This window comes from Calypte anna, chromosome 4A, assembly GCF_003957555.1.
Source record: "Calypte anna isolate BGI_N300 chromosome 4A, bCalAnn1_v1.p, whole genome shotgun sequence".
Classification (NCBI taxonomy): Eukaryota; Metazoa; Chordata; class Aves; order Apodiformes; family Trochilidae; genus Calypte; species Calypte anna.
In genome coordinates this window covers 40747990-41027100 of record NC_044248.1, presented here as the reverse complement: position 1 = coordinate 41027100, position 279111 = coordinate 40747990, and the positions used below count along the sequence as shown (strand labels likewise).

Genomic DNA, 279111 nt, shown 5'->3' with positions numbered 1-279111 from the left:
ATTGTTACATTTAATTCAAATTTATTTCATTGTCTGTAACAAGGTGGTCTTTTCAGACTTTAACCACCTGCTATTAGGGATCAAAGCTATCAGAGGTGATCAATGGGATTAGTCAGAATCAATCCAACTCTTTTTTCTTAGCCTTGCATGGAAATGAAGTTGGATTACTTTTTTTCTTGTTATAATTGCAGGAGTCTAGTAAATCTTTCACCTGCAGCTTGGACTTTGCTTTCTTAATGAGGGATGATTTTGACAAGGTCTACAATACCTTTGAAAGTATGATTGATTGCTTTGCAAATGCCTTACCACAGCAAATCTCACATCTGGATAATTTAGGCTGTGTTAATCAGTAAATATCATTAAGAATAAGAATGAAGTACAGGTACTGTGTTCATTATGCTGCTTCTTAAAAGGTTTTAATGCTTCTCTCTTTTGCAAATAATTGTTTTCTGAGAAGGAAGTAGTTGGAACTTACTGCACTCTGCTGTGGTCACTGTGGTCAGTGTATTAATTTTAGTGTGACAACAGGAGTTCTTAGGCAGCAGGAAGCAATACTGCCTCATGCCTTCAGCTTATAATGGGGGAATGCTGTGGTATAATTTTAAAATGCTAAATGGAAAAGTAAATTCTATGTTATGCACAGACCTAACCTTCACTGTTTTGATGCTACTAACCCTGTGTCTTCTGTAACTCTGTTAGGGCTTGTGTTTGCCCTGGATCAGCCTCTAGTTTTCATTGTTTCCTTGAGTAGAGGTAAAATAAGAAATTGTTCTTCCCTTGATCAGCTCATGGAGTTTTTATCTTCATCTTCATCTTCACCAAACTACAGTTTGTTTAAAGAAATATGGGAGAAAGAACCCTCAGATATTTCACAGACCAAGTGGTGGCATCCCTGTGCTATTTCTGAATCACATGAGTTTACATCCAATTTAAACTTCCCCCCTGTACAACTTGGCTGCATTTTCTTCTGCATGGGTGTTACTGGCTGGTCTGTCTCTTTGTCAAGTTTCCCTTTTTTGTGTATTTTTACAGGAGTGATAAGCCTTTTCAGTAATTTTGTTGTGTTAGGCATCTTTGTTAAGTACAAAGAGCTTCGGACAGCAACCAACGCGATTATTATCAACTTGGCTTTTACTGACATTGGTGTCAGTGGCATTGGTTACCCCATGTCTGCTGCCTCAGACCTCCATGGAAGCTGGAAATTTGGATATACTGGATGCCAGGTATTGTAATTCAGTCAGAGAGAAATTTTTTGAGCACTTAAAAGCAAAGTAAATAATAAGTAGTAGCTCTACCTGACAGTACTTTTAAGAGACAAGATGGAGATGTAAAATTTGAATATAGACCTGGAGCTGATGTTCTGCAATATCAACCACTCCTGGACGTAGGGTTTTATATGAATTTAATTTCAAACCTATCATCTGAAAACATTATAGTGTAGCCTTCAGTTATTGACTAGAGATATTTTAAAACAACTTTAAGAAGGATTTAATAAATAAAGGTGGTTATAGTGCACATTTGCTGACATTTTACAGTTAAAAGACTGGGTGTGGTTACTGTTTTGGTGATGAGATTCACTGGACCTAATGAGTGCTGCTTGGCAAATACATCTTCTTATGGATGGGTCTGTTAGGATATGCAGAATGAAGGCCTGCAAGGCTACTGCTTTCCATTAAAAATTTAGCCTGATTTTAATAGCTGTCTGTTTTTAACAACAGACTGACTAGAAAGTTGCACTTCCATAGCAGAGAGATGATGCCCTTTGTTTGCTGTCTACTGTGATTTAAATCTACTTTTTAAAAAGATTCTTAGGCTTAAGAGCCTAGGAAAATGAGTAGTGATGTGAAGACACATGCTGAAAATGTACTCAAGGGAAATGCAAGCTACTCTGATGTATTTTGAACCTTTGTATAATGGATATTTATAACAATCATCTGAAAGCACCTGCCTAAGTACACGGTTATTTCAAGCTCAAATTTCAGTCACTGTTTGACAGGAAGCCTCACTTTTAACATCTTTGGATCTTGTAATGGGTTGAAGTTGATGTGAAATCTCACTAGCAGTGCTATGGGAGTCAAGATCACTTCAAGCATATCTTACATCAACCCAAACCAAATGACTCCTGTGAACTGAGATGGCTGAGGTGCCAGTGGAACAGACCCCACCCCATTAACCCTTCCTGGTCAGATGATGATGACTGGATATCCAGCCATGGAAAGGCTGGACAGATACATTTGGAGAATCTTGGGATTGCAGTGTAGGACACATACAAAAATGTGGCCCAAAACTGGGGAAAATCAGTATGCTGGCTCTGTGAAATAAATGTAATTATACAGCAGAGGAAAGAGTGACAATTCAGGGCCTCACTTTTGCTAAAGTCCTAACTTCTGTGATGAATCAAATGCTCTTCAGGTTTCTTTAAAATATGTTGAAAACATGAATCGAACCCCCCCAGCCTCCAAACTATCTCAAAATTTACTAACTGAAGCATGGTGTTTGCTTTTCAGTTTGTGTTCAGTTTGCTTTACTACCTCTAGGGCTTCCAATGTACATACAAGCAGGTTGCTTTTTAAATTTTTTATTTTAAAGTGACCAAGTCCAAATTCCCTGCATTGAATTAGTTCCTTCTGTACCTGGCTTATGGAAAAGAACACTTACTGAATGCAATGTATCCTAATGCCTTTGAAGGTGAATTTGTGCTTTCACCTTTGAAAGATTTCTCAGAAAGGGTTTCTTTTGTTTGTTTGTTTTAATTCCAGATTTATGCTGCCTTAAATATCTTTTTTGGAATGGCAAGTATTGGTTTGCTCACAGTTGTTGCAGTAGATCGCTACCTGACAATCTGCAGGCCTGATATAGGTACTGTAGTTGGAGTTAAAAATGTTTGGTTTTTTTGTTTTGTTGGGCTTCTATGAAATATGAGTCTTATGTGTATTGTTTTCTCATGAATCCATAAGTACAGTCCTGGCCATAATTTGAATATAGGACCTAATATTATAATACTTTGTTAAGTTACCTGGTTGGCATGAATGGTACTGCTTGTGACAGTGAAAATATCACAATTAGGCTGTTGTTCTGTTTCTAAGTTGTATTTTCATGGCTATTTCCAGCACCTTACCCATATACAGAAGCACATGAAAAGCCTCTAGCTGTGGGAGGCTGACACCTCTGTCAAGTGCTGTGTTAATGCTGTCCTGGATGTTTTTCTCTCCTCAGGAACAGCTGTACTGTAGCAGTCACTTCCTCCCCTGCCATCATGCAAATCTGTACTTGAATGCACTGTTGCACCAGAAGCTTTTTTGGCATAGGGTTAGGATCAGGCATTGCCTATATTTTGGAATGGGTGTTTAATGGATATTTAAATAGCATTTAAGTGTGGAACGCTGGAGATACCATCCAGCAGCATGCAGCAGGCATGCTACCATGTTTATGGCCTTTGAAAGGACCATTATTAACCTGGACCTGCTTGCTGGAAGCCACTTGATATTTAAGTTGAACACCATGAAGAGGCAAGAGATGAGAATGATTTGTGCCTGTGTGTGCTTGGCTCCAGGAAGAAGAATGACTGCCCGTAACTATGCCACTCTGATCCTTGCTGCTTGGATAAATGCAGTCTTCTGGGCTTCCATGCCTACTGTAGGCTGGGCTAGCTATGCTCCGGATCCCACTGGAGCCACCTGCACAGTAAATTGGAGGAAGAATGATGTGTAAGGTTCCCTTTCACCCTTTCTTATAAATTTGCTGTCTTTGTGAAGGCTAAGGTTATTTAATTCACCACTATATAAACATAACTATTTCTTACTGAAGTATGAAGACAGTTCATAAGAATAATTTTAATTCAGTGGAAATGATGTAAAGCAAGTCTAGAAAAAATAGGAATTGAGCCGTGCTTGAAACAGCAGGATTTATAAATGCTAATAAAAAAACTAAAGCTAAAGGAAATTTTCCTAATTCTTTAACAGCTGCTTTTAAAATCACAGAACCAAATCAAAATACCAAGTTCTTCAGTAACTTTTTCTGGGTGGCTATTTGTAAGTCTCTGTGTTTTGTTTTTCTGTTTTATCAGGTCCTTTGTTTCCTACACAATGAGTGTAATTGCTGTTAATTTTGTTGTACCCTTAGCAGTCATGTTTTACTGTTATTACAATGTTTCCCGGACAATGAAACAATATGCCAGCAGTAACTGCCTGGAGAGCATCAACATAGATTGGTCTGACCAAGTAGATGTGACAAAGGTAGGGTTAATGGGGGCATATTTTGTTTTAACCATGTTCTGTGTTAAAATCTTGGGGGCAAGGGAACAGTGTAGTCTTCTAAGCATTTCTGTTTCCCACATTCCCCTTTTCCTTTCTTTCTAGATGTTTAAGTTTAGTCTTGGTAGCAATGCTTGGCTTGACTGATATAACACCAGAGTCTTTAGTTTTGACTCAATACTCTTTCCAGATGAAAAGCTTAACATTAACAATTAACATTAACAACATTAATTTTCCTCACTTCTTCCCTTTATCATTCCATAGAAATGTATCTTAAAGCTGTGCTGGGAGGCCTTTCACTCACTGTGTCTGCAGAACTTTTAGATTTTCTGCTAGGTTCCCAAGTGCATCTGAAGTGAATTCATCAACTCTGTTTTGTATTTATGGCCTAAAAATTAAAGTGCAGTTCCAAGCTCCTGAGATGTGAGATTCCAATCCCTTTTCAGTTTCTTGAGCTTATCTCTTTCTTATGTAAGCAGTAGGAAATGTGAGTTGTGGCATAAAATGATTTACCCTGCCTGGAAGGTTGACATTCTTTGAATGTATAAAAGTCCTTGAGGAAGTTTGAAGTTTGTTAGCTCCTTTGATTTTGTGTAAAGATACAATTTATGGTTGGGCATAATAAAAAAGTATGAGAGAAGTGGGTAGAAGGGTGCCATGTACCTGTGGGTTTGAATTACTTACAATGCAAACTTCACATTCCTTGGAAAACTTTCACATTGCTAAATACTGAAAAATGGTATTTTAACCTCAGAACAGTGATTTCAGCATTTTGCTCTTCTGAAAAACTTTCAGAATGCTTGAAATTTACAAATTTACAAAACAGTTATAAATTTAGGCTCCTATTTGCAAAGGAAATGCATTTTTCCTGTTTTGCAGTTGAAGACACTGAATTATATTTTTAAGAAAAAGGAGGGAAAATAAAAGAAAAGATTGAAGCTTTAGAGTTAAGCCAAAGCTTTAGGTCCTTATTTAGAATTGGAGTGCTTGCCTTTTCACAAATTATCATCTTCCAAGCTTTTTATGCACCAAACAAACTTCTAAATAAAAGAGTTCTTTCTTTACAGGATTATCAATAGGTACTGCACTTGTATTTAAATAGAAATCTATAGAGAGAGTCACTGCTTATTTATTGGTTATGCTCTAGAACAGCTCATACAAAGCAGCCATGTACTTCTTGGTTCTCATTGTAAAATGAGTTCTTCCTCATGAAAGACTGAATAAGTGCTTGGGTGAACAACACCAGGGAATCCTCTTTGTGCAAAGAGCCCTGCAGTTTTCTTTGCTTTTCTACCGATTTGTCCTCTTGACTAATTTGAGATTTCCACTCCACTTTCCATTACTAATTCATTTACCTGACAAAACCCAGAAAACTCTGTCCCAGTTTATACCTCTCCTACCCTCCAACTACCCCCAGTGAGTTCCTGTTCAGTTCTAGCTGTGGCACGACGTTTTCTGGGGGGTGAGACCCAACCTGCCCAGAATGTTCTCTCTGACAGGCAGGCAGAGAAGACATGGCAGCTCATGTATCTCCTCAGTATGGTGCTTCAACACAGCTATCATGGTTCATAAAACCCAGCAGACACTTCTGTGTTCCTGAAGTATGTGGATTGAGTCTTTGTGTCCTAGAACATTTACTTTCTTTTATTTAACTGTACCATCTCTAAGCCTGATGCAATTTTTTTATTAACAACGTTTGGCTTGGATTTTTATCTTTGTTCATATTTACTGTTTCTAATAGCATCCTAGAGTGACCTGTTACAATGGTCATAATTCATGTATGAAGGCCTTTCTAGCCACTTAAATTTCTGATGGACAGATTTAACATAATCAGTAGTGCTGTCTGTGAAGGAAGACTGTACCTGATGAAGTAACAGCAGGGCAAAATTTGGCTAGTAAATCCACCAAGTGAGATTTCATTACAACCTATCAAATTATGTTAGCTGGGGCTTGTTTACATGTGGTTATGTGATTCAGGATAGCTCTGTTTTCACACAGGTTGTGCTTTTGAGGCTAGACTGTGAGGTCTTCATCTTCAGGTAATACCAGTTATGTGTCTGTCCCTTTTGTTTTACAGATGTCTGTTGTGATGATTGTAATGTTCTTGGTGGCATGGTCTCCATATTCTATTGTGTGTTTATGGTCTTCCTTTGGAGACCCAAAGAAGATTTCTCCTGCAATGGCCATCATAGCTCCTCTGTTTGCCAAATCTTCCACGTTCTATAATCCCTGCATTTATGTTGTTGCAAACAAAAAGTAAGTGTTCCCAATTTAGTACCAGTCAAGTTAATGATTTTAGCACATCATCTACCTATAAAAGGATCATCTGTAGAACATGCCAAACTTTTTAACAAAGAGATCAAAGGGTAAGCCACTGCTGATATACCAAAGATGACCCTTTGGACAGGAAAGTCTAAAAGAAATTGCTTTGATCATCATTGAATTGCTGAACGATTTTTGAGAGCACATTAACAAAGCTTTTTTAAGACTATTGAAAGTCCTTTTGTGGTTTCTCAAAGGGACTCATTAGGGAATTTGGGTTGCATCAGCAGTAGATTGGTGTTAATGACTGTGGCCAAGCATTTCCTTGCCTGGTTTGGGATGTATCATATTCTGACTGGTTAGGATGGATTGGCATTTTTTGGTGAAGCAAATAAATATTCTGTTTCGAGCAAGCCTCTGACTTGAGAACTGGGTTTTGCAAGGAGACATCCTTTCTTTCTCTGCCACAAACCTAGAAGAGGAGCTTGTTATCTCTCTCTAGGTGGATTTACCTGATCCTGCTGAGTCAATGAAAAACCATCTCATTTTTCCCCTCTTCTGTGAGTTCATCTTTGTCATGGCTATACCCTCTGCTGGCATAAGCAAAATCTCTTGTGTATCCTGTTGTAGGAGAAATAGTGAACTTACCTGAGTTATGAAAGTGAATTTGACTCAGGTCCTTTTGAATTCCAAATACACCATTTTGAATGTGTTGTCATACTTCAGCTGAGCTTACCCAGTTTTTCTCTTTATTTGTTTTTCCAGCTAATGATCTTTCTGCCTTCCCCTTCTTGTCCTTTGCAGGTTTCGGAGGGCAATCCTGGCAATGGTGCGATGTCAGACAAGACAAGAGATAACTATAAACAGTGCCTTGCCCATGAGTGTATCTCAGAGTGCACTGACATCATAGAACTCATGTCATTTGCCTGCATAAGCCACATGGAAAGGAGTGAAATCTGGGTTAAAGCTAATTCATCTTTTGGAATAATAACCTCTCCCTGCCAGCCAGCTGTTTTCTCTTAATCGCAGTAATCTTTTTAGATAAGGTTAAGAAGACAAAAAACACTCAGACTTTAGTTTTTGAGAGTGAGTTTTATTGGCCTAATACATCTGCCCCAAACAAAAGAGGGTAGTGAAGTCATCACTGTGACTTTTACAGGGTGACACAGAGGGAGGAGAAAACTGAAGCTGGAAGTGCTCAGTAACAGATTGGTGAAATACTTTCCCTCAGCTTCCCTTGAAATTTCTCCAGACTTGAAATAGTATGGATTCTCTCCGTGTGAATATATTTCTATACCAAATGTCCATGTTGATATGCTTTGCAAAGTTCTGCTTCTGTCAGTGTGTTAAAATATCTAGATGAATCCTATAAAACCTATTATCAGCTTTTAGGATTTTAAAGGAATTTAGAAGCATTTAATGTATTTTTAAGCTTTGGCTCATGTGACCAAATGAATTTGTAGGAAACACAGCTTTTGGTTTAGTAGTAGTACATTTCTAGTGCTTGTTACTGCACAGCCAATCCTCTAAATGAGACAAAATGCACCCCCAGGTTTGGCACTCGAGAGGCACAGAGAATGGAGTGAATATTTGTGGTCACTTCTCATCCTTCTAAGGCCATCTCATGGTTATATAGTTCTGTTGTGTAATTTAAAAAAAGAATAATTTTAGCAATGTGAGCACTGGATTTATTCAGGACGGGAAAGATGGCTGTATATAGATTTATTTGTGAATAGTAGTATACACACTCTTGATGATTCTCAGGTTTTGAGAATAAATATCTTCTATTACTATGTATGCACACATCTGGAGTTTGGCTGGAGTTTGTAACTTCTTTAAAATATACAGGTTTTGGTGGATTTTTTTGGTAAAACTTTTTTGTTGTTGTTGTTCATGATATTTTAAAAGCTCTGGAATCTAGGCTTCCTATGAATTTATAACCTTTAATACTAAAGAAAACCCCATGCAATGTCCTCATGCTGTACTAGATTTCCTTCAGGAACCCTGGAACGCTTTATGGCCAGTAATTAATGCATTGCCTCTTAGCAGGAGCAGAGAGATATTTCATTCCTTACTAACCCTACAAGCTACATACTAAAACAGCCTTGAAACATGCTGGGTATGATTTGAAGCAGAGTGTGTTCTTCTGACAGAAGAAAGAATGAGCTGGTTTGACTGATCCTTTCAGGATACATTTGAAGGTTAAGCAGCTACAGATCTCGGCTAATCTGCTGTAATCTGCTGTTACTAAATGAATGTCTACATTCACATTTCTAGCACACTGCACATGAGTGCCTAGGAGTAAAGTTTTCACATTTTGTCATATCAGTTCTGCTGGGAGGAAGCCATGTATCTGTGTGTGTATTTCTACCTCCTAATGAGCTTTTTTGAAGCAGTGTGTGGTTTCTGTCCTTCACAATGCACTTGCGTTTACCATGGCAGAAGTGATGGCACTGGAACAAGGTATATATTTTATTATTTATTATATGAGGCAGTTTATATGAAAAAGGGCTGAAGAAATTGGAAATAACATTCTTGTCCATAGCAAATTACTTCTAGCACAGCTGAAAACTAAAGGCATGTTTTATACTAGTGTTGTATTCAGTGTTCCTGAACAGGAGCAGATGGTGATTATGGCTTTGTAGTTGCCACATAACTGAATCTTCATTTTTTGCAGAAGGTAATTTCTTCCTGCTCCATGATTTTCCTACTGTTGTAATAGCCTTTCTGTTCTACAAACTTGTCTGCTGGTGATTCTGATTTAAAAAAAAACACAGTAGTTTATTTTTTTAAATCTGTGGGGGAATCATGGAACTTTTAATACTAAACATTTTAATTTGAAATGTGGTGACCTGGGAATTGTCCTGTCAGATTTGGAACATGCTGTTTGTCATTACTACTTACTGTCTCAATGTATCCAGTATAAAGCTGCATAAGGAAAAAGTGAAATAGAGGAAGAATATAGAGAAAAGGGAGAAAAGTCAAGATAGATTTATTGAGGGGTGGGGAATCTCCAAGCTAATATGTCCAAACAGTGTACCCCAAAGGAATGGAAACATACTGTTTCTTAAAAATGGTGAGAAATCCCATTTCTCTGTGAAATCAACTGGAGCAGAAGGTTCTTAGCCCTCTGAAAAGCAAATATTTTCTATCTAGACACCAGAAAGAGGGAAGAGGGCTGCTAAGCTCTCCTTCAGAGAAATATGCTAACATTTTCTATTTTCAGTCTATTAAAAAAGGTAATTGTAGACAAATACTTTGAATCTTTGTCATGCAGAAAATTAGACATTGGTAATGCAATATTCTAAATTTTAGTAAAACAGATGGTGAGCAGTTTCCATTCTAGATACATGCTTGTGTTAATGCTTATGCAATGGCTTCTGGTTTTCAGTTGTCTGTAGGATGCTGAACAGAAGGTGGTGCTTACATGCTTTAGAATAAGGCAAACCTAGGTTTTATGTGAAAGTGTCGTTGTTTTGTGTTCTTTTTCACTTTAAAAACTCCACATTTGTCTTTTCAGCTTTAAGTGCAGCGGATTGCTCTTTATTCTGCTAGGACTTGCAGAAAATAATTTGCATTCATATCTGAATCATTCAGATCTCTGATAAAGAAACACTGACGTCTCTCTGCATTTTAAATTTTATTTTTAATTTTTTTTTTCCACATGATGCTAGGTCTGTGCTCTGTAATGATCCTGACATGTACGAGATCCCTGTGAATGTTCCTGTGGATACAGGAAAGCTTCGTATAGAGAAAACCGTCATACGGAGGATTCCCACTGAAGCCTTTTACTACCTGGTAGATCTCAAATACCTGTGGCTGGCTTACAACTGCATAGCCAACATTGACATCAGCAGTTTCTATAACTTGAAACTACTGCATGAGCTACGCCTGGATGGTAACCTGCTCTCCACTTTCCCTTGGGAATCCCTGGCTGAGATGCCCAACCTCAGGACTCTTGACTTACACAACAATAAAGTCACCAGCATTCCTGCTGATGCTGGAAGGTACATGAGGAACCTCACCTACCTGGACATATCCAGCAACAAGCTCACCACCTTGCCGTCAGACCTGATGGATATTTGGCCCCCCTTCTCAGAAGCTGTTCTGTCCAAGAACACAGACATTGTGGCTAGCCAGAGAGTCATTTTGGGTATGTTAAACAGTCACATTCCTTAGTAAAATGTACACATTCCTTAGTAAAATGTATCCAAATGTAAGTTTTAAGTGAGAGGAGGTAGAGGACTGGCCTGGGCTTGAGGTTTTATCCAGGTCAGTGTTCTGGTTTGCTCTGTGATTATTTGTTTATTTATTCATTTTCTGGTGGTGAGAGAAAACTGTAAGATGAAGATAATGACCTCCACAGATATTGCTATCTCCAGGTTGTCAAACTGAAGTAAAATCTATGAGAGTCCAATCTACAGGAAGACAGCCCATATGGAGTATTCAGTATGAATACAAATGCAGGACTTCCAAAAACCAGTATTTCTGGTGACGTTTGCCTCATCATGTATCTGGTTGCAACTGCATGTCCATATGCAACTGGTTCTGATTTTTTTGGTTTGTTTGGTTTTTTCCCACTGGCTCACAAACCAAGCAAGTAGCTAGAGGTGATGCTCATATAAACCCTGTCCTGAGACAGTGCTGCAGAAGGGCTACAGGAGGCAGTGCAGTAGGAGCTGATTTTGCTAAATTTAATCCTCCTGATGATCTCATGTGAGAGTCCCAGAGGTTATTTGTTTTCATTGTTTTGCATAGTCCTCACCACTTAAAAAGCCAAAATAAAACAACCAAACAAACAACCCAGAACAAAACAGCATAAGAAAACCCCAAGCCACAACCCTTCCATTCTCCTCCCCTTTCTTCTGACAATCATCTGCAGGCTTTGTTGATGCAGGTATTTTGGCATCCTCCTTTAGTCCTGGCAAACCTTTTGGTGGCGTGCCAGTATTGAGTTCTCTAGAGACTTGAGATGTGACCTTTGGATCATTTTTATTTATCAACTACAGTTGGGTTTCAACATTCATCTCCAGAGGGAAATATACACTGGGCTCAAACACTGCCTTTTTTTTTGTTTTGTTTTGGGTTTTTTGTTTGTTTTTTTGGAGGTTTTTTTTTTTTTAATGATACATGCTAAGGGAGGATACTGACTCTGTGCAGTCATTACAGATTTGGATCTGAGCATGCAAAATGCCAGGCAGCACTTCCACTGTGTTGTGTTGATTAAATCTACCTTAGGTAAGCTGTGAATGATGAGCTTGAATTTTCCTTCACTGACATCATAGCCTTCTGATGAGTGCATCCCAACACAGACAGTGCTTGTTATATAGGAAGCTCTAAAATGAGTAAGGAAACATCCCCTTTCTCTGGAGATCTGAAAATGCAGCTCTCTTTATGTCAGGGGTTATTTTGACAACTTATTTAGTCCCCACCAAGTGTTAGTTTCATTATCTGTGTTACTGGAGCTTGCACATTTCAAGTTGTGCCGCTCACGCTGACTGCCAGAGGTTTGTCCTTGGGTTGCTGCTCATGGATTGTTACAAAGCAGTTGATTTTCAGGAATGAATGGCTGATAGAAACTGTCAGGCTAGCAAGATGACCAAGGAGTTGAGATGTCTCTGTAATGCTCCAACCATAAGAAATGTCCTCTTGGAATGACAGAGGCAGATGTGCTCTCTGGCATTGCCTCCTCTCTGGCATCCCTCCTGTCTTTACCTGAAAGGTTGGAGCCTTAGGCAGGAGAAGGGCATCCCATAGATACTCTGCTCCTCCTCTGACTTAGAAATAAGGATCCCAGAAATCAGGAAGTGTTCTGAAAAGGCCTCTAGGCTGCTGGGATGCAGTTCCAGGTGAACCAAACCATTCTGGTTAAATCAGTGTTGTTCTCTATTAACCTCTTCCAGTGCTTGTCTGTCAGGTTAGTGAGAAAGTTACTCTTAATATCTAACCTCAATCTCCCTTACTGCAAACTAAGCTGATTACCTCGTGTCCTACATGAGATGGCCATACAGAAAAACTAATTACCATCTCTTAAAGTAACCTTTCACACATTTTCCTTCCCTGTTTGCAGCCTTAACTAATCACACCATTTCTTTCACTGGTTTCTTACAAACTGAGTGGTGGTTTTTCTCTTTTCATTTTCTACCATAGTTAACTGGTTTCCTTTGGACTCTCGTGGGTTTTATAAAAAAGGTTTCTTTTTACATATGGTGCCCACAATTGCACACTTTGATGCTCAAGAGTGTCTGTGCTCCAGCTGTATGTATTTTTAATACTAATCTTATCTTCAATGTATTGACTGAGTATCAAGAAGGTTACATGTAAGACAACCCTGAAGTTCCCCATGTTTACTTCAGGACTCTTGCAGAATCCATGGACTTCTTTTGCTGGGTTAGGGTTGTTTTGTTGTTTTTTTTTTTTTTATTACCTCCTGCTCTATGATTTTCCTCTGTGTGGACACTATGCTAAACAAAAGAGGGTCAGAGAATGATTCCTGGCCTTATGGTCAAGTGCTCGCTCTGGCTCTCTCCACACAGTTTAGGGCTCTCTTTCAAGCTATCTGTTCCACACTTTGTAAGATTTATCCCTTGATTTCTGTGGGCTCTATGGGGTGCTGCAGTGAAAATGTAAATATGTGGGTGGAGGTGATTTTTCTTCAGATCAAACTACCTGAGAAATGTGAGAATTGCATTGCAACCCATAGAATCATGCTTTTGTAATATAAAATACAAATAATATAAAAAACAAGAGTATGTTGTATGCCTGATGGGCTGGTAGGCATCTGGGATAGTCTGCAGGTGCAAAGCCTGCTGCACTTCCACAGGGGCAAGAACAGGACACAGAGAGCCATCCTTAGTGTGGTCTCATTTTTAAGCCTTTCAGGAAGCAGTCCCTGGGGTGTAGATTGTGCCTTGGAGCTATGTCTGGCTTTGTTTTGGAGTGCACCCTTTGGAACAGTTCAAAACAAAGCTGTGGAGCAAGTTGACAATGAAGCAGTGGAAATGATCAAGGGACCAGTGTGTGAGTTCATCTGGCCCTGTCTTGCTTACCTAGGGAGCTGTAGCCCAATACTTTGATCCACATCACAGCAAAGTTTCAGCACTGGCTGCTGAACAGAGATTGAAATTTCTGGTGTGAGTGATGGTGGTAGCAGTGAGTCCCTGAGAGCAATCCAGGATCTAATAGAGTGGCAGCTAGCTGAGATCTTGCCTCTGTTGCACGGGGAGTTGCCAAAAATGTAAAATGCTGCAGGTCCATCAGGCTCCCAGCTGTTGTGCTGGGCCACTGGATAGATAAAGCTTTTCCTGCTTTTCCCCCAGTGATTGCTGTCTGTAGGAAACACTGGGACACTGTGCAAGAAGTGGGTTTTCCTGTTTTGAATCATGGATCAAAAATTGTGTAGCTTCAGGTGGAAGAGAGCTTTGGGTAGGTTGGCCCAAGCTGTGGTGAATATTTCCATCAGCCCCAAAACTTTAATATTTGACAAGCTGCCACTTTACAGACACTCAAAAGGAGTACTTTACACAAGTCATGGGCTGAGACTGGTTACTGATTTACGAAATAAATTTCACTTGCAGCTATTTCAAATGTTAAAGTCTGTATTGACACAGCCCAGGGAAACCCTGCTTGCTGAGAAGGCTGCAAAAATGTGCATGCATAGACACACAGACACATATATTTGCTGTTGTACATGCAAGCATGCATAGAAGTGTGAGAATAAATATAAAATGTGCTAAATTTAGAATAAAAAAAGTTTTTAAGAGCAATTTATAACCCATATTTAATGTTAAAATACTGTGCAGAAGTATATTGTAATGCATAAGTATTTGTCAGTGTTTGTTTTGCCTTCATTAGTGTTTTTTTCTCAGCACACTGAGATGCCTCAATATTTCTACAAAAACATCCAGGGTTTATAAAGGCTTGTTGCTCCTTCAGATACACATGCCAATGGAGCCTTGTCATTATTTTTATTTTCTCTTCTCAGGAAATTATTTTTCCTGGGGAGATTCTATCTCATTCTTTTATTAAAGCTCCCCTATTTTTCCATTTTCTTAATTTTTTCCTTTTCTAAACCTTCTCTTTATTCTTTCATATGTTTATTCTCACTTTTACCATCTTGTAAACACAAGCTGTTAAATTTCAGAATGCCCTTTGTAGTTTGGAAACCAGGTTTACATTCCCATTTGTGTTCTCTTCAATAGCTAACTAAAGTATAATCAAATTCAGTGTTTCATCCTTGCTTCCAACTCAGCAGTGCTTTCATCTTTTCATTCTGGAGATTCACAGGATTTGATGACTTACAATGGCAGTGCAAGCCTCCTAAAAATAATGTGGATGCTGTCAGATATTGGCAAGACACAGATAAATAAAAGGAATGAGCTGTAGAGGCAAGGAAGGAATTCCTGTGGCTGTGTATGTTACATGTGTTATACAAGTCCTTCTTCTTTAGCCAGTTTCAATGGGAAAAGTGGTGGATGGGGGAGATGAGGTCACTAACTGGAATAAATCTCCCTTTGCACTAAAACCCAGGAGTACACAGTGTCCTGGGATTATGGTTGTCTTCTGAAGCTGAAATGTGGCTTTCAGAATGATCTGAGATGGTCAAATCTGTGTCCCAGGCTGGACTGAACAACCATCTCATCTAAGAACCATCCAACTTTGCTTCAGCATTCCTTTTGTTTTGGCAATTTCTGATACTTATTGTTACAGCTTTGGTCTTCTTAGAGACACTGGAAGGATAGGAAAGACAGTTATGTATAAATATTAGGAAAAATTTCTTGCCTGAAAGGGTTATTAAGCACTTGAACAGGCTGCCCAGGGAAGTGGTTGTGTCACCATCCCTGGAGGTATTTAAAAGATATGTAAATGTAGTGCTTAGGGACATGGTTTAGTGGTGGACTTGGCAGTGCTGGGTTAGTGGTTGGATGCAATGATCTGAAGGGTCTCAAATTCTAACTACAAACTAAAACTTGACTAATTTAAAAGGTGAACACAATTATATGCACATGCACATTAGGCAGAATTTTAATTTCTTTTAATTGAGCCTAGAAACGTGGAAAACATTTGGATGGTGTCTCTTGGGAATGTATGTGTGAAGTTCCCAGGAAAAAAATGTATTTTGGAGATTTTTATTTGAAAAGCAGTTGCTGATACAGTTCCTTGATTTCTCCTTCTGTGTTCCAGCTGGTAATAAGTACAGAAGAGATGTAAAATATCTAATGTCTGGAAGGGGCAAAATTGGATTGTGATGTCAAAGTGAAGGAATCTCTTCAGGTCAAGTCTTGTTTGAAAGAGTGGGGATTAGTTAGGGTTTACCACAGTTTTAACCAATCAGTACTATTGTGTTAAAAATAACCTAATCTTGGCCAGGTAATAAAAGGAAGCAGTAGTTATTCATGTATTCTTTCACCTACAGGTTTCTTCCAGAACAAAAAAGCAGAATTCTTTCATTAGCTGTTTTGATAATTCCTAAAAATACCTACTGAGCAATATTAGCAGGTGTTTCAGGTTTTTTCATCTTTTAATTGTGGTTAAATTAATGACTTTTTTGTTGCAGTAATCAGTAAATTCAGTAGCGAGGGGCTCTTGCATATCACCCTTCATTTCAGAGTGTATATTCTGTTTATTATACTTAAAAATAAAAAAAAAAAAAAAGGAAAAGGATATGCCCAAAATTGTAAGTCAAATAATAAAATATTTGATCTCCAGGGTGTTATGCTGTGTGTTCAACCTGCATGAAGCTTCTGTTGCTTTGTGGAGGTCAATACAGCAGAGTCATCAATACCAGCTGAGGGTTTAGACTTTCTAATCTCTTTCACCACAATAAGTTCAATGAGCAGAAGCCTCCCATTTAAAAACCTTGGAATCAAGAAGTAAATGTTCTGCCTCTAGCAGAAGTGGAGAGATAGCATTCTGTGAGCCATCATAAAAATACTGGAGTCCTCAGCTTTTTTCAGGGGCCTGCCTATTTTTCTACTCTTCTGCTACTCTTTTTGAATGTATTTGAGGTCCTGAATTGAAGCCAGTTTCTCAGAATATTGGTATATTTCAGAGTGAGATAAGAATTACACTGACCTAAAACTTCGTCTCCCTACCCCTTTTCCTTTTTTCAAGGGGAACAGATGTTGCTCTAAACCCATAAATCATCATGTGCACTGCAGACATTGAAAAGGATCTAAGATAATGAAATAAAAAGGAATAAGCACAGAGGGGAGCAACAGGATGCAGTAGCCCTATGTAGCTATCTTTCCAGAAGGGTACAGACAGGTGAAAAAGACATCTTTTCAAAGTGTCTTTTTTCCAAAAAAATGGCAAAGCTAAGCAAAGGCAGTGTCAGTATGGTACTATGTTCCTGTAAACTTCTGTGAATAAAAAGTTCAGCTTAATAAATATTCATCCTCTTCTTTCTCACCTCTACAAAATCTCCCCTGCCAATCAGCTGAAAAAAAAGACAAATTGAAAGAGAGAAGATTAATTAAGAATAGATCCAGTGCTCTCCTAGATTGTACTTGGTGGCAGTCATGTGTCCTACTGTAGTGACAATATCCAGATATTATCTGACAACATTTTTTCCCCCCTGCTTCAGGTCTGCAGGACAACCCGTGGTTTTGTGACTGCCGCATTTCCAAGCTAATTGAATTTTCCAAAATCGTGGACAACTCGCTCATACTTCTTGACCCTCTGGTTTCGTGTAGTGGACCTGAGAGCCTGGCAGGAATCTTGTTCCAGAGGGCTGAGCTAGAGCAGTGTCTGAAACCATCCGTGATGACATCGGCGACAAAAATCACCTCCCCGCTCGGAAGCAACGTCCTGCTGCGCTGTGATGCCACGGGGTACCCAACACCACAGCTTACTTGGACTAGGTCAGACAATATACCAGTGAACTATACAGGTATAATTGCTCTTTTCTAGGAAATGGGAGAGCCCCTTAGGTTGCTTGTGCTTTGAGATCATTATAATGAGTAAGAACAGACCAGATATTGCACCAGTGGGATCTGTGCAACAGCTGTTGTGATTTTTTTTGCTTTGTTTGGTAACTGCTGTGAGATATTTATGCATTAACTTAAATATAAAAAAAATGTTTCTTGGCAATGCCAAGTAGTTAGCAGTTATCTTACATCATAGGTCTGAAGAAGGTAATATCCCAAAGCAGTGAAATCTCTTAAGACAAATGTCTGGTGTGTTCAGAGTCACTTGAAGTCAGTGCAACTTGTATGTCACTTAGCAGCTTTAAGAGACTTGATTTCTCTTTATTTGTCTTAATTTTGCTCAACGATGCTGCAAGTTATATTGGAATTCTTCCAGATACTCAGTTCCATTTTGACCAAAGCGGAGCATTTTTCTGCAAAAATATAACGTGGCAGGGAGTTCTGTAGTTTATGTGGGGAGTTTGCTTTGGGATTTTTTTGTTGGTTGGGTTTTGGTTTTTTAATGGTTTTAATTTTGTCAGGGTTTTTTGTTTGCTTGTTTGTCAGAAATAACGTAAGGAAAGGGAAGAAGTAGTATAACAGTATTTACTTTCTCTTTATCTCACTTTTATAACGTTTCACTCTTTGCATTTTCCTGTAGTAATTCAAGAAACACCTGGAGAGGGTGTCAGATGGTCCATAATAAGCTTGACAGGGATTTCATACAAAGATGCAGGAGAATACAGATGTAAAGCCAAGAACTTAGCAGGAATGTCAGAAGCTGCTGTCACTGTCACAGTGGTTGGTGTAGTTACTACAACTCTGTCACCACAGAAGTATGGGAGGAAACAAGAGGCAGAGAGGCAGAATACCACTCAGGAGGAACCCAAGGAGGAGCCTGAGAGGACAACCACACCTCTTCCTACTACATCAACCACCACAGTACTGGTCAGCACTGAAAGATCCACGAGCACTCGGGTTCCTGAGAAGAAGCAGCCCAGACCCGTGCTCAATGGAAAGAAGAATTCAAAGGCAGTGACAAATGGAAACAAAAAGCAGACTGGGGAATTAAACCAGAAGGGTGTGGAGGCAAAGCAGACTGGGGAGATGAGCAAGAAAGGTGGGGAAACTTCGTTGAATACCACAGATGTGGCTGAGCAAGATGTTACTGTGAAGGACCTAAGAGTGATCAGTGAAACTGATGAAAGAGTGACCTTAACTTGGAAAGTTGTCAATGCCACAAGCAGCTCTGAAGTGACCGTGTTATACTCAAAGTATGGTGACAAAGATATGTTGCCTCTCAGCACTGATTCTAGCAAAACCAGAATCACCATTGATGGTTTGAATCCTGGTACTCAATATATGGCATGTGTCTCACCAAAAGGAGTGCCACCTACCAAAGAGCAGTGTGTTATTTTCTCCACTGACAGCCTCAATGATGAAAGCAGCTCTGAGTTCTCTCTTCTGATATTGGTCAGCAGTGCAGCCTGCGTGGTTTTTTTACCTTTGATAATTTTCTTACTCTACAAAGTTTTAAAACTTCACGTGAAGCCCAGGACTGCAAAGGAAGCTGAGCTTGCAAGAGAGACCTATGTGAAATTTGAAACTCTCTCTCTGAAGCCTCGGGCAATGAATGCAGGAGAGCAGCTTTGGGCCAGGAGGTATACGGATGAGTCAGAAAGACTTCTTCTTTGTTCTAGGGCAAGCATGGATTCACAAATGACCTTCAAAAGTGAGGGCTCTAGGTCTGAATATCTGTGTTGAACATGGGGGAGGGAGGAGGAGATGGAATATGCAGTTGGCAGGAGTAATCCAAAATGATGATAGTGCCCCTAAAAGCAGGTTGGTGGTCAGAATATATTGTTTTATGTAATGCAGGCTGCTGGATGGGTAGGGTGGTGGGTAGGAGGGAGAGTAGAAGAAAAATGTTGCCTGTTTATTTTCTTTTTGTGTGACTTTGGATGTGAAGGAACGATGTTAAACACAGCATGAAATGATTGCCTAATTAGGTATCTTCTGTTTTGGGGTTTCATTAAAATATAATTCTATTTTTTCTTCCCTTGTTTTCCTAAAAGATGTGCTAGTTGCATGCATTACTCACAACCTTCATGAAAATGATGTACTCAAACCAACAGGCAAACAGTTCAAATTGCTGTTGAGGTCAAAACCTTATTTGAAAATACATGTTTTCTTCTGCCATCAGCTTGTGCTTTGAGGTGTGATGAAGCACTGTTTATATATTATCTTGGACTGGAAGTGATCCCAGGCCAATCAAGACTGAAGCTAGGTAGCCACAGTTTATGGACTCTGGAGAGGTATAATATACATCATATTGTCATTTTGCAAGTGCTATGGCAAAGGAGCTTCTTCAGTATTCTGAAGCTCAGGTAAGATATCATTATGAGTAATTCTGTGAGAGATACTATTGATAATATTAATTTACAACAAATGATCTTACTGCAAAACCTCAGCCTTATTAGATGCCTATGTCCATATACCTCAGTTTCAGAAATCTCTAGAGAGGAAATTTTGTGGTACTGTGTATTATGACACACACTCTTCTATACCTATGTATTGCATGGATATTGCACAATTTAATGTTCTACACTGTACTAATCCAACACATTTTAAAATACAATAAGAGGAGATTTTGTCCTCAGGCCATGTTGCATGTGGACTGAAGTTCAATGAGCATAGTGAAAGTTAATTGTGAGCATGCTTCCCAGTGTTTATAAAAATCAAATATTATCACTAATAGAAAAAAATGAGGGGAGATTTGCCCATCAATGATAATAATGAATTGTCCATTCTGAGGCTATTTATTTATTGCCTGAAGTAAATAACACAAGTTTTATTGGTCTAGGTTCAGACATTATGGTTAGGAGTACATATGCACTGAGAGCTACAGTTTTTCTGAAAAATTACAACTGCATTGTATTCATGGACATTTCTATGCCTAGAAGAATTGTTTCTTTTGGTAGGAAATTGGGAGTCTTCTCTTTCAAGAGGCACAAGTGTACTCAAAGCTACAAACCAAAGCTTAGTTAGTTCACTTGAAAATAGTGGCATTTCTTGGTGTCACTAGTGCAGAATTCTGCTGGAATGCTAGAGAGCTCACCTTGTAAGGCAGGGCTTAACAAGAAGAAAACACTTTGCCATCATTTTATCTTGGAGGTTTTTTTGACAGAAAAGGAACAGAGTGAAAAATCTTCACAGCATTTATGTGATGATCTCAGTGGTCAGGAATAATGGAATGAACATGTGAGGCCATGGGAGCTCTTGCAGAGAATCAGGTGAGATGTTAAAAAATGCAAAATGAGCTTACCTGCCATATACTTGTAGAATTAACCTTGATGTTCCTTTCTGTGTTACTGGTATGTGTGATTAAAGAGTGATCCTTCTTTTTTTCCATGGATAATTTCAATTGCAGTGAAAATGTTTCTAGTTTTCTAAGTGGAATGCTTCTTTTTTGGCAGCTTTTTTTGAAATTCGGGTTCTTTTAAGGGAGAACATTATTTTTATCAAAGCCAAGGTTCATCTGACTAGAAGGATATGTTAGACTAAATTTTTAAGAGTCTGAAGTATTAAAATATTTGACTTCTACTTTCCACATAGGTAGTGTAGCAGGTGGTTATTGCTGAAGGCTTTTCCATGTTCAAACATGTAAAAAAAGTGATTGTCACTTGATTGACACCATGCTTGTCATTAATGAGAACAGTTATTTTCACATTTATTTTTTTTATTCCTGGAGAATATTTCGTTTCATGTTTGAAAGCTTTGCAAGAAACATGAATCCAATTGTGGAGTTGCAGATGATACCTGAATATATTGCACTGAGGTTGTGCAAAGCTCATTTAAGAGAGCTCACCTGCAGATGGAAAACCTTTTGGTTGGACTAATCCTTGTGGAATTAACATGTCCTGAAGTTAGAAATCTCTCTGACCATGTGTGCTATCAGAATCTCAGAGATAGAATATATTGTGAAGGGTCTGTTCTTTTGAGAAAACAGTTATTTTTCCCATAGTTGTTGGGATAACAGTTACAGAACCCAGATGTGCTGCCGTACCTCGTGTCAAAAGAGCAAATTTGCTAGGGAAGTTTGATAGGAACTTGATGCAAGGGCCAAATAAAAATGTGTGCCCTGCATCACCCAGGTTTGGTTTACTTAAAGAGCTGAAGAAATACTTCTGGCAACAGATGCAAAATAATTTGTACTGGAAATTGTTAATATTAATGGTGGAATCATTATGAGAGAGATTTGGTCACCTGAAATCAATTTGTGTAATATCTTCTGAAATGCAACACTATCAGCAGTGATGATGATTACCTGTGCTTGTCTGGTAGGAGATTTTGGAGAAGATTTATGCAGTGTTTATGCATTGCCTTTCATATATTTTGCACTTTCCTAGCTCAGTTCATTCTGCATTTCAGTAAAGTTAGACTTCTTCTTATGCACTACCTGCAAAAAGTGTGTCAAAATTGGGTGGTTAATGAAATAGCTGAGTAATGTGAGCTGAATTCTAAATAGACCTAATTTTTACTTAAAGCTTTAGTGGACCTTAACACTTGTCATAGTTAACCACATCCTGGCTTGAATGTGCACTTACTAAGCCGAACTTTGGGCACCCATTCACCTATTTTAGTCCTTGTTACACAGTGAACTTTGAATTTCTTACACTATCATCAGATTCTCATACTTTTCTCGGGCAGGGAATTAAGAGAGAAAATTCTTCCATGTACCATGTGTGTCTGTACCATGTCTGTAATGGCACAAAACCACATCTGTAATAGCAAAACCATTCAGACTTGGGCTATAGCAAAGAACCTCAAGAAAAGACACCTTAAACTCAGTACCTTTTCAAAGAAGTAATTAAAATAGAAGTTGTTCTGATGTGAAAATAAAATATTGGTTTTATACATAACCACGTGTTTGCCTGACCCTTTCATCTTTGTGCCTTTAGACAAAGTGTGATGAGTGCAGCTGGAAATGTTGCATCAATAATAATTCTGGCTAGGGTGTGAATCCTGCACATAATATACCCTAATAACCCATCATGAACTATGATTTTTTCAAATTTTTTTTTTTTAAATAACAGTCAATTTGTTAGATTTGTGGCTAGGAGGTAAACTAACTTGAATTGCCTTCATGAGCAGAGATGAGATTTCAAAATGAACCTTTTTTTTAATTATCTGATGGTGTAGACAGGAAACATGCTGACCTGGCTGCCTTCTCTCACAGAATTAATTGCGTTGTTGTGTTAGTCAACTGCAGAAGTTCCAGGCTGGAGCTCTCACTTTCCTTAGGTAAATATGAGAAATTTTTAGTTGACTATGGGCTTTATCTGTTCTTAAGTCACTAAAAAAATTTTCTTTTAAATATCAGAACATCGAAATTCATATCAGAGTGGAAGCATGATTGATTAATGTGTCCTTTTTATAACATTTTATATACATCTGAAAGGCTGCCTTGTGAAATAAAGCTGAAATATCAGTCTGAAACAGCCTTTAGAAAAGAGATTTTTCTTTTTCCTCAGCTGTGTACATTATTCATCAGTGCTCAGGATGGGAATCTTTTCAATCATTAAGAGAGAAATCAACTATGAACAAAGGGTTATTGTGTTTTCCAGTACCTTTCTGTATGTGTGGATTGAGGGCTGGAGCAGAGTATCCCAATGTTGTCTCAGACAAAGTTCAAGTAGTTTCTTCTGAGGTCTGGTATTTGCTGCTTGTACTTGAGATGTGGTGTTGGGATAGATGGAAAATAAGACCACTACAAAATGGCAATTATTAGTAGATTCAGTGCAACTATAATTTAAATTCACTGGGTTGTTTGTTCAGTCAGCTATACAAGAGCTTTGTTGGTATATTTTTAGTGCTTTCATTTGCTCAGACATGCAGTTGTAGGAAGCCTTTAAACTCCTCAAACAGCTGTTTTTCTAATCTGTAAATTCATAAACAAATCTGTCAAAACTCTTTCTCACTTGTTCTCTTGGAAAACACAAACAAAACAATAGGTATAGTCTGCTTTGTAATACTTTCTGGTCTCTAAAACAATGATATCTTTGTCAAAGAAAAAGGAAATCAAATCCAATACCCGTAAGTACCTTTTTTTTTTTTTTTTTTGTGTGTGTGTGTGTGTGTGTGTGTGTGAGACCCTGATTTATTTAATGATGTTGATGCCTAATGCCATGGCCTGATTGGACCTACTTCTGAGTCATGTGTCTTGAATTTTATGCTGCTAAGATTTGGCCAAATGTTTGATCCTCTAAAAATAAATTGTACCAATTATGTTTTTTTGTTTCATAGCCCAGCCCCTTGTGCTTAAGGTCACGTGGAAGATAAATCACAGAGGGAGACTAAGGACAATATAAAAGTATAGTAAGCAGCCAGCTATAGAACATGGCAAATTAAAATTACTTTCTCTTTTAATATTACTTTTCTCTTTTCTTTAAAATTTAAATTTTATCCTTGCTTGACTTTGGATAGATCCTTCTTAAATGTTAGACTAATTCTGCAGTGTACTTGCTAGCTTTAGATTACACATGAATGATATTATCCATGGGTATTTTTCCAGAGCATGCTCTCAGATCTTGAGCAACCTGTTCTGGTTTCTCACTAATTGGCTTAAAAAAAGAAAAAATACTTGGAATTTCTTGTTGTCTGGCATAGAAATGGCACGGTGGAGTCATTTCAGTCCTGCTGAAGCAGGAGTGTGGAAAAAGGAATCTTATTACTCCTGCTTCTTCTGGAACTCAAGCTGAGGCTCACTTACACCTTGCAGCTGTGGGGTTTGCTCTTATGTTTTGTATTCTGTCTATATCCACAAAAAACCCTCAGTCCCTGGAGCTCTGTGCCAGTCATTCTGAGTTCAGCCTAAAATCTAAGTGGGACGTTTTTTAATGCCAGATTACCCCCAAGTATTTCTCAATGTCGGGAAAGAATCTCTCCAGAACAGCAGAGGCACTTCTTTGTGCAGAAAAGTGCTGCTTATTTATTCCTTTATTTGCTTGAGCATTCTATATCCTTTGACAGAGGGGCAGGCATTCCCTTTGGATAGGGTAATCAGCAGCAGGAACAATGCAAGCCACGTTTTTGTCACAAATCAGCAAAATAACACCCTTTGTTCTGGTCAGGCACAATGATTGAATAGATGTTGTGTCCAATATCTCTATGAGCTATTTCTTTGAAAATGTAATGGGGGACTTCATGAGGAGAGGTAACTAAAGTTCCTTGTTTATTCATAGAAAAAAAAAAAAAAGTGACATTTTCTTGTGTCTTTTAACTCTTAGCTCTAGAGATCGCCTGAATGTGAGTTGGTATAGAGAAAAGTTCAGCCTGTCACAAGATGAATTACTTTTCAGTTTCTTGCTGCTGAAGATTCACATAGAAATTAAGTCTGGATCAGATGCTGTGTGAGTAAAATGGTGGCTCTTAAAGCTCATTGATCTTTAGAAAGAAATAAGAGTTATGGAAATTCTTTAAAGGGTTGATCACCCAAAAATACGGTCAAAGAAAGGAATAATGGTTAAACAATTCCTCTCCTTGAAAAATATAAGTCTGGAGAGACCCAGAATCAGTAGATGGACATTTGGAAAGCCACTCAGGACAAGCAGAATGCATAGATGATAGTTTGGTGGCTGGGACATGAAACAAAAATTGATGTAATTATTTATGTGCAAATCTGCCTTGGAATAGAGCATTAAATTGGCAACCTTATCAAACATGGACTCTTAACAAGCAAATAGGCTGCAGTGAAGGGGAATGCATGAGCAGCAAAGAAGAAATTCCTACAGGAAATGCAGACAGAGGGTTTAGTAAAGGATAAAACCACACTGCTAAAGAGTATTTAGTTTGCTAGTGGAAAGACCTCATTTACCAGTCTTGCAGCTTCTAAAATCATGGACCAAAACTGCAAGAATAGTCAGAATTTGTCAGCTCTCATAAATGGATCCAGGAAAGATTTCAGTAGACTTAACAGACATCTGCTCTTGGAGACAAAAGACTGTATTCTTGAATATGATTTATCCATTATATTTAATATTAATTCAGAAGTTGAGGTAACTGCTTTCCAACAAGATTTGTGGAAGGGGAAAATATAGGCCTAGGCTGAAGAAAAAAAAAAATATATTGACTTTCTTAGTCTGATGAGGCTACAAAGGCAATAAGCTGTGTAACTGACACCTTTGCCATCAGAGGAGTCTAATTGGGCTGTAAAATGAGATGGGCCACGTGCTAATTGGGAAAATCTAGGACAGTGCTGGATGGCAGCTGCCAGCTTGAAGGATACTTGGAGAGAACTTGGACAGCACTGCCTGGGTGATTTGCAGTCTCAGAGAATACTGAAACAGGGGAGAGAAATAAACTATGAGGATGATGTGCTTTCACAGGATCTATCTGTTGTGTTCCAAACATATCCTTGCATATCTTTCTGATCCTTATCACAATTATAGGAAGCTCTATGCAGAATGAATTGACAAAACTTTGACTATAGGAAGGCCGTTACAGTACAAATAACTTGTGATTCATCAAAAGGGCAGGGGGACAGGCCTGGAGGAAGTTGAATTCAAATGTCACCACCTAAAAATATATCTGAAATGATTAGGTTTCTTCCTCTGATGAATATTTGGAGTGAATTCCACAAAAGACCACGCTCTTTATGAACTGTGTGATGCCAGCCTTGCGTGGGCTGGGGATAAAACAGAGAAATGGGTTCTGAAAAGATGCTCTAAATAACTTATTGACCACATCCTGGGAACTGGCATTTGAGGAGGTTTCTAAGCCCACAGCCATTTCAGCAGATGCCAGTAGCTCAAGACTCAGTGGAGTGGTGCTCCAGTTACAGTGAGATGAATCCCATCATACACACTGTCAGGCAGCTTTCAGATGCCAAGAATAAGTGTGCACAAATAGACAGAGTGCCAGGCAAGTGGTTGGGTCATGGGAGAGATCCAGAAGCACCTTCCACATCTTGAAAATTTCAGCATTTGTGACAGGTAGATTTTAAGCCACTTGCAGTATTGATAAAATAACAAGGGTCAAACAAAATGCCCCTTACTAATGTGTTTCAACCCTACCCCAAAAAGGGATATACCAGGGAAGGCTCCAGGGAAGAGTGCCTGTTAAGGAGGCCTTAGATAACTGAGATTTTCAGCATGATGAAGCTGCAAGTGAATGGCACAGTACACACTTGGTGTGTGGCAGTAACCACTGATGGCCACAAATGAAAAATAAAAAATATCCTTTTTTTTTTTTTTTTTTTTTTTTTGAGTTGGACTCAGTAGCATCAGGGACTTATGTTCTGCCTGGCACATTTTTGTAAAAGGGGGGAGCTTTTTGCTTCTATACAGCATAGCTGTTCCACTCTCCTCAAAGGTCACCTTTTAAAGAAACAGCCCTGGCAGCTGCCATAAACGTGCCCCTCACATGCCTTAACATACCCACTATGTCATGAGTCTGCTGAAAGGTGAAATGACTTTTATATACAATGTAGTATTTGCTTCTTTGGTGTTGGCTGACTGCTCCTTCTGGTTTTGTGCAAATCCTGCTTCTCAGTAGCTCTGAAGCTCAGCTGGTCACGAAAAAGAGATTACTTTGGGTTCAGCACTCCAGCCTCAAGATTATTACTTCAAGTCCTAACCACTTGGCTTCAGTACTGATTGCCAAGGGCTTTTCTTCTTTTCTTCTAAGCTACTGCCTAGTAGCCACAAAGATGATCAGAGGGCTGGAGCCCCTTTTCTATGAAGAGAGGCTGAGAGCATTGGGGTTGCTCAGTCTGGAGAAGAGAAGGCTCTGGGAATAGCATATAGCAGCCTTCCAGTACCTGGAGGGGCTACAGGAAAGGTGGGAAGGGACTTTTTACAAGGATGTGTATTGATAGGATGAGGGGGAACCTCTTCAAACTGAAAGAAAGAGTTAGATTAGATATTAGGAAGAAATTCTTCACTATGAGGGTGGACAGCTAACAGGTTGCCCAGGGAAGCTGTGGCTGCCCTCTCCTTGGAAGTGTCCAAGGTTGGATGGGGCTTGGAGCAACCTGGGCTGGTGGGAGGTGTCCCTGCCCATGCAGGGGGTTGGGACTGGGTGAGCTTTAAGGTCCCTTCCAACCCAAAGCATTCTGTGATTCTATGAGAAGTGCCCACAGAACTGGTAGGAATAGTCCAGTTGATTAGTTTGGGAGAAATCTTGACAATTTTGGAGGTAAATTTTTGTGGTAAATTGATCCATATTAAACACATGAAGCTAAGCTATGGCAATCTTTTCCTGTCTGTGCATTTGTCTGAATTAAATAATAGGCTTAAGCTGATAGGTCTTGGTAAAAGCAGAGTGATGTGAAATATGAAATGTTGTGATTTATCCATCATGAGAGCAGCTGTAGCAAGAGTTCTCACCAGCTGTGCAGGAAAACCATTCCACCTTCTACCCTTTTAATGCTTTTCTCCTTTGAATCATTCTGCACGTAACAGGTTCTTCTTCATCTTATGACAAAAGCATTAATAGGAGCTGAATACTTGACCCACAAAGTACTACATCTGGAACACTTTCTAATAACTGATGTTTTCTAAAAGTATAATTGCTTTATTGTGTATTAGTGGTGGCTGCTACGGGCAGGAGGCAAAAAGGGCTGCTAATTTCTGGTTAACACTAAAGACTGAGACATCTCCATTTCACATGCTCATGCAAGAGCAGCTTGTCTTTGGGACAGGTGTAGAAGTGCATAGCATGAAAAGCATATCCTGAAGTATTATGAAGATTGCTCTCTTATTTTGCCTTTACTTTTACTAATGTTTTCAGTAATATTAGAATTATCTTTCGATATTTCTTTAATTTCCAAGTGGCAATAGAGCCCAGAGAACATATAATGGAGATGCTTGCTTACCTAATTTGATTTCTGTGGGAGAAAAAAAGAAAATTACTTTTTTTTAGAGCTGTGTTGAGAGTTAAGACAAGAACCTGTCCCTTCCATAAACTGTTTTTAATGCAGTCAATGGGAGTTTGATACTGACTTCAGTGAACCCAGTTTCTCCTTCATGTCTGGAAGCAAAGAGCTGTCACTGTATGTAATCCTGGAACGTGTTGTCTGGGATCCAGCAAATTTGAGGAGAGTCCCTGCCCTTGGTCTGAATGTTTTGCAGCACTGAGGAGCTGTGAGCACTGGGAATGCGTGCAGGAATGAGTGTCTTTGACTTCTGTGCCAACAGACATCATAAGGTAGGTCTTTCTGTGAGTCTCTCTGAAGATTTATAGATGATATTAGAATTTTACAAGTTGGACCAGGTATTTTGGGTATTTAGGTTCCTTCTCGTTACACATTCTGCCTTGCCTGCCAGCCCAGGTCTAAGTAAGGCAAACACAAACGTGCAAATGGAGAAGTTTCTTCAGCATTGGGAAACACATGCAAACTCTCAGAATAGATCTCCCATGCCCCTCTCTCCTTACTGGAGTCTTGTTTCATTTTGGAAAATTGGGTACCTGTGCCTAATTTTCAAAGTCCTGCCTGAGAGATACCCTAAGCCCTCTCCCATGGGAGTCCCATGGTACTCCCTTTATGACTTTGTCCTGATGCTCAGTTAATCTTAACTGCAATAGGATTGCAGTATTACACAGAATGGCCTTTTATTTTTTTAAATATAAAAGTTCTATAATGGGTTGGGCTAGATCATATAGATGCTGATTTTGGATTAGCTGCTGTGTTCATTCTCATTGTGGTTTAATTTGACACGTGAAACTTGTGAGGTGACCTGAGAGGGGGGGGGTAGGCATCTGTTGGTACATTGAACAAGACAGTGAGTCCCCAAAATGCTCTTTGATTTAAGCTACCTGGTGTATAGTTATTTCTAGTGAAGTCACAAAAAGCTTCTGTGTATTTTATCCTGTAGCACTAGTAGGAATTTTATTATATCATACTTAGTTTGCATATAGAAGAAAGAGAGGTTTCTACAATATAGTGTACTGGGTTTTAGTGAAAATGAACATTTTTACAGATGAAGTATAAATATCTCCTTTGAAGGATGTATATCTTTACTGTGCTTTTCTGTACAGAAGTAAACTTATTGTTTTCTGAGAGTAACAAATGATACACAAAGTTTTCAGTGTCATGCAACACCACTTGAGAAGGAGATTATTTTTTATTTCTGCTGCAACTAATATACAAACCCAAATTAATTTTCTCTTTTTCCTTTTATTTTCTGACCAAATTTTGTTCTTCCTGTGTGATCTTAGGAATAAATTAACACTTAGGGATTTTGAATACTACTTTGCATAGAAGGATCTCAGGACACTTTGTAACAGTTATTAAATTGATTGAAAGAGAAGCAATGGTCCTTTCTTATCATAAATGAAATGAAGGAATCTTAATATGCAGATGCAGAGTTTGTCTGTACATCCATAGACATATTCATGGACCAGGTTGAACCATCCCTGATTTCCCTGTTGCTTTTCCTGCTTTGTCAGCTGACAGCCTAAGAATTTAAGGCAAAGACTCCTCCAACCAATACAAGCTGGCAACTCTAAAGGAGGTAGCTGTATTTTTCAGGGATCTGTTCATTCACTCTGCAGTTGTTGCTGTGCATCCAAGCAGAAAGTCTGTAAGAATGTGTGTGACTGAAAATGACCTCTCTGCTTCCTGGCTGTTGGCTTTCTCATCACTTGTGTGCTGCTGTTACAAAATGGTTTTCCCTCCTCCTTAATCCTTAACCAGTGCTTAGTACTTGCTTGATTTGTCCCTTAAACCAAACCTCTGTTAGGTTGCTTAATTTTCTTCAAAAGCCCAGTGGGAATAATGCAGTTTCTGACTCCTCCATGTAATCCTGGGGGATTCCTGTTGGCTGGGATTGTTTCACAGGGCTCCAGAGGCAGAGGCACTACTGTGGAGGGCTGTTTCTTCCCTTTCTGACATCATCATTGTCACTCGAGTCTCAACCCAAATGTTCACTCTCCCACCAGCAAAACAGGATTTATCTGGAGCTCTGCAATATACAGAACCATTATCTAAAAGTTAAACACAGTGTAGGCTGTTGCCTGTACTTGGTACTCCTGCCTTTTCCCCTTCTCTCCTTGTCCCTGTCTGGATGGAGAATTGACAGCTGTGGCCTCAAGCAGGGTGTGTTTGGTAGCTGCAGGATTTGGATGCCAAGTTCTGGGATATCATTCTCTCCGTGGCATTTGAGTTGGTGAGAGGGTCTGGCACTGCCCTGCCTGCAGCTGTGAGGCTCTCTCCGAGGTGCTCTCAGGTCAAGCTGCCTCCTCCACAGCAGAGCCCCTTGCTATCACTTGCCACTTTCTGTACCACCCAGTTCCTGATATGATATAAGAAACCTGCCTCTAATGGCTGCTGTGAGCAGGGTCAGACAACCATGTCTTGTTTGGCTTTAGGTCTGTAAAATTATCTCATACAGTAAATGCCATCACATCAAAAACTCTGCTTCCAGTGCAAATTGACTTTCAGCAGGCTCTAGGAAAAATTTTCAGGAGATTCTCAATGCTTAAATATTTCTTAATAATTTCTTAATAATTAATTTCTAAATAATCCTTAATAATTCTTAATGGAGATCCCTTAGATCTGTTTTACCAGTGGTAGGGAAATGAATGTTTCCCTCCCTTAGCAATGTATTTTATTGCACTTGCTCTTGGTTGCCCACCAACCAAGTGATGAATCCTGGAACCAGCTGCATGGCCACATCCTGAAAAATGTGAAATTTCCATGAAGAGGATGTGGCTTGCAGGGTGCTCAGAAAATCATTGCCTCCTTCAGAGTGTTTAGTCTGGCAGCAAGTGGGAGCATCCTGCAGCCTTCAGTACCAGTCACTGACATCTCTGGTGATTTTTGGGTTTTGAATTCACCTCAGATGCTTTTGCTGTGGAAAGCTGACTGTAACAATGCCTGGTTTTACTTCTAGTTATTGTTCATCTTGTTTGATCCTACCTTTGAGGTGTGATACACTGGTTTAAGCCTATGCAGGTGTGTGCTGGTGTAGATGTGCCAAACTGGTGTGATGGATGCACCAAGTGAAATGGGGTTAATCCAACAAAGTGAATTAGCTTGGTAAATGCAGGGATTCTTTTCTATATGGGTAGCAAGGCAGCTGTGAAACAAAACCATAAAATGTTCCTGGTGTTTATTTTCTAAAGAGCATCCTGGTCGTGAGAAGGATGAACCCTCTGAAATGTTCTGTAATGCAGAAACTGAAAAACTGATTTTTATTTTTCATCTTCCCACCCTCATGGGATAAGTGAAGAGTGAAAGTAGCAATACTTGTGGTATGTGGTCTTCAAATAAAAATCTACAGTCTGATAGTTAAAATCTCAATCTCTTACTGATATCAGTGGAGATGATGAGTGCTTAGCAACTCTGAAAAATCAGTGAAATCAGATTTCATCCAATGTCTTTGTTCCAAGAGATCTCTCAGAGTTTTCTCCTACCAGACACCATTTTGCTGTGGATGAAACTGAGCTATCCCTGGGATGGAAACAGCAAAAAAAAACATTGGAAGGATACATTTTTTCTCCCTGACTGTGGAGTAATACCATACCTGTTACCAAGATGCTTTCTTAAGTGTTCTCCTGTAGCAAGCTGTAGAGATATAATTCATGGTAACAAATGACTTGTTTTTCATTCAGTTTTATCTCCACTTTGGAGAGCCAAGTGACTATCTCAAAATGCTTTTTAACTACTCCTTTATGTCTGCTAACATAGAGGCCTAATGTAGTCTTCTAACATTGATAAATGTTTTAAGTCAGTAATGTGCTATGTGGCTTCCCCAGGATGTTCCACTCTTGTTCTGACTGGATAGGAGAGACACCATATTTTACTTTCTTTCTGAATCCTCCTGTGGGTTCCAGTATGGTCTGTCTGATGGAATCAATATTTACCATAGAACAACTGGTGAAGGATGCCTGTTAAACTGTTAACCACAAAAATGCTTTAAAAGGGTTGTAACAGTTTATATTTAGCTGTATGGTATTTTTTTTTTCCTTTTCTTCTCCTTAAGATGAGGTGGCAGTAGGAAAAATGGCACCCTTAGCTGAAAAGATGTGGGGCTCTGCTACCACCAAGAATTTCAGTGTTTGTAGTAATTGCTGCTGTGAAAAAAACTGAGACAACTGGAAAGAGATTACTTACAGTAGCACTCAGTTTTCAGGAAGTTTTCATTATTTAAAGCCCTTTATTTTATTTTACTATATAAATTAAATTGCCACATCATGAAAAAAAAAAACAAACCTAAAAAACCCAAACAAAACACCTCCAAATTACTGAAGAGAATTTTGAGGACAAAAGCAGAATGGCCATCATACCTCGGGAGGAGATTTCAGGGATTCCTGATTTCAGAGATGACTGGATGACTCCTTCTCTCATGCTCTGCCTCCCTCTGCCCTGTCTGACAGCAATTTCATATTGCATGTTGTCCCTTTTGTCAGAATTATACAAGGTGCAGGCTCAGCATCAATCAATCACTGCCATGTCAGGGAAAGTCTGGGGCTCAGTCAGCTATGCCCCCACTAACCCTGAGCTCAGGCTTCAGTAAGGAGTTGTAAGACACAGCTTATCAAAATGTAATGTTTTTTTTCCCCTGGTGATGACCAGAAATCCCCAGGATGATCATAAATGTTGCTTGTTTCCCTCAGCTGCTGCTCTGGTGGCAATACCTTTCCTGGCAGAAGGGCACAGACATGAATGTGTTGACCCAGGGGCTGACAGATTCTTTGGAGCCATCAGGAAGGATCTGGAAGGTGTTTTATGGGATCTGCCTCTTCCTCACTGCTCTGTGCTCTTTGTTCCAAAGGCAGCACATTGCCTGCACTACTTCAAGAAACTCTTGCATTTAATCACAAATCTATAGTGGTGGTAATTGGGATTGTAATGATTATTAAATACCACTTAAACCAGATTAGGATATGCCTCAAGCCAGAATCCAACTTTCAGAGGCTGTCAAAGTGCTGACAAGCTCATGTAATGTGTGGTATGCAAGCATAAAAATGAGTGTATGATGGGAACAATCTGCTTATTACTGCAATATAGATACTGAAAGCCCTGGGAAATTGAGGGAGGGCTCTGTTTCCTTCACAGTATAGAAAGAGTTTAAACATACTGTACTTGAACAGCAGCTCTTTGCCAAGAGGAGGAGACCCTCTCCATTTGAATCTCTAGCTGCTCTTTACCATCTTGGGCAGAGAAAACCTTCCAAAACTAGCTGAGATAGCAGAAGTCCAAAAAAACAGGAATAAAAATGTTTGGGTTTAGTTCATTGGCCTCTTGAGTCAGCAGATGAAATTCAGCTGAGTCAGTTTGCATTTTGTCTTTGCATTTGAAGTACTGCAACAGATAACTTAAAAATAATTTGAACTGAGTCTGTGATGAGCTCTACAAATGAGGCTACTGTGCTATTTTAGTGTCACTTACCATATGAGTGTTAGATTAAAGCAAATTGCTTCACTTAAACCTATAGGTGGGCACAATAGTTGGCTTTGTAGAGGCATGTTTGAGCAACTTCTTAAATACCAAATGACTTTAAGTGTGAAGGAATTATTGTGTGTGGTATGCTGAGCCCCTTGGTGAAAAATAGTATGGGATTACTCCTGGTCTGAGCTATATTTGGTTTTTGAGGGTAAAAAAAAGTGATCCCAATATTAAGATATTTTTCTTCCTGTTTCAAAACCATTCCTATGAGAAGCATAGTATATAGGATAATAAATTAATGACTTTATTGAGCACTCTACCTGACTGCAGTGAAGGGTTCTCTTCTTCCAGAAAAGATCATTGTTATATTGGTCTGTCAGGCAGTTCTGTCTTCACTTTTACTTTAGAGAAAAAAGAGAAATCCTGGGACAAGCCTTTGACTCTGATTTGAGTAAAGGCAAAAAGAGGAAATGGAGCAGAGTGGGGGAAGATTGAGGCAGATGTTCAGAAAAAGGCAGTGTGTGTGTGTAAATGGGAGACTAACAGAATGTGAGCAAGACAGAAATTGCTTCTGGGTTTTAATAGGAATCTTAGATAGAAATTAGGATTAATTTTGCTTCCTTCAGTGATTTTGGCCTCCCCTGGAAGAGGTCAGAGCTGTGCTGGGGCATTCACCCTCACAATTTAGCAAACACTCTGCTGGAGGTTGCTCACAGAGAAGTGACAGATTCCTTTTGAGCTGTTCAGGTTGCATGGTCCCAGCTTGAACACTGCAGAAAATTCTGTGGGGAGGAACCAACAGCTACAGAATTGGTAAAAGAGGTTCACGTGGGGCATACCACACAGTTCCTGGGCAGTATCCTGTAATCCTAAATGGGATGGCATTCTACTGTGCTTTCACATTGGTTGCCCTTTTGTGTTCCAGGGGACTATTTGGAGAAGCAAATGCTGTTTGGCATGAGGCTGGCCCTGCATAATTTACATTACTGTTATTGTATTTTATAACAGGCTGAGTAGAGACTCAGCTCTGAACAGAGTGTATGGAAATGGGGGCTGCCATTTGTCAGCCCAGATTTAATTTGTTGCATTAGCTATAGCAGTGGAGATTGCTTGAGCAGAATGTGCCTACTACACACAGACAAAAACATCAATATAGTTGCTTTTAATGGAGAGATGCTGAATTTATAATCAGGTTTCATGCCTTTTATGTTGTGACAGTGTGAGTCTGGACCCATTGATTCTGACAAATACAGGGGGAGGTTTGGATTTGCTGCTCTATCCAGCTGTTGTATCAGTATTTATTCTAACACTGCAGAAATGAAATATTAAAAGAAAAAACCAACATAAAAAGCCAAGCAATAGAACCAGAACACTTCACAGTAGTAAGCTCAACAAACTCTGGCACAGTCAGCTCTTTAAACACCTGCTTAAATCTCAGCACATTCAAAATTCAGTAGATCACTTGTGCTTCTGTTTTGGAACTTTGCTGGTCTGGGCCAAAGGGCTAGGAAAAGGGAGAAATATTTTTTTTTTTGGCATTGGAAGAGCTTGTTGCATCTGGAATTTCTTGAGTTTAGAAATAGCTCTGGAGAACAGGTGTAGAAGAGCACTGCATCTCAGCAGCAGCACTGATGTGCACATAGAAGTGCCTGCAGTGTGTGTGAGAGATGCATATTCAGAACATGCAGGCTCTGACAGCAAGTGCTTTCCTGGAAGCACAGAAGGGCCATATTGAGACCTGAGAGAGATTGCTGCCACTTCAGTGAAAGCAGAATTACAGTCACATACCCTAGATCTGACCTGGACTTGAAGCCAATTGGTATTTCCAGTTGGAGAAACCAGAGGGATTTTTTTTTTTTTTTTTATGTCTGCCCGTTTTGCATGGAATGCTGTGATGACAAAGTTTCTTTCTGGTGGTAAAACACATGAGAATATCCAAATGTATGGAACTAACAGTGAGTGACCAGGCATGGTGTGGATCTGGCTGTAGTCTCTGAGAAAGAAAACTTAGCTGGCATGCTGCAGGTACTTCTCAAGCAGGAGGGGCTGCTTTTCTAAATAGACTGTATTTATTATGGGTGTCTGGGTATCTGCATTCTGGCTCAGTTCCCTGTAGTAAGGAGCTGACTACATTACTATTTGCAAACACAGGGTTCACTCAAGTGGTACTAAAAAGAGAAGAGGTGGGGCAAGCAGAGCTTTAAAAAGCAAAGAGGAGCCCGTCCAAGTTTGTACGTAAAAAGCAGCTGCGTTTTAGAGGAGGACAGTACCTGGAGAGCTCTCTCCCTGCACCCAGCTGAGGGTTGTGGTGACCAGTTTTCCAAAATTTTTTGTTGCTTTGGAGATTTAAAGAGCAGCTTTGCTGGCTGGGAGGAAATCTGCAGTGATCCCTGTGAGTGCTGCTTTTAAGCTGCGTTAAATTCGTAGCAAGAGTGTCAGGCATTTCATACTTGGCTTCTAAAAAAGAAAAAGAAAAAAAAGAAAAGAAAAAAAAACCCAAGAAACAAGAGAGAGAGAGGGAGAGAGAGAGAAAGCAGACATATGTGTGGAAGAAATCTCCCAGGAATTTCTTCAAGTTGTAGTCAGACACAGTAAGGGCTAAAGTGACAAGAAAAGCAAGGAGAAGAAAACTTGGTGTTGTTGTAAGATGTTTGAGTGTAAAGTGGGAGATTGCAGAACCCTTTTGGGATTACATATGCTCATCCTTCCCTGGATATGACTGAATACAAGCTAGTTTTTCTCCAGTGACTGTTCAAAAAACCCTCAAGATTATGTTTCTCTTCCTTGTTGCCTTTTTGCCACTGGTTATTAAAATTGGGTTTGTCAGCCTCTCAGCTCTGCAGCACTGGAACTGTCCTAATGGATACAGACTAAAGACTGAAAACTCTGCTTGTATAGGTAAGTTTCTGACCATCCCCACATTAAGAAAACTGCATTTGTATTCTCTTAATTGAACTTGATAATTTTCAAAGAGTTTTTTTTAACAGCTTCTTTGTGTTGTACAGGCAGAACTGATAAATCAGCTTCTTGATATGTTTAACTTCTCACAATGAACATAATTCCTTTTATTAGCCTGTCTTTCAGAAATCAGTCACTTGCCTGTCTGTTTAACTATCAGAAAGCTGGATAAAATTTTATGTGATCATTGAGAGATCTGAATTGACCCCTGATTACCAAAATCCCTTTCCATAGCTTTAGCATCTCCATATTTTCAGTACAGGTGCACTCACATACCCACTTTTCTATAAATTTAAATTTTATGTATGGGTGTAGTTTTGTATTTCTATATGCATATAGGTAGAGTATTTTAATCATTCTGTAGTAGTATATACTTAGATGTGGGCTGGATAGCTTTAAAAAATACTTTTTCTCTGTTTATTGGTGCATGTAGATATGTTTGCTTATATTTAATAACACTTATCCTACAATGTGGGAGTTGAATTTCTTTGCTACTGTAATGCTAAAGTTTGAGTGACAGGTATGACACTAACTTAGTATAATTACCTTCAGTGATTTGGAGCTTCTAAAATGCAGGTTACTGATCTTTACAAAGTATAAGAGAGTGACAGAAAACATAAGAATGACAGAACCCTTCTCCCTGCCCTGCTGCCTTGAAATCCAATTTTTTTTAGAAATCCAGAGCCAATGAAATTGTGGGCCTTGAAGTAAGGAGATGAAGAAAAGCTCTGTAAGGATTCAAACAAACAGAGCTAATAATTGGAGTTAAGGTTTTTGCCTTAGATTGCTTGGGCTTTGGAGGCTCTGACTTGGTTCTTGACATGATTCCAGCAATTTAATGACAGGTGCCTCCTCTGTGCATTCTGCCAAGAAACACTATCTTCTAAGCAGAAAATAGAAGTATGCATGCTAAATGCTTTCATTGTAAGACAGGAGGAGCTTGGAATTTTTTGTGTACAATGGATAAACAGGACTGAAAGTTCATCTGAGAGCCAAACACACCTAAGGTTCTTCCCCACTGATGCCTGAATGCAAATGAGAAGCATAATTCTGAAACAAATGTCCACACTGCCCCCTCTTACTATGCTTTTCTTCACATTGAGGAGCACTCTCAAAGTGTACAGAGTGGGTTCCCTTGAGGCCAACCTGAAGCAGAAAGTTCCTCTAGGAGAGCATCCTTCATCTCTGCTGCTGATGGTCATGCAGCCCGTGGGACCAGACTCAATCTGGTTCTTCATAACCTCAACCTGAAATATTTGCAGTGTGTGTCATACCCTCATCCACTGTTGCACTTCACACAGCCCCTCCTGTAGATCTGAACTATTTGCTAATATGTAGGTAGCTAATCAGGATGGACATTACTGACTTCTAGTTTACTGTGTTGCCCAGTAAAGAGGTCCTGTGCAACAGGAGAATCCTACTGACATCATGGGAATTGCTTGGATATTTTTGAAAGAGTAAAAATGCACTCTCAATATTGACATTCAAAGGTGTATTTTTTGCTTCAGATGATGTATTTGGCATACTGATGGACATTGCTTTTCCCTCAATTGGAACACAACCTGCACTGCAGTGTCTTTTCTGCTGAAAATTGGGTACATTCAGCTGTGAATGGGGGGGTCACCAAAACAGAATGGCCAGTAGCTCAACAAAGAGCAAGAAATAGTAATGGAAGTCTTTTATTTAAGAGTTAACATTACTATGACATACCCTGAGCAATTCTACATAGCAGAGAATAAATAAATAATGATTTGTGCTAGGGTATCTATGATTAGAGACCACTGGACTGGTGAAATTTTGACATGATATATAAGCCTGAAGGATGCTTTGGTGGAATGGACTTCCCCTGTTCTGTCCTGCTTGATACACAAGTTTTTTTCTGACACAGGATGAGATGTAAGATACTCTGCTTCATTACCTGTGTGAGAGAGAGGGGGCAGTGGAAACAAGTGGAAGGAAGCTGGAGGCAGGCTTTGAAGGTAGTGGTGGGGCTAAAAGTGGTGAGTGGGAGAGATGCCTCATACCCCTGAACTGCTAATGTTGGCAGAAAGCTGAGCTGAGGCTTGGTGACCATTCTTGGTGAGCTGTAATAAGTACACTAATTGTAAAACCTCCTTTCTCATCTGTGACCATGGTGGTGGCATCCTGCCAGCCATAAGGATGGCCCTGAATTGGGAAGGTGTCTTAGTTGCAAGGGACACTTACTGGAAAGTGTGTGGGCTTTTCTGGTTTTGTTTTCCATCCTGCTCCTCCAGATGAAGGGCCAGGTCGTGCTCTTCTTAGGTGGCTAAATAGCTCACTTCTTAATTAGTTCCTTTTATTTCTAGGGTTATTCAAAGATCAAAGACCTTCTCATCCTGTGGAAGGATACTGAAATCTAACCCTAAATGTCTCACATAATTTTATACAGTTATTTTTAGAGAGATGAGTTGAACTCTTGGCTTGGTATGCCAAGAGGGGAGAAGCCTTTCAGGGGGCTGAGTGTCCCACAACAGCAAGATCATGAGGTCAGAACAAGGCTACTTTGGTGAATGAACATATCAGGTTATTGGCAAGTTATGGTAGAGCTGGAAGCATTTCTGTGATTTTTAACATTGTTGTCTTGATTTAATAATTTATTTTAAGCTAATGGCAGGACCAGGTTATCTTTAAATAACTCATCTTTCTCAGACTCCAGTGAAAACACATAATTTTTAAAGAAAAATGCTACACAACAATTGTTATTACTACAAAATTAAAACCTATGCATAGCTGGTCCTGGGAGAGCTTTGGTTTCTAACACATTTGACCACCTGAGCATCCATGGTACACCAGGAGGTTGGGCCTTATGCCTATTGAAATGAGTTGCTTGTGCCCACCTGAAGCACTGTTTTAACAACTCTGTATTTTTATTCTTTCACGGCATATAGATGATTTTCACTCCTTGAGACCAAAAAGTTTCCCCCATAGCACTGTTTATGTAAAGAATACCTTAAAGCAGCCCCTTGTGTTATCAGTTTGAGGCTAGATACTAGAGCCTGTTAGTCTTGGGCTACCCTGAGTAAATATTATGTCCTGGGGACTGGAAGGCTGGAGGTGTACTTTGGCATCAGGGCTGACTTGGAATTCTCACTTTGGGAGTTTTAAAAGTGAATGAAGGCAGCTATTAAAAAAACCCCCAAACCAACCCTGTGAGAAAGTTTTTGAAGAAGACCAAACACAACCTATGTGATTGAGGTTTTACCTAATTGTAGGTTCTTAAATTCTGCACATCTCTACTAACTGCTGGCACTACCTGATCAGCCCTTGTCACTTCTTCAGAGCTCACACGCTGCACATTCCTGCAGAGCTACAGCCTGCAATTGAAGGTGACAACTGCACCCTTCTACATCAGCTCTTTTGGTCAGATGCTCCTTCCTGTGTCTCAAGCTTTCCTCTTTTCCTTCCTCCTGTTCACCACCCACCTGCCATGGATCCCTGGTGATGCAGAATATTAAGCTATTTCTCTTTTCTCTTTAAATTCACCTTAATTAGCTAAATCCTGGCTTCCCTTTGCTCCATACAGAAGATTGACATCTTCTGTTGTCTTTTGAGAAATACAACATGCCAGAACCTTGCTGATTCACATCTGTCCTTCCATTGCAAGCATTGAACAAGGAGCAGCAAGTGCCAATGAAATGGGGAGCTCTTGTCGTGACATATGTTGTCATGACTATGTCATGACATAGGGATAAAGCTGTTGAGACCTCACTGTCTCCCTCTGTGTTTCAGAAGAGCTGCAGCTGCATCATGTGTTGGTTTGTCTGTTTTCAGTAGCTGCCTTCCTGCTAGCTCATAGAATATTGCCCTGGGGAAAGATCCTTGGAAATATTTTTATTTTTGTTAGGAATTTTTGGACATGGGGCAAAACCCACAGATGTTTCCCATTGGATTCCCTGGAATTTGGATCCAGCTGAATGTGGACAAATTCTATGTTTAGCTGTAAAAACTTAGATCAAAATAGGAAGCAGTTGAGGATGTTACAAGAAATTATAGAAATGGCATCACATATCACATGAAGCTTAATCCTGATGATGAGAGCTAAGGGGCAGACTCCAGTCATTATTCTTTTGCTCAGTGGAAAATAGCAGATATTAATTTCAGGTTCTGTTTTAGACAGAACTCACTACTTTCTATTAGTATCTAATTTTCACCTGATTTTAAAGGGACCTGGCTGACAGTATTTGCTGCTGTCTTTTAGGGATGACCACCTGATAGCTTTGTGAGCTTCATTGTTGAAAGGCAGTCCAGCAATGATATGTTGAAAGTTGAATGATCCAGTAAATAAAGGTCCCTTTTGTAGTTACTAATTTACACACAATTTATTTCAAAGACAAAACCAAAGTATGTATTTTTCCATTCTAGTGCCCAAACCCTTGAGATTTGGGACCTGGAGGACAGAAAACTAAAGATATTGTAGTGTTTTGAGATATTTTTTTTGCCATTTCTCCTCAAGATGTCTACAAGATTCTACTTTATACTTGATTAATCCTAAAATTGCTCTTGATGTCATATCTGTGATAGGATCACCTCTGTGACTTTGGACTAGAAAAGTCCAGGAGTTGATAACCACTTTATTGTATTCACATTGTATTTTTTACCATAATATTTGAGCACTTCACAGTCTCTACCCTCTCAAAAATTGTGAGTGAACAAGTTGTTCTTTAAATCTCATTTCAAATGATGGATAAAAGAGATTGAGCTGTGTCTCACTTGTTTTATTCTGACCTGCTGATAGAGGGACCATCTTTTTTCCATTTCTGGATATCTTCTGTGTTGGCTTTTTTTTTTTTTTCTTTTTTAAATCTGTATTTTAACAAAACAGATAGAAAGGACTGGCTTCTTTCTTTGTATCCCAGATGAAATCTGATGTTCAACCCTGCTGAAAGCAATATGGTGATGGCTAGGTCTATCAGATTGAATTAATCCCCAGTTCTCCACCAGAACCAAACTGGAGTGAGGTTGTGTGAGTGGCTGTATCTGCACATGGATATTTTCTGTTTATAATGTATGGATTTGGGGCCATAATGAAATGCAAGTTCTGGGTGCCTGTGGTTTCTCTGTATCCCTGCCAGGCATACTAATGGTTCACCTTCTGCAAGCAGAGCATTTCTCAGGCCCCTCAATAAAGTAGCATATTTGTATGCAAAGTCATTGAGAGCTGCCAACACCATGATGACATGATTCCTCTTTTTTGCTGATTCTCAAGGCATTTTTTTTTTTTTTTGGTATAAAGAAGCTTTTGAGAACTGAGCAAAACCTCATTCTTTCTTTCAGGGCTGGCTGTCAGGGCAGTGCAGACAGCTTTTGTGTTCCCTAAGCTGATTTCTTTCACGGGGTAAAGTTCCCACTGGGGGCTGTGGTTGCCAGGACACGTAAAACAGCCACAAGCAGGATGCAACTCTCTGCTTTGCTTTGACACTGAGTGCAGGTGAAGGCACTGCTGGTGACACCTGATGGATGGTTTTATGACCAAGTTCTCCCAAATCTTAAGAAACAAACTTTTTTATTTATTTAACTTGAAGCAAAAAAAAAAGGAGGGCTTGTTAATGACCTTCTTCCATTGTGAGTCCCATAAAAGCTGGATGTTCACAGCTTTTACAATAGCACTGTGTCTGCCAGTGCTCCCAGTTTGCCACTGGAAGGGGCATAATCTGGTGTGATTGCTCCTTTTTCAGCATGCGTGGGATTTGCTTTATTCTGTGAACTTTGCTGGGGATGCAAAGGGGCAGAATGATAACCCTGAAATCCTCTCTTTGAGCACAGTTACTGGGAAGGCAGTGTCAGTGTAAATTCTTGTTGCCTGATTAATCAGCGTGATCTTTCTTGGAGACCCAGTTTTGTACACTGATATAAAGCTGGAAAATTCATCCTTTCTTTGTCCACTTACCTTGGTACACAGCTCAGTAATTTGTGCTTGGTTAGATCATATCTCCCCAGTCTGAGCTTGACTTGATGTCCACTGATGTTTTTCGGATCTTCATAGTATTTCTTGGGAGCTATTTCCCTTAAAGCATCACACTCCCTGTTAGTTTGTGAATTTAATGTCTACATTTTATTTCCCTGGCTTCTGTTCTCAGCAATCAGTTCTTGTTAAAGCTTTCCTGCAAAAGATTAGCAGCCTTTAGAAAGGTGCTTTTTCTTTGTGAAGGTATTTATAGACTGTGATCAGTCCTTCTCCCCAGCTTCTTTCTGATAATCTAAGCAGACTGAGCTCTTTAAGTGTCTCTTTTCCTTACCCTGAAATCAGGCTTTTTCTCTGTGCTGTATACACTTTCTAATTTTTCAGGATTCTTTAACAATCTGTTTCTGAGGAACACAAGCATCATGTCAGTATGATCCAACCACTGCCATGGACAGAAATAAAATTATTTTCCCACTGTCATTGATTTTCCTGGTTTTTTAAAATGTGGAGTTTATTTAAATTTTCTTGCCCAGTAACATATTAAGAGGTCAGCTGTCTGTCCATGATGAATCCAAATCCTTTTTCAGAGCAAGCAGACTTCCAGATACAATCTGCAGGTCAGGCCTGTCTTTCTTATGCAATGTGCTCTTTATTGCAATTGAATAACAGATCTTTCATCACTCTTTCACACTGCATGGCCAAATGACCTCTGGTTTTAGCAGTCTTATGTCTACACAGTTCCATTTATTACCTACAGTTGAGATTTCCTCAGAGAAATAACATCAGGTGCATTTAAAAATCCACTATTTTCACAGAAGTATATTGACTACACATGAACTGCATTGCACAGTGGTTATCAACAGCCTTGCAGCTGCCTTTGTACTAGTGATTAAATCAACTTAAAAGTCCAGTTTAGTTGGCTTGTTGCTCCATTAGAGGACCAGCGCGTCAGGGAGGGATGCAGTGTTCATTCCTGCAGACTCCTTCTCATCTCTGCTAACACTGACAGCAGCTGTGACAAGGTCACCAAAGCCCTCCCTGAGGGGTTAACAAAGAGCCCTTGGGTTTTAATGACATTCACACCATGTTAACCAGGGGTAGCTAGTCCTAAACTGGCAGCCTGGGGTTCAGGGTTTACTGCAGACCCTTGTAAGCCTTTCCAGAGGGGATTTGGAGGAATTATTGAATGCTGTGGGGAATGGCACGTCCATTCCTGGTACATGTGGGGAAAAGATGCTCCCGAAAGCTGCTTGATTTATTGAAGAAGATTGTGGGTTAGAATTAGAGTGCTTTATGGAATTAACTTGCTGAGAGTGCTTCTGCTTTACCTTCCTAATCTGTTCAGGAGAAATCAGCTGCATGTGATCAGGCTGCTCTGATTATGGTTCATAGGGAGTCAAATTAGTTCAGGTGCTCTGAGGAGCATAACATTGTAGGAAAGCTGAAAACAAGACTGAAACATTCCCAGGTCTGTACAGACAGGTGTCTGTAAAGCACTGGCATTCTTTCTGAGCAGCTTAGATTCCTGACATAAAGGACAACCCTGGACATTTCTGTGGCTTTTGTAAAGCAGCTAAAGGAGAGGAATTACCCAGACCCATGGGATATCAGAGATCTGGTTCCTTAGGTCTCCCCAGGTTACTGAGAGACAAAGTTTTCTTTCAAAGCACTAATGTGAGTGGTTAAATTGCAATTCCTTGTAGTTACCATGAGGTGCCATTTCTGACCTTCTCTGAACTAGAGGAAACCCCACCACTTGCAAACCCCCCCTGAAGCACTGTGATAATTTGTACTTGATTCAAATAATCACCTAAGGTGAGTTATCCAGGGAGAAGAACTTTCATTGCTCTAAATTCTTGGTCAGGAATACAGAAAAAAAAATAATAATAAAAACCAAAAATTGTGAGCTATACTTGGGATAACTCAGTACATTTATTCTATGTACATACATCAATACATATATCAATATAACTCCCTTCAGAAAGGTGGCAGGACCATTAACCCAGCTGAAGTGCATTTATACCACTGCACACAGTTTTGGGGGCAAACATGATGATCTAGAGATCTGTGTGTGGTCACAGGGCCATAACCTCATTGCAGTTACTGAGACATGAGGGGATAGCATCTGGAATGCTGTCATGGATGGCTGCTTAGGAAAGATGGATCATCAAAGCAGGGTGGCAGAGTGCATGAAAAAACACTTGGAATGTGTTTCCCTTCCAATTCTGACAATTCTGTGATTCTATGATATGTATTTTTCACCATGAATCAATGTCTTTTAGTGGCTTAATCAAATGTGCCTCTGAAATAATTTGTGCTGATTATTTCTATCTTCTTTGTGCAAAATTAGATGATGTAACAAGACACAAAAGCCACTGACATCAAATAGATCTTAGGCAGGAAAAAAAAAAAGCTGCACCTTAGAGCAACCCTCACAGTGGCTGTACCAGAAATACCCCAGGTACTGCCAGATGCCCAACACCTTGGGAATTTGCTGTCAAATGTATTTGTTTCCAGTAGGAACTGATTTTTTTGTGGGTTTTTTGGACAATCATCTGTGGTACTGCCAGTTTCATTCCTCACTTGATGTCAAATGTGCTCCTCAGTGGTGACCTTTTTCTGAAAAATAGTCTGTAGTTTAGGACTTAATTACTAGTTACTGCCTCAAGCCCTGATATAACACCATAAATACAGCAAAAATCTTTTAATTCTTCAAGGCTCTAGCTTAATCTGCCAGATAAAAGCCAAGTTTCTAATTAGCTTGCTTGTTGCCTTGCTTTGCCCTTGTTGCTCTCACACTATAGTGGGGGTTTTTAGTATTTTGTATGTATTTTTAAGAGCTGACTCAAACCAAAATTAGCTCAATGTGGAGCTCAGTGCTGTGACAGTCTGTTTGCTGCTTTGCTGTTTGGCAAAGTTTTTTTAATTTGTTGGCAAAATTTTTGCTGTGGAAGCAGCTGGAGGCTGCATTTGCATAGCAAATGATCATGCAAATCACAGAAGTGCAGTATGAGGCAAATCTTTTCCTTGTGTTTGGGCAATCAGAGGCCAAAGAGTCCAGACACTAGGGAGAATGGTAATTACAATCTTCTAAAATAAAAATTAAAAAAAAATATCACTGTGTATGTGACAGCAGACAAAACAATAATTCTAATTGCAGTGCATGAAGCAAATGTTCCTTTTCTGATGATGGAATATTAATTTTTGTGACCAATTTTTTGTTGTATAATTATGGCAAATGTATTCTTCCTCTTTGCTAGCATTTTTTTGCTTTTGCTGGCTGAATTTCCCTGATCAGTTCATAAATCTGTTTCAGATATTGACGAGTGCCTTGAAGGTGGTTTGGGAACCTGTGGCCAAACCTGTATCAATATTCCAGGATCCTACATCTGCTCCTGTTTGCCAGGCTACACTTTGGATGTTGACAAAAGGTCTTGCTATGTGAATGGTAAGGTCATTTTATGTTTTGATGGCTAAAAAAGAGCTTTGCAGATTTAAATAATGTTATTTTCCAAGCTAAACCATGACTGACTGGTCTCTAATGGGCAGTCTGGTTTGCAGATGGATGAACTGCCTTTCCTGGTGTGTAGGGAAGTGACAAGGCCAAAAGTGGGTGCCACAGAAGAGGTGTTGGTGAAGAATGGAAAGATGAACAAACAAATAAAACTAAAAAATGCTCTCTGTGTGCTTGGAGCTATAAACTCTTTTATGCCATCCTTACTACTTCCAGAAAAACACATCAATACCCAAAATTTTGCTAACTTTGCCCCTTTTAGTGTGTTGGAGTTACTGTCTCTAGAGTGTGTTTAGGTTCTGGGGACATTGCTGTGAAACTGTAAGCAGGAAAGCTTTACTTTTGGTTTGGCCTTTTGGCAGCTTCTTCAGAAATATGGGTGGTGCTCTGAGTTCTTTCTGTCCTTGAACATACACTGATTTTTGAATGTGTAAGGTGCATTTAAATTTTAAAATCTTTTAGTCTTCTAAGAGGAAAATAACCACTCTTATGACCTTTGAATAACATTCATTTTGTTCTCAACAAATCCCTATCCAGGGAAAAAAAAATAGTTGGATTTTATGTATTGGTTTAACCCTATATTGCATCTAGAGTATGATGTGGAAGTGTTCTGAAGTTCACATCTTATCTCTCTACTTTGGTTTCCTGAATGTGTGGGTTTGGTTCTTGCTTGGGTTATGCACTCTTCTGTTCCAGGAGCTCAGGTTTTCTTTTTCCAACTGATGTTTACCTGTGAAACTTGCTAATGCAGAAATGGGATGTGGCAGGGCAGGTTTCTGAGCCAAAAAATAGGACATGTACTCGAATCCTGTGCATGGAGCCTTTGGGAACGTGAACATAACCAAAAGTATCCTGTGCAGCTCTCATATTGACACCAGCATGGTTAATTCAGTCAGCTCCTAGAATTGTTTTTGTCAATGACATCTTACTCACAAAGACCCAAGCTGGATTTTTTTGTAGTCCTGCCTAAACAACTTCAGCCCCTTAAATAGAATTTTAATTTTTTCCTTATCAAATGCTTTGTAAACTCTTTGCTTCTGAAGTGACAACAAATATGTTACCTCTCAGTGATATATGTGCACCTACCTTAATACTGGAGGACTTCCACTATTTTTTTGGTTACTACTATCATTTATAGAACCAGTAGGAAGTGAGTGATGGTTCAGGAGGTAGCTTGATGAATAACCGTTATGAACCCTTCCTTGATGCAGGTGTTGTTTACCTGTTCGTTGAACCCCTTCTAAAAGTAGGGGCAAAATCTGCCTGGTGCCTCAGCAATCAAAGTTAGTTTTATTTGGCCCTTTTTCCATGTAGAGCCCTCATTTATGGGTGCCTGGTAGTGAATTCAGAGAGTGCAAAGGACAAAAGAAAGTACATAAATGTTCTTTGTCAACTAATTCCCCAAAATCCGGGCAGTACAGTTGCCACATTCCTGAGATAAATCAACCTTGCTACACTTCACTGCTCATTACCATTTACATCAAGCAAATCTTCACAGTTTCAGTATTTTCACATGGGGTTGCTCGGTGCAAACTTGGAGCTGGATAATTCTTGCATCCTCTGTTGGCAGACATGCAATGGTTCTTGTGAACTCTGTCTAGGCTGTAGAATTTAGCATTAGTGGCAGCAACCACTGCAGTATGGGTTTCACCCAAGTTTTCACCAGACTTTCAGCATTAAATGTGAAAGAACCATTATGTATATGTTTTATTGATGCTCTGTGAAATGGATGGAAAGATATCATTAAAATATGAGAGATATGGTTAGATCCTGAAATTTCTTTTTGGCCAGTATAATACTGATGGGAATCTGGTGCAGATAAAGTGCAATCCTTACCTATGAATTGGTCTCAGTGGTCTCTCTTTTCTTTTTTTTCTTTTTTTTTTTTTCTCCACACCAGACCCTGCACCATTCCTCCTTTTTAGCCATGGAAATGCCATCTTCAGAATTGACACTGAAGGGACCAATCATGAAAGACTGGTGCCTGATACTGGTCAGTCCACACTTATGGATTTCCATTATACAGAAGATAAAGTATACTGGGTAGACTCTGAAAGGCGTCTGCTTCAAAGAATTCACCTGAATGGCACAAAACAAGAGGTAAAGTAATTAAGATCTCTGGAATTCTCCAAATTAAAGGGCATAAACCTTTCCATGGAAACTACCTGCTCTTTAGGTATAATTCTGCAATTTCTCTTCACTGATTAACACTTCAGAATTAGTAAATAGTTTTTGCTATCATAATAGTTATGGTCCTAAGTCTAGGCTGATTTACAGGCACCTGCAGTTCATTTACTGTATTCTGTGGATCAACTCAAATCCAGTTAAAAATGGAAAGGAAATTCAGGCAAACTAAAACTTCGAAAACAAAGATGTTTCTATCAGTCTTAAATTAATCTCTTGCATTATGGAAGTTTGCCTTTCAGATTACTCCAAGTTGAACTGGAGCAAATGGTATGAGAAGAATGTGCTTGAATTCCTGCACATTTTTGTCTCAAACCTTTTAGTGGTTGCTATGGTTGGATAAATGCTTCTTTCAGTACTGCATCTTTTGTTCAGAAAAAGCTGTGCAGTTCATTGGATCTGGCTGATTGGGAAGGATACTCAGGCTGTGGGAGCCTTCTTTTGTTTGGGAGAGATTTCCAGTCTTCCTCTACTCATTTGGAGTCTTCAGAGCTATATTTTACTTTGATTTTTAAGGATCAGGTTTCAGTAGCACTGTGTTAGGAAGCCTTCCATCTGTACCACTGCAGGCCTGGGTGCTTCATAGTTTGCCAAGTGCGAGAAGTTGTTGCTAAAAAATTATTCCAGTGTATTTCTCATGGAAAACAGTTTCCCCTTTTGCAGGGGGTCACTCAGATCATAATAGATATGGTTAAGTACAAAGGCCAAATGAAAGTAATTGAAGAATAAGAAAGGAAAATATTTTCAGGTGTGAGACAAAATGAAGCAGGCAAAGGATTGAAATGGGAAGCTTCAGTCTGGCATTTTATTCCCTATATTGAAAGTCAAGTTTATGGTATTCATAGTTCTTGTTGTCAACTTTTTTTTTTAATGATTATTTTTAATTTTTTTTTTTTTAAGAGATTATGTTACATAGACAAAGGCATTTCAGGATTTGCTGTTGACTGGATAAATGAAGACATTCTCTGGGCCAATAGACAGAAAGCAACCATAGAAGCAACTGACCTGAATGGGAAAAAACGCCGAGTTCTCCTCAGAGATGTTGGACTTCCCACAAGGATTACTATTGATGCTGAGCAAAGGTAATTTTAACTAGGTTAGTAATTTCATTGAAACACACTAAAAATATGCAAAGTACTATGGTTGTGGTTTATAGGCTGCTGGGCTACTCTGTGCACAGTCCAATACCTCCTTGAACTTTGACAAAAGAAGATAAAAGATTAATAAGCATAAAAGAGAGAAGAGAGAAATAGAGAAGAGAGTGGAGAAAAGCCCACTGAGGTCTCATGCAGAATCCATACTTTTTGGTCATCAAGAAAGATTTTATTCATGAGGAGAGCTGAGGGAAAAGAAGCATTGCTCTTCCTTTTTCAAAGACAGCAAAGTTTCAGAGGAACAGAAAGCAGGATTTGAGCAGCAAGGGGAATGATGCCTGCAAATACTGGGAGTCCCTTGTGCTCCAAACCTGGCATGCTCAGAATACAAATTGCTTTTCTTTCTGAAAAAAGGTCTGAACTTAGAGTTCTACTCCTGCTTCCCTTGTCTCTTTGTCAGTTGTTCTGAATCCTGCTTCTGCATCTACTGGTGCTACTTTGCTTCTTTCAGTTTCAAGCTGTTTGCCCTGAGAACCGTGATCATGACCCCCTCAAGAATTATCAGTATGAACTGCCACTGCGGTCTTTCCATACCAATTTCTCCTTACAAATAAACCTTTTCCACTAAAGTTGCAAAAATAAAGGCTTGAGGAGACTTTGAGGTACTTCAGTTTCATACAGCAGAAGTATATTTTTCTTGTCACTTTTGATTTACATTACAGTTACTCAGCAATGTGTCCAAGTATTTAAAAATCAGGACTCATGTGCCTTTTCCTAGTTTATATTCACAAATCCCCCACCCCACTGTCAAATGGCATTGAAATGTGTTACAAATGGCATTATAGGGATATATTTGCTGAATTTCTGCCAAGGTCTGGGAAACTGGAGTGCATATATTCACTTAGGTGTGATTCACCCTGCATAAATGTTGTACCCATGTGCTTAAAGGGAGGACAGTATCCCAGCAATAAACTGTAAAGAAGGTAGAGTCCAAGACATCATTTTTGTGTCCTATGGCAATTTATTTGTATGGAAACTCTGGGTGCACTATTTTGAATGTGAAGTGAATTAAAATCTTCAGTATATCTACATGAACAAGGATAAACATGAACTAAATACAATATTATCAATGTTTTCCTTCAAATGTGTGCAACTCTAAAGTAGTGAAGGTCAATGTCACGCCCTAACAACAGAGTTTTTCTCAAAAGATGTGTTTGGATATTAGCACTGAGAGGATTATTTTAGTAATGATAATATAGATATTACTGTAAGATTGATTTATTTTTGATGGTATTTATAAATTTGGAAAAAATAAGGACTAAGACTAAAATAAAAAAATTAGAGAGCAAATTCAGTAAATGTTGTAAATTACTGTATTCTTCTGCCTTCCCATATCTTGTCTGATGTACAAAAATTGAGCATAGAGTCTATAACCACCTTTGTTTCTAAGTTTCCTTATGTCTAAAAAGTGAATCCTAGCATTTGTCCAAACTTAGAGAGTAGTGATGTTTCTTAAATAAGAAATGCTATAGAAATTTGGGTTGTTCAGCCTGGGGAAGAGAGAATTCTCTGGGGAGACCTTATAGCAGCTTTCCAGTGCCTGAAGGGGCTACAGGAAAGCTGGGGAGGGACTTTTTAAAAGGATGTGTAGTGGTAGGATGAGGGGGAACAATTCCAAACTGAAGGAAGAGAGATTCAGGTTAGACAGCAGGAGGAAATTCTTCCCTCTGAGGGTGGTGAGACCCTGGCACAGGTTGCCCAGAGAAGTTGTGGCTGCCCCCTCCCTGGAAGTGTCCAAGGCCAGGCTGGATGTTCTGTTTTATTTTTTTAATTTTTTTGTTGTTGTTGTTATTGTTTGTTTGGGTTTTTTTTGGGGGGGGGTTTGGTTTTTTTTTTTGCATCCTGGGCTGGTGGGAGGTGTCCCTGCCCATGCAGGGGGGTTGGAACTGAATGAACTTTAAGGTCTCTTCCAACCAAATCATTCTCTGATTCTGTTTAATGAAAGTGGATATTAATAAAGTGTTTATACATGGCAGTATAAAATTGGGCTGTTCTGAAGGATGTTTTTACCTAGACATTAATAACAGATGATAACTGCAGAGTGTGTAACAGTGAGGCATATCAGTGATACAGGGGCTGATTTTTCCTAATGTAGTCCCTTTTCAGTGATATTTAATCTACTTTGGGGCATATAACAAATGATCAACATAAACATAGTAAAGCTGGCTTTATGCTACATTGTTTTGAACATATAAATACTTCAGTTTTGTGAAGACAAGGCAAAGGCATAATGCTTCTTGGAATTTTTTTCCCTAAGAAATGCCAGTAAAGAATTTAAACATTAAAATATCCAATCTATGTTCATGAAGGGTGACTTGCTATTTTGGAAAACCTTCTGTTAACATTAGTCACATTGGTGAATCTGAGTTCTGACCCATAAATAACTTGATGTATAAGCAGCTTGATGTATAAGCTAACTGTCTTGAGGAGTGGAGCTGTATTTTGACTGTGTCTTCATTTCATAAGAGCATAGTATGGCTGCTAGACCCAGCAGGAGGGTAAGGAGAAACGAGAACAATAATAGAAAGGGTATTTTTAAATTAAGCACACAAGTGATGTGTTCAGCTAGAGTTTCAGGAGATAGATTCCTCCCCAGAACCCTCAGGCAGTGCCTATCTATCTGCCCAAGACGTGCTTTTCCCAAGTTTCCAGGAGTCCCCCACGGATCTGAGAGGTTATTCCAGTTTCCTGCTCTGGTTTCATTGCTGTATAAAGCAGAGGGACACCCAGCACACATCAGGGGTTGAGCTGGACTGAACCCCTCTTGACCTACGTGGGAGAAATTTCTAGGATCTCATTGCTTCCTGAGGAGAGTCCTGCAGCATCTAAGAGAAACACATCTGTTAAAATGAGAAAAAAACTGTAACAAAACCCTAGTGGTAACGTTGCTTCCGTTAAACAGATGCTGCTTTGTTATCAAAAATTATTTCCATTCTTAACAGAGCTATGGTAAGGTTAGAAGGGGATGGGGCTTTCCTGAAAAGATGAGAATGTATTAAGGAAGTACCTTGCCTTATTAGTAGCTTTTGGCTCTGAAATGACTGTGGTAAGGCTGAAAAATTCTGTGTACAGGAACAACTAAGTAAAAAGCATGTAGCAGTGATCTGATCTTCCAAATGACAGCTTTTTTTAAAAAAAATTTCCATCTTGCCTGCAGGCTGGTGTTTTGGTCTTCAGAAGGCACAGTTTCCAGCATCTATAGGATGTTCCTCAGTGGGAGTGGTGTGAGAAATATTTTAAGAACGACGGAAAAAATAAAGGCCATCTCACTAGATCTGGTTGACACAAGGCTCTACTGGATCCAACACGACCATGGGAAGGAGGTTTCCCACATTGGATCCTGCAACTACGATGGAGGAGCTGTTCGTTTGCTCAGAAATTCTGTTAGGTGAGTTCTCCTCAACTTGTCAGAAAGAAAACACCCATTTCCCAGGGATTCAGCTCAGCTTTCTTCCTCATTCTCCCTTTTACTTTGTCATTTCATAACACAAGAAAGTGTAGTGCAACTGGCCTGTGACTGTAAACCTGAAACTCCTGGTAAGAAGAGGGGAAAAAACAAATCACCGCTGTAAGAGTGATACTGCCACTCAGTGTACTCTCCATCTTCCAAGCTTTTAGTGAATGATAACTGCTTAATCCTTAGAAATCCTCTCCTCAGTGTTTATTAGTGGATTTTTACTGCAGATAAAGAAGCCAAAAGCAAAGAGATTAAATGATTTGTTCAAGGTCACGATGGGTGAGCTCAGGTGTCTGAGATGTGCTCAAGAGACTGAGCTAGATCAGATCTTTCTTCTCCTTCTCTAAGCCTGTTCTCCTGCCTAGCCACTGGAGGGGAGGCTCAGATAACCCCCTGTGCTCAAGCTTTACAGCAAGCATCAGCAGACGTGATGAAAATTGTACTGTGCAGAAGGCTTGTTTCTCTCTGCTCCCTGGTGTGGGGGCTAAGCAGGGATGAGGGGGCTGTTGGATCCATGTGATTTTGGGTGTCTTTAATATCTGCCCTTTGTGCTTTGCAGTGTTACAGATGCTCCACGATGGGCATCTTTTCAGTGAGGTTCTTGGGAAAAGGGTACTGCAGTGTCTGTCAGTCTGGCTGGATCATATGCTGGGTAACAGGCATAATATACTGATCCAGAAGAAGAGGAGCTCTGCGGTGGCTTTATAGCAACCTCCCAGTACCAGAAGGGGGCTACAAGAAAGCTGGGGTAGGGCTTTTGACATGGGTGTGTAGCAAGAGGACAAGGGGAAATGGTTTCAAACTTGAAAGGGGGAGATTTTGGCTGAGCAGTAGGAAAAAAATCTTTCCTGTGAGGGTGGTGAGCCCCTGGCACAGGTTTCCCAGGAAAGCTGTGTCCAAGGTCAGGTTGGATGGGGCTTGGAGCAACCTGGGCTGGTGGGAGGTGTCCCTACCCACGCAGGGGGTTGGAACTGGATGAGCTTTAAGGTCCCTTCCAACCTAAATCATTCTATAATGCTATAATAATAATAACTGGCAACTGTGAAATGAGAAAGATACCTGGTTTCACTGGCCTGGTGATTTACATATGCAGCACATCAGTTGCATAGATGAACACAAGGCTGGTTTCTCCATACAGTTCCAGCTGTCACATTGGATTTTTCCTTAGCTTTCCCCTTTCTTCATCGTGTTGGCTGGTGTTCACCTGGGCATCAGCACTTTCCCTTTCATCCTTTCCACATCCTCTGGATGTCAGGGATTCTTCTTTTACCACCTGGCATATACACTGGAAAGGCAAAATATCCCTCTTTCTGTTGATATGTAAGATAATATATATATATATATACATACATAAGAATACAAAGGAAGATTTTTTACAGGGAACTTGCCTGAAATAGGTGCTCAGGAAGCATATGAGTGAGTAAATATGTAGGGATCAAAATGTGCCACTTTGTGTTATCTTCTCTTTGTTGTAGACATCAATTACTTGGTATGTCTCTCTTTGCTGAACACCTGTACTATTCAGAGCTGAAATCTGGTATGATATGGAGAGCCAACAAGTATACTGGAAAAGTTGTAGTCACAATTAGCCTGAAGCCATCATTTTTTCCACCAGCAGAGATTAAAGTGGTGCATCCCTTTAAACAGCCAGGTGTAAGGAAAGATTCTCAGGATTTTGGTAAGTAAAATGTAAAGATATAATTGTATATGTGAGAATAATCATGGCATATTCTCTGAATTTTGCAGGGATTTTTTTTTTTTTTGGCAAAATTCCATGCCTTGGTGAAGGCAAGGAAAATGTTTCCTTTAACTTCCAGTGATCCCTGGTGTGTTTAAGTCCACCTGGAATATGAGGCTGGAAGTGGGCTGAAGATGAACTGCTCATTTCATTAATCTGAATACACATGGAATTTTCTCCTTCTCTTCCCTTTGTTTACAAAAAGCTGTTTGTGTACTTTCCTGCTAAATGCACAAAGGGTTTTAACCCTTCATGTAGATTATCTTCATCATATGTCTGCTGCCTTCTGGGAATTTTATTCTAATGTGCATCTAAACACCTCTGATCATTATGACAATGCAGGATTTTAAGTGCACAGTAATTCTACCAAGAGATACTGTGGATGTTTCATCTTTGTTGTGAAATAGCTGAATTTAAAAAGCCATCCTGTTTTAGACAGACCTGAAGTTGCCACAATAATTATGAAATAAGACCCTTGGGTCCCTTTCATTGATGTCAGCTGCAGTAGGAGATGGTCACATCACTGCCTTTCACTGGGGGTCAGAAAATGAAGGCAGTTGACAATGTATAGTTCCCCATCCTTGGGGATTCCTGCTGAGGAAATGGGGGTTGCCCAGGGGAAATAATGTCTTGTTCTCTGACCTCTGGGGAGCAGAAATAGAGTATTCTTGCTTTAATGGAATAGCTTCTGCCACCCAGTTTTACAGCTGAGCATTTGTTGACCAATTGTTGCAGAACTCCCAAGGGAAGATGCCTTGAGTTCCCAGAGGTGCAAATGCCATCAAGACATGGAGGAGAAAGTGGTGTTTGTTTGTGTGAGCAAAATCAAAACTGCAAATATCTCTCTCAAACCATTTCTAAGTATGCAGTATGTGATAGGCTTCATCTTTCTTCTTGCCAGCTGACAGCTTTGTACAATAACATTGCCTCTCCTTCCTAAAACCTGGTTTGAGTGGGAAAAGCCCAGTCTTCAAGTCTTCAAGAGAACTTTCCTTTTCAAGTGATTTGTTTGCAGTGCAAAGAGCTGTTGAGATGCAGAAGAGAAAGTGTTCTTGGAAATCAAGCTTATCCTTGTCAACACAGGGAGCAAATTCAGAGGCAATCCCTGGTCAGTGCTTCCTTTGAGGAAATCAGTTCACACATCTCAGGGTTTTTACAATGAGATTTGGGAGGTCTCATGAGGCTTCCTGGGGTGACTGGCAGACACAGGAAGATGGAGAAGATGAAACAATGATCTTGTAAGCAGATTAATGGTATTCAGTACATTCTGGTTCATGACAATGCTCTCTTGAACCTCAGGAACTCTTGGAAATGTTACACATGTCCTCTCCATGGGAGTCTGCAGCATAATTTCATTGACAGGGCAGTTTTTATTCTTCTCCCAGACAAATAATTCTACTTCTTTGACATGAACATGCTGAACAAGGTGTTTCTCTTCCCATCTTCCAGGGAAGAGGATTTCCCCACCTCTATTAATAAATAAACTACTAATGGTTTTAAATGCCTTGCAGAACATACCCCCGTATTTCCAACATGTTCAGTAATTTTTTGTACCGCAGTAACTGTTATCAAAAGTCCTTTTTTCTTTTTTTTTTTCCTTTTGAGTCCAAATACCTTCTTGTAAAAAAGTCTGGGAAGTGATGGAATAGAAAGAAGCCTAACAGGCAGAATCCAGATGAACCTTTTGGACTTTGTATGTACATCCAGTACAAGAACTGGGATGAAAGGAGGACGAATGAGCCTGCAGTACAAATTAGATTTATGGCTGATCTTGCAGCAGGGAAACCTGGAGATAAAAGCATACCTAGACTAATTGGGTGCTCTGTACAACCTAAGAAATCTTATGTTGCAGTGTAATGTCAGCTGTGAAATATCAGGTCTTCTTTACAGCAGATAACAAGTGAGTTCCTTCAGATGAGAAGGGAACTGATGAGAAGAGCTCAACTGACATGATTTGATTTTTTTACTGGAATTCTGATTATTTATTTCACTACTTAAATTCCTCATGTTGCCTCTTCCCTTTCTCTTTCAAAAGGCTTCTGTGGATTGGTTAGGACCAGTAAGTACAGAGAAGAGCATTAATTCAACTATGACTTTGCCATCAACCCAGACAACAACCTTAGTACTGTAGTATTTTGCAGATGGCCTCTATTTACCTCAGCTCTCTTTGACAGCTAACTCTGGATTTTATGACATTGTGTGTATTTGTAAAGGCCTGCTGGGACATTATTCACACTTTTAATAATGGCTCAAAAAAATATCTTAATTACTTTTAAAATCTCATAGACTGCCCCTGGAATTCTTTGGAAGTATCTTGCTTGCAGATTAATGGTATTCAGTACATTCTGGATATTTTTGGGTTTTTTTTGAGAAATTACATTGTGGTTTTTTAGTGTATGATACCAGGCTATTATCTGAGGACACTCATTTTCAATATGAGAGAAGTGATGGAAGAGGAAAAAAAGCACCAAACAAACAAGTAGAAAGTATGTTTCATAGTGATCTTCCAAAAAGGATTGCCTTAAAAACTTTGTGATTAATAATTTAGTCAACACTCAGTTTAATTTTTGAAATGTGATTTTTTTTTTTACACATTCATTTCACAATACTGAGTTCTGATAATTATTCAGTTCTAAAAGAACACCTTGTTGAGACTGCCCAGATGGCAAAATTGTATAGTGACTTTTGGGCCTGATTTTACCAATAGAAACTAATAGAAGGTATTTTGTATTAGTAAGAAGTTCCTGGGGTTTGACAAGTAGCTGTTGAGGACACACATCACTGAGCATCTTTGCTCAAAATAGTTTCTTCTCAAAGGCTGATATGGTATGAACTCCATTTCATTTTACACTAAATTTGTTCTTCCAGAAAAATCAAGCTGTGATGTGCACAGAGAAAAGTGCAGGAGAAGAATCTGCAGACCAGACTCAAGGACTCATCGGTGTAAATGTTCCAGTGGTTTTATTTTAAGTCGAAATAAACAGTTTTGTGAAGGTAATATCTGACTCCCCAGCCCCAGTTTTATCCCATCAGATAAAAAAATTCTGCTGTTCTTTTACTTTACTCATATCTTAAGTATGAAAAAAAGACTCTGAGGTCTTAATTTGAGTTGTTTCATTTCAGTTTTGTGTCCTTCAAGGGTCTGAAATGGTCTTATAGGAGGATTTATGGAAATGTCACAAATGCTATTGCAAGAAATTTTAATCTGAGTCATTAAAGGAGCTTCAGATAAGCTCACATGATCCTCAGTGCTTATTTAATTTTTAAATGAAAATGAAAACAGCTGTAGCACCAAGGGTGAAACACTTAAAAGTAGTGCATGAATTAAATCCCACTGTCAAAAAAGGCACAAATTCTTAACATGCTCCTAAATGGTTTGATCTGTGTTGTTTTAATAAAAATCTAACATTACTATTAGGGATAGTTAACTTACCACTTTTAGAATCATCTGATTCATTACATGAGCAGATTTGAAAAGGTGTCCTCCAGGCACCTGTGCTGAACACATGCAACCTGAGTAGGTTTTGCCAGAAGGATTTTAATGCTTCTTTGAACAAGGTCTGCAAATCTCCTCTTTAATAATTTATTAGGACCATCATATTTTTGTACAATGAAGGGAAAAATAGCTTCTTCTTGAAGACTGCTCTTCTGTTTCTTTAGTCTAATTCCCTGGCAGTGGGTGATGATGTTATTCTGACACAGTCAGTGCTTTATTTGGCAGATATCAATGAATGTGGCTTCTGGAACCACGGGTGCACTTTGGGCTGTGTGAACATCCCTGGGTCCTACTACTGCACCTGCCCCAGAGGTTTTGCTCTGCTGCCTGACAGGAAAACTTGTCATGGTAAGTGCATAATACATAAATACTTCCAGTGTGATATTGGAGAGAGTCCTCATTTAGCACTGAAAGGGAATAAGGAGAAAGTTTGTCCTTATTCTCTTTCTGTTCTATACAAATTCTTTTAGTAATTTGCCATGGAAAATAAAGGAATGTTGCTGCCTGATGGCTTTGTCCCTACAGCTTCAAAAATTGCCTCTTTTGGAAGGTTCATCTCTTTTCATTGATCCTAGGTGATACCTTGGAGTAGTAGCTATACTAAAAGAATGTAATTTTGCATTTTAGCTTCATTGTAGATTTTCAAATATCCCTTTTTTTATGAAATGTAAATTTTTTTCTATTTTGATAACACATCTTTATATAATTTAGGAAAATTTTAAGCTTATCAGGATAATGGCTTCAGGATCCAGCAATGTGGGCTTTCCACTCTGCTATAATAGAGGATAAGAAAAAAATATTTTTAGAAAAAACCAAACCAAACCAAATTCCAGAAAAAGCATGGACATACTGTAATCTCAACATCATGCTTTCCTTTTTATTCTTCTTCTTCTTTATTTTTTTTCTTTTTTTCTTTCTTTTTCTATTGCTAATTAAGAAACATTAAGATCTCTTTTGGAGAGCTTAGTAAAAAAAATTATCATCATTTGTTTCCTCTTTAATTACTGTAGAGCTAATTTCCTGTACCAGTAACCACACTGAATGTAGCCATGGTTGCCTTCAAACATCTCAAGGGCCTGTTTGCTTTTGTCCTGAAGGATCTGTACTCAAAGTGGATGGCAAAACATGCACGGGTAAGTAACATTTTTTTCTCACTGTAGTGCCTGCCAAACTCTCTTTGTTCTCAGCACTGAGAGCCAGAAGTGATTCATGACATTTCACACTCATTTTGCACAGCTGTAAATGATTGCACAAGAGAGGAGGCAGTGGAATGTCAGGTGCTTTGAGTGCTTCATTTTTAGTAGAGGTTTCTTAGCAGCAACATCCAAAGTTGGCAGGCCAAATTATGTTGTCATCAAAACATCTCTGGGATGCTTCTTGCAGGAGACACCTAAAATTTATATTTGAAGGGAAATATAGGTCCAAAAAAATTAGGGCTTGGGTGCAATCTGAACATGATGCAACCCAGGTTCAGAGTACCTATAACTTAGGGCAACTTCATCCAATTACCCAGAGATGGAATTTCTGCAATTAGAATACTTGAGGCTGCTACACCCACTGATTGTCATTCCTCATTCCATCAAGCTTTCCAAATTCAGGGCAGTGCAGTTTTTCAGCTGTATATTTCCAGTCTTAGGAGTCAGGTAAGACAGCTCCATTAGTGCCAGCCTTACACCTTGAAAAATCCCCTTCCCCTTTTGCATCCCTGATGTAGTGTGGACTGTACTGTTTACACAGACTCATTCAGTGTTGCTGTTCTGCTAGGGGCACTCCACAAAGTAAGTGCACATTGTGGATAAAACCATTTTACACCCCCAAGAAGGAAGAGCAGTTTCTTTTTTACGAAATCTTGGTTTGTTGTATTAGAAAGTTGGTGTATTTCATCAATTCATCTTCCTAGCCTAATGAACACAATGGCTGTAATCTGCTGGGTTTTTTGCATGGAGAACAAGGGCTGATAAAATTTGTTCTGCTCTTGTAGATGGGATGAGATTTGCATGGGAGAAAGAGTTCACTGAAAGAATAAATGCATGGAAGCCCTTTCCACATCATATCCCCACTCCCCTGTCAACCCCACCTTGTGATGTGAATTTTCAGGAAAAACTCTGGAGGAAATTACTACAAATTTGTTTTCACTTCACAGGACTTCTGCTCTCAGTAAATCCTCCAGTCACTGGGATTTGTACTGCAGAAACCCTAAGCAGAGAGAAACATTCTCCTGCAATTTTGTTGCATTCCCTCACCAAAACCTCTGATTTTGTTGCAACTTTTTCACGGAATGGGAAAGTTAATTTTTTTCAAATGCTCTGTTTCAGGTTGTACATCTCCAGATAATGGTGGCTGCAGTCAGATATGTTCTTCTTTAAGCCCCTTTTCCTGGGAGTGTGCTTGTTTTCCTGGATACAAGCTTCAGCGAGACAGAAAGCACTGCACAGCTATAGGTCAGTACCTTGATGTGCCTGAATATTTTTGCCAAGAAAAGCAAAAGCATTTTAGAGTCCTTTAAAGTGGATTCCATGACAGGGATCCATTTCTGTGCTGTGGCTTTTTGGGTTTTTTTTGTTTGGCTGGGGTTTTTTGTTTATTTTTTGGTTTTGTTTTTTTTTCTTACTTTTGTTTTGAAGCTTGGGAAGTATCAGTTTGGGAAAAATATTTGGAAAAAACCTATTTTGGAAATATACTGGACCAAGGGCCACTATATTCTCCCTCACAGAAGATTCAGTCTATTATCCAACTGCATTTCCCTCTGGATTCTTGTAATGGGGAGGTCTATCTGAAGTATGCAAGTGCCTATTGGAATTAAAATATGTGCAAATTTTAATCAACAGGTCCTAAACCATTTTTGTTGTTTGCAAATGGCCAAGATATTCGCCAGATCAGTTTTGATGGAACAGATTATACAAGTTTGCTTGACTGGCAGATGGGAACAGTCTTAGCACTGGACTCTGACCCAGTGGAAAATAAGGTGAGGCATTAAAAACGAGAGGATTTTGGTGTGTTGCAAGGACAAATGGATTGGGCTTTCATGGGCCTTAACCTTTCTGCTGTCAGTGATCCAGATTACACATTGTGCTGCTCATTGTTCTGTAGCCTGCCCAGGAGCACACCTGGTACAGGATGCCAAATGCTTGTTGAAGAGTTTCATCCTGTACTTACTGATTGAATGTGCTTTGTAATTCACTGAGAATTTGGATTTCTAAATTCACTCCAGGCATGATGTAAATTTCAATGAACTTTTGTGTGGTTGATAGTTTCCCCTCTTAAGATTTCCATGCTGTTATCCTGATATACTGTGATTTTGGGGTTTTTGTATTTTTTTTTTTCTGTGCAGCTGCATCCCCCCCATCCCTACTAAACGTAGGAGTAATCTTACCAAGAATTATTTCAGATTTCCTGATAATATTGAATAAAAATGCTGAACCCTAGCTGAGTTTATTGCTCTCAGGAAAGAGTGTCCTACTATTATAAGATATTGCTGATGGAAACAGGTGTCTTCTCTGTGTAAAAAGCTGTTTGTCTGCTTTGTTGCATCCCAGTGCCCTACTCCTTGCCTGCAAAGATGGGAAAAATAGGAGTTAAGCTGTGCTTTGCTAAGCCTTCTGTGGCAGATAGTTATTATTTTCCCATGGTGAGACTTACCCTAAAAAAGTGTCACAAAAAGGTAGCAAATGGTACAGCAAAAGCTGATGAGGATCTTGCTGAAGTTGCTGGAAACATCTCAAGGCTTGGAGGGACCCAGAAAAAATCCAAATGTTACCAGATCTGGGTTGCAGGAGGACGTGGGTACATGGAGATTGAGGTCCCCCAGAAATGGAATGAGCTGTTTGGTGCTAAGGCTCCTGCTCTGCTTGGCCTCATGGTTAGCATTAAAACCAAGGTATTTGCTTTGCTGCTCCCATTAGCAAAGAAAACCTCAGCACTGCTTTGTACAAAGAATCACAGAATCACAGAATGGTTTGGGTTGGAAGGGACCTTAAAGCTCACCCAGTTCCAACCCCCTCCCACCAGCCCAGGTTGCTCCAACCTTGAACACTTTCAGGGATGAGGAAGCCACAACCTGGGCAACCTGTGCCCCAACCTCACAAAGAATTTTTTCCTAATGTCCAGCCTCACACAGTTCTGCTGTGCAGTGTTTGGCTCCCTCTGGCTATCAATAATGAGAATTTTTTTTTTTTTCCTCACAAACCTGGCTTCCTCACCAGCAGAGAAGTACTACTGTGAGCTAAAACTGAGAAGCCTTTTGTGGAAATGTTAGAGCCTGGTGAAACATTAAGGTCTTTACAGACTGAAAGAGTTAAAAGCAGAAGTAAATTTCTGTAACTCCCTTTGCCTTCCCAGCTACTTTACACACAAACACTGTCAATCTTTTCTCCTCACTTCCCCCCCACTCTTTTTAAGGTGCAATGATAACGTTGCATATTTTTATCTCCTCCTACTTCTGCTTCCTGGGTTGTGTTTCATATGAGGTACCTGCTTGTGGAAACAAACCCACAGGATATTCAGGGAACTATATATAGGGCAAGAAGGATTTACAGCTAAGCACAAGCTGCCTGTAGAAGTCATCTTGGTTGAAGGATAAGTGCCTTTTTTATTTGATCTGGGATCACAGGTTACCTGTGCAGCTTTTTGTGAATAAGCAGTTCAGAGAGATTTCAAAATGAAAAAATTCTTGCAGAAGTGGAACTACAGACAAGGGAAATAGAGCAGAAAATGAGATGGGAACTAATAACACCTCATCTGTTTTTTCTTCACAGATTTACTTTGCTCACACTGCCTTGAAATGGATAGAAAGAGCTGATCTGGATGGCTCAAATCGTGAAAAAATTATTCATGAAGCTGTGGAGACACCCGAAGGTCTTGCTGTGGACTGGATTAATCGTAAATTATATTGGACAGACAGAGGGTACATGCTCCACAGTGCATTTATGATGAAGCATGCCATAAAATATTTGGAATAAATGACTGGTGACACAGAAATAGCTGAGCTATCTCTCTAAATTCAGCAGCTCTTCACATTCTGATTGGGTAGATGTAGCCTCAAGTATATACAGTTGGAAGGCTCTTTAAAACTGAGATGCTGGAAGTTCATTTTGAGTCTCCTTTTGTATTTTTATCTTTGTCTTTCCAAGAAGCAAAAGTTTGGACTGAGCTGTAAGGAATCTAAAGCATGTACTGCCTATATATACATATGCATATGCGGACAGGCAAGTGGGAATATATACATATACACTCATATTTATATACATACACTGCATGTGTGTATATATAGGTATATATTTATGCATATATATATGTATATTTATACATATATAAATAATGGGAATTACTGCACTGAGTATATGTTAGGCAGAACTCAGCAGTTTTGACAACTAGAATCACGCCCCTTTAAGCTGATGGAGAGCCCTTCTCAATTATCTCAATTTATCTCAATTGGTAAAACAAGAATGACCACTAGCAGACAATGACTTCACATTTCAGCTGATATCTAACCTCAAATGCAGAGAGAACCAAAACTGAAAAAGCAGTGTCAGATCAGAACACACAGTGAAGACTCTTTGAGGGAGTGATCATGGTGTTTCAGTATGACCCAGAATTTACAAGTCAATAAAAAGTGGGTTTGAATGTCCAGATCATCCTCCTTCTCCCCTTTAAATACCCTGCCAGCCCACATCCTTGCTATTAATTGTGATCCTGTATAAATATTCCAGTGTTTCTTGTGAAATGAGAAAATGTGGTGTTTGTCTCCTAAGACAAATCAAGGGTAAAGCTGTGAATTTGCATCTTCTCATTCACTGCTCTTTCTCTTTGTATTCCACATATTTCTCCTTCCATCTTTCTGTAACCTTTCCTTGAAGGTTCAGAAAAGCATGGAAGGCTTTAGGCTTACTTTCAGGTAGAGGCTGATATTTGTTTGAAAAGGTGAAGTTTGTAGCAGTAAGTACAGTTTCATGGGAAAACGTCAGATTGGGAGACTAGAAATGTGGTATCTATACTTGAGTCTACCTTAGAATTTAATGAGCTGTCATAAGGACCTTAGCTCCACTGTTTCCTGTCAAATAGATATAGTATGTCAAATTCTTGTTGATTTTTGGGTGACAAAGGCTATGTAAAAGTATGATTTAAAAGAATTCTTTACACATTTGATAATGCTATTGCTTTAGGACCTTATTTTCCTCCTGCCTCCCTTTAAAGATAACTATTAGCATTCATACTTCAAACTCATTATTTGCCAAAAAAAAGGAGAGCTTCATGACTCCTGCAGAGCAGCAGGTATTTTATCACCATGCTCTGGGCCAGATAACAAAGCTGTAACATGAATTACTTGTTGATAAAACAACTAGAAATCCCACATCAGCAGGATTATTTCCTGTCCTTGTGAAGTAATTTATTAGAGTTTTTTGCTAAACTGAAGCAAAGCTAAAACTTTGTGTATTCTGCCTGAGAAGATAATTAAAATGATACCAGGGAGGACCTAACACTGCTGTCTGTGTTGCAGGAAAGGATGTATAGAAAGGAGCAGTCTGAATGGAATGCAAAGAAAAATGATCATCTGGGAGGATATCTCCCAGCCCCGAGGGATTGCCATTCACCCATTTGCTAAGTAAGGAGTGATAAATGTGGTTAATTGCCTAAGACTTGGGGAGGGTTTTTTAAAAATGAGGATGCCAGCCTTGCCCTTTTTGGCAGTCATCAAGTGCATTATTCCCATTTTAGGGCAGTCATTGCCTTACAGAACTGTGTGAACCACAAGGTTTTACTGATGGGTTTGTTTTGTGAATTGGCACATATTCATTTCTGATACAGATTAAAAAAACCCCAATCAAACAAAACCATAAATATTCCAGATATTTTTATGCAGCTTAAGGTAAAGAAAAACACAAGTGACTGAAGACACCCTGACAGCCGTAAGCATCACACTCCAAACTCTGCTATCTATCAGTGTGACAAGGTGATTACTTTTAACCAGTGGTGCTTGCAAATGATTTTTTAGGCCAGGTTCAAGTTTCTGAGGAAACTAAACCAAAGCTACAGCTGTGGGGATTCATTAATCTGAATGAAGGAATGAAGCTGAGTGAGGAGGGTTCTTAGTTTGATTCAGGGCATAAGAGACCTGAAATAATCTTTCAGTAAAGGTTGAAGACAATAGAGATAATTTGCAGCAAAACTTATAAGAATGGGTAGATTTAGGGAGGTTGTTTATTAGAATTATTGGTACAGGCTGTAAGATGAAAGAGAATATTAGTGGTGAAAGGAGGAACAAACTTTATAGACATGTCTATAATTGTAAATTCAGTATTAAAGAGGGATCTGAGACACCATTAAGCTATTGAAAATACTGATCCCTGCACTGGTTACAGCAAAACTGCTCAGGTAAATAAAGCTAAGTGAATCTCTGGGTTATTTCAATAAACCTGACAGAGACAGCTGATGCCTGGGAAGACTGGAACTCAGAATTCAGAAGTAATTTTTATGTTTGGCTATCCCCATGTTGAGCTGCCATCTAACACTATCCATTGAAAACCAGTAAGCACTCAGTGTGTAACTGGGACCTGATACTGGTTTATTCTTTAAAAACAAAATATCTTGAGAACTCCTGCTTGGTGAGTAATTTTAGTTCTGTTTGTGCATTGCTACACCCTTGTTTAGATGAGGGACTGGCTAATGTATGGTCCCTGTAGTGTGGGTTGGCTAAACTATTAGCATCTCTTGTGTGAAAACCACAAAGAGCAGATACAAAGACCTGTCAGATGGCACATGGGGGTTATTTTTAATGGTTTTGTGCCAATGAACAGGGTGAGGATTCTGCTTAAGTCCCAATGTAGTCACCTGGAATCTTAAAGCCCATGTGAAAAGAGCAGCCAATATATTTTGTTAAAGTGTGTGCTTTTCCTCACGTGCCACAGCCCTGCAATGCTCTGATCTGATCTTTCTGCTTTGAAAGGACTCCGTGGGGAGGTGGGCAAACATTTACTTACTGACTTCCTGTATGCATTTTGTTTTCCAAAGGAGATTATTTTGGACTGACATGGGGGTCAATCCCCGGGTTGGCAGCTCTTCATTGGAAGGCATCGATCGCCAGGTGGTAGCCAGCACTGGTCTGGTGTGGCCCAGTGGAATAGCTCTTGACTACTTAGCTGACAGAGTGTACTGGTGTGATGCTAAGCAGTCAGTGGTTGAGAGTGCAAACCTGGATGGTTCTGGTCGTCGAATTCTTGCACAGAATGTAGGTGAGGCTTTGGGGTTGATAATTACCTTCTGCTGCTTGTCTCTGTGTGTCTCTGTGCGTGTGCATGTGGGTTACCCACCAGGGACAGTGCTGTACATTCCATGAAACTCTGTGGTGAGGTTAATTGCATCACCCAGTTCTTCATTCTGCTACCCAGCTGACTTTTTTTTTTGTTTCAGCATAAGAACACCTTGCTGACACTCTCTGATTTTACTAATCGGTCACTTTGCATTGTACAGAGAACTCTGCCTTCACAGAAAAAGGAATAGAAGGAAAAAGTTAAAAATGTGGTTTGTGTGGCTGCTTAGTGTAATTTAGGTTTTGCTGTGTTACACTGGTGAGTTATATAGATGCACCCTAGAAGAGACTTAACCTTGGCCATTAAGTTCTTTGAACCTTCATCTGCAGTGCTGAACACTGGGTTAATTCTAAATACACAACAGACACTGAATGGGAATATGATTTATGCAATATGCTGGTAGCTGTTATGGCTGAGGTTGCTATAATTTGGCATGTAGCTGTGTTGTTCTGGAGCAAGAAAACAGAAGTGTTGGCACTTAGGCATTGATTTTGTGCCACATCTTAAGGAATCCATATGTTTGAGAATCTTGTACATGGCAAACTAGTTTTTTGGAGAGGACAATTTCCTCTTTGCATGCTGTCTCTCTGGGGACAATTTCATAGCTGTGCATACAAAACATGTGCAGAATGAGAACTCATGGCTCAGTGCCATTGGTAAAGACTCTGCTGAGCACCTGCTGTTCTAGTTTGTGCTTTGGAAGATTTGTGTTCATCTCCAAAGTCAGATGCCCTCCCACTTGTTTGAAGTTGAGCAGAGTGAGGTTTTGGAGGGAGTACCCTCTCTAATTCACAAGATACACAAATCCCTGAGCAGAGATTCCCCAGCATTCCTCTCTTCTCCCTTGCTGCACATAGTCTGCTGGATGTTCCACCTTGACACTGGACCTTGAAGTCTATTGAAAGTTCCACTTTGTTTCTCCACAAGGAATGGGACACTGTCTTCTAGGGAGAAAATAGAGAAGGAGTGCTAGGAGGTAGGCTTGGACCAGTGATATAGCTGTTTGGAGGTGGGAGAGAAGGACATCAACACCTGTATGGGAAAATAAAAAAAGAGTCATAGAATGTCAGGTTGGAAGGGACCTCAAGGATCATCTGGTCCAACCCTTCTAAATATTGTTGTTCATATGAGACGTCCCAGCACCCTGCCAAGCTGAGACTTAAAACTTTCCAAAGTGGGGGAATCCACCACTTCCCCTGGGACACCATTCCAATGTCTGACTGTCCTCAGAGTGACAACTTTTCCTCTTGTGTTCAATTGGAATCTCCCCAGGAGCAACTTGTGCCCATTACCCCTCGTCTTGTCCATGGGACTCCTTGCAAACAGGGAGTCTCCATCTCCTTTGTAGCCCCTCTTTAAGTACTGGAAGATTGTAATAAGGTCTCCCCTAAGCCTGCTCTTCTCAAGGCTGAACAAACCTGGTGTTCTCAGCCTCTCCTCATATGCCAGGTGCTCCAGTCCTCTCATCATCCTTGTGGCTTTTCGCTGGACCCTGTCCAGACTGTCTGCATCCTTTTTTTTTTTTTTTTTTTTTTTAAAGTGGGGGCTAAAACTGAATGCAAGGAATAAAGAGCAGACCTGTATGGGTAGGAATTTCGAAAGGCAGAGACTTGCAAACCTGCTGCTTATGCTGTTAGTGAAGCCAGAATTCAGCTTCTGTTGCTGGGCAGCTGCACCCAGGACAACAGGAAGGTGGCATCTGTTCAGAGATGCTGGAATATGCATTTTTATTACAGCAGCTCCCTCTAGTGCCCCTGTACTGAGGATTCGTTCACTACAAGCTGCATGTAAAATAGATAAAATTATGTCTGCTCTTCTGCTAAGCTGGTTTCAGCTCTAAGCAAACAAGCCTGCAAGCAGAGAGCAGCACAACAGCTCCTTTGGTCTGTTGGGGTTTGCACTGCTGGGGAAAGAGTGTATGTAACTATTAATTTTTCTGTTCCTGGAATCTCCACTGGTGACACTACACTTCTAGTTTTAATCCTTAATGTATTTATGAGCTAGGAGGTTAAGGAATTGGGCCCCATTGGTCCAAGCAGGGTGTTGTTGGAAGCTACAGATCCTAAAAGTGTGACAGGATCTGGATCCCGGGTTACTTGCTCAAATTTCATGGAAAGAAAACTTAAGACCCATGCTCAGCCATTTACTGTGGTTCATTGGAGGTAATGATGTGCTGACAGAGGTCTACATAAAAAAACCCAAACCTCCACAGATCTTAAAATCCCGTGCCTACAAACCCTACCTTTCAGAAAAGCTCAGAATACAATGCTACAAAGTGATGGGCATGTAAGGACCAAGACAAAGTATACCTGCTTCAGGCAAGAGTGAAACCAGGTGGACATCCATGGAAGAACAGTCTGTGTTCTCACTTTCCATTGGAAAAATTTTACCCAAAGCCTGTCTTGAAAGCAGAAGATTTCTAAATTTTATGAAAGAATGTATAGTCCCGTGCAGACTAATGGCAATTTTCTGTCATGACTGAGATTCTAAAACACACTGGCTTTGGAGTCTGTCGTGGGTCAGTGGCTGCAGTGTCTGGTCCCAGTGAAGGGCCTCTCAGTTCAGGGAGCTGCTTGAAAGAGTCTAGGGCACAGCCACAAAGATGATGAAGGGAGTGGAACATCTCCCTTATGAGGAAAGGCTGAAAGAGCTGGGTCTCTTCAGCTTGGAGAAGTGGAGAATGAGGGGTGACCTCATTAATGGTTATAAATATGTAAAGGGAGAGAGCCAGGAGGATGGAGCCAGTGGACATCTTCTCAGTGATGTCCAGGAATAGGACAAGGGGTAATGGGTGCAAGCTGCACCATAGGAGGTCCTGCATAAATATAAGAAAAAGCCTTCCCATTGTGAGGGTGACAGAACACTGGGACAGGCTGCCCAGTCAGGTTGTGGAGGCATTCAGAATCCACCTGGATGTGTTCCTGTGTCACCAACACTAAATGATCCTGCCCTGGCAGGGGATTGGACTCAATGATCTTTCAAAGTCTCTTCCAACCCCAAACATTCTGTGATTCTGTGTTTCAAGAAACGATGATGTCTGAGGTAGAAGCATCCCATGAACTTGGCATGGTTGGAGGTCTCCAGCAGTATAGAGACTGTACTGAGTCAGGCAAGTGTCAGAGCTTCCTCTGCAAAGGGCATAAGTAACATATGTCCATCATTCATGGACACTTTTCCTACCCCATGAGACATGGAGGTGGGGAATGGCTGTGCCACCGTGTTAGACCTGTACACTGCTTTTGTTTACATGTTTGTTTTCTTTCTTTTTTCTTTTTCTTTTTTTTTTTTTTTTTTGTGCGTGTTCTGCAGCTGTAGAAATGCAAAATCTAATTTCTTTGCAGGCCACCCTTTTCATGTAGCAGTGTTTGAGGATCATCTTTGGTTTTCTGACTGGGCTAGACCATCACTAATGAGGGTGGACAAGAAGAGCAGCCAAAACAGGGTACGTCTTCGAGGCAGCATGCTGAGACCCTCATCAATGGTTGTAGTTCATCCTTTGGCGAAACCAGGTATACTGCAAAAATTCAGCAGTCATTCCCTTCCAGCCTCCTCATGTTCACTGAAATCAGTAGAATAGATGGCCCTGGGGAGAGGATTATCTGCTCAAAAATAGGCTTTTTAAAAGGCTGTGCATGGTCATTCATTGAAAGCATCATCTGGGCACTGTCCCAGGAATTTTGGATATTTATGGATATGGCCAAGAAGTAATGCTGATCAGCTGCCACGAGGCTGCCACAGTCTTTCCAATTCCTATTTATGCAGTTTATTAGCACCCCTCACACACACAAATAGTAACAAATGACACGGAGAAAGATTTTGTAAGTTTTATTAATTTTAGATCAATATAACTTGATTTTCTGTTGGTAACAATCTCCCTGTAAGGAAAAAAAAAAAGCAATTCAAGAGACCATGATTGAGAGAAGGTAATCACAGGTTTCCTATGTCCTTGTAACGTTCTTTTAGGGAATGTTAGGGCTCTAAATATTAAAGGGGATATAATAAAGGAAATTAAACTAGAAAAATGGTATGTTTATTAGGCATGTGAATCTGCTTTCCTGCTAGAGGCTAGGTGATAATATCTATTCTTTATTCTGTGCATATGTTTTTAATAAAGAATAATAAAAAAGGTATCATTTTTGTCAGTCCTTATTCTTTTTCCAGCTACTTCAAGTCTGTAAAGCTAAAAGGAGGTGTTGACTGAAGAACTTGTTGTCTGTTTTTCTGCATTAGGGGTAAATCCATGTCTTTATGAGAATGGAGGCTGTGATCAGATCTGTGAAAACAACTTTGGAGTTGTCCATTGTACGTGTCATCCAGGATTTGGGAAAACTCAAGATCAGAAAACCTGTCATGCTCTGGATGCTTCCAACACAACAGCAGGTAGAGTCCTCCAGTTCAAAAAAGAAAAAACCCCTCCCAAACCCTTAAAGATGCTGACAGATAGCAATGGAAAATTCTCACCTTGTTCTACATAATGAATAATGGTTTCTCTGAAGAATGAAAACACTGGGGTGTTGTCCTGGAACAAAAACATGTTTTCTGATCATTGCACTTTTCTCTTGACATATTAACAGTAAGATTGGTGTGTGCAGTGCTGACAAGCAGTGTGAGCACTGAGCTGCATTCCCTGCCTTTTATATTTGAGCAAACAGACCAGCATGTAGTTTTAGGAATAATTTGAAGCCAGGAACAGGCTAGGTTGGGAGGACACTGATGTTTGTTTTAAAAGGAAACCACCATGATTATTGAAAAATTGATAAGTATTAGAAAAATCACAAATTTAGTTAAATATAGGTTTGAATTGTCTGTATTACTTTTTTCTCCTCTTTTTCAGGAAATGTCTCTGTGCACAAGGAGGCAGTGCCAATGCCAACACCAGAGACCTGGCTGGGGAGCACACAGAGCAGTGGGACATCCAAGGGTACAGAGAGAGGGGGAAAGCAGAAAAAGAGAATTTTGTTGATGGCTGAAATCATGGTATCAGGTAGAGTTTGATGATTGTCTTCCTTCACTTTACTCTGAGGCTCTGAGCAGCTTTATAGGACATTAAGAAATTATAAGCCTTAAAGAAAGTCTCAGTGTCCAGACTGCTGTCATTCATGCTCTTAACCCTCTTACAAGAGGTTGAAACTATGCAGTTATGGCAGGTAGGACTGTTGGTGTTTTTTGGTTGTTTTTTTTTTCTCCATTCACTATTTCAACAGGAATTGATAACAATGTCCAGGTTTAGAGAACAAACATTTCTAATTTGAAGCACTTGGGAAAGTCTCTCCCTTAGCTGCTTTCACAAGTATGTTAAGTTCCTCTCAACAGAAGTGCAATGAAAACATTGAAATCTACATTGTTACATGCCACTAAGCATCATTAAATCATGATTAAATTAGATCATTAAATTGTACAATAGGTTTTGTGTACAATATTCAGAAACCCTGATATTAAATGTCACTTAACACCATCCAGGCAGAGGCAGCAGGCCAAGGATTGTATTTTTTTCATTTCTTTTCATCAGTAACCTTAGAGAGCTATGTTTTTTCAAACTCTGACTGTATGTTCTGGTTTTCTTGTTAGTTTTCTGCTTGTTTGTTTGGTGGGTTTTTTTAATATATATACAGTGCCTCCTTAGATCTGTCCAAATGCATCTAATGTTTGGTTTTGTTTTTGTTTTTTTGCTATAGATCAAGATGACTGCACTGCACTGGAGTGTGGTGCCAATGCAGAGTGTGTTTTGCTGGAAGATGGGGCTATGTGCCAGTGTTTGAAAGGATTTACCAGGAAGGGGAAATTGTGCTATGGTAATTAAAGACATTAACACAACCTTCTGGGAAACTGGGGAGTGGGGGAGAGGAAGGAAATCTGTCTTTTCTCACATTGGCAGCTCTGCTGCTTCAGCCATCACAGAAAGGTCAATGGTATTGCTTGTTGTGAAAGGGATGATGAGAGCAGAGAGCATGGAAAATGAAACAGCTAATTAACACATGCCTTATTTTCCCCTGCCTCAGGAGTGTTAGTCCTATTAATATTAACAAGCAATAACAGAGATAGCAGGAATAAAAACATAATGTGTTTATTTGTAGAAATCACTTAGTTATAAAAGCTCAGCCCACAGACATGGCAGTTGATGTATAATTTAGAAGTATGTATTAGTAAAAATGAGTATACCTGATATTATCTTTATGTAAAAGTGCTGCTCTTCTTTCTTTCTAGCACTAGAAAGAGACTGTAACAATCAAACAACACATTTGCACAGAGTGATCTTTAAGTTTTTGGACTTACCTACAACATAAAAGAAAGCATTTTGTTTTCTCATAAAGGCCAAGACAGGAAGGCATTACAAACAGACCAATTTACCTTTTAGTGGCAGGAAGACTCACAGGAGTCTTTGTTGCTCTGAAAAGGAAAAAAATTGGAACACGAAATGGGTGCAATTTTTTTTCATTCAGATACCTTTTTTTTAAGCTTATGTGTGAAAACAAAGTTTCTTTCTGAGTAGGTTTTAAGAATATAAACCTAGGTTTTAATTAGGCTCATTGCCTCCCAATGGGATAGATTTTTTGGGGGGTAAGCAAGTGATATTTGTGGTATGCCTTGGTCTCCAGTTGAAAATAGCTGGTTGGCTGTCTTAGAAAATCTCCATCACATTTCTTACCAAGAAAAGACCACAAAAGTCCCTTTTTTCCCCTATTTTGCTCCGGATGCACGAATGAGAAGGGACAGCATAGTCTGAGGGTGAAATTCATGATGTAGATGTTTTTATGGATTTGGGGGGGGGGGATTTTTTTGTCATGTTTTTTTTTACCTGCTGGTTTCATGGCTCCTGTGTCCTCTCTTCTCCTTTGTCTCACAGATGTCGATGAGTGTGCTGTAAATATGGACCACTGCAACCGAAATGTGTCGGGCTGTATCAACACAGAAGGGGGCTATGTCTGTAAATGCCTGGAAGGCTACACTGGAGATGGAGTCCATTGCTATGGTATGGGCCACTAGGAGGGTTCTGCTGTGTCCTGGAAGGCTGGGGCAGAATAAATAAGCAGCAGAGATGTCTTATGATTTGGGCTCCCCGTGCATCAAGCTGTGAAGCTGTCATATAAACTGTTCTGTTTCTTTTTGAGAAATTTGCCAGGGGCATGGATCCTTAAAGTGGCTCCCCCAGACAGCTGACATTTCCAATTTCTTGCTTTTTTCATTCTTTCCTTCCTATTCCAAGTGTGGCAAGCTCAGTAACTGATCAATATGCAAAACCCATAGCTGTCAGTGGGTACTCTTCTCTGTTTGCTCTCTTTTTAGCAGCTACAGCAGGAGAGAGAGGGGGAGTGAAGGGGAGGAGGGAAGTAGAGGTGAAGCTGCAGAACTCTATTGGAAATCATTGCCATGAATATAAACGAAAGCAGGTATTGAGTGTGTCATAATACTCATCAAATAATTCCAGGTCTGTTTAATAGGCATGAGGTTCAAGGTGTTGACACTGACAACTTGAGTACATTTAGAGTCCTGTTAATAATCAGACCCGCTGATTTTCCCATCTAGCTCTAATGGAAAGTCTTTAGTTCATTCCCTCCATTTCTTAATTTTTTAATCTATTTTAGCAGTAATTATGAGGGAAGATTTTGCCCCCCAGTATTTGGCTATCACACAGTTTGTTCAGAGCTTTATGAGAGTCTTTCCTTCTCTTTTGTCCTTTCCTTTTTCTTTTCTCCTTTATAGCTTCATTCAAAGTCCATTAAAATTGTCCCAGTTCTTACAAAGTCTTTACTGGGCTTTGGTTCCTCAGCACAGCTAAAGATGACTGAAAAATTCAGAACAAAATCAGTGTTATGGCCAGGGTGTGGAAAATATAAGACACAGAAGTTTCAGGAAGGCATTCTGCCTACAGTGGTCAGAGATCCAGAGTTTATATATCTTTAAGGATGTTTTAAAGTGCAGCAGAGTGACAAGCTCCCCTTGACATCCCTGCACCACCTATGAAGCATTTCTCCAGGTACCCCTGGACTCTCACTGTTGGTGCTATTGTTGCTCAGCTAGAAAGATTGTGGTACCTACCACTAATACTGAAAACCAATCTATCATCTTCCTGAAGTCTTTAAAGCCAGAAGATGGCAAGATATGTTTACACAGTAGTTTATAAATTATGCAATGATGTTGTGATGTAAACAGAATTGAAACTGATTTTGGTTTGTGTTTACTTGAAATTTACTATAAAAAGCAGAAACTGGTACATAAGTGATTTTGTACTTCAGTTTTAGACACCTTCAGTGTCCAGAAATGTGGTACAAGAGGATGGAATGGTACAATACAAGATGAATTCATGTTGTGTTGCTGAAATCACATCTTTGGGAATGTGTTGCAACAGTCTTATTCCTGTAATTTTGCTTTAAAAAGTGTTCAAATTTTCTTGTACTCTATTGGGCCAGATTTGGTTAATTTTACTGTAGAAAAAAGTCCTGGTGCTTCAAGCAACAATTTCACACACAAATTGGGATGGTTAGCTCTGTGATTTTGTTTCTTCAGAGCAGATCTGGCACATGAGTTCTGCTGACAGTTCCTAAAATGAATCACAGGCTGCCAAACTCTGGGATGTGAAGGGATTTTCAAAGTTCCCATTTTCAAGGTGGGTCCTCAGGCCCTTAGCACCATGGAGGTGCTGGTAGGAGCTCCCAGCATGGGCTGTGCCAGAGGAGATGAGGAGGCAGAGGGTGAGGGTGTGCAGCAGGGTGAGCAATATGTTTATATATTAGGTGAGAAATATGTTTATATCAGCCAAGTGCAGGTTCTGAGCCTGGAAACTCTTGTTTTAACCAGGGGGCCTCTGAGTAATTGAGTAATTCAGTAAGAGAGGCTAACTTCATTTAAGTATTTACACAATCTCTAGGTTTCTAGACCTTGTCCTTCTGTCTAAACTTTTTGTCTAGACTGGACCAGGTAGGTGGTGGAGGTTGGGCAACTCCCCACTCCCAAACCCTTCTGCTGTCTTAATGCAAGAACATCAGCTGAGTGTACCCTGGCATCCCTCTGGGCTACAAGCTATGAGTACCAATGCCAAGAGAAGATAAATACTACAAATAAGTCTTCTCTTAACCTCTACTGCACTCCTCTTGTTCCATGGGGAAGCTTTTTAGTTCTTTCTCCCTGGGGAGAGCTTTTGCAGTAGCAAAAAAAAAATAAAATAAAAAAAAGCCTCTGAGAGGCTGGGGATTACTTGGCATAGAAAGTACACTGGTTGCTTTTCTGTGATGTTTTCCATGCAGACATATTTGCAGAAGGATATTTTCCTTCTTTGGTGTTTTTCCTCACTGCCAGGAGACCATAATGCTGCAGCTTCTGCCCTTTTAAGTGATGCTCTGAGGCATTTCCTTCTTCTAACTGCAGCCTGTTTGGGTGACAGATATTGATGAGTGCAAGATGGGGTCCCACACCTGTGGAGAGAACATAACCTGTACAAATACAGAAGGAAACTTCACTTGCTCCTGTGCTGATGGTGCTTCTGGAACTGATGTCGCTTGCAGTGAGTAAATGGAGGGAGCAATTAAAATAAATTGGCCCTTAACTAAGAAATGGGCTCTGGGATAAGTTGTTATCCCTGGAAATTAAGGAAACCCTGTATAGTGACACCCTGGGCTTGTGAATCCTTTTACTATTGCTTTAGGAGACTGTTTTGCAATGGGGTAAGGAGCTCAGCTCTGAGTTTAGTTTGGGAATTATCTATATTGAGGCTCAGTGCTCATTTTTACAGTCTAATGGTCTTTATAATCAACAGCAGAAGTAAATGATTCTTGGAGGTAATATTTTTGGAGATGATTTCAGTGTGTGTAATTTTTCAAACTCTCTGTGTCTTCTTTCCCTCTGCAGAAGGCTAGCATTAAAAAAAAAGGCACATAAATTATCTTCCCATTTAGTTCTTCAGAATAAACTCATCTTTCAGACCCAGTGGATAATTCTCCAAAAGGGCTCTGCGCTTGCACATCTAAACAGACAGAATGCAGCTGGTCCCCCGTGGGTCTTTCATTGCAAATCTAGAATCCAGCATATTTAGTATTTTGCTCTAAAGCTCTGTGTACCTGAATCTGACAAGCAAAATAACAGAATAGGTAAAACATGAGTAACTGTTCAAAATCATAACTTTTTACCTGCTTTCCTATCCCCAAGTTCTAGAACTCTTTGTAAGATGACATTGTCAATGTGGCCAAAAGTTTGAGACATCCCTGTGAAATCCTCTGTTTCAGAATCTACTGTGCCCCCCACTGTTGTCAGCACTGAGCACTCCACACACCCTGTGCAAGGTGATTCAGGAGGATGCCCTCCTTCCTACGAGTCCTACTGCCTCCACGGGGGAGTCTGCAATTATGTTGCTGACCTAGAGGACTATGCCTGCAAGTAAGTACTGAAATTTGGGTTGTCTGGGCTGATCAAGAGGTATCCTTAAGGATTAGTTGAGCTCCTGGAAGTGTTTATCCATAAATTATCTGTTGATCACTCATGACAGCAGTTACCATTAGACACTACTCTTTTTCTTCTAAGTAATCACTGCAAGTTTTTGTAAGTGGTCACTCCATTTAAACCTCCTGCAATTAAGAGGAGGATTGGATTTGGCTTCTGAGCACTCAATTCTTTTGAAGTGATTAACTTCTCCTGCCCCTATGAAAGGAGTGCTTGCTTTTTCTCTTGTACACATCATGCCTATTTGCACCTCCCTATGAGAATCCACGGAGGTGGAAGCTGTTTAAAAAATTAAGGAGAAACCATGCTTAGCCGTGTTCTTGGGGACCAGGTTGCCACCCTGACATTGCTGAATTCTCACTAGATGGCAGCATTCATTCATCTGGGCTGTAGCAAATTAAATGCCAAAACCAAGTAAAAGGAGCATGTTATCTATTAAAAATACCTAGCAAAAAAATCACATAAAACGTGATTTGTATTTTAATTGGTAAAAGATTATACACTAGAAAGAAGATCTCCTAGCTTGTTTGGGACTTACTGTGGTCTTAGATGAAAAATGAGCATTTTTCTGCCTTCAAACATATATGCATCCTAATTTGGGGCAGAATGTGGATGATTGTGCTTGATTTAATATTGAATGGTGCTGTGAAATTATCAGGACATTAGGCAGAAGCTGCTTCAAGTCAAATCCTGCTTCTTTTTCTCATTTGACTGCCTCTTGGACTTTAATAAAACCAGACCAATAAGAATTGTGAGAAGGATTTGAGCCTACATTGCTGAGAGGCTGTTGTGAATTGAGGAGACTTTTTTTTTAATTTAATATTTATTATTTCCTTTCTTATGTCTCTCACCTTGAACAGTAAACCCAGACTTTTTTTTTTACGTGTTTCTCACTGTCTAGACATTTTTCTTTAGAAATTTCATGCACTGATATTTCCATATTGGGTTTCACAGTGGTATAGAAAAACCCACCACAAATTAATAAAAACTGCCTACAGAAGAAGTTTGCATTATAAATAAATGAAGGCAGTAGAGGTGTTTTTTTAAACACTTTAATTTATCTTTTATTTTAAAGTAAGGATTCAGATTAAAATTTGATTCCCTTGACCAAATCACCCTAAAAATACTAATAAGTCCTGTATTGTGTATTTCAAAGAAAGGGAAGCTTGCTGCTGGAAACAGTTACGTGGAAAATCTTAGGGAAACAGTACTCACACAGCAGGACTTAAGAGAAAATTATTTTTTCTGTTCTTTACCCATTAGAATCTGGAAATGATAATCTCACTGCATAATTCTCTGGCTTTACAGTGAAAAAATCTGAATTCTGCAGGTTTTGACAGCTGTTCCTTTAAAGTCATTTTCTCTTCCCCACTGCTAAATTCAACCAGATCTTTCCATAGCAGTTGCCAATGCTAAATTAATATAGAAGGTGCATGAAGTGACAAAGTGTTGTTTTTTTTTTTCCCTCTGCTAAATCACTAATTACAAGGTGTGCTCCTTTCTTTTTGGCAGCTGTGTGATGGGCTACGTTGGGGAGAGGTGCCAGTTCAGTGACCTGGAGTGGTGGGAGCAGCAGCACGCCGAGAGGGTGAAGATGCAGAACGTGGTGATTGCAGTGTGCATAGCAGCACTGCTCCTCCTGCTACTTCTGGGCTTCCTGCTCACCTACTGTCACAGGTACTGCTTCCAAAGCCACACTGGGAATGTGGGAAAGCTGCTGGCTTTAAGAAATGGGTGATGGCAACAACAAATGGGTGATGGCAACAACAGATGGGTGATGGTAACGAACCTGAGGTGCTCCTCGTCTGGGGAAAGTTGCCAGATCTTCCCTGCAACTGGTTTGCTGTTCAGTAATTGGATCTGTGGGTAATTCAGAATGTTCTGGCATGTGCCTGGCCTGCAGTACTAACATTTAGTGAGTCTGGGAGGGAAGAACAGACCTTACCACATTTGAGGAAGAGCCACAGTTGCTTATGATGAGAAAGTTCAGGATCCTGCTATTTCCTTCTTCCTTGCTTTCCCTTAAGAGCTCCAGCTATCACAGCAAGGTTTAGCTCTTCTCTGCTAGCTATCCCATTAGTTTGGTTTTGCTTCCCTTTCAGTGTAGAGGGGAACCTGAAATTTTCTATGCCATTGAGAAAAGCAGCATACTAACCTTCCAATACCAAACTTCCTCAGTGATGCCTCCAGCAATGAATGTAAAAACAGTTTTCCTGCCAGAAGAAAGAGTAAAATCAGGAATGTGAGCCTAAGGCACAACGTTTCTAAAAGTACAGCCTGGCATTTGCCACAGCTGTAATGAATTGCACAGGCTTGGGGTTCTCATGACAAAAAGAATCCCTACAATCACTATTTAAGAACTCAGTATGATGCAAAATTAAGTGTCATCAGTGTCCCTTGGAATGGGAAGTGTTCAGCATTTAGTAAGTTACAGTCTTTTGGCCATGGCCTTGGCAGATAACTGTTCTCAGAGGCTCTTGTTTGAATGCATGTGTATATTTAAAAGTAAACAAGCAAGAAACCAGGCAGAAGCCAAATCAAGTCTCCTGCTGCATGTCACCTTGCCCTCTGTGTGCAGGAGGTCTGTTTGTGGTTTAGGTTATTTTTAATATTAGGCTCTCCTAGTTAGGAGAATTTAAGTATGGAAGCTAATATTTTCCATCCTTATCTAATGGCTCCTAACATATTTAGCCCATAAAAGTTGAGAAGCTGCCAAGTTTATTTTCTTCATTAAAAAAATATAGTATGGTAGACATCCACAGTTAAAGCCAAGTGCAGCTTGGTTCATTCTCATGACCTGGGATTCAGAAGTTAATCTTTGAATCAGAAGGAATGATGCAGACAGGATAGACAGATTGTGAGATTCTTAGATTTCTCATGTAAGTCATGTAAACTGGAACAGATTGTCCAGAGAAGTCGAGGATTGTGAGACCCTGGCACAGGTTGCACAAGGAAATTGTGGCTGCCCCTTCCCTGGCAGTGTCCAAGGCCAGGTTGGATGGGGCTTGGAGCAACCTGGGCTGGTGGGAGGGTTGGATTTAGGTGATCTTTAAGGTCCAGTCTATGTTTTAATGGAACTGCCCTGAAAAACCAGCCTGAACGTGGCTGGTTTTAAGGTGTTAAGTTATTAATTCTCTTCTTTTCCTCTCTCTTGGTCATTTCTCCCTGATTTACCTTTTTTTTTTTTTTTTTTTTTTTTCTTGCCAAAAGCTTTTGATCAATATAACTATTTACCTTGACAACAAGTTTTCTATGACATGGCTGAATTTGCACTGCAGGTATTACGAGCCCAACTAGATCATAATGAAACCACTAACCTAAAATCCCTGTGTATCTGGAGTGGGGAAACCAGTGTTTAGGTTTAAAATGCTACACTATTTTTTCATGTAATTTACTGTGTTTTGAAATGTACAGATTCATAGCAATAGTCCTGTAAAATTGAGAAAATTGAGACACTTGCCTCCTTCTAGTTGGAAGAAACAAAGTTGTGTGTCTACCCTGGCCAAATTGAAAAATGGAAGCCAAGAATACCAAAGTCCTGTGCTGGTTTGTTCCCCAACTGTAGGCTGCTGAAAAGCATTGTGTTATTCTTTGAATATTTTTGAATATCTTTGAATCCATATGAACACGTTCTAGAGACTCTGGGAAGGAAATTGGTGGTGGAGAGAGGTCTTAGTCCTTTCTAGCAAAAAGCAAATTTTATTAACATTGTATTTGCATGAAGGGAGAAAGATATGATAATTATGGCAGATGTACTTTCCCAGTTAGTATAGTTGTGTGATATAGAAATAAAAGGAAAATGCCTATTTTCTTTAATACATATCTATTAAATTTCATTTAAAAGAGGTAAAGTACAAAGGCATCATAACTTGAGACTTCTGAAATCTGAAGAGTGTAACATTAATTTCTGTGGAGGAGAAAAAATGTGTGTGCAAAGTCAGTAAAGATGTACTGACTTGGATCTCAAGGAGTGTAAATGAGCTTTTTTTCTTATGATCATGTGTTCTATGTTCAAGGCTTTTGATATGGTTTTATATGTGATTGCTGATTAACTGCAATTCTGAATTTCTGAATTATTTTGTTATTAAAACATTTAAAATATTAAAAATTGTATATTAAAATGTTTTTTTTTTAAACTAACCACTTAAAAACCCTAATTATCTGTATCCTTTTCCAACTCCAGGCTATACTCCTGGCTTTGTTTCCCCTTGAGCTAATTGTGTTCCCCATGCATTTTCCTGGAAATGTCTTGGTTCCAAGCTTTGATTTTGTTTATATCATAGTAATGAATGAAATAGTTACTTTCATAAATGGTGCAGATGAATGCAGAAGTGACTTCCCTAACTGTAATTATCAATTACAATAATTACAATTGTAATTACAATACAGCCAAATTCACACACATGGTATTGGCTGAAACCTAAATGTAAGAGATACCCATTATAAATAGAATAATATAAGAAAATGAAAAGGGAAAGTTAAAAACCTTTTTTTTTTTTTTTTTAATGGATGAACCTTTACAGATGGCAAATAAAAACTAACATTTGTTCACTTCTTACTGACTTTCTTTCTACCAAGCTGTTTGTTTTAAACAACCGTGTGGTGATTCAGAGCAAGAGACCCTTTCGAAGCAATGAAAGAAGAAACCCCCAACATCCCTTCTGTAAATTCATATAGAATAATGGGTGAAAGAAAGCAGCATCTGTTCCTCAATTTGTTTCATTTTTTTGTGTGTGTTGCAGAAGTCAAAACTTGTATAAGAAGAATCTCTATGCTGAAGTGGTAGGAGATGGCAGCAGCCGTGCTGACAGTGAGAACGTGACACCTACCAGCAACAAGTCTCGGGTAACTGCAGCAATGTGGAGTGGAAAGGGAAGAAGGAAGGATCAAAGAGTGTTAGGGATCCACTTGAGATTATCCATCAAATAATTCACATCTTAAATATATTAAATAACTGCTCGAGTCATCAAGTGCTTTGCTGTGAACCCTAGTTCATCTTACCTCATTGTTATCCCTGAAAGTTCACAGCTGCCTGGATGTCTTGCAACCATTAGCCAGTGTTATTGTTAGCTTTGAACACAACAGTTGAGGGACTGTGTTCTAAATTAAGGAAATGGCAATGTGATGACATGGCATATCACAGCCTTATTCTCACAGGAAAATATGCCCTCCCTTAGAAAAGGCTTCTTAGAAGCTAAGTGTTGTGTGTGCTACATGAGATATGCTTTATTTTGAGAGGCTGATGAAATGAAATGTCTTTGTGTTAGAGGCTGCTGCCTTGTCAAGGGAACAACCAGGACATTAACAGGCAGTTTTATACTGGTGTAGGTAGAATTGATGTGGCCATACTGGCCTGCTTCTGTTGTAATTTTTGAATCTGGCTCCATAAAAATCTGATCTAAGGACCTGGTTCTCACTGACATTAAAATCCCATGGCACTGCTGAGGGAGCAATCAAAACTTGGAACTGGCAAAAGTGAAACATTGGCATCTATGGCTACTTCAGTGCCCAGTCTGAGACTCCTTTCTCAGAATGGGATAACCTGGCCTGAGTTCTACCTTTTTACTGGGGTAACTGCACATGTTTTCTTAGTATAGGTACTACTGCAAGGTTTTAAAGCCTTCCATGTCCCACTGTGGTACAAAGTACAAGAATTGTGTGCATAATAATCATGGTCACAAAAGAATTTGACTTTAATTGGCCTGCAGTTTGACTGTGATCCAAATCTTTGAGTCCAGAAAGAGATGAGTTTGTTCTACCTGGGAGCCTGTCTGAAGAGTTGAACATCATCGAATTTTGTAGCACAAATCCAAGGATTTTTAATCAATGTGAAGAAGGCCTGAAAAATTATTGAGATTGAGTATCTGGAAGGATTTGTGAGTGGGTAGTCACTGAAGAACATTCTTAAACATATGGTCACTTGACCCTGTTCCTTAGCTGGTCAGCTCCATACTCTTGTGGACCTTTTATTCCCAGCAGTTTGCTTCTCCAGGTACTGGGCAGCAAATGTGCTGAACTGCAGTGATGCCACCACTTGTTCACAGCAGAGACAAAAAGCACAGCTTGCAAAATATATGAGGCTGGGAATATTTGTTGGAGTTGAGAACAGGCTCATTGGCTGGGAGCAATGCTCCAGGATGCCTGCAGCTCCTCAGGTCTGTCCCCACTTGGTGTTGTCCCCTCAGTTAATGCCAGGAAATGCTATTTTTGCAGAATAGAGGACCAATTTGTCAGCTAAGCAATTGGCTGAATCAAAAGAAACAACTAACTCATCTGTTACACACTCATGTTAAATTTCACAATGGATTCTTTGGCAGGGAGACATCAAGTACATTAATAAATTAATTTATAGCAAATGACTTGTTGCAGACTGCAAGAGGAAATCACTGAATAATAGCTAATTATTGCTGCTTACATAGTAATGGATTCCTGTGGTTTCATGCATGGTATTTTCTCTGTGCTGATGTAGCCACTGAGTGTGATATTCACTGGGGCTTCATGCATGCATGCACCACAGAGACTCTAGAGTTGCCAAAAAGGCAGCAGGAAGTTTCTGCTGTTGAGTACAAGTGGATTACTGGGGAGCTTTATGGAAAAAAAAGAGATTATACTACACTGGGGACAGAAAACTCTACGGTGCCTGAGCCCATGAACTACTGGAAAAGGTTTTTGGGTGCTACTGATATCCAAAGCAGTAATAATTCTAATGCAGAACTTTATTTAGGGACTGGATGGTGTGTATGGAGTAACTGCAGAGAGCTTATGAAACACACTTGCCTTGCAGCCCACAGTGCTACTGCTCACTTGTGAGGCTGTGGAGAAAGAAGCACAAAGTATTTCTTGCTCTTGCCCCTCTACTTTAATGTAGAAGATAATGAGCTTTTACTCCATCACCCCTATTAAACACCATTTATTGTGGTACTGAAACCATACCTATAAATTACCCAAGTGCCTTTCAGTTTTCCCATCTATTCTGCCAGGTGAGGCTACATTTAGCTGAGGATATGCCTGGTAATTTTTTTCACATTAATATTAGAGTTCAGTAATTTAGGTTGGGTTTGTCTAGGGATATATAAGGCTTGGTAAACTTCTGCGCGTGCCTGAATTTTGGGGCTATTCTGAGACTTTTCACCCATCAAGCATTCTGCTTTTTGCAAAGATATTTTGCAGAACTCTGTGCAGATGAGTCTCCTCCAGGGGTCTGTCATGTGTGGCCTAGCGGCTGTAAGCCTCCAGATTTCATGTAAATGAACTGATGCCTAAATAGTCACACCTGCTACATCTGTGATCTATCTGCCTGATATCCACCTGGCAAGAATCTGTCAGTCCTTCTGTTGGAACATCTAATTCAGAGACATCTTTCTCTTCTCCATTTGTAAATCTCCATTTTGCTGGATTTCCCTCTTTCTCTCTACACTATTTCAGCAGAGTGCTTCACACTGATTTCCTCTACTCCTGTTTTTTTTCTGTTTTCCCCCTTGTCTTTTCAGCATGCTCCCGCAGAGGGTCCCACCTTCTCTTTCCAAGGTGTCCCTTTGACTGTCACCATGGGATGATGGAACCACACACCCTAGGTGGTGCTGAGGGCTGGAAAGGAATGCTTGCTCCTTTCCCTGTGCCTGACAGGGTTTCCTGTTCTCTGACTGTGTGTTTAAAAGTGGCCCTCAGTACTTTGGAGAGGTTTGATGTTCATACACTTTTGCTCTTGCATCTTAAAGGTTGATTTGCAAGGCAAGAGGTTGGGTTGCTCTTTATTAGACTGGGACTGCACTCTTTCCAAAGAAAGACCAAGGCTGTCATCAACTCAAATGTTTAATTATCTGCAGGGGAAGGGCCATTCCAGGAGCCAGGATGACCTTTTTTCCCCCTGCTGTGGTTGGAGTGTGTGGCCCTTCTGGTTTGCCTCTTGGGTTTCAGAAATCCAGTTCATTTTTTATTAACATGGGCTCTGTCTCTTTTGTGCACACTGAATGTCTTTGCAGTTTGTGGCTGTTCAGGAGTGCAGCAGATCTCTGGAGACTCAAGGGGTTGATCTAATTGAGTGTGAGACAACAGATCCTCATCCTGCCTGTCCTTCAGAATATGGTGAGTAGGATTTCCTTCCTTATGAGATCTCTCCTCAGCCTTGTAACAGCAGGAGCTCGTAGAAGAGGAACCAATATTCTGTTTCTGACCTGTTTATAGCTACTGTGCCATGTTTGTATTGCTGTGAAGAGACCATTCCACCCTTCACTTCAAAGATTACTCACAAGAAATTACCCTGCCAGAGTTCTTTCACACTTATAAGGAACCAGATGCTTCTCATGATAGTAATTTTTGCATTTATATAGAACCTCACAGGTTTATTTCATATCAATAGATTTATGCCCATCATAATGGTGGGGAATATATATCTATGGAAGTACACATATCCACTTCAACATTCCTTATTTATTCAGGCAGGATAACTGATGTGGTATGAGGAGTGCAAGTCTCCCCAGAAACCTTTAGCAGCTACAGTTCTGCACTGAACAGCACTACAGTTCTGCAGGTTTTTTTCATTAAACAAGGTGTTTGACTGCTTGGGGAGATGCATGAGGGAGATATGCCCACCATCCCTGGTGCAAAGGCAGCAGAGGCCCACAAGGGACTTCCAGGGTCCCGAGATTACCACCTGGACCACTGAATTTTAGGAAATACTGTCTTACAGATGGCAAGTGAATCTCCTCATTGCTCAGATGGTGAGAAACTACAGTGAAAGACTGATATCCTTTACCATTTGTCTTATTAACCATATGCACCTCCTGACTACAGAAGTTACTGGAGAACCCTCTTTGCATCACTTTTAGAAAATGCAAACCCATATGTTTGGGCAGGAATGGGCAAGGAATATTGCAAGTTTTTAAAAATGGCCATTCTTGTCCTTACACATTTGTTGGGAAGTCACTTTCTTCATCAGTAGAAAGAATGCCTCACATTTTCTTGGTTGGACTAACATTGTGAACATGTGCAGAACTGCAGTGTCCATGAAGGAAGGCTCATGTTTCCCATTAGGAAGCTCTGTTTTTACTTACACTTTTATCAGATGCAGCCATTGGAACAGAAATTTCTCATGACAGGTGTCTAATTGTTTCCCAGTTGAAAATTTTAACAAAAGTGGTTAAGCCATTATACACAAGGCTGGGAAATAATGTGATGCTTTCTAACATGTTAAAGAAATATCTAATACCATGCCAGTGAACAATTCTAAGATCTTTTGACTCTGGAGCAAGAGTTTTAATTTTGCCAGGAAGGTGGTTTTCCTGTCCCAGACTTGCATTATCCCTGTTCTTGTATATTGAAACTGAAAGCCATGAAGTTTCCCCAGGACAAGTAACTTCTTAAAACCTGGACCAAGTTTTTGGCTTTGCCTCATTTTTTGTTACTTTGACGTGAATTGGTTTTGTAATTTCCTGAGCTCAGTCTTGTGCTTTCCTCTCTCAAAGCTGGCATTAACTTTCTTTTAAACAAATTACTGTGAAGGTTGTTAAATAGCTTTCAGTAATATATATCCATTTTTTCCAGTGGAAGAGCAGCCTGTAACATACAACAAAGCAGAAGAGGAGCAAGAGCAAGGCTGTCAACTAGAGGTTCCTGCTGGTGAGAGATTGTCCCAGACCACTGGAGTGGCAAAGGGTCCTCCTCAGGTTCCCTGGAGCATCCATCCCAAGCCCCTGCTGGAAAGGGAGCCCTGTGAGCTTGTCCCAGCCAACCTACTGATGCAGCCAGACTAGAAGCAGCCTGCGTTTGAGTAGGAAAAAGAGGAAGGATGAAGTCAGTAGAGAATGGGAACTCATGAAAAACTGAAGCCACCCTCATTTTTTTCATTAAAAAACTCCTCAAGAAAAAACAAAAACAAACCCAACACAAATCAAAACAGAACAGAGAAGTCCTTGCCACTTCTGTGTCATCTTGGCTTGGAAGGATTACTGTGAGTAATGTGTTAGCAATGAGTACTCTCTAAGTGTCACTTTTAAGGGTCACCCTTGCTAGCTTCATTCACTGCCTGCTAAAAGGACATTGAGGGGAAACCTGGTTAGTGGGGGATTTGTCAGAGAGAAGTATTTTCTAATGGTGTTCACTTCAAGTAGTGGTCCTCATGCACACACACACAGCAGAGACCAGAAAACTGCCCAGGAAATGGGCCACGAGCACAACTGTGGAGAAACTGGAATGGAAGATGATGCAGAAAAATGAGTTAAAACTGAATCTTTTTGTTAAAATGTTGTTCATGGACACTTTAAGCCTCTTCTCAGTGATGCTATTAGGGCAGTGTAACTTCTGGGACTTCACCAGAGATGTTCTTGTATTTGCTTCAGAAATGAGCACCAAGTGGGGTCCTGCTTTTCTCAGGTTTGGGGGGGCTGGAGGGTTGTTTATGAGCACATGGAAATAGTGATTGTTGTGGCTGTGAAGTGAGAGGTAATATTTGAGGAGAAAGGCAATTATTCCATTAAATTTTCTGGTCTTCAGAGCACTCCAGGATTGTTTCTGAACTAGGCAGTGGTCTTCTTTCAGCCCTATGAGGAAGCTGTACTGAAGTGTGGCTGACAGCAAAACCTGGTCCATTTTACAGGACTCAGTGTGGGGAAGGAGGTCCAGCCAGTTCCTGCTCCAAAAGTACAGGAGAATTGGGACAAACAAAAAAAACCCACCTCAGTGTGGACTGCCTTCCATGTGACTGAGTTGTGCTGCCTGATAAAATCCATGGGATCAATTGGAAAAAAATATTTCCTGTAACTGACTTTCTAATATCTATAGTTCCCTTCTAGTTATTTACTAAGAACTAACTCCTTACACAGCTGTGTTCTATACAGAGTTGTAGCTTAGTTGTTTATCACCTCAAGTGATTTTCACCACTGGTCTTGACTCCCTAAGGCTGTTTTCAGAAGGTTTTGGAATTGGTTTTATCCATAGAAATTCACCTGATGTTTTTTGCTGTTCCAGAATGACAACTTGATTACCTTGCAGAGATAATTATTGGGTTTTGGAATACCTGCAAGGAAAGAAAAGAGAAAATGAGATCTTGTTCTTAATACAGAGCAAAAGTGTTTGAAAAATTACCCAGAAACTTCCTTTCTTTTCTGACACCTCTTACAATAGAAACTTTGTGTGTAGGTCTTGGTCTGATAAAATACACACTGGTATGGAGTTCAGTGTGCTCCAGCTATACTTCTGCAAGTCAAAATTCACTGTGAGGGTGGTGAAACACTGCCACGGGCTGCCCAAGGAAGTTGTGGCTGCCCCATCCCTAGAAGTGTTCTCTGAAATCTATAAATCAGCTAAAACTAATAAAGTTTTAATTGTAGGGGATCTCTCAGTCCTCTTTGAAGCCTACTGCTCTAACTATTGGACACTTTCTTTAAATTCCACTACAATGCCTACCACTAATGTTCCTTGTAATTCATTAGCTGGCAAATATTAGTAATTTGAGTGCTTACATCCTGATTTTTGGATTTTTTTCTAGAATCCTGCCAGGAAGGTATGGCATGAAGTCATTTGGTTACCAGGTCTGTAGAGCAATGATGGCAAAGAGTACAGAAAGATTCTTACTTCTCTTCCAAAACAGTTATACACTAAAGTAATTTTGTGGAACCAGTTCTGATTTGATGTAGTCCAAGGTGTCTGAATGACAATAAACATGATGCTCTGTTTTGTAGAGAGTTGTCACTTATCTGTTTATCTGCTGGTTTTTGATATTGGCTTTGAATTGCTGGGTCTGTTTTCTAATCACATCAGTTCTAAATTCAGAATAAATTTGTAAAATAGGTGTTTCCAGAGATCTGTTGGAACCAGTAGCAATGAAGACATTCTCTTGTGTGAATGGCAGCAAGGGTGCTTCCAAGGAAAAAAAGTAGCTGAGGAGAGCTGGCATTCTAAACTGTGTCCAGGAGAGGGCAAGTACTGAGCTGAACCATCATGGTTTGGTAGACTCTATTTTAAGTTCATTATAGTTTAATTTCATTAACATTGTGAAAAGCATGTAGCTTGGATTCCCTGGTCTTTCACAGATGGTCACTGATCTTGTGTCTTTTGATGGGAAGAGGGTTCAGCTTTAAAGGCCCTGATCAGTAAAGCATCTTATTTCCATGAGAGCTGGACAGTAAAATTACTTCAGTCCCTACACTTTGATTATCTCTGGTGAAATATGTTTGTGTGCTGAAAATGGAAGTGTTGTGTTGAATGACAGCCAACATTTAATTGGAGCTTTCCCCATTCAAAGGAAATAAAGATTTGTAATTATGAATCTTGCCTGAACAACGATGTTTCAGACTCCTTACAAATTGGTTCCCTATTCTATCCTGTGCATTCTTTACTTTGCTTTCCTTCAATCTAAGGATCTCTTTTTAAATTTGATTGTGCTCTTTACAGAATAAGATAGAAAAAGCAAGATGATGTGTTTTTGTGATTAGGGTATTTTGAGTTTTAAGTGTTTCCTAGGCTCTACTCTAAACTCAAAATAATTTTTAGTGTAAAACCTTGAGACATTTCAATGCAAATATAATATATTTGATTCATTTGTATGTTTATAAAGCTATTGGTTTATAAAATAAAATAAAAAATTATCCCTGGCATCCATCTTATTTTAAAAGAAGAGAATGCATAATTCTGGTATCAGTTAACCCATGGAATATTTATTGATAGGTTTCATACAGCTGCAGGGTGCAATGTGTTGGTGCAGCATGTGCAGGTAGCATGGAGTTTTCTTTCATCACATGAAGAATCTATAATAATGAGAATTATCTTCTGCAGCTCACAGGTAGATCCCAGCTTGAGTCTGGTAAGTTTTCATTTATTGTTTTAATTACACATTCCCATAAACTAGGAGGAACAATATACTCCTTTTGGTGTTTGCTTCAATGACTCTTATGAATGTTGCTACTTGTTTTCCTAGAAATATTATCCATGATTTCACAATGTGTTTCCAAACTGGTCACCAAGATTTTCTTCTCAGGCTTTACATGCAGATCAGTTGAGGTCAACTCATTGAATCTCAGAGGATCTTCAGATTTTTGGGTAAGGTTTTTCAGGTACACAACCCCACCCCCAACTTTTCAATATATCAGAATTCCTGAGTATGTAGCTAGCTTAGTAGTCATCTCAAATCCTACTGGTATACTCTAATTATTTAAATGAAATTAACATGTGTTATGCTAAGCTGTAGAAGAAGTCAGAAACACAGTGGGGAAAATCTTGTGAGAAACCCATTGAGTAATTTTACAAGGGAGAAATGTTTTAATCTTACAAGGGAGAAAATGAGTTTGTTTAGCTTAGTAAATCCTGATTTTATTGAAACTGACATTTCAATTCTCTGAAGCTGTATTCTCATTGTAAACAAGTGAGGAATGATTCATGCTCATTCATAATGAACATAGGCAATGCAGTGGTTCCTGGTTATAGGAATGCACGACACATCTCATTTTAAGTCCTTTTTGCAGTCCCTTGCAGCTCTGCAGAAACAAAAATTTTCCATCCTGGTAATCACTTTCGGATGAAAATACTTCTAAACCAATGTCTAGGTAAATAATAAAAAAATTATTTGGAATGGGGCAAGAGTAAGCCTCTGCCTTGTTAACATATATTGTGGTTTGGTGTTATTTGGAGTCATTTTATCTCATGTTAGTTCACAATGATGCCTGCACTGTTCAATTAGTCTTCAGGACACACTTGGTGTTACTGCTTCCCTCCCTGATAATTTGCCATCTTTATCTCTGTGCATGTGAACAGGAGAGATGGTGGTGGTGTTAGAAGCCTCCCTCAGAGTCCCAGGAATGCACCCCAAAGACAATCTGCAAGGGTGAGAGCCTAACTTGGCTTAAGTTTCTCTGATCTTTTATTGAGACTGTTGTTTAATGCCAGTTTTGATGTGGACCAGTACCAGCCAGCTCTGTGAAGAGCATTTATCATGGGATTAACTTCCAGGCACTCCTCAGCATCAGATTCAGACCAGTGAAAAGCCTCAGTCCCTCCTAACCAACCTTAGGGGCCCTCAATCCCCTGCATTTTGTAGGGTTTGGAACTTGACTTTTGAGGCAACTGCTGCAGTAATCATTTATACAAAAATCATTACAAAATGCTTTCTCCCTGCCTACTTTCTTTTAGGAGGGGCTGGTTCTGATTCTTTTGTTCCATTAGATGCAAGCAGAAGCTAAGCTGAAGCCTAGGAGGAATTTCTACGCTTTGCAGATGAAGCCTGGCAGCTTTTTCAAGGTAAGAAGTTAGGAAATGCCTCCAAGGTTGATTTTTAAGACATCCTTAGTCCTAGACTCTTGCCTAAGACTCACTGCTTGTCTTAGACTCCCTGCTCCCTTTTTCCAAGCATTTGGCTTTGTGCCATGTGCCCACCAGGAGCTTCAGGTGAGAGCCTTGTCCATGCCACCCCTCACCTGTCCCCATCAGCCTGACCCTCACCAAATCCCTCTCACAGGTTATGGAATTCTGTCTGCCAGGCAGTTGCCAGCCCTGGTAGCAGTGCTGTATTCACATGGCCTTTATCCAGACCAGTTTGGAATGGTTTTGGAAGTTGGTAAAAGACATCATGTAAGGGAATTTCTCACTTTTATGTGTGAGCAGCTACTGGAAAAAGAGCAGCTGGAGACCTGGTCTATTAATCAGTCCCCTAGGTATTAATATGATGCAAACAATGAAAAGGACACTTAATAATTTATAAGATAATTAGCTCTTCAAGCCCATGAAAAATATGTATTTATTTTTAAAAAGCCAGTTCAATAGCTTCTTAGTTTCATGACCTACCAATTTTTGTGAAGCTCTGGGTATTTTATTGATTAAAACCAACAAGTTTACTGTGCTGTATTAAGCCTACAGAGCAGTGTGCACATTTACTGGACATGATTTTTGTTACTACTGATTGCACAGTGCAATCCATTTGAGTGTGCTGTAATAGATGGAGAGAAAGCACAACAGATATTTCATTATTCTATTATAATAGATAATAGTTGGTCATTATGTGAGAGTGGTGAAAGTCTGCTATGTATAAATTTATCCTTTGTTCACTCAAGAGAGAAAAAGGAATGTTTAGACTCTTGATTTTAATGGTCATTTTGCTATTTGTTTCTTGTTTGCAAAAAAGAAAGTTCTGTGCAACCTTTGTGCCTGTAAACAGAAAGAGCTGAGAAGAAACATGCATTTTAAATGGGTCTTGAAAGGTAACCATTTAAAAAAGAAATCAATAAACCAAATAGAGCCAGATGCTAAGCATCCCACTGGAGTCTAAAATCACTAATAATTCTGGGAGATGCAGGGATCCCTACAGTATTTGTATAAAATAATAATAGAGTTCAAACTTATTTCTGCTGACCTTAGTGTTGCTCAAATCTTTAGTGAGCAGAGACCTGGATACAGTTGCATTCAAACGAGGTGTTTGGAATTAAAATACAGATAAAAGGAAAAAGGTTAATCCAGGTCAAGGGAACAGACCAAAACTGGGGTTGCATAAGATTATAGTATCTTGCCTCATTTCTTCAATGATCAACAGCAGTTAGCTTTAAGTAATTCTCTTCTCTGTAAAATCTCCTAAATGAGAGCCTCAACATGGTATGAACTGTCAGTTTCTTGGCTTTGTCAGGATCCTTAATCACTATAGAATGATTTTTGATATATAAGAGAATTTTGTTCTCCCAAACCCAGAAATGTGCCATATACCACTTCCAGGCAACTGAGATAAATAGCAAGGGACCTCCTACTGCTTGTTTGGCATTGTAACCATACTAGTTGTTCTCTCCTTTCTCATACCTAATATTGTGTATCAGCTGTAGGAAGGGTGTACACCAAAACACCCACTGAGACCAATTTTATAACAGCAAGTGAACCATCACCCCAGAACTGAACAAACTGAAAACCTGAGGTGGTTGGGTCTGGATCTGATCTACCTGGGTGTACTGATGGCTGAACCCAACCTGAATAATAATAAATATAATAATATTAATAAATAATAATAAACCCAACCTGAGGTCTTCATCCAGCCAGTGGTTCCCTACTCTTCTTCTGTATCCCATGAAACATTCCCTCAAAATCCAACTTCAGAGCTTTGTGGCTGAGGATGCTGCTGAGAGGCAGAGAGCAACCAGGAGCACTTTGTTCTCTTTCTCACCCCACTCATGGGTTGGCATCAGGGGAATAACCCAGCTGGTCCTTGCAAGCTTCCTCCCCACTTGTAGGCAAAAAAAGAGGTGGAAAGAAAGAGAGAAGGGCACAAGAATTCTTACCTGTGTTGTGCTAACTCTGTGTGGTCTGTTTTCTCATCCTTGAAATTCCCACAGAAGGGCTGTTCTTATAAACAAATCTATTCTTATAAACAAATCTCATGTTCAGATCACTGTTCTTGGAATCAAGAGGTTGAGGTTCTTGCTGCTTTACAGAGAGATTAAGACCTCTCTGCTGTGGATGCAATTTTAGCACAGTTGACTCATTTTACACCATAGCTGAGCCTAACCCTATCCTCATGCTATGTGCTCAGTGAGGACATAGCATTTTTATTTTGGTGTGATATCAATTTTTCTTGTTAAAACTCAGTAATTTACCTAGAGCCTGGTCACCATAGAGTCCAACCTAAATCCTTAAACAGTTAAACTGTGCCAGCCTTTTGTGCAGAGCTGAATACACCCTCTGTTTATATGTTTATAGAACAAGACCTAAAATATCAGAAGTACTTAAGAGAACAGGAGTACTGAAGCATTGCATCAGGAGGCTTCAATAAGCAAAACACAGGTATGTTTGCCTATATTTTAGGATGAAGGGAGCCTTATAAGTGTTTGAATGTATTGATGTGAGGTCTTCTGATCTCCAATAACACAAAGTATGCAGTGGGAAGTCTGGTTCAGGAATCTCTTCAATTAAATATTTCAGCCAAGCCCATAGTGTGTGAGCTGGGGTATGTGGATACCACCCAGCTTGCTCTGAGCAGAGGGAAGAGTGGCTGTTTTTTGAGCAGTTAGATCTAACAAATGACACATTTTGAAGTCTTATGAAAGAATGTGTGCTACAGTGCATTAATACTTGCAAACAACAGAAGAGAAATGGATACGGCCAAAAGTTGGCAGATCTTCTCTTGGAATGTAAAAGGAAGGGGTGGGGGGAAGAAACCAAGAATAAAAAGGTTAGGTGTTATTCTTTCCACATGTGTTTATAGAAAAAAGGATAGATTTCACGTTTCACCTTTTTCCATTTTAATGTATATTTTTTTTTCTTCTGCTTTGGTTTTTGCTACTTTTTTTTTTTTTTTTTTTTTTTTTTTTTACCATCCATTGTTCTGCTACAGGTCATTCAGCCTTCTGTTCAGATGGCTCTGCAGCCCAGGTAGTATCCCCCTCTTTCCCATCTGCAAAATCAAAGGGTTGTGTTTAGAACACTACTAAGCACTGACATTTATCTTGTATGCTGTTCATAGATAACAAGCAGCCACAGTCTGCTTCTTCCAAAACATGAAAGCAAAGCAAATGCCCAGAATGACAGGAAACATCTTCAGTGGCAATGGCTGGCAGGTTTCAAATCTTCTCATCATAAAAATGAGAATGAAATAGGGAGTTTAAGCATTCTGCAGATGGTCTAGAAGAGTGAGAGGGAATGGAGAAACAGTGGTCAAAGGCAATGGTTCATCAGAACAGACCTTCCCAAAAAGAAATCTAAATCTCCTCCCATATGACATAAGCTCAAGTAAGTTCTTCTTTTTAGACCTCTCCTTCAATTATTTCTGTTTATGAAGCCACCATTCCTGGTGCAATGTTTTGTGGTTCTTTTGTAAGCATGTTTTTATGTTTCTGCCTTGACACCAGCACACAGTGAGTTGGTCTCAGGATTCATTAGCACAGATCAGGTCATTGTGCTAATGGACAATGGGTCTCCAGGCGAGCTAGCACGAAGCTATAAATATATCCAGAAAAAGCTCTGCTCTTTCCAAGGGTACAGAGTCCCTTTATTGCCCCCACCAGTTGATGGGTGCAGGCTGTGCTACCCCTGGGGGTTCAGCAGCTCTGGGCAGGGTGTGATGGGACTGCTCTGCAACCTTTCTTACACATTAGACACATTCCTGCTGTCATACTCAACTAATAAATAGTGTAGATCCAGCATCCATACACTTTTCTAGGTTACCTGTCTGAACCTACCATATATTCACCTGTACTTACCATATACTATCTACCACAGAATCATTCTTGTTGCAAAAAACCTTTAAGATTATCAAATCTGACCCCTAACCTCCCTCTTATCTTGGTAAGTGACCACCTATCCCTATCAAAACCCAGATTTTTGTAGGAAGGCTCTTTGTCTTCTTCACCACTGTGGCTAAGGAGCAATATGAAATGACAGCCTGTCCAATAGGAACTGCAGATATTTCCAGAAACATGTCACATAATTTAAGTTTTTCCATGCTACCATATGAAAAGGACACAACAGTGAATTGCTTCTTTATTTCAGATGTTAGATGAAAGTGGCATCTGCCTACTGGTACCCTTGCTGAACAAGTACAGTCAGTGCTGAGAAAACTGAGAAACTGAGAGACCAGGTAAATGTATGCAAGATTTCCATTCACAGCTCCTCATATGCAGAGTATGAGAGTTTCAGCTTTTTTTTTTTTTTTTTTTCAGGACTTTCTGCAAAGTTTTTTCTCACAGAACTTTGCATATTGCCAGGGTTTGGCTAAGATTCAGGGAATAATCCTGTGAATGTATAGGATCATAGCTCAAAGGAACCTGTCAAGGTTCCCTTTAAGTATATGGTGAATATCACTTGAACCCTTTGTCTTGTAGAACTTTCAGATCTTTTTTATTTTTTAAGAGTGTTTGCATTCATTAGAATTTCTTTCCATAGCTTGAAAATCCATTTATTTTCTTGAAGAGGGTTCTGGGATCTGATTTTTAAGCAAAATTCTAGTGGACAGTATGTGTTGGCTGTAGAATGAAAGCCTCAAAAATACTTAAATTAATGAGCAAATGCTAGATAGATGGTAGAACACTCACAAACCACTCCCAAATGAAAATCTGCTGTTTACTGTTCAGTTGAAGATTATTAAATGTTGTGTTCAAAACTGTCCAACATCAGCTCAATCACTTTATGTGTGTTACATTGTTTTGTTATTTATTTTTATATATTTTATTTTTATTTTTATATATCTTTATTTTTATATATTTGTGTGTGTTACATTGATTTATTTTCTCTGCTCCCGTGGAATTCACTTAGGAACAAAACGTCTTAGCACAGATTTTACACTAAAACATTATTTTTGTGCTCAATCCTGATTGTATTTTACCATCAAAATCCCTGTATTGGTTTTAGAGAAGGGGAGTGTTAAAGTAATTTAAATTAGTTAATTAATTCAGAAAGTTTGAACTATTTTAATAGAGCTTGGACTTGAAAGTTGACTTCAGCTGTGCCTTCTTTGCCACAATTAATCTGTGAGCAGTGATGTTCTGTGTTGTCTCTCCTCCTGCTTTACTACTGCTGTGTTTTTTTCTCCATCAGGAAATCTCAAAAAATGGAATTACCTCTGATACATCACCCAACTCCAAAGCTTTGTGCCCGTTGTGTTCAGCTCTCAGTGAAGCAATGAAGCTTTTGCAGAACTTGTTCCTGTCTGAGTTGCAAAAGTTAAACACAGTGAGTGTAGGAAAGGATGGAGCTCCAGCTCAAACTGTGAATTTCCTGACTTGAGATTAAAACCAGATGCTCAGTGCTGTTATAACACAGAGTTTTATGGGTGAGCACAGTGATATTTTATTTCATAAATGTGTGCTTTACAACAAACCTAATGGGAATTGTAAAGTAGTACCTGACAATATCAATGTTTAAATGTCCCAGTGTAGCACATTAAAACAATAGCAATTCTTTGCTCATGACACACCTGGGGTGCAAATCCATATGTTGATACCCTCTGAAAAATATGTCAGGTGTAAGAGAGAAACACACTGTCCCAGGACAATATTTCAGGGCCAAATGCAGTCCCTTAGGAGATGTCTCCACAGATTGATTTCTTAGGGCTATGAAAAAGAAATGTAAATGTTCTGGCAAAAGCTTGCCAGCATTTATGGCTTTGCATTATGTATAAACTTCTGTCCATTTATGGCAGAATGAAACACCACAGCATCTCAGACAGAGTTTTCTATATTGCTTACTAAATATTGCCTCAGTGTGTCAATTGAATTTCAAAGACAATCTTGTTGAGTGCAGTGTTTGCTTTCTTGGGAAGAATTAATTGCACATCCACATCCTTCCCTAATGGATAATCTCATGTAAAGCACTTTTCCTTTTTTTTTTTTTTTTTTTTTCTTTCTTTTCTTTTTCTTTTTTCTTTTTCATCCTTTTTTTTCATTCTTTTTTCTTTTTCCTTCTTTTTTCTCTTTTTTTCTATTTCCTTTTTCTTTTCTTTTTCCTTTTTGTTTTTATTTTTTCATTTTTTCTTTTTTCTTTTTTTTTCTTCTTCTTTTTTTTCCCCTGTCTCAGGTGGAGCTGACCTGGCAGCTTTCAGCCTGGTTGCCTGTGCCCTGCCTGCTCTGTTAAAGCCAGGGCCAGCAGATGCAGTGGCTCCTACAGGCAACAAGGAGGCTTTGGCTGTGTCAAGTCTGCTTGGTGCCTCAAGTTTTCACCTTATAGTGCATTTTATAGCAGAGGAAACATATAAACAGATTTCAGAGCTATAACTTATAGTGTTCACTCCAAAATATTGGAGGAAGAGAGCTGACATGAAGCATCAAACCCCATTTTTCTTTAGGAATGAGAGGACAAAGCATGACCAGGATGTGTCTTCCTCATTTCAGGGTTACATCAGTCAAAATGCTGCAGTTTTTCACCTGTAAATCTCAATTCCTAAACTGGGCATTTTGCTTTTGTTCCACTTTACAGCTGATATGGCTGGAGAAGGGAAATGCTGGAATGGGTTGATGCCTTCAGCCTGTCTGATGATTCCTGTGCCAGGGAGTGCAAATGAAGTCATTATGTAGATGAAAGTCTGGATCATCCTGGGTAAGGTCCATCACTGAAACTTTCTGATCTGTGGGGGAAAAAATATCCTTTTATGTTAGATCTATTTGGTGTTTCTGAAGACATATGGAGTGAGAATACTGGAAACCACATGCCCACATTTATCTCAAGGTTGGGGATTACCTTCCTGACAGGTGAGAAAGAAGTTGTCTCAAATCTCATTCAAATGTTTCCTTTGTTTCAGTAAACCTTGGAAGGGAGACAAATTATTGCAAATATGTAATTTTGACATGAAAAACAGTCCAAAAGGGCCTGAAATGAAACCACAAATTCCCTTCAGCCAGGCACAAAGACTGAGTGTGGCTCTTTTGCAAAGGATCTGCTCTTGCTTGTTGAAATTCCAAAGGTTGTCTCTCTCCTTCCTTTTCTCTTTTAATTGGAAAAAAAAAAAGGATTACTGCTCCCCTACCTCATTAACTCTACCAGTGGTATTAAATCTCTCTTCCTAATAGTTTAAGGCAACTTTTAATGTCAACTTAAACATATATCAATGTAAGCTTGCTGGGAGTCCTGCTTCCAGGTGTCAAATCAGGAGTGGTACCAAGAGCAGGACCTCAGGGAGAGGATCTTCATGTTCTTTAAAAGCCTTTCTGACCTTAACAGAGAAAATATGTCCTAAAGCACTGCATGAAACAGTGCAACCCAGCAACTCTTTGCTCTGGTCCCTGATTTCCTTCTAATTTGCTCTTTGATATTGGAGAATGTGCTTTATCTGTTTGTAGTTTGACAGCTACTTCTTTGGGAAAGAGCAAGGTGGTTGTGTTGGTGCAGCAGGATGGGTTGAGACCTGGAAACCAGCTCCTGGGTTGAGACCTGGAGAGCCCAAATGCTGGTGCTGCAACATGGTCTGGCTTCAAAATGCCCTAGTAATGATAAAAATAATGGTAATGATAAAAATACAACACGTGGTGTTGCTGTGGAATGCAGCACTAGTGATTACCTAGAAAATCTAGAAAAGCATTTGGTTTTTCTTTTAACTCACTTTTTCTTCCACTGAAACTAGAAAAAAGTGTCTCACTGCAATAGCTGGGAAAGCTACCCATCTAAATGATCATTTGCACCAAATCACTAGTCCTTACCATAGCTTTTTTTGGTAAGAATTAATATATTTTGGTGTCTGTCTGCTCCCAGCATCTTTTTTATTATTATACAGGCTGAGACATCTCTGCTCTCAACACCTAGCAAGTGACAGACTTAGAAGTGTAGAAAGCTCTTGTTATTTTGTTTTCTCCTTCCCCACTGAAGGTTCCTTTCCTTTATGTTTTATGTTTTGAGTTGAAGAGCAGCATTTTACCTTGCTAGGGATTTGCTTAAAGCAAAGGTTGGTGCAGAGGGAATCAGTGACAGACTTTCTCCTCAAAACAGTGGTGCCACAGCAACTTTGCAACCACTTAATTTCTGGTTTTGACTTCTCTAGCATCACCCCTGTGATGCTGAGAAAAAATAAACCAAACCCAACTGAGGGAAAATAAACCAAACCCAACCACAAAGTTCCTGTGTAAGCAAAAAGCTTGAGCAAACTACTAGAATGGACTGAAAGCTCTGCACTGAGGGGCAAGCTGCTTGTTGAGCAGGTTGGAAAGGAGGAGGAATTTACAAAACAAGGTGTTATTTCTGTGAGCTCTGTGCAGGCCTCTGGAGGGAGGGAAGAATGGGGGGAAGTCTCCTCTTTTATTATCTGATGAACATCAGTCCCTGCAGTCAGACTGCTGGGCGCCTCCTGGAGCTTAACCTCAGATTAACATCTGCTTCACTTCAGTGTCTGCCTGATAGTGATATCAATAAACATCATCATCTTACTGTAAAAACTGATCATTAAATCTCTGCCTGCTGACTCATTATCTGTGCTGCCCCGAGGAATAATTGTAGGTAGGGAAGATTTAATAGATAAAAAATTATTTTGTATTTCACTGAATAAAGAATGGGAACCCATGTAAGCCATGATCAGGGATTTACCCTGTGTATCTGTGCATCCTGTGAAGAGCAGCCAGAGGCAATCTGAGTTTCTTTGTGTTGGTTGGTGCTGTAAATAGATAAAGACAATTTTGGGCCCAGGAGATCTGACTCTTACCTCATTTCTTCTTTGCAAAAACCTGTGGCAACTGAAAAGGAGGAAAAAACCCAGATGAACATGATAGGACATTGCATATACATATACATATACATCTGCAACTAAGAGCTCTTACATCCTCTAGTAAAGGCAAATCTATTACTGTAAGGCTTTATTTGGACAGACCCACTTTTGAGTTACAGAAATCCATTTTTCATTATTTTCTTCTAGGCTGCCCCATGGTGTCACATTTCATTGTGATGGGGCTGCATCAGAGCCCTGAGCTGAGAAGGTCTGGTGGCTTTGTTGAGAAGACAGAAGAAAGAAAAGAGAGAAAAAGGCAAGCAGTGAGTGTTTAATTTTGCTCATGTAAACAGCCAGCCTGTGTGTTTGGACATCCAGAGAAAGTCATTGTCAGGAGATGAAAATGCAGAGGGAGAATCAGAACAAGAGTGCAGCAATGTAGCTCTGCCAGAAGCAAGAGAAAATGAGACACCTTTTTAATTTTAAGTCAAATTCTGTCCTGCTGGTTTGGGAAAAAAAATACAGTAGGAGATGGTAAACTAGTTGCATAAGCATTGATTTGTTAGGTTTTAAAAAAAAAAATAAGTAGAAGTGTAAAAAAAGAGTTAAAACACTGAAGTTGTGTGCACATTTGTCTTCTTCAATCTACCTGTTGAAGAGGGTTTTGAGCCATAACAATGTTATTACTTCTGAAGATGGACCAAGGGACATAAATTGTTCTTTTGGTGATGTGGGCAATATGCCACTGAACATGCTCAAGGCTTTGGGATTATTTCTAAAATCCTGTGTGCAGGGCATTTGGGGTGCTGTTAGCAAGGGGGGTACAGTGCTACACAGAAAATGTATCTATGGATTTGGGATCTGCTCTGCAACCCAGGTCATGGAGCTGGAGTGATGGCTGAAACTGCTCCAGGAAGCTCTTAGGGTTTAATTTGAAGGTCTGAGTTCAGTGCAGCTCGAGCAGTTTTTGAATGAGGATATTGAAATTGACATTTCTAGATTATTTTGTAGTTAAGATTTATTTAGATTTTATTGAAATGTCCAAAGACTGAGAACTCTCCACCCCAAAACCCCTCAGTTCTGCCCTAAAACTGACTGTTTTATGATTAAAACAGTGGTAGGTGAAGCATCCCAGTGATCTGACCTAAGAACTTGCAGAACAGGGATCTAGGAACCCATAATTAAGAAGTCTTTAGAGACCTGAGATAAAATATTCCTACTTTAGTGAATCTCCATCATCAAAACCCATGAGTTTATCATGGATCAATACATACCATGTTATGAAAGCCTGCTCCTGTCAAAATCAAATTTGCCCCTTAATCTTGGTGGGCTATAATTTACATTATTTAAATAATTTTTTATTTTTTAAAAAAGAATCAGCTGTAGCTGTCTGTATGTATTCAATAGAGAGAGCCCAGTCCCAAGATTTTCTGTAATGCTTCAAAAGAAGGCACATAGCTTTTTTGGGATGAATATTTCAGTGAGCGTCACTGACAGTGAAATGGGGGCCTGAGGAAAGACATTGGGACACATTTGTCAAAGTTTTCATTGACAGGACAAATCTCCTTTGCTGAGGTTTAGGCTAAAAGCTTTTGCATTACTTTCCCTGGGTGGATGGTCCCTGGGATTTTCAGCCTTGTGCATTAACCCATTTAGCTGCCCAAACTTGTCTGTTTGTTGAAAGAAAAGAGAAAGCCTCCCTCTTGCCCTCTTCCCAGATGAAGGAGGGGACACTTGAGATCTGTTTGGCTGAGCCTGCCTATAATTGTGTCTTTGCATTAGGGAAAGAAACTTTATGCTCAGGGCCAGGTAAGAGCAGCAAAGCTTTGGGAAGGATGTGTGTGGTCTTGGATGGGCTGAATTTTGAGCTGTGCTTCCCTGGAGATCCAGGGTTCCCCTATCCTGCAGTGATGCCCTGAGGGAATTGGAGGGAAATGGGGGCTCCCAAGGGGCTGTGCTTTGAGGATGTGGAGGCTTTGGCTCCCAGGGGCATCCTCAAGGGTAAGCTGGGTATAGGGTAGTGCTGAGGGTACAACCCCATCCTGCCCTACTTGCTGAGTCCCAGGCTCAGACCAAGGCTCACCTTTCCTCTAGGACCATGTCTTTGTGGGGTTGCAATCCCCTGCTGTGGTTTCCTCCCTGCAAGGTGCTGCTTGGCTTTGCCCATTACACTGCTTTACAGCCCCAGGGAGGGGTGGCTTTAGGAAAGTGGCCATCCATGGAAAATCTTGCTAGGAAAGGTGATTCTCCCCCTCTACTCTGCTCTTCTGAGACCTCAGCTGGAGTACTAGATCCACTTCTGGAGTCTCCAATTTAAGAAGGACTTGGAGGTCCTGGAACATGTCCAGAGGAGAGCCACAAAAATGCTCAGAGGGATGGAGAACCTCCTCTGTGAAGCCAGGCTGAGGGATTGGGGTTGTTCAGCCTGGAGAAGAGGAGGCTCCAAGGAGACCTTAGAGCAACCTCCCAATATCTGAAGGGGCTACAAGAAAGCTGGGGTTGGGCTTTGGACACAGGTGTGTAGGGAGAGGACAAGGGGAAATAGTTTAAAATTTGAAGAGGGGAGATTCAGATCAGAGATTAGGATGAAATTCTTTCCTGGGAGGGTGGTTGTCCAGAGAAACTGTGGATGCCCTCTCCCTGGAAGTGTTCAAGGCCAGTTGAAATGGGATTTTGAGCAACCTGATCTAGTGGGAGGTGTCCCTGCCCGTGGCAGCGGAGGTTGGAACTGGATGGATGTTCCTGGGGGGTCCCTTCCAACCCAAACCTTTCTATGATTCCATGTAATGCAGTTCTCATTTGTAAAAGAACTGTGTGCTGGGGTTAGGCTTGGGGCATTGTGCTAACATCTTTCATTTTATTGACCAATCCAGATTAAATTAGGATATAACAGCTGGTGTTTAGTCTTCCATTCAAAAGCAGGGCCATTTAAAGGGAAGCAGCTTTAGCATTTAATAAAGGAGGGCAATGAGTGCATGCCCAAAGGGACTGTCACTTCAGAGAAGCCTGAAGGCAAGTTCCTTGTGTGAGAACATAGATGATTTCTTTATGATTTACTTCTTCTTACTACTTATAGAATTAGGAATCCAGGAGCTGTTTAACCTGACTGAGTAGAATATATTGAATTCTATATTGAAATGTAATGCTGATAGGTATTCAGGATCTAATATATATTCCTTGGTATGTAGGGAAACAGTGCCTTCAATCTGCATTCATCACATGAAAGTTGGCATTGATCACCATGGTTATTGACCAAGTTCTAAACACATATATATTCAGTAATAACATATAGGTTTGGATGACTGGGTTAATTTTTTCCCCTGGATTTATGACTCTATTTCCTTCCCTCTCTCTCTGAAGGAAGCTGGTATAACAACTGTAATTAAATAAAAAATATTTTTTTTACCTTAACACTATCAACAAAAGGCCCTGTTGCTGTCTGAGGGTGTGTAGCTCTGTGCTTTTAAGTATTGCAAAAATATGTCTGCCATGAATTAACATTTGAGTGGGTTTTGGCAGTGAGTTCTATGTCTGGTTTTGTCAGTTTTCTGGTAAAAAATACTTTATCAGGAAAATATCTAAGAGTTAATTCTGAGCTCTCATGTTGAAGTATTCAGTGGAACAGAAACTGTGAGCTACAGAATAATTTTTGCTGTCTCAGCTAAGGGCTGGAACCAGTCTCAAGCAGGACCATTAATAGCTGAGTCTGGAACATGAAGTATTTGGTTACAAGCTGATTTAGCAGATAATTATGCATGCAATTATTGCAATAATTGGTAAATTAAACAGCTGCAGAAATGTTTGCAGGATGGTGTTTAAAACTTTACAGGACAAAAATACTTCAGCAGTGGTAGAACAAGAAATATATTTAAGGAAATTAGTATTGGTCTCAAATATCCTAGAGAGGGAAAGGGGCTTGTATGTTATGGGATGCACTATTTGTTGAGAATGAGTTGTTCCAGCTCCATCTGTGGATGAAATACAGAATTTGAACTAATCAGGAATTTGAACTGATCCAAAATCACACAGAGATGTGTGAGGTTTAAAATTCAAGTAAGTGGCAGCTCAGAAGTTAAAAAAAAGCTATTTCTGCATGGCTGAATTGAGATCATGACTTGGGATGGGATCCCTAAGGCACAGCCTTGGTCCAAGCAAGAAATTACCTGGAGAGATTGAAAGAATCAAAGGTGTAGAGAGCACAGGGAGAAGGGGGAGACAAAAGGGTGAAGTCAGCTGCACTATTGCATACTTTAGTGAATGCTTTGGAGGAAAAGAAGTTGAGCTGTGAAAGCTTCAGTCATACCCTCTTCTTCCTGGGCTTTTTTTTTTTTGTTTTTGATCTCCCATTTCAAGGAGTTTAAAGAAGGAACTTGAGCAATGTCACGTTAGCCAACACTGCTGCCAAGACCTGTAAAATTTTTTTCTTGCTACTAAGTCAGGGAGCTTCTCTGAAGCTGGTGATGTGAAGGTGGCAGAGCAGTATGCTCAGTTCACTGGGACATGCAAGTTTTGCTCTCCTGATATCTTGTCCAGTTTTTCCTGGGGAAGAACTCATACCCCCCCCCCCAAAAAAAAAAAAAAAAGAGAGAAAAAAAATAACAACCCTTCCCATACATATTTTCCAGTATTTGGAGGATGATCTCCATGAAGGTTAAAGGGTTGGTTATACAAGATATCACTGGGAAAATGGCATCTCCTTCAGCCAGATGGGAACCTCCTTAGCATGCAGCAAAACATCAGGAAAAAGCCTGAAACTCAGGAGTCCTCCAAAATTTGGAGAAAAGGTCTTCTGATCACCCTCATGTGTGGAACAGGTAAGGGATGTGCTCATCAAGACATGCAGCAAGCATGGCCACTCTGTGACTTGGGTTGGTCAGGAAAAGGGCTCCCTACAGAAGGGGAGATGATGGAAAATTGGGGTTTTCAAAGAGGAGAGACAGTTTTCTGTGCAAGCACTCTGGTGGCAGCAGGACACAGCTTTCTGACATGAATTCATTTATAATACTTAGGATGGAAACACAGAGATGGGTTTATTAGCTCAAGTTTTTAATGCAGGAAAACATTTGACATTTCTTATTTGTGCCTGGACCAGTCATCTCAACATGACTGAGGCAGTATTTTTATGTGTGATAACAGAATGTTCCTCTGTTGTCACTCCATCTTCCCAATCACAAGATGTTTCAATAATTGTTATAAAATAAGCTCATGCTGAAATGTAGCAGCAGTGATTTGACATTGAAGGCAGTAAGGATTGAAAACCTCAAAAGGTTTAAAAATTAAATTTATGCAGCACCTAGAATTGACCTTCTCTATCATAAGATTTATTTATTGCTCTCAACTGGGGTTTTTTGTTTGCTTTTTTATGTCATTTGCCATCACATGGAAAATGAAAACTCCATGAAAATTATGAAAAAATGAAAACAACTGGGCAGTGGGCAGCTAACTTAGGGCTTGGTTGTCTTATGGCAAAGCCCAACCGGTCCTTGCAACTCAAGTGCTTAATTAGCACTGCTCTCAAGTGCTAATTAAACCCAGATGTTTACTATGCAGGAAGCTGCTTCTGATGAAAAAACCTCAGGGTTTTCTGGGCAGAGATTGCTGGAAAGACCCTACTGACCAACACTCCAAAAGCCTGGCTCTGAGGGCAAAGAAAATGGAGGAGGAGGAACTTCAGCTGTCAAATACTTGCTCAGAGCCTGGCTGAGCTGGTCCCATTGCTGTGATTGTCCTGCCTGGCTGGATTCAAACCAAGGAGAAGCCCCAGTCCCAGATTACCCAGTAAATTCCTTCATCAGCATTCTGCAGGTCCTCATACGCTGGGGGTCCAAGGATGTGAGCAGGTAAGCCTGGGAGTCAGATCTCCTCCTCATTCTTTTTCTCTGGCTTAAAAAGCAGAAGGATGAGCAATGCTGGTTTATTCCTGCAGAAGGGTTTTGGGGCATGGCTAAAAAAAACCATCTAATTTGCTGCATTTTGCTCACAGGTATTGTAGTTAATGTTCTGAAACTAATTCTGGTGATGCTCTTTGATCCTGCTCCATTTGCAAGACCTTTACAATCTTAACAGTAGTTGAGTCATGTCTCTAAATAAGGATTCTTTACTAATTTTTTAGCATTGTCATTTTAAGCTATTTTTTTGATCCATAATACAGCTTTTTAAAAAAAGTACACAGCTCCTCAAATTCCATGTGGTATTCAAGCTATTGGGAAAGATATATTTGCTTCAGTATATTTTGCCAGAAAATAAATAACCACGTAAGAAATATAGTGATGTCTGTTCCCAAAGGAGAGCTTGTCTTGTCAGAACCTCTGAGCATCCACTTGGCTTTGAGTGTGAATGTTCATTCTTTCTTTGATCACTTCATTAAAGATGGAGAAATGATTGATTTGCTCCACTTTGTTCTGGCCTTAACAGCTACACATGCTGTGCCATACAAAGGCTCTTCAGAAAGGAGAAAAGGGAAAATGAGGAGGAAGAAAAATTCTGAAAAGGTCTCCTGGCACTGTGAGCTGAAGCAGAGAAGTTCAGTTATGACAGTTCTTCTAGTGGCAAAACACAGAGCTGTAGAAACCAAGTGTTTCACATCTCAGGAGATTGGTCTCTTGGCTGATGTATGGCCATATGCATTAAGCTGTCCTAACAGGAGCACATGCTATTCAGACACTTTGCCCTGACCTTTCTGCAGAGTAAAGGATCAAGGATTACTCCCTTAATAAAAAAACATTTAAAAATAAAAATAAAAATAGCTTGTTCCTGCTAAAACTTGTCTTGGGTTAGTGCAGGGGTGTTTTAGAAGCAGGAGATCCACAGGGATGGCTCCTGTGAGAAGCTCCCCCAGTTCCCCAGCTCCATCCAAGTAGATGGGAATAGGAAGCTGGACGTGCCTCTTAGCGTATTTAAGAAGGGAAAATAAACTGCACTGCCAGTCTGCTCCTTGGGTTAGAGAAGATCAGCAGGGTCTCTCACCATGGGTGCCTTCCATGGGCTTCCCATTCTGGTTTTTTTTCCTGCCCCTTCCAACTCAGGCTCACACCATCTTCTCTCAGCAACCCAAGAAGCCTTCTCCAGGGGGAGAGTGGTGTGGAGTCACCTTCTTGGTTTGTGTCTGTGGAACAGCAAAGCTTTTATTTTCCTAGACTTGGGTTTAAAAACAAAATATGAAAAGCAAAGTCATGAAATGCAACTGGGATGGCTGTGAGTGCTCCATCAGCACGAGCTGTGCTGCAGGCAAGGGTAAAAGTGATGCTCAGGGCAGAAAAGGAAATGATTGTTCAGAGAGAAAAGGCTGAAATGTGACAGCAGGCAGTGCCATCAGGAGCTGGAGGGCAGCACGGGCTGGGCTTGCATGGTCCCTTTGCTCAGGTGGTATCGTGAGGGAGAGGGATTTTGTGTCTGCCCAGAGATGCAGAGATTTGGATTTCTAAAGTGTAAGGTGTAGAAAGAGGGTATTCAAGGACTAATTAATTGTGTGAGATGCACTCGTGTCACACAGGTGGACGAGCACACAGACAAAATAAATAAAATGCCAAATGCCATCTGTGTGGTACACAAGAATATGAACTTGATAGAGAATTGCTGGGAAGTGATGAGTAGCTGAGTTGTAGTCTTGTAGCTGGAGGAACAGCTTCTCTTTTGCAATAGCTGGACTTGGTGGCAGTATAGAGAATGAAAGGGACATTCCAGGTTAATAAAACAGAGACAGATTTTATTTTTGAACCAAAAGTTAAAATTTTATTTGGAATATCAATATACCCCAAAAAATAAAAATAAAAACTTCCTTTTATGTAGTGAAATAGCCATTTGAAAATGGTAAAATAAAGATATTTCTTATACTATTCTCTCCTATTTATTGTACACATATTTAAGGTTGGTTTTTTTTTGTTTTTTTTTTAATATAAATCTAGCTTGAGCTTTAAGGCTCCAAAAAGCCTAAAGACTGTAGTGGCTCTTTTGAGAAACCAGTTAAGTCAATCAGAGCTGGTTTTTTTTCAGCAGACAGACCTGTCTGAAGCTGTCCAGGACTGGACAGAAGTGAGGCTTCTCAGGAAGGTCACTGTTTCAGGGGAGTATTATTTAAAACCCATTGGGAAATACACTCTAACCCCACTTCATGCAGCATTTTGTTGAGCTTTATGATGTACTGGGGAAGACCCTGGTTTCCTGTAGCTGTAAAGTTCTTGCACATGTCCAATCTTCCTCGTCTTGGTGCAGTTGGTTTAATTCAAGAAACCAAACCCTACCCTGTGTTGTTTGCTCTGTTAGAAATGAAATCTGTAACAAGGCACTGATCCTGCCCTTACCCCTGGAAGTGAAAGCTTTTTGTGCCTATATTCAGCTGCACTGACTGCAAGGGGGCATTTCTGACAGCAGGATCAGGGACTTGTCCTTTACCTTGATTTTAAGAAAATAAATGGAATGGAAAAATGTATTGAAATAAACCAGTAGAGACCCACTGACAGTTCTGAGGGGTAATTCTGTGCTTTTAGAGGGATCTTTAACCCTAGGCTTACACCTAGGGAAAACACAACTAAAGACCCATGTAAAGGCCTGAGTGATGCCCTGAAGTGATCACTAAATAAATACAAGGGGATTTAGGTCTTGTATTGCCCTTTGCAACTGGGCTGCAAAGCTCACTGAAGTTGCTGGACATCTCACCAACAATCTCACTTTTCAGTAGGCATTGGACCAAGTCCTGAACTCAGGCAGCATGGCCTGCAGTCAGCTTTGATTTCTTCCTTGATCAAAGCCATTTTTATGACTTAAAGAATATCTGTATTTCTGATTTGTCTATAAGGATGTTGCACTTCTGTTACTGGTTCTGATGTATAGGATTGACTACAGCTACCAGAGGTATTACTGCACTGAAAGGTTCTATCTGGCACTGCTTACAAAGGCTTCTGTTTCATGGGCACAATAATTGGTGTCTCATGTTCTTTGCTGACTGAAAACCACCTGAATATTGATCCCTGAGGTACCATTGCTCTCAACTAAGAGGTCGTCCCAGGCTTTTACTTTCAGGAGAGAAAAATGAAATATACACCCAGGTCTTGAAGTTATCAAGTTGCTGGGCCATGGATCTTCTTCTGAACAAATACACAGACCCATGATTGAACTTGGGAAGCCCCTGCATCACTAAATTTGGCATGAGGGACTCAACCACGTCACCTTTATTCCACCAGCCAGCCAGCCTGGCACTACCCAGCCTATCTTCCTCCTGCTTTCCCATTCCTCATCTTGGGAATGAGGATGGGGATTCCTCATCTTTCTTTCTTTCAGCCTGAAAAGACTTTCTCCTGAGATATGGAAAAAGTCTTCTCCCTCTATGTCTCTCCTGTAACTTATTCTCAATACTTTATTCCTACTACCCAGCATGGCTCTTTCAAGTGACTCCTTTTGCATGCTTTGCTTCTTATCTTGTAAGTAAAAGCTTCTATTCATTTACTGTGAGATTCTGGTGAGAGGTTGCTTTTTGGAGCCAGCTGCTCTTAGTTGGGTGTTATCAGTGAGCCCAGACATAAATCATCTGTGACTCTGAGTTACAGAAGGTCTGTAAGCACGAGGCATTTCCTTCTCATTGCAGGCACAATTTCAAGAGGCTGCAAAATCACCCAAGTTTTTATTCTTCCACTAAGTAGTCAAAAATATTTCCCTTAAAAGCTTCACTAGATAGACAGAAATAGTTCAGGAAGAGCCAAGTTGTCCTTGCAGCTGCCTGAGCATGAATCTATACCAACTCTTCTGGTTTTACTTCATTACACTGTATTAATGTATCAAAACACAGACTTTGACCCTGGAAGACTGACTTTAGCACCAGTGTAACTTTTCCTGACTTTAACAGTGACTTCATAACAGCATTTCCAGCATCTCTGGTGGTTGTCACAGGTCCCATGATGCCAGGTAATTTATATAAAGCTTGAGTTCTCCATAGTGTGTGTGAATGCAACAGAATTACAGCCTTACTTAAAATAATGAGGGGGAAAAAAGGATTCTCACAGTGGACAGAAAAGACTTGAAACTGTGACTCCAAGGCTCAAACCAGGGGAAATTAATTGTGTTTATATCTTGTGTTTATATCATAGATTGGAACAGCTGGAGCATTGCTGAGGCATCATCATGTTAGGCTTGACTGGCTCAGTGTTTAAATGTCTAAAGATCATGTGTACATTTTTTTTGGGAAAAAAAACCCCAATGTATGTTGGTTTTTATCCTAGTCTCAATTTCTTTAATGCCAGATAGCACATTTGACTCCTGTGGAAAACTTCAGAGGAAAAGCCCAGTTGTACAATAGGGGAGGGACACAGGACCTGTGTAAATGTGTCGTGTCCTAAAGCAAATGGCAGTGTGACAGCCAGTTTCCAGCATGATGATGAATGTACCCTAATTTACCTCTGAATTTACCTAATTTACCCCTGTCCCTCACATGCCTGACCTTGCTGCCCTTTCCCTACTCATGTTCTTGCCTGCAGCCTCATCACTTGCCAGGCTGGCCACTGAATTCAGTGCCAAGTTCCCCCTGCAATGTCTGGGCTGCACCTGCCCTGCATTTTGAGGAGGTTGTGCAGGATGCTTTGTGCACTGGGGGTGCTTCCCAGGCAGCAAGGGAGGTTGGCAGTGGGCACATCCTGAGCAGGCACTGGGAATGGTGCAGGGAAACCCAGTGAGGGCTTTGGGATGAGAACGGGTGGAATTCTTGCTCAGCTGAAGTCAGTGTCAGTATTGCCAGCCTTGATGTCCAGCATGCTCAGGTGTGTGGCTAAGTTTTTGGGGTTTTTTTCCCCTCTTATGCAATTAAAGTGTATGAAACATTGTAGGTTGTTTGCAACCCACTGTGTTTCCTGCCTGTGTCAAACTCAGGCTGCAAGCCCTTGCCTTTGTGTTTGTTGCTTTTAGGGATAAAATTTAAGGGGCTTTTAAGTCATTAGCCATAAGCCCCAAATTAGCAGGAGATGTGTGCTGTTCCTTCCCCTCTGCCCAGAGCAGACACATCACTCTGTACAAAGCAGAGCAAAACCTCCATTGACTTCACAGGGTCCAAGATTTCTGCTTCCAGCTTCAGCTCCAGGCACTGATCAGCTTCCACCTCCTCTTGCTCTATTTGGGAGACCTAAGACACACTGGACTGAGGGTCTAAATGGCATCATGGGTGGGTTTCTACCAATGCTTCTCATCTAATTGCAGTTGATTAATTTTGCCTTTGCCACTCCTAACTGGTCTTCTGATTCTGCTTCTTAGCCAGGGCAAAATTAAGCATGAGGAAAAAGGCTTATTCAGCATTACAATTACCTAATCCCAAGCTGTATAACAAAATGCTTTACACATTTAATTGATTTTTGTCTAATATTTCCATGTATACAGTAGTCCTATTAATGAATATCATAGCTTCATTACTGCATATCACATTTTGCTGTTTGCTGTGTACCATGAAATAACGTCAGCACATCAATAACTTAAGTAACACAAATGTAAACTCATTTTCTCTTTGTTATAATTATGATTTGAGCCTGCAAAGGCTTTTCGATTTGTAAGACCATTCACATAACAAGGAATGTAACTTTATTTGTTTTCTTTTGTATATAATGAGACACCGAAAGCCCTTAAGTCATCTCTTAACAGGATACTAAAGCAGCTCTGTTTCATGAATGACATGACAGCACAATTAAAGCTAAAAATTGTAATTAAAAAAAAACCCAAACCCTTTGTACTGTACAATATCAAATTAAAGCAAGAAAGATAATGACAATCTTTTGCATTAGCCAGGAAAGGTGATTCTCTGCCACTGGGCTTGTTTTTCTTGTTGACAATTCACAGAATGTGGATATGGGTGTAGTTATAGGTGTGTGTATATCCTATGCAGAACAGCAGTCCCTATTTTGTTGATCTAGTTCTTCTAATTGTTTAGTTAAACTACCTAACTGATACAATTTAGAATACTACAGTAACACATTTAACATCAAGTTTACATACTTGCGTCTTTGAAATACTAGGAACTTTTAAACACGTTTTATTTGGCTTTGTAAAGGACTGGAATACCACAGATAATGCAGCCTGCCTGTCTTTGAAAGAATATGGCTGTTCTCAACTAACTCTCTAAGGTTCAGAGTGAAATAGGTTTCTCCTTATATCTGTAGCTGACTTCAGAGAAGAAAGAGCATCCTCAGCAGTGGTCAGTCTGATGGGACAGATTCTGCAGACCAAGCTTTAATGAAGGATAATTCTCTCTGGACTTTAGAGTTAAGCTGTTGCAGCAAAATTACTCTGTTTAGACTAGTTTTTTTTTTTTTTTCCTATACAAATCTCAAGAAAAAAAACCCTATTCCAAGTATGTTTTGTAGTAGTATCTCCACATGACCAGAGGAGGGCACTTGGAACATCTTTGCACCGCCCCGGCGGCAGATGCAGAAGCACAGTGTTACACAGTGTCACCCAGTCCTGCCGCCTCTTCCCACCCTTCCAGGTATCCTGGTGTCCAGAAAAATACAGGATCCGGGTTGTACCAGGGGGCTCTGTTCTGAAAGCAGTGGGCAGATAAATCACGCTCTTCTTGCTAACTAGGATTTCTTCCCATTTCCCCCGTTTAATTCAGCGTTGCCGTGGGTTAAAATTGAGATTAAAGGCTAATTCCTAAAAATCATGAGGAGAGTTATTTCCCTCTCCCTCCTGAACATCCCTCTCCTATTAGCCCCTGATAATTTAGCATATATTGATTGATTAGACCTTCTAGGACTTATCCTGCTGCTGAAATTCCTTGCCTTGAACTGAAAAAATGCACTTGGAAAAACGCACTCTCTGAGATATGTATTGCAACAGTGCATCTTTGCACATTAAACTCCTGTAAAAAAGTACTGCTTCTTTCCACCTCCTGAGGCAGGCGACTCTACATCCCAGATCTGCTTCCCCAGCAGAGTAACATAGTGGAGAAATCAATCTCTTCTCTTCTCTTTTCCATTCCTGACCACTGTGTGGAGTTCAGCCACATTCCATGCAGGAAACAGCCTTTTGAGTTTCAGTTTGGCTAAAGGTATCAAGCTTCTATTGAAAGTAATTTTGTGATTTTACTGTTAACATAGACAGATTATTTTTATTTTTGCCACTTTGCTTTGCTTTGTTCAAGTTTGCTGCTGAAAACTTATTAGAAAGCTTTTAGAAACTTTAAAAAAAAAAAAAAGTCCTCCACCCTGGGGAAACACACTCCTTAATTAATGTACTTCTTTCCCCCTCAATATTATTCCTTTTCTCTTTTCTCCTCTTTTTTCTTTCCTTTTCCTTTTCTTTTTTCCTCTTCTTTCTTTTCTAGAGCAGACAGGTACAAGAAGGAAGTTTGTCTTTCATCAGCCGTCCTTTGAGATAGAGTAGAATTCAGTGAGTCCTCACCATGATAGGATCATGAACTTACTGGGTTAAACCAAGCTAACTTTTCCTAAGCTGCCAAGTTGTAGCTGCACCATACATGTATGTGTTTCCTTGTGCCATTTGCTTTTCTGGTGATTTTGTTGGTTTTTTTGTTTGTTTGTTTTTTTCTTGATGACCCTGAGCTATGGCTTCTCCTTTCCCTAACTACTCCACCTTCCTTTCTTTCTTAGTTTTGCCGATGTAGGCCTCAAAGAAAAAATGGCAGAAGAGCACAAAGTAGCTGAGGTACATGAGAGAGGACCAGATGATGTTCTGCACGTGGGAATGGCACTGGCTGTGGTGCATCCAGGAGAAGACCAGGTAATTGATCACGCACCCGATCAGCATCTGAGTGATCTGTGACAAGGTGATGAACATGGCAAACTTGCGTGAGACTCTGAAGCCAGCAGCCCTCAAGGCATAGTAAGAGTACATCACAGCGTGTACCCCATAGTTCATGGTCATGAACCAGCCACCACCAGCCACCATGTCCTTGTAGGAATACCAAGAGTAAAGTAAGACAGTAATGTGGTGGTACCAGTGTAAGAAGATGAGCTTCTGTTTCCTAAGGATAATGAATATTGTATCACCTGCAACAAAAAGAAGAAACAAAAACAAACAAACAAAACAAAACAACAAAAAGAAACAAACAAAACAAACAAAACCAAACAAAAAACCAAACAAACAAAACAACAAAAACAAACAAAAAAAAAAAAAAAAAAAAAAAAAAAAAAAAAAAAAAAGAAAAAAAGGAGGGAAGGAAATGAGAAACACATTGTACAATCCCATAATCACGGCAGCGCTCTCTTCCCATTGCTGTTGCTGGATCATACATTATTTTGGAGCATGGAAAACCACCTCAGCTCTGGATCTCAGAGCCTGAATGACCCAAGGGCTGGTTAGGCCCATAATCTTTATGCAGTCTTTAGGAAAATGGAAGTATTGACATTTTTCTGTGTGGATATATCCCCATTAAAAACTCATTGGAATGCTCCATAGCCCTTTGCAGCAAACATAACCTGTGAGCTGGGTGGATTCTGACTCTAAGATTCTGCACTAGGATGGAGAAGAAGATCTGAAGAGGAACTGGTAGAGTGTTCTCTGATTCAAATGCCTACCTGCAATCTGAACCCAGTTAAACTCCATGGAGCCTTTGGTTACTACACAAAAAGCCATTGTGTATGCACCCTACAAAACTGAAAGGTATGTAAGAGCCAGAAAGAAACTTGGTTTATTTTGAACTACACATACTTTTTTGAAAGTTCATATTGCTGTTGTATAAAAGGAGATTTTATTCCTCTTTCCTGCTTTTTTTTTCTTCTTGCTGCTTCTCATAATTGCACTGAACATCTCAATCAGATAGATGTATGTATATATGTATGCTGCTTGTTTTCTATTGTTATAGACAGAGTGTTTCCAAAAAGATCCCTGAAATTTGAGCTTGGGGACTTAATTCTGTGTACATGCACCCCAAGAAATCAGAATCCTTTATATTAGTGAGGAGTGGGACCAAAACTGCACAGTCTGCACCAGATAGGTAATAAGCCATAAAGCTACTGTTTTTACTTCATAAGCTGCAAGATGTTGACTCACGTTTTAATAACTAATAATATATTAAAATTACTGCTGCTGTGCAGATCTAGCAGATGTTTTCCAGTTTTAACAGCTAAATCTCTGTGTTTTTGCAAATGTTTAAGCAGCAAGAAAACAACAGATTCTGACACAGCAAGGCAGCTGCTGTCTTTTACCAGTTTTTATGCTGATGAACTGCTGTCCTGTAATTTGCTGAATTGCATTATCTGCTCAAAGGTAAAGATTTATCTCTGCAGCACACGTGAGCACAGTGAGGTCTGGTAAGGACATCCTCCAAAATGAAACTGTTGGGATGTTAAATCACTGCCTGCTCCTACCAATTTAATCATCCTTTTTTTCCTCTTTTTTTTCTCTCTGCAGGGTGAGAACACATGCAAGACTGGCTATTAAGTTGGCATCATAACTTACATCATAAGTATCCTTAGCAGAAAAATTGCTGGAGAGACAGTGCTTTATAAGAAGCAGGACTGGAAAGGCTCAGGATATTAATGGAAATTGGTTTCTAGTTGGTGAGTGGCTGCCAATTATAATACTCAGATTCACCTATGAGTAGCTAAGGAAAAGCTATGGCCCAGATTACTTTTCCTTTTTGTCTGTCCTGCAGTTCATCATCACTGCAGTTTGCTCCTGGGCTGGGAATGGTCTCACTCAGTTGCACATTATTAACTTTAGCTAAGGTGGACTTAACCTCTAGAGACCAAAACATGCAGAATTTGGAACTGGTTTTGTTTACTCAATTTTTCTAAGACTAAAAGGAGATCCTGGCAACACTGAGCCCCCTTTCTGTGCTTCCTGCACAGTCAGTTCTGCTCTAAATATGCCTAAGGAGAGAAAGGGAGAGGGGATACTCACCTAGTTCAGGTGCTTTGCTTAGCACAAATGCATATGCCCAGAATTTGCTGACAGGTCCAATGTAAAAACTCTGGTCACACACTGACTGCTTCAGGCCTTTGGTCATCAAAATGTACAGCATGTAAGCACCAGTTCGAACAGCACCAAATATACTTCAAAAAAAAAAAAAAAAAGAGAAAATGAAGAAAATTGAGTGGTCACTTGAAATCTACACACGATCACTTTAAAGCATTATGAGAAAAAGGTGATAAATGTGCTGATAATAACAAGTTTTAAACAGCCTTAAAGCTCAATCCACTCTGCTGGCCTCTAGGAAGTTGCTCTGAACTCAGATTTGTAAACTGGACTGCAGCAATATCTCCTGGTGGAAATCTGGAATGATTATGTCAATGTTTTTTATTTTGTTACTACAGAAATGATCTTCCAGTTTTTCAGGAGCAGGGAGAAACATCTCCTTCAGCTGAAAAAAACCCATGCAGAGTTGTGATGCTGACAGCTGGGAGACTACAAGAAATGAATTGATAAAGAGCTAAACATAATCAGGACAAATTCCCTCTTCTGGTTTCCTTTGTTTTCCCAGAGGAGCCACAGAATCTCTGAGCACAGACAAACCCAGGCAGGGTGCACAGATATTGATGGGGGGGTTTCTCTGTCAGGGCAGCTGTTTTGGTGACTTCATAACTTCATCTCTTAACAGATCATTGCTAACAGAGGAATTTTTTCTTTAAAAAACGTGTTTTCAAATCATCCAAACAGCCTCAGAAGTTGAGATCTTTGGCAGTTCATATGGACCTTGGTCAGACTAGATGGTAAACCTGCCAAGCATAGGAATTGCTGACCAAAGTTTTTTATATTTTTTGCAGAAAGCATTGATATTTCCAGGTCTTCTGGATTTATTCCAGCACACTGCTTGCTGCTAAGGAGTGATGCACCTTGCTCTCCCCTGCCCACTGCATGGTGCCTGGTGCTACTGGGGCATCATAAATGGGGCTCTCCAGCCAGATCATGCCCAGGGAAAAGTGTTCAATCCAGGCTCCTTCACCCTCATGGTTTGGTGCCTGAGGTTTCACTGGGTCATCAGGAAATTCAGACAACAGTGAGCACTTAAGAAGCTACTGTTACTCTCTGCTATTTCCAGGGTGGTATCTGCTCATGGGCTCTACTGTCAGATGAGCTCCCTTGTACCCCCCTGCTGTGGTACAAATAAATGCAGATATTCCCAGGCTTAGGCAAGACAGCCCTTGCAGTCTCTTGTGTCCACCCAGCTCTGCATGCAGAAGATAGAGCAGTATCCATAGCATCTATGCAGCCCACAGTGCATTCTCTTCATGTATAGTTGTTCCCTCCCAGAACTGTGCTCTCAGCATGCTTTTCTCACACCTTAATCAGTCCTTTTGACTCCCCAGTGAGTGCCAAAGCCTGCAGGAGGAGTTTTGAAACCAGGTGCAACTTGTTCTGTGTCCTTTCTGGGTTTTTTTTGTTTTGTTTGTTTGTTTTTTTTCACAGGAGTTGCAGTTCTCATCCCCAAGAAGACAGGAAATCTTGACAGAGATGGGATCTTATCACTTGATGAGGCAGTGATCTCCCAAGCTAGCCAGGGCAGGCTCCTGCTTGCTCCTATGATTTGTGTGATGGCAAAGATGGGTGGAGAAAGATCAGGCAGAGTATCTAATAATATTCTGGTTCTCCCATTAGACAAACACCTCAGTGCTCACCTTAAAATGGGGGGAAAAGGAAATTTTAAATCATGAAATCAAATAGCTGCAAGCAATATGCCTTTCCTTGTACAGAAGTCATATTGCTTTTCTAAAATACTGTGGTTACTGGAGTTTTAGGTGCAAGGAGCATTCCATGCCATCCACATGAACTTGGATCAGGAGAGCACTGGTTTGAGCACCAGGCAAACCTTGACTTACCTGTAAGTGACTGACCCATCATCCCTGGAGCCAGGGATTTAATCTGGATTGACAACAGAGCCAGAGAGTGGGGATTACAGTTTCACTCTGCTGTCCTTGAGATCCCAAGGATGAAATTCTTCCTGTTTAGCAGCTACTGAAGAGCTCCCCTTGGAGTGCTCACACACAGCCTCTCACACTCACTTTACTGTCATTTTACAGCACGGTGACTTCTAGTTCCGTGGTGCTAGAAGAAGGGACTCCAGCCACTCCTCTACATGGTGTGAGTCAGACTAAGCTGGATTTTTTATCAGTAAAAACCAAGTTACTTCACACAGGAATATTTAAGGAGGATGGCAAGCTGCAAGTAACTGATTCTATTACTTAAAGAGATGCCACGAGCAGGTAGCTGTTTAGGAGATGTGCTGCATGCCAGAACACTACCTTACCAACAAGCACAAGCCACTGGAGGCAGAAAAAGATCTAATTCATGCCTACAAATGTGCCTTGGAGCCTGAACTGCTTTTTTGTGCCTCTGCCACTAATCTTGTTTGTTCTATAAGGTAGGATCAACCAACACATTTCTGTCTTGGAAAGACACGATGTGCATCAGTGATGACACTGCTTGCTCAGTAAATAATTTCTGCTTCATTTTGTCCTTGTCCTGCACTCTGCTGGAGCTTTTGTGAGGTATTGAAATGAACTGCTTAGCAAAGCAGTCTGTCTGCTGGGAATCATCTGCAGGGATTTTAGAAAGAAGGTAGCAGTGAATTACTGTACAATTACAGCCTTTTGCAACTAGAGAGATTGATCAGAAAAAAAATGCCCAGCCAAATGCAGCTTTCTCATCTATTCAGAATCAAAATGTCAAACAGTCTCCTCCCTTCAGGCACTGACTTTGATGCCAAATTGATATTTTATGGTCCATAGTATGACCAAAACTTATCCATAAGTAAAATAAAAACTCACACTTTTCCCTCACCAACTTGGTTTCAAATCAGGGCCTCAAAAAAACATCCCATGAGTGGGTTAGGGGCAGCAATAAGAAGGTAGGAAACTGAGGGCTAGGGAGCCAGCTGATGGGAGGACAAAGCCAGAGCTAGTGGCCAAAGCCTATTTCTGTTTTCTGTTCCCCTTATTCTTCTTACCATGAGGGAGTGAAGTAGTATTTATTTTCTCAAAAGTCTGAAGGCAGCAGACTTCAGTTCAGCCCTAGTGCCACTGTATCAGGAGCACACTGCTCATTTTTTTCTAGGGTTGTTCTCTATGCAGACCCCAAACTGCACTGGGCTCCTGGTACCTCTGGACATCCTGGTCCAGGATCAACACTGCAGAATTCCACATTAAAATAACAATAATAATAATAATAAATTAAAAGTTCAACACCAAGTATGGCAACATTTCCCAGAAAACTTAACTTACAGAGTGGAAATTTTCTGCTCCAGCTTAAAAAAAATGGCTCTTTCCAGGGATGAAGCACATGAGGATAGGTCCTACCTAAGAAATAGGGCAGGAGTTCTGGGAACATCCATTTGTACAGCAACCACACAGTGTATATATATATATACACATTTATATATAAAAAGTTGTATTATAAGAAGATATACACAAACTATTATCTGAGTAGACAGGGTAGGTACTCAGCTCACAGTGTGCTTGCTGTTCTGTTATTGCTGCAGTGATTATCCTAACAAACCAGTGGGAAAGATGGAAGTTTTAATGAACCATTGGCCTGCTCCCAACCTAAAATCCCTGCTTACATTTTGCAGTGGCTTCAGGTCCCACCAGAACAAAATACTCTGGGAAATTGCTAACCTTTGGGTCAAAAAGAGGCCATCAAACACATGCTTAGTGGCTAAATGAGGGGGTTTATGGGAGTCTGCCCTCAAAATCTGGAAAAAAAATAATATGAAACAGCATTGTTTCCAGTTCTCCCTGGATATGACTGTAGTGAGCCAAAATGAAAGAGAATATCCAGGTTAAAGTGGTTGTTTTCCAAATTAAATGGATCAGTCTCTTGGTCAGTGAAGAAAACACAATGATATGGTATTCATCTAAGTGATAAAAATGTTTGGAAAAAATAGTCCTCAAGACAAGTTTGATCCCCTGTAGCTCTAAACATAACATCTCTGAGGCATTTTACAAGCATATTAGGAGAGGACTTCTTTATAATGAGTTACCTTGAAACCCTAGAGAGACACTTGTTCAAATTACAGCTGATGAACTTTGCCCAACTGCTATTTTTGTAAGAAATAGCAAAGAAAATTAATGTAATTAGGAGGTTGTTTCACCCTCCTCCAACATTTCTGAAGAGTTTTCAAGCAACCCCAATGTTAGTGATGGAGAGAGGTAAAACTGCTTCTGCTCTAGTAAAACACTTGTAAAGCACTTCCCCATTTTACCTGTCAGAACTGATCCAGGTACCTCCGGACGTCCCTGTCTCCTCATGAATCCATCTTCCTGTAGCCATACCACATTTCCAGCAGCCAAGTGACTACCACCTCCCCCTTGGGCTGTCATTAAACTACCAACTGCTCAACAGGAAATTGCTAAGTACAAAGCAGTCTGTAAGCTGGGGTGCCTGCAGCTTCAGACCTAACTTCCTTTAGCCTTCTTCTGTCAGTTTTGGTATCACCAAGTCCCTTAGCATTGTATTTGTGAATATTTCACAGTCCTTAATGGCTTTTTCTCTTGTGACAGACTTGTAAGGTGGGTAAGCATAAGAGCTGTTTTGCAGATGGAGAGGTGAGGCAAACTGAAATTTAAGTTTCTTGTCAGAAATCTGTGTCTGAGCCAGGATGAGAAGTGATGTGCAGCATCACGAGTTGCCTTTCAGTGCCCTACCCAGGAGGTCTTCTTGACATAAGCAGAAAAAGGTCTGACCTCACTCTGTATCAATGAAAGCAGTGTTATTAAATTAACAGTAAACAGTAAGAGGAATTTTTTTCAGAGTCTTTTGACCTACTAAAGATTTTCTTTTCACTTTTTTAAGTTGCTTGCTAAACCTTCAAGTTCCAAACCCTCCATCCTAATTACCCAACAGACACCTATATCTTTAAAGAGAAATAACTTCTTTCTAGACATAAAAGCTGTTATTACACCTCTTACCATCACTTTTTCATTGTCTGCACCTCTGATTTTTTGGCAGCATGCTTTCAAATCCTAAAAATAGAGCAATGCACAGAGAGATACAGAGCAAGTTTACAAAGATGTGCTGTCCTAGGAGCATGAACAACTGGAAACTTTCTGACCTAGCCAGAAGACCAGGTAAGAACTAGATGTGCCTTCCACAGGCTCAGCCTGACTCTTGCTTTCCCATGACATATTAAGCAAATTCCAGGGTGGATTTGTCCTGACACAACCAGACACAAGCCACAAAGAATGTGACCCTACTCAATGAGTTCTAAGAGCAACTCTGCTTCTGCTTCACCCCCCACTGTCCCACCCCTTGAATTTGAACCCATCAGCTGACCTTGCCACAGGAGAAAATATTTGGATTCTTCTTCCTCGTGGAATTTTTAAGGTTATTCTAAATATTGTAGTTGTTTCATATTAATGCTCCCTGCCAATCCCCTTTTTTGCATCAGTGAACTCCAGAAGAAAATCAGGAATGGATGAGAATCCATGGTGGGGGGTGCCTGACCCCTTGCAACATGAGCAGGTACAAAACCCACACTAGGGAGTCATAAAAGTCAATGACAATGTTCTTAAATTTTTTCCTTACCTTCCCTAATGCCTTCAGTTGACAAAACTACAAAATAGAGGTTTTAATCCCATGAACAGAAGCAACTGATCCTGTGGGAAGTCCATTTTAATAGTCTATCTGCCAAACTCTGTGAAGGAAAAGCCTAAAGACATAACCAGTGGGTCAACCAGGGACACAACAGAACCCTAAATTCTTACTGCAAAATGAAAAAAATGTCATCACCACAAAGCAAGTCTGGCAGAGGACTCTAATGCTTGGGGTTTGTAGGTTTGGGATTTAGGACTGTCATGACATGACTGTGCCCTTAAGCTGAACTCCTTTCTGCTCTATTTTGTTGGCATTTCACTGGGAATAAAAGTCCCACTGGTTATAATTATCCTGTCTTTTCCTTTAACAAAACTAACTCTGGGCACAGATGTGGAAACATCACCAAGCCTTCTCTGGTGCTGAGGAACTGTGGTGACTATTTACACGCTCATTCTATCTGTGGCAATTTTAGTGTAAAGCTGTAAAATCAGAGAAGGATTTGCTACCACAGTTTAGCCCTTTGTACCTGTATTTAGATAACCACATGCTCAGTTAACACAATGCACTTGCTAGCAGACAACCAAAAGCACTGCCTGCCTTAAGCCTGTGTCCTCCAAGGCCTAATTTACTGATAAAATTATCTGGGAACATTATTTATTCTCTTACAAATGGCAGGAGCAAGAAAAAAATTATGGACAAAGCACCCTTGTCCCATGATATACCTTTGTCCTTTCCTTTTGAAAGAACATTTTCAAAAACTAACAGAAGAGTCATTTAAGAGCACTTATGTTAACCTCATTCTTTAAAAGAACACACAACTCATCCTCTTCAGCTATTGTGTTTGAAAGGCCATAAGGTATCTATATTCTTAATGACTAAACTCTTGTAATTATGAGCCCAATTTTCACAAATGTTTTAGATTAAGAAATGTTTTTATCTTCCTAAACTCCCTGAAAGCTTGAAATGACTAATGCTTTTGTTCCCACTTGCAATTTTACCTCTCCTAGGCTGGAAACTTGAAAAAAATCCCATTTTCTTTCAGGAGGTGAATGCAATGGGCACTCTGGGCTCCCAGATTTGTGCATCCCACCATGAGCTCTGCTGGTCCTCTGCTGCCTCCATGTCCCCACTGCCTGCCTGGTTGTGCTGGTTTGACTGGTTGCATGAATATTAAGCAGATAAAGTATTTCCCTCTCCACTTAATATATATATATATATATATTTTTTTTTTTTTTTTAATTATATTATTTCATTGGTCTCTGTCACAGTGAGGGCAACAGAGAACTGGGAAAGTCAGGAGTCTTGCCAGCCAGCTTTGGGATTACAGAATTCAAAATGTGGTACCATGTGCTGAGCAGCTACTCTACTTTTGGAAACTACTGAAAAGGCATTTAAAAAAACACTGGTGCACATCTCTCTGCTGGAACTTGTTTCAAATATAGTTCCTTTAGAGAGTAGCAGAAAATTTCAAGAGTGACTCAAAAGACCAGAAATATCCTCAGGATATAAGGGCACGAGAACATCAAGAACCAAAAAACCCCAAGAGCAAAACTTCTACCACCCTGCTGCCCTGTCCAGGGAGGAGAACAGATGCTTTTTTTCCCTCATCTTAATGCATGCTTTGAGGTTTGAGTTCAGTCCTATCAAAATCCCAAAGCAAAATAGGAGATAATTCCCCGTCCATCTCTAAACCTCCCCTCCCCAATCACTGAACTAAACACACAACCCCTGCTTTTTTTGTCTAACAAGCTCTTCAATGCAAAATCATCTGAGTTTTCAGTTGAGACCAGAACCTGAAGTCAGGCCAGCTCAAAGTGATTTAAAAACTGTGCAAATATTTTACATGGCTCTAAGAAATAATATATCATTTGTGCAGCTTTATATGCCCATAACATATGCATACATGCCTGGGTGGTTATTGCTTTCTAATGTGATAAATTTTGGGGAGGGAAATGAGGTATATTAACGTGACAGCTTGCTCTGTGGTTTTCAAGTGAGGGCAGATACTGTGCTCCTTGCACCAGTCTTTCTGTCCACAGCAATAAATCCCTCTCCATGGAGCCACTCCTTCCAGCCCTTTCCCTTCCCACTGGCAGATTTCCTAGTCACAACTCACCTGGCTCCCCAAAACCATTTCTTTGTACTTTTTATTGACCAAACTGCAAAAAACCCCAGGCTTAGCTTATTTCCTTCCCTCTCCAGAGACCTCATTAAGCATAGCCAAACAGTGACATCCCTGCAGGACTCTGGATCAATGGGCACTGTCATCCTGAGATTTTAATCACATTAACACCACAGCAAAGTAAAATCCATCTGATTCTCCCTTCCTTAAGTGGCAAGCTCAACATTTCTGCCAATTGCTGCAACTACTATTCAGAAGGCTTATTTATATCTGGGGATAAAAATCAATCCACCACAGCTCCCATCTTCCAGTCTCTCTTCACGGAGCCTGAATTCCCTCTCCAGGAAATACAATTTGATCCCTCAAACTTCTTTATGGCTGGGATTAGCTATATTCAGACAATCCTGAGGAGCAGAGTACAAAAATGCTCAACAAAGTGAAGCTCCCTGAGCTGGTAGAAGAGCCTGCAGCACTGATCATGCAGAGCAGAAATCCCAACTGGATTCCTACACGTAGGCTTTGCAACACAGGAGAAGAATGGTAGAGGTAAAAAGGGTTATACATTCATGGAGAGTCTTATACAGAACACTCAGTTCTATACAAGGTCCACTGGGTTTTGGTAGAGATAAACAAGGAGCAGTGGTCAGGCTGAAGGGCAGATGGACTCAATCATTATCTTGGAAACACCAGAGAATAGCAGAAGTTGCTTACAGGAACACCCACGTAACCATACACTGCTGAAATAGGTGTAACTGTTTTCTTTCAACAGCTAAAAAATAATTTCCCAGCTCTACCCCTGCATCTCCTCTGGCTTCCAAAGAGTCACTTACAAGCTAATCAATAGTAATTACCTATCATCCTGTCTTGCCCTCCTCAGCGTGCTGTTAGCTGATGCTGCTCCCTGATTATTGGCACATGGAGGGTAAGAACATGCAGGAACACTATTTCTTGATGAAATCTCTTGTTTCTTAAACAGTAACTCACTCCTACACCACTAAATAATTACTGGACTTCTGTTGCTGCTGAAGATCCCTGGCACCTTGTCTGTATATTTTGTGAGATGTTTCTCTATCAAGAAATATTTCCTAGTTTTTAAATATTTAGCATAGCAAGTTTGGGCTGTGGCTAAAAGAAAAGAAAAAAATAAATTGATTTTCAACTTAAGCCTGTCTTTGGTGCAAAATCCACCTAAGGATGTCTAAAGTAGCCCATAAGGATCCACAAGCACAGTGTACCTCTGAAGGAGGCCTTCATGAATGCTGCAGGGGCATCTGCACTTTTTCCTGTGTCATTACTGAAATTATTCTTAGCACTCAACATTACCTCAAGAAAATGTTAGAGTATCTGTAATATTGCACTGATTTAAATGGTCAAAAAAGGTGGTGTATGTATTTCTCCTGGATAAATTAAAGATTCTTGCAGGATCAAATGTATCAAGTTGGCAGAGCAGCTGCCATGTGTAGCACTGCAATGTATGTATTCAGGGGTTTGAAATTATCCTAGGCAAATAAAGCCAAAAAGTAATAAAGTAAAAGATTTAGCAGAGAATCAAGCCAGCCAATGGAGCCAGGCATCACTAAAGCTGTAAAACAGGAGATTACAGAGCAAGCAAAATCTAAGTTACAGGAAAAGACTGTGTTTGACAGAACAAAGAAGGCTTCAAGAAGTTATCATACAGCTGTAACGAGCTGCTCAGATCCATAAATTTAATAGAAACCACAGGTAATTATCTTCCTTTTTCACACTCTCCTCCCCAGGGCAGTTGTCCTGCAAGTGTCTCCAGAAGTTCAGATCTCAGAGTTTTGCCTACAGCTGGTAAATAATAGATATATTTTACTTACTTATTCATCAGCCTAAGGAGGATGCTGAATGGTACAGGCAGGAGGATGCAGGTTTGTTTAGAAGAATTTAAACTCTTCACCACAGCTCACCAGCTGCCTGCCTGTTGGTCACTAACACGTTGGGTCTAAGATGCAAGGTTGGATTTGACAGCTCATGCAAGTCAACACCTCTCCCTGGTTATTTCCCTCCGTCTCCAACAAGCACAAGCTGTTAGGGACTCACTCAGAAGAAAACACATGGAGATTTTCTGTTCCCTGGGGATTCCTACACCTAATGCCAGCCCCACACACCAAGCACCGAGGCTGAGTAAAACGCAGAAGCGGAACAGATGGGAGCTTTGATTTCTTCTGAATGAATTATCTACTTTCCCTCTAGTGCAGTTCCCTTCTTAAGCCACCAGACAGATGTTCTTTATTCCTCAAATACATTTTTCAGTCTGCTCCCCATTTAAAATGGAGAGGAAAAGTCTCACTCTTTGGGAGGCTCTGCTTGGAGTGGGACATTGATGCCGAGCGGTGCCCTGTGAGGGCTCCCGTGGGACAGGTCAGGGGAGCTCATGCAAAAGGTATAATTCAAGGGCACAAAAAGAGATTGATGAATCAATCTCTCATTGATTGTGAGAGTGGAGAGGGAACAGGGTCAAAACGAGTGCTTTCCAAACAATGTACTGAATTGACTTTGCTAATACGCTTGGTTTTCCAGCAGTAAAGGCAAACAAACAAGCAAAGAGGCAGAAAAAAAAAGAGCTTTTGAAGATAGGAGGATTTTTGTAGAAATTTTCAGCCAGTCCTATCTGTATCTCCTGTAAAGTAGCATCAGCCAGGTATTACAGTGAATCCTTTTGCTGACTTTTAATTAGGCCTGACTAGGTAAAAACAGTAAAACCAGTTTAAATTCAAAATGACTTCGATGGACACATCTGAGTCCACAGCTGTAACAGCAGAGTGAACAATGAGGGGAGTTTTCAGAACAGAATGGGCAGAGCATTTTGTCACACTGCATCCATTACAGTTCTGAGGATAAAGATACTTGTCACGGGATGCTCTTCTTAAAATAAATAAGGTACGTATTGGAGATACATCTTCACTGTATTTTATTGCTCCTAGCCTATAATTTTTATCACATTTATACTGGTTTTTTAATACCAGCTAGCATTTGTTTTGCATTGTATAAATTGACATAGTATAATAATGCTGTTTATATTTCTCTTTTGTGACCAGAGTTCAGATTACAGAGAAATTTTTTCTTCTTAAACTATAGTCTCATTCAAGGGATTTTTGTCTTCTATCCCATCTTTTTTAATTCCCAATATTCATTCAGCCTTCAACATTTGCTCTAAAACACTAAGTTGTTTCTAATATCTGTTATTTAAGAAATCCATAGAATCATAGTGACTTTTGTTTTTTAAATATGACCTGTAGCTATTGGGATACTTTGCTTTTGAGGGTCTGGTTGTGGCAAGTAGCTAGTGACCTCCCAGCTATGTTTGCTACCAGTTCTACTACTTTGAAAGGAAGAAAGACATTTGGGAACCCTGCCTTGACTGATTTCCACCACTGCTGAATTTGGACAAGAATCCAAGAGATCTCAAGTGATGATAACTGCATTATAGTCATGTGGCCTGGCTAGACAAAGAGAAATCCCTCCTCTCCCTGCACCACTCATGGTCCATCCTGCCTGCAAACCACTGCATCACATTCCATGTCTTCCTTCTTCCTCTCCCACAGCAATGTGCCAGTATTCCTTAGGGAAGATAACTTTTCACCATTACTAACTAGTGCCTTCACCCTGAGACTTCTGCTGGCAGCCCCTTAGGGATGCAGAGTAAGTGAAAATAATGTCATGCTGGTGTCTTGTGCGAAGATGAGGTGATCAAATACAGATTTAAGCTCCTTGGTAATGATGCTACCCATACACAGACTCTGGGGAATTACAAAAATCCAGCTGAGATGTAGTGAAAACATGAACTAATGACTTCATGTTCTTCTCTAAGAGCCCTGCTCTCAGCTTTGCTGATTTCTAGGGATGCCAGCATGACACTTTTGTTATACTCCAAGTGAAAAATTTGGGTAATAAGCCTCACTTTCTGTTCAAGGTGGCACGAATACAAAACTGGCAACTCAGATTCAATGTGGTTTTGCTAATTTTTAACCCCAGGATATATTCAGAAATCCAGGGCTGCCTCTCACTTTGATGTGTAGGTGAAGCAGCAACAGTTACCTCGGGGTTTTAGGAGATTGAAAAATTAACTTCTTTATCAGCTTCCTAACAGCAGTGTTCCCACTGCCAATGAGCAGCACAGAGCTGCCCCAGGACCTTGCTACATAACCAGGCTGGGCAAAACCACTTAGAAGTGTAGGGAAAAAAAAATATAACAGAAGACTGAAAACACTTCAGACAACAATAAATTGAAACAAGTCAGCAAAACAGCAAACCCAACCCAAGAAAAATATCCCCAACTCATTTCTCAGGAGAAGATTTTAGATGATGTGTTGGCAGTGGTTTCCAAGTGAAAAGCAACTCACTGCTCCCACTGAAGTTTTCACTGAGAAGTGGTAACTTAATTCCAGAGACAAAATGTTCAAAACTAGCTGAGGCTTCCAAAGGGAAATAAAACTGCTTTTATGCCTCACAAATCCTGCTGGCTGCCAGTGTTGACACAAAACTCACTCTTGACCAAACTCCTGAATGCTCAGCAAGCTCAGTAGGGTGGTGGAGTTGTTTTCTTTATTTATAAGCCTGACAAGTTTCCTGCTGTAGCTGCTACCACATTTAAATGATTTTGGCAAGAACAAGGCAGACAGGATACATTCTAAAGAAGGAAAGCATCATTGTCTGGCAGGCAAGTTCCTTTTTTTTTTTAAAGCCCAAAATGCATCTTTCCAGCCTCTGCTAAGTGTTACTATTTCTGAGAATATTTGGAGCAGGTAAAATGGAAGGAGTGCTAGAAGGGAATAAAAACAAGAACTCCAGAAAAAAAGCCTCATCCTAACCTTGAGGCAAAATACTGAGGACTCTCCAGGCAAGTTTTGATTCCTCACTACTGATAAAAGAGAAATACATTACTTAGAAGTTCTGCAAGTTATCATAAAACTCACAGCATCTTAGCATCCTAGAAAGCCAAAGTGGAAGCCTTTTTAAAGTTAAAGGCACATCTTCCTGGGTCCATAGCAAAGGTACAGGCAGACCACTGGCATCTAAATCTACATGAATTGACCTTCAGAAGAAGTGGAAATGTCTTGCAGGCCAAGCATACGTAAATGAAACACCAAGTTATGTGAGTGTGTAAGCAGCAAAGTTCTGCTAGCTACAAGCAATATGAAAGTGTAATTGGAATATGCATTTTGGGATCCAGCTGCCTACAAATCACTTCACAAACATATCCACAAATGATGTGGATCACAAATTCAAAAGCTGCTGAAACTCAGCAGTTTCTAGAACAAATGATGGCAATTGCTTACAGGACCCTAACAGCAAAACCGTGTCAGACACACAGCCAGAAGTACAGCACCAAATGCAACCAGATGAAAATTATGAAATTTCAGAGTGTTGGAACTTGCTCTCAAAGTTATGCAGCCTGCTCAAAGTTTTTTCTGCACTAGGACTGAGGATTTTTTTAGAGGTATTGATGAATTTTTAAAACCAAGTCAACATAAAGCTGCTTCTACTAGCACGTCCTAGCGTAGAATTAAATTTATTTTCCCCTGACAGAGTTTTAGAAAGAGTCAGTGTCCCAGAATAATTTTGGAGGAAAAGCAAAAGGCACAAAAGAAAGAAAACTTCTCATTTCTTGCTTAATTCTTCTTTGTAGAAAATTTCTTTCTTTCTCTCAAACTATCCCCTTTCTGAGAAAAAACATGCACCATTCACAGCTGCTCAGTACACCAACTTATGAACTAATATAATGGTTAATTAATATATTCTTATTAGAAAAAGACACAGATATCAGTGTTTGATAATGATTTGTAAATGGTTTCTATGCTGTGAACTATAACTTACGTTCCCAATAGGCACTGAAATGAAGGATAAGCCTCAGGTCTTCTGTGTACTGTTATTATTTGATTGTACCAAAAGCCTGTGTGTTTATAATTTGTCCATTCACTTGTTTATCTTTAGCCTCATAAAAAAATAGCATATTAAGCAGATAAAATGGAATCCAGGATAGTCATTTTTACCCCTGATGTCAGCAGCTATCAAGAATCTGAGCCTGACTTTGCCCACACTCAGTGATTCAGAGCCAACACATAGCCAGAGAGATGTGCATGACTAAAAACTCTCCTTTTTTTTCTACATTCACAACTGTTTTGCAATGGAACCAGTGCCATGGAACTGGGAGCCAGATTCTGGTTTCAATGACAGTGGCCTAATTTACCTGTCATCAAAGCTTTAGGTTTACCTCACTGTAATGGAGATCAGGATCTTGACATAATCCATGTATGCATATAAATGTACCAGTAACTAGTAAGTGAGAACAAAACTAACATCTTAATGTCTTTATTTCCATTTGTAGCTTGTATGGTGAATTTATTGCAATTCTAAGTGCTTTTTCTCATGTCCTTATTTTATTTCCACCTTTGTTCTTCAAGTAGGTTATTGATTTCTCATCTCTTTAAATGCTGCATGATCTGGCAAGCCAAAGAGGATAATTTCAATGATGAGAACATCACCACGAAAAGCAGAACTAAAGAGTTTGTTGTCACATTAACAGTGCTGTTGTACCTGAAGAACCCCAAACACTTTCACAGACTACTGTCAAAGGCAATTGGTGTTAAGAAATGCCTACCTGAAGACAGCAAGGCTCAGGGACCAGAGCACTAGTGGTTTCCTCAGTTCAAATTTTGCTCGTTTGTTCATTAGGTGCCGACCACCAAATATAAAGGCAGCATAGAGAGCTGAAAACAGGAATGATTTCTTCCTGCAAAACAAAACAAAAAAAACCCACCTGTCAAATATTTAATTTGTATGAGACACACAGCAGAGTCACATCTGGACGGAACTGCTAAGGGCTTGTGCATTTCCCTGAAAGGAAACTCTTTTAAAGACACTCCTGCAGCTCAGCTGAGATTATCATTAGTGCATGAACCTAATGCCTGCACAGAAGGCCAGGTCCAGGCAGATGCAGAACTGACCCTGGGGAAGTTCTCCTGAGAAAGCACAGCCAAATTTGGCTCCCTTTCTCCCCCAGTTTCTGAAGGCAGAACTCCTGTGAGGAACAGAATCGATGTTGTAGAGCCCAGATGTGCTGCTGCAAGAACAACACAGCTGACACTTGAACCAGGTAATAAACTTTTAGACCAGATTATTTCAGTTGGGAGGGACTTACAGCAATTGTCCAAATGCCTCAACAATTAAGGACTGACCAAATTAAACCACGTTACCAAGGGCATTGCCCAAATTCCTCTTAAACACTGGCAGGCTTGGGGCACTGACCAACTCTCTAGGAAGTTTCGTGGCACGTTTCTCACTTTCCTATTGTACTTGGTTTCCTGCAGGCTTCTTGCTACCTGGTAATTTAGTTTCCCATTGGTTTTCTCCAAGAGGGCACTTTGAAAACTGCATCACAACACTAAGAGTCTCATGAAAAGCAGAAAACCAGCAAGATGGGGGTCAATAGCTCTGTTGAGCAGGAACTTGGTGGCATCGCCCTGTGGCACAAGCCCTGCCTGTGGGTGACTGTCCAGGCAATCCAGGGAATCTGCTGAAAAGCCAAGCAGGGCTTTGTTTGGGAGCCTCAACAACACTCTTAGAAATGCAAGTTTCATTTTTTAAACTGCCTGATGGTTGTCCAGCTCAGCAATAATCAGAAAACATTTGAACTCTGCTACTATAATTCGTTGCAAATCAACCATGAGAGCTCGAAAATAGATTCAGCCTGGGATTCCTTCCCACACATCACAGTATTACAAAGAGTCAGAATTCAGGATATACAGCATTAATGGTGGTTCTACTGGATGGGTGTACATTTAGGAACAGGTTTTATCTAGAAAATCTGTAATTATATACACAAATATCAGTGGGCCATGGCTCTACAGTGGGAGGTGCTGGTTCATTTTGGAAAAAGAAAGACATAAAAGATGTGTTAATATCCCAGAAAAGATGGCAACAAGCTAAAAGATCCTACATTCCTTCTACCACTGGGAAGCCCAAGCTGACAGACCTGTGGTCAGTGCACAGGATGCTGAGTGGAATTCCCACGAGGAGTGAGGTTCTCTCACATTGTGCTCTTCCAAGTTTTAGTAAGATTTTCCATTGAATATTTATATGCTAGGATGTTACTTCACCTCAAGAAAAAGACAAGTATTGGTGCAAGCAGATGCCATCTCCGGGCTCTTCCATTGGGATTAGGTGGCTGAGGGTACCCCAGGGCAAGGGGAATGGTCAGCACAGAATGGTTCTGAAAGCCCAGAAGTGTGTGCAGCACAGCACAGAGTGTACCTGGATCCAGTGCCTGGATCACAAGCTCCTCAAAGAAGAAGAAATTTCTTATGAGGTCCACAAGAACTAAGAAATTCTGCAGCAGCACTTCTGGTGGGTGGATGAAGAAAGCACATGCAGCCTTCACTGGAGATAAATGAGTTTTATATCAGTCTAAAAGCCAAGTAAAAGCAAAGTCCAAAGAGACATGTGTGTTTGCAGCTGGATGCCATTTTCTGCCAGCTGAGAAACTCCTCTGTTTCTGTTGATATGTTTATAGCTCTGAGAAGCTGTACCTGACTGGAGCTTTGCACTGAGGAATGAGGACCTGGAGCCTCCCCTGGGGGAGCTTCTGCATCTGCACTGGAACCATGCCCCAGGAAGACCAAGATGACCACAGAGCTGGTGCTCCCTCACCTTGTTTAGAGAGATGGCCCAATTGCTATGGCAATGTTTATCACAAGAAGGTCTTGAAAACCACAGAGCTTTGGCCCTTATTCATCTGGTAATAAAATAAAAAAAAAGCCATTCCTTTTCACTTCTATGTTCTTCAGTTTCCCAGTCAGGGAAGGGGCAGAATTAACACAGTGGGCAGGGTGATTGCAGTTTAGTTTGGCAGGAGGTCAGTAAATAGTTGTTAACCAGTCTGGGTAGGGAATGAACCACCTCAAACTTGCTCATACTGAACAGCCTGTTAATATTTACAGGCTGTGGGACAGAAGCAGACTCTCCATGTGAGGTGGTCTGTGTTCCCAGATTTTTCCCTCTGCAGCTTCTACAGCACCAGCATCCCCGAGCAGCCTGGGCATGGGAAGGCAGCTGGAGTGTGATGGGCTGTGCCTTGGTCTGCTGCACCCTCCTGGTTGTCCCAGGCCATGGGGAGAGGTTTTTTTTCCCACCAAAACCTGGTCTTGCAGAGCACCCAAAGCACGAGGGACACATGGGTGGCCACTCCAACCAGGGCACCCACAGGGACCCCAAAGGAGGGAGCTTGGCAGCTCATGGCAGTGCAGTGGGCACCCCTCCTGCAACAGGCATGGTCTGGGATTGCACTGGTCTGTCTTGCACTGGTGCATGGAACTCCAAAGCAACTGAGAGCAGTGCAGGGTGACATCCCCAGCATCACAGGAAGCATCTCAGGGCCAGGGAAAAGAATGTCACCCCATGCACCCACCTATGCAGGCACCCACAGGACATGGGCTCTGCTGGCTGGCCCAGGGGGAGGTCAAGATTTAAGAGCAGCAGCTAAGAGATATTTTGTGGCAAGGCAAGCAGGCAGGAAGCACTTCAGTTCTGGATTAAATACAGCCAAGACATCAACTTATAATGGTTTGATTTCAGTTCCAGCTCAAGGAAAACAAAAACAAAAAAAAACCCAAGCTGAATGAGTTAGCAGCTCAGGTTTGTGCTCTGCCTGACTCAATTCTTCTTGGGCAAGCTATTCCATATATTTACACCAAGTAATATTTCATTTGGCTTCTTACTACTGAGACTATTTTAGTGAGTTCAGTCAGTCTAATGAGTTTAATATTCTACTAATTAGGACAGATAAATTTTAGGACACTTTTTAAAAGCTTTGTAATGAGGTCAGCAATGGTAAATGGTATTCCCCCAGCAGAGAGCTTTGTGTTGGCAGTGGCAGATATGGGAAGATGTGGCCGTACACACAGAGAGCAGCTGTGAGCAGTTTCAGGCAAGGAGGGATGCAGCAATATTATCTCCTCGCAGAATTAAACATGATATTGAATAAGGTTTAGGCTGATTTTGAAATCACCTCTCTTTTTTTTGACACCTGCAGGCAACTTTTATTCTTTGCATCTAGAGGACCTGGAATTTTCCCCTCTGCAGCATGATAATGCTTAAAAGGACTGGGCAGTCCAGGTGATATAAAGGGGTTGCAGAGGTATGTACTCTAAGCATAACCTGTTTAACTGCATTACTGGTATTAACCAGTTTCCTGAAAGTGTTTTTATGATGGATTTTCCTGCAATATTCGTAACTACATCCTGTTTCCTGGGCTAGTGACACAAAGCAATGGCACCTGACAGCAATGAATTAGATCTGCTTTTATCCAAAAGAAGCTAAAACAAAATGTGTTTTTAAAAGTAGCTTCAGAGTTGTTCTACAGCACTGTAACTTTTCAGTACTATTATCTGGAGAGAGACTAGATAAAGCAAAGCAACAACAACAAAAAAACCACATTAAATTAAAAAAGAAAAAAAAATGTAAAGTCCCCCAAAGAAATTCAGTAGCCGAATCACATCCAATAACTCCAGCATTAGCACACTCATGTGTTTGTCTTCAATCCTGTTCTGCAGGGTAACAAAGTAGACATAAAGACAGGGCTGCCAAATCCTTCACATTTTTCTGGCATTTCTGTTTCTCACAGTTGTCTCCCACCTTCCTACATTTTCAGACTTGAGGGACTAAGTACTGTCACTACTGAACACAACTCCATCTTTCCCCATTAAAAGTTGCCAGCTCCTTTCCCCAGAAGGGAAGCAGGGGAGTTTTCTAGAGAATGTATAAAATGTTCTTCTTGGGTTGGGGGTTAATTCAGGAACTGCAGAGAAGAGTTTGGGGCTAGCAGAGAGATGGCCATATCATGAGGCAAGGGGACAGGCAGAAGCAGGTGACATGATGGGAAAAATAGAAGAGAAAGGAAGCATGGTAGGGATGGGAACAAATGAGGGGGAATGGCAGCCAAGAGATGGATGTGGAAACAGGACCAGCCAGGAAAGGAAGGAGGCTTGGAGCTGGGAGAGAAGCAGCATGGGGAGGAGGGATATTACAAGAGGAGTAGATTCAAAACAATTGCTAAGGGTCCTTAATTCTGCATAACTTCAGTATTGGAAAGAAAAGCAAAGGCTCAACTATTGTTTCCTGGCAGAACTGTCTGAACCCTGCACATTATTTCCTTATTTCTTTCTCTGCTTAAGCCCTTGGAGGAATGCTTCTTGCACCCAATGGACTCGGGATACCCACACTGGGCACAGAGCTTTGGTAACACTTCCAAAAATCCCAGAGCAGGGACAAGAGGCATTATCATCCCCTGGACCACACATCCCATGGGTTTTGTTTCTTCCTCTGCACTGTGTAAACCAAAGAGAGGTGATATGTTTTGGGTTTTTTTGAGGAGTGATGAAGCTCTGGGCACTGATGTGCTTTTTAGAAGCTGAAAAGCTTTGTTAGGTCTGCCCTAGAGCTGAGGAATAGGGACAGGAAAGAAGAAAAGGAGAAGTGTAACTGGGAAGCAGAAGGCAGAAACTGGGGTGATAAAGACAGAGGAAACCCACCCCACCAGGAACAAAGCTTCTCCTTGGTCAAAGCCAGGGAATCTTTGCCAGGAAAGCCCACGCAGGCACCAAGGAGCAACAGGGAGAGATCACTCATCAAGCCTCAGGCAGGAAAGCAGAATACAGAAAGGGGCAGCAAAATAATCCAGAGAGATAAACAGACTGCTGAGGAGTAGGAAATCCTGAGTTGCCCAGAAGTGTGTTAGTTATAAAATATGGAAAGCCTAAGAATTACCACAGCATCCTCAAACAAGTGGCTAAAGCCTGAAGGTAAACCTCACAGGCAGAGACATCCTGGCTTCTCTGATGCAAAGTGAAATAGCCCTGAATTTTGCAGTGCTGCTGAAGAAAGTGGTTTCAGCCCAGGTGCACTGTTGGTTTTTTCCCCTGAAAACAGCAGCTGAGTCACTGTTGTGGAGCTCTCTGATGTTAATGAGTAAGCTGAGATAGAGATGCCTGCTATAAACTTAATATTTCCATGTAATTTTCTTTAATAAATGAGGAAAATCCTTATAGAAATGCACAAAGGACAACCTTATTATAGATATTTTAACTATTCTTGATCACATAACACAGGACTATGGTCAAAACAGCATTCAGCAGGGGAGTAGTAATGTGAGGCAGTATCATCACCCTCTACTTACATTCTACAGGGTTTTCAAAACTTTTTTTTAAATGAAGATGTATTTTACTTTGTGCAGGCAGAGTTCATCCCTAAATTCATTACCACATCTTCATGTGCTGTGAAGGAATGACAACAGGAAAAAAACCCCTTACATTACAGTTGCCAGAGCAGAGTGCTTCTGGCAAGTAAAAAAGCAATTTCAGGCTCTCCAGTGTTTCTCTTGGCCTTCTTTATCAGGATTTTAATTTAGTTATATTTTAAAAATATATTTTACTGAAAAGAAAACCAAAAGAAAAGAAAACCAGGATGCTCAATAGGATGAAAGATAAGGCCCTCTTCTTACTGCTTTCTCCCAGCTCGCAAGGAAAGCAAAACTCACTTGTGTTTATACTTGAATTTCCTAATTTAAGAGACTATTTAAAGTGCTTTAACCTTCACCAGTGTAAATCACACAGCACACCCATGTCCATGGCTCACAAGTGGTGGCTGGTAGCCACAACAAAGTTACTTCTTCTCTGGTGCTTATTTAAAAATCCCATATTCTGTATGTATGAAAAAGGGTGTGAAAACCCTTCTCAGTCTCTCGGGCTAAAATTCAGGGTCTTTTTTTTTTTTTTTTTCCTGATAGAAGAGGCAAACTCAGCTCTGAAGTATATGAAGTTCCTTGTTCTTTATAAGCCTCATAGAGGCTTAATGGGACAAACCACAACCCCCAAATAATCTGAAACCTGCAATCACACATACAAGCAACATCACCAGAGAAAACTAACCCTTGAATGAAAAGAACTTCCAAAACTTTGGGTTTTGAAACCACCTCACCAAAATTTTGGCATCGCTGAAGGCAGATCAGCTTTGTCTCTGGCTCTGCCTCAGATTTCCTCCACTTTCAAGATAATGTAGGTCAGGAGCACTGCTGTTCTGATGAAAAACTACAGGACTTTCACTTTTAATTTCATCAATGTAAATTTAAACCCCTGGCCTCCACAATAAAAACCTGGAGCTAGTAAGCAACATCCACTGAACTTTGGGACTACTGACCTACATCTCTCCCAGTTGGAGTCATTCTATTTGTACCCACATCTCCCCTGAAAGTGATTAATGAAGATGGTAGTGGAGGTATGTGATGTAAGATGAAAATAACAAGATGTCTGTACTGCCCCACTCATTTGATCAGCTTTATCTGATCAAATCAATCAATGGTTATGAAATTCCATACACTTAAAGGAGTACATCAGCAGACGGCCTTTCAGATCCAGGAAGATGTCTGAAGTGACTCACAAATTTTATTTAAATAGCCAAGCTATGCTTTTTTCACTGCTTTGAGGATATTTATTAATTTCTTTACCAGGATGCAACACAACATTACAAGGAACACATCAATGAGAACACTTTACCAAAGCTACCTTTGTCCCTGTGTCTGCAGGAAGGCCTATCGACCACAGTGGCATGGTTAGGACTCTCAACCATGAAAATGCAAGTTTAAATACAACTTGTAAACAGTCGTGGAAATACTGTCTGTTTGATTTAAAAAAAGAATATTTAAGCAGGAAAAAAAAATAGCAGTCGTACAAGTGAAACATGGAAAATGCAGGAACTGCAAGGGAGAAGTGTGTTGGTTTTCAACCTATGACCTCAAAGACATTCCAGCCTACTTTGCTCTTTTCCAGCCTTCTCCAATCCAACTTCAGAAAGTGATGTTGCTACAACTGCCAGTGGATTGAAAAAACACAATCAACAAACCAGTTCTGATTTTCCTGAGAGCATTCCCAGCCAAAGAAACCCATGCTAGAGTCTCCCATGGAGCAGAACACAACCTTGGAAAGTGGGCAGCCCAAAGTCATGTATAAATAAGCCCTTACAGCTAGGGCTTGGTGACCATGTTATGGAAAGGATCACTCCATAACTCTCCCAGTGCTGGAAAGCAAATTATCCTGGAAGAAATCAAACTGAGAGGGTGAAGGAAAAGCATAATAAATCAGAATATACACTTACTACCCTTCTCGTCCCCATCCAAAGACCTAAAACTATACAGACAGCCCAGAGCAAGGCAGCAGTGCTATTCTCTGGCCCAGGGAATAAAAGGGAATACTGGTACCAGTGATACTGCAGTAATGCAGTATAAATATATTGCTTTCAAACCCTGTAAATACTCAATGTCCTGTGGAAGAGATGGGAGTGAATGGAAATGAATCCTATCCATAAAAAAGGACAGTTTGGTAAAGAAGCAAATGAAAGAATCCTTTCTGGCTTCCTTGAGTGAAGAAAAATTAGGTCATCTAGAGAACAAATGCCTGCTCTGACTGGTCCTGCAGTACTTTTTGATATGTAATGTCAAGGGTTCCTTGATGTATCTAAAAAAATCTTCAAGGACACCTGACCCTTGCTGAGAGATCAAGTGACAAAAGATACTAATGGAAATGCTACAGGGAACCTGGACCTAACTCTTGACTGATAGGAAACTAGAAAAAAAAAAAAAAAAAAAAAAAAAAAAAAAAAAAAAAAAAAAAAAAAAAAAAATGGGGCAACCTTTTCAACTACCCCTCTAAAACAAAGAACCCTGCCAAACACTCATTTTCCTTCTTACTCCACTGGGAAGCAGGTCAGGAAAAACACAAAGGTGTTCCAGCTTTGCTAAAAACCTGCAACAGGGAGCACTTCAGAGTAGCTAGGAGCTACTTTTAATGAGGTTTATGAGCTGCTACTTCTTTACACCATGATGCTTTGCAGCTTGCCCAGTGCATCCAGCAGCAGAGAAGGTGGCCCTGTGCATGGCCTGGCTACCTTATCATTAGCAAATGGCATTTTCATGAACTAAACCTCACCACTACTTATGTAAGAATTTTATGCTTTTCATTCCCAGCAGAGGCTTTGTTCTCCAGACAAACCTGCTAATAAATTTCCCAATGCTTTCAATCTGTCACTACTCCCATGTCACTGATTGTGACCCTGTAGCTTCTTTGTTAAATCCAGAATTACTCCACTTGAGAGCAGTCGAGGCAGGAACTTTAAAGCAGACCCTTTCAAAAATAAAGGAAGAGGCAAAGTGGCAGGAATCCACTCAAATGTTTTGAGGAGAGAACATAAAACAGAGTGACAAATTCTGTGAGCAATAAACCAGCAGAAAAAAATCTCTAATTACTGTCAGAGTTTTCAGAATCTGATGTGGGCAAAATTTAAGAGGGAGGATGACATTCCTAAAACTCTACTGGAAATGATGATGGGACAGAGAACTGGAAATGAAGATGGGTTCCTACAGGAAGGCTGGACAGGGACTATGTGCAAGAGCTTATAGTGACAGGATGAGGGGCAATGGTTTTAAATTGGAGAAAATTAGATTTAGATTGGATGATAGGAAAAAAATTCTTTACCATGGCAAGTTTGCAAACTTATGATAGGCCCATAAATAGGTAAAAAAATTCTGCTCTAGTAAAAAGTCAGGCTACAGATAGTATAGTACAACACCCTCCATTCTCATCACCTATTCCTACCACTTTCTTTCATGTGGCTGTTGGAAGATTACCAGAAAGTCTGCCTCCTGCATCTGCCCACTGTCTGTCATGTTGTGATCTGATGTTGTAACCAGGCAAGAACCCATTTACATCAGTAACTCATGCAAGGATGCTCTGTTGCTCAGTTTCTTCCTTCATTTGCAAAGGGAACAGAAGAGTCCCTTGCCACCCAGGTGCAAGATCTGGTGGGCAACAGATAGAGGCAAAAAAAAGTGATCTTCCTAAAGATCACTTCGCAAAGATCCTTTGCCAGCATCTGAAACCAAAAACCCTCCCAGACAGCACTCACCCTCACTCCTCCAGCACCTGGCAGACCCGTCACACCACTTGGACACCCTGAGGTTGGGCATCTCCACACCTTCATGCTAAAACCAGCATGATCCATGATCCTACCCCCATTCCCATGGGCTGAGCACTGCAGCTTCTGTGCAATAAGTACACATTAACTCCAGCTTGCTTTTACAAGCCTCTCTCCTTGGGAAAGGTAAATGCAATCTCTTTGAGGTTGGTAACAATAAACGCAACTGCTTGCCACCCAGCTAACCTAAGTGGCCAAGGAAAAAGCTGGAACACTGGGTATTCAACAAGTTTTTCCACTTTTATGACACCCTAGAGCAAATGGCAGTTTGCTGATGTTTACTGCTTTCACTTTGGGGTTTGCCTTCCTTCAGCTGCAGTCTGCTTTGAGACGCAGGGGTGTAAGCACACCAGAACATGTATCAGAGAGTTCCATAACTTCCCTGTGTCTGGACCAAGGTTTCATTCCAGCATGTTTCCCAAAAAGCAGCAAGCCTTGGAATCCAAAATACCAAAAGGAAAGAATTTACTCATGTTTTGTGGACTGAGGCCAGCGATTCCTCTTCTGCCTTGTTGCAAGTTTTTTTTTCCTACTTTATTTTTATTTTTCTTTCTCACTGGGACCCCAGCCCATTAAAAACACAAATATTTCAGAGACCTTGACCTCCACCAGTGACACTGACAAACAAAGAGACATGCATCCTAGCTGTGGTACTGCTGTCTTGGGGCCAACCTGTACCAGCAATGGGCTTGGCACAACCTCTGCTTTGATGCTTTGGGGCTCCGAGTCCTTATCTTGATTTCCATGTGGAAATTCCCAACTCCATCACTGAGGTGCCTGTGTGTGTGTGTATTGGGAAAGGTGATAGAAGTGATGAAAAATAAGCAAGTTGTCTGCCGTTTAGTGAGAAGGCACAAAGTCCATCCTCAAAGTATCTTTGAGATCAGTAGTTTCAGCCCTGTGGGCAGCGTTCAGTTGGCACAGAGCCCCTCGGGTGGGTAGAGCCCATGCTGCTCCCATGCCCTAACCAGCACTCCCAGTAAAGCTCCTGTGTCCTTCACCTGAGCAGAGATTAGCAAGCATCAGAGGTTGGGCCAAGCAAAAACACACTCAGTTTTGTGATTCATTGCAATTTATTTGGTTTGGACCTGCAGTTTATGTTTTAACTCTAGCTATTGAGCAAAAAATAATCAGCACCTGATCTGCCTTAGGTGTTTAGCAATCTCATAGGACACTGGTGACTTGGTCAAAAAGGTTTCAAAGGACTGCTTGGGACAGTTTTGGGGACTGAATTCTTATAAATATAGCTTTAAGCTTCTCATTCACATTTGTGAAAAATGCTGGATCCATGCTATAGCTGCCACTCCACCCATCCTGCCCCACCACTGGTAGGTTTTACCCTAAATAAAAGAAGGGTGTTGCATGGCTATAAACCAGATGATGGACCTAGCTAGGCTTCAGTCACAACAGTAGAAATCCTTATTACTTAAATCAGCCTGTGCTGTTTGTGTATTTAAAATTGTGCTGATATACACCAGATTCCCTATAGCACTCTAACACATTTTATTCATGTCCCAGAACTGCTCTTTTGCTTGGGTAGTGGGAAGAATAACTCCCACCTCTATTTCCCACTCAGCCCTGTTAAATTATAACAATGCTACCAATAAAACCCAACTAATACTGATAATATGTCAGTAACACCCTAAATGATCCTGTTAAATAATAATTAAAGAAAAAGGGTTAATTCACAAAGCAGGTAAGCCAACAGCACTGCTACATTTGCATTCAGAGAAAGACTGTAAACTTCAAGGAAAAATATATTCAAATGATTTGGCTAAATCTGGTGCTCACAGCTCCTGCTAGATTGACACCTTTCTGAGAAAACTCACTAAAATATATTGCTTCTACCTGACTTCCTAGAACCTACAGATGACAGGTGTTAATAAGCAGTTTAGGAACTCCTTGGGAACAAAAAAAGCTGCTGCTTCTCTTCCTCAATGTGGAATACTAAAGCATTTTAAACCATGGAGCGGTTTAACCATAGGGGTGGCATATTAAGCAGTCTTCTGGCCAACGTCCTGCAGCCAAAATGTAAAAGTCCTAGGATGAAACTTATTCATCCTGCAACTAATATAACCCAAAAGTGGCAGAACACATGCTTGACTTCCTGAGAGATGCTGGCATGGATTATTCTTGAATGCTGGTCCATTTTGGGCAGCATGAACAGTCCTAGAAAATCATCCACATCCAGGGCTCCCTGAACCCAACAGGACCAGGTCTCCTTCCCACAAGGAGGGCTCCTGCAGTGTTTACTTGGGTCCCCAGCAAAACTCCTGAGCTCTCCAAATGGCCTGTCTGAGGGAACAACTTTAGTCCAGAAAGCTGTGGTTCTTTCCTCATGCAAGTCAAAGTTCTGCATGAGACATTTTAAGTGATTTCAGGTCAGCCTCCTTCAAAGGCAGCTCAGCAGAACTGCTCAAATGACCCAAACCTCATTCTTAGCCCACTTGGAAAAAAAAAATAAATCTCTGCTTCTCCTAAATTAAAAAAAAATTCAAAGAGGAAAACTAAGCTGGGGAAATATCTGGCTCTTGTGGGTGTGAGGAAAAGGAGAGCAGATAGGCAGCAAGAAGGTTGGGGAAGAGAAGTTCCCACAGCTGCCTGCTGGCAAGGGACACCCATGGTTGCTCCCAGGGCTCCCTGGCTTCCAAGTGTGTGTGTCACATTGAGTAAGTCCATACCTGACACTTTCTAAAATGTTGCTTTCATGCTGTGCCTCGGGGCAAAACACAGGGTGCTGCAGCCCTTCCTGAAGCTGTCAGGACTGGACTGAAAACTTGGAGTAAAAACATGGAAAGAAAAACCTTAAGGAAACTAAATTCAGGTCATGGCTATGGGTCGGGTCAAGCAGTTACAGACTGAAGGCAGATCCTCTTTTCTTTCTTTCTTCCTCTCCCTGAATTCTAGACTTGTTTAACGAGACTCTCCTTGATGAATTTTCTTCTATAATTAACAAATGAAAAGGAAACATGCTTCTCTGCATTTAAAAAAAAAAATACCACAGCTGCCTTATGCAAGCTATTTCCATTTTTAAGACTGGGAAAAACCTTTGCTGCCTCTTCTTAAATACAGTCTTACTTTTCAGCCTTTTCTAATTTGGGAGGGAAGAAGGGAACAAGTGAGCGTCTTAAATTATTGAGGATTTCTGCATTCATATTAAACCATAAGCACTAGCAAAATAAAAGTGACAAACAGTCCCTAGAACACAGGCAGGGGGAAATCTTTCACAGGGGGTAGCTGATCTTGCAAGGGCTGAAAGACTGTCCTGGCCCTCAGCCTGTGCTAATCACATATACTTTAAAAAAAAAAAAAAAATCTCTTGATGCTTTATACAGGCTCACACAACTCTACTACATGGGTATTAAAAAAAACCCAACAAATCAGAACTGGGAGGCTGACTTTGTGCTCACGCAAGAGGGAAGGTGAGGAAGGTACATAATCTCTCCATGTTTTTTGGCAGCAGAACAAACCCGCAGACGCCAGCGAGGACTCCGCGTAGGCAGGAAGGCAGCTCCCAGCCGTGAGGCCATCCAAACTAAGGGAGCCTCTGCTTTCCAAGTGCAAAAAAGCTTTGCTGGCTTTACAGATGGAGAAGATTGGGAGAAAAAAAAATAAAATTAAAGACTGGGTGAGAGGCTACCTGACTCAGGCAGGTCCCTTGCAATGGGAAGCTGGGCTTTGGCTTGGGCATTCCTGCCTACACCCTGTCACCTCCAGGTGACTATCCTGAAAGTGGTCATGGGGAACACAGACCCAAGAGAGGAAAGGCTCAGCAGTGCTTGGCATGGCTGGGTGTGATGCAGAGTGGCAGAGAATCCTTGCCTCTACCCTCCTAGAGTAGAACAACCATGCAGACCTGGCAACTTCATTTGCAAAAGCTTCTCCTTTGCTTTCTGGTGCTTGCAGTGCCAATCTAATCCCCCCCCAGATGCAGTGCTGGGATTTGCTGTGCAAGATTTACACAGAGAAACCCTGACTGATGTTCCTGTGCTGCACAATAGCATAGAAACAACAATCTGTGGCCATCCACCTCCCCAGAAAATGCATCTAGCTGCAGAGCTACCAGGAGAAATTCTGTGATGGAAAGAAGGAAAGGAAAAGTAAATCTGCAAACATTAAGAGACAGAGAGATCATGTCTGCCTTTGCACAGCAATAGAGTGACTGTCAGCCCAGCCCACTCACTATATCCTTCTCTGCATCCCTTCTGCATCCCTTTGTCCCCAGGGCCCCTGAAGACCTGGGCTATCTGAACCACTCTGACCCAGTGCCCAGGAGCTGGGAGGAGGCCATGGACCAGTACTCTGTAGTCTGGGACAGATTGGAGTGGCTGCAGCAGCCCTGGCATCAGGGGCAATGGGGATCCCAAAGAGTTCCCTGGCAGAGAGGTACCACACCAGGGCCTTCAGACCCATGGGATTTGGCTGGAGGGATGAAAGCTGGTAGTTCAAAACAAAGAAATTAAAATGAGCATTTCTTTGGGGCTGACTCAGAGCAGAAGTGTAGCCTTTTTACTGGACTGAGCTTCCCATCACCCTGGGTGTTGATCTCCCCCTCAGGCAGAACCAAGCATTTCTTTTTCCCTGAGATCAGGTTCCTGCACCATCCCAAGCCAAGCCCAGCTTTGCTCAGCCATCACTCCACATCTCTGTAGCAACACAAATGGTTTAGAGGGCTCCGTTTCAGAAGGCAACTCAGAGCAAAATGTTGAAACACCTCACCTGGAGATCCTCACCAAGCTGTGCCTACATGCAAACTCCTTTTCTTTCTTTTATTTTTGCTGACATGCTTTGCTGCATCAGTGACTTGATTTGGCTGTATTTCTGGGAAATAAATGGTAAGCTGTTTGCTAGCCCATTCCTATTAAATATGTTATTTGATATAAAAACACATTTTTGTTTGGCTTGGTTTGGAACAGTGGCATTTGTTCTGCATTACCACAGAAGAAAATATAGATTTTAGGGTTTGGTTCGACACTGTGTGCAGAAAGGTTTGAGAAAGGGAGCCTGGCTCCTAGAGATGACAGGATTTATCTGAGATGGAAGCCTTGATAACAAAAAATGTTTACCAATTGATGCTGGCAAGTCTTTTGTAAGCTCAGCTGCTTTCCCAAGGGAATTCCTAGAAGACAGCACTGCACTGGTGGCACTTGGAAACCTCAGTCATGGCTGTAGTGGTCACCTGGAATAGCTGGGGGGGGAATTAACTGAGTCACTCCAGGTCTGGTCAGCCCCAGGTCATGGCTGAGGTGGCACCGTGAGATGAGACCTGTCCTCATCCACGTGCCAACAGGGTCATCAAACTGGTGTCAGCTGTAAATCTACATGGAGAAGAAGCTCTGTGCTTTTTCCTCATAATTGTCTATCTGTGACCATGAAAAATCATCATTCACAGAGGTTACTGCAACTTGCTGGGCAAGGATGGGAGGGAACGATGCTCACTTAGGGCATAAGCTGGGCAAAAAGCATTTATTTCTACAGTTGGGAAATACAGCTCAGCAACTCCAAGCCAAGCATAAATGCTGCAGGCAAAGCTGCTCTCCTGCCTGTCAAATAAACATATTTGTAGCCTGTTGTCTTTATCTGCACAGGCCCAGTGGGAAATAACCAAGTGAGGCAGCCAAACGCTGCCAGTACACATGGTGAAACTGCAGAGAAGCCATGGAAATGATCAGGTCTGGTCCAGAGCTCAGGGCATTAGTGGAAAATTCCCTGCAATTTCAGAGTATTTGGGAAAAGTTCCATGTTAGTTGAAGGTGTTGCCATTTGCAATCCCTAATGCAGCAAAGCATGAGAGCTTTAAAAAAATCTAATTTTATTTCTTACTCCCCCACGTTCCTCTCCCAGTATTTTTTCTGGATCAAGCAACCTTTCTCATGGAACAGCTCAGCTTTTACTGCTCTCTCCCTTCCGTATGACCCCTTCACAAGCAGAGGTGGGTTGAACAAGTCTGTTCATTCCCCTGGGGCTCTTTGCAGTATTTCTGAAGTGTACAATGCTGTTCTTTGCTGACTTTGCTGGCAAAACTGCCACTCCCTGTGCAGGTGTGTTGACTAGATCTGCATTGTTTATTAAGTGAAAAAGAAACATTAAAAAAAAAGTCATTCCTCATCTAAAAAGAATAATAATAAAAAAAAATCACTAGCTTCCAAGAGTGAGTTAAACAAAGGTATCTAAAAATGGGGAAATTCCTTCTTTGTCAGGGGACAATTCAGGACAATTACAACCTCTGCATTCTTATGACAGTCATTAGCAGGGAGCCAGAAAGGGACAGACACCCCTGCAAGGCTTCCTGCTTCCTGGAGATGATGCTTCTGTGACTCCCACCCACTGTATATGGGTGATGCCACCTCTGCTCCATGGCTTAACTTCCTCTCAAAACAAGCTAAGACGACCCCAGGCTGCTGAGGAATGTTCCCCATGAAGTAAAAGCAAGTTGCTCTCTGCTAAAAAAAAAAAACCAAAACAAAAAAACCCCACAATTTGTCTCTTTCTATTAATTTTTGGCATGTCCAATATATCTGAGCCCATTACAATTAATTTCCTTGGCATTTGTGGCAAGACCAGATTTGCAGGAATGCCAAATAATCTGTGCTGTGAATCTCAATTGTTACTCCTGCAGGGTTCCCTTGCAACAAGACTCCAGAGGAACAGAAATAAAAGCAGAATTTACAAGGAGCAACAGTAACTAAGCTTGAATTATGGTTAAAGACAAAGCTGGTTAGATATAGCAGGTATGTTACATATTTAATTACCATCTCATTCATTGCAGGGCACTCGAAGTATCTCAGTTTAGTTCCCCAGATATAGAACCAGTCCATAATTAATTTTATAATGTCTGCCTTATCTTCCCCAGTTTTGGAGACACCATCTCCTGCAATGTGGCAGGAACATAACTCTGTTTGCTAGAGCTTGTTAACAACAACAAAAAATAAGGTAGCAAAGCCAGAAATATTTTTTTTCCCCAGGTTCTCAGACCTGTGCAAGAATGCCACAGCGTTATGAGCACATAAAGACATGTTAATATGGATAGAGTCACAGTCATAAATACCATTTACTTTTACTATATATTCCTATACAGTCTATTTCCTAACAGTGGGCTGTGTGGAAATGCAGCTGACTTCAGGCTATCATTACTATCCAAATGGGTTCAGCTGCCTCTAGTACCTTTACAACCTTGTTACTGCTCATACTCTTCAATGTTTTTACTTCTCTCCAGATAAGGACAGTGACATTTTACACATAGGAGACAGAAGTGCAAAACCAGAGCTGGCCACGTTTTTCTTTGCTTCTGAGTCTCTTCTGTCCAACATCAAGAATTAGCAGAAATTAATCAATGACTTAATTCTTCTTTCTCTCTCCTCCTCCACTTGCTCACTTCATGAAAAAAATAAACATATCTTAGACCTGCAAAGCAATTCCTCCTAGGGTCTAGGATTATACATACAGTGCTTTCAGTTGATCCTTAACTGGTCAACCCAGCCAACTCTCAATCCCTGTGGGAACACCATAATGGTTGGGAACCCCTGAGACTTGTCTACAAACCAGTTTTATTCTGAGGTCTTGTCCAGAGCTGCTCTGCCCAGAAGCAGAGGAACAGGCTCTTTCCCTGGCCCTGCTAAACAACTCTTGGATCATAAATAACCCCACAAGGAGAATGACTCTGAAGTCAGTGGGTACCTTCAAGTGTGGGCCTCCACAGCATCTTGTGGAGCACGTGCAGGTTCAGGAAGGCTTGGGAAAGGCAGGATGACAGGAATGGCAAATCACAGGCTCCTCAGAAGCAGTGGGACCAGACCTGCCATGCTCCTATTGGGAATGGGAGGGATGTGGTGAAAAAATTCATTTGACCATCTCCTTAGTGATAATCAGATGCCAAATTCTCATGGAAATCACCTGAACAGACACCTTGTGAGCTCCAATCAGATCTCCTCAGCATTCCCATATCTCATGTCTACACCTCCAAACTAAACCTGATGCTCAGTTGAGTTTGATTTTATCCAAGTCAATGACAACCCTCCTGTCCTCAACTTCTCTGCTCTTAAAGACTTTGCAGTGTCTCAGGGAGGAAATAAGGCCCAAAATATTGCCCAAGACCCTTGCTCTTCTCAAGCACACTTCTGATTATTCATTAATTCATTGCATTAGGGAACTGCAGCATGAAGAACACCACAGTTGGGACACATCTGCATTCTCCTTTTTAATACCTCCTTAGTGATAATCAGATGCCAAATTCTCATGGAAATCACCTGAACAGACACCTTGTGAGCTCCAATCAGATCTCCTCAGCATTCCCATATCTCATTTCTACACATCCAAACTAATCCTGATGCTCGGTTGAGTTTGATTTTATCCAAGTCAATGACAACCCTCCTGTCCTCAACCTGCCTGGTGTTAAAGACTTTGCAGTGTCTCAGGGAGGAAATAAGGCACAAAATATTGCCCAAGACCCTTCCTCTCACTTCTGATTATTCATTAATTAATTTCATTAGGGAACTGCAGCATGAAGAACATCACAGTTGGGACACATCTGCATTCTCCCTTTTAATACCTCTTCATGATTTGCAATGCATTTCTCTCATTTAGAGGCAGAATACCATTTCCTAGTGCAGACTGAATTTATTCAAAAGCACAGAAGTCACTTGCCTTTACTACTGACAGCTGCACTTCAATGTAATTAGTTTCATGACTATTAATGAAATAACTCATTTGAACTTCTGCCACTAAAATGTTAATGAGTAAGACTGGGTGGTGGTTTGGTAATGGGATATAGATCCTTTTACAGTTTGTTAGTTCAGATTTGGCCCATGTCCACCATGACCAAAGGTCATTACTACCTGAAGACTATTTGATAATCTGTGCCAGGCGAGTTGCTAGCATTAAGCCCATGCTTAGCGCCACTGCAGGTTGCTCCTTTTACACAGCTGGGGTCAGAACATTTCAGTCCTTCAGCCAGCACCTTACACCAGCAATGAATTCAATGAAGGTAGAAGAGAAATAAATGGAGCTGAGAAAGCTTGTGGATTTTTTGTGTGAGACACAATTAGCCTCTCTGACTCACTGCTGCAGATTGTTTCCTTTCAGCACACTCCTAAAGAGAACTGGAAAAATAAATAAATACTAAACCCCATAAAAAGATTACACTTGGTGTTTCTGCATTTTACCCCATCACCCATTAGGTTCAAAAAAAGCATTTCAGAGGTGACCCATGTTATTCCTGGTATATGGTTCACCACTGCCACTCCTGCAAACCAAAAGGTTACAGGACTTTCAGTAGTGGCCAACACACATTGCATCTGCTTTTCTATTTGGGTAATGATATAATTCAGACCATACACAAACATATCCCTAAATTAATAAACTCAGCCTGACAAGCCTTAAAAATGATTCCTTCCTCTTCACAGACAGCAAAGAAGGAAATGCAACAAAATTCTTTGCTCAAGGACTTAGGGGAACCGCAACAGATTAAGGTTTCATGGGGAACTGTAGGAAGAACAGGCACAATATAATCACTCAAACAGAAATTCAAACACTGCACTCAGGCTGGCAACCCGTCTCTTATGTACATTTGCTCAACTGAGGTTACAAGTACCTCCAGTACCATATTCCTTTGCATTGCTATCTAACTTCTGCCTTTACATTGAGTGGCAACACAGCCACGATGACACCTGAACAAGTCCCCTCCCAAAGCACTGATTTTGAAACAAGCAGCCTATTTATGCAATAAATGCAATTCCCTTGCTTTAGCTTTCCCCTTTTTTAGTCTCCTAAGAATGTATTTTTATTTGGACTGGATTATCTTCTATAAGAGACCACTCAGCATTCTTATTGACCGTGGAAAACTAAATTAAAACTGCTGAGTGGCCTCTGTGGATTGGACACTGTGATGGGAGCACTCCTTCAAATGTAGTTATGGACTATGGTCTTCAAATATCTATGTGTGCAGGTGCAGGAGAAATGAAATGCTTGTGGGGAGCTGGTATTCCATGAAATTTTAAAATTAACAATTGAGATTCAGGTTTCAGTTTTGAGCTCATTTTTTTGAAAGTCAGATAATATAGGATAATGATTTTAGCTTGTTCTTTTTTTTCTAAAAAAAAAAAAAAAAGGAGTTCAGATAAGATAAAAATCACCCAGTCTGGACAGCTGTCATATATTTAAATATATATATGTATTTATATGTATGTATAACTGGGCTTGCATCAGCCATTGACAGTGCCTGAAACAGCCAAGAAGAATATATTGAGCAGCACTGCCTTAAATTTCCAAGGGGACAGTGGCTGTACATGCCTGTGTTTCTCAGATGCCCAAATCTTTGCAGTGAGCCTGGTTTTTAGAGTAGAGCTGATCAGTGCTTTTTGCAAACAAGACTTCCATAAGGTGTTTCTGACTGGGAAATCTACTGGGGAGGTATTCTAACCATCAGCACTTTGGAAACCTTGAGAGAGCAGCAGACACACCAGGTTAAGCATCTTATTTCATGAACATTTTGAAGGGAACCTTTGACATGACATCCCATAGCCTTGTAAAGATTTGCCTGCTCAGAAGCAGTCTTTTTCCTCCATTTCCAGCTTTCACAAAAACCACATGCAGTAGAGCAGTGAATGTCAAACTAAATCCAAACAAACAACTCATTAATTAGTTAAGAACCCTCCAACCCCCACACCAACAGAAACAGATGTATTTTTCCCTGTGTTACTCATGCACACAACAATAACCCAGCTGCTCTGAGAGTTTTTTTTCACCCAACCATCTCCAGGAGGGTACAGAGTCACCTCTGCAGTCCTTGAGCAAAGCCCTGATTGCACCCAGCCTGGGACAGCCTCTCCTGATAAAACCCTTATCACTAAAAAAAGCTCAAACCCAAAAACCTTTGACTGTCTGCTGCACCTTGATGAGTGGTTTGTCCTTTTATCTACCAAGTCATGCTGGCAGTCATCTGAAGTACAACCATATCCAAATGATTTGTTTATCAACATTAATATGAAGAGATTGGATGGCAGCTTCTGAAACATATTGATAGGGCAAGGCAATGGTGACAGGAGGGTGGAAGGAAACTGAATCTGAGTTTAGAGACTTAACAGGAAAAAGTGTGCTTTAAACAGCACTGTTTGAATACTTTCATTCTCTAGGAATGGGGCATTTTATTCTCTATTCATATTTTTCCTCTTTGCCTATTGGCAGATCTTTTTAGCAGTTTGCAGTGATAATTTCATTCTTTTTTTTTTTTTTTTTTTTTTTTTGTAATTGGGATTCTACTGAAGTGAGATCTGCACTTCACAGTTATGTTCCTGAAATAACTTTGAAGAAGAAATAATAAGCCTCCCCTTACTTTACAGGTTCTCTAATACAATGTAAGCAGCTTTACAGGGCTTAGCCAGTCTCTGCTGACCTAACTGCATAGTTTACTCCTACAATAAACTAAAATAAGCAGCCTGCTTCTGCAACAATTGACTAATTAACAGTGATTTTGCTAGTTTCTTATTAAAAAAAAATAAATCCTAGCCTTTCAAAAATCAGACATAGTAAATTACAGTGGATGAGATGCTACAAAGTGAGACAGAAGCATCATCTCAATAAGCAAATCAGTGTTGTACTCAGGTAGTTGTGGGGGGGTGCTTGAGGTTTGTTTGGGTTTTTTTAATTTTATTTCCAGCTCTTCAGCCTTTGGTCTTTTTTGTTGGGGTGTTTTGTTTTGTTGTGGGGTTTTTTGTTTGGTTTTTGTTTGCTGGCATTCTTTGGTATTTTTTTTTGTGAGTTTTTTGTTTGTTTGGGGTTTTTTTGCTGCTTTTGCTTCGGGTTTTGTTTTGGTTTTTTGTTTTTCCCTTTGCTTCTAACTTCTCCAGGGCAGACCCTGTGTTCAAATCCCCGCTGGCTGCTGCCTGTGCCTGCTTGGTGTCCATAGGGGATCTGTCTGCTCCTGAGTCACCGTGTCCCTGCAGAGAGCATGAGGTCACTTGCTGCTAGATCAGAGCTGCAGCAGGGACAGCCAGAAGCTGAGCCAGGCTCTGGCATCATCTTTTACATAAGAGGCAGCCTCCTCTCCTCTGCCTGCCAGAAACTTTCCTGCTTTTGCTCCAGGAGAAGCCAAAAATGGGCTTTTGATGAACAGACATCTTGAGGGAAGATAAGCTCGTGGAATTTACTACCTGGACTATTTATGTCTCTTGTGCAAAAGGGATATATACACTGAATATACACTGCATATATACTGATATCAGGAGGTACTGGGAGGCATTTATTGGGAAAAAACCCAAAACTGTTTTCTCAAACTCAGCTCATCACTCCTGTGCTGTCAGACAGCATTCAGATGGGATGCCCCCAGCTCACCTCCTTTGTGTTCACCCACAATAGAATCAGCAAAGTTGCCTTTAAATTATTATAATTAAAACTTATAGAGAAGAAACTTCAATTCAGTTCAAGCTACCTGGCAGGAAATTGCATGTTGATGCAGCCTGACTTCACAAGGGTTTAATCATTTCCCTTTCAAGGATTTAATTCTATCATATCTGAAAAATTTGGTTTCTGAAGCCACAGTGGCAGCTCTGAGGAGCAGTATTTGATCAAAACCATGTCATCCTTTGGCTTTATCCACTCTCAACACTTCTTGCTTTCAGAAAAAAAAAAAAAAATGGTTTGCACTCCATAGCCAAATGGCCACAGTATTTGCTATTTTTCAATTCCTCATTTTCAGAGCTTCGTCTCCTGGCTAATTATTTTGGGCAAAAGCAAATGAACATGACAGTCTTGGGGGAAATACAGTGCAATAGTATCCATAACCATTGCTATATCCATAGCATGTAATAAAATAATGTAGGTAAGAGGTTAAACATAAACTTAAGCTCTTCCCTGGAATGACAGCACTATGAGAAGCTAAAGAGCCAGAGCTTGTTTGCAGGGGTTATGTGGTAAAAAATCTCATGTCCCAGAGATGTCACCATCAATGCTTATAACACCTGAAACACTATGGGTGACAAAATGTCCATGGGACTTTGAGTAATATGGTTTTTTGATCTTGCTTCACTCAAGAAATCCCAGAAACTCAAAACTTCTGGGTAGGGATACATTCTAGGTAGAATATATATATATTTTTTCTGAAGATTAATCTCAAGATGAATTGACAGGAAACTTTAATGCAAAGACCAAAATCTTCCAAGGTGCCCAAACCTTTCACACTGCACCCATGATGCAGCTTTCCACATGCTTTACAAAACTGGCTGGGGTGTGTTTATATTGGAGTGATCAGGATAACACTTCAGGTTTCAAATCACCTTAAAGGCCAGAAGGAACCATCATCCCAACTACCTTTCCACGTGCCTCAAGGCCTCACATTTAACCTCAGAACTCCTACACTGAGCTCAAGAGCAAGGTTTGGCTAAGGTGTATCCTCCAGGGATACAGTATCTTCTTTTCCTTCTCAATTTTGGATAAAATCAGCAGCCAAATGCTTATATTTTGCCTCAGAGGGCATCTTCAGTGGCTCTTGAATCACCTGTGAGCTCTTTCACAAGTTCTCCAATCTTCCCAATAACACTGTCAATGCCAGAAACACACATACTATTTTTTTTTTCATTATCTTAAACAAGCTTTTGCTTTTCCTTCATATTTACCTCTTTGGATACAGACTCAAGAATGTTCTGTAAAAGAAAAACCTGACCTGCCCAGAGCAGTAAGAGCTGATGAACTGATGGATGGGCATCAGTTAAACCTTTGGTTTAGTAGTTAGATTATAGTGCTGGTCAAATGTTGGGACTGGATGATCTTGGAGGTCTCTTCCAACCTAAACATTCTGTGATTTATATCCTTCAAAAAAGCTCTTTGAAATCCTGTTATCTCCAAGCACCCCTCTAGGTACCATTGAAGCCCACAAACACTGGCCACGTGGCCTTGTTTTCTCAACAAGGCACTTTACCAAAGACTAAAAACATCAAGAAAAACTGGGATTCCATTGCTTCTTGTATATAAAGAATTTTGAGATTGATTTTTAAAGTCTCTGTGCCTTCCCCAAAGAAAAAAAATGAATACCAAAGTGGTCATTGGCTGAGCAGCACAAGACAAACTGAAAAAACCTTTAAGACACCCACAAAGATTTGACTGGAGGTCGTTTTCAGCCAGGAAGAAATATCAAAAAAAGAAAACTGAGAAAAGGAAAAAACTTAGGATAGCTACAACTAAAACATCTTAACCACTGGTAAGAACCAAGGCCCAGAAGGGCTCCAAACAAAGTGCTGAACACATCTTTTCTGTATCCTTCTTGCATGAGGACAGCTGAAGAATCAAAGGAAATGCTATGCAAACAACTCCCTACGCAACTTCGACGTGAAATTTTAATTGCACAAAAATAAAGGCCTTTGGCTTTACCATTACAAAACCATTTTTATCTTTGTCCTCTTGCGTGTTTGAATTGCTCCTGATTGTGCAAGTGAACACATCATCGGGTTGTGCAAGTTCCAGCAAGGTGACATTTATTGAGCAAATATAAGTAAGAAACTGAACTTCTGAAATGTTAGATGCTTCAATGGAATTGATGGCTTTCCTGTAATTGTTCCAGGCTGGAATGTAAATATTATCCCTTCAACACAACTATGTAAAAAGATGAGCTCTGCACCACGTACACAGAATTTAAAGCATTCTCTTTTTGTAGCTATGGATGTATTATCAATCCAATCTCGTATCTCATGTTGGATGATCATAAAATGCTTTTTAAGGAAAATTTATGGGGCAGAAGCAAAGTGGCTTTTCACTTCTAGCCATGAGACCTTCACACACGTCTCAATAATATTGAGAAGAATCACATTGTCAAAGAGTGCATATATTGCAAGTCAAACAGCAAGAAAAGAATATATTGAATTAGAATACGATATTTATTTGTTCCTTCCCTTCCCTTTCTGTGGCTTATAAAGAATTGTATTTTTTTTTCCCCTACAATCCCCCTACTGTGTTATTTCCTTGTTTTTCCATTAAAACTCCACTACACACTTCTGGAAAGACCTTAGTCCTCTTGGGCAACTCCAGATTCTTTCTGGCTCATGTACATGGAGTCACAAATTCCTTTCTCAGATGGCTCAGAGCTAATGTGTCTCTGAGGTCAAATTAAAGCACGACATAACTCTAAGATCTCCAGTAGTGATCAAATTCACCAGTGGCATCTTGAGTAGAATTTGAGTGCTTTTAAATCTGCCTCGGGTCTCTTTTTTTTCATTCAAGAAAATGGACACACCAAGCAGTTGCCAAAAGAAAGCTGAGTTTTATGCTCCCCTGCTGCTCTGCTCTGGCTACTCCTATTAATTATCCACAAATTCCTTCTCCTTTCAAGGCTTTATGGATATTTGGATGTCCTAGTTTCATTTCACTGGCACTTATTAAAACTTCAAAGGACTTGCCAGCCTCAGGTGGTCTTTTCTCTTTCTGCTTTGGAGCTGCCATCACCACCACTGTGACAAGGTGACAAAGAGGGAGCCTGGAGGCAAGCAGAGCAGCTCTTCCCACAGATGATTCTACCTGATCCATGTTGATTTGTGCAACACACACAACATCCTGTGTGACCAAAGGGCTGGGGTGGGCACCCCAGGCTCCCCAGCTACGCCGCGAGCCTCCCTGCAGCCAGCACAAACCATAATCATCCCCATCCTTCTGTGGGAATTCCTGCACAGACAATTCCAAACCCGTACCATCCCGCCTCCCTGGCAAGATGGGCACGAGCTCTCTGCAACTCCTCTTGCACAACCCAGGACTGAAGCCAGCCCTCAGGATTTTTAGATGTCAAAGTGAGCTGAAATACCTTGCATGATGAGAGGAGGGTTGTCTGAATGGGTTCCAAGAGGTGTGTGTGTGTGTGTGTGTGTGTAGGCATCATGTAAGTCAATCAACACACCTCACACAACCAAGGGTGCAATTAAGGGGAAAAATTCCCAAATGGCTCAACCCACAGTTTTGCACAGGAAATGCAATGGAAATAGAGCACCACATTTCTTCTCCAATTGTTTCCTGTTTACATGAAGCCCAGAGCACTGAAGAGATGCTCTAAAGGCAAACAGTGTAATTGCTAAGAGCTGCCCAGGTTAATCAGCTCTGCAAACAGAGGTCCAGGCTATGCCTCCAACACTGTCATCTTCTTCTGTTCCAAATTGTCTCTGTCTTGGACTCAGAGGAAAAGGTTTCAACACACAAGGGCCTTTTCTACTGATCATTAAGCACATTTAGGTTTAGTCATCCTTACACTTGGGAGCCATTAGGAGTGATCCAAAAAGACATGACAGAATGCAGCAATTTCCTCCTGGCCTTGCAGGAAATGGCAGCATAAAGTTCCTTGCTAATTTTCTAAGCATTTGAGATGTTGACCAGGAGGTTTTGGTGATTTTTTTTTTCCCTGGACTCATTCTCCAGTCTTCCTGCTTACTCCCCAGCTACTTCAACTGCCTAAATTATACCAAATTGAACTAAATCTAATATAGAAATATGTAACCATCCTAAAAAAAAAAAATCAAAACAATGTAAAAGTACAGAGCCAGCCAATTCATTCACTATGATCTTCTAAAATAACTTTAAAACTTGCCTCTTGTGAAAAAATGATTAACCCTAAAAGCACCACAAACCTGTGATTTTTCTCTCCCCCACAGACACTGAACTGCAGAGGAAAACTGAAAGGTCTGAACACAGATCTGTGGGGCTGAGGTCAGAGCATCCAGTGCCTACATGGATTTACAGGTGGGATTCTCCTCCTTGATGGTTAAAACCAGCTTTATTGTAAATCTGTACACTGGGTAAGTACAACTTCAGCAAGGACTACATCTATCTGAGAAAAAATCCCCAAACTGGTGCTTCCACTTGGTGCAGAAGTATTTTTTTGTAGTTAGGGAAGGGTTAATGAATAAAATCTGTCATGTGCAAGTACCTGCAATCTGACTGCAGTACATCTGTGAGGTATTCACATCACCACCTCTTTAGACTCAAGTAGATTTAAACAGAGACTGAGAGTTATTTACTCATAAATCAGCCAAATATGTAAATCTCAAGATTTACCACATTACCTCAAGTTAGCAGATGAAAGCTGATCCAAGGAAGGTCAGAAGGCATTTAGTGCCAGCGTACTTAAGAAAACAAGAGACAGGAAAACCTGGCAAAATGTTTAGGAAAATCACATAAGGATTAATCTCTGTAAGGGAATCAAGACTTTATATGGCTTTGAATCTCTTCTCTTTTTAACATAGGATTCTTTTACAGCTGTTCATGGTAAGGAGGAAACTCATCCCATGGCATTAGTGAAACTTGGCCTCTGATGCCAACCCCAAAAGAATCCCTCCAAGGGGATGAGCAGTTGACTGAGAGATGCTCTCTGATTTTTCAGCTGCAGTCATACACCCACAATTCTGAATAGACTTGGAAACCATGAATAATCTCTAAAGTAAAGATGAAACACTGATTCTATTATTTAAATAAAGCAGATGTGTATGTAATGTGCATTTAGTTTAAAACCTGACTTACAGGATCAGAATGCCTGAATCCTGGAGTGCGACCAAATCCTAGCCAGATTAATTTTTAATCACTGCAAATCAGGATAAAAATTGCCAGCTAGCAGAGGGCAGATTATACCATAATGTGGTCCAGAAACTTTGAAACTTAAAATGTAATTGCTGGAGAAGCTCTCTTAGGCCAAAAGATGTTCAAACAACACACACACACACAAAAAAAAAAGTGGCTGATACTTATTCTGCTGTGCACACAATGTTCCTCCCTGGGAATGTGAAGAGGGATGGAAGTGTCCAGAGCTAAGCTTCATTTCAGTGAACAAGGTAGCATGGTCTGTTGAGCAGCTTCTTAGACCTCTTTGGCTGGTACAATGTTTTATGCCTCATTTGAACCAACTCAAATCAGTTTCTCTCTCTCTCTCTCTCCATCAGCCTTCCACCCATTGCCTCCATCTGGCAGGCACACAGAGGCACCCTTTTCAAAGTCAGATATTGGTGCTGCTTACAACTCCTCCATCAGGATTTAAAAACCATCAGATGGTTTTGAATTTTAGACAAAATGCAGAGCTGAAATCTATGCTGGTTAACAACAGCAGAAAGAGTTTCACCCAAGAAATAGCAGCAGTCTTTCAGAGAGCTGCCAAGTCTGAAGCTTTGAGAAGTATCAACATACCATGTAGGCCTGTAAGTACTACTGGATTAAACATGAATGCTAAAGACCTACTAAAGTCATTAAAATTAACTTAACAACTCACACTTAATAACCTCTAAATGCACTAAGATGTCTCAACACGCTTGTAAAATAAACAGCTGGAAAATCTGGCCTATCCATATAAATAATATATGAATAGCTCCTTGACTCTGCCCATAGCCCAAAGCATCTTTCAGAGGTACAAGTCTCTTCCTTTATGTTAAACAAAAAGCCAAGTGGACAGTTTTGGGGCAGGGCAGGGATATGCCACAAAGCTCTAGGGCCAGAACTTCAGAAGCCAATGTGAAGGTGGGAGCAGGCTTGGGGTCTCCAGCTTGTGAGAGTATTGTAGTAAGGAAACAAAGCCTCCTCCTCAATTTTCCAAAAGAAGGGATTTAAAATGTGTGTAGCAACACCCTCATTTCAGTTTGAAACCCCACACTGGAGCAGCTTTTCATGCCAGAAATTCATCATGCAGCTGCACAAGGGGACATAAAAATGTTACTGCGAGCAGGTGCTGTGGTTTGGAGGAGGAGGAAAGTTCATCTGCTCCAATACCACTGCTCTTCCTGTGCTGTGACAAAGTGCCATGCCGAAGGAAAAACTTATTGCTCACCTTAGGAGACAGAAATGAAGAGATATTTCAGTAGAGCAGATCTCAGCAGAGTATGTATGATTTACAAATAGCTGATGCCAGATGCTCTTTGCCACTCCATACAACACAGATTCAGAGGAAGCTGGGTTAGAGAAGATGGACTAATTGAATGTAAACCAACAGGATCAGCAAAAACAAGTGGGGACAATACAAGCATACACTGTCCTGATATTGTTTGTATATGTATTTGCTCCAGTATGTATTCAGAATCATTGCCAAAAGTGTCAGTCCAAGAGTAAAGCTGGTTACAAGTCCTTAGCAATGCCACTGAAATTCCTAGAGGGCTTTCAAAGCTTGGTTCAGTAACTTGACAGTCAGAAGAAGACAGCAGAGGAGCTGCATGTTTAATGCCCTCGAGGCAATAATCAAAAACGCCACGATTTTCATAGCTAGAATTTGTTTGCAAATACTAAACATCACTGATCTCACTGAACCTGGAATACTGCAACCTGCAATAACAAATGTCATAAATACTGTTTAACTTGAAGAAAAGCAATCATGCCTAAAAAGAATCCCCCAAAAAAAAAAAAGGCAACCCTTTCCAGGCTGAAGTTAAAAAGCAAAGCTAGTGTGTCCAGGCACTCAGAAAGATGCCTCTGTTTCACTGCTGCTGTGCAAAACCAGTGAACAGGGGCTGTATTTTCAATGCTTTTGAAGGCACTGCCAGTGCTGGATTCTGCTTGGTGTTGTCTGTCTGCTCCCAGTCTGACACAAAAGTGATGAGAAGGAAAAGGGAGAGAGGGAAAAAGCACAGCTGCAGAGAAAAAGCAATGTTGCTGCAAGGTGATGCTGGGTAGTACAGCGTCCTGGGAATGTCTGTGTAACACTCTTCAAACCATAAGGGAAGAAGTTGTCTGCTAATTAGTTCCCTGGTAATTGGCCATGCAACGTCATTCCTCGCATTAGGATTGCTGGGAAAAGATTGGACATCATCTGATTAAAAGAAGAAGAAAAAGTGTTATGTTAAAAAGATGAGCTTCAAACTAGCCCTGAGCAAGATGCATGAGATAAATAAAGGGTAACCTGTTCACAGGAGACTGAGAAGACAAGAAAGTTGCAACTACCTGGGATACCCATGGACAAAATTTGGGAGCCTGGGCTGTAAAGGGAAAAAATCCTGAAGACATAATTTTTCTTTCATACTAACCTGGACCCTCAAAGATTTTACATGTGTCATTTAAGAGCAGAGTACCACTGGCACTTGGGGAGCCATGTAGGACATGAGCCATACAGGATCACTGCACATCAAGGATAAACATCCTCTGAAGTAGCAAGAGACACCAGTGCTTAATGGTTTGGGTGAAAGATCAAAGTGGGAAAACAAGCAAGGCTGCTGCAGCTGACCCAGAGAGGAAAAGAAAGATGAAGATGCCCTTCCAGGAGCACCCCAAGACCAGGGCAGGTGGTACATAGGGACTTTGATCACTCAAACACCTCCTGGAAAAGCAAGACAGCAGGGACCCAGCAGCTCTGCCATGGTTCTCAGCCATCTCCCTCCACAGCTCCTGCCCTAAAAGCACTTTCAGACACAGGCTGCCTGAGTCAGTGTCTCCTACACGTGAAAGCACAAAGATGAATTTACATCAGTTGATCAAAATAGCTTTGGGCAGCAGGACTTGAACAGACCAAATGCAGCTGGTGGTGCTAAGTCCCAGGCAGTGATGCTGGGGATGGCCCTGCCCCAAAAGCAGTGTTTCACAGGCCTCCCTTCCACAGGCAGAGGGTCCAAGTTCCCCATCTTTTGCTGCTATCACTCACTTGAAGGTGAATTATATTAACATTTGCATCCAAATGTAGATACCTCCCACCCCCATGGGAGCCAAACACAAAGAGATACCTTGTCTGGGGCACAGCCCTGGTAGCAGAGACAAAAATCAACACCTCTGAAAAAAAGGCAGTGCAAGAGTGAGTCAGCAAATGCAAGCAGTATGTTAGTCAGACAAGGATTCCTGAATGCACTGTGAGGGTATCCACAGACAAGGTCACATCTCTGAGAAACCAGAGATGAAACATGCCATGGTGTAGGACCCCCCGCCCCCCTTTCCCTTCCCTTTTGCAAGGGGACCTCTGCATTGCCATCCTGGTTTGGGGGAATGCTTCACAGCAGATTTCTTCTATCCCTCCCCTGACCTTCAGTCTGGGAAAGGAAAGAAACCTCTGCCATGTTCAGAAAGGCAGAGAAGGTGGAAATGTTCTAAAGCAGGGGAAGCAAACCCACGCTGCTGGGTCAGGAGTCAGAATAAAGGCTGCAAGTTTCCCTGCCCTTAGCCTGATCACTTTGCAAGCCATGAAATGCTCCACTGAGCCAGTTTACAAATTAGCCTGTGGTTTGGCTCCCAGACCTGCCAGACCATGTTTCTGTGCAAAACAAGTGACTTAGTGCCTCAGAGCCCCCATCAGGGAGGGGACCAGCCTCTTTGCCAGGGGTTGCTATGTCTGAACCCCTTCTCTCTCAGGTCACACAGATGACAAAAAAATGACATTTTGTTCAACAGGCATAGCTGCAGAAAGCAGTGAGTGGGAAGAAAAAGCAAGGTACAAGGCCAGGAAGTTTTACAGAAGCCACTGGATTTCAAGTGGCCACCAAACCTACTTGCAGTTTTCCTGAGGTAAATCCTGGTTCTCTGCCACTTGGAAAATGCAGACTCATTAATTCATATTATTATATATTCTGGTGCCCTGAAGAGGATACTTGCTTTTGTAAATGATATTTATAAAGCAAAAGCTATTTAATACCTGCTTAACACATATCCATAACCTTCAAAATGACTCCTGTGAGTCAACATGCCCTGACTGGCACTGGGATTTCTTTCCCCTTTTTGTCCTGTAAGGCTTTCTCCAGCATATGGCCAATACCACACAGCATGGCAGAAGGCAGCCTAAACCCCCCCTGCCTGCATTAACTGGTTCAGCACTGCAGACAGCTTAGTTCCACTCTGGAAGAGAAGTGTTGGCACAGGGAGAACTGCAGACAAGCCAATCTCTGGGAAACAAGCCCTTTTCATATTTAATCTTCCTGCTTTCCAGTGATCCTCCTTATATTACCATTTTCTCCATAGACTCCTCCTGCATTTACATCCCGTTCAGGATGGAGGAAACCAGCAGGATAGCGGCTTGCTCTGACTCCAGCACCATTCCTATCTCTGTCTGGATCAAAGCCACAGCTAACACTAGTGCCACCTCATGTACTCATGCACAAAAATTTGCATCCTCTTCCCATTCGAGTCCCAGGCAAGCCTCTTACACTCTTTGAATTAAACAGGTTGAACAGGATTGTCTGAGGAGCAGACTGCAGGGTGTTGCCACAGCAGACTGTGAGATCCAGTTAGAGGGATGTTCACCCAGTTCACAGCTTGAGAGGGTTTGACCCCACTCACACAGCCAGAAGGAAAACGCTCAGACCACATAGGTGAAACAGTTTGGGCACACAAGGATTACAGGATCATTTAGGTTGGAAAGGATCATCAAGGTTGGATCATCATCTGGGATCATCAAGTCCAACCCTTGATCCACTCCCCCCATGGTTCCCAGACCATGGCACTAAGTGCCTGATTCAGTCTCTTCTTAAAAACCTCCAGGGATGGAGAATCCACCCCCTCCCTGGGCAGCCCACTCCAGTGCCTGATCACCCTCTCTGTAAACAATTTTTTCCTAATATCCAACCTAAGCATAGGTTAGATAGCACCTCAGCACAGATGCTCACATGGGTACTAAATCCCAAAGGACACATAATCTCCACAGTGTGCTGTCTCCAGGACTGCTTTCAGGAAGGCCATGCTGGTAACCTCCAGGAAAGGCAGCTGGAGTTGTTTTTTTTACTGCCTCCATCAGTCTTTTGCAAGGGTGGCTGCATCTGCATGGCATGGGGCAAATAGACAGCCCTGGGAAGCTACTCCAGTGCCAGCAAACCCAAGGCAACCCACCCCCTTGGCATCACTCCCTTTTGCAACCTGGGTGACAGGGAGGCTGTCCCATTGCCCCAAAGGTTGACTTTTAAGGCCCAGAATTTCATTCAGCAGCCAGGAAAAAAGCCTGATGGAAGCAAGTGCATGTCTGATATGCTCTGGCTTACCATACATCCAATGGGAAGCTCTCAAAAGCATGAAGAATCACACACAGTCTTGCTTTCTTTTAATGTCTTACAGGACTTGGAAGCTCAGAAGAGAGACCTAAGCTGGCAGTGGAAAGAACCATCCTAACTTTGAGTTGCAGTGTTTTGGGGCAGCTCTTAGAGCAGCCCCAGTAGCCATGCAGAACCATGACTTTCAAGCCATCCCTCCTGTTGTTAGAGATGTTACATGACAGAGTTTTCTGTCACGACAGCTTCTAACTCACCAAGAATGTGACTGTGGGGTTTACCTTCAGCAAAGGGCACAAAAGAGCTACTTTAAATTCCACCAAGTCAAGACTCATTCTTGGAAACTTAAACAAAGCAAATAAGTTTCAAGATCTCTGAAGCCAAATCCATGTTTCCTGTAAACAGATCCAAGACGATCTGGTTTAATGGGAAGGGACCAAATCTCTCTGCCAGCAATAAACATAGATCATAACTAAGGTCATCAGGACATGACCTGCAAAGACAAAATTCTAGAAGATAATCTTAAAAAAAAGTGTAGGCAAGATACTTGTGGTCTGACAAAAGCCTCTCTCAATTGTATATGCAATTTTAATTCACAAGTGTTCATTCAGATCAACCAAAGGACCAAAATCTTATGTTCTTTGCATGCCTACCATGAATTCACCAGCATTTCTTTAGAGGAGATGCTCCATGACACCGTAACATCTGAAATCATGGGACAGCTAAGGAAAGAAAAGCATTTTGAAAGCCTGAGGTCAAGCTCTGCATTCCTAGCTTTAACAATGACACATGGCAGATGCTAACAGACCCTTTTTTGTTATCCTAGTCCATTTTAATTCTTGATCAAGGGAATGCTACTACAGAAACCACAGGGAAGATTTCTTATCATTTGCCCCACAGTAAAAAGCTGCTCTAGCTCTTCTATTTACAATTTCTCCCTAACCTCTGGATTTATCAGCCTGGTGCATATTTTTTATGAAATGTAGACCCAATCTCTTTTCTCTTCATATTCTTCCAGCATCTTTTCCAATTATTACACTTACAGTAATGACCATTTCAAAATATGTGAATTGCCACAACCACTTTTCATACCAGATGCTACATCACATTTAGCCAATACGATCAAGATGAGGAACAAATTCTCTTACACTGAAGCCAACAGAAGTTTTAGTGTAGGCTTTACTTAGGATTTTTCCAGTGAATAACTGGAAAGTAGCTTTTAGAAGAGAGGCCTCTTCTATACCAGGATACGATGGGGACTGAGGAAAGCTGTAGGCTCCTTTTATTGTTGCCCCATTCCATAATTTAAGGACCAAGGGCCTTCAGATGAAGGTGGCAGGGGGACTACCCCAATGCAGGACTTCTGGTCATCTGGAGACAACCCAGGGCCAGGCTCCATCAGCCCCTCATTAAAACACACACCAGCAGTTTCCCACTGTGCAGGTTGTTTTACCCAAGCATCCAGGGCTTCCCCAGCCACCCATGCTGAGGGAAAGGGTGATAAAAATAAAAAATCAGGTAGATATCTGGAAAAAAAAGAAGAAAATGCATGATGGAGAAGAAAGGAAGAAGGATGACTGGAAATAACTATGGTCCAGTCAGCTCCCTGCAATCTCCCTGTATCCGGTGCGGAGAAGGGAGTGGTTTTAGGTTGTGATTTATCTCTCTCATCTCCCTATTTTAGGATGAGATGACTCAGACACCTTAGGTGGTGGGTGTCTGTGTGTGGTCAGAGCAGTCCCATCACCAGGGTGCTCAAAGGATTGAGTAAAGAGTAACAGAAGCTGTCTGTGATCACCAAATACCAGGATCCGGGACATGCAAACCTCCCAAGCAGGATCAAAAGAAATACGTGGAGGAGGCTGGGAAAGGCATGAACTGTAACTATTGTCTTAGTACAGGGGCACCATTACACAAGGATGCCCTCAGGCCAGGTTTTCAAAATATTTCTCTCATTAAAACATTTTCTTTCATTTACTAACAGGAAAAGCATCCCAGGTACAATGGTCAGGTACAATCAGACCCCCAGGAATACTGCAGTATGTAGGACTGCTGGGCTTTTTAAGCATGAACAGCCAATCCAAGTAAGATTTTAAAATAATGGATCTTACTCCCAGTATTTACAGAATTTTCAAACAACAAACACAGATTTAACAAAATAAACTGATGGTCTGTGTACACAGAGCTATTGCAAGAGGGGACGTCACTCCCAGACAGTTCTGGCATGATCAGTACCAAAATCAGTATTTTCTCTATCAGGCATGTGATCAAAAAACAGGTTAAAGAACACAGAAGTGATCAGGTCAAACCAAAGGTTGATCTAGGTCATTTATCTTGTGTCAGACAGAACAGAACAGCAATATCTTATGAAAAAATAAAATGGGGCAATATCCTCACAAAATAAAAACAGCATTATGCATCTCAAAATATTTCTACCTGTTAAGCAACCTGTTTCATCAGGGGTCTGCAATCAAGGCTGTGTACTCTCATCAGCAATCCCACTTGGAACATCCTCAAGTTTCAGCTTCTACCCAGTAAATACAGCGAATCACCATCAGCTTTTACTGGGTTTGGGTCAGTTTTGGAGATGTTCCCACATAAGGGTTGAGTCCCTCTCCATGCCAGAGAGGAGACCCAACAAGAACCCCTGAAGATGAGACTTTGAGGTTTAACATGGGCCAGGGCAACCATCAGGTCTGGAGCTACTGTGTCAATACAGTAAAAGTCTTTGCAAAAGTGAAGGTTGCTAATGAAGAGAAGAGGATCAGGACATCACTGTAGTGCACAAAACAGCCTGGAGTTTTCTGCTTGGCTGTCAAGCCAAAGAGCATGAAAAAATAAGAAGGAAGAAACTGAAATGTAAGGTATCCACAGAATTTCCTGCTGATGACAAATCCCGTTCATGGATATGACCTGCAAAGGTGCTGAAAAGGATTTGGACCCTCTAAGGAGAACAAAAAGGGATAAAACCCAGGACTTTCAGCTGCCTGAAGATTTTGTCTGTTGGAAACCACAAACTTCCCATTAATGCTGATAGAGGACCTGCATTCAACAGATGCACAGGAGAAAATTCTCAGTGAAAGATAAACTGAAAATAACACAGGGTAAATGCCAGAGTTTGTAAAGATTTTGTTAATAAACTCACTATCTGAATGGGACACTGTAACAGCTTTGGCATCTTGCTGTTGTCTATACTTAGGGGATTTCGCTATCATCTTGAGTACCTCTTCATGGTTCTAAAGAAAAAAATAAAAGAATATTAAAAAAAAAAAGAAAAAAAAAAAAAGAAAGAAAACCAAAAAGGTAAACCAGATAATTATGTTAGTCAGAAGCTCAGACTCCTCAATAATTTCATTCTGGTGTTTTTATTCAGATGAACTTGGTCCACTCTTTTTTCCCCTCTAAAATGTTAATTAGTACTCCCTGGGATTGCTGCTTTCAGGTGTTTTTATATTACTGATGTCTCAAGACATACAGGACAAATATTTGTCCTTAATGCTCTTGTCTGACCATAAGTCTAGGGGTAACTGAGGCCACCAGATATCAACACCAATGCATTTAATTTGGGGAGCTCATAGTCATGTATGATGTCCAATTAATTCTTCACTCACTTTGCAGGCTTCACATGCTGAAACTAATTGCCAATAATTTAAAAAACTCTATTTAAAGGTTATCATCAGAAGATGTTGAAGAGTCTGAAGCTTTATTGGACTATCTGAAGGACAGTTCCTTCCATAAATTTGCAATTAAGGATGGTCTGGACTTCTGCATTTTAATCCTATGATAACAACAAACTGCCTTAACCCTGATATTATGGCAGCTCTTCTTACTCTTTGCTTACCACAACCAAGGAGACAAATTTTGCCCTGCATCCTTGGCAAGAATAAAGTATTCTGCAGTGCTAGTACAAGTGTAAAGCTGCACAGTAACACTGTAAAACCATCATGTACTCTTTTACTGCAGTTACTCATAGACATTTTAGCACCTCAGGATCAACTTCGTGAGATGGTAAAAAAAACAACTTTGAACATCCCCAAAGAGGAATTGTTTCCCATTTTACAGCTGAGGAACTCAGGAAAAAACAAACAAACAAAACAAAACAAGACAACAAAACCACCACAATTTTCAGAGATCACACAGGACCCTGATTTGAAGTCATGGGATTCAGGCATTTTCTGAAGAACTGCACCTGCCTGCCTGGTGTCTGACTCGTACAAGAGGCATTTCTCTGCCCCTCCTCTCTCAACCCCCATCATTCCAGGGGTACCAGCCTCCCAGCTGCATCCAGTTTAAAGTCAGGCTCCCCATGTCCTCAGGGATGTATTGATGATCATTCCCCTGTCTGCCATCTAATGCAGAAGCCACTGCAGGTTCTCTGCAAAAGCCCAATTTCCCTGGCATGAGGGAAAATGTTGACTTGCATCACCCCCTCTTTTTCCCCACTCCAAACTCTTAGCACAGGAGATCAAGGACTGCTCAGTAGATGCAAGATCTGTCTATCATTTCATCATTTCATGGCATGTCCACTCTGTAGGATCTGGGTCCTTTCTCTGGCCAAATGGAAGTAATATTGGTTTTGGAGTCCTTCCACCTTCCTTCTGGCCCATAAATGAAACTCATGGCAACAAAAGGGTACGATGTCCTCACAAAAGTCAACAAGTCTTGCAAAGAAGGTTTGCAATAGAGCACGCAGGACAGGGCACACAGCATAAGGCAATGTTGGATCATGAGCACATGGGCAAACCCTGAACATCTAGTGATAGAGGTTTTTTACCTTGAATCAGCCTGGGTACAAACAGAGCCCCACTGTTCCCCAGTCTTCTGCTGGCTTCCATCACCCTGCAGAACACCCCACTGGGCTGCACCAGCTTCCCCCAGTAAACCCAGTCCCAGGGGATGTGATGGTGACAAGGAGGGCAAGGATGAGATTAGCAGCAGTCCTGGGACACTATGGAAAGGGATAGAGCTCCATTGTGCAAGGTGCTGTGTAGACAGAGGGTAAACTTCAAACCTTTCTACTCCAGCCTGTGACAAGGGTCCAGTGGGCTGACAAAACAGTTGGCAAGGAAAAAAGTATTGGGTAGCAGGACATAGGTAATGTGGTTACACAAAATGCTCCTGTGTTTGTACAGTCTGGGTCAGTGAGAAGCTTATTTTATATTTAAGCTGACACTAATGCACATTTAAAAATAATAATAGGTTTTAACCTCTGCCCGTTTCCATTAAAAAAAAAAAGCATCTAAAAAGCAGCAAACTTCTCTCTTGATTAAGCTTTCCAAAAAGTGTTTTGCATCATTTTGCCTTGTGCAGTCACCTTGAACCCTGTAATACAAAATCATTCTCAAAGCTGTGGAAAGCTCCATAAACACCAGGAAAAGTCTCTGCACAAGTGCCTAGATCCAAAAACTAACAGAAATAGCCACAAAGGTGGAAATACCACCTTCTAGGGGGAAAAATCCCCGTGATTCCACAGCACCAGGGCATTTAGAGGAGGAAGGAGACAGGAAATCAAAGCAAAAAATAAAGAAACCCATGCTCAGTACTCCCCAACATCTGCTGCTCTGCAATGACAATACCTCTGGGGCTGCTGCATTTCTCTGTCCCTCCTCTCCTGACCCCCAACATTCCAGGGGTACCAGGCTGCCAGTGTTAACACAGTCATGAAGACAAACACTACAGCCTTTCACTCACAACTTTTCCCCTTTTTTAATCTCTGTATTTATTGCTAAGGGTAAAAAGATCAACGACAGCTGAAAAGGGCTTGGAATACACTCTAGAGCAAGAGGCAGAGACTGAGCAGTGATATAAAGGAAGGAAAAAATACAAAACTTCCTTTTATTCCCAGTACAGCTGTAGATGGCTGTGGAAAAGAGACTGACAGCAAACAGGGTGTAAAAATTTGAGAGTTAAACACTTGGCTAAACTTTTCTCTGCTCAGACCAACAGAAATGTGATCACATTTGGCATTTGAAGGAGTAGGAGATGCAGTGGACATGAATGATCAGTGTGTTTTCTACAGGAGGGTCTAGAAAAAGGCCAATTATGCTGTAGAAAATAGTGGAATCAAGACCCCTAACCACACAATGAGTAACACACAAGTATCTGCTTACCCTAAGCCTCATTAAAAGGTAAAATCTACCAGCGTGGAGTTCATTAAAAGGACAGAATCTAACAAATTATTGTATGCCATTTACAGAGCTTCTCTTACCACAATATGGACAGCCATGCTGCACTCATTGGAGGGAGTAGGAGAATATGGAAACTGGCCCCACATCAATTCTTTTCACCACTTTTAAGTAAGACATTTTTTTAGAAGATTTCCAGGTTGTAGGGGACAAAACTAATAGGAAGAAAAAACTGCACCAACCCAAAAAAACAGTGGCTTGTCATCAAGCTATGATTAAAAATTGGCACTTGGGAAAGGAATGTCACCATGGGCCTAGAAGTACCCAGAAGTATAGGCTACCTGACAGCAAAACAGCCTCCAGCAACTCACATGCCATCACCCAAATTGCTGTCTTCTCCACGTGAGGCAATGACCTTGGCCAAAGATGTACTTTGTGCTCAGGCTGCCTTTGCCCAGAGTGCAGAAGAGCTCGTGGAAGTTGATTTCAGGTTGCCCCTTTGCCAGGATACTGCTGTGTAACAGAAAGGATCTCCCTTTCCTGTCACCCCAACAACAGCCCTAACACCACATCCTTGTGAGGCCATGGCTTGGTAGAAAGCTGGACCAGCACACAGGGTGCCTCTTCCCACCAACTTTGCATGGATTTAAGGAGTGAAGGACAAAGGGCTGTCCCTCTGTCCCTGCACAAGTGTCTGGATCCAAAACCTAATAGAAAAAGCCACAAAGGTGGAAATACCATCTTTTAGGGGAAAAAAAAATCCCTCTAATTCAACAGCACCAGGGTATTTAGAGGAGGGAGGAGACAGGAAATCAATTTCTTCCCATTGCTACTTTGCCGATCCATAAAAAGGACCCTGACTTCAGGGGTTCATGCCACCACTTGCTACTCAGCTTGTGCTTGCACAACACCTCTCTGATTTCACAATACACGCCTAGTTGCAGATATGAGCTACTTCTTAAGTGCCAAAATAATTCAGCATCCTACACCTCATCTCAAACCAAACTGCTCCTGAATGTCCGTATCTGCTTTTGAAAGTTATCACAAGCTCCAAAATTATTTCTTGCTACATTCTTACAAGTTTATTAGTCTGACAAGCACGTGGTGTTTCATATTGCTGAAGGGATGTCTTCACTCTCAGAGGCTTAAAAATTAATGAAGCAACATGATGAAAGATGTATTTGTACTCTAGGCACAGAGTAAGCAAAAGGCCAATGCCCATGTTTCATTGGTAGGCTGAACACAGTAGACACCAATGTATTTATTATAATTTTGTGCCACATTTTTTTCCCCCAGGCACACAAACATATAGAAAATACTGAAATGTACTCTTATTCCCTTTAGACTCCATCCTTCTATTTTCAGGGAGTCAAAGCTGTATGATCCTCCAATACTTTTACTCAGCAAGGCCTGTGGGATGGAGAAAAAGCAAAGGAGTGGGTATCCTCTGATCTCTAGAACACCAAAGCTGCTGTGCACGGGTGGTCCTGTCAGCTTTAGGGCCAGTGTGCATAAGAGAGCAGCAAAAAAACCCATCTGGGGGGGTTAAATGTGAAGGTAGGCTAAATTCTTAGGCTGGCTGGATTTTGCTTAAATAAAACAGTTTCTTTGTGATGAAGAGCAACTTGTACATCTTTCCTTTGAATCCTTGCCACAGCACAGAAAGGACAGGGTGACTGCAGTGCCTCCTTGACATCCTTCACTGGGATTTAGCAAGAGCTCAGGAGGGAAGAAAAAAATAAATTTACATCAGATTTTGGTTGCCACACACGTATGCCTGGAGAGATAGACACACAGACTCTCACTTTTGATTTCTGCATGATGTAAGAGTAGCTTAAGTGGATGAGAGAAGCTTGTTCTACATTAAGGAAACAAACCTGTCCAGGATGATGGTGCTTGTGTAAATCATTAAAAGGAAAGTGCATTTCCAAATCCAAATTAGTTGACCCTCTACCACATCTACCTCCAGTTTTGCCTGGAAAAAGAATCACACCAAAGGACAAATTTGTCTCGGCATTGGCTGCACTTTGTGTCTCAGACCATGCAAAAGCTTCAGCTAACAAAAGGTTAAAAATAACTTCCTGCATCACCACCTTTTCTTTAAATACACATTTATAATCATCTAAGGTTCACAAAGTTAATTTCAGAGTCAAGTCTGAGTTGCAGGAGCCCTTTAAAACCAAACAATGCTCAGCTGCCCTCATGCAGTGCTTTATTCCTCAGTGAAAGCTCATTTAGAAAAACAGGCACTTTTTGCAGCAGAGGTCCACAGCATCTTTAGGGAATAACCAGTTCTTCTTTCACCCCTCCTCAGCTACCCTCATGCAATGCTTTATTCCTCAGTGAAAGCTCATTTAGAAAAACAGGCACTCTTTGCAGCAGAACTCCACAGCATCCCTGGGGAATAACCAGCTCCTCTCTCACCCCTCTCCTCCACTCCAACTCCGCTCCCTCTGTTACCTGCGAGCACATCGCCGGGTGCCGAGGGTTACACCTCAGCTTTTCAGGGAGAAAAACAGGAGAGGAAAAAAAAAACATAGGAGAAGGGAAAGGAGGGCAGGAGTGCTAGGGGCAGGGGTGGCCGGAGCTCTGCAGCAGCTGGCGGAGCAGCAGAGGAAAAGTTTCTGTGATTTTAGGCAAGCCCTGGCGTGACGTCATCTCGCCCAGATAATCTCAGCGCAGTCAGCACAGGCCTCCTGCCTCCCCATTGGCGAGCCCTTCGTCAGCAGACATCTGAAGATAATTATTATTGGCCAGACAATTATAACAGGAACAACTGTCACTTGGTGCTGATGCCTGAACCTGGCGTGCTGCAGCAGGATGGAGAAGGACCCCGGTGCTCACTGCTCCATCCCTGCCTCGCTCTCGCTTCTCCTAAACCGCCAGCCGGTTTTGCTGCCTCACTGGCTGCAGCTGGGAATCAGGATCTCAGCACTGCTCTGTGTCTGACTCAACTGTGAATTTCCTGAAAAAATAGGGATGTGTTTATTCACGCCAAATAAAGGGCTAGGGCTGCGTTAATGCTCATGTAGTTTAAGGGAAAAGAATAAATGCAGATTATTTACTGCATCCCTCTTCCTTCTTTGAAGAAGTTTGGATGGAGACGCTGGCCTGAGATCAGCTTAAGCAATTATTTTAATAAACATTTGACTTAATCCTCTTTTGATATCAAACCTGATGGTCTGAGCAGGATACAATCAAAGCAATATTGTATTTTATTTCAACTGCTACCGACCCAATGGCCCCCAGGTGTAAATGCAGATCAATAGTAGTTTTCCCGCAACATAAAGTGTGAGGAGTTTGATGGGAGTAAATGGACCTGCTGGTTCTTTACCCTCCTCAAAACCTGTCATTGCTTGTTTAGGAAAGACAATTAATTGTTGGTTCTCACCCTAAGAGGCCAGCAGGTTGCAGCTATGCCTTTGCAGACCTTTCTCTGCTGCTAACTCCTTGCACAAGGACCAGGCAGTCTGGGAGCTACACCATAAGGATATGCAAACACAATGTCATGCACTCAAGGAGGCACAAAATCCATCAGCTTGTAAGTATCAGGGAACAGACTATTCATTTTTCCTCTATGTCAAAACAGTAGTCTCTTTACAGCACTGCTAATCTAGGCCCAAGATTTAAAGAGGTCCCAGTGCTATACAAATTGCAGGATGGGGGCCTCCCTAAAGTGAAGCAGGAACATCTGGAATGAAGCAAGGATGACCTTGTTCCTGCTGTTAGACTTCTTCACTGTCAGGCAGGCTACATTCATACCAGACTCAGAGGGAAGATTTACAGGAGCAGACAGGACTGAGGAAACAAACCTTAGGATGGAGAAGTGCTGAAGAAAAGCCTGGGTGCCAGTGATCAGAGTGCAGAGGACATGCACTTGCCTTGGGGAGTGATGGAGCTTCACTCCTTGCACAGTGATCCCTCCAGACCAACCATACCAGTACCCAGGGGGATACACACTACCCCTAGGCTTTGTGTTCAAGCTTTTCCAGCTTTGGGCTTACATAGTTATAACCAAAAGGGCTTGTCAGTGCTTTAACCAGCTAAGAACCCAGGGGGTATGTAAAGGGATTCATATCCTGCCTCCAACTGGGTTATGTCTCCATAGTCAGACTCCACCTCTGGAGGCTTTTTTAAATCCATCCCTTCTGAAAATCCAAAAGACATTTTCAACTCCTTAGAGGATCTGCGTTCCCCCTAAAAAAACAACAGTTTTATTTTTTTTCATTGTAAGTTATTTATCAGATGGAAGTAAAATACCAGTTGCCACACCTACAGGATTTGTTTACCTCTCTGCTGGGCATTATAATAGTATAGTATTGCACCCCAACTGAAATGCTGATTACAGTATAAAATCCTGCCAGTCTTTCTTGAAGCAAGTCCACTCAGTCCATACTCCTGCCCAAAGAATGAACAACCATGTTTATCCTTACAAATGACTACTTAACAGCTTCATCTTAAGATGCTCTTGCATTAATGATGTGTACATTAAGACTACACCTACAAAGTTGAGTAGCCACATACTGACATTGATGTCTGGGTAAGCAAACTTGTCGTGTCATCCTGGTATGAAGCAGAAAACCTTTCTTGTATGGCCCTTAGCTGCTGCCAGCTGAAACTCCTGGATGCTGGATCAGGACCTGCTTCATTAAGCAAGTGAGCTTTCTGAAGATACAGATACACAATTTAACCTGAAACTCGGAACAATCTTCAGCAGCCTTTTCAGGAAAAGCCTGCCACAACAGAAACCTCAGCAGACACAGCTCCATGGCATTTCCAGAAACATTCCCGTGCCACAAGCTCACTCTGCTCCTTGACTTTCATGTGAATCAAAGGTATTAATTCATCAGTTCCCTTAGAGAAGGTGAAACCAGACCAAAAAGCATGTATGCACAGATCATCGTGTCTCTTCAGCTGTACAGCATAAAACTGATGGGCTCCTCCTCTGAACCTGAGGAGTGGGAGCCTGGTGTTAAGGGAGTCCCAGCTGGTGACCTCTGCAGCACATGAAGCTGCCAGGGAGATTTTAATATCACTGCTTAGAATTTATATAGTACCTGACATCTTCAAGGCACTCGGCAAACATTGCCTAAGTCATCAAAGAGCTTCATGAGGGCATTTCAGCATTATTAACCCTACCACCAGTCTTTCCCTGCTGGGGAAACTGAGGCCTAGGAGATGTTATGTAATGTTCCCAAGGTCATGAAGCACAGGAAAGGCAAGAAGAAGATGCAGGAGTCCTGGTTCCTAGTCATGTTCTTTAACCTATGCTGTATCTCTCCTGGTTTATTTGGCTACTATATACACTCATATATATCACCCTCTCCCTTCGCTTTTACCAGTTTGTCCTACTCTGATGCCAATTTTCTTCTGGAACATGGACAAAATGGGAAGCATCCAACACTCCCAGCCCAAGAATATCTACATGGTCTCCTTTCTCATCAAACACGAGTGATACCAGGCACCCCTCAAGAGCTAATGGGTTCACCTGCAGGAGTACAGAGGGAGATACACACACACACAAATGGTCATTTCAATTATACTGCCCTTAAAGAGTTCTCAAATGAGTCACTGGAGGATTCTAGCAAGTCCCTGGCTAAGATCCACTTATGATCTGGAGCCATTCTACCTTGTAAATACAGGCACCAAAGCTTGGACCCAGAAACAGCCCTACACTTCCATGGTCATGCAAAGGTGGCACAGGCAAGGTCCTCATGTGGGAGATATGGGGATGAGGAGCTCAGGAGGGCAGGCAGCACCATCGGGGGAGGGCATGGGGACATGGGGAAAATCAGAGGCGAGCTGCAGAGAAAGAGCATGGGAGCAGCAGAAGGGGTGAGACCGGGCCCTGGGCAAGCAGGGTGCAGCGGAGGGGCAGAGGTGAGATCAGGCAAGGTGTGAACATAAGGACCGTGCAGGCAGGCGGAGCCAGGACGAGGACCTAGAGGAGGGTGTCAGCAGGAGTGATGGAGCGGGGACCTGCGGCCCGAGGGCACCCCGGGGTGCTCCGCGGGAGAGAGCAGAGGCAGCTGGGGTGCTCCCTCCACCCCTCCACCTCCACTCTGCCGGCCGAGGCCCGGGGAGAGGCAGAGACCGCGCCCGGGACCGGGGATGCCCCGGGGCACAAGGAGGGATCGAGGAGGCTGCCGGCATAGCACTCTCCTTCGGTGGGCATGGCTGTGTGTGCTTGCCCGTGTCCCTGCCAGTGCCCGGGGAGGCTCCGTCTCACCGGGGCCCGGAGGAGCCCTTGCGGGGGTCTCCGAGCAGCCCACCCCCCCGGCACGGCGGGTCCCGGCACCCCGGCCACACGCACACGCCGGTAAAGTTAATAACCGCATGGCCGCAAATGAAGTTTTATTAGGAGCTGGGGGAGGGAAGGAGAGAGGAAAAGGGGATCCGCGGGCACCCGCGCAACTTGTTCAGCCGGGCGTGCTGCGCGGGGAGTGGGAGGGACAAGCAGGGATGGAGGGAAGGAGAGAGGGAGAGGAGGCCGAGGGCAGAGCCGGGGCACATGTGCGGGGCTACACCACCAGCCGGAGGGCCAGGGAAGGGGAGGCAGCAGCGGGGCTCCGGGCCCGCACCGGACCTCCCCATCGCCGCCGGCGGGATGCCCCGGCTTTGCGTAACGCGGCGGGGCGGCCCCCGCCCGGGCGCGCAGGTAACGCCGGCAGCAGCGCCCGTGTGGCCGCGCACGGCGGCGCAGAGCCGCGCCGCACCGCGCAGCTCCGAGCGCAGGCAGCGCGCAACCCGGATGGGCTCAGCGCCTCCCCGCCGATCGGGGCGGGCGTGCGGGGAGGTGGCGGCGGCGGGGCCCCGGAGGAGGAGGAGGAGGGAGGGCGGCACTCACCAGTTCTCCTGCATCCACTGGATGGCCGCATGCTCGTTGAACTGCTTCTCGAATTCGTATTCCTGCAAAGTCAACACTGACATGTTCATTGGCCCGGTGGCTGCGGAGCCGCTCCCCGCGCCGAAATGCTGCCTGCCGCCGCCTCGGGAGCCGGGCCCCTACGCGCCCGCCGCTGGAGAGCCCCCGCCTCTGGCCTGGCCCGCCCCGCCTCAGCGGTACCCCGGGTTTAGCATAGCTCCGCTCCCCTCCGCGCCTCTCCTCCCGGGCCCGCCGGTCTCCTCCTCTTCTGCGGCCGCCGCGCAGCGCCCGGGGGCGGCGCGGTCTTAGTGCCCGCCCGCCGCCACCGGCCGGGACACCGGCTCCCGCCTACCCCCCCCTCCCTTCTCCCTCCCGACACCGCCCCTCGCACACTTCCCGCCGCTCGGTACCGGCGCTGCTCTGCGCGTTGGCGTTAGAGGAAACCCTGCCCAGGCCCTCAAAAAAATAAAAAACAAACAAATAGAAAAAAAACCATCTAGAAAATCGGGAAGCCCCTAGCCCTGCGTTTAATTGCTACCGCAATGTCCTGCGAGCCCTCTCCATCCTCCCGGGAAATAAAAAAGCGCAAGCTGAGGTTTAGTCAAAAAAAACCAACACAAAACAAACGTATGCACCCCCTCAAAAAATCCTCTTCCTCACCCCTCTTCTTTCATTTAAATTTAATACACACTTGCTGTGACTGCTGACCCCACAGCACATGGACCCTGTATGCTCACTACTCTGCCAGGCCCTCTGGGTCCCAGATGGGCATCCCCATCCTGGGGGGACTGTCCTGGATCCCCAGGGAGCACAGGCACACTTGGGGATGTTACAGTGTGGAGGGGGCTGGCGGAGCTTGGGGCAGAGCCCCTGAGTGTAACCATCACCTCCTCAGCTCCTCTCGCAGCTGGGGCACAAGGTGTTTAAGCGTCCTTAATTTCGTCTTCCAGTCTCATCTACCACATGCTGCTATCCCCAGCTGAGTTCCACTGAAGCCGGCAGCACCCTGGACGTGCTTTACAATACAAGCTGGGCTAAAACAGTGATCCCAGCCCCCTCTGAGCTTGCAGGAAGGCAGGAGGAGAACAGCTTCCATGACAAGAAAGGCAACCATAAATGAGCAGATCTGGCACAGCTCAGCTTGCTCTTGACTTGCAGGCTTTGGTTCTCATTGACATGGAAGTGTTCACTGCCATTAAACCCAGGTAAAAAAAAAAAAAAAAAAAGAGATCCCTCAAATTTTGGGATATCAACACCCAACCAGTCTAATGTTCTGCTTGCATTTTGACTATTGTGCCCTTCAGAATCATGTTTTTCAGCTTTCCCTGCTATTTTTCCTGATAAATAGAACTTGGTTTTTGGGTTTTTTGGTTTTTGTTTTTTGTTTTGTTTTGTTTTGTTTTTAATTGGGGCTGAGTTTCTTGCATTGTCATCTGGCTGGGGGTTTTAATCATAACACCAAACATCACACTGTTCACAGTGAAACAGCAAGGCAGTGCTAAAGTGGTATTTAGTACTATTTAGTGCTATTGTATCCAGACTCCTCAAGAGATCAAGGTCCCATGGTCCTTTCCTCAGAGAGGTTACTGTCTGCATAGACAAAGGGACAGAGAAACAACCCTAGACCTGCTCTGCAGATGGAGAAGCTCAAAGAGCTTCAGGGTTTTCCCAAAACTGCTTCACATCAGCTTTCCAAGGCTGGTGGCTTGGTGTTTGGGCAAAGCTGACTTCATTCACAACTCTGCTTCAGAAGATTTGCCCCTATAGGTGTGCATTGGTTTTCCAAATCACAGGCAGACAGCTGTGACTGGGGGTCAGGGACCTGAAGGCCAAAGGGGGGAAAACTGATGGAGAAAATTCCAGCACAGCTTGAGATGACATCGTGTGGCTGAAGGACGCGTGGAGTGAAGGGCTTCTGGCTCCTGCAATGCTTGGGCTCTGAGTCAGAGGACTGCTCCTTGCCATCGTGTCAGAAGGTAAGTGCTGCCTCATGGCAGTTATCAGCATCCTCTGCTCCTCTGCCAGACATGCTTCCTGTAGGTTTACACACGGGTGTGCCACCTCCACCTAAGATACCTCCTGGTGTTGCCATCACCATCACAGGCATCCGCACTTGCTCCATCGCTCCTCTTCCCTCAGGTGATGTTGGTCATCCATAGGAACAAAATCCTTGGTACTGGGATGTGGAGAAACTCTTGGGACACAACAAATACTGGCATAGGGCAACTCCCTTTTGTTAAAAATGACCAGGAAGATAACACAGAAATCTGGACACTAATTTTGAGACAATATTTGTGTGTATTGTACATGTATTCCCATGTTATTTTTTTCTGTCTTAAAAGTGGGCTTGTTACAGAGAGACTGCTATCAGAAATTGTAATTTTTGAGGGAAAAAAAATCAGCATCCTTTTTTCTGCAACTCCAAACTATTTTGCATTAGAGACTGAAGTCACTTAATGATATATTCCATCTGATTATCTCGTTAATATCTGGTGGGTTGAAATTTATGGTCTCTGGATTTCTTCTCACAGAAAACAGTTGTTCAGAACAGAAGTACCCTGAATGTGAAGTTTCCAGAATGCATGGAACAGTTTAAGAACACTCAAGTGGCAGATCAGCCAGGTTTTCCTGCTCCTTTACCATGGAAGCTTCCTGAAGTCAGTGCTAGAGCTGGCAGGGGACAGAGGATGAAGCTGAAGGTTATCAAGTGTTATGGCAAAGGTTCCTCTGGTGTCAGGATGGCCACAGGACTTCAGATGAAGTTGTCTGTTGCCCCCAGGTTTTCCATCTAGAATTATGTACCCTGGGAGCTCTGCTGCCACTCAGTCTCACAATTCAGGAGTGCTGACCACACGAAGCATCACACGGAAGTTAAATCAGTTGAAAATCAGCTGTAAGGGGTCCAAAAAAATACAGATTTACTGTAGCCTTGAAATGCTAAACCCTATTGGGATTCATGAGAATCTCAAAAGGTCACCAGGGACTTCTCTGGGTTTTCTATAGCTCAAAGCAATTCTGTGTAGGTTAAACAATCTGCAATGGATCCTGCCTTTCCTCTCTTGGTCTCAGAGGGGCTACATGGAAATTCCCCCTCAGCATTGCAAGTTAAGGTGGGGGGGTCACTCAGAGAATCTGTGTGGACAATGGAAGAAGATGTAAAATCTTCTCAGCCTGGAGGAGTCTGTGAGCCCTTCTTCCAGTTGCTTCTGTCGATTGTGGTCAAGAACAGTAAACCAAAATATATAGGCTGTTTTAAGAGGAAGTAGCTTTTATGTAACCGTTTCTGAAGTAATTTAATTAACTCACATAAATGCAGGAACTTGAAGTGAAAGCTGTAAATACCTTTCAGGAGAAAGGACATGAGGAGAATGATACAGTTTCAAGGGACAGAGAATCCACCCTTAGTCTCTCTGTGCACATTTATCTGCCTACCTTCATTTTTTTTTTCTTTGGGATTCTCATCTTCTTCAGTACACGGATAGTTACTGAGCATTACTTTTTATTCCCCCTATTTACCATGTCTTCTAAGACTAGACAGAAGGTGCAGCAGCTAAATGCTGAATTTCCTACCAGGTAGCTGTTAATGTCATTTCCATTTTACCCAGAATCCCTTGGCTAAATAACACAAGCAAGTCCTTTCAGGATTTACAAAGAGCTGTCTAATCAAGTTGGGCACGTTACCATGATCATTCCTGTTACTAAACAAATGCTTTTTCCCACCCTGTCACAGTATTAATTTATTGCAAAAACCATTAGGCTTCTATTGCAGTAAAGAGAAATGTTGAATAGTTTGTTGTACTGATGTACAGATAAGTTTCAACCAAACTCTAAGCAGCTGCTGGGAAATGAGATGTTCTATTGCTGACTTATGGGATAGTAAGTGGCAGTGAGAGTTGAGGTTGTGATTTAAACATCTCAGCAATAACTAAAACAAGCAAAAACTTGAAGGAGGCTTGTGTTCTTGAAAGTTTTTTCCCAGCTGTGTCAATTATTGCATTAAAGGACTTAATCTGTCTATGATTTTGCCGTATTGAAAGCAAAGCAACATACAAATAATGGAAGCCATGGAAAACTGGGTTCTCCTATATAGCCCATAATCCAGAAAAAATTAGGTGTTGCCCTTGGATAAAACAGAATATAAGGGAGCTGGGATCAAGAATGAATAAGGGACCTCCCTAGGACCACTTCCCTGTCACCCTAATAAAAATCAAGGTTTTATCAAGTACAAGGGAAATAAAAAAAAAAGGCCAAGAGATGTTTATGGGCAGCCCAAGTCTATTTGGCAAGTCAGGCCTGCAGATCAGGTTAGTCTGTGCCACTGCATCACACCTGGACTCAAATACAGACACCTGGGAAGCTGTTTACATGGATGCCATGGTAAACCTAAGCAAACCCTAGGAACAAGTTGTTGTACTTGTCAGGTTGGATGAGGCTCATCGAGTTGAAGATGTCCTTGTTGACTGCAGTGGCTTGGGCTGGATGAGCTTAGAGGGTCCCCTCCTACCCAACCCATTCTGTGATTCTCAGGAAGTGCCAGCTCAGAATAAATAACCTGTAAGCACTAATCAGGAATTAAATGCCATAAGGGAACTTAAACAGAGGTGTGATGTTAACTTCCAGCTCTATAAAAGAACCCATGTCTCAATGCACTCAAATTTTATTTTGATCACGCCATTAAAAATTACCCATGTGCTCTGAAACCACCTAGACCTAAGGTCTTATGTTTTTAATGAATCTTATGCCAGCTACAGCAGAAAATAAGATTTATTAATTAAATTAAGTTGCAGGGGCCAAGCAGCAGCTCCAGGGTGTAACCCTTGTGGGTAGCTGAGGTAGAAATGTACCTCTCATTGTGTGGGCTATGGGTTAGCTTGGCTCAATAAAAGCTCTCTGTGGTTGTAAGAGGGGTAATTATATACTGGTCTCCACATGGTTCACCTTTTCACCTCCTCTCGCTATTTACTTCACAACCAGAAGAAGCAGAAGCATTTTTCAGGTTGTGCTGAAGTTCTGGGCCATGGTTTGTGTCAGGGAGTGGAAAATCTCTGTAATTTCAAAGCTCGTGGAGTCTTGTACATAAAATACAATCCAACAGCAAGATCTCCCTCATTAGAGCCATTTCCATGTAAATCACAGAACTTGATTTTCCCATCTCTGCTTACACCTTTTGCAGTTCTCAGCATATCTCAGATGGTATTTGCTCACAGGCAAAAGGCAGGATTTATTTTTTTCTCTACATTTTCTGCCAGTACATCTGCAGAGCTGTGGAGTGCTTCATCCCTCCAAGCTGGGGAGAGCTCTGCACCAACAGTGTGCTTCCTTCCCAACAACCTTGGCTTGGAAGGTAATTCTCAGGGAAAACAAGCTGAGAAATCAAGAAAAATAATCTTTTTTTTTAAGGGTAGGAAGGACCATGGAGAAGCAAAAGGGAGCAAATGTCACTTTGGAGCTGGATGCCTACACTGAACCACCAAAGCCTGCATGCTGAGGTCATGCTAAAAGTCTGTGGCAGAGGTTGGACCAAATTTATGGTGTTTGATCTCAATCCATATATTTGCTTGACGTTCCTACTTATTACTTTTTAATTGAATTAGGTTAAACATTGAAAAGGTGGTTGAAATAATGGAGTCTGTGCAATTACATTCTCAAGACTAATTTAATTTTATGTTGCAGTACAAAAGAGGCACAGAAGCAGAAAGCACTGCTTCAAGTAATTAGTGCTCTTATTACAGGGATCTATTTATGGGTGAGGATGTGTATATTTTGGGTGATGAGTGGAGTGATACAAAGATAACCACAGGTATATTTCAACCTTAGATTTCTGTGCTGTTTTATACTCTGAATTTCCTGAAAGCCTGGTTATGTGTATTTCATGAACTTGGAAAGCAAGAAAAAAAAACCTGAGAGATGAAGTGGCCAGAGAACAAAATACTGGGCCCCCTGAAAATCTTGGGGCTGGGTTTTACTCAGTTTCAGCCTCTAAGCATGGAGCTTGCCTGCCAGCTGTGATTAGGAAAGTGTCATCAAGCAGGCCTGGACTCTTCACCTGCTTTTGCTCTCTGCAGGTTTAGCTGCTTCCAGAGCCAGCACAACTGATATACTGCTATCTCTCCTGAGCTAATTCGTTCACTCCCTTCCTTAAAAAAAAAAAAAAAGGAGATAATGCAACAGAAATCTTGCCAAATGGCTCACAGGCTCTATCCAAACTGCCACAGCTTGTAGCACATACAAATCATGATTCTTCTAGAGGATTTAGTGGTGTATCCTGCAGGGGTCCTAGGAAGCCCTGCTGACCTCAAGCAGGGATGGGATGTGGTGACCCCTTTGAAGATGAAATCCCTCATGTGAGCTCCTTCAATAGGAAGGAAGTAACAGGATTAATTCTCCTTAATTATTGCTTAGCTAGTACTGTTAAGATTACTATTCCTTACCACTGTTATTAAATCAAATTAAAACATGCTACAGACATCCCATGCAGAGATTATGAAGATGATGGAGAGGACTCAGTCATCAGTTATGCTGCATAATCTCCCTGGTGCTGATGAGGTCCTCCAGGTATGCACAAAGGCTCTCTGATTAGAGAGGGGAAAAAGGAGGTCTCACTCTTCCATGAAAAAATGTGATGTTTAACTGTACAAGTATTGTAGTCTCTCTTTAGGGATTTACAGAAAAAAAATAAAATAAAATAAAATAAAGAAACAGCAACCCCTCAAACCACCAAAGCAATGCCTAGGCTGATTCTTCGAAACTAAAAATGGGAAGTGATTCCTGAGCTTTTCTCTTCATCAGTTGGACTAATCCAGTGATAAAGTGGGTACAAAAGCTGAGTAAATCTTCATAGCCACCACCTCTAAAATCTTTAGCTTTACATAGCAAAGTCACTTGCTCTGTGCCATCTGGAATCTGCAAAAATAGTCTATAAAAAACTTTACTTTGCATGCACTTTAGAGCCCAAGGAAGAAAAGCTGTACAGAAGTGTTTGCACAGTTGCACAGAGACTCTGTGTTTAGAGGGCTGTCTTTAATTTTTAAATACATCTTTAGAATATCTTCTGAGCCCCACAGGTATTTTTTGGCCTCAGAAATGCTTTTTTTTGTTAGTTTTTTTGGTTTTACTTATTTTTGGCATTAAAGAAGTGCTCAGTGTCACCATTACACCATTAGATTGAAGAAATAAGAACAAATTATGATGATAGTAAAACTACCAGGATTTTTTTTTGGAAGTTGGTGGGATCAAAGAGAAACTTTTGTTCCCAGCTGTACATTCAGTCCTCTGTAACTATTTCAGAGGTGTAGGAAATCTGCTGGCAGGCTCTGTCACTGCTGCTCAAACCCAGGAGTACCCCAGATCCCAGGAAATTTTATCAGTGTAGCTGGAGCTAGTTGTGCCATTGCTGGGATCTCTAACATGAGTCCCTTCAACCTGAATATATTTTCAGAGAGATGGGTGTCTGCTATTGCCATTTGAGATGGTTTCTAATATTCTCCCCAGCCTCCAGCAGGGGTTCCCCTGAATCCCATGTCTCATCTGCCAGCTCCAGAGAGGTGTTGGATGGAGACCTCATCCCACCTACCCCTGAAGTAGGGTACATGACCATGACTCGTCATGGATCTATTTGTGCTCCAAGAGAAAAGCCACAGGAATGACTCCTGGTCATTTGGAGGATGAATGCTATTTAGGGAGTGTCACAAAGTATCAGGTCATCCTGCTGTCCCTGCTCCAACAGATTGCTACACTCTTATCAGGCAGAGACTGCCTGGGTGGAAGGGCTGAGCCAGCCTGGGTGCTGCAGAAGGGGAGTTTTCTCTCCCTGCTTTCCTGTTGGTTGTCACCTCCTCCAGCTTCCCCACCCCTTGAAGTCCCCTGACCCCTCCATCAGCTGATTCGGGTCACTCGAGTTGGTGGGTAAGTCACCTCAGAGCCAAAGAAAACAAACAAACAAAAAGGAAGCAAATGGCTTCTGGGATGGATGGCTTTGGCTCCCTGAGGGGTCGGGTCTGGCTCATGGAGGGGTAAGCAGGTTGGTGATGGAGATGGAGTTGGGATGCCTTCTGGCACCCTCTCAAAGGTCCAGGTGAGCCTCTGGGTTGCTGTGGCCAACCCTTGCAATGGTGTTCATGTTGTTCTTCCCCTCAGGGGCTGCGGGATGGGCAGGGAAGGAAAGATTCCTGAAGGGCTGCAAGGGTGCAAAAGTGCAGTGTTAATTCTCTTTGGGTTTTGTATATTCCTGAGCAGGCAGGCTGGGTTTTGGTTTTAGCAATCTGCTTGGGTTTTTCTCTTGTTTTACTGCATCACTGACCATCTATCTACTAATCTATGAGCTGGGAGATATGGATTGCTACAGCCAAGTGTTGTCCAAGGCTAAGCCTGCAGCAGTGCAAGGTTCCATCCCAAACAACTTCTCACTAACAGGAACAGATGGCTGGAAAAGGATTAGCCCTGGGCCACCTATCCTCATCAGGAAGAAGCAAGTTCAGGTTTGCTCTGCTTGGTCGACTTGTACTCAAGAGTTTGAGAGGGCTCTGAAGTGATCTCAGGCTGGAAAGCAGGGGTTTCAGTGCTCTGTTTTTAGAGGTCAAGCCATAAGCTGTCACAGTGATATAAGGTAGGATGTGAATAGATTTGTTTAAGCATAAATACAAGCAGAAAGAAAGAAAAAACAGTGATAAAATCTGGCACTATGAATCTTTCTCCAGCATTTTAAAAGGTGCAGATATTGGGAAAGATCTTTCCATCTAAAAGAATTGCTTTCCCAAAGGAAAACAGAGAAATAGACCACTGTCTTTGATCCCATACTCCTTTCCCCAGTCATAGAATCAGAGAATGGATTGTGTTGGAAGGGACCTTAAAGCTCATCCATTTCCAACCCCCTTCATGGGCAGGGACACCTCCCACCAGCCCAGGTTGCTCCAAGCCCCATCCAACCTTGGACACTGCCAGGGATGGGGCAGCCACAGCTTCCCTGGGCAGCCTGTGCCAGGGGCTCACCAACCTCAAATTAAAGAATTTCTTCCTAATGTCCAACCTAAATCTCCCCTCTTCAAGTTTGAAACCATTTCCCCTTATCCTCTCACTACACACCCATTTAAAAAGCCCTCCCCCAGCTTTCTTGTAGCCCTTTCAGATACAGAATTCATTGTTGAGTTTGAAGAGCAAACACTTTTCCTTAGAAGAAAAGTGTTATTTCACACACAAAGCATAAATATTATGTAGCTTGCCTGCTACAAAATAAATATGTAAATATTTACAAAATAAATATGTCCCATATTCACACTGTTAGTAGTTTAAATGTTTGTGATTTGTGGTCACCAGTGAAGAAACATCTGGATGCCACAGTGCTGTAGCAAGGTGTTAATTACTTTCATGTTGTCTAATCTGAGGATTGCACTTGCCATGATGATCTACTGAGACAGGGAGAGAAAACTCAGGTGTGTTTTTAATTATGCCACAGAGGAAGAGCCCTATCTCAGAAGAATGCTGAGTTAAAATGAGCACTGGGAGGCATGGTAGGAAGAATGGCTTCCTGAGCTCTGCCTCACTCAAGGAGGGCACATCAAGTGATCTGTAACTCTCTGAAGGGTGTGCAGCAGTCCCAGTCCCTCAAAAAGAGGGATTCTCTTCCTCTGCTTTGACCCCTTTGAAATCCTGCACAGGTTGATGGAGGGCAAAGGCTGCAGAGCAGTCCCAGCTCAGGAAGGAAAGGTCTCTGTGCCCTCCCTCAGGCCAGGTGGGCTGGGCACAACAACTACAAGAAAAAAAATAAAATTATCATCTGATGAGTTAGGGCAGCCTGGTAACCAGTCAGCCCCAAACTGGGGGTAAATAAAGAACAAGGGTATTATGTAAGTGGGAAGAAATGGTAACTCTGAATCTTTAGCCCAAGAAAAACTGTCTGGTGGACATATTGAGCACAAGATCAAATATAGCCCTGGAAAAAAAAAAAAAAAAAAAAAAAAAGCAAACATCATTCTGGCTGTGTTAACTTCCTTTCACCCCCCCTCCCCCCGAAACACATGCTCAGGTGCCAAAAGCCCAGGCTGCACCTCTTTTGAAGATGGCAGGGACCAGCCTGCTTTTAAAGGAGAAGCCAAGCATCCTTTAAGGATGCTGCTGGGGAATCTCTGCACCCAGGAGCATCCTCCTGCTCTAGCTGCTGCTGCCAAGGCTGCCCCAGCTTCCCACGTCTGCTGGGTGGCTGTGCCCTCTGGTGGAGCCTGTGTTTTGGACACGTTAAGGACTTGACCCAAACCCGGGCTTGGGCAGAGCTGAAGTCCAAACGAGCCACCCAGAGCCCCCTCCCACTGTCTCCTTAGGGCCGGGGAGGCTGTGCTGCCCCAGGCTGCTGGGATGGAGACAGTAGAGTTGCAATGTCCCCTCTGGTTGCAATGGTGTTACTGAGGGGTGGGGGACAGTCCCTGGATAAACCCCTGGTAGCTTTAGGGGAGACACCCAAGCTCCAAGGTGGGTGCAGAAGCATTCTCTGGTGGTCCCTCTCCGCTCCAGAGGGGATTTAATGAATTCCTGCAATCTGAACAGCAATTCCCAGCTTCCTAGCATGTTTTCTCCCCACTCTGTGTCCCTCCTGCACTGAATAAAGGGATGGCAAATGCCAGCGTTGGGACTGGGAAAGCCAGATAAGTGGGTCCTGCTGCCCAGCTAGATCCTGGTGTTGCTTCTCCCTCGATTTGGAAGTGACAATCAAGACTGTTACACCCATAGGTAACTTGGAGCTTGGCTCTGTAAGATGCAGGCTGGGGGAGGCTTTAGCCAAGCTTTCACTGGATGTTAGAGCTGTGCAGGGCTTCTTGCTCAGTATCATCTCCTGTAGGGTCCTGAGTGTTGTTTGGGACTTGGAAGTTGTTTCCTTCTGTGCAAGCTCAGAAGAACTAAACAAAGACCCAGCAAATAGGGTGCTCTGCCTGTGCAGCCACTTTTTTTATAAACCAGAGGGAAATTAACAGTGAAATGTATTCTACTGAAAAATGTTGGAAACTGGTTGGGTAGGAAGAGGGTCACAAGATGGATGAAGGTACTTTATGGAGTTCATTTGCTAATAAAAGGCAGATTTGGGTAGGGGCCAGAATTGCTGGGGCACATTTTTACTGCAGGTCAACCACTTTAGCTGGGTGGAAGTCAGTGCAGGTAGGTAGGGTGCTTTATACCAGCTGGTCCAAGTCTGCTATGAATTCTGCCACGGCTTTTCCCTGAGCTGACAACAATGTAGAGAAGGATTCTATTTCACCTTTGTATCCAATGCAAACATCCCTAATCATGTTTTCATTAAAAGGCTTTGCAAAGACCTCCTAGAGACCAAAATGAATAATAAAATGTGTTACTCACTCATTCTCTGAAGCACATGATCTGCATTTTGAGGACAGCCTCTGCTTTCTCATACAAGGAAGGGTGTGAGATCACCTTGAATTTGCCTCAGAATAGCTAAGCACTTCCAAGAGGAGACTCCAAGTAGGGAAACTGTGCTTTATGAAAGTTAATATTCATGCACACACACAATTAATATGGTCTACAAATAATGATGGGAGAGATTTCCATCCAATTGCAGAGTGATCCTGGAAAATCCTCCCATATTAATAGCATTCTGGCATCTATAAAGGGAAGCTTCCAGACCAACCTTCCATGAACAGCCTAACCTGTCACCTCAGGAGCCCTGCAGGCAGTGCTACACGTGTCCATCCTGTGGCTGCTGCCTGGATAAACAGTCCTTGGGATGTACCAGACCCACAGCTTACGTAGGTCTCAGTCCCTGCCTCACTCAGATAAGCAGAAAACACAGACATTTTTTTTTCCACACTTGTTCTTCAGTCCTCTGATAGTATCAGTCTTTTAGGATTTTTTTTCCAAGTGGTGTTCTCCTACAGAGTTTCCAGTTTTATTTTATTTCCAGTGGCCCACAACCTGTCACTTCTCTATTCACCCAAACCAAAGAAGCCTCGATTCTGGAATAGTTGAGGGAATAAAGAGAACAAAAAGCACTGTGCACTGTATAGAAGAAATTCTTACTCCAAAAAAATTAAGAAAATAAGAGAAAAACAAATACCAAACAGAGCAGAAAGAAATCACATCTTTCTACCCATCTGCACACACATGCCCTACAACCTTTCAACCTGACTTGGCATTTTGTACATCTCCAGCAGGATTTTTCTAAGCACATTGGCCTAAATTCCTCCTTGCTACAACTCCACTGATGTTCAGGACTGCCTTTCAGGAGGGCTGCATTTAGCCTCAAAGACCTGATGCATTTTTTTGGGATCAGGAGGGAATCCTCCTCATTTTCAGTCTCAGGCAAAAACGCTCAGCCTGGCTGTGAGCCTGTACTTTGGATTTGCATCCCCTGGCCAGACCCTTGGGAATTTCCTATGGAATACTGCACTCACCTGCCTTTAGAGTAAAGCCCTGAATTTTCATTAAAGCTTCCAAACTTTGCCTTTTGGCCCCAACTCTTGTTTCGTGATGTCCATGGAGACAAGCTGGGGTCAAAAAGGCCCCTTTAGAAACCAGTGGCAAAACTCAACCATGTTTTCTTCCCAGATTATGAGGCTTCATTTACAAGAAAACCAGAGAAATGTTTATATGGGGTTCCATTCTCTTATTTTGCTGGGAAAAAAAAAACACCAAACCAAATGAAACAAAAACAAGAAAAAAAAAGAGACAGAGAGAGAGAAAGAGACTGCTGAAGACCAAACTCATTTCTCCTGCTCCCTGTCTTGTTGTGTCCATGCTGCTACCCTGGATCCCTTGCTGTTGATGTTATGGTGGGAAGCACTGAGCAACTGTAGGTTCTTTCCTGGCTCTTCTGCTCTCTTTTACAAAAAGGAGTCTTTTTACCCTTCCTTTCTACATCACTGTGCTGGGAATAGGTCCTGGCAGAGCCAAGAGTGAAGTGTTTCAGCTCCCATGTGGAGGAACACACCAAATTAAACCCTGTGCAGGTCCAGCTACAATTTGTGAGGTGTGCACCGGAGCGTGCAGGCAATGATTCCAGCCCTGGGTTTGACAAGCAGAACAAGCAGGTGCTCTCCTGGGCAACTTTCTGAGCTCTGCCAGGAAAACAGCAACCCAGATTGCACAGAACAGGGGTTTTGCTGCTGAAAGGGGCAGGCTTTTAAGAGCTACATGAGAGCACCTGGGAGCTGGCAGAGCTGAGGGATTGTTATATACCTTTGGAAGGGAACTCAAACACCATCCAGTTCCAACCCCCCTGCCATGGGCAGGGACACCTCCTACAAGATGAGGTTGCTCAGAGCCCCACCCAACATGACTTTGAATATTTCCAGGGCAGCAACAACTTCTCTGGGCAACCTGTGCCAGAGACTCATCACCCTCACACTAAACAATTTCTTGCTAATGTCTAACCTGAAACACCACTCCTCCAGTTCCAAACCATTGTCCTTTGTCTTATCACTACCTGCCCTTGGAATAAGTCCCTCCCCAGCTTTTCTGTGGGCCCTTTCAGGTTGAAGGCTGCTGTAGGATCTCCCTGGAGCCTCCTCTCCAAACCCAACTCTCTCAGCCTCCCTCCAGATCTCTCATTATCTTTGTGTTCCCCCTCTGGACTCGTTTCAACAGCTCCATGGGTAGAAGCCATCAGAAATATTTGCTTTTTAAACTTTTTTAAACTCAGGTGACAGTGGGGGAGAGCTGGAAGATGATGGATAAGAAGAAATAAGGCCTGTGAAAGAACATCAGTTTTCCTTCCTCTCCCTTCTTCTATTCTCTGCTTTTTTTGAGGCAGAAGGTATTTTTTCTTAGTTGCTTTTATATTATTTAGCACAGTGGGAGTGCCATACAGAATTAAGGGAAATAATTATAAAAATGCAAATTACATTTGCATTTGGGAAAAAAAAACCCAAAACAACTGGCCTCCCCTGCAAATGAGTTCTCTCACAATAAATACAGTTACTTTCTCCAGAGCTGAGTTTGCCCTATTTTGTAAGATACTGAAACAGGAAAATAACCTAATTCTTGGGATATGAACATTCCAGTGGGAAAGTTTGCAGTCGTTACCTTTTAAAAATCAGGCTATTAATTTTTCTCTTTGACATTTTCTAATGAAAGTTAATAATCAGTAATTTTAGCCATCTTCTGGTAACATTAGAAAGAGCTGAGGGGGGAGGGCAGAACAGAAAACCTCTTTTCACTACAAGATGCTGAATTAACTGAACCAAATGTTTCTGAAATGTGCCAATGCCAGTGAAATATTGAAAGAAAACAAGCAAGATCTCTTCAGCAGGTTTCTTGCCTGTCCCAATCCCTAGTCACTTGGCAGCTCTCTTCCCTGGAGAGAAGACATCAGGGAAGAGAATCTACTGGGTATACAGACCCCTGGCAGACAGAAATTTGGGGTATTTACAGCCCTGAAGGCCCTAGCAGAGTCTGCCGTGCAGATGCTGATAGTCAAGGGTCAGGATGCCCTCAGTGTGAATATGGAAAGCTCAAAATGTTTTGGTTTTCCACCCAAATTGGGACAAAACCGAAGTGTGAAATCTCCAGATCCTCAAAGGGAAAGAATTACATTTCTCTGGGTACACTCTGGTTTTGGAGAGGTCACTGATTACGTTAGTAAGGGATTTCTGAATACCAATCAAAAAGGCAATTAAAAATATTATCAAAACCTCAAAGCTTGGTTTTCACTATTAAAGCCTCCCCTGTTTCTCATCAATCACCTACATGCAGAATATTGCACTGAAAAATGCAGAGTGCTTGTATGGGGCTGATTTTTCTCCCATTTAAAGGTTAATCAGTCCTAGCAAAACAAAATTTCACCTCTGTAACAATGGCAACAAGATGACAAAATGATTTTCTTTTCCCTTGTTATTTCCTTCCAGTGGCAAAGCTGTTAGCACTGCCTGGACAGCAAAACACCAGCATTTATTAAACTAATGCTAACAAAATCTAGTAGTTACAGGAAAGCCACTGAACAAACAGCAAGGCCATGCAAATATCACTTTTAATGAACTGTTCTGGCTGCTATAGAATTTGAGGAAAAAAGAGGTAGGATTGCTTTACACTGCCTCTGGGCAAGTGCTAATTGCAGGCTGGAGTTAGAAGCATCTTTCCTGCTAGTCTAGAGGGGAGGCACAAAATGAGCCTGAAGTCTCATGTCAGCTCAGGGAAAGGAGTATTCCACATCTTTTTTTCTTCACCTGCAAGATGCAAAGGCTTCATGAAGTGCCTGCTAGAGGTGCAGCCCCAGTGAGGACACCTCTGGCTGTGTCAGCAAAGCATCCAGGGGCAGCACAGAGTCCTGAGCAGCTGTGTTCCTGTGCTATGGCTAAACTTGGGAATTACAGCTGTCTGGGGCAGACCTGAAAACTTCTGGAATTGTAACTGGTGATCCAATAGCAGCTCCTGTTCTGGAGGGAGCAGCAGGCTGGCATTGTGGTCCTGGGATAAGTTTGTGGTCTTATCAAGATGTAGGGCAAAGCAGCTCCTGGAATCTCTGCTGACAGCTTGGGCTTCCTGGGCTCCTGAAGTCTCCAAGGGGTCTGGAGATGGATAAGGACTGGCCCATTTTTAGCCCCAGTGGAAAGGAGGACCTCATCCACTGGTGGCAATCAGCAGTGCTGGAGGATACCAATCCTGAAGTCCCTCCAGTGATGGGGAAACTCTTCCCAGTCCCTCTGCAAGCAGGAGGTAACAGGGTGACGTATTAGGGACATTCAAAAAGGTGAGGAAGGGTCTGGACTGTGCACTGTGCTGGGAGATGTCACTTGGGGACCAACCCATCACAGGAGGGCAGTCTGGAGTTTCTTACAGGAGGAATCAAAGCTTCTCCATGCAATTACCATCAACCTCAGGGCACACATTCTTTTGCTTTCCCTCCCAGAAATCAATTTATGGATCATACAATGTTTTTTTTTTTAACAATTAAACATTGTTGGGAGTTTGAAAATCTCTATTTCCTTGGGTTTCCAGAGCAGGTGTTGCATTTTCTCAGGCATTAGGTGGCAGTGTGGACTGGAGACTTCAGCGTGGGGCAAAGGCTGGTGATTCCAGTTGGGACATGGAAACACTTCCTACACCATCCTTTTCTGGCTTAAAAATGGAGGTGTAAGCAATGAGCCAGTGATGTCCTGGGAGGATTAATTAGCTAATGCCTTGAGAGAGCTCTGTGCATGAAAACATGCACTCTGTGAGTAGAGAAATAGTCAAGTAGAGATTTTTTTATTTTTTTTTACTTCAGTTTCCTGTCACACATTTTGTCCTTGGTTCCTGCAGTGACACATTTGATCCATAATTCAGCCCCTACGTTCTCAGCTGTTCTATTTTTACATTTCAGAGAGACTCAGACAGGAATTTATATCTAAATCTAACTCCCCAAACCACAGCCTAACAGGTCTGATCACAGCTAAATACACAGTAGTTAGTGAAGATCTGACAAAGTGATTTTATAAAGCCTTTGCAAGTTAAAGATGGAAAAGACCTAGCAGGTCATCTAATCCATCTCTCTGCCTTTGAAAGGTTTTCCTTTATTGCACAATTTTGCTAGAGCTCTATCTGAGCTGGTGAAAATGGCTTCAGATTTTTTACAGGGAAATCCCCTGTCTGACAGGTGAGGAAGTTCCAGATTTCCAGAGCAGTTTCAGCCTCATTTTCCCCCACTTTCAGCCCATAACTTCCAGCAACACTCCTGCATCCAATCCTCCTCATTTTTCAGTATGAAAAGGGTGGTTTGGCTACAGCCAGCCAGATATCAAAATACCTCAACTCAACTCTGATCCAAATGTGCTTTTACCTACATCTGGGTCCTGCTCGGGCTAATTTCAATCACTCAAAAACTGCCTTGTTTTGTTAATATTTATCATGCTGAGGTGTATTCTCTGTTTTGAGAAATACTTCAGAAAGCAGCAGGTTAGCAGAGCAACTTATTTTGATGTCATGCCTGAGAACTGGCCACAGCCTTTCCTGCAGGTAAAGCCTAAACTCTAACTGTGTGTTTTTACATCTGAAATTCAGGATTAATGTTACCTTTCCTGCCACCATATCACACACTGCAGCCTCATTTCACTGGTTCTTTGCTCCCATCTTTGCACATTTCTTATCTTTCAGCTGCTCTGTACTATTTTTCCATCCTTTGGATTATTTCCATCTTCTCCTTTGCCTCAATGAATTAATTTAATATTTTCACCCTGCATCTCACACTGTTATTCTATACCCAAGTTGTTCTTTTCTACACCTTTTTTTGCCTCTTTTCTTTCCTCTAGGATAGTTACTTATACTCTCACATCACCTGCACCTCACATCACACTGATGAGGACACCTGGATAAAAAGGGAGCCTAACACAATTCCCTACCCCATCCCTTTTCCGTTTAGGATTAACTTCCCTCCCATGTATTTGTGTGGAACTCCTCTCTGCTCAGCCTTTCCCCAGTGCATGGCAGAAGTTCCTTTCTCTGCAAACCTCACTGCTCCCTGTCTTTCCCAGGTTATTTGCCCAATGCTTTTCACTTCCAATATTGGATTCCTTTTTCATTTGAGCATCAAAAACTGGAACCTTCTGGTATCTCATGATATCCAGAGCTGCACAGTGCCTGGTTGCTGTATACACATGAGCAGTCTAGAGCAATTTTCTCAACATTCAAAACAGTGCAAAAAGTTTATTTTTAGGTAAGACCCTGTCCTCATCTTTGTATTTATGAATGTGAGGATGCTCATGTAATTCTCATGTCCTGTGTGAGATACTCTCAGCAGTTTTCTCAGTCATAGCTCCTGAGGCCAACAGGGGTGGCTCTTGAGCTCCCCCATGTTAACTCTCATTTCAATGTAGCTGCAAGAAAACCCAAATAAAACAAACAAAATGTTTTGAAAATGTAACAAAAAAATTTTTATGAGACCCTCACTGTTAAATCCTGTCCTTTATTTTTAGTCCCATTTTTCTGGCCTCAAGACTGTAGATATCACCATCACCAAAGCTTTCCTCCCTTGTAAGTTCTTACACACTGCAAATAACTCACCCTTTAACTTCATTTTTATGGAATAGCTACAAGCTCCTAGATCTAGCATTTCCTGCACATAGAAAAATATTTTCCAGCTCCTAAATTGTTCTCATAACTGGACACTCTATTCCAAGAGTGATTTTTAGAGTGCCTAACACAGATACCATCACTCCATTGCTATGTGAGCTACCTCTCTTTATGCACCCCAGGACAGCAAAAGGCAGCACCCTGTCCAGGAGAAGATTATTACCCAGCCAGCTCAAATTATCCTCCCAATCCTTTTACACAGACAATGCTTTCTGGGAAGCAGAAAGGTTTCCTCCCCTTGTTTTTATTCTAAGTTGCACCTAATCATCTAGTTATGTAATGAGGTTCAGGTTAAGACTTACATTGGGGTTTTTTCTCAGTTTATCCAGAGAACCAGGTTGTTCTTTGGGGCTTTTAGGCTCAATATTTTTGTCATTGTTAAGCTTACTGGTTACTGACAGTGAGTCCAGGGCCAAGAACCTGTTACCAGCTGTAAGTAGAAATGTTTGCTCATGGTTACTTGCTTACAGCCATGACTGCTCCATCTTGCCTTTAAGATGTGCTATGGTAATTCTGTGGCATTTTTATTTATTATTCAAAATGTTATGTAAGACCTAGTCAAATTCTTACCAAATAGCTACATACATTATAACCCAAATGCTGTCAGATTTATCCTATCTTTATCTAGCAACCTATTTGAAATGTGAAAGTATCCATCTAACATCTTCAATAAATAGGAATATGTAATAACTAGAAGCCCATTCATTCCCTTTCTATTTTTTTTAATGTATTCCATTTAAAATAACTTGCCCAGGATGAATGTCAGGATAAGAAACAGCAGCTGAAAGCATCTGATTGTAAACATTGCCATGGAGCTGGAGATTCCTCTTTGTCTAAAGTGTTATTTATAGAAATACCCAGGTTTTCAAGTAGCTCATTTAAATCTCCTAGGTGTCAAGAAAGCAGGGCTTTTTCCTCCCATTTGAAGGGAGTTTTTTAACAAAGTTTTTGTCAAAGATGTCTCAGAGCTGTCTGGGAACAGAGTGAGACTTTTAACAAAACCATCACTCACTGATGACTGCTCCAGGTCGGTACCCTCAAGGTTTCCCTTGGCTTCCAGTTGTACCCCTGCTGCCTCTCTCCTTTGCTCTCAGGGATTAATCCCCTCTCAGAAATCAAAATATTATTTTTCCTCATGCAGCATCCTCCCAAAACCACCTCTCACAGGTGTCCTCCAAAGGAACCCACCAGGCACCTCCCAACACCCCCTTTACTTTGAGCTTTGCACGATGCCCTTTCCAGGGAGGTGACGTGGGGTCTGAAAAGCCAAAGCACAGTTTTTTGGGGGGCTTTTCAGTTTTTTTGGGTGATTTGGGAGCTACCTGTGGTCATTATGTCTGGGGGATGTTCATCCCACTTGGAATGTCCCAAAGGGATTCCCACCAGCTTAGATTTAAAAGGATGTGAAGGCTTCAAGTCACCCACCCTAAAATATTTGTCCCCAGACCTGGGGAGAAGATCTTAGCAAGGATGCTCTTCCCACTGCATACAGCCCAATTCTCAGGAGGCCAAGGATTCATAAGGAAAACACCAGGCATGGTGTACAAACCCCCCTCCTGGGAATTCAGGAATTCCCATCTGAACTGCCCCAAAACCAAACCAAACCAAAACGACAAACACATGACCTGGCTCCTGACTTTAATCAGCAATCTCTGTGTTAAGAAAGTGTTTAGCAGTCAGGGAAAAGGGACAAAAGAGTGAGGAGTTAAAGCTGTTTTGCTGCTACAGAAAGGGTGGATGAGAATAAATTACATAAAAATAATCCACCTAAGAAATAAGTAGAAAAATAATGTTAATCCTATTTAGATGTGGTAATTCTCATTATATGTTTTATTTAAGGAACTGTAATCCTAGAACAGTAAATAATGCTATTCTTTACCCTCCCATGAAGATAATGTGATAGAAAGGTAGAAAAAAATAAGGCATACTAAAGGAAGAAATTGATCATGTCATTAAAAGAGATTTTTTTCATGGATCTTAAGAGTGTTTCTCAAGAAGCCTTACATAATGGGGAGATATATAGGATTGCTTTCACAAAATGTATAGTGCAATAAAGAGGAGGGGAAAAAATAACCCAAACATGTTATGTTTCAACTGTCTGGCATTTCACAAACAGCCTTTGTCAGCTGTAAAACCAGATGGTTTCAGCTGGGACTTGTTAGCAGGAACAACTGCAGCTACTGCAGCTGAGAACAGGCCTGTGTGTGTCTGTGTGAATGCAAACCTCCCAAACTCCTCATTTTCTCCTCATTTCTCCTTTCTGCACCACTTCCCAAGGACTATTTAGCAGTCTTGGTCACCCACCAGTCCCCCGTGGCTTCCACACTGAGCTAAAGGCTGGCACGTGGTTCTGAGGCTCTGGCCATGATGTGCTAACTGGAATTTGCTTTGGGGAAGAGAAAGAAATGAGGAAAACTGTGGATGGGTCAGGAATCAAAGGTGAAAATTCCTGGCTGGCCAAGGATCTGAATGAGGTGTGTTTTGATTTTGTGCCAAAAGTTGAAAAAAACCATAAATACCTATGTGGATCTATCACCTGACAAGATTGGGATTGTTTTAAAGAAGTAAAATTGTTCTGAGCTGTATTCACTCATGGCACCCTACACAGCAACACTTAGTGATGGCACAGATTTGACCTGAGAATCCAGCCACTGCAATAGCTCCCACTTGACACTCTCACTTTTATTCATTTAATAATTAAAACAGGGCTTGGCATCTCAGCCTGGGTGGTAAAGGATACAGTAAAAACCCCTTTTCTCATGAGATACACCATGACTTTCCTTTCCTGTGATGGTGGTACTCTGGAAGTTGGATGCACAGATTTCTTAGTTTCTTCCAACTTCTTCAGGGGACCAGTGGCTGCTCCCCTGTACACCTCTGTCCCCACTTACCTTGGGGGATTTATTCAATGAGACCCATGACTGCTTTGCTAAAGCCTGACCTGTAGATTTCTGCACACAAGAAAGCTCCACTGCTCACCGAGTCTACAACTTTCTGAATCCCTGTGGCAAAGATATAATCCTTTAACCCTTCAAACTACACCTGTACCTGTGAAACTGCACCCTCTCAACATGATACAGCAAACCTCTCCCAGCCAGGATGCTCTGAGGAAGCATTTCTGCTCAGCTTGGTTCCCTAGGGCTTGATACTTTTCCTGAATCTTGAGTAGTTTCCACAGCTATCATAAATGCCAAGTGATTCAGAATGAAGCATTTAATGGTTTTGTTACTCATTTTCTAAAAGGTATTAAGGGATCGAGTAAAGCAGTGTTTAATTTAGAAGACAACATTATTACAGTTCTGGAGAGATTGAAAATGGGGGACTGAAAGGCACAGGAATGCAGAACAATCCTTTCACTGACAAGCATTGATGTGAATATGTGCTTAGGTACCTGTTCAGTTGTGCTGCTCATTTGTGCTTTGTGTAAAGCTGCATGTTTCTGGCAATGGAAAGAAACTGGTTTTAAAACTGATTTACTCCCATGAAAGCTCTGACCCATGGCTATAGGACATAGAGGAGCATTTTGCAAGTTTGTAGCATTGGGGAAAAGCAAAATGTGGAAGTATTTTGGTCTGAATTTTCCTCGAACCCGGGGGGAGAAGCTGGAGACTGTTTCTGTCGTCTAATTTGAAGCCAACATATATTGATACAAATTCATAAGTGTATTTTTAAGTTTGCTTTTTCCTGTGAATCTTTGAGACTGCTAGCCCATGGTCACTGAGGAAACAGAGAGACAAGGATAGTTCCCAGTATCCCAAGCATCCTCCCCTCTTCACCACATCTCCTGGGTGAGCACAACCAGAAAATCTGCATCTCTCTCCCAGCAGCACACCAAGAGACATCAATCCAGAGTGAAACCTGAAGTGAGGAAGAAAGAAGTAGCCCTTGAGCACACAGGATGATGGATCAGCACCCCTGTGTCACCCAGGGCAGCTGGCAGAGAGGGTATGACTGTGCTGCACACTCACACACACGTGTGTGCACACAGACTGGGACCTTGAGCTGCTTAGTGAGGTGGTAATGAAGAAATCTTTGGGATTCCTCAGACCCAAGGGGATGTGCCAGTCTGGCACAGAAAGGACAGCTTCTAACTGGGACTGGAACTGCCTGGAAATCCTTTGCAGCATTATTTCCTTGAAACCAGACACATCTCTTTCCAGTGCAGTCCCTTTGCTCCTATTTTCCACAGAGAGCAGAGGTAAAGGGATAGCATCATTGTCTTTACCAATGCAGAAGACTGCACAGCTCAGTGATTAACTTCCTGACAGTGACTTAGCTGAGCTGGGCTTCATTCCTGCTTCTGCCATTTGGGATGGAATACTGCAGGCATCCCTAACTTGGAAATCCTTTAGATTTGCTACTGCTGCAGCAGTTTTACTACTGCAGCTTAAACCTCCGTACTGAAGCAACCACTCTGCTATGCATTCAGCTTCTCCAACCTGTTTTGCAGGACCTGCTGCACTCCATGATGATGCTGGGGGTAGAGCACACAGATTTTATCCACTCTGTTGCAAACTAAACCCTCCTGAGCCAGCTGGAGACACCATTACAAGAAGTGAGTGGAGGAGAATTTGTTTGATTAACAGCTCATGGCTCTGCACAAGAAGGGTACTGAGGACTGTTGGTTACCCTTGTAGTGCTCTGAGGATAATAATCTAAGTGATTTTCTACTTATCAGTTACATTCTGCCTTAGGTCACACAGAATCTGATTAGGCAGGAGTGGAAAGAGTGTCTTACCCTCAAGTTGGAAATGAAGATTTTGACCTTAACTTCCTGCTCCTGCAAAGGCCACCTGGTGGTCAATGGGGCATTGGTTATGCAAGTGATGATGTGCACACCCTACAGTTTTACCCCAGAGCACTGCAGCTGAGCTCCTCCTGCACCTGCTTCACAGCTTTTAAAAGAGTGGAGCAGAAGTCTGCACTCCAGACAGCAGTCAAGTGCTTGCTGGCAGCATCTCCGATCTGGCATTAGCTGCTCAGTGCCCCCACAAGCATACACGTGAACTTCTGCCAGACACAACCAAAATGATCCTTTCTAGTACCTTAAAAATCTGTACTCCAGTGGAGGTCAAAATATTGCCAGCAGTCATTAGAAGAACTGCAAGCAGAAAGGGAAGGCACTGGGGTTTGCTGGCTCTGGCATATGTGATGCTTGGTGAAAAGAGGGGGCTGTCCAAATTAAAAGGAGAAAACATTATTTTTTTTTTAGAAAACATTTTTTTAAAGACTATAATTGAATAAACCTCTGTCCCTGAATTCTAAGTGATCCATTTCCATAAAATTTTTCCTCTGTTGCAGCCAGCCCTTCAAGTGGAGCACAGCAATTTGCAAACAGCACTAAACTATCAGGAAAATTTTGAGACTCCTGAGTAACACATTAAAAAAAAATTATACTGCTGTTTTCAGTCTGAAAACAACAAGCCACCTGACACGAGAGAAATTTGGATTGCATGAGGCAACATTTGAGCTACTGCACATTTCAGTGTGGAAGCCCCATCAGCATTTTATGCTTTTCAGTGGAATGCCCAGCTAAGAATTATTTCCTAAATTAGATTACAATATGGCAATCAGGTTCTCTGCTCATGCCCAGTGATGAGATCAGTACCAATTCCTGTCAATACAACCTCTTCCCATTCTGCACCCTGGGCTGTAGCTCCTGGCTGGAACTCTGCACTGCAGAACAGACATTAAGAATAATTTTGCTGGGGAGAGGGTGGCTCAGGGAACTATCTCTGTCTCTGCTTTTTGAGCACTAGTAAGACTCCAGCTGGTTCCTTCATCTCCTGGTTAAAGGCAACTGAAAGCAGCTACCATCTGCTTGTATAGTGTTTCTCTCTGCACACTTTCTATTAAGTCAGTCATAAATGTCCATGTCCATACAGACTCTGTATGTCATCTGTAAGCAATTTAAGCAGCTGAAAAGGCACAGAGACCCCTGACATAGACCGTAGATGAACAGCAATTTTGCTTTGGCAGTAGCTGTGAGGGAAAACCATGGTGCCAGCCAGCCAGCATAATGCTGACAGCTCTCCATTGCCTTGGTAAGCACACAGGGAGAAAGGGCTGTGGACTGGGGAGAGGATTGCATGTTCCCCCACATCCATTTTGTCTTTGGAAGCATCTAGGCACAGGGAGAAGAATCCTCTGGATCTCTCAAGGATTTGTCCTCTTTCCCCAGCAGAGCAAGGAAGCTGAATCAGGGAGCCCCATCTGTGCCTTGCCAAGAGCAGGATGCCAAGGGAGACCCCAGCCCCTTCTTACCTGCTCTTGAGATAAAAGCTCTTTATCTTACAACCAAACTTCAGCAGCTATTTGCATATTTACATGCCCAGCACTTTACATCCCTGTTTACAGCAACTTCTTAAATAAAAAGCTGATTTTTGCTGTAGTTGGCTCAGCTCCACTTCCATTTCCAGAAAGGAAAAAAAAAATGAATATCACAGGGTAGAATGAATATCACAGGGTAGATACTCTTCTCCAACTTGTACTTTTAAAGAAGGATTTTTCACAGTTAAAGCAGGTACCTGAATTTAGCCAAGCCAGAACTGGGATTGAATTAGCTGCTTTTGCAGGATGGACAGTATCCATAGCTGTCCCTGAGAGGAATGGTACTGATTAATCCTACATGATCCCAAATATATAGTGGCTGACACTCATCATTGCTGCTCCTTATAGATATGCATTTTGGACCTGATCCAAATAATTTCTTGAGTGTTTAAGACAGAGCAGGATACTAAGTGAAGAAAAAAATATATTAAAAGATTGTATAATGAAAGGGAAATTGAATTTCTGGAATTGTTGCCTACTTTTCTCCTCCCACATCACACAAGGAAATCTAAAAAATCCCAATAAACAGCTGGATTCTCGCTACAGCTGAAGGATATTATGTTAGATAACCGTACAGAATATCCAGCTAAATTCTCTTTTATTCCAATGCCTCCTTCAGTGTTGGAGGAGTGGAATTAGTGGAAAGTAATTAGCTGTTATTGGTTAGTTAGATGGGTTTACTTGAAATGAAATCTCACTTTATATCTTTTCCCAGGGCAAACATTCTCTGCAGAATAAGCAAGTACCTTCCCTTCTTTAGGTCAGATGGATATTACCATCTTGTTTCAAATATTCAAAGAGCCCTTTGGCTTCCAGAAGTCCTGCACCTCTGTCCTGACTCATGACATAGTCCAGTGGGAAAGGTGGATTTTACCCATGTGCATGGTTCTGTCACTTAAGGAATATAGTAATAATAGTTTGGAAATTTTAAAGCCTTCTATTTCCATTACAGAATTTGGTATCAAATCTGGTCTGATTCAGCAAGCTCTTTCCATTTAAAAGTTGACTATCAATCTTACTGTTCTTAAAAAAACACAACCCAGAGATGCTTATCAGAACATTTTATCCATAATCAGCAGGAAAGTGCATTTTGCTTTTTCCAAGAGATAAAGATATTTGTAGTTAAGCAACTTCCAGGTTTTATTACAAAAAAAAAAAAAACCAAAAACCAAACCCTGCAGAGTATGATGTAAATCTGAAGCAGAGTTAATTCCTTGCACACTTCCACTGGTGTGAATGATGGGGAAAATGGGCTCCAACAGCCTCAAATCAATGCAAGCCCCTCATGCCTTCCCCTCAGTATGACTGCTTCTTTCAAAAGCTTATCTGAGAAACAAACACTTCTGCAGTGGCAGAAATGAATGGGATTAAACCTGAAATCAATTAATTTTGTGCTCAAAGCTCCTTGAGCGACTGTCTGAGACAATGCACAAACTTCTCCACATGCTTTCCCATAAATATGCCTCAACAGGCTGCACAAGTAAATGGTAGATTTGTGACCTTGAATATCTCAGCTTTAAATCAGTGCCTAGCAGTACTACCAAGCCTCTTTTATATGATCAGATAACAATAGGTGCCAAATTCTCTTTACTACCAGACAACTAAGAGCAGAAGGTATGAGGAATTACATCTGGTCTACTGGGTTTCCTTGAACAGGTTTATAGGGCTGTCTAAAAGTGGGGGTGATTCCAGCACCCCTACATTACCATATCTACAGAGACCTTTTAAAAAGCAGTAGGAAATTGTGTGGTATAATATTTGGCTTTGTTTCTTTCTGCCTTGCTTGTATCTCTCCTTCCACAAAGACACAACCCTCCCCTGTGATCAGACTTGTGCTGCTGTTTGGATGGAAGCACGGTGTAAATGGAAAGATTGTTTTCTGATCAAAACTGCAGGGCTGTGCTTTGAATATTTAAATTCTGGGGATTACATTTCTTTACAGCAGCAGCTCCTGACTACTAACTAACCTGCTGCTCTTTCAGATTGCTGAAGCTTCTCATGGGATTGTCTCCTACTTGAAAACCTAACTCAGACCAGAAAGGGGCCGCTCAGCTGTGGAACAGTGGATGTAGAATGGTAGCAAAGACCTTTTGGTACAATCACTGGGCACAGTATGTCAGAGCAGTCTAAAATGTACACATTTAGTTGAGCAAAGAATGAAGGTAAAGCTAAGAATGTGCTAAAGAATGCTAAAGAAGCATTGCCATTCCGGGTTCTGCAGTCTTGCTGAATGTTTCAAAACCATCTTAGCAATTTCTTGTTTTACCTGTCAGACCCGTGGCCTTTCTGCTAATTCAATGGAAGGAGAAGGATGGCATTTATGACTACCACTGCCTGCCTGCAACTCTGCCATCCAAGAGACAGAGAAAAGATTGAATCACCTAAAATAAAACATTTTCTCCAGTAAGGCAACTTAATGAAAAAAGGGGCCAATAATATTCTGTCTGTAGCCTTTTTTGCCTGTATTTCTTTAGATTTTATCCCACAGACTGCCTATAAACCAGAATACCTAGACTCCCTTTTTATGTGGCAGCAGATAAGGCAGAGAGGCCCTGGGATTTAATACAGCTTAGAGATAAGAGGTGATAATGCACCTAAATGAAAATGCTGCAGCTGAAGTTTGCTTGCTTGCCTGACTCCCTCCAAAACTCCCCAGTTATTTCTGTCACTGCCTCATGGCAGGGACATGAAATAAGGAACAACCACTGCCCCAAAGCTGGCAGGACAGGGCTGGGTGGGAGGAGAAGGTGGTTGACTTGATGGATGAAAGTCCCAGGGCGTCTGGAGCTGCTACATTCACCTCCTGGTTTGGCAGCGCCTGATGTTGCTGCTCCTGCCTCAGCAGAGCCTCCAAAAGACTCTGAGATGTGTTTTGATTATCTGCTTCCTGGCACTTGCCTTGAATCTTTGATGCTAACATTTAAAAAGTAGCTGCAAGTCTGCTAAAAAAAGGTAATGTTTTGACAGAGCTGAAATCCAAACCATACACTGCACATTAACTTGTAGCACTACTTTGTAAATAAGGTATCAAAGATGTTGGTAAGAAGAAAGCTCTGACAGTGACAAAGCTGAATCACTGCCACACCAGCTCTTCTTGCAGCTGCTTTTTGAAAACTCTGAGAGTTTTGGTACCCAAAAATATCATCTCAGGAGTTGACGTTATAGCTGTTTACAGCAATGACCTATTTTCACCTTAAGCTTTAAAAGAAATAAATCCAACAAAACCAACCAATAACCCTGCTTGAGCCAGGTGAAACTCAGGAGAAAGTAACTTGCACTCAACAAAAGGGAAGTTCCCTGGCCTGGCAGCCTCAGGGTCAGGCAATCAGCATTGCAGAGCTCCTTTTGCCAGGGGAAAAAGCACAAAACCCAGCAGTGCCTCTGCAGCCAAAGCAGATGCCACTGCCAGCTGGGCTGTCCCCAGCAGCAGGTAGGAATCTGTACAGCAAGGGATGATGCACGACAGCTTTTCTGCTTTCTCCCTTATGTCTCTAAAGGCCACTGGTGTTGCTTTTCACAGCTCCAGCATCTCATTTTCAAACTGCTGTATAATCAGCTGAATAAATGGAGGCTTCTTTCCCTCAGTTCTGCTGCTGCCTAATTCACTTTCCTCTCCTTTCACCTTTATCCTGTGTTCCTTCAGCTTTCTTCTGCTAGGTCACTTCTGTTTATCTTGCTGAGCCCTTTAATAAGGAAATGACAATTTAGATTGTTGTAAATAGCAAAGATAGACCAGAATATCTTTGTCAGATGCCTTCCTAATTTAATATTGTATATCAGAGTTAGCAATTCCTTTTCTGTCTTATTTAATTAAGATTTAATTCACGCTAATTGTAAAATATATTTTTCTAACTCATCTTCTGTTCCTGCACTAATATATATTTTCAGGTACAGCTTCATTCTATTTGCAGGAAGCTCAAAACTCTGTTCATCCAGAATGCAGCTTAAGTTCCTCTGCCAAGATGTACTATTCTGTCATGTCTTAAGAGAAAGGGAACTGTTCTGTATTGACCAAATCACAGGCAATATATTTGAGGTACATTTAATGGGGGATGTGGTAATAGGGTATATTTAATGAGATCTAGTCCCAGGCTGCATAAATGAAGCATCAATCAATGGAATTATTTTCTCTTCCTTGAAAAAAGAGATACTTTAAAAGTTACAAATATAAGAAATGGGTTTAAATGACCAAGTGTTCAAATAAAATCCTTTTCTACCTACTATCAAGTTAGAAACATTACAAATGACCTCAGGCTTTCCCACACAACAATGCCAACAGGAGAATAAAGCTCACGGAAGTTGTAGAGAAGAGAGTGAGCAGAATAAGCAGAGTGGCTGCAGCAGAAATCACGTAGCCACAGGTTTGGTCACTCATAAAATAAACCTTTAGGTTACTTTATGAAGTGACAACAAAGGACAATGTTCTTTGTTGGTTCACCTATAGATTTAAAGCCACCCAGCAGGTCTTCACTGAGAAAGGGCATTTGTCTTCAGAGATCCCTTCCCAGGCATTGGCAGGATCTGGTCCAGCAGTGAGGCTGAGGGTGACCTTCCCATTGGAAGAAACCCAAGTCCCTTGCAGGGAGGAGTCACAGCATGTCCCATAAGATCCTGAATTCAGGTTTCAGGCCACTCTGCAGCACCTGTCTTCCCTGTGGTGCTGTCTCAACCAATTCATCCCAAAGAAAGCAATGATAGGATCTGCAGGATGGACAGCTATAGCCCTTAACAGGGACATCTTAGTTTTGGCTGACTTGTATTCCATTTAGAGAATTTAGAGCTGGCCATTTGTATTCCGTTTAGAGAGGATTCCTGAGGTTTTAGCTGGCCTCAGCATGAGGACAACTGAGAGAGGGAGGAGGACACCCCTCTTGTGCATGTGGATACAGCAGAAGGAGCCCCCACCTATTTGGTGGGAACATCTGTCACATCTGTCTCTGCTTCTGGGAGAACTTCACTCAAAGCATCTCTACTTCCTCAACAGACTTAAGGAAATCAGATAATAAAATATTTGATTTCTGGGCTTTTCTCTGGGCCTGCTAATACATTGCACTGGGTGCCACAAAGGAAGTGAGTTGGTAAAGAGAACCAAATCTCTCTCCAAAGGCAACATCTACAGTGGGAGCAGAACACAGGATCAGCATTCCCTGAAACTCTTCGAAGCTCTAGATGTGCTTGAAGTGTTTTGCCTTTGGGACAGTGAAACTTGACTTTAATAAGAGGCATTGATAGAGCTTAGCCCAGTACACCGAGCACTTAGACTTCTTTTCCATTAGGGAGTTGGATGTGGAAAGAGCAGAATGCTCAGCACTGTGCAGCTCACCTCCTGTTTCAGGCAAATACAGAGAGAATAATTTTGCTGCCTTTGTTTTTACAGAAAAATGGTTTGAAATGGCCTCCCATGTGGCACAGTTTGCTCTCAGCTTACTTCTCCTAGAATTTTTTTTTTCTGCCTGCTCCAGCCAGATGACTAAAACCAGAGGAGCAATCACACTGTGCAGATACTACAGAAAACAGAATAAAAAAGCTTAAAAGCTACACAACATTTTATTGCAACATACTTTGCCAAGTCTGACCTTTTGCTGTGCAGTGAGCTGCCTGTAGGCTGACTCCCAGAAAACTGAAGAAAGATTAATGGAAAAGCAACTATCAACAAAACACAAGCCACAGCTGGGTGCCACCCATTTGCAGCAACACAACTGTCCACAGCAAGGAAAACACATTAAATGAGGTAGTTTGAAATCCTGCCCCAGTACTGGGTACACAAAATATCTGTGAGGTTGCAATAATAATGACAGCATCATTTCTCTATCTGGGAGTTCCTTTTTTTTTTTTTAGCAAACAAGTAGGATTACTGAAAAAAAGAGCTCTGTGCCCCAAGATACTCAGTGGAAGAGGCAGCTAAAGAGTAGATAGCACATTGCCCTCTTCATGATAAACACAATTACATAACATTATTAAGCAGTGATATTTTTTTTTTAGCCTCCTTTTGCATATATACCATTTTAGAAGCACAATAAATAACTGGGAAGTGTTCTTCCTGATAGACTGGGCTGCCCGAGGTTATTCACATCACTCAGTCCTCACAAAGCTTTAAATAAACTGAGTCCAGAGAAAGGAAAAGAAATGGAATGCACCATTAGAGGAAGAGAAGAGGATTTATTTTCCTCAAGACAGCACTCCAGAAGAGTTGTGCATCAGTTGCAGGTGTCAGAACATAATGAAAACAGTGGCCCAGGAGCTAAAAGGTGATGCTAAATGGGAACTGCTAACACTGGGAGGGGTGCACATTGCTTCTCACTTTCTTCTTTTTCCTTCACCAAGCAAAAGGGGACAGCTTTTCTTCTCAGTTCCTCTCAGCTTCACAGTCTTTTTTTTTTCTTTTTCATGCTAAGGATAGAAATAAGGATAATGGGAAAAAAAGACATAATCACCTGCACTGAATTTCTCACCTGCACTGAATTTCTTCCCCTCTGCTGTGTTGTGATATGATGGCAGGAAAAGGGTTGGGTAGACTGATTGCTTTTGACATAGGAATCAGAAGGAAAATGCTGGAAACTATAAATGAAATTTTCCTGCTTGATTTATAAGCTAGAGAAAGGATGAAAAATCATGAAAAGCTTGCAAGAGAACTCAGAGTGTGTTTGTCCAGTGAACTGATCTAAATCAAAGCAAGTGTTGAGCTTCACACAGAAAGGGAAAACATACTGGCAATGCCTTCAAAATAGACATTTACAATCAAGATATTCCAGCTAGATCCCAATGCTTTGGGGTTTAGCCTCCTGTAGTAAGTTCATCACTAACATCAAATTCTTCACCTCTATGAGTCTCTCCTGAGACTGTGAACAGTTCATCAGTTTTTCCAGCAAATTGAGTGCCATTTTCTAGACAAACTCTAAAGCACTATTCCTTAAACCTTTTGCAAATGCATCTCTCTCTCTTTTTTCCTTTTTTTTTTTTTTTCCATTGCTTTCCTAAGTGTTTACACAAGCCAGGAGCAGAGCTAAACTTTTTGTTGGGGTTACCAAACCTCCCCAAACCCAACCCTGATTTCCTCACCCTGAGCATAATGAAGGAATCTCACGGGCCCAAGTGTCAAAAAGGGAAACAAATCAGATTAAATTTAGTGAAGTGTCATTAAATACCTGCACCAAAATCAAAGCCCTGAGTTTTCAGTTAGGTAGAAAAGCTGGAGGCACATTTTGTCCATTGATATTTCCCTGTCCCCCCCGTTTTGATATAGCTGAGCAACACAGCTCTAAGCAATGCCAAGCGAAGTCAGGGTCCAGAAATAAGGCATTTTCTGGCTGAATTTCTCCACAGAAAATTTCTCATTGCAGTAGATATTTCTACAGTGCTAGAGAAATCCTGATATCAGCCTCTACAATGGCAGCTGACTGAAAAATGTGTATATATCCCAGACCATTAAAACAGAAAATAAAAACCAACTGTGGGTTAATCATGTAGATGAATGACAGGGTTAGAACACCTATGGCCAACCTTCAAGTTATTTATAGAGGATAGAATATACTGCTGTGTAGAGCCTTTTCTGGGAGTCAAACCAACACATAGATGCATGTTATTAATAGAATCTAAATAATGGAAACAATATAAATACTTTAAAAAAAACCAGGAATGAAATCCAAGGATCAATTTACTGCCCTCAATTCATATTTGCATATTTACCTTGATTTCACTTGTGTTCAGACTCCTGATGGCATTTAACTTTTATGTAGAGGGTGCTTATATTGACTGTATGATAATAATCATTTATACTGTATTTAGAAACAAGCTTTTCAACTAAAAATAAATGCTTTATGTCAAAACCACTGACCATATGAAGGTCACTTGAGGGTACTTCATGGGTACTCAGCTAGAGAAAAGAGGCAGGTGAGGAGAAAATCCATTCCCAAGCCAAATCTTAAAATTTATGTCTGCATGTATGAACAGAAACATTTCTGTGATGCAGTTTCAGTGACATTAGGAGGTCTGTTCTCATTTCTTTTCCACATTATAGAAAAGAAATTCACAATATAACAGTTAGGATTCCAAATGTAATGTAAAATTCCCATCTTGGTACCAGATTTCTGATTTTACCAGAGCTTCAGTAACTGAAATTACTTCAACAGAACCTTACATGGCCTTCACAAGTCTCTCTGAGTTTCTTTAATCATGTTTCAGTCATTATATCATGAGAACTGCTGAAGTATGTCCCATGTAAATTCAGGCTTGGCCTTTTGTACAGTTTTATAATTGGAGATGAACATTCAGAAGTGATATAAATAGCCATGACAACCTTATTGAGGACAGCATCAGTGTAAAGAACTGACAGATAAGACTGAGACTACACAGGGATCCTTAAGCTTCTGGTTTAAAAACTAATTAATACAACTCATTTTGAAAGAAAGAAGAGAGTGATAAGAAAAAAAAAGTTCTTCTGAAACAATTTCAAGGATTTCAGCAGAGAGAACTCTATCATCCAGAAAAAACAAACGGGGTTTTACAGTCAGGAGAGGAATTCAGTAAACATGAGGAAAGTGTCACTTGGCCAATTAGATCAGCCAGAACTGTAAAATCTCAAAGGTCATGCCAATTATAATGACAGTGTTAGGAGAATTAATTAAAAACTTGAGAACTGATTTCCTCAAAGAAGCAAAAAGTGAAGAGAAGAAAAGACAAGAAAGAAATTACCATCAGCAGACAAAGATGTGCAAGGTTTCAAGGAAGAGAAAAGAAAAGAGCCCCCATTAAATGTAGGATGCATGCATTAATATATAGAAATGAAAGGAAAGCCAAAGAGTTCTGGAAATGCACCCTGACTTTGCAAGAGAGATTCATGACTTACTGCTTTGACATCAAAGCCTTATCTGGCCTGAAGATGATACACTTGAGGAGTTAATCTTAGGCTAAATGAAAACTTAGTTATTTTAAAAGACAGGCCACTTAGGGGATGAGGATTCATTCCAGCTCCTTGTAAGTAAAGTTCAGACTCAGAAAGGGAGAAATTCCTCATAACCATTGAGGATTACTCACTGCATGGTTGTTACTGATGGGGAAAGTGGTAAGACACCAAGGTGAGAAGTTGCAGTGCAGAAACATGAGACAGATGGGTTTGCTCAAATACCTTTGCAAAGAGGATTTCTTTTTAATACATTATTTTTCAAATGAAAATGTAGACTGCTTAGTTTTCTGTATATTTAATGACATTCCAAGTAAGTTTTCCAGTTCTAAGCTATTTGTACTTGTAAAGAAAAGGAAAAAATGCAGTGTGATTTCTTTGTGCTGGTGCTGTGAAGGTTAACTTTGGATTCAATTCTTCATAAGGTGGCAAGGGTTTGAAGAAAAAAAAATAAGGATAATAAAAAGAAATTAAAATACTTCATAAACAAGAGTTTATGGAATGCATCCTCATCATCAAGTTTGCTGATGACTCCAGACTGTGGTGAAATCAACACTGGAGGGAAGGGATGCCATCCAGAGGGACCCGGCCAGGCTGGAGAAGTGAGAGAGTAGATTAATATAAAGGGAAAAATATGTCAAAGAATATGGAGCTTAGCAACATTATGGAAAAAGAGAATTACTGAGAGGCAGACGTACAAACAAGCCAGGAAGAAAAGATTCATGATAAGCCTTTAAAGAAGAGCAGGAACAGAAAGTCAGCGTCTCCCACAACTATTTTTTTGAAGTTTTTTTTCTGAATTCAGTTCCATTTGCTTAGAGCTGATCCTATCTTTAGAGCTGACTGTGTGCTCACTGGTCCTAGATACAAATATATTTAGGATATTTGAGTATTGAACTCTAGAGATCTACATCACTGCTTGCCTTGTAAGAGCCTGGCTAGTAGCTTTTAGATACTACTGAATACTTTTGAATGAGATTTTTATAACAATCAAAGTGACTTCAGAAAGAAGCCACATGCTTCAGAAAACACTCTGAGGTTATGGGCCAAATTCATCCCTGGGGGGCCTAGCAGAAACCAGGCTTATATTGCCAGCAGAAAACTCTGCCCAAGCTTTAGGGGGTGACACTGAAGAGGTTAAACACAACAATGAGGAGACACAAAACCCGAATAGTCCAAAAACAATGGTACCACATCCTCTGTGTGGCAATGAAAAAAACTCCCCCTGTTTTTAGTAGCTTGTCATCAAAATATACTGCAAGAAAAGCTCCAGGTTTGCAAGGACTAAGAGGAGGCCTTCACTGTGGGTATATAAAAGAAAATACTACTATTATTTACTACACCTAGTCTTAAATTTCACAGAATCTCCTAGATTTCCCATGGAAATCAATTGCAGGTGGTGTTGGTTGAAGGAATTGTTACCAAAGGTGTCATCATTTGTGAGCTACAGACCACCACCATGAGACTACTTGGGAGCTGAAGCAAAGAACTGCACAGTATCACAGCTTGGAGGTAATTACAGGTTCTTAATTACATCAACTCAATTGAGTCAATACAACTGTAATGAGTCTAGAAGGGAAAGAGCAACCTAGCAAATGAGATACCATTTTCTCAGTTTTATCATTTTCAATGTTTCTATCAGAGCAAACAAAAGACAAAGTGTCCCTAGAGAGATAGAAATGCAGGAGAATATCTCATCATATTTTTCTATACCTGACCTACATACTCTGTTTTTTCTTTCTGAAGTTAAGCAGCACTTCAGAGCTTTTCATTCAGAAACAACAAGCAGCAAATGTACCAGACTGGTCTTACTGGGAGGTGGACTCTTCCAGTATGATCTCCCATTAAAACTTAGCAGTGAGGTATGAGCCTGAGCTTCACTGGCTGCTAATGTGTCCAATGAAGAGAAAAAAAGAACCACTTAAAGAAAACCAGATTATCTTAAAGGCCTCCAACAAGGGCAATGAGTTGTGCCACTCCATACTCCAGAAATGCACCAGTCTGACACACAGGGGTAAACCTATTGATGAAGATGCAGAAATCCAAGATTTTTCATCTGTTTTTGCTGAAAAGATCAACTGGAGGTTTTTTCTCAAGAACAGGAGGTGCATCTGGACTTTTTTTTTCCCCTAATAAAACTTATGGAACAAGAAAAGGTTAGGAGCACCAGTGTAAAACAGCTTAATGCAGAAATCTGACAAAAAGGCACTGAAGAAGGGGCATGACAAGTATGTAAATGCTCTTCATCTGCTCCCAGTTGCTGCTCCAGGCTGGAAATACTGCACTGGGCTTACACTGATTTAGGAGGGTGAACTAGATAACCTCTCAACCCTCAGCCCTATTATTTTCTGTGAATCAGCAGAAAGAGAAACTCCCTTCTTGTCCAAATCTCTGTTCTTGAGGTTCCAAACTCCCATTTTTCTTTTCAGGTGTCTAAATTATATAAACAGAGGAATCTTATCGTTAGACATAAAACAGACCCAATATAATTACAAGACAGGTCAGTTATCAGCAGATTCTTGGTCCTGCCCCTATTGACTTCCTTAGAAGTGCAAATATATAAAATGCACATGGTGCAAACCTTGTTACACACACAAAAATATTAATAATAACTCCTATTCTGCATGTTGGATTTGATCTTGTGTAATTTTGCCAGATCTTGTCATGAAGAAAATTAAGAAAAATGGGAACTCGGAAGTTTTCAAGGTATTTAACTTCAATCCCAAAGTTTCTAAAAGCCCATTAATTCCTGCTCAGCTTCATTTATATTCATCACGTAGTACCCTGTAATTACAGAGAGCCAGAGATTTTAATAAACAGATTTTTACTGCCACAACCATCTTCACCATATAAAAGATGTCTAGTTGGGCTGGCAAGCTTCCCTTTCCTTAGGACTCTCACCAGTTATGAAAGTCATTTTGTAATCTTTTCTGGTAGTCTTGAATTAGTCTCTGCTGCTTTGTGCTGGGAAACAATCTGCCACTTTCTTGGAGTGGAAAACAACAACACCATAAATTATAAGCTCTCCAAAGTCAGATGTATCGATGTTTCTTCTTTCAGCTTTGTTAGATAAGCTGCAGACATCTTTAACTTATTTGTAACTGCCTCAAAATCCGAATAAACTGTCCATATGGGAAACTTGACAAAGCTGTCAATAATGCCTGTTTCACCACAGAGCTACTCCAAAGAACCTTCTGCTCATATGAAATTAGACAATTATTTTAATTTTTTATTTCAGTTCTCTTCTAAGCTTTTTAGGAGGAGAGAAATGTGCCTACAGTGAGGTAAAATTAAAATCAAGGATGTATGCATGAAGAAAGTATAGACAGCAAGAAACTAGGAAGCAAAACATTGTACCCATTCCTGAGCCCCTGGGCACACATTTGACTGAAGCTATTTTGGGCAGCTTGCATGTTTTGCACACAATTTATAACTGAGTTGTGTGTCACAAGTTTTTGAGTCTAAGCAGATAAAGTTTGGGTGCCTTGAAACACTGGGATAATTTATACATCTATACCACAACGATAAACCCCAAATAATGCAATTTAAACTGGTAAAATGTATGAGTTGGCATCTGGGATCTTGAATTAATTTATTGCCCAGCTCTGCAGTTTATTTCTGAAGGAAACCCAGGCTCTGTTGAAGGCAATGGGCATTTTCCACCTGCTTCAGCATGGCCTAGATTTTAGCCTTATGATGTGTGCTTGCACAGCAGAGGGAAAGAAGAGATAAAGAAGAGATAGAAGACAAAGAAGAGATAAATAGGATTTATTTTTTTTCATACTCTTGGATAAAATGGTCAGAACTTGGAGGACACTTTTGGACATTGCTAATTTTTTGTGTTTGGTCTCATTTGGTGACCTATGGCTACAGAGGGAGATCCTCTGGAACCCAGGGAGGCTCCAGGGGTGCTGGAAAAGAATTATCTTCCTGGGAGGACCCTGCTGTGAGGCTTCCTTCAGGCTGGGAACAGCTCGATGCACGCTCACAAAGGAGAAAGGAGGCATTGCCAGACTGGACCATTCATCCTCAGGAATCTACAGACCAGGAGGTGGCAGCTCCACAGTGCTTTCCAAGCAGACCAAGGTCCCTTTCTCACATCCCAGATTTGGCACCAACTCCACGTTGTTCCTTGGCAGTGTCTATACTGATTAAGCTCACTGGAGCACAAAGGAGAAGAAACTGTCCTCTCTTCCCCAAAAGCAGTCTCTGCAGTGCTGTGGTTAAGCAATGCAGAGAAGCTGATACCCATGTGCTGTCTTCTGGGAATTATCAAGTGCTGCCTGAGTCCCCGAGTGCCTGTTTGTAACGTTCCACAATCACAGAGCTAATGTAAATGATACAGAAACACTCCTCCCCATGCAATCCCAGCCCTTTTAATCACTCTGATACAAGCTCTTCTGCACAGAAAGCACTGCAAAACCTGCTATTGCCCAAAATTGTCCAAAGGAGGGCAACTGGGCTGGTGAAGGGACTCGAGCACAGACCCTATGAGGAGAGGCTGAGGGAGCTGGGGGTGTTCAGCCTGGAGAAGAGGCGGCTCAGGGGAGACCTCATCACTCTCTGCAACTCCCTGAAAGGAGGTTGGAGCCGGGGGGGGTTGGTCTCTTTTCCCAGGCAACTCTCAGCAAGACAAGAGGGCAGGGTCTCAAGTTGTGCCAGGGGAGATTTAGGTTGGATATTAGAAAGAATTTCTTTACGGAGAGGGTGATCAGACATTGGAATGGGCTGCCCAGGGAAGTAGTGGATTCTCCATCCCTGGAGATATTTAAAAAGAGACTGGATGTGGCACTCAGTGCCATGGTCTGGGAACTGCAGCAGTAGTGGATCAAGGGTTGGACTCGATGATCTCTGAGGTCCCTTCCAACCCAGCCAGTTCTATGATTCTATGAAAACGTTCCCCACAAGCAGCCAGCCCTGAGAGCTGGGCAGCTGAAGTGTAGAAATTCAGGCACTTGTAAATGAGTTTCTGTGTTGTGCTCTCCCTCCAGCCCCTGCAAGGCTGTGATCTGAGGAGCTGGCAGGATGCTGCAGCTGGCAGAGCTCCTGCTCCCTGAGCCTCTGAGTGAGCAAAGCCCACGCTCAGCTCCAGCACCTGCTCTCTGGGAGCAGAGCTCAAGGCAATGGTGCAATCTCCATCCCATCACTTGGAAGAACACTCTCACTGACATCAAGTCCAAGGATTTGGTTTCTTTTGGTCAGCTTTCTGGTGACAGCTAATGCTGCTTCCCTTCCCTGTGCACCCCGTGTCCTAAAAGTTCACTGAAGAGCAGGAGGTGTGAAACAGATTCCCTATTTCCAATTAACTGTGAATACCTCACTGAAGACTTTAAAAATATTACCTAAGGTGAGAGAGGTACTGAGATGAAAAATCTGCTGTGTCATAATGGGTTCTCAGAGCTGCTTTAAAACAGAATCTAAAACTATTTATCTAAAACATCTCGACTTCATTTGTTACTACCTGGTTTGTTTGGGGTTTTTTTAATGATTTTGCATGAAAAGTCCTGTGGCATAAACTCTAAGGACCCTTTTGTCAGCAAAGAACCTGAGCAATAGTTAACATTTCTCAGCAAATAGGCACATACACCAGTCCTGGGTGTTAAAATAGCCATGAACAGCAAGCAGTTGGCTTTAGTTTATTGCTCTTCAGTAGAGTGTGTCTTGGAACAAATGGCTTTTCATAAAGCAGGAGTTTCAGGAAGCTTGAAAGTCTTTAAAGCAGGATTTTCTGTTTTCCGTGTTAAATACAGCACTACATTCCTGCCCAAAAAAAGTTGTTAGCACAGCTGAGAAAAAATACTTGAAAGAAAGGCATAAGCCATCAGCTCTAAAGATAGGATCAGCTCTAAGCAAATGGAACTGAATTCAGAAAAAAACTTTCCAAAAATAGTTGTGGGAGACACTGACTTTCTGTTCCTGCTCCTCTTTAAAGGCTTATCATGTATCTTTTCTTCCTGGCTTGTTTGTACGTCTGCCTCTCAGTAATTCTCTTTTTCCATAATGTTGCTAAGCTTCATATTCTTTGACATATTTTTTCCTTTATATTAATCTACTCTCTCACTTCTCCAGCCTGGCCAGGTCCCTCTGGATGGCATCTCTTCCCTCCAGTGTTGATTTCACCACAGTTTGGAGTCATCAGCAAACTTGATGCTAAGGGTACACTCCATAAACTCTTGTTTATGAACTATTTTAATTTCTTTTTATTATTCTTATTTTTTCTTATTCAAACCCTTGCTACCTTATGAAGAACTGAATCCAAAGTTAACCTTAGGAAACTTTAATATCTAAATGTTTCTGAATCTCACACATTTCCAGATGAAGCACTTTACCTTTGTCACTGGGTTTATTTTTGTTAAAGTGGGGCTGGTACTTTTTTCTCAAAATTTTCTCAAAAATTATCAACAATTACCTTTGAGTGAAAGGTTGCTTTGTGGTTAAAAGTGTGGTCCAGGACACTAGAAATCTGCATTTCTATTCTGCTCTACTAGAGGTGATTTTTAAGGTGTTGGACAATTAATTTGGTCTTTCCTTGGTCCATTTCCCCATCTCTAAACTGAAGAAAGTATTTTCATACTTCATAGAAGAGTTATGGGCATAAATTCATATTTATGAGGTATTAAAGGGATTCTGATGAGTACCATAAAAAGGCTGACTTACAAATAAAACCCTCTCTGTGCTCTGGTTTTCCACTGATACAGCTTTTTTCTTTACTTCTTAAAGCAAGGCTTTTTTTTTTTTTTCAGAGTAATATTTTTCACTTGTGACACTTCTTGATTTTCCCTCAGAACAACAAGTACTTGTACACTGCAGTCCCAGTGATTATTTTTATGCATGATCTGCTATATATGAAACTTTCAGTGCCCATTATAGTCAAACAGAACAGAATAGTTTCCTCTACTTATTTTTAAAGCCTGGAAAAAAGCATCAGACTTAGAGCTGACAAGGCTGAAGGCACCTTTACACCTAAAGCAGAGGGAGGATGGGAAGCAGAGAGAAGAGCATCCCTTAAAATTGCCACTCAGTCCTAGGGAGAGTTGACTCCTGGGTGAGACAGCAAAATAACATTCAGGATATCTAAACTATGCCTCCTTAATCCACCTGTAAAACAGAGTCTTGCAGGGTGTCACTCTAGCTATTTTTGACACTTTGGGTGACAAAAACCAAATAAACAAACCAGGCTGAATTCTCTCAGAAGAAAGTTAGAAGAATAATCTTCTCTTCTTGACCTTTTACAGGTCAAAAACCTGTAAAGAATTACTTAAACTTGGTCAAGAACCTTAAACTTGAACCACTTCATGGGGATAAATAGTAGGAAATCTTTAGCAGAATCTACCACACAATTATTAATCCCTGATGGTAATTTGGGAAAGAGTCTATTTCTGACCTATGTGAGGATGGTGTTGCCTTTATGGGCAATATCAAGTCTTGGTGTCCCTACCTTCTCCATCTGATAAAATCTGCAGTGTTTGAGCTGCTGTAATTTTCTCCATCCCTCATCTCAGGGATATGAGATATCAGTCTCACCTGGGAGCTATATCAGCAGTTCCCTATGGAAGAATGGCCATAGATTATGGTCAAGAAGATTTAACATCAAGGGAGCAATGTCATCTGTTGATACTCAGAGCTTTGCCATAGGATCTGAATAAACTCTGTCACTTGGGGTCAGCAGGAAGGCTTGCAAAGTGTTGCAGCAGTGCTCCAAAAGAAACAAAGAGAATTTTAATACCAGCTTTGCAAAGGTTATAATGTACAGAAGTTAAGTTTCTTTTGTTGACTGAACATACCTGTTTCTCTATGTATATTTATGGTGACACCGACACATTATACAGAAATAATCTATGCAGAGATATCTCAAACTGCACATAGGAAATGAAAGCCTTCAAAATATGCAGGGAAAGAAGTCTTTTGACTATTGTAAAAAGCCACTTTAAAACAACATGAGGGAAGACAGCAATTCCAAATCTTTTCCTATGCTTGAACAGCATTAGGAATAACAGGGAGCTGTGTGATACCCTTCAGACAAGAAGATTGTTTAAATAAGCCCCTGGTCAGGGAAATTTAGTCAGTTTTTCTATTATCCTTCCCTCCAAATGCCATCGAGCTGGATGAGACAGAGCCATGGAAGAAGGAGGCATTTTAAGCCATATACTGCCACTTGCAGGTCAGAGTCAGCCCATGTCAGCTACAAAAGGCAAGGTCAGAAGCACACAGATCCATGGACTTGTAATGCAGGGCTCCAGGGAGAGGTTTGGAAGTGTAACTCTGGAAGAATTTATTTGCCATCCCCTCCAGAGAGTAAGTTTGAATCAAGCAAGCTTGGCCAGCAAGGAGGGAACACTGAGCAGCAAGCACAGCTCTTAGGGTAACTGGGGCTGTGCAGGTTTCTCTGAAGGATTTTGAACAGCTGAGAAGTTGGGAAGCTCAGAAAATGGAATTTACTGAATTAAGGGAAATGGTAACTGGCAATGGTAACTGCACATGCTCCTTAATGGTCCGTTTTGGTGGTAGATTATACACATTTTACTCATTGACAGAGGGGTAACATCATTGAACTTAAACTCAGAGTCATTACTCACTATCTTCAGACCTTACAGTTTTTGTAATTAGGGATTTTGTCATAAGCATTCTAGTTATAAACTGGTTATATTCACATAGGATTCTCCTTGACAAATTTTTCTATAAATTTGCCAACTTGTACCATGAGTTAGAACCCTGCTGAAAAGGACTGAACTTATTGAAAAAAAAATAACTGCGCCACATATACTTGCATACAAAATTGGGAACTCAAAGCATTGACTATCTCCAAATTTATTTTGTTTGCTTATTATGACTGTTCTGTGGTATTTATATTTCTAAATGTTTTGGCACGTCTGTATCAGCACAAGTACAGCAGTATCTTAGGCAAAATAATGGTGTATTATTATTATAAATTTGGGCTCTTCCTCATTTTCTATTGTTAATTTTTCTTGGAAAACAAAAAACAGCAAAACCTGATCTCTACTTGGAATAAATGTATCAAATTCCTTTAAAAAAAGTCTTTCAAGAGCAGAGGAAAAGGAGATTATAATTAAAAAACCTTATATGTTTTCAAGCTTATACTCCTATGTGAGTCAGCTCCTCAAAGATACAGCCAGCTGCCACTCCAGCAACTCATGGAGAGCCAAGAGCATCCTCAGCCTCTTTCCTGAAAAGTGCTCTCCTTAGCATGGCTCTTTGTAACTCTCTGGTTAAGAGAGACAGAAGTGATATAAACACATTTGTTCTGCATACCACAAGGTTCCATTAGTGAGCTTTGGTTGCTCTCAGACACCTCAGACCATGCCTGGTTTGATGCCTCAGGCATCAGAGAGCTGCATCTGACTTCCATGACCAAAGGGTGTGGGAAAATCACAACACGGTCAATTAAACCAAACCTTGGGGTGTAACCTGAGCATAAATTTGCCTCCTGGAGCATGGCTGAGCAATTTAGTTCTCTCCAACTTGGATTTGCTTAAATTGCTTTCCACTTTCCCCATCTCATAATTTATCTTCTTCCCATATCTTCTGTTTTAGGGGCTGCGTATCAGATGACATTAATACTGACTCTATAGATGAAAAGGAAAATGTTCCAAGTTTTAAAAAAAAAAAGAAAGAAAAAAAAAATCAAGGTTTGTGACCCCTACAGTGAAATGTTATTGAGGGAATTTTAGGATAATAAGAAAAGCCCTGAGCACCTGGAATTCTTCTGTCAGGTCCTTAAGTTGCTGATATAAATCAAGCACAACCCAATCAGAGGAGACTTACTTCTGAGGTTTCAGACAGCAGTTGCCACATGGTTTTAAAAAATGTACTGTGTGCATCTAAGTCTGGGCCCTGTCCCATTTCATGTGTGCTCAGGTCACGTTCTCAGCTCCCCACCCCAACAAAGAGTCAATTGTTAACCCCCAGGAACACGTCAGGGGCTGCTGTGCAGAGCTCATCATCACACTTCCTTCTCCTTTCATGCCATTCATTCTTCATCTCCAGCTTTGCATGCTGCACAGAAAATTGTATATGTAGATATTCTGCCTCAGTGGACCAATGTCCTGTGGGCTAAAGAAGTCAAAGTTTCTTTTTGTAAGGTTAAATTTCACGTGATATTTGTGCCATCAGGGGAGAGCCTGTTACTGAATGAAGAAACTGAAGTAAATGTTTGCAGCATGAATTAATTTAATTATTGGGCAAATTTAGGCAGAAGCCTTCTCTGAAGGCCTAGAACATGCTGCTGTAAAAATTACCTGACCCCCAGAAATACATTTTGTTATTTCTTCATCCATGCCCAATTCATAAGTGTTAAATAGCTTCCTTTGGGAGGTTATGGAAATACTGATCTAAAGCCCCAACTGATCAATGGGATGTGAAAGAGATGATAACTTAGGCCTGGGATTCCTCCATCTCAGGGAAAGCTTGGAGCTGTCAACCTTATCCAGGGAGGAGTAGGTTTTGTAGAAGAAATGTCTGAGGGTATACAGCAAAGTAGGAAATAAAAGTTGAAAGTTGGATATTATGCAGAAAGAATGGGAAATGCCCACCCTATTGTGCTGACCCTGTTGCAGGCTGCAGTCCCCATGCTTTTGGGTGAGCAGGTGGAGGCCTGGATGGTACCAGCTGGGCCTAAACTGGGACAAGAAGGTTGCTCAAAGCCTCATCCCACCTGGACTTGAACACCTCCAAGGAAGAGGCAACCACAACTTCTCCGGGCAACCTGTTCCAGAGTCTCACCACCTTCATTCTGAAGAACTTCTTCCTCATATCCAGTCCAAACCTTCAGTTTAAAACCATTTCCTCTTGTCCTATCACTGGACACTCCTTAGGAAAATTCCCTCTTTGACCTTCCAGAAGGTTCCATTCAGGTCTTGGAAAGCAGCTATAAGGTCCTCCTGGAGTCCTCTCTTCTTCAGGCTGAACAAACCCAGCTCCCCTCAGTCTCTTCTCATAGCAGAGATGCTCCAGCCCCTGGGTCATCCTCGTGGTCATCCTCTGGACTCATTCCATCTGTCCTTCTGATGATGGGGACACCAGCACTGCACGCAGTATTCGAGGTGGGGGTCTCACAAGAGGGGGAGAATCATCTCTCTTGATCTGCTGGCCACTGTCAGAATGATTTATCCTAAAATCTGGTTGGCTTTCTGAGCACTGCCAGCTCATGTTGAGTTTCTTGTCAATCAGCACCTCCAAGTTCTTCTTGTCAGGGCTTCTCTCAACACACTCTGGACCCAGATGCAGGACTCTACACTTGGACTTGTTGGATCTCATGCAGTTTGTACTGGCCCATTTCTCAAGCCTGTTAAGGTCCTTCAACAGGGACCTTACACTTGGGACATTTGGGACCAGGGATATTTGATGTCCACTGAGACTAAACTAACAAAGCTAACTGGACATGAGCTGTTCTGCACAGTCTGACTGCAGGTTTGGATCGAGTTTAACAGGGGTTAAACAGCTGGTGATGGAGAGCTGAGTGTCGTGGTGTTAAATCCTGTCAGGTACTCAGCACCTCCACTCCCAGGGACTGCTTTTAAGGTCTCAAATACTCAGCCTTTTAAAGATCAAGACAATGATCCATTTATTTTCTCCTTGTAGTTTTAAATCCTCTGTTAATGCTGTATTTGTTACCTGGCCAGCCAAAGGAGACTTTGACTATTACAAGCCAATGCCTCAGTAGCCTGGGGTTTAATATTTCATATAAATTCTGGCACCACTCATTTTCCTCAACAACATGTTCTCACAGTTGACTGAAATTCCAGGGGGGGGAAAAAGCATATCCATACATTAAAGGGATATGGGAAATGTCAGCTCTGCCTCTAACAAAGTTTCTTTAACCAGATGTATAATTTTCCTCATTAGCAAACTGAAGAAGTGTATATTTTCTGTCACACATGCAAATGTATGGATAAGTAAATACTTTTCCACTGCAAAGTAAATAGGCTTGACAGCTTGAATCTGCCACAAATTTCAGTTGCAATTATGTAAATGCCATACAATACCAAAAGAAAGCAGTTTCTTAAATATTCATGTGGGAATATTTCTGTTACAGTTATTACAGCAAGATACATAAGATTCAGAGTGTACTGACCATGAAATGTCTCTGACAGCTCTATTCCCCAGGAGCAGCAAGGTAAAACTCAGTGCTGTCCTTCGTAGCTCTGGACACCACAATTATTTCAAATCATTCCTATTAATTTGTTTCTAGGGGTTTAGGTGTGCAGTCCATCCACAAGAGCTCCAACAGCTAAGCATCTATTATTGCCTTCTAGACTGCCAGATATTTCCCTTTATCATCACCACTGTACACCAGACAGAGGTGCTTGAGGACGTGCTTGCTCTCATATCTGAAGAAAAAGGCATTATCTGTATAACAGCATCCTGCTTTTTCTGGGCCTTTCAGAGCTCAAAGAATCACAGAATAATTTGGGCTGGAAGGGATCTTTAAAAGTCATCTCATTCAACCCCCCTGCAATGAGCAGGGACATCTTCAGATAGATCAGGTTGCCCTTGAATATTTCCAGGGATGGGGCATATACCAGCTTTCTGGGAAACCTGTTCCAGTGCTTTACCACCCTGACTGTAAAAAATTTCTACCTTGCATGTTGTCTAAATCTATCCTGTTAGTTTAAAACCATTGCCTTGTCCCCAGCTTTCTTATACCCCATACAGATACTGGACTGCTTCTATGAGGTCACCCTGGAACCTTCTCCAGGCTGAAAAACTGTAACTCTCTCATCCCCAGAGGAGAGGTGTTCCAGCCCTTTGATCTTTTGGGGGGTTTTCTCCATTTCCATGTCTTTCTTGTGCAAAGAATTCCAGAACTGGACATAGTACAGCAGGTGGGGCCACACCAGAGGCAAAATCACCTCCCTCAATCTGCCTCCCATCCTTCTTTTGATGCAGTCCAGGGTACAGATGGCTTTCTGGGTTGCAAGCACACATTGCCATCTCATGTATGGCTTTTCACCCATGAGTTCTCAGGAAAACTCTCCTCTCATTTATAGGGCTGCAAATTAGCAGCTTTTATTGCCTTTAAAGGCCAGTTTACTATGAAGGGTTTCTTGACTCCTCCTGTTAAAGTAAACTGGACAATCTCAGAAAAAAAAAAAGTCAGTGGCAATACAATATAAGTTGTTGATACCTCTTTTATGTTTAGACAACCCAATTCTTTCCTAGCAAGGTCCAAATAAACAGCAGTCCTTGTTTCAATGAGATCCCATGATGAGCCTATACCTGGGATACCTACTGAAAATGTGGAAGCTGAGCAGCCACTAATAACCCCTTTGAAGATAAGGAAAATGTTTTTCACTGAGGTTCCTGGAAACACAAACAAGAATGTTTACCTGTAAATTGTTCTCTGACCCTTTCCTACCACTATGATCAGCTTTTTAGATCAGTCCACAACTGATGACAAGAAACCTTGCCTCTGCATCAGGCCATTACTCCTGTGTACCAGGACTAGGACGTGAATGCAGCTCATGTGAGCCCTTTGACTGCAAAAACAGAGATCAGGAAGAAGAAAATGGATTGACAAAGAAATAGACCCTTGCCTCAGAATCCTTTCTGCCATCCACCTCTTTTATCTAAATTGCTCTTCACCATGGAAAGCTGAGTAAAGGTTGTCATGCTAAGGAAAGGGTAAAAAAAAAAAAAAAAAGGTCACATAGATGGTATAATCTTTACTGCATTTGTCCTGTTAATTATTATCTCCCTGCCAACTGGTGTCAGCAGCAAATTACAAAACAGATAAGAATCTTTATTTTTTTATCTGATGTCACCATTTCCTCTGTATTATTTAGTGTTGCAATAGTAGGGTCTATTCCTAACCTGAACTTTCTAGACTTATGTTATACTTTTTATGACTAACTTTAAGTTTTGTAAAACTAATCTGTATTAGCACCAGGAGCATATTCCATGATAATCCACAAGGGTACCAACAACCAGCAACTTAGCAGTTGTACCTCTGTACCTCTCTGGTGTTCAGCTCCACTCAGGGATCTTTCTCCCCTTTGGACAGGGAGCTGTGCTGGTGAGAAGTCTGCACCAGATCCACATCAGACACACAAGCAAAAGGTCCCCAGTACTCTTATCCCCCAAGCTCAGATTGCCAGCTGCAGCATGTGAAACCCATGTTATCCCCCCTCATGAAGTTCTCCTCCAGCCAAAAGAGAGCTGAATGAAAAGGGAAGACTCCTTACCATCCAGCTGTATCACTCTACAGCACTTTGGAAATGAGAACAGGAAGGCACCATGGTTAAATGAGGATTTAAATAATAGAAAAAGATTTATTGTAAATACATAACTGTGTACCTAGGGGCTCCTTATTTTGAAACCAAAGAATTGAAAGGTGAGGGTTATGTAAAGCTAAGATGTTTTTTCTTTAGCTGTGGACCAAGAAGTACCCTGTTGCAAGAATTTTTCAAGAGAGAGGCTCAACTAGAATATCCCAGCACAATTCCAAGGTAGTGGAGAACTAATAACAGTCTTGGCTGCTAAACATACTGCAAAGTGAGGACCTCGTAATAAATTAACAGAGCAGTTTTAAAGAAAATGCTCTTATGCAAACAGAAGCTCATGTATGGAAATGTGGAATAAATTCAATTCTCCTTTTTGCATACAAAGTGCAATTAACTGCTCTTACATGCTACCAAGAAAGTGGTATAGAAAGAGCATCATCTTAACCAATTGCCTGCAGTATCAGCCTGATTGCTGGTATCCAATCCACACATCTACAACATGGCAAAACATCCCATTACTTCCAGTCACACCTGTGGGTCCACATGTGTTCACCTAACAGATTTCCATGGAAACTTTAGACATTGTTGAAGGCCTGAAGTGTTGAGATAGTCTGCAGTTTGTCCAAGCTCCAAGGAGACTTTCAGCTGAGCAGCTCTTATAAGGAAGATCTTTTGTGGGCTCATCCATCCTTTTAGCCTTAAAAGTGGACAATACTTTCTCTAACCATCTGATTTTCCCAGTCCCTGGGACTCTCTGTAAGGAATTAAGAGGTAAGGCGCATAGTTCTCCTAGCCTAAACCTTGAGGCCATTGAGACACTGCCATTTATTAGGTAAAGATAATGCTACATTAGTACTTTGAATATAAGTGTGCCTATTGTAGTGATACTGTAACAGATTTGTCACTGCTGTATCTAAGAGATTCAGGTGGCAGTCATTAAGGGGTATATAACCCCCTGCAGGGTTATATATTGTAACTTGTACCTTATAGAGAACTCAGTAACCTCTAAGCACCCTTTTCAGGCAAAGTAGGGGAAATTTGAGGTATCCCAGGGTATAAGAGCTGCTGCTTCTAGAGGAAAGATGATAAACAGAACTCAAAGGCACTTGAGGATCCCACTGATCCCTAACATTGTCAGAGCAGTTTCAATGAAGACCCTACACCTCTTCTTTTGACATCAAGTATCTGTGTTGCTTCTGTTCTCTTTGACAGCTCTGCAATTCCATAGGAATTTCAGATTTAATGTTTACATCTGTCTTCTGCTTCCTTGTTAGTTCCAGTGGCATAACAGTGACAGCATCAAGTACCTCAAAGGAGGGTGGAACAGGAAGGGAGAGCATCTTCTCCTTGGCATGTGAGAGGACCAGAGGAAATGGATGCAAGCCTGGATATTAGGAAACATTTTATCCTCATAGGGCTGTCAGGCATTGGAATAATCTGCCCAGGGCAGTGGTGGAGTCACCAACCCTGGGGGTATTTAAAGGGTATGTGGACATGGTCCTTAGGGACATGGTTTGGTGGTGAACTTATAGTGTTGGTCAAAGGTTGGACTGGATGATCCTGAAGGTCTCTTCCAACCAAAGACATCCTGTGGTTCTGTGATCTGAGCCATCTTTACTGCAATCAGGAGACTGAGAAAATGCTTACATATGGAAGTCTGAGAGGTAATCACGTGCACTCCATAAAGGTGTTTTTCATTTAAAAAAAAAAAGATATTGATAGATTTTATGGCATATAATGCCTTTATTGTGCAGTTCAGAAGAAAGGGAATTAGTCTCAGGGAAGATCATTAAAATCTTGTAATCAGGTAACAAGTTAAATAGAAACTGCATTTTCTTTCCTGCAAACATCTTCAGGGTTAGAATGAGAGGAAGGCAGAGGTAGAAAAATAGGGTTTCTGTTCCCACTGTAAGAAAAGCATAGTGCCTCCTGGAACACCTGATAGGCATCTCCTGACACAGGAACTTAGAACAGCAAATCCTGCTCTCCCAGATGTGACAGAACCCCACTGTTCAACCATTTTGCTGAGAAGTCCTGGACCTAAACCAGAGCATCAGCATTTGACCTCCAATGCATCCCTGCCCTTTCAGTAGGAGAGGTACAGGTGCTGAAATAAAAACATTGATTGCAGACTTAATGATGCTGAGCTTCATTTTTCCAGTTTCTAAAATTATTGTGATGAGAGAAAGAAAAGAAAAAAATGGGCAAAGGGAGAGAACAAGCACTAATGACTTTGGTAGGAGGCACTGTATAAACATTTGACTGCACAGAATAACTCAAAAAACACTTTGGAATTTTGGAGTTCTGTACTGCAAAAAGGCAAATTTTTGTGATATGAGTAATAAAAGAGGAAAAAAGAGATTCCAGAATACAAATAGTTATGGAAGTCGAATGTCTTTGGAATCCAATTATTGCACTCACTTAACTTCTAATAATGGGAGTGATGTGAGCAGCTAGGGTCCTTTGAAAGAGCTGCAATACTGGAAAACACATCCAGCCTTTTTGTGAAGGTTAGAGCTGACCTAGCTCCTCTTCATGCTCACTGTAAGTCCTACTTACACCATCCTTTCTGTCTAGTAAGTGGCAGACAGGTATCAAAGGCCAAGTTATTGCCAGCTGCCATGTTAATGAACTAGTGTAGAAGCACAGAAATCCTCCTTCCCCCCTTGCTGCTTTGGTTCCAATGCACATTTAGCTATCTATTCCCAGCACAGAGCCTTAGGAAGAGTCACTCCTACATCTGAGGTGGAAATAAAGCACACAATTCAAATCTTAGGCAGGCAGCAGAGGTCAAATAAGCACCCTCTGGAACAGGCAGGAAATGTTTTTCTCCTCCAATGCTACTGCATTTGGATGTCAGAAACAGAGTCCCCAAGGTACCAAGGGCTGAACAGTTCCCTCTGAGTCATGTTGCTGATGCAGTGCATGTCATACAGAGCCCTCCAAAGCTATGTCCCACACATGGAATTTAACAGGTATATGGTGCTACTACACCTGTGCACAGTTTTCTTTTTGAGGCCCTGAAGTATTAACACAGTTTAGAACTTTAAAAGTGTTTTCTTCCCCAGAACAGTTGTACCCAATTCTCTCTGCTTAATCTGGCTGTCTCAAAGCAAAAACACTTTCTGATGCTCTCTAGGTATCAAAGCTGCAAAGAAGGAATCCCAAATTTTTATTCCCACTCTGACACATCTCTTCTGGCTCCCATGTTGTGCCACACAGATGGATGATCCAGGTATTTCATTTGAAACAGGAGCAGTGCAGCATATTAGGTAGGTGACCCTGCCTAAAGTCACTTAGAACTGGCCTGAGTGTCCCTGCACAGCTCTGTGCACTGCAGCATTGTCCCATTCCCCACAAATGATCACTAAGTTAGGAATGTTTCTGATTCACTGGGTAATTATGGAGCTGAGTGCTTTTCTAGTGCTGTTCCATATATACAATAGCCATGCAGAAATCACTATAACTCTCATTTATTTTTCAAATAGTTATTGAAGTCCTACCTTTCACTAACCTTGCTTTTTCTTATCTTTGATGCTTGCCCCACTTGTAATTTAGACCTTGGCACATTCTGCCTGGCTAAAGGTGCCGTGAATTTCGTAAGGGAATCTCCTGCTATGCCCTTTCCTCTTTGCTGCTAAAGCAGCAAATCCATTTTTTCCTTCCTTGTTTTCAAGTTACTGCTGCTGATTGTGGCAATCAGCACTTTGGCAAAGTTTCCTTTTTACAGTCCTTATCAAAAGAAGTCCTCAACAAAGTCATTGTTCAAGATCTCTTGGCACTCTCAGTGACCCTGAATCTCACCCCACTGCCCTCTCCCAACACACACTCTGGCTACTTCAATGCCTCAAAAGAAATAAAAACCATTTTTCCACCTCTGGTTGCACTAACAGCTCTTTATGGCCCTGTCCAGTCTCACCTGGGACCCACACCCCTACCTATGGGGCTCTACTTAGGATCAGGTTGGGCTTTAACTCTCTTCTTCAAGCCCTGTCATGCCATAACTCACACTATGGACTGTCTTCCCAACTGGATCCCAGCCCTGCATCCTCACTGTAGGAACCCATGTGGTGACCTGGTGCTCTGTCAGAAATCTCACTTTTAAGGGTGGGGACTTTCCTCAAGGGATGCTAACTTTTTAGTGGTTAAACCAGGAAGCCTGTGGCTTTCCCTTTGAGGAAACACAGCTTCTTCCTTGATATCAAGATCAGCCTAACCTGAAGTCCAAAACTGGAGGCAAAGAAGTATTTAGGTTTTGAGGAAAAACTGCCAGTCCTGAAGTATGCCAAATACCTGTTTTGTGGCAAGGCAAAATTTTGCAAACCTTCTCTTAAGAGATGGAATAGGGAGAGAGGATTTTAATCTTAAATCCAAGATGCTTCAGCAACACTTACCTATAGGTAAGTGCTATGCTCTTATGCTCTCTTTTTAATGTACAATATAACATTTTCTTGTATTGTCTTCAGTTAACACTATTTAACAAGCTTTGACTCACAGTTATTTTCTCTGGTATTGGGCATCTACTATTTTCAGGTGGTATTGGGTTGTGGTTTATATTTGTACTGGAAATAGTATTGATAATGCAGAGATATTTTCCTTACTTTTGAGCAGTGCTTTCCTAGCATCAAGGTCTTTTCTGCTTCTCCCATCACCCAGCAGTGTTGGGAGAGAATACAGCTGACCAAACAGATATTCCCCACCACATGGCATCATGCTGAGCATATATAACTGGGGAAAGAGAAAGGAAGTGGGAATTTGGGAGGCATTCAGGTGATGATGTTGGTCTTCCCAATTACCTGTTATGCCTGATGGAGCCCTGCTGCCCTAGAGGTGGCTGAACACCTTGCCAATGGGAAGGAGGGAATTAATTTCTTGTTTTACTTTGCTTGCACATGTGGCTTTTGCTTCTTCACCTGTTAAACTGTCTTTATCTCAACCCACATTTTTTTTCTACTTTTACCCTTCCAATTCTCTCCCCCCATCCCAGCTGTGGAGTCAAGGGAGTGATGATTGAACAGCCCTCTAGGGTTTAGGTGTCACCTAGGTTTAAACTGCAACAGAGCTGCCATTGGTTTGCTTGGTTTTAAGTATCTTGAATAAAAATATCTAAGCTCAGCAGGTACACTGTGGGAAAAAAGTTTTAACTCAAAAGTCATATCACTGCACCAAGCGGCTCAAAGGACATTGGTTCCTCTGCTCATAATGTTAATGAGAGCTCTTGTACACTTCTTTCTGACAGAAAGTTTGGCAGTGATGGGGCTGAACACAATTTAAATACTAATCCAGAAACTTTCTGGTCATGGAAACTGAATTTTTTTAACACCTGTATTGCTCACAGACATGGTAATAAGAAGAGAATATATTATAGGAGCACTGGATTTGATTTTTATTAAGAGGTTACTGTATTCACTCTCCCAAGTTGTGAATGTTTCTTTACTGACTGTCAAAATACTTATAGTAAACTGATTTCTTCTTTTTGCACAGGAACTTCCAGAATAAGAAAAGTGAGCACTGTACTAATCATCACTGGCCTAACTTTAGAACAAAGTATGTCAAGTAATGTCAAGTAACTTCATTATTTGTTTAAAGTAGTACAAGCCAAGAGGTCTCATGTTGCTCCTATGAAATGCCCATTGACTTTGTTCACAGCAGTCCTTCCTTCTTCTTGCTCAGATAATACTCCCATTCAGTATAGTACCAGATGGTCAATGCAAACATCAGTCTTTCTTCATTCTACATCCTTCTTCCCTCAGTAAAAAATAGACCTGCTTTTGATATTTCTGATTTGTTGGCCCATCATGCTTTGCCATCTTGGCCCCCAGCATTTCATGGCAGGGAAAGCTGTTCTACCTGCTGTGTAGGAACTAGATGAACTTTCATGTCCCTTCCAACCCAAACCTGGGTTCTGATTTTCCTGTTAACTCCTCCCTAAAGAATGAGTTTTATCATTTTGGTGTGCTCCACACAGAAGCTGCCACTAGAGATAGTACTTTAGCCCTGTGTATGAAGAAAGGCTTCTAACCATCCCCACTAAACATCTGTCTTCTGCCAGTGCTCTCTCCTGAAAGCTCTTCCAAAGAAAAATTAACATTGTAAAATACCAAGAAATACAAAATGAGGACCTTGACAAGAAGTACTGTACAGCTATATTGTTCAGCACGACTCAAAAGGTTGAACAAATGAAATCCTAGCACAATGGAGCTGAAGAGAACAACTTCAGCTGAGTTGAGAAGGCAACAGGCATGAGTTTACCTCTGACTGCTTTGGAAAAATTATCTCAACAGGAATAGTCTGTGACCTCAGTCTCAACTGAGACCTCACAATGTATTTTATAAAGTACAGCATTTCTCTTGGATGGCACCAGAGTAAGTATGAAGGATGTGAACAGCTAAACTGCTGGGTGCCTGTGTATTGTCTTGAAAATGAATCCTGTGTGTGTCAGCATTTCCATTTTTTTCATGGAGCAGATTCCTCTTTCGTTTCAGAGAAGTAACTTGCAGCCATCAGGCACAAGCAATGGTGTGATTTAAGTTATGTGGTAATGGAAAGTTGGAGACTGGCTCTAAAACCAGCTGGATTGCAGAAAGAAGCCACACAGCTCACTTTATAAAAAGTGCATTTCAGTATCAGAATGATTGAGCGCAGCTTAAGTATTAGCAATAAATAAACATCTAACTTTGGAAAGGGGTGGCAGGGAAATGCTACCATTCTGCTGGTCACATGTGTAGAGGGAGGTAATACAGGTACAATAAGGGCCTGTCCTTGTAGCCTCTTGGTTTCTTTTAAAAAAATAACAATCAGTGAAGGATGTACAGAAATTAACAGTCACATGCTGGGTAATCTCCCAAACAAAATAGCACTGCAAATTTAGGGCCTTTAAAAAAAAAATCTTTCTGTGGAAATAAACATTCCTTTCAATTTAATCTGATACTTGCTGCACTTTCCATATGGGAGGACAGGAATGCTGTTTCTGTGTAATTTGACAACCATTAAAGCCCCCCCCTGTGAAAGAATAAAGTCCAGCATGTAATGAGGTAGAGCCATTTTTGCATTTTAAGACATACAGGTGACTCCTCAGTAAACTATTAACTGGAAAACTAAGGACAGGAATCCCTCTGAAAATGAATACCCAGTTTCCATTTAAGTACATGCTGCTCTTAGACTCAACAGCTCTGGTTGCCTACACTGAAATACTGCAAATCCACAAGCCCAAAACAGGACAGTGCCTTTACACCATTTGCATACTCAGGGACATTGATTCAGGTTTCTCATTGCCACCCTCATACAGCAGCAAAAATTCATATATTTTGTACCTCTGAGTGCTGAAGAGGAGTGCTAAATCCAGATGTTCTTGGGGCAGCAGGCACTGGAGGGAACACAGCCTGGCTCTTCCATTCCAGCCTGAGCAGCTGGCCAGCAGGGAGAAGATTATCTTCCCAGAGAAGCTAGTGTGAAGAAAGGAAAACAATACTAAATCAGGAGGAAATAGTTTTATTCTCTCCACCTGTTCTTCATTGGTATGTGAGTGAAACATCTGTTCCTATTTATAAATGAGCAATGAAGTTGCCACAGAGTAAGACAATGGGAGTTTGCCCTTGTGAGAATAGTGGAAGGATCTTTCCAGCTCAGGAAAGCAGCATGGGTTTCCACTTTCTGAAACAGGGAAGTAAATAATAATCTGATAGAAAAATCCCTCAGAGCTGCATTTCCACTACTGTGAGTTCATTTAGCTCATAACTTTTAGAATTCAATTATCTGAAGTGTAGAAATGATCCCACAGCATAAACCCAGGGCTGGTCCTGGTTGCTCTTGTGTTGATGGGAGATTGATGTGAGAGGCTCCACACGTAACACTAGCACATGGGGATGAATCTGAAATGACACACATCTGTCACTGAGTCAAACAGGTGTAAAAAATAAAAAAAAAATTGAAATATTTTTACCTATATGCATCTCCCATATCAGATACACAGAATTTTCAGTCATCAGGCCTCACCTTAGCAAGCAAGTCCCTTTAGCCACCACATCTTTTGGCCTCACTCGTCCCAACCCTTTTATTCAGAGCAGCTGAGGCCATTTCCCCTGCTCCCTGGCCATTGCCTGGCTTCACCCCTTGCTTTCTGGGTGAGGTTGTAAATCCCAGCAGATCAAAGGATTTGGAACTGTATTTAAGAAACTAGTTCCTGCTGTTCCCAAGGGGAGGCAGCTTTAGTGATTTGCTGCAGAAAGCACTTTCTTTCCTTTCCTTTCCTATAATGATTTCTGACATTCCTAAAGCTGCCAACATGTGCTGGGAAACACCTGAGAAATGGAATTTTGGGATTTTTTGCCCTGGCAAAAGGTATTGATGGTGAGGTTTTTTACTGACTCTAAAAGAAGAATGCAAAGGCTTTGAGGAGATGCTGTATTTTAGATTGCAGAAATGAATCAGACACAGTAGAAATCATGATCTGCCTGAACTGACAGAGCACTTGTTTAGCAGAGAGCATGGAAAGACAGAATTCCTTGTCAGGACAGAGAGCACCCCACTTGGCTGCTGTGCAGGGATGTGATACAGAGCTGGGTGTGGGATCAGCACCACTCAGGAGAATCACTCTAATCCGTGCTGGGTGCACTGCCCTGGGTGAGGCTGCAGGATTAATGCTGAATTTTATTTCCTGGTGGAATGACAGAACCAGACATCAGAGCCCTGCACTAACAGGCCACAGAGAGACTTTGCTGCTGGTCACACACATGGCCTGAAGCAGCAGAACAATTTTCCTCTCTTCAGGACTTTTTCAGTGTAGTGCAGGAGAGAGGAATTCCTGAGTTTTGCCATGCAGCAGAGAAGGGCTGGAGTGATGTGACCAGCTTAATGTGGCAATGGCAATAATTCAGATGATCCTATAAGCATAACCAGAACTCATCTCTTTGTTAAAATGAGGATTAACTTCTTCCTGCATGTCTAGATATATTTGGGGTACAACAATGTTTTTGGTAGAAAAGACAGTTTTTGGTAGAAAGGAGTGTAGAGCTGCAGCATGTAATACATACAAGCTTTCAGGATAACCTTGGAAAGAAGCTGTTGACTTTTTTTTTTGCTAGGATAACCTTGGAAAGAAGCTGTTGACTTTTTTTTTTTGCTATTCCTTTCTTGCTTTTTCTTCACCATATATTCAATTAAATTACAATTTTGGTCACCCTTTTATTCTTTGCTTTCTGAAAACTCAGAGTTCAATTTGATGCTTCAAATTGCTAGGAAGCACTTGAAAAACCACTTCTTTAAAAGCTTCATGAGAATCTGGGAGTCCCAGTTGAGTGTGTGTCAAAATATTGCTACAGTCAATACCAAACAGCCTGTGCAACATGTTAAACTGTAGTGAGTTTGCCTGAAGGCAAGGCTCTGAACTCTTTTCTCCACAGAACTAAATGTTCAGCTACCTCTTGGTTAGGGTAACCAAACCCCACCCTGGCAAAGCAGAAAAAGCCCTTTCTGTTTCTCTGTCATTTAGGGTTTTATACCTTGTATTACTAAAACATTTCCCAGGGTCAGCAGCATTCCTTTGCAATCTAGGCAAAGCATTCCCAGAGTATCAACAGTTCAGGTTATCTGTCCTAGTCTGGGGTAGTGGAGAACTAGAATAGGAAGCAAGAAGAAGTGGGCAGTGGAAATCAGTTTCAGGATCCTTTAACAGCTTTGTAGTTGACTACAAAAACAGGATTGGGTTTGATTTTTTCCATAACTTATGATTAGCTTTAGCTCCTTTTCCAATTTTTTTTCCCTCTTACTGACCGTGTCTGAAGGTTTTAAGTTACACACAAAATCAGAAGGAAGGAAGAGGGTGGCTTAACTTCTGGAAAAACAGAAAGCAGGTGACATTCCAATTGAGTAGACAGACTCAGAACTTATACAGAGATGCCCTTATATTACAGTCAACTTGATTCACAGGTTTTATAACAATTTAAATTATTAAAGTTCTGTCTCTAGAAGAGCTTTTTATTGCTAGTAGTGTAACTTCCTCAAAAACAAATATTTCCATCCTGTGGAATGGAACTGAAAGGTGTGAGAAGGAGTTAAATAGATTGCACTTTTCTTTATTGTTACCCTAAATATATGCTTCAGAAACAGCTTCATTTTCTTGGAAAAAAATAAGGTATGGTCATTGTAAAACTATGTTGAACCATTTGTCCTTTGACTTTTTAATCTTTAGACTGACTCATCAGAATTGAAAAAGAGTGTTGATTGCAGCACAGATCTGAATTCTGATAACTGCTTGGGAGATTGCTTTGTCTGAGAACCCAGTAAGAGTTCTTCTTGGCATAGCAAATATACTTCTGGAGTCATTTAATTTTAAAGGACTTCATTTAAAGCCTTGTGTCATTACGAGAAGCAAGCCAACAGAATGAGTGCCTGTCATGTAATATGAATTTCATGTAACATGAATTACGTGTGTTGGATTACAGAAAAGCAAAATGAGTAACACATGTATGTGTTTCCTGTATTTCTATGCTGATGTAAGTGTCCTATCTCCTCATTTCATTCTCCTTTTCCAGTGTTAATGCCCCATTTAATAAGCAGATGAACTCTCTGGGCAAGTACCAAGCCTCTGCTCCATCTAAAACCCAGGGGCTGATCTTGAATGTAAGTATTAAATAGTAAAAGGTTCTGTGAGGAAGAAGCATGTCCTGTTTTGGGCCAGGATAAAGGTGATTTTCTGTCTAAGCATCAAACATCCTCTGTCTAAATATTCCCCTCAGATGTAGTCATAAATGCACCTCTCTGATCTACTTTTTGGTCTCTCTACAGTGAAGGGAAATGTTATTATTGGCATCAGAAGGAACCAGAAATAGTCTGTAAATAGTATATACAAATAGTGCTGTTTCTAAGACACATGAGGACAAAGCCAAGAAATAGTTTTATGTATTCAGTTTCATTTAGTAGGTTTGTTGGCATTCTTTGTGGCTTCTATTGCCAGAGGTTCTCAGAAGGAAGTTCTCTTTAGTAAAGGAAGATACCTGCTAAAGTCTATCAGGGGGGTTGAGGAAGAAGAAAAGAAAAGAGTGACTTAAAATGAGAAGTGAAATAAGGCTCTGCAGGCAATACAATATCCCATCCTGTAACTTATAAAACACCAGTACTTAAGCTTCTCCAGGGACAGCAGTGGCAACAATACTACAGATTTAAAAATGAATTTGTGCATAATCTCGTTTGATATCTGGTTACCAGTGGAGGTCTTGGTCAAGGGGTTAAAACCTTGACTTGAATACAGATAGCCCAAGACTCTATTTGATTATTTCCACAACTCTAAGCCTTTTTGTCTCTATTTTTTATTGTATGTAAAGCATGGGACTCCACAGCTGGGTTTAAAATGAAGATGAAATATTGCTTTGATCATCTGTGAGATCTGAAATTCATGCATTTTTTTAAAATTTTGCTTGTGCTGCTTTTTCTTCAGTGCTCTCTTTAACAAGTGTTAAATCTGGCTGGCCTGCCCATTTGTACTCTTGGCAACCTGTACTGCTGCACACCAACTCAAAATAAGATGTTATATGCCTGAGGAATAAGGATGTCCTCATCCTAGTGAAAAACACCTATTATTTTGCTTTCTGTTGCTCATAATAAAAATTAATTTAGCTATGAGGATTTCCTGTTAGACAGTAAAATTGTACTCCCAGATTAGCTTGGGTTTGCTAATATAGAGCACAATATTTTATAGTCTTATTTTATAGTATTATTTCTGTGTGAAATCATTGGGCTGGTTGTTGCTTTGAAGGACATGACTCCCAGATAACATCAAAATAAATATTACTGGTGTCAGAGCCCTCCTGATGTGACATTCCCTTTCAGGGAAACTTGCTAAGTGTTATTTCAGTGCATACACCTCACCACCCCTCCCATACACACCTGGCTGTGAAAGTCTCTGTGCTGAGTGATTTAGAAACTTGCTTGGGAATCACTCAACTCATCTCTGTCAATCTTCTGCTCTGTCCAACCAGAGCAGAAGCTGTTGGCAATGGCTGTGGAGAGGTAAGGACTGAAGAAAGCAGAGTTTGATGAAAACAGAGCTAAAAAGAGAAAGAGATTCCATGCAGGGCAAAAGCAGAGGAAATAAATGTGGTTGAAGTCCCCAAGACACAGCTTGCTCTATTTTCATTCTGCAGGCAAATAGACTCAGCTAGGGGAGGGAGGGAAGCCAGATCTGTAATTGTTGACTTTATTTCATCCCAAAACTCTTGGTCCATTTCCAGATGCCTTAATATAACTCCAATCCTGTTTACAGAGGAGAAAAAAATTTTTTTTATATAATAGTAAATGAAATAGTTGATGCTACTATGATTGTTTTCTCTTTTGTCAGATTAATCATTCTGGTCAACAAAATGAAACCAAGAGGAAATGCAGAGGTAACAGACCTGGAAGTAACCTAAATGCCCTGAGAGTACATGTGCAAAACTGAACAAAAATGTTTAGTTTTCTTCTCTCCCATTAACTTGGTTTACTTTATGGGACTTTTCTAGTGCTGGAAAACGTGAGCAACTATTTTCCAGGAGTTACTGGAAAACATGAGCAACATTTGCCTTGGCATGACTTCAGATGCACCTTCAGCAGCAAAGGACTGCAGGAATTTATAAATGAGAACAGATCAGAAATCTCAGTCCACTGAGAGCCACTCTTCTGAGTGGCTCACATTAGATGCTTCATAAACAGCAACTACTGCCCCATACTATGCATGTCACTGATGAGATATATTTGAAATTAATGCAAAAGTTTTGCTTCTAGTCTGTGTCAAATTAACTGCCTTTGAAAGCTCTTTGAGTTCCCTTGTTATTATAAGTAATCTTAGATTAAGTTGCACACTGTGAGAGAAGAGAAGAGAAGAGAAGAGAAGAGAAGAGAGAAGAGAGAAGAGAGAAGAGAGAAGAGAGAAGAGAGAAGAGAAGAGAAGAGAAGAGAAGAGAAGAGAAGAGAAGAGAAGAGAAGAGAAGAGAAGAGAAGAGAAGAGAAGAGAAAGCAGATTTTCATTCTAAGAGGATAAAATGCCTCCAGAAGTTCATCAAGGAACAACCCACTGAATTTCTAAGCTGCAATCTTTGGTTTTCCAGTGGACCTGCTGATGTCCCAACATATCCTAGAGGCCATGCTGTAAAAGTTTGTTGTTTTTCTCAGTTTTGCTTAGAAAGTTGTTAAACAAGGTTGAGTGCGTTTGAAAAAACGTCCATGTGAGTTAAATTATATTTTGTCAATACAGTAGAACTCTCTTTAAGCATGTTTTTAAAGACAAAAAGAAAATGTATTATGGGAAGCTAAACTTTGAAGTGAAGCCCTAAACTCTAAATATTTTAATGACCAATGTTGACAAGAAATAGGATACTGAAATATTAAAATAATAAACTCTGTTAGGATTGGAATGTTGGAACTGTATTCACCAGGATCCAGCCTTTTGTTTTGGTTTTCTATTTAAGATTAATGATTAGAATGAAAGACTCAAGCAAGCTCATCTTGATAGCAGTGCAGTGGAATGTGATATGATGGTGTGATGATATGATATGTCATGATGTGACATGATATGATATATTGAAGCTAATGGATACGGTTTGACTTGGGTTGTTTACACAAATAGTACAAGAGATGACATTTACATTTCAAGGCACTGAATCTGCATCAGGAATTTGTGACAGAAAAAACAAACAAACAAAAACCAAAACACAACAACCCCCCAAAAAAAAACAGAAAAAAGGGAAATAAAGTGTCTACCTAAGGAAACTCAAAATCCTTCCTTTTCAAGAGGCTTCCAGGTAACTCCCTTCAGCCTTGACCTTAGTGATAAGTAAAATCTCCAGCACTGGGCTGCTGAACAGAACCCAGAACCCATAATCCAGAACCCAGAATAGATGGTGGGACTGCAATGCACTTCAACCTGTGTGTTACATAGAGATATATTTTCTGTCTGCAGCAGAAAATCAGGCTGTCCTGAGCTGTGGCACTGCCTGTACCCCACAGCTGGGGCCAGATTTCAGATACCTAAACGGGAAAACAATTCTGACTGAAGGAATCCTGACTGTGTTTCTCATATCAGTCCAAAACTTGTGCATTTCCAAACAGCACAAGCCCAAAAGGACTTGTTTTGTAGTTAAAAAAGTGCAAGAGATCATAAGTGAAACAAGATCACTGCAAGCACTCAGTAATTAAGGTTTGTGACCTCTAAGGGATTAAGGATTGTTAGGGGGTATTCAAAGCCAAAGATGGAGACAAAATCAGTCGTTACAAAGGTAGGAAAACTCTGGAACAGGGAATGATTTCTGACACAGTTCATTTGTGACCAAACACCATTTTTGACGTTTCTCAAATTAATGTCCTAAAAGTTTTGTTGATAGAGGGCCAGAGGAGAGAAATCTACAATGCAGCTCTGCCAGAAAGCAGTCAGTACAACAGATTGCTTCATCCTTCTTTTTTGCAATGACAAACCTAGTGAGGAGTGCTAGTTTAGCATGAAGAGGGCCAAATTTCTCCTGATGGAGGCAGAGATGCTCCATTTATTATGGTATCCCTAAATCTTATGACCTGGGCAGCTCAGAAAACTGAAGTAAATCAGAAGTCTTTAGATTCTGCTGTCCTCATGTTGCCTTAATATTCCTGGACACTTCCTTGGCACAGGTCCAGCGTTTCATGTTATTCCAAGGATGGACTTGGATTGGAAGAGTTTCATTTGTTGTGACTTGCAATGGAGTTTTATTTTTTCCTTTTTTTTAGGATACTTTGTTTATTTGCACATCTTTGATGCTTTCCAGAGCAGCTCTTCTCATTGTCAGCTTCAATTAAGGATTTCCAGGGACTATGTGACTTCTGCCTGAATGCCTACAGCAGGACTTTGCCAGTGTGGGTCCTGGCTGGCACTTGAGGAAATTTCATTCCATTCTCTGAACTTAAAGTTGGAAATTATATTGAAAACAAATGTCTGACAGTTTTGAGATAAAATTAGGATTTGCTTATGTTCTTGTAGTTGTCTGAAAAGATATCTGGATTTTGCTCCTCCAGGCACTTAGAGGTACCACCCAGCAATGCCATGCCAGAGCAGGGGGAATCCATCCCCTCTCCATATTAAGCAGCCAAAGGGACAGGGTTAAATTAGTGTGATAATTATAATAACTAAATCCCAGCTTAAGGTGAAATTGCTTCAATTAAAAATCAACATCAAACAAATTATAGCTGGTATCAACATTGTCCAGGTGACTGATCAGATCGTTTTATTCTCTTGTGAGCTTTATAGAAATTAAACTAAAGCAATTTAAGCTCCTCCAAGCCTGGCCAGCACTTGCTTGAGGTGTGTGCTGGAACAGCTTGGGATGAGCTTTCTTTCAGTTCCCATGTGGGGATTAAGGATTTTATGTCCACAGGGAGGGGTTAGACAAAGTCTCTACACTTCTTGATGAAGACCATGGTGCTCTTTTTTCCTGGGGAGGCAGATCCAGCTCCCTGACCCTTGCTACCTGGAGATAGCCAAGCAGGGAGAGCACTGAATTGTTACTGGGATCTCTGCCCTTTTTATTGCTCCCGTGTAGAGGAAATAATAGTTTGCTCCCCGTCTTCTGGGACACACAGATTGGGTCATTGGTCCCCAGCTACCTTGGCAGCCAGGCAGCTTCTTGCTGTCAGCTGGGAAGAAATTATATTTCTGATATGGGAGAGATAAGCCTGCTCATAACTACCACTATCAAAAATATATTATCCCTATTTCTGGCTGCAATTAGGCTTCTGCCTGAGCTTTTGTAAAGAGAAGATCAATGGCAGAGCTTGGGGATAACTGCCCTACTGCTCTTGACTGGCAGAAGACACCTATAATCTCTGCTTCTTGTTGAGCTAATTCATTAGTCTCTCCTCATTAGTTTGTAATAGCTTTTCCTGCTAGTGCTGTTTTCAAGGCTTAGGATAAGAAATTCATACATATTTGTTATTTAGGACCAGCTCATCCACATGTTTTCTAGCTCTTCTTGAAAGAATTAATTGTTAACAATGAAGAAATCTGGAATTCTCTCCATAACTGCAGCAAATAACCTGTTCTGCTGTCTATAAACTCAAACAGCATTTTTCATCTTCATATTAAAAGTGTAACAGAAAACCTCACAGATAAGGAGAATGAAAATGAGGCTGATACAAAAAGCATGCCTGAAATGAAGACACATTTATTATCTCATCACTTAGGGCCTGCTGTGGCTTAAGATGTCTTATTTTAAATCTGCTCTTGCTCTTTCACCTTGTCCTGTCCAATCAGAGTAAAAGAAAGGATGAAATATTTTTAAATGTTAAGACTATAATCTTCAATACTGGCTCTGTTGCTGGGAGTTAAATTCTTACCCAATCCATTAAAGGGCACTGGTTTCCCATGTCACGTCGAGTTTGGGGAAACAATAAAAACAGACATAATGTGAAACAGATTTTTAGCTTTCTGCTTGATTGTTGGGGTTTTTTGCATTGGTTCTTCACTTTTGAAATATCTGAGTAAAAGTCGATATGATGCTCTGCAAAAAGACCTTTATTCCCTTAGTTTCTCTTAAAAAACCTTGCCTTCAAAACAAGGTGATATATGTAATGTGCTGTGAGTGCTGGTGCAGACTGGGTGGCTGAAGTGCCCCGTGGCTGGTGATATTTCAAGGGGAGACTTACAAAGCTTGTGAGATCCATTTCCAAACAGAGTGGATGAAGCCTGTCCTGGAAAAGCTCCTTCCCTGATCCAGTGCATCTCACTTGGAGCAAGTGAGAGTTGTCAGAGAGTTGTACCTGATGTGAAGAGTGATGTTAATCTGTCTCCTAATGAAACAAAACAGGGGGGGTGAACTCCAGCTGCTGGGCCCAATTAAAAAATCTACTCAAATGGGCTCCTGAAGTGGAGAAAAAGGGTTAAGAGATCCATGGCAAGGTCTTCAGTTCTGAACTGTTTTCCTTTAGTTCAGCATCAAGCAAAGTCAAGACTGCTGCTGTACTGCTGCATTAGTGCCATTTTCAGTAGCAGGGAAGGGGTCCCCTCCCCCAAGGATGGTTCATGTAAGTGGCAAGGTGATGCTACCCCAGGCTACCAATTTTCATGCATGGTTGTGAGCAATCTCCTGAAGAACTCACTCTATAGGACAAGCTGTAAATTTTGAAGTCAGTGATGAAAATTTATTGTTCCACTGTGTATTCTTCTGCCCATAACTGCCTCGAATTACTTGGCACAGGTAAATGAGCCTAGAGGGGAGGAGAAATAGATGAAAAGGCCTTGAAAGGTATGTGATTTTTGCTGGATTTTTAAGACTCTGAAGATGTCATTTCCCAGACTATTATGTGGAAGTTCAAGAAAATCTTTTCTAATAAGAAGAAAAAGTAAAAAAACCCAAATAAAACAGAGCCAGGGGAAAAAAAGGAAGAGGTAGTGGCAAAGGTTGAGAGTTTGAAGCAGTTATACCTCTATCTGCAAACTCTTTCTGAAAGCTGCTGACAGAGTTTTGGCATCTGCTCATCTCCTCAGTGCTGATTAACATAGCACTGTTTTATATTTAACTCAGGCCAGAGCAGGAGGGGCTAGGGGTGGGGTTGTGCTGCTTATAAGGGGAGCAGGGCAGGAACAATGTTCTTCTGTGTTGATTCCCTCAGTCTCCCAGCCCAGCTGCACTCCTTTTGATCATTCCCATTTCCTCCTCATGCGTGTTATCTTTAATTAATTGAGTGTCTCGTGGAAAGGGAGGTGGGGGAGACAGGCAGGGAATTAAAATACACCCCAAGTCTGCTGAGTTTACTGAATGCAAGTGGTGAAGTGACTAATAAGCTTTTTTACAGTTAATGTTTTGCTCTGAGAACAGACCCAGGAGCAGAGATGGAGGGGATGGATTTTGAGGATGAGAAGTCCAAGAGGTACTGCATGAAGACAAAGCATGTGGCTGTCATCTGTGGAGTCGTGGTAATCGTAGGTCTTGCTGTGGGGCTTGGTGTGGGACTGAGCAGACCTAAATCTCAGCAGCCTTCAGAAGAACCAGATCAGCCAACAGACCCTCCTCCTGTCGTGGATTTGGGTCCCTGTCCTCCTAAAAATGATGAGAGTGGAGAATGGAGACATTTCAGGCTACCTACTTATGTCAAGCCTGTCCACTACGATCTGGAAATGAAGCCTGAAATGGAGAAAGACTTTTACACTGGGACAGTTAATATTTCTATTGCTTTGGAAAAACCTACCAACCACCTCTGGCTTCACCTGCGAGAGACCAAGATCACAGCAATGCCCACACTGCAGAAATCTTCAGGACAGCAAATTGCTCTGGTCGACTGCTTTGGGTACCTGCCACAAGAGTACATAGTGATGAAGGCAGAAGCAGAGCTCTCTGTCACTGATGAAAATGATCCCTATATCCTCACTCTCAAGTTTCAAGGCTGGCTGAACGGTTCCCTGGTTGGGTTTTATAGGACCACCTACACTGAGAATGGACTGATCAAGTAAAGCATTTTTCTTTTATTAAACTTTCTTCTCTATTTCTTCTGCCACAGGCCTGCTCTCTTCCTGTTTCAGCTTTCCAGTCTTGCCTCTCACCAACTTGCTGACATTTCTGGGCTGTTCTTTAATTTTCTCATTCCCCTAAGGAAGATGCTATATTCAAAACCCTTTGGCTGTTGACAAGCAAAAGCAGGCTGGAGAGATGTGGGGTTTCTTATTATTTTTATGAAAAACTTCTCAGTCTCTACTGGTCCCAGATTACCTTTCAGGTTTATGAATGGCTCCCTCAGAGAGCTGGAGGGACTGAGGCCTCTGTTTATCCCTGTAGTACAATAAATAGCACACAGCTCTCACCACTCTCTCCTGGTTTTGGTGTAAAAAACTCCTGTGATGGTTTTCCTGACACTGCGTTTCCTTGATGTTGTAAGCCTGAAGAATAAGTAAACCAGAATCTCCCTGTCCTGAAGCTGATTTAAATTATGGGCAGGAATGCCCAAACAATGATGATTATCTTTGACTTGTCTTTTTCTCTGCTCCAGCTCCTCCTTTTTAATATATCAGTATTTATTGAAAGGTTACAAAGCCTCTGCCAGTTTATGTAACCCTTTTCACTGCCCAGGTTGGCACTGATTCAAGGTGGGAGCTTAAAAAGCCATTGCCTGCTGCTCAGAAGCATTTCTTTGCAGTTCACGTATGGAGAGGACACTCATCCATTTTCCTATATTTACATTTTTGAAGTAATTCATTCTGCAGCTAGGAGATAAACTTGGGTAGACTTTTCCAAGCCTCTGTAGCAGGAATATGGAGACAAACACTGGTGTGTTTTCAAGGCACTTGTTTGCCCTCCTGGGAAAATGGTGTCAGGAGTCAGAGGCACTGAGCTCTGTTCAGCTGCTGACAGTGCCAGGAGAAGCAGTAGCAGCAAATCCAAGAGGCAGAGGAAAAAACAAACTTTGGTTTTTCATACTTAAAACACAGTTACCTGACCTTGGAGGAAGTCATGTAGAGTGCAGCTCAAACCCTGGCCAGGTACTTCTTGTTTTCCTCCATCAGGAACTCCAGGATTGCTCTGAACATACTTTAGTTTTGTATTTTGAGCATCTGACATCCTCAGAGGAGTTTGAAAATGTAACTGCTTAGCATCTTCCTAAATTGAGGTGTGTTACTTCCTTTTTATTGGTGAAGGATACCTTGATATTAAAGGCATTGCCCCAGGTCTCTCCCAACACAGCAGAATACAGAGCTCTTGGGTCAGAGAGCAGGAGGGGTGAGTGCCCATCCCTCAAATCAGACAGTGTAGAGGGACAGGGACCAAGCATCAGGCAGAAAGGAGAACTTCATAAACTAAAGAAAGCATAAAATACAAGCTCACTTTGAGAGGGCTGCTACTTCTTCATTTGGATGCTGGGAGCTATAATTAAAAGTTGGACTGTATGATCTTACTGGGCTTTTCCAACCTGAAAAATTCTGTGATTGCAAGTATGATCCCAGCCAGCAGTCTGAAACCAATGCAGAAAGTAACTGAGCATTAGTTCATTTGTTAGGCTTGAGAAAGACTCTAATAAGAATGAGTGAAGGATGATTTCTGGAATGTTTCATGGTGAAGTTTAGGCAGTTTGTGGAGGTAGAAGAGGTGATGTCTGTGGTAATGGTGAGAACAGCTTTGAAATGAAAGCAACCACCAGGTAGGTTGCTGCTATGCAGCATGAGGATAGGTGATAGGATGGGCTGAGAAAGGATGGTAAGGGAAAGGGTTTTTTTAATTAAAAACTGCATTTTACGTTGTTTTTCTACTCAAAATCAGTGCTGGCTGGAATTAGCTCTTTTATTTTGCCTTTGCTTGTGGTGGACTTCACCTGGACAGCTTCAACCCAAATAATTCTTTTTTTTTTTTTTGTCAAACTGTAAGTCAATACAAATCAGATCAGGTAATTGCAAAAGTTAAGCAAGTCTCTCACTAATGGATACAAATATTTTATCAGAGAGTGGCTAAGGTTGCAAGAGACCTTAATCATCTAGTTCCAACCCCTCTGCCATGTTCTGGAACACCTCCCACTAATCCCAGAGCTCAAGGCTTCATCCAACCTGGCCTTGAAAACTTCCAGGGAGGAGGCATAGACAACTTCCTTGGGCAGCCTGTTCCAATGTCTCACCAGCCTCACAGGAAAGATTTTTTCTTTTTTTTCCTAATGTCTAACCTAGATGTAATAAACCTATTCCCCCATCCCTTCTGGTAACTGGTAGATACAGAGGGACCTTCTGAGAGAATTAATAACCCTGGAAAGTCAGCTCCCAGGGCTAAGCTGCTCCCCAGCTGTCTATCTGTAAGGACAAAGGTTTGCTATAATGCTTTTTGTTTACAAACTGGGCACCAGGCCAGGCTCTGCTGTTGCTCAGATTGAAATCTCCCACCAGATTTGGTGGAAAACAAGTAGTCATGTGCTGAACATGCCTGCAAGTCTGTGATCCTTAGGAGGCTTAGGGAGAAGAATGCCTCACCTGGGTATCCTGTTCAGACAGATCACACCGTTGCTGTCAGGACAAAGGTGCTTTTGGACATGCCCAGCAGTGGATCTTGAAGTACCTTGGGAATGCAACTATTTAAATGGGCTCCTCTGTGTGGGGAGGAAAGTAGGAACTTTAAAAATGGAAATTTTAGGCATAGAGCTACCTAGATCCTGTGGGTGCCTGGATCCAGCTGTAAGAAATGAAGTCCTTTGGTAAAGCTATTCCTCTGTCTGCACGTTTCAGTTCCCCTTTGATGACAGGGGAATAAGAGCCTTTCCTTCCTTTGCATCATTCAGTGAGCATAAAGATATTACTCGTTTTATTTTTTGGATGTTAAGGAAAAGAGCCCAACAAGAGTCCCTGCCTGGTGTAACGTTTTCTTTTAATTCATTAATTCTCCTCAAGGAATGCACTAAAATCCCCTTTATTTCCTTAATGTTACAGATAATGTAAGCATGTCACAGCAGTTGGTTTTGATTTTGTGCTACTATTAGTGACAAGGTAAAGCTTCCCTTCTATAGAAATTATCTCTGTTCTCCTAAAAGAAGACCAAGAGACAAAAGATATTCAGCTGGGCACATCTCTACCAGGGAGAATTGCATTTAGGATTTTATTGACTAGGGAAAGGCAATATATCCTTTAGTGTAGGGAAGTAGCACTTCTGGATTTCTTCCTTAAGGAAAAAAAATTCAGAAGAAGCAATAAATACAAATTTAGGGAAAGACCAGGAGAAAACTGGTTTTATTAGCTTAAAGGGAGGAGATTTTTTTACTAATTCCCTGTGTTTTAGGAGAAAAAAAAGGGGGGGAAATTCATCATGCATCTAGACACAACACTTTTATTTTGGAAGCAACAGCTGGATGCAGTCTCTGCCTGATCTTTACCTCTTATTACTATGGTGTTTACAACTCTAGTTCACATCTAAAAGGCTGGACCACAACACCAAGTAGAAGTACAGAAACCACCAAGGGGTAAAGAAAATCTTCTCTAAAATCTGCACTACACAGTTTGAAAGGAAATCACAAGATTTCAAGTTACAAGTACCACTTGCATCCATGTCATAACCTGAAGTTCTCATCATCTACCCCATAGGAGTGATAGTGCCTGGGTTTTGCACTGCTATTGCCTGTCTGACTCAAGGAATATATGAGGATAGATGGGTTGTCACCTTATAAATCAACAAAGATATCAGAGTGTTATCAGTCTGTAGGAACAAGATATAAATGTGTCAAAATATATAGCAGTTTTTTTAGCAATAGCTGTGAAGTGTTGCCCTCAGGACTTGAAGTTAACTTAATTGTGAAATAGCTTTCAAATCCTCCAAGAAGTGGAGGATGACATCAAATAATTTACCAAGCAAAAGAAACTCTATTGAGCTTGAGGCCATGTTGAGGTGAATGTTCATTATGCTTTCTGCCCATGAACTTTTGAGTTGCTTTTCCAGTGAACAGGAATGGGAAGCACATGGATATATTACCTCCATCAGGCTTGTAAGTGACCCCTGCTACTACAAGTTGGTAATGACCAGTTTAGTATTTAAGCACCACAGGGAAATGCCAAGGGCAGCAGAAACATGGAAAAAATTGGTTGTCAAGTCAGCTTGTGGGATTGTTGCAGACCTGTAATTTATGATGTACACTTTTAATTACTTTTTGGAAAGAAAACCTTAATATAGTTGGAGCAGCTGTAGAACTGCTGCCAGAAAATGCTTGACATTCCAGATTAATTGAAGAAGAATCTGTGATCCCTTTCACCATCAATCACTGGAGAACATGTTCTGCCACCCTATGGTTCATTAGCTGGGGAGCCCCGTGTCACAGTGAAGAGCAAGCACAATACAAACATTCATAACCTTTGCCTTTTTTTTTTTTTTTATATGTGAACTCTATTGTCTAGCTTCAGCAGAACAGAAATAATTATCTGAACCCCTCAGCATGGATAGCACAGTAGCACTTAGGTGTCAGGATGTTTGCCTGGACTTACAACACTTTCTCCAGAAGTTTCCTAAGTGGAGCCAGGGGAGCACAAAAGCACCAGCAGAGAACTGTGCTTGGTAACAGCAGAAAAAGAAACACATGAGCAGGATGAGACTTTAGGGGCACTTATTCAATGCTAAGGTGTCTTCTCAGGAGACGTTCAAGATTCCAGTCCCTGATGTTCTCCAGTAGGGAAACAACACATGGAATGATTTAAATAAACATCCCTATTCTAGAAGCCTAATTTCCATGCAGATGATACATTCAGTGGTTTATTTTAGGCACAAAAAATGAAAGGAAAAGGTCATCAGAGAGGTGAACGAAAGTTTTACCATCTGGGAGGGGCCACTCATGTTTTATTGCCTGGTTCCTCAAAATTTTTAATGATAAGCAATAGGTTTCAGTTTGCTCTGAAACCTGGAGGTTGTTTGCAGACTTTACACATGCCTACATGGTGTCACCTTGTGCATTTCTAGTGTCACCTGCTTTTATGAAGGGACAGGTACATAAAAATATTTGCATTTAACTTTATTTTGTGAAATGGCTAAAAAACTATGCTTAGAAATTGCAGACAAGATTTAAAAGGTGTATGAAGAACGTTTGCCAAGGTGTTGTTTGTTTCAGGAGCATTGCAGCGACCGATCACGAGCCAACAGATGCAAGGAAATCATTTCCTTGCTTTGATGAGCCCAACAAAAAGGCAACTTACAGCATAGCTATCATCCATGAGGACACCTACAATGTACTTTCAAACATGCCAGTACAGGTATGTACTTCCCAGCTCCTCTCCCTAAGTGCAATGGTTCTGTAAAGCCACTGGAAAGGTAGAATGGATTGCTTTCACAGCCTCTACAGCCCAGACACTGTAAATCTAATGGTTGGGAAATATTCCATAATATTCCAACTGTTCAGTTGCTTAGGACTTCCAGTGGTTCATCAACACACAACATGGCAATGCAGAGCTAAATCCAAAGCAGAAATGAAATGTCTCTTCTGTCTTTAGCTAGCTGGCCCTCTATTCAGATATTCTAGATGAGCATCCCCTACTAAATATAAATATAAATATACAGGTATAGATATAGATATAGATGATTTGGATATAGATGAATAGATATAGATGAATAGATATAGATATATAAATATACAGATATAGATATAGATGATATAGATATAGATGAATAGATATAGATCTATAGATATAAATATACATATATAGATGAATAGATATAGATATATAGATATAGATATAGATATAGATATAGATATAGATATAGATATAAATATAAATATAAATATAAATATAAATATAAATATAAATATGGAATGGCAGGTTCTTCAGTCAGACCAGGGGCACTCTGAGAATGAATACTCTGGAAGACTTCCCAAAAGGGTAGTTGAGAATAATCACTGAAACTACAGAGGGTTCCAAAGTGAAAGTCTTCTGACAGCAATCTAATGGCAAAGGATCCTGCTAGCAAAGCAGTCCAGAATTATGATGTTTAATAATACAGGATTTAAAACCCCATCTGTCAGCTCATGGGTGTGGACACTTGTTGTTCTACCATGATTGTAATTTCCTAAATAATCTATTTCTGGATCTGGTGGCTCAAATTCCAAGTTTTATACAAAATTCAATGGCATCATTGATATGTCTCTGGGCCTTCTGGAGGCAGACTGAATGCCTTTCAGCTAAGAGAGTTTCTGATGAGCAGTTTAACTGAATGTGTAGTTCAATGTGTAATTTCTAATAAATATATTCTGAAGTGGGAGATTTACTGCCAAGTTAAAAAAAAAAAAAAAGCTTCCAGCCTCCAGGCTGTTGACATTTGCATCTTCCTAATCTCTCCCTCATGCAGAAAACAAGGGTCTGCTTTACTGTGTACTGCTTGATTTAGGGTCCCCCAAACCTTAGCTGTCCCCTAGCAGTACAGCCAAGGGAGCTGTCACCCATCTGATACAAATTTAAAGCTCTGACCTATTGTTACTAAAAATATTTCTCTATCAAAGGGCACTAGGCACTTTTTTTTGCTGTATCTTTGCTCACAGAACTCAAGTGAAGGTACCAGCAAGGAAGGTGAGGAGATGAGACCAGATGTTATCAAGATTTAGTGGGGTTTGAGATTTACTTCACACCTTTTCATGTGAACTTTGTCTCTGGTATGGACAGAAAAAAAAAAAAAAAAAAAAAGTTTTCAAAGAACCAGGTATCACTTGTTAATTAATTTGCTAAAATCCAAGAAATGGCAAGGAAATAAAAATTTTGCTGAGTTTCTATTCGATAGCAAGGCATTTCATCTGATATGCTCACAAGATCAATAACTCTGTTCTTAATCTGCCAAATCATTTCAGTAGATGGGAATGTGATAGTTGGTAAGTGCAAGACACATTGTGTGTTACATGTCTTATAGTAATTTTGGTGGTTTGGAGTTTTATAATCAACTTGGCAAAATAAACCCAGCAAAATCAGAAGCTTGTACATTAAACTTGTATTTTTTTCACTGGAATGAATTGGGGTTTTTTACTTTTTTTTCACTTTGATGGAAGAACAAAAGATATCAGAATAAGTCAAATAATATACAAGTTGATTGCTCACATCCCTATGAAAAGGGGTTTATGAATTCATCTGTGAAAAGATTTTTGCTTATGGAATAATTTTCCTATAACATTCACTATCTGTGCTTTATTTATATTTTATTTATTTGTGTCCTATTTAAGTCAGTCATGCAGTCAAAAGCCAAAAAAAATTTTAAGACAGACAATACAGATAAGGAATTACAGAAATAACTAAAGAGAGGATGGGTCACATACAACAAGCTGCAAATCTGGCCATATAGTTCAGTTCAGAATTAAGGCATTTGGGAAAATCAGGAATGGTTTTCAGTTTTTATTTTTACAAACTAAAAACTATGATCAGCACTAAACATTATGTATATTTAAACAACCCACCAATGAGCAGTGCTAATGCATATCTGAAGGAGTTCATGGTAGATTCATTAGGCTGGTCTTTATCTCAAGTCACATCTCTGCAATCCCTGACTTCCACCTGATGCAGGTATTTGAGAGGAAAGAATCCAGACTCCTCTCTGGTCTGTACAAAGTTATGTTATTTTATGAACATAAACTAGCACACACTTGAAAACTTCTGTTGACAAAATTGCTATGCATGTGAATTATTTTGTCTCCTTGATGCAAAATAAATAAAATTAATAATAAATAAGAAATAATAAGTAATTAGAAATAATAAATAGATTAAAAATAAATAAATAAATAGATAAAATTAGAAGCAGGTAAACTTAGAGCAGAAAAACAAGGTCCTATTTCACATATTGCAGAACAAACACTTCATCTATTCTCATGCCACCAGCAATAGGATGCCAGAAGAAGTGGACCTGGAAAGGGAATTTATCTTTCCTGTGTGGCTGCAGCCCCTGGTAGAAATATTGTACCCTCTCCTGCATGTGTTTGCAATTCCAAGAAATCAAATTAATTCTTTTTCTGTTTCTGCAGCAAACTGTAGAGCTGGGTGGTGGCTGGAATCGGACAACTTTTGAGAAGACAGTTCCCATGAGCACTTACTTGGTGTGCTTTGCAGTGCACCAGTTTGTGCCAGTAGAGAGAATGTCTGCTAGTGGAAAACCTGTAAGTCCTGTTGCAGCCTGAGCGTGGCTCAAATGACAGAGGTACACTGATTTTCATTACCAAAAAAAAAACCCAAACCAAAACCCCAACTCTTTTTATAATACAATCAGGAACGTATCTTTCCTCTCCCTATAACCTATTTTATGCAGCCTATTTTCACAGTGGTCTTTCTGACCTTGGCTATTGTGTTTTGCAGTCCTTCCCTGTCTCCTATCTTGGTGAGGTCCCAGGCAGTACCTCCCAGAAAAAGTGCCTGTCTGAAGAAGGAGCATTATTTCAGCATTATTTCTCCAACCTCTTCACTGACTTGAAGCCCAGAGTGTGATGTATAAGCAAGCCCTGGGGTACAAAAGGCCCCAGACAGAAATACTTTGCAGTTTTCCCTTGGTTAAAAGGTGTGAATCTATGCACTTGATGTTTTCCTATTTATAGTTATGGAGAAGTAAGGCCACAGCACTATGTGCCATTATTGGCTCTAATCCTCATTATTTTACTAATCAATTATTATCAATTATTTTACTAATTTTATCAGTGGCTAAAGGCAACTGACCAGTGGAAATTCTTTACAGATAAATATAGAAATGTTTGCATTCACATCTGGTTATCTGGTAGGTGCCCTAATACAGTGAGCATGGCTTGCAGAGATCCCCAAAGTGCTGATCCAGTTCTTAGTAAGGGTTCTGGTGTAGTTCTGTGCTGAGCTCTCCCTCCTCTACACCCTTTCTAGCATCATGCTGCACACTTACATTATTTCTTGGCAAATAACTAAAACTAAATACATGCAGCCAAGCAAATGGAGCTGGGTTTGAGGTAGTGATGTGATATTCTGAGATCCCTGCTTTTAGGCTGAGTAATTGGCAAAACAGGAGAACATTGTAGGCCACCCAGCCACCCAGTTTTGTTAACCAGATGCTCTTCAGCACAGCTGCTCCATTCATTATCAGGAACAGGACTTTGGTTATTCGGCCTCAATAGATATTCTCTAGAGTTCAGTTATTTTAAGAGGTGGAATTTGTGCATCTTTTGTAGAACACAGTGCAGTTAAAAAAAAAAAAAAAGACAAAAAAGTTAATATTCTCTCCTTGTCCATCCCATACTCTGAGGACAATTTCTGGCTTTTTTTTTTTACCCAAGCAAAACAGTAAAGCCTACAATGATCATGACTAGTTGTAACTTATTCTAAATAGAAGCAAGTATTGACTGAAACATGGTAATTAAAGTGTTTGTGTGTGTGTGTGTGTGTGTGTGTAGAAGCAGGGGTATTCGTGTCAGTACAGAGACTGCCTGAAGAAACTTATCCAGACCTTGGTTACTACATATTTTGTTAGCTCTGCTCAGTACACAATGTCTGAGGACTTGCCTGCACTAGAAAACCTGGGTTTTAGGTGAGGTTAAAATCAGAATTGTTTCCTTTCTCTTGGCATGGACGTAGTTTAACCAATATAAAATATATGTGTAAGATTGTTTCTAATTAAGGGGGCCATAAAACTCGACCACAAAAAAAAAAGAAAAAAACCAAAAAAACCTTTCCCCCAGGAAAATCATGCTATTTAGAATTTTTAATCAGACATTTCAAAGTCCTTCTCCTAACCAAGCTGTTCCTTTCCAAAAACTTTGAAGCCCAGACATGCAGTGAGTTATTTAGATTCACTGGCTGCTGAAAAGAACATTCCATAGTTTGCTGTGTAAATTGCTAGCAATAAATCCCTCATTCAACATAAGGTACCTATGTTATCCATATATTACTTTCAGAAACAGCAGCAAGAGCATACAGCTCAGATGGAAAATTATTTCAAAACCATTGTTCACTCTGAAAACCATTGCCCTAACAAAGACATTTATGGAAGGAATGGTGGGAAATGCACCTGCAGCTGGGGATGATTGGCCTGAGCTGATTACCTGTCAGGTACCAAATGTCTGGTTTGGAAAATCACAGAGTACAGAAATGAAACCCAAAGTCAGTTCTAGTGCATGCTGAAGGTTTTGGAAACCATTAATATGGATCAGCCAGGGGACCAAAGACTGCTAAATTGGGTAAAGAGCTTACTGGAGTGGAAATTGCAGATTGTAATTGCATACTGACCCTGAGGGAAATCCCCTGGATGGAATGGATTCCCAATTGAATTTCATAAGCTTTTTTTAGTTTTGGTTTTTTTCGTTCCAGCTTTATTTCTGACCACTTTCCCATCCTCCTCTCTCACTGGAGGAAGTGCAATTTCATGGTATTGAAATCTAAGGGCTCCTAGAGTAGCCTGGCTCTTTTTTGGTCCCCAGACTCCTGGCTGTAAGACAGCAATGAGGAGTAAACAAGCCACACCAACACAGCCAGAAGAATGTGAACCATTCAGAAGAGAAGCAGAGCCTGGAAAATTAGAGATCAGTTTTCCAAAAACCAGGATCTTCTTACTTTCCACACTGGAGATTTTGGAGGACAGTGAAAAGAACAACCTAGAGTTCCTGCCAGTGGGAAATCCAGCTCTATGGCTCTGCTCTGTGTGAGCTTTGAGACAAAGAGTTTGAGGGAAAGACACTTGGAAGATTCCATGAATTCTTCAGGCAAACTTTGTCTTCATGACGTAGAGATAACATCCCAAAATGCTTTTTTTTCAAGCTGTAGGCCTCATCATCATCATTATGGGTGCCTCTAGTCTTCCAGGATTTGAGATTTTCTATTGCTTGCCAGCAGTAGCCAAAGCAGTCCCAGGCACCAAGACTCAGAGATGAAAAAGTCAGCTCTCAACACATCATTTTGTGCATTAAGGAAAAAAAAACCAAACCAAACATGCTCAGAAATGCACAAAGAGCACAGAAATTCTCACTCATCACTCACAGGGCTACCAAACTGCCAGTTTTCCTGAACCTGTCTGGTGGGGAGAGAAAGACACTATTTTTGTTTGGGATTTTCAGAGGCACAGCAGCTCAGCCATAGATCTGACTGGGTACTGGGTGCCTGGATGGCCCTAAAAAAAACCCTCAATCCACATGAGCCAGCACATCTGGGAAGAAGTATAGACCTGGTAAAACCAGATCTCAGAGGGGCTGAGATCTTCAAACATAAAAGGATAAGAGAAAATTATGGTAGGAGGTAGGTAAGTTAGGAACAGTAAAAGGAGGCATTAGGGGCTTCAGATACATTTCAGGACAGATGGACTCCTAAAAATTCATCTGATGGGATCAGTGCAGATCAGTGAGTTGCTCAGAACAAGTGTGTTCCCTCTGGTTGTGCTTGCCCAGGCTTTCTTCTTGAAAAAAAACAGGGCTTGGGATAAGAGGAGCTGATATGCATCCAGGTCCTGCTCAAGGCTTGGCCATTGTGAGCTGCTGGACATGGGTCTTGGTAGTTTCACAATTTAAGCATACTGGGGAAAACATGCTCAGATGATGTTGTCTGGGTCTCAGTTATGTACAACATTTGCAAAACTCGGTTGAATAACTTTTCTGGGGTTAGGGAAGAGAATTCAGCCTCTTAAAAAAACCTCCACTGTGATAGGTCTACATCTGAAATGCCTTTTCAATATTTCTAATTTCTTGAAACTGAAGCCTGTTCTAATTATTTCTCTGTCTTTTACAGCTGAGAGTTTATGCCCAGCCCCAGCAAATACACACAGCAACGTATGCAGCAAATGTAACAAAAATTGTGTTTGACTTCTTTGAAGATTACTTTAATTTGAACTATTCTCTTCCAAAACTAGGTGACTATTCATACCTATATTTTTCATTTTGTTATTTCATGGTCATGGCTATGTTTCTCCTACAAAAGAATATGAAAACTTTTGTTTCTAACTTCTGGTATTATGTTGGGATGTTTTAAAACTTTAACCAGGTAGTTCAAGATGTTTTTAAATATTATGATGGGAGGGTTGGTCTCAGTTTAGTTACTGTTTTCACAGTAGAGTTTGCTGAAGCACTGGTCTGAGCATGGATATTTAAAAGTGTCTTGTGTAAAATCAGAAGAAACAATGGTGTCATCAGAAAAGGAACAACATGAGCTAAAATAAAGCCAGAGAAGTTTTAGAGAAATATGTACCACTTCCATGGGAACTTCTGGAAAAGGGTCAGCAGTGAGATAAGTGAAGATGTAAACTGCCAGAGAACATGTCATGCTATTTGTTATCCTTTGTGCAAAGTGGGTGTGTATCCACTTCTCAGAAAGATGAACATGGTCCAGAGTTGAACAAGAGTGGGCACACTATCAAATTTTGCCCATGGTTACAAAAACAAGCAATGAAAAAGTAGTGCACTGAGCATCCTTTAGCTTGGTCCATCTGGACTCTGGATCTGATTTGTGCAATTTGAACTAATAAAGCTGGGAATGTAATGGGACTTTTGGAAATGATCCCTCCTAAGGCCTCCAAGTAGGTAATTCAGTTAAGTTCATTAACTTAAAATGACAGAAAAATATTAAACACAAACTTGTTGAGGTAATGTAATGGGGTAAAAAAAATAAAATAAAAATCAGAACTTTGAAGACTATTAACAATGCTATACCTTTTATTGGTTATTCAGACCTATCAAGCTAACCTGTCTTACTTGAACAACAGATTTTTACCTCCTCCTTTCAAACATCATCTGAGTTTACTGTAAATATCTGTTTGCTTTTCAGCAACAGGTGACTCAGGGAAACCCATACAATATGGTTTTCTTCTGCTCACTTGTGCCCAGTAATAACTGGGGCTACATCTCCACCTTGTTTCATATTCAAACTTTAATTTTCATAAAAATCTGATGATTTTGCTGTATGGATAGGGGCCTGCCTGTGCTACAGGTTGCACTGGTAACCCCAGGACAGCAGTATCAGAGGGAGGGTGCTTTTACAGATTTTATACTGGTTTTCTCAGTGTCTCTGTTGGATCACTTATCTTGACTTGCTATGTTGTTTCCTCAGTGTTAGAAGTCATTTTGATCAATCAAATTTGATGAATCAAATATGCTTCTGCACAACTGCTTGTTTAAATATTGTATTTCACATTAATTTGTGGCTTCTGGTATTGCCATTGTCCTTGTCATCCTCATTTTGACTGCCAGTGAACCCCTTGCCAGACTATCAGCTTTGATTCTATAATCAAGTTGCTTAAATTAACATAAGAAATTCCTTCCTTCTGTGAGGGTGGAGGGAGTGTTGGTCGTTTTATTCAGTTTTAAGCCCATCTGTACTTTTTTGCCAGTCCCCACAGGAAGGCTGCAGCCTTGATTTGCAGAAGTAAATGCCAGTCCAATTGAGCTTGGAGTTTTAATTTAAAGTTGTATTGATTACTGACTGTAAATGAGTGACCCCCCCCAAATTGCCAGGAGTAGAAGCAGATGCTGTTCCCTGCATGGGGGATTTACTTCAGTTAACATGTCAATAAATATTTTTAATACAAGAGTGTGACAAATGATGACATGCCTCATTATGCTACAAAGAGTTTCAAGAGATTTACTGCCTGCAGCACATCCCCAGACAATACTAATACTTTCTGGAGCCAAAATCATGGCCAAACCCCGTGCTCCTAGGAGGTGGCATAACGTCACTTTGCAGGACAGATCCTCACTTTGTGCAACTGATCCTCACTCTGCCAACCTCAGCAGAGCCAGAGGATTTGCAGTCAGCTGCTGTGGGTCAGTCCCCTGCTCCTTAAACACAGGTTATAGGGCACAGCAGGAAGCCAGAACCAGAAATAGTCAGCAAAACAGGCTGTATGAAGACATGCAGAAAGACAAGCTAATTGCTTTCATGATACAGTGGTAACCATGTTTTCTTTTTTCTTTTTCTTTTAATGTAGATAAAATAGCTATTCCAGATTTTGGGACAGGTGCTATGGAGAACTGGGGGCTGATCACATACAGAGAAACAAACCTGCTGTTTGATCCCAATGAATCAGCCACTTCCAACAAACAGAGAGTAGCTGCTGTGGTAGCCCATGAGCTCGTTCATCAGGTACATTTTTGGACATCCATGATTCATTTTTTCCATTTTTCAAATGTGTAGCTGCAACATTTTAATCTTGCAAACATTGCCATTAGCTCTGTCTCAGCATCTTCTGTGCGTGGGCACAATTTGATTGCAAATTATTGTGTTAAAACAGTTCCCCATTAGATCTTTGAAGTAGCATAACTTCTGCCTTTGAATTTTTCTCCTGAAGTTAGCTGCTTGGGTCCAGACTGTGAGAGAGCTTAGGAAAATCTGTCTGGAATGTCTTAAAGGAACTGATTTGCATATGCAGATGTCTCTTTTGGGCAAGCAAATAGGGACAAGTATACACAGTGGAACACAGTCTGAAAACATATCCTTACAAGCACAAATCATCAAATCAAGGGGAAGAAATGAAAAATATTTTCAGTGGCACATGAGTCATTAGCAATCTCCCCAGTAATATGTGATTTTATCATAAAAGTGATGTTTTCAAGTAAGAAGAGGCCTGAATTCCTACTTAAACTCCAGAATTAGGATAATTTTCATCTACCAACAGGAACAAAAGAGAACAAATGAATGTTTTCTACTGAGAAGTGAGATACTGAGATGTACTTTTACCATTCAGCTAACACTACCTCTTTCAATGTTCATAAATACAGTGGTTTGGAAATATTGTGACCATGGACTGGTGGGATGACTTGTGGCTAAATGAAGGATTTGCCAGTTATTTTGAGTTCCTGGGAGTAAATGCTGCAGAGCCAGACTGGCAAATGGTAATTATTTTTGTCTTGTGGAGGGTTGGAGGAGCTGGGGGGAGCATTTTTTAAAGAGGGTGAAAATTAGACGAGGAAGATGAAGACTTAAAGTATATTTACAGATAATGAAGTGCAACATAAAGCAAAAGTTGGTTTAAGCTCTTCCACCTACTTATGTTATGGTCTGAATGCAGCCAAAGTAAACTTTGTGAGATTTTAGTCTGCACATAAGAGTCATTCTTTGTTAACAAGTGAGTCAAGTGTTTGGTTATCTTATGTCAAACAATACCTAAGTGGATTCTGGGCAGAACCTTAGACATTTTTCAAGGTTGTTTACAGGTCTAACCCTGGAAGATGGAGATTTTCCTTTATTTATGTAGTTGGGGCTGTAGTGTCTCTTTATGGGACTTGTTTTAGGATTATTTTACCTCCACAGCTTGGAGTGTTCATCAAGGAAAATATCAGATCTCCTATTCAGCTGCTGCCAGCAAGTGTCATTCCAAATGCTCCAAGTCAGACAATCTCTACTTTGCACAGTGCAAAAATAGGGAGTGAATTAGAGGATGTGTTGTGCTAGCAAGATAAGAAAAATTTTAGTTACTGATCCTAAAATTTAAAGGGATTTAAAATTTCAAGATCAAGAGCTATTTCAGTGTTATTATCATAATGAGTATTAGAATAGATAAATATAAATTTAGTCTTTTTTGTTAAATATTGGTTAGAAAGTAAAGGAGTTTTGTTTTGATTTTTAAAAAAAGTTATAATCACTGTAATATGAATTACCAGCATTGTATAGGGAACCCTGACTCCTTCCTCCCTCCCTCCTTTCCTTCCTCCCCAGCTCCATTTTTGCAAGAGGGGCCCATAATGTTTTGCAGATATTGTCACACTGCTGAAACTGGTAATACAGGCTCCTTTTTCTTTTTTTTTTTTTTTTTGCCTAGTGTGTGGTTTTTGTGTTATGATACCCACAGGAAAACAGGATTTGCAAAAGGCAATTTGTCTTAGTTTAGGAAAAAATTATCCCTCCCCTCTCAAAGAACAAGTTTGCAATTCCTTCTTTCAAGGAGGTGAAATTTTACTCCAGGTGCCTTCCCCTAGAGAAGCTGCACTTAGCCACTTACTTTGTGATATGTTTGCCTTTGTTTCTATTCTAACTTAATCTCTTTCTCAGCTTGATCAGGTTTTAATTGATGATGTTCTTCCTGTAATGAAGGATGACTCCTTGCTCTCTTCCCACCCCATTGTGGCCAATGTGTTATCTCCAGCTGAAATCACCTCTGTGTTTGATGGGATATCCTACAGTAAGGTAGGAAGGACCTCCTCTTGGTGTCACTTTGGATGCAAAGAAAGTGGAGTGCAAAGGCTTGGGAGGGAAGATAAAAGTCAGAGGAGGTCATAATCATAAATTATTGAGCCCACTTGGGCTGTGTCTGTGTGGATCTTTTTTTCTGGGACATTACTGACTGTTGTCAGTCATGATTCAGTCAGAAGGGACCAGGATAGTACAGTCAGACACTGTGTGCCATGGAGACTGCTCATAGCATGCAGGGAAAGCAGTGTCAGAAGTTTCTGCCACAAAAGCTGTGGGGTTTTTAAATTACCCTAAACCAGGTGGATGTCCAGATATCCTCTTTCTCACTTCACCACACCTCTGGGACAGCCCAATTCCTCTTTTGAAGAAGCAAGGCAGGAGACCAAGCAGTGAAAACGGGACAGTAACTTTTTGTCTCACAGGGCTCACAGCATCCCAGCCACCTGAAAAGCCTCAGAAAATATTATCTACACCAGCTTCTACTGGCATTGGCTCTAGAATGGGAGATAAGCTAGATCCACATTTTCCTGAGGGTTGTAGAGCTTAAGAGTACAGTAATCTGTAGTTGGGGAGGTGGTAGAAGACATCCCCTTAGGTATTTGGCAAGGATTTTGATCATCCTAGGGCTGTCCCTATCAGTGGGGACCTGTGCCTCTCCAGGCTCTCTAAGGAGCCAACTGGAACTAAATAAAAATATTCTGAGGATGTTGGTGCCATTCAGCTGCTGTTGTAACCAGCTGAAGGCTTCTCTCCCTGAGCCCACTGTAGTACAAGTTGTATGGGGAGCAGCCAGGAACTTATGGAAAAGCATCATTAGAGAGGTCAGCAGCTGTGCTGAGGGTCACTGTGATGTGGTCAGCAGGATGCAGGCTAGGAGGCTGAAGCCAGCTCATGTCCCTCCACATTAGATGTAGCCAAAGCTATTTTGTCCCTAGACAAGCCTTAGGCAAGGAACAAAGCAGATTTCCCTCAGATTCCCTGGTATCTAACCAACCTGTTCCTTGACTCAAGTGTCCTGACAGCACTGCTGCTTCTAGTTATTTTTTTCAGTGCATTAAGAGAAAGGTCTGAAGAAGAACAGGAGGAAACACCCCTGTCCCTCGTCCCTCTTCCCCCCACATATGCCATCATGCTGAGGGAGGAGCTGGATGTGTTTCCTGTAATGAGGGAAAAAAATTGTCTGTCCCCTCTCAGATATAAAGAGTTTGCAAGTCTTTCTTTTGAGGAGGTGACATTTTACCCCAGCTGCTGGTTTTTATGACACCATGATTCTGTTGAAACCTTCTTGTATGACTCCATCAGTGTTTTCCACTTAATGCCATCACAACTTTCCACTGAACACACAAAATCCATCATTATTAATCCCTGCTTGTTCCTTTCTCTCCAAACTCCCATTATTAGCTAAGCACAAAGTATGTATTGCATTGACTTTAGCTTTAGCTGTTGAAGAATCTGTAGCCATAGATATTACTTTTATTAGCTAGACTCAATCCATCCATTTCCATCAGTTTTCTGTTTTCTATTGCTAAATCCTCTATTCAACAATATAACCAGTATTTATGGCATTGGAAGTGCCTCACAGTCAAATCATAAACCATGTGAAAACCTGCATTGTGTAACACTGCTTAAATCAAACTAACAAAAGGCAAAAACCATGCAGAAGTAAATCAAATCCTCTGGGCCAAAATGTATTTTAGTGGTGAGCTAAGCAAGACACACATTTTTGCATGGCTTGAAAAACAATGGAGAGAAAAAAAATTCCTTGCTTTTCCTCATCTCTTTGTGCCTAGAAAATTGCTTCATGAATTCATGTGTTTTTTTAAGTGAAAACACTTGAGAACTTGTGTATTGTTTGGGAACAGTGTGCTTGGGATATAATTTGGCTTGGGATATAATTTGGCTTGAATTAGGAAGTCTTCACATAGATTTAGGTCAAATTATTGGGGATATTTATGTTAAAATGTGCAACAAAATTAACTTTTGTCTTTTTGTCTTTACTTTGGCTCTTCTTTTGCATTTTTCTCATAAAAACAACTCCTCATCATCACTAAACAAATAAAGCATAGTTTGGAATGCCCTCTGCTAGTTTCACCAAAGCAATTACAGGGTTTATAACAATCCCCAAACTCTAATGAATTGCTTCAGAGTCTGTGGGTCATTGCCATGTGCTCTGTAAGGGAACCTCTAATTGCTGCCTGATGAGGAGGGCATTGTGCACCTAGGAAAGCTGCACTAGTCCAGAGCTGGTGATTACACAATTACTGTATATAAATTTTTTATTCTGCTCTTAAAAAGTCATTGCATCTCACCTCTTCTTCAATTTAATCCTCTCTCTTAGTTCAAAAGATTGGTGTCCTGTTCAAAAGGAAGCAGGGAGCCCAACTCACATCAAGTGGCAAAGTGAGAAAATAACCCCCAGCAGCAGGACTCAGGAGCCCTTCTGCTGGCACAGCTGAACTTGGAATCAGGCAGGATCCCAGCAGAAAGACCAACTCTCACATCCATAATTAAGCTCCAGCAGGCAGGCATGCTGTGCCATGAAGGAACAAGAAAAAACACTTCCTTAGTCAGATGGATGGTTTCTATTTTTGCCCTATAAAATATTCATACACATGTTGTTTCTTAGATGAATGGAAAGCCAGTGTTAGAGCAGCATGCAGTGACCTTCTCCCCTTTCCTCTTTTCCTCAGGGTGCATCGATCCTCAGAATGATTCAAGACTGGATTACACCAGATCTATTCCAAAAAGGGTGCCGGGTAAGGGTGGCAACAAACCTGAAATCTAGCCCATCTTTGTGTGACATTAGCAAAGCCATTATTCAGAGGGAGTATCAGAGACCCTGGTATTGATAGCAAAAGTGTTTAAGTCGTTTCAGTACTGAGTGGACAATGTCAAGAGGAAGAAGTTTCATGCTTGGCCAGAAGCAGGAATGTGAACTGCACTAGGACTGAGGACCTAAATTCATCTTGAATTTTAATGGAGAAACCTTCTGCACCCTCCTGTTATCCTGTTGTCATCCAGGTTCTCAGTTCTATGCAACTTCATCCAGACAGAATCCTCCAACCCACTCAAACCTGTTGTGCAGGAACACTTGGATCTTACAAGCTCCTCTGTGTCATGAGACTTGATACTGGGGCACTCAGTTCTAGAGAGCCAAGGTCATGGGGAGTAGAGAAGAGAGATTATGCATAGTTTATCGTTCTTTCTCCTGGATGGAAAACTTTGATGCTAAAATTTAGGGGAAGAAAACAATTATGGAAAGAAGAAAATGTGAGAAAAGAGCCCTCTCAAAAGAGGAAGATAATCAGTCCTTTCCTTTGAACCAACATCTGTCATTTCTGAAGAGTTCTAGTGCAGATTTACCACATTTATTCTTGCCCCCCTTCCTCTGGGAGAAAACATTTATGGGCCACTACAAGATAGTTGTGTTTTCCTTTATTTTCCCTCTCATACGTTCAGTCAGGACAGTTCCACAAGATGTGGAAATACAGACAGCTTGTCCATAAGAGGCTACAAACTCCCCTCTGCTCAGGACCTTCAAGAACATATAGGTAGGTGGCTATGGCCAGGAGTGAAACAAACAGCACCATCTACTGACTACACATCACCAGGATCCAGATAACAGGGTAGGGAAGTACCATGGAGCAGTCAGGTAAGGCACAGGACAGGAGTGTGAAAGAGGTGCAACCTTAGCCAAATACCATTATTCCTCACCACTTAGGGGTGACCAGACTTTCCTACTACCACTCTGAGTTCACAGCCAGTGAAATCTCCTGGAAAAGCTTCCTCCTCCTAAACAGCCTTTTACATCAAAAATCTGCCACAGAGTTTGCTGAGGTTGATTGAAGCAAAAAACAAACTCTTCAAGTAGAAATGTATTTCCTACTAACAAGTCACACTTAAAAATGCTGACTTTTAACATTAAAAGGTATATTGGAAAGCAAAGGAGTGTCATCAGCTGAATATTGATCCATTTAAACTGCAGAGTATTGATCCATTTAACCTGCTCCCAATGCTACCATTCATGAGTAGATACTCAGTACAAGTGGTCCTGTTTGAGTACATGAATTGTTTCCATAGGCAAAGAAAAGACCTGGTAGCGTTTTCATAGACTTCTACCTCTCTCTAGGCATATTTGAAGAAACACAAATTCCAGAATGCCAAGACACAACAGTTTTGGGAAGCTCTAGAAGAGGTATGTTTTGCATCAACCTGACCCCTTGCTAAGAAACATTTCTTACCTAGTCCAGTCATTTCAATTTTCCAAAATGTTTATATTCTGTAGCTCTTTTGTCAATGAGAGATCACAAGCTAGGCAGCCTCCCACTATATTCAAAGACATCTTATTTCTTTAAAATATGTATTATTTCCTCATTTTTTGACATAACTCTGTGGAATACCAAACAAGAAAGGAGGCCTTGCTAACAGCCTACTACTTAAACATCTCCCCACACCTCAAATGAATTTCATGGGTGAAAGCACCCTCCATATACCACATATATGTACCCCAAACCCTCCCTTATCTCTGCCCAGGTCCAGCTATTTGAAAGGTCTCAACAGTATTCATTTCCAAATAATTTTGGTGCTTATCTGTGTGTTCTAAGATCCAGTTGGGTTATTCCCTTTGCCACCATTTTCTGTTCTTTCCTTTTCTTGACTCTGGACTGTTTCTTTCTGTTTGCTTCTTTACCCTAAAATGCCACCTGCACACTATCAGGCTCATCCCCTGATGATATTTCCTTCCCTTCCACCACTGTGGACACCCACACAGCCCAAGCTGCACTTGCTGTCTCCTTTCAAGTCCTCATTTTCTTCTTGGTCTCAGACTTCTTCCTGCTCTTTTTCTGGTGCCCTGCATCTTCACATCACCTCCCTCATCAGAAGAAAGAGTGATCCTAACTCTCTCTGTGCACAACTGGAGAGGCAGAGAGGCAGGGGCAGCTTTCTCCAGCTCTTGTCTCCAGGACAGAAATTCACAGTGCACAGAATGGATTGAATTTTACATTAGTGCAGCTGCTGGTGGTTAATACTATCTCCTCCTTGATGCTCAAAATGCAAGGAGACTCCTGGCTTTGAAAAGTCTCTTTATGTCCTTTCAGTCCCGTTCAGTTATTTCCTCAGAAAAAAAGTAGAAAGATCTTAGAGCATGCAAGGGGTTTTAAAGGTTCTTCAATGTTTCTTGTCCATGTTAGTGGGCAGTCTCCTACCTGCATACTGCTCATTTCCTCTGTCCTTGTTCATGTTTCCTCATTCTTTCTTTCAATGACACACACCATAAAAGGATTTTATGGACTATTTTTTGTACTGAATTTGCTCATTTCTCTTCCCCTTTCTGCTCTTCTTTCCCTGAGTACCATAATTTATTTTTTTTTTCCCTATTTGGACTGGATGTGCTTTTTCTGTTTTTCATAGGCAAGTAATAAACCTGTGAAGGAAGTCATGGACACGTGGACTAGGCAGATGGGCTACCCTGTTTTGGAGATGGGAAAGAATTCAGTGCTCACACAGAAACGTTTCCTCTTGGATCCCAAAGCAGATGCTTCTCATCCTCCTTCTGACCTTGGGTAAGTTCCTGCTGTAAATGTCTGTGCAAAACAGGTAGGAATACTGTACAGATTCCCTGAGTGGCATGCACATAGGCAGGGTTATATCCATTCTTTCTAAACTTATTCTCAGCACATAGTTTTTTAAAACAAACAAACAAACAAAAAAAAACCAACCCCAAAACAAAGACCAGAAGGAAGTTAGATGCAAATAAGTAAATTTAGATTGGATGTTAGGAAAAATTCTTTACCATGAAAGTGGTTGAAAAACAGAATAGGTTGCCCAGGGAGGTGGTTGAGGCCCCATCCCTGGAGATATTCAAGGTGAGGCTTGAGGAGGCTCTGAGCAACCTGATGTAGGTGAGGGTGTCCCTGTTGACTGCAGGGGGGTTGGACTGGGTGACCTTTAGAGTTCCCTTCTAACCCAAATTATTCTGTGCTACTATCATGTCAAATTTTGGGCAGTGTCAGCCCTTTGTCTCAGTGTTTCTTTCTCAAGCAGAGCAGAATAAAATTGGACAGGGTCTCTCAGAAGATTTTATGATTCTGAAGAGCTCGGGTGACTGCTGAAGTCACCTCTTGAACCACTGCAAAATATGAATCTGCTACACTAAGGAAAACTGACACTACATTTCTGTCCAGAAATCAGATACCGTGATCCAGATATTTTATACCATGATAGTGTATTCCTTTCTCTATATGGTATAGAATCTATAATACATCACAGGGTCTTCACCCCTACACATCTTCTCTCCATGTCTTAAAACCATGAATTGTTGTGAAGTAGCCAGTCATGGTATAAAGTTTTTTAATCCTCATCAGGAGTTGTTTTTCCCTAATTAACTTGGAATGGTATTGCTTCATTTTAGCCATTTAAAAGATAGTTGTTTAGTCAAAGTTACCCCACAGCATTGCTAATATTTCACAGAAAGAGATTCAAATTCACCCATTTCTTTGCTTGAAAGATTTCTTTCCTTGAACTAAACCAGTAAAACTTGTCTGTATGAACCAGAACTAAACCTACCCAAATACTATTTTTCCTTACCTTGTACTAGTTATTTTAACAGAAAAAAAGCCAGAACCAGGAGAACATGAAGAAACAGTTGTGGCCATTTCATTTCATTCTGATTAAAAAGAAAAAAACTTGAGGAATGAATAAGCCCGTGATACTGCAAGTTTTTGGTAGGATCAGAAGGGATGGAGTGAGGTAATTACCCAGGTGTCTGCAGCATTGTATCTCTCCCAACATAAGCAGAAAATTTTGCTGTTTTTTGCAATAGTTCCAGCTGCATACTGCTGCACTGTGTGATCTGAAGGCTGCTGTTACAGACTGTTCAGGCAAAAATACTTCTTTGCATTAATTTTTTTACTTATTGCACTATACCCTGAGGTAACAAACTCAGGACTTATGTTAAACTTCAAGTACATTGCCATTTTTCATTTCTTGAACAGAATTTCCCAGAGCTGTTCCTACCTTAACCTGTCAAGAAGCTGAACTGTGCATTGCCCCAGCTAATCCCAGACTGAGAGTGGAATTACTCTCTGAAAGTGTAGTTTTTATAAATAACTTAAAAATAAAAGCCACTAATAAATATTATATTGCTGATATCACCTATCCTGGGACAGACTTCTTCCCTTGCCTAAAAGCCAACCCACTGCAAATCAATACCTTTTCTTTCACAGATAGGGATGAGGAAGCTCTTGAAGGGATCCTACCCCAGATGAGAGTGATCTATTTTATGTCCAGGGTTTGGATTTAATTTCCAGGATTTTGATTTAAGCAGTGACAACTCCAGGCCTTGTGGATGTTTTATTCCCTGAACTTTGCAGGGCTAGTGTCTTGAGCTGTTTGTTTCAAGCTTCTTTGGCTTGAAAGAGTCCTCTCCTGCATGCTGACACTATAAAGTAATGCAAGTTCAAAACCTCAAGTTTTTAAAATAGTGCTGCAGGGTAAACATGTAGCTACAACATTGCAGGTGAGGAACACATCCCCAGTGTGCACAGGACACAGCTATTTGTATCTTATTCTCAGGAAAAGTGTTTATGTATGTGATCTCAGGAATATATAAAGAGAACTAAATAAAATCCCACTCATTAAAAGCATTTACAAAACCAGGCTTTTTAAAAACATGTAACTTTTATAGGTTCTTTCATGGGGAAACACAATACTGGGGCTTCTGGCCAAAAAATAACCTCTCTAAATTCCATGGCAGTGAGCTACATGAGAGAACTAGTAAAATCTAGAGGTGTATAAATCTCTTAAGATATTTTTGTTTAGAAGATGCAAAACAATAGCTGATCTTTTTCCTGCAGGCAGCAGGAGATACCATAGCCTTCATTTTGGTATTTTCTGGAAATTAATGACCATTCACTTAATGCAGGACTCAAGTTTTCCTGTAGTGCTTGTCATCAGGGAATATTAAGATGGAAGAAAAATCTCCCTGGGATGGACCATAATGTGTTAACATAAACAGCAGCTATTGGAAAAATGTTGTGTTCTCTTGCAAAGGTTATTTAGTAACTGTATATGTACATAAACAAAAAAAGTAGTTTTTATGAACCAGGATGCAAGCATTAAACAAGATAAAAATTATGCTGCTGTTTTATTTTTAACCTTTGGTTTCTAAAGTTCTCTTTCCATTTAAATAATTCCAGGTATAGGTGGAATATACCAGTGAAATGGAAACTTGGGAATTCAACAAATTATACTTTCTATAGCACGTCAGATTCTGCAGGTAAATTTTTCCTCTTAAGAGTAATGAATAGATAAAGCTTTTCCTTAAAAAAGAAATAAAATTCAGAATTAACTTTCATGCTTTTCAGCTCTCATATATGGGAATCAGCACAGAGCTGAGTTGTGGTGAAGTTAACAGGAATTTCTGCAATAAGATGGTTGCTTCTTCCACACACACATTGTGTCCATTGAGGCCCAGTTTGGTAAAGCACTTAAGTATGTGTTTAAATCCAGTACTATTCAAGGAAGTATCTCAGCATGTTCCTAATTATAATGCACTAAAATCAACGAGACTTAGGCAAGCCCTTTGTCAAGCCTAAGAAATGAGATGTAGTGGGAGGCTGAAGAACCCATCTGTGGCATGATAAATTGGAAATCTGAGTTCAGGTAAAGAGCTACATTCTCAAAGACATTCCCTAATGCTGATTTCAGGAATGAGGAAATACCTGTGGGGGTAGTTGGTATTATTTTTCTTTTATTCATATGTGAATTTTTCATTCTGAAACTCTAATGGCTGAAAATGGGAAGGGAAAGAAAAAATTACTGGCTTTTGAATTTTTAAATGTCATTACAAGGTGGAATTTCAGAAATAACACAATCAGCTCTTCTCATACTTGGTGGAACGTCACCTGTTCAAAGTGTCATTTGTCTTTAGTTCTTCTCTCTCTTTTTTTCTGTTTTGGTTTTGGTTTTAACCTGCTTGCTTTTGCTACAAGTAAGAGTTTAGTACAAAGAAACTTTCCTTCTCTAACTTCTACATGGCATTACAGTGGGCTGCAAGGGACCTGCAAAAGCATGATTAGGTGCTTACTTCTATATCCAGGGAATCTTGCTAGTTGGGCAAACTGCAAGAGTGGGGAAAAAACACCTTTTGAAATACTTTGTCTGGGTCATATAAACACAAAAGTGTTTTTAACTCCAGCCACCCTCAACCCACAGGTTAAAGACCTTTCAATGCTTTCATGGCTTTTGATGGGCAATAGAAAAATTTTCAGTAACTTCCATAACTAGCAGCACCAATTGGACTGGTTAAGCCTTCCAAAAAAGAAACATTTTTCAAGGATTCATTTTAAATGGAAAATTCCCTAAACATGGATGCTTAAGTCTCAGCCTTTCTTGTAATCCCTTTATTATAGCAACAGAAGTGGAATCAAAGAAGAGCACAGAGAAGAAAACCCTTAAAACATCAGTTGTAATAAACTGAAAAATTAAATAGACAGAGAATAAAGTCATTACAGTGAAAAAAAAAATGTAAAAGGCATAGCTGCAAGAACTGTTTCTTTGTAATTTTTTACTTTTTACCATGGCACTAATTTCCATCATCCTTACCCTGGTCACAGTGATTTCCATTTTAAAATTAACAAACTAGCTGGCCCAAGTAATTACCCCAGCTCACTATTGTAAGATAAGAGTTGGCATACATTAAAGTCTATAACAACTCATCTTTACTCACAGCCATTCAAAAAAAATCATAAATAATGATGATGATAATAATAATCAATAATAATAAATATTTGGATCTTATTTTGAAATATATCAGAAAAAAATGTTACTTTCAGAGTCAAAGAACCTCCAGTGAGTTCTGTGTCATATAAGATACAGAAACTGATCACTGTTTGTTTGTTTTGCAGGAATTGCAATAGAATCACCTCTTGATTCTTTTGCCAGCATTAATCCAGACCACATTGGGTTCTATCGGGTGAATTATGACAGTCAAAACTGGGACAGGTTAACCAGTCTTCTGGATAGCAACCACAGAGTGAGTGTCCTGCCATTTATTTGTCTGGCAGGTCTCTTACAAGAGTCTGTCTCTTACAGGGTGGCTGTTTTTTCTGCAATCTGTATAATCCTGATCCCTCTTTTCTTCTTTTTCCCACAGAATTTTACAGTTGCTGACCGTGCAGGGATTTTGGATGATGCCTTTTCTTTAGCAAGGTAAAAGAATTCACTGCAGAGATTTCAATAGAAGTTTTTTCACTTTCCATTGCTTATTAATCAGCATTAACACAGCTCAGGGGGTTGAAAGAAAAATTCTGAATTGGTTGCAGTTACAAGTCTTATTTGTCTTATTTGTAACCAAGTTTATTGGCTTATGGTGTCCTCCAAAAAGGGTAAATTCAAGTATGCACTGGCAATTTGCAGTTCCAATGTAGTCAAGAGAAATGCACCCCTTGTGGTAATTGTATAGGTTTTGGAAAAGGGGGTCGGGGTTTGCCATCTAAATAACAATACTACAAGCATTCCAGAAGAAGTAAAGTGTCCAGAAAATCAAAAGTATTCCTACAATGAATACTGTACCATTAAGAAATTACCACCTCAGCCATCTTGTGTAGAAACTTGCTCCAAAACTTCTAGCTCTTGTACCCAACCATGCTGTCACAGATAAACTTTAGGCAACCTAAGTCTGAGTCTCCTCAGCCTGTCAGGATGTCTTCAGAACTAGCAATTCCTTTTTGGGGGAAAGGGGTTTAGGTACCCACTTCTGGAAATACTGGGCTGCTGCAAAATGTGAGCAGCCTCCTCCCAGCAGTGAGAGCTCCTGCAATTAGGTGTTGATTGACAGTGATCCCCAGTGGACTCTTTGGAAAACACTTCCCTACTTAGAGGAGTTATTTTCCCCCTCCCCAAATTTATTATTTCAAACCTTCTAAAGTAAACAGTGTTGTAATAGCTTTAAAGAAGCAAGTTCTTCAGATTCATTAGAATAACAGAAGTTATGTTTTCTCCTACCCCAGAGCTGGACTCATGAGCTACTCTGTTCTCCTGAACCTCACAAAATACCTAAGAAATGAAGCAGACTATTTGCCTTGGGAAAGAGTTATATCATCTGTGTCTTACCTTGCACACATGCTTGAAGATGATACAAATCTCTATCCACGGTTTCAGGTGATGAAGTGAAAAAAACCATTCCTTCATGGGGCCACTGGATCAGACAGCAGTAATATTGAAGTTTAAGTGATTTTCAATGTTGCTGAGCAATCTTTATCTGCTTTTTATTGTACTTTTTTAAAAAGTGCTGAAAACTGCTTAGTACTGATCTCTGAATTACTTGGATTACTTGAAGGAATGAAATTACATCTAATTATCCTTATAATCCATCACCCTATGTCACAGTACAGACAGTTGTTAGTCAAGGCTGTCCTGCATCTAATGAAGAAGTAGATATAGGACAGCAAAATCTCCTGACATCAGCAAAAAATACCTGTCCTCAGCATGAAGCATGGCTATATCCCAGTGTGGCAGTGAGCAGGTTTATTAGTTGACTAACTATGCTGAACAGGATTTAGTAGTCTCTAAAACCTAAAACAAGTGTTTCCTGAACTCTTCCAGTTTTATCTCTAGAAAACAGTTGTGGTAGCATTGCAAGACAAACCTCTTTTAGGGCATGGCGCTCCAAGGTCCAACCAGGTGTTCCAGCAGAAACTCAGGAATAGTGCTCTGAGCCCATAGCCCTCAGGGCTGACTAGCCTGGATCCGTGCTATTGCTCAGAGAACAGCTGACCTCTCTGCTGGCTTGTTCAGGAGTGAGCTGAGCCTGTGAGTTTGAGCCTCACTTTTTATTGGCCCCCTAATCCTGCTCATGTGCAGTGGGGGCCCACCCTAATCAGGCACAGGTGGGCTTAACACAAGCTCATGCCTACTACCTGGCAGTTAGTGGCACCTGGTTGCCTCATTTCACTACATGGCACCTGGTTGCCTTATTTCACTACATTTCACTACAGCATGTCATTGCTTTGCCCCAGCCTTCATTTAGGAAGAAGGCTGGGAAGAAGCAGGTTGCCTTTGTCCTACCTGCACATTTATATTGCAGGCAGTCAGACTTAGCACACTGTGGTGATCTGGGAAGATTAAGCATGTTTGTGTTACTTTTGGTTTAAGAGATGTTGACTCTTTGAAAAATTAAGGACCACAAACTATGACTAAAAATATAATATTATTTTAAGAAATTGACACAAGCAACCAATCCCCTTTTTTCTACTTCAGGAATATTTTCGCTACCTGGTGAAACCCATTGTGGATAAACTGCAGTGGAATGATACTGGGAGCCATTTGGAGAGGTTAACAATCTTTTCTTTTTCCTTCTTGTATTATTGATGGTTTCAAAGAATGCTAAGCAGTAAGAAAATATTCTCTCCCTCTCTTTTAAAGGCTTCTTCGTGCATCTGTCCTAGACTTTGCCTGCAGTATGGATGACACAAAATCTTTGGAAACTGCTTCTCAACTTTTCAAGCAATGGCTACAAGGAGATACGTGAGTACTCACAGCTCTTGTGGCTGGTGAGGAACACTGCATGTGGCTTGGTCAGGGAACTCAAGCAGGAAAGAGAGAAGAATATTCAAGACCTGTTTCTTTATTTTAGTGTTCCTGCAAATCTCCGGCTACTGGTGTATCGCTATGGGATGCAGAACTCAGGCAATGAGGCATCCTGGGACTACATGTTCAACAAATACCAAACAACTTCATTAGCACAAGAAAAGGAAAAGCTGCTCTATGGCCTGGCATCAGTGAAGAGCATTCCCCTTTTGGACAGGTGATTTAAACACCCAAAGATTTTTCTTTCCTTGCAGAAGCAATGGGTCACTGTTTGTTCATTCCCCTCTCCTTTCTTCTGGTGGTTTCATTTTGTCAGATTACATGCAACACATTTTCAAGAGCAGTTATCTAAAACCCCTGCTCTGAGATTGTACTCTAGTAGAAAATAAAGCTTTTCTCCTTTGAGAGAGGATACTGAACACATGGTAGTTTCTGCACAAAATCAGCTGCTTTCAGCTCTTGACCCTGTGTGATTTTAGCTGCCTAATAGTTAAGTATCAGGAGAAAATTAGCTTTCTATGTTCCAACCACAGTCAGTGAAGTAATAGTGTAGTGATAAATACTCAAGAAATATAGATATTAGCATTTCATTACTTATCATCATCATCAGTTAAGTCTACACTGAAAGCGTTAACTTATTATTTGCTATCCATGGTTTTTCATGAGAGGCTGTCATGGATTCTTGTGGCATCTCCTTTAGGTACCTGAAATATATTTACAACACCAGCCTCATCAAAAGCCAAGATGTGTTCACAGTCCTGAGATACATCTCATCCAACACCTATGGGAAAACCATGGCCTGGGACTGGATAAGACTTAACTGGCAGTACTTGGTTGACAGGTACAATAACGAATTCATTGGAAAACTTAGGTCTACATCCATCTGAAGATCTTGTTCCATGTCATCCCTTTCTATATTTTCACTATGCAGCTATAATCACTGGTCTTTGCAATATGAAAAGTGAAATTGTACTCAACACAGTTACATCCCTCTGCTGTGAAAAAGTGCTTTGCTGCTGACTTGAAAACCATTCTTTCCCCACATGATTGCTATCAGTAAGTGGTGACTGAAAGTACAGAAAGTTCTACCAAGTTCATAGAAATCTGGCTATTGCATGGAAATGAGTCAGCCATGTGTCAACTCCTTCCATTGATTTCATAACAAGAAGACAGTGTATAGAATTATTTTCAAGCCCTTCTACTGGTAGCAACAAGCAGCAGATGTACAGATGAGCAGTAGAAGTAAGAGCAAACCTTTTAATTTTGCTTCTTCCTATTTGAGTGACTTCTCTTTCCTTCTTTCTCCTTTCTCAGTGCTTAGCAAGAGCACAGAAGCCAGGCAGACCTGCAAGCCTAGAGCTGTGAACTGGACAGCCTTTGTATTGCTGAGCAGCAATACACTTAATTTCCAAGATGAGACAATAAGTCATTATTTTAAAGAAAAGTAAAATTCCCCAGAAGAGATCACTCCACTGGTAATCGTATTTGAGAGCAGCACAGATATTGTGTAGGAGCACTATTTTTCAAGTATTTCCAAAAATGCTGAAATCTGAAGGCATGTTGTATTGTAGCACAGTTAGAGCTTTAAGCTTCAGATAATTACTTGTGCCTTTTCCTTTTTAATAGTTCTGCATGAAACGTCATTTATTAAATTGTTTTTCTAGATTTACTATCAATGACAGATACCTTGGTCGAATAGTAACTATTACTCAGACCTTCAACACTGAGCTCCAGCTTTGGCAGGTATGGTGACAGCACTGCTCTTGGTTTTAAGTCAATACATTTAACAACCTACTGGCTAAGAAACTTGATTTTTATTGTCTGAATGTGTAAAGCAATATGAGTTACTGTAAAACTATCCCAGTGTAAGACATCTCTACCAGCCAAAATTTCAAAGCAGCTACTTGCCTAATAGCAGCTTTATTTGCTTCAAGTCAATCATTTTTCTCTCTCTTTTCCAGATGGAAAATTTCTTTGAGAAATATCCTAATGCTGGGGCAGGAGAATCACCCAGGAGTCAGTCAGTCGAGCAGGTGAAGAACAATATTGAATGGCTAAAAGTAAACAAGGAGGAAATACGAATGTGGCTGGAAGCATGGAAAGGCTCTTGAAGTCTTTGTTAAAAATGTCAGGCACTCATTCTGGGCACTCAGCTTCTCAGAGATATCTAGCAAGGTGGATTTCTCACCTAGGGACCTTGGAGGAGGCCTAATATTTTTTCTATAAATATTTTTTCTGATTTTTAAGAGATGACTGCCAGAGCAATGTGTGTGCAGTTGCTGATCCTAGATCCTGCCAGCACTTGTGTGCAAGAATAGCTTTACACTTTGATAGATTCATTTGCCTGAAGAATACAAATGTTCAAAGTTACTCAAGGCAGAAGTGATGGCAAAACTGGAGGCTTCACCCATCAACTTGGCCTCTTTCCTTCCTCATACCACTCTGAAAAGCTGCTTCTTGGTTCTCACTGAAGTAGATTTACTACACTCAGGGATTCCTTTCTAGGTGGATTGGAGTTTTCTCCTGAAGGAAAGGGAATTAAGCAGTAATGTCAATGTTTTCTGAAAATCATCCCCTATCTTCATAACTGTAAAAATTATATATTTGGGATTGAGCATTGCATTCTGATACTATAGAATGTCCATTTAAGGTTCCCTCTCCATTGAGTTTTGAAGTTTAACTACCAGTACACAAGGGATCAATAGTATCAACTTCTTCTTCACTGTTATTAGCTGGGATTCTGTATCTTGGGGTAGGGACTGTCTTGGTTATTTTTGTCTTATTTCTAAATCTTTTCAAAAGAAGAACTTGTGGCAGCCATTACTACAAAGAAGACATAGGGTATTTACTGTGTCTTTTCTTAGGGAAAAATAAAATTTTAAAATCTACCTGGAAATCTCAGTCTCTTCCTAATAAAGTGCTAAAACTGCCTGGCATATAGAAAAACAGCTGCTACATAGCCCAGCTATGCTGCACTTAAAGCTTCAGTGACTTTTGGGGGGGGAAACATATTAATAATAATAAAAATAATTTTTTAAAATTGGCAATTTCAGGCAGAGAAATTGGAGAGAAACAACTGAAAAATAACACTAAGGCAAAGAGAGAGCAAGATGCCAAGGATAAGCCTGAACAACCAGTGGGCTTGTGACCCTGAGTGAATAGAGGAGAGAAGAGGATTTATAGTAGAAAACCAAGCCATTACCAGCTGTCATTTGATTCTTGATCTGTTTAGGAAGGGACTATGTGCAGCTTTTGTGCCTGAGCCACACTGGATCATAGGGATGTATGGCTCATGCTTGGATACTTCTGATGTTACAAAAAGGTTAGCTGGATTTCTACACCAATCTTAAGTGGGTAGGTGAATTTGGAAGTAAATCCAAAAGCCCCAGAAGAAGGCTGCTTTTGTGGTAGGGTAAAGGTTCTGTCAATTTGAAATAATGTTCTCTAGATTATGCAGTGCTCTTTCTCCCTTTAAATGGCTCATGGAGAATGTACTGTATGGCATGTGCCTCTTTTAGGCTGTTTGTCCTAGATGGATAACAAATCTGGTACATGCTAAATCTTTCAGTCAGGAACTAGTGCATTTACAAATGGTCTGTGATAAGCTTAAGAATGCCAATTTGAAACTGAATCCAAAGAAATGTGAACTGTTTTAAAAAGAGATAATTTTCCCTCGGTCATTCGATCAGCAAAGAAGGAATTTCCACTGATAAAGCCAAGTGAGGGAGTGCAGAACTGGCTGGCTCCTTACATCCACACAGCTTTTTGAGGCTCTGCTGTTCCTGTTGTACCACAGCAGAAGCTGTTGCACACAGTGAGGCAGAGAAACACTGTGAGTAATTGAAGTGTAATGTGGTAGAGTTAAAGAGGGGCCACTTGTGACTGTTGTAGTGTTGCTTTACACCAGCTCTGCAAATCTTTCTTGTATCAGCCACAGCTGTCCATCCTACAGAGCCTGAGCCTGTGGGCCCCAGAGGGCTGTAAACCTGATAGGCCCATGAAAATGTTTTATCTTGATGATTCAGGTAAAGAAACATAGAAAAAAAATGAATGGCACCAATGCAAATACCAAGGCAAATACAACTCCCCAACTGAAATGGTTTCTAAAAGAGCAGTTCAGATCACCACAAAGTATGTAGACATTAGAAACATCCCCACCTTATACACAAGGTATGTCTCAGTGTTGAAATAGGACATAATTTGGAAGTATCCCTCCAGTATTCACACAATAACCATTGTCATTTCTTGGCTACCATCATTTTGAGTGCTGATGTCCTCCAGCAGCTTTTGGGACTCTAGGTGACAAGGGAAAAAGTTGGGATGGGCACAGAAGATACAAGCTGAGCAGGGTTAGAAGGGTAGGATTCATCCCATTGCTATCAGCAGCCATACTGCCACATGAAAACATCACCTTGTGTTATAGATATCTAATGATGAAAGTTAGTCAAACAGGGCTGTGTTTGCTTTCCCAAGCACTTAGACAGAAGCCAGGTGACTTGGAGGTATTCCAATTTCACATCAACACCTGTGGCAGCTGAATGGATGCCTGCATGTGGAAAAACAGTCAAGAGACAGCTATGTGAGACTAAGGAAATGTTCTCCAGCTCACAGGTAGTACACTGGCTCATATGGCTGTTCAGATATCTAAGCTGTTCCAAAATGTGCTTTGGAAAAAAAAAAAAAAAAAAGCACAAATCCATAAAAGCATCTGATATGCATTTGTTTCAGATAAGTCTGAGAGTTTATGGCTTTGCAGCGCATAAAGAGTTTGGGGGGGAGAGGAAATCCTGAAAAACATGACTATGACATAGTATCTGAGAGTCACCGTTCTTAAGAAACATGCACCAGCTTTTCCAGCAGTCCCTCACCTGCAGAAATTTTTTTCCATATTAACCCTCCCTTTTTCACAAACTGATGTCCAGAGATTACTCTCAACCTGCCACCTGATTACTGATGGCTTAATAACACTGAAACATTTTCAGATGATCTCAAGAACCCAGCAGTAAGAGAAAGGGAGAGATCAGAGCATGAGAGAGTACTGAAGCCTAACTCTTCAAAAGGAGGGCTGGGCATACATCTCATTATTCTTAGTAAGAACCAAACATTAATTTAAAATAGATACTGCAGTTATACATGTGATATCACTTGGAGGTGGATGAAATGACCAGGTGACCTCTAAATAGTCTTTCCAGCACTTTTTCTTTTTTTTTTTTTTTTAATTGTTTCAAGTGAACAAGAGACTGGTCAGTGATATGGTTTCTTCCAAGGAGTACAAGGTGAAGCACAGATCATTACGTTCTGCTATTCTAGAGTTCCCATTCTGTATTTCCTGCTGACAAATTCATTCAGCCAGAAAAGGAACCTTTCCAACCAGGAACTGCACACCACAGACCTATAGAGTTCACACGTGTAGCAGGTCTGCAACCAGGAGTATTTTTTATGTCTTCTGCCAAGAGGGAGCCTGAAACCAAACAACTGCAGGATGTTTTCTGGATGGTACTCAATGTAGCTATTAGCAAGAGCAAAAACTGCACAATGTTATGGGAAAAAATGTGCTACATTGTAGGCCAAGTTCATAGAAGCCAAAAGAGTTGCTGTGGCAGTTTAAGAAGCAGATTTTCCAGGTGTTTGGTGGGCAGCCAAAAACTGATTTTATTCATTTATTTTAGCAAATAGTCACTTTCAGCAAACTGAAATTACAGCCCACCCATGCTTGCTAAGCTGAAGAAAATGCTATGGACCTGAAGTTAGAAAATCACTGACGAAAAAACATCAACTACCCTTTTTCTTGGGCTGAAGCACTTGTAAAGAAAGCAAGCACATACAGCAAGGCTCAGCTCTGCCTCCTCCACAGAAATGCAAGTCAACTCTTCCATGTGCCAGTATGGTCTTCCAAATCCTCCTGTAGTTCTTAAATAATAGACAGGATCAGAAGCAAACCAGAAACTTTCTAGTTTGGTGCTTTACATGAGCACCTGAGAACACAGGATTTCCAGACCCTTATGTTTTATTATTACTTAAAGATGGATGTCTTCAACAAAGGTTGCTAGTAAGTTCAGATCTATATTAAGAGGCCCAAAGTAGTTAGAAATGTAAAGTAGCTCTGTTCCCTAGTACAGTGGTTTGAGCTACAGTCTGAAAGGGCAGACATGTGGTTTAAGATTCTCTCCAGCAGAAAAAAACCCCAATTTGCTAAGTCTTCCACCTCCAGCACAATGTTTATAACCACTGGACATCAGGGGCATTCCTCTCCTCCAGTGCTCTTGTAAATGCAGCCCTTCTTTTACTTTATCACCTCAAGGACTCCAAACCAGAAGGCTCAGTCCTGTGAGAGGGAACATTTCTGTGTCAGGCTAAACGAGGTTTCAGCTTTATTCCTCAGCAGAAAACAAAGCTTCATTCAGGACGCACAGACTCATTCCCCTCCTCCCTACTTCAGGAGAAAAACAAACAAACAAACAAGTGCTCCCAAAATAACACAACTATTGGCTTCACATACAGTCTGCTGAGCATCCCAGCCAGACTGCAAGAGAGGAAACACAAGCTCCAGGGTTTGAAAGTGAACCAGCACAAACTAGGAGGTGAAGCAGAGCAAACCACACCCTCAGGTATCACCACAAAACAGAAGCCAGGATTGTGCAACGTGAGAGAGGCTGATGCAAGCAGGAACTGGTTCTAATGCACATGAAGTTAGTCACCGGGTATTAGAAAAATGGAACAAGCAGCAGACCCAACAATGCTTAATTAACATTGAAAGAAGGGGAAAGGTCACCTATGACTAAGATCAGATTGCAGGAAGGGGAAATCAGGTGTGCTGCCAAAGTGTTTCTTAGCTGGCACTGGAGTGGCCCAGTCAGAAAAGTCAGGGCAGGGATGAAGGAGCATGGAAGTGAGCACATCCCCAACTCCTGTCTACAGATGTATGGCTAGAAGAGAAAGGCAAGAAATGTTTGGTCATCTTTGCAGCCTCATCTGGTCAAACCAAACTGCTGATTCTGATCTAATGGTGGGCTTGCTCAAGGAAAAAAAAAAAAAAAAAGGAATAAAAAACCCCCACATTTTTGTTGTGCTCTGGGCTTGTCCAAATGAACACAGAAACAATCTGCGGGACACAGGAATAGAGATGTGGAGTTGCCAAAGCAGATTGACACACATACTAGTGACACAAACAGTCTGCATTTAATCTTCATTTAAACACAACTGGTTTAGATCTTTGAGTTCTTTACAAAATATTCGAGGGATTTTTTAGCTAAGAGGTGGATACAACTTGTCAAAGACAAATCAGACAGAGAACAGCAAGCATCAGAAAACACTAGTGAAGCACCATTAAGTTTTTATCATAGGAAATTTATCATTCCAAAAATATACATTAAAGTAAAATCTTATTTTCCTACTATAATTAGGAGGTATTGCTCTTAAAAATTAAGATAGTGTGATCTGGAAAATGTGATTTGTCCACCTATTGCCTCTTCTCACAGGGTTGTAACAGCTAGAATGATTTTGTGGTTAAACGAATGGTTTAGCAATGGAAATAAACAGGATAACCATTCAGATGCATCGTGGTGATGAAACTTCTTTTCCTCTTAAGGAAAAAAAAATAAAAATATATATATAGATATCGTTTAAGGGATATGGAAGACGTGAGGGTTTTCCCTGTTATTTTTCCAAAGTGTATTAAGAGCAGCCTCTAGTGACAGTCCCTCGCCATTACATTTGATTATGTTGGCTTTGACACAACCTGAGTGCTGAAGGAAACACTTCCTGAACTATTTGTAGTACGTCTTAAAAAAAAAATAATAGCCAAACAGCACCAGTCGTCAAACACACAAATAACATCACATAAAGCCACTTAACCTGAAAAAATGTCAATCATAAAGGCAAAAAACCCAAAACACCCAAACCCCCATGGAAACCAAGCAACTCACCTGCAAAATAAACTTCTATCTCACTTTCTGAAGTTACACTTACCCCTTTGAGTCATCAGAAAACAGAAGTTAGGTTTCAAAAAGCAGTGGCCACTGCTATGAAGGACCAAGAAGCCAAATGCTCAGACCTGGGGACAGTCAGTGTATGCAGTGGCCTCTGGCATGCTGCTTATTTTACCTCAAAAAGTTGTTTGTAACTTTTTTTAAAAAAAAAAAAACAAAAAAACAAAAAAACAAAAAAACCAAGCATGTGTAATTTTTATTATAAATGCCCATATTATATATATAATATATTATAAATTCCCATAGACTCCCTTACACAATCTTTTTTTCACCTAAAACCAGCTTTTTTCACCTAACACCAACTTTTTCCACCTAAACCGAGACATTCAAAAGTCACTGCCTCTCCTTGCAAACCTGGACTTTCTCCATGAACACAGAGTCTTGTGCTCTGAGGGACTGTAGGAAAAACCCCCTGCCTGTGGTCATGCCGGGGAACCGGCTGTGGTTGGACCGAGGCTGCAGGACCCGGGCTGAGGGACCTGGGCTGAGGGACCCGAGCTGCAGGAGCTCTTGGCTGCCAGAGATGTGTCACAGAACATGGCGGCCACTTCCCCCCAGGGGCAGTGTCCTCCCAAGCCCTGCCCTCACCAAAACACCTCAAACAGAGCCCTCAGCACTCCCCAAAATGGCTTTGTGTTTGGTTTTTGGGTGGGGTTTTTTTGGTTGTTTTTTTTTTTTTCCTAACCCATTGCTTTTGAAAGCCATGTGTTCTTTTATTCCTCGCTGAAAAGAAGTTAGGAAATACTTGTTTAAGAAACCTTAGCACCTTACCTTGAAGTTGTAACTTCATTACAGAAGAACAAATATCCCGCCGCTGCCCCCGGTGCTCTCCTAACTCGCAAAGAGGTCTTGGTCCGGAGATCTGCTCTGGAAACTCAAGTTTTGCTCACAGAAAATGGACCCGGGCTCCAGGAAGCTTCACGAATTCAGTCA

The 279111-nt window shown here is 41.0% G+C and overlaps 5 protein-coding genes across 5 annotated transcripts in view; 4 read left to right on the top strand and 1 right to left on the bottom strand.

The window, feature by feature from the left end:
- Positions 1-7558, top strand: part of RRH (retinal pigment epithelium-derived rhodopsin homolog) — an 8911-nt gene extending 1353 nt beyond the window's left edge. Inside the window, exons 2-7 of the mRNA XM_008499585.2 lie at positions 1033-1223; positions 2760-2859; positions 3554-3707; positions 4067-4235; positions 6331-6509; positions 7320-7558. Of these exons, the coding sequence (XP_008497807.1) occupies positions 1033-1223; positions 2760-2859; positions 3554-3707; positions 4067-4235; positions 6331-6509; positions 7320-7425 (899 nt within the window). The 3' untranslated portion in view covers positions 7426-7558. The remainder of the gene's footprint in view (positions 1-1032; positions 1224-2759; positions 2860-3553; positions 3708-4066; positions 4236-6330; positions 6510-7319) is intronic.
- A 1304-nt stretch (positions 7559-8862) lies between these two features.
- LRIT3 (leucine rich repeat, Ig-like and transmembrane domains 3) lies at positions 8863-19186 on the top strand. Its single transcript, XM_030450080.1, has 5 exons — positions 8863-8978; positions 10190-10668; positions 17101-17406; positions 18084-18503; positions 18543-19186. Exons 1-5 carry the CDS (start codon positions 8863-8865, stop codon positions 19184-19186), a joined length of 1965 nt encoding a protein of 654 aa, XP_030305940.1.
- Positions 19187-36046: 16860 nt separating this feature from the next.
- Positions 36047-89556, top strand: EGF (epidermal growth factor). The gene is made up of 25 exons (XM_030450164.1): positions 36047-36713; positions 46013-46144; positions 48111-48310; positions 49295-49476; positions 52706-52936; positions 54481-54683; positions 57612-57737; positions 58465-58587; positions 59250-59372; positions 60555-60680; positions 61068-61204; positions 62994-63142; positions 64736-64840; positions 66247-66467; positions 69887-70054; positions 70776-70925; positions 71380-71529; positions 72221-72337; positions 73390-73515; positions 75925-76044; positions 76763-76913; positions 78489-78653; positions 81719-81821; positions 84959-85061; positions 86520-89556. Exons 1-25 carry the CDS (start codon positions 36587-36589, stop codon positions 86726-86728), a joined length of 3747 nt encoding a protein of 1248 aa, XP_030306024.1. The 5' UTR covers positions 36047-36586; the 3' UTR covers positions 86729-89556.
- Positions 89557-112343: 22787 nt separating this feature from the next.
- On the bottom strand, positions 112344-175862 carry ELOVL6 (ELOVL fatty acid elongase 6). The gene is made up of 4 exons (XM_030449524.1): positions 175549-175862; positions 130269-130400; positions 115894-116045; positions 112344-114038 (listed from the first exon to the last, which is right to left on the bottom strand). The coding sequence occupies exons 1-4, from the start codon at positions 175635-175637 to the stop codon at positions 113614-113616; spliced, it is 798 nt and encodes a 265-aa protein (XP_030305384.1). The 5' UTR covers positions 175638-175862; the 3' UTR covers positions 112344-113613.
- A 1619-nt stretch (positions 175863-177481) lies between these two features.
- Positions 177482-272897, top strand: ENPEP (glutamyl aminopeptidase). The gene is made up of 21 exons (XM_030449523.1): positions 177482-177542; positions 240883-241515; positions 246622-246763; positions 249505-249636; positions 253208-253328; positions 255399-255553; positions 256189-256302; positions 257459-257593; positions 260290-260355; positions 261729-261794; positions 263012-263163; positions 265798-265877; positions 267508-267635; positions 267756-267811; positions 268612-268762; positions 269861-269934; positions 270026-270127; positions 270237-270407; positions 270891-271031; positions 271855-271933; positions 272152-272897. Exons 2-21 carry the CDS (start codon positions 240902-240904, stop codon positions 272299-272301), a joined length of 2829 nt encoding a protein of 942 aa, XP_030305383.1. The 5' UTR covers positions 177482-177542; positions 240883-240901; the 3' UTR covers positions 272302-272897.
- The last annotated feature ends 6214 nt before the right edge of the window (positions 272898-279111 follow it).

What these genes read in the sequence shown, in the direction of transcription:
- LRIT3 (XM_030450080.1), top strand. Translation starts at nt 8,863, where the DNA reads ATGTATCTGTGTGTGTATTTCTACCTCCTAATGAGCTTTTTTGAAGCA. An exon ending in TAGCCAGAGAGTCATTTTGG is followed by an intron (nt 10,669 to 17,100) that starts GTATGTTAAACA and finishes CCCCTGCTTCAG; the next exon opens with GTCTGCAGGACAACCCGTGG. An exon ending in TATACCAGTGAACTATACAG is followed by an intron (nt 17,407 to 18,083) that starts GTATAATTGCTC and finishes ATTTTCCTGTAG; the next exon opens with TAATTCAAGAAACACCTGGA.
- EGF (XM_030450164.1), top strand. Translation starts at nt 36,587, where the DNA reads ATGTTTCTCTTCCTTGTTGCCTTTTTGCCACTGGTTATTAAAATTGGG. An exon ending in AAGGTCTTGCTATGTGAATG is followed by an intron (nt 46,145 to 48,110) that starts GTAAGGTCATTT and finishes TCTCCACACCAG; the next exon opens with ACCCTGCACCATTCCTCCTT. An exon ending in TGCTTCCAACACAACAGCAG is followed by an intron (nt 70,926 to 71,379) that starts GTAGAGTCCTCC and finishes CCTCTTTTTCAG; the next exon opens with GAAATGTCTCTGTGCACAAG.
- ELOVL6 (XM_030449524.1), bottom strand. Translation starts at nt 175,637, where the DNA reads ATGAACATGTCAGTGTTGACTTTGCAGGAATACGAATTCGAGAAGCAG. An exon ending in CAGTGGATGCAGGAGAACTG is followed by an intron (nt 130,401 to 175,548) that starts GTGAGTGCCGCC and finishes TTTGTTTTGCAG; the next exon opens with GAAGAAATCATTCCTGTTTT. An exon ending in AAGCAAAGCACCTGAACTAG is followed by an intron (nt 114,039 to 115,893) that starts GTGAGTATCCCC and finishes TTTTTGTTGCAG; the next exon opens with GTGATACAATATTCATTATC.
- ENPEP (XM_030449523.1), top strand. Translation starts at nt 240,902, where the DNA reads ATGGAGGGGATGGATTTTGAGGATGAGAAGTCCAAGAGGTACTGCATG. An exon ending in TTTGGGAAGCTCTAGAAGAG is followed by an intron (nt 261,795 to 263,011) that starts GTATGTTTTGCA and finishes TGTTTTTCATAG; the next exon opens with GCAAGTAATAAACCTGTGAA. An exon ending in TAGCACGTCAGATTCTGCAG is followed by an intron (nt 265,878 to 267,507) that starts GTAAATTTTTCC and finishes TTTGTTTTGCAG; the next exon opens with GAATTGCAATAGAATCACCT.